General features: G+C 30.9%; 5 protein-coding genes across 6 annotated transcripts in view; 1 reads left to right on the top strand and 4 right to left on the bottom strand.

Moving 5' to 3' along the window:
* LOC123259072 overlaps positions 1 to 8,215 on the bottom strand; it is a 14,074-nt gene extending 5,859 nt beyond the window's left edge. The window contains exons 1-9 of the mRNA XM_044719338.1: positions 7,514 to 8,215; positions 5,749 to 5,992; positions 4,756 to 4,805; positions 4,610 to 4,667; positions 2,112 to 2,365; positions 1,896 to 1,967; positions 1,450 to 1,674; positions 687 to 962; positions 12 to 309 (exon numbers count right to left, since the gene is read on the bottom strand). Of these exons, the coding sequence (XP_044575273.1) occupies positions 12 to 309; positions 687 to 962; positions 1,450 to 1,674; positions 1,896 to 1,967; positions 2,112 to 2,365; positions 4,610 to 4,667; positions 4,756 to 4,805; positions 5,749 to 5,911 (1,396 nt within the window). The 5' untranslated portion in view covers positions 5,912 to 5,992; positions 7,514 to 8,215. The remainder of the gene's footprint in view (positions 1 to 11; positions 310 to 686; positions 963 to 1,449; positions 1,675 to 1,895; positions 1,968 to 2,111; positions 2,366 to 4,609; positions 4,668 to 4,755; positions 4,806 to 5,748; positions 5,993 to 7,513) is intronic.
* An 826-nt stretch (positions 8,216 to 9,041) lies between these two features.
* On the bottom strand, positions 9,042 to 11,600 carry LOC123275514 (tectonic-1). The gene is made up of 5 exons (XM_044743676.1): positions 11,176 to 11,600; positions 10,872 to 11,105; positions 10,621 to 10,786; positions 10,333 to 10,532; positions 9,042 to 10,199 (listed from the first exon to the last, which is right to left on the bottom strand). Exons 1-5 carry the CDS (start codon positions 11,584 to 11,586, stop codon positions 9,108 to 9,110), a joined length of 2,103 nt encoding a protein of 700 aa, XP_044599611.1. The 5' UTR covers positions 11,587 to 11,600; the 3' UTR covers positions 9,042 to 9,107.
* Positions 11,601 to 11,760: 160 nt separating this feature from the next.
* On the bottom strand, positions 11,761 to 12,755 carry LOC123275519 (B9 domain-containing protein 2). The gene is made up of 3 exons (XM_044743682.1): positions 12,354 to 12,755; positions 12,017 to 12,277; positions 11,761 to 11,943 (listed from the first exon to the last, which is right to left on the bottom strand). Exons 1-3 carry the CDS (start codon positions 12,439 to 12,441, stop codon positions 11,768 to 11,770), a joined length of 525 nt encoding a protein of 174 aa, XP_044599617.1. The 5' UTR covers positions 12,442 to 12,755; the 3' UTR covers positions 11,761 to 11,767.
* Positions 12,756 to 72,595: 59,840 nt separating this feature from the next.
* On the top strand, positions 72,596 to 204,595 carry LOC123275516 (lachesin-like). Of its 2 annotated transcripts, none has more exons than XM_044743680.1 (8): positions 72,596 to 72,938; positions 150,614 to 150,824; positions 179,343 to 179,452; positions 187,092 to 187,277; positions 188,043 to 188,238; positions 193,589 to 193,717; positions 198,334 to 198,624; positions 201,371 to 204,595. In XM_044743680.1, the coding sequence occupies exons 2-8, from the start codon at positions 150,770 to 150,772 to the stop codon at positions 201,628 to 201,630; spliced, it is 1,227 nt and encodes a 408-aa protein (XP_044599615.1). In that variant the 5' UTR covers positions 72,596 to 72,938; positions 150,614 to 150,769; the 3' UTR covers positions 201,631 to 204,595. The 2 variants fall into 2 exon arrangements, with proteins under 2 accessions (XP_044599615.1, XP_044599614.1); XM_044743679.1 differs by having other exon boundaries at positions 72,597 to 72,938; positions 179,343 to 179,506.
* Positions 204,596 to 249,298: 44,703 nt separating this feature from the next.
* Positions 249,299 to 257,037, bottom strand: LOC123275512 (RNA-binding protein 25). Its single transcript, XM_044743674.1, has 11 exons — positions 256,838 to 257,037; positions 256,367 to 256,509; positions 255,351 to 255,744; positions 255,072 to 255,266; positions 254,862 to 254,983; positions 252,236 to 252,432; positions 251,503 to 252,154; positions 250,678 to 251,311; positions 250,427 to 250,602; positions 250,192 to 250,338; positions 249,299 to 249,854 (listed from the first exon to the last, which is right to left on the bottom strand). Exons 2-11 carry the CDS (start codon positions 256,472 to 256,474, stop codon positions 249,762 to 249,764), a joined length of 2,718 nt encoding a protein of 905 aa, XP_044599609.1. The 5' UTR covers positions 256,475 to 256,509; positions 256,838 to 257,037; the 3' UTR covers positions 249,299 to 249,761.
* Positions 257,038 to 267,914: the final 10,877 nt, after the last annotated feature.

Below are 267,914 nucleotides of genomic sequence, written 5' to 3'. Positions count from 1 at the left end.
AAAAAAGAAACTGACCTCATTGAGAGTTGCCGATAAAACATCAACCCCAGGACTCGGTTGTGGATAAGGCGGAGGTGGTGTACCCGGGGGTGTGATATGGATAGGATCATCTAAATCAATCCCGCTTAGACGTCCATGCCCGAGATGGTGTCTGGATGGTGATAGATCGTTCATCGATTCCGATGCTATCAACAGTCTACTGGCCTCAGACGGTGAGATCATAGTCGTACTCAATTGCTCCGGTGAGGATTTAGTACGTTGATGTTTGTTAAGTGAATTCGGTGACCCCAAATGCGCGTCTTGCGAAAACTATCAATTAATAATTTTAAAAATTATTCACACCAATATTATAAAAAAAAAAAAAAAGACAGAAATTAATTATTTACAACAATTAACCATTAGTTAGTTGATTATACATTTTTTGGTAATAAAATTTTATAACAAACTTTTAGACATGTTGTTAGTGCCAAATTTAATCCAGGAATTGAATAATACGTCCTTTAAACTCCTTTAAGTTATGCAAATGTGCGTATTGATTAATGAATAAACAAATATAATTAATGAATTAATGAGGAAGATAATTGGAGCATTCTCACTCAATACAACTAAACATAACTATGACAACAGAATGATAAAAAAAAAATTGACAGCATTAACACGTGTGATGAGTCGATGACACTACTTACAGAGTTAGGTATACCATGACTGGTGGTTGGGGGCGTTAAATGAGTCAGCAGTTGTCTCTCCAGCTCCAACTGTACGTTGTGCGTGTTTGAGGTGGGTGGAGGTGGTCGTGGAGGCAACGGAGGTGGGGACAAACTCTGCATGGACAAGGATTTACGTGAGGGCAGGGGTGGTGGTGTGTCACCAATAACAACAACACCACTACCACCACCGCTGCTGCTACCAGAACTGGAATAATGACCAGAGGGAGACGAGGCGTTTGTTACCAATGAGCAAAGCTGTAAGACAATAACAGCAGGTTAGCTAGTAAACATATATGTGTTAGCGCAAGCACTATTATCTCCGGTCTCCAACGAATGGGTAAGCTTTTTTTAAACTTAGATAAAATTTTTAATTAAAACCAAGGTTAAATATCCAATACCAGAACAATTTCATAGATATTTTTTTCTATTTAATTTAATTATAAATGCAATTCAATCCAACGGAACATTTTATTTAAAGCTTATCTAATATATCTAAAAAATATGCTGGTATTGGGTCTTTTACCTTATTTTATTTAACATGTTAAAATTATGATAACGATCAACTAATTATTACGATAAACATTCTTACTAATCGCTAGTTAACATCTATACTATAAATTTTAAACACTTAACTAAAAATAGCGGTTATTTAAACTAAACATTCAATAAAATACTTATCGATACCATTAAGTTGTCCTTGTTTTTAGTTATTATTAAATTTATTGTAATGTTATTATAGTACCTGATCATTGGTTGTTATTGCTGCCAGTTGATCCTGGAGAGTGCGAACTCGTCTTTCAGCTCCAGCCAACTCAGTCTGTAATGTTGCGACGCTCGATACGTTCCCGGATCCAATACCCATTTTAGCAAGTTCACTTCGTAATTTATCAACATAACTCTGCTCTTTTTCTAACATCAGCTGAAATGTATGAACACGTTGTGTCTCCAACTGACGTTTTTTCTCGTGCTAAAATATGTTTTTTTCTTTTTAAATGTCTATTTATATTATTTTAATGCCATAATTTAATATTTATCTATCAGTGTGCGTAGGAATAAAAATAAACCAGAAACCCATGTTTAAATGATAAAATGAAAAAAAGAAAAATAAAAAAAAAATATTGATGAATAAATGAATAAGTTAATAAAAAAAGTAACTAAATAAAATAAGTAAAGTAATAGTGATCTTACTTTTTTATTAAATGCAGTGGAGATGAAATCAGTAAATGACGGTGCTCTAACCAGTAAAAACGGAAAAGTAAGCTTAGGAATAACAGATAAAGCAGAATAATCAATAACATGATTAGCAGCAGAAGCGAGGGTGTAAATAAGAGCATGTCGTACTTTATTGTTAATAATATTATTATGAGTATGATTACTACTACAGCCCAAATTACTGTGACTTACGTCGACAGGTTGGGGTCCAGTTATACGTGCAGTGCAAGGAGCACCACCGGCTGGTGCTGTTGATGCCCGATGCAAAGAAGTAGCGGATTGTGAAGGTGATACCATTGTTGATGCTGCCGACAAACTCGTCGGCCTTTGCTGTTGTTGATGCTGCTGTTGCTGATTGCCCACAGTTGTTCCCACTTGCTGCTGCAACGCGGCCAATGTTGTACCCAGTGGTTTTTGCTGCACTGTCAAAACCACCTGCGTCGATGCTGCAAATACAAGTTCAAGGCTTTTAGTTTTTTATGAGTCATAAGATATTTTGCACGCGGTTCGCACTCTGACGTTTAGAATTGTTTAACATATGTTTTCATAGTTTACGATTAGATACTTTTTATTTTATATTGTAATACACTTTTTAAATAATTATTATCTTTTTAAAGTAGTTTGAAGTTACTTTAATGGGTTCTTGGAATGTAATAAGCTTTTGATAATTTTTATTGGTCTTGGTTATTATTGTTATAATTATTTGAACGTAATCTACGAAAATAAACTTCAAGGAGACTTTTATTAATATGTACAATAGCTGACATTTGGGAATATATTTTATAGAGGATTATTTAAAATTTATTTTTTTATGACAGTAAACTTGATCATTTTTTACTTTTTCAAAGGCAATTCTAACGAAATATAATTAGTTTTATTAAACAATAGATAAAATGAATTAAGAAGCATCTGAATAATTTTCTGTAACCCATTTTATGTAATTAAATTATCAGATAAAATGTAAAATGTAATAATTAAGATTAAGGTAGGTCATTAAATGTTATTCAAGGATAAAAAATGAGTAATGACTCGAGATGTATATTATAATTTTATTGATTTTATTATTTAGTTATGATTAAAAATTTTAATTTACCGGCATAAATTTCAAGGGGACCTTCTAAGTGCCATTTATGAGATACGGTATAAGATGTTGGTTCTTTCATATTATTAAACCGATAATTTTAATTATTTAAAGTAATTGAATATATATATATTCATTCGTATAAAAAAAAATATTTATTTGCTGGTTAAAAATTCTTAAACACCGATAGACTGCAGTAAAAATATAAATAAATGAATAAATAATAATATAAAACACGTCTCTTAAAGTCAACGGAATGGACGAAACTGCGTCAGAGTCTGTGATGCGTCAAAATAAAATGAGGAAATCTCAACAAACCAGGCATCTTGACTTTCAGGTGTTATATTAATATAAATGACGAGATACACGACTAAAAACTGTGCGTGGATTTTAATTTATTAGATATAAAATGGATCTTGTTTTAAAATATTCATGTTCAACAATTACTAAAAATTTTGTTAAAATCTAAAAATTAACTTGACATTGAGACTATTTAATTATTAATTAAATAATTTAACTAGTATCAGCAATGATGAAATAAAACACCATTATAATTGAAATATGAATATTTAAATATGACACATCAAATTATATGATTAATAGACATTGTTCGCGATAATTTGTTTATTTTTTTAAACTAAACAACTTGATTATCTCCAACAAATTGTTAAATATTTTTGAGAGCAAAATAATTATCATCGTACTAATACTGATAACAAGCATTCAAGTTGAAAAATAATGCTACTGATTAATTAACCTACCTGGCTATTGAATATTAATTGTAGCTGGCAATGCAGAGAGTCGATTTAAAGAAACTAATCGTATGAAATGTAAATTTAAAAAATTTAATGACGAGTATTCGTGGCAATAACGTAATACATGGACGGAAATATGTGTCAGGCGTCACTGACTGGGTATACACAATAAATGTTTATAAACTAAATTTATTATTGCTATTGAAATTGATAATAAAATTGCAAATTTAAGTTAGTAACTTCTTAACGCCTTGAACATTAATTCATAATTTTATTTTAATGTTGTTATTTTAAATTCCAACGAATTACATATCAGAATATCATTATAAATAATTATATTTATTTTTTATTTAATAAATCATATTGATATACATTTTTTATTGTTTTGTCATCAACCATGATTTAAATATATTTTAAAGTGTAGTGATGAAATGTAATAAAAATAACAAAAAAAAAATAAATAATGAAAATAAAGGAAAAAAACGATAATTGTATAAAGTAATCAAGAAAATCGCGTAAAGAATGAATTAAATTCGAGTCACCGCTATAAACACACGTGCTTACATCATTAATGCCGCGGGCCATTGTGTTATTGGTGCATACGCAACTCGCACACATGGTCTAGGACAAGTATACAGACAATTTGCCACAATCGATACAATATTGTAAATAAAATGAAAGCAACGACCTTGGATTTAATAAATATACAATTAAATATACATATAAATATAGCTTGTATTAACTGAGCATGACAAAGAATCTTCATTTTTATTAAATCAACTTTTTATTATCTTTTTGATTGATGTTACTTGATTTCCTCGTAAACTTAATATGAGATTTTTTTATTAACTTACATTTTATTAGCTGCACAACTTCTGTATGCGTCGACTGCATAACATTGACGCCATTTACCTAAAAATAATGACATTAAAATTGTTATTATAACTATAAACTTTTAGCATAAATACACATTTGTATAATTTTTATAAAATTATCTTACTTTTATGATTTTATCTCCCTGTTTTAGTCCAGCTCTTTCGGCAGCACCACCTATAAATTTGAATATCACATTATCATAATTGGTTTATAATTTTCTTCAGTAATTATAATCTATCAAACCTAAATGATTATTAAATTTATGTTAAGGTTTAAAACTGTCTGAATGAACTAATTTTACCATTTATATTTTTTTTAATTATCTAATGATATTGAATAGTTATTTATCACTTTATTGAATAATTTATTGTCACGATATAAGATAATTAGAATACTAAAATTGTCAAGATTGAAATTGAATTCAATGAAATTTTAAATAAATTTAATTAAAACTACATTTAATAAAATCAATACAAGAAACTTCTTGATACCTACTGCAGTTAGGTTGTACAGATTAAGTGGGCTAGATGTTTTGAATGTTAACATTAGTTTTAGAAAACAATAACAAATCTTAATAGAAAATAAAAATACATCTGTTGATAACAAATATTTGATTAAAAAAAAAAAAAAAAAATAGAAGCTGCGTGGCAGTCCGAAAACTTATCAGTAAATCATAAAATGTTTTTTAAAAATACACTTTTATCAATTGACGTAATTAAAAAATCCGATATACTAAATTTTAAATTATTTTTTAATTGCAGAAATTTGATACTTAAAATATATCAATTTTTTTTTTTTTAATTTGGTATTGAATGAAGTTTAAATAATACAATAAAAAAGTTAAAAAAAATGACAGCGTATTTTGTTAAATCTAATCCATGATTACTTAATAAATAAATTTTATTTTAAAGCTATTGTCATTCAATTTTGATAGTAACAAATCATTTTATTATATTTATTAAAATGATAACGAATATTACATTATTATTAAAAATTAATAGTATTTTTATCATTTTATAATAAATAAAATTAAAAAACTATTTTTTTTAATCACATCTCCCCTAAATACAGCACTTGAATAAATGTAAGCTCTTAATAAAAATAAAAGGAAAATTACCTTCTTTGACGGATTGTACATAAACAGGATTATCACCAGACACCTTCATCCCGTAGCCCGCGTCGTCCTTGTATACGACGAGTGTAGCAACGGGTGGTGGTTCCTGTCCACCTCCGCCTCCACCGGCCCCAACAACACGACGTACCGCAGTCGTTCCATTCATCCCTTCGTTGTCCGCCACACCTTGACTCCAGGTTTCACCTTCTCCTCTCCAGCCCAATCCAATCTTCCCCGACCAATCTTCCTACAAATCACCAGCATTAATTACATGTACACACACACCCCAGCATGTAACATACAAATAAAACGCTGAACACCGCAATTACAATACCTACAGCGTTTAACTGATAAAAGATAACATTCAAATCATTGTTATCAGTTAAAACATTATGATACAATCAATTAGTTTATGTCTAATCTTTTAATCTCTACAACCGCTTGGGCTACATCAATTGAATTATCAAATGTATGATAATAATGATAATAAAAATAGGTAAACTACCAGTAAAACCAGCAATGTACACCAGCATTGTATGCGCATTTAAAATTAATACAAAAATTTTTCGAAAACGACAGTATTAAAAGCATGTTTGGATGATTTATCTAATCTGTAGACACGCCTTTAATAGTAGGTACTGTAGTTATTATTTATTTTACATTAAGTGAGTGAGTGAGTTTAAGTTGGTAAGTGAATTTATAGTGAATACAGTGAGTCGAGTGTATAAAGAATACACGTCTAAAGGCGTCAATGAACATACTCATGATGCTAATAATGCTTATACTGGTGCTCTTTGCTCTACTATCGGCAGGTGGCTCATCCGGAAGTTTTTAATAACCTTGATCTTCTGCAAACATCCTAAACCCATTTCAATAATATTATTATCATTATTATAATTATCAGATGGACAATAAACAATACCCAATACTTTTTTACCTATATTACTCCCTTATAATACAAAAAGTAGCAGGCTTTTAAAAATTTTTCAATAATGTTTAAAAAGAATTTTTGTAATTTTTATAGGCATGTCTTCATGCAAATTGATTTTGCAGTATTTTTGTTTTTTTATTAACAGAAATTCTCAGTCTGCTATTTTTAATACTAAAACTTGGTTTTTTATATTCATTGTACCAAGGCGTAGTATAAGTGTCATGGTGAAAATATTGTTTTGTCAATTGACACAGTAGTCAGGCATTTATTTATTCACTCAATCATCCAGTTTCTTAGTAATTTATTTAATAAATTTTGTTGACACATTTTCCAACTTTTCGTTGATAATTTGCTATCAATCGACTATAAAATACAAATATTACGATCGAAAATAATAAATACACAATCAAGTACACAATGATGATGTCTGTAAAGGAATGTTTCTTACCTTGATGACAGATCGTTACTTTAAATAGTTCCGTTATCATGATAATTGATATTTATTATTATTATTATTATCATACATAAATTGAAACTTATTTTCTCAAGACAATTGCACAATTTATCGACGTATATAATTGTCTTGTGCTTAAAAAAAAATAAATTTTATAAAATTTTTAATGAAAATAGTTATGGTACTGAAAACTGGCAAGTATCTAAAATAGTTTTTTTTAATAATGTAAAATAATAAAAAAAAAAAAATGCAAGCGAAAATGTTCTTAAATTTTAATATGAATTTTGTTTAATCATTTTCGAGGATAATAAAATTTTTTTTTTAATATAAAACTGTTGGATGACTGCTATTTTCAGTAACATAAATAACTTATAAATTCTTACCTCTCATTTAAACGACTGGTAATGTACTCCAGGTAAATAAAATAAGTAGATGCAAATTCAAGTGTTAATAAATAAAATGATAATGAACACTAGTAGTTTGTTACTATAAAATAAGTTATTGTTTATTGTACACTAGATTTATCGACGTTATTAAAAATAGGAAGACTATTGTCATAATATGTGAACACAGATTAACATTACTACTGACACAAATAATAATTGTTTCGTTGATTATACTTTCACGGCACATTGCGATGACGCGCTATCATAATAATTCATGTTATCAAAAGAATAATAAATATATAAATATTTAAAATGGGCCAAAAAGAAGAAAAGACTAAGATTAACAATAATAATAATGATAATAGTAATAAAAAGTATAATAAAATATAAAACTGGTCTCCTTAATTGTTTTAATAAATGGTGTAATGTTGTATTAATTGACACTTGGATAATTAATAACTCGGTTTAATTATACCAAGATATATTTTACCGAGGCACTTATTTATTTACTTTAAACATTTAAATTTATAAAAGTTATTTCGTTGAATCTCTTTGTCTACGTTTTATTATTTAAGTAACCTTTGTTTTGATATTATTATTTTTTATAAAATCCACGTAAAAATAATGAACAAAAATATAAAAAAGTCCACCAACAAGTTACAGCCATCTTGTTTAAAACTGAGTAACGCTAAGATAATGTATAAGAAAGTATTACAATCCTGCAATGCATGATGGGAAATGTGTCAAGATGTCGCGCCGCCACAAGTGTGTCTGGCGCACTAACTCGCCTCTAAAGTATTTTCACGCTAGCTCTCGTAATAAAAATTAATTTTATCACCTAATATAATCAATAAGTTTGTAATTAATAATTAGAAAATTTTATTAATTTGTAATTTCGTTTAATTTATTTATTCAGTAAAACCCGTACTTATTAAATGCGATTTATTATCCATTTTCAAAAAGATTAATTAATCGATTAATTTAACGCATGAAATTTTTGCGTACTTTTCAATTAAATAAAACGGGTTCGATTCCTAAAGAAAATTTTTTTTTTTTAATTTGAATTATTTTTACTTTATTATTATTATATCAATAAATTTATAGTAATTATGATTTGGATCAATATCATTAGTAAAAATAATTTAGAGTCCGTCTAATATTCGTCGAATATATACATTGTATATTTCAATTTAATCGATTCATTTTTTTAATCAATCGAAATTTATAATGGTATCACTGCTAGTTAGTACATGCGAAAAATTTAAATTATTTATACTAAATTATTTCTTTACACATTCATAGGCTAATAAAAGATGTAGCCTTCCTCAGTTGTAAAATTTATCTCAATCCACCTAATAGTTTAACTCATTTGCAAGCTTATCTCGTCCTCCATCTAAGGAATAAATCATTGAAATATTGACAATCAAATTTTAAAATACAATTTTTATATCGCCAATATACAATAAAAGTAGTTTATAAATTATAGTTAAAACTTTATAAACCAAATTGAAATAAAACGAATTGATTGTTTGAAATAAATATTTAATTAAATGCATCCAAATATTTAAGTGCAGGTACAAAAATTTGTAGCTTAAATGATAAATTTATAGATAATTACATTAATTATATTAATAATAACAACTATAAAGTTACACTGACAAGAATTAGAGCTACTCATGAAAGGATAAAAAAAGTCATAGGGTAAACTGATATCTAAATTAGGGCCTCCAGCGAAAAAATAATTATCTGGCATTGATACGTCGTGAAATTTAACAAAACTGTTTATTTCATGGTCGATTTTGTCCGTGCAATTAACTATAGGACATTTTGATAAACTGACATTACGTTCATTGAGAGTTATTGCTACTCCAACTATTTTATGGTACGTAGTATCGTCATCGGGTTTCGGTAATAATGAATACAGGATATCAATGTTTATAGACGTCGTTAAATTCCAACAGGATATTTTGTCATTAATCTTTTGGCCAGTGGCTCGCGCGGGTAGCTTGTTCAATAATATTTGATTCCAGTTTGTAACGTTATTGTTCGTGATATTACTTGTTTTTGATATAAATAATTTATAACCTTCAATAGACGTTATATTTATTAATGTTTGTTGAAAGTATGCCGCTATTATTTTTTTATTTATTTCGTTGCAAGTATCGACAGTAAAATTATTTGTTTCTAATGAAATAAGGCACTTTGATTTTAAATCTTCATTAAATTTAACAGTATATCTATTTTCTTCAGAACAATAATTGTTTTTGCTTCCTCCCAAAGGCACTGTTAATTGGTAATCCGTTTTGTTAATGAAAATAAATTCCGTGACAATATTTTTCGATGTGGATTTCATTAGAGTACCAATTATTATCGGCTTATTGGTAATATAACCGGGATTCCCACTTACATAAATTACTTCATCGTTTGAAAATCCGGTCCACTCATACTTCACCTCAAAATGTTGGTGATAGCTCGTTGAAAAATTACCAAGAAGAATATTTAGCTGAATTTTTTGTACACCCATCGTACCGTTGTGTGTTATCGTATAAAGAATTTGCTTAACAATATTATAGCAGGTACCATTTTCACATGAAGATTTTGGTTGTAATGTTGTATTACACATAGACCACGCTTTCAGACAATAAATTGTTTCAATTGGTATACAAACATTTTTTGGGCAACTCTGAAAATAAAATAAGTGTTGACAATTTTTTAATATAAAAAAAAAAAGATAAGATCTTCTACTTAGTGATTAAAATTAAATTTTAATGCAAGACTATTGAAAATAATCATTTTAATAAAAGTATATTGATTACCTGATTTGATGATAAAGTATAAAGAGATGAATTTAAAAATATTGGCGAAGATATAATTGTAAAGTTATTATAAGTTTCAATAAAAAGATCAGTATTATTTATATTTAATTTTGTTTGGAGACAGTGGAAATTGAATTCTCTTAAATACGTCAAACTCTTTCGAAACAAACAGTGACTTGTAAATCCACTGATAGGTAATTCTGCAATTAGAACAAACGTCATTAAAAATGAATAGTTTAATCCAAAATGGTTTCATTTCAAATTGTCTGATACAAGAACAGATAATACCTAAAGGATGGAAATATATTGATTTAACTGTCCATAAAATGTCACCATCTTGATATGGATTCCTCGTGTTTATTTGTGAAGGGGCATACGGTTCTTGAGACCACGTAAATTGAGATTGAAGTTTAATTTTTAATATTTCATCAAACTCTGCTCTATTTGTAACTTTCTAAAATTTTATATCGATTAATATCTTAATCATTTAAAATAACTCAAGTGTCATTTTCTGATTAATTATAAATAGAAAAACTTACAATTGAGCTGCTCTTACTGTAAATCGGTGGTAAATTATCGTATGATATACAAAATAAATTATCAGCGATACGTTCTAAGATAAAGTCAGTATTATTTTTACGTATAAATTCTTTGGTGTAACAGTAACGACTGTCATATTTATTTCTTTTATGGTCAGAACAGTGAGAAAATACACTCAAATGAAAATCTGTGCAATCATTATCACAACAACAATTAACATCACACCTTAACATCTGAAAAATATAAATTGATGAAATATAATTAAGACAAAGATCATAATTTATATCAAATAAAAATTTTCACCTGAAAATCACACGTGCAAGGATCAGTAATTCGTTTAACAATTGGTACTGATTGTCTATTGATATTCGCAGTTATTGAATAATTAGATAATTTATTTACAGAATAAGATCTCGTTGTAATTGGATAAAATGACGTAAATATGTTAGAAATATTGACTTTTTTAGTAGTATGAACGTCAGTGGGATTCAAATCCTTTTCAGTATTTATCATCTCAGTGACATAATTCATATTTTCACTCGTGCTGGATTCACTTATTAATTCATAATTTTCCGACGAACTTTGACACTCCGTTTCATTCATACAAGTTGTCAAAGTACTGTAACTATCTGTCGTCAAGCAATGGACATAAACTATTAAATTTAACAGAATTGAGACTAAAATACACTCAGATTGCAAGCTTGACGTTGACATTATAAAATAATTTATTAGTACCTATTGCTACTAAATAATGTGTGATTGAGGTGGGAATAACCACGATTAGTTCTTAATGTACTGTAAGTTTATATCGATCATTAAATGATAAATTTGTCGCGAATAATTAATGCAATAAATTTACGCATAGTTGTTTTCAAGATGATTTATATTATTTTTATCAATGACAACCGAATTTATTAAAATTCCGGGTTATTATTTGAAAGTTTATGTCAACATCACCCTCTGTTTCAGTTAATAACTCAAATCGGTCAGTACTGTTCGCTAGGAGACTCGGTGTTTTTAATTGTAATGTCATACCCAAAAACTTATCTCTCAATCTGTCTTGCCAGTTACCTAAAATTGTTTAACTATCAATGATTATTATTATATTTAAATTAATTTACAAAAATGAAATAAAAAAAGTTACCAATTGGTTTCCAAGTATGACATTTAATTTGATGAAATCCAGGAATCATCGGCACCGAACATGTACCGTAGGCAGTGAATAATATTCTACCGTAATTATCACGTGAAAAAATTTGCAGTAACAATTTTGGTGAACCTTGCAGCGTGTGCGTTGTATAGTGCAAGTCGATCGGATGATCCCAGGCTAATTTTTTACGATAAAAATCACGGCACTCTTGAGTTTGTCCTTCACTATTTCCATTTAATAATTTCCAGCCACTTCCTGGTAAAAAAAAAGAAAAAAAATTTTTTTTCAATAATTTTCATAAGTCTTAATATTAATAATATTAATTACTTACCGGTATGAAAACTCCATTTACAAAATAAAATAGACTTTTTAAAATTTTCCGCTGATTCTATTCGTCCGAATATGTGAAGCTCCGCCATAGTAATGTAACATTTTATTATATTAATAATAACTATCGATTTAAATAATGATGATGACTAAAGATTGATTGATTGAATAAAAAAATTTTTTAAGACGCCCTGTGACCGTTTGTTTGGTAACAACGAGACTAGTAACCGAAATGACAGGTGATGGATGACAGTTCAATGCCCAGTGGTTTGTTGTGTTTATAATTTGGTCAGTATCTTTGAGAACTTACAGATGGCGCTAGCTGGATAAAAAGCCGCTTATTTTCCTGTGAATAGGTACGGAAGGGAACTATTTTTTTTAGATAAACTGGATAGATTTTTCAATTTTTGTTTTTACTACAGTAATTTTATTTATTAACAAATTTCCATGAACATTTATGAGTGTAAAATTAGTAGACAAAATAATTTTAATGATACTGAAATCATTTTGCACGCCTCACCACGCGCGAGCTACTGAAAGTGCTTTATACTCTCGACATGCCGCTATGTGACGATTTTACAATATAAAATTGTTAATATGTCTCAATTTAGACATTAAATCAATAAAAAAAAGAAAGATGATTTGAAAACTAGATATATTAAATTATAAAGTCACGTATTTTTTAGTAGATTTTATAAAAATCTAACTATTGCAGCCGTCCTCGTGGCACGACTTTTAAAAAATTTAGCCATTTTCTGACTTAGTTTGTCGAGCTGAGTCAGAAAATATATATAGTTAAAAAGTTTATTTATATATATATATATTTATTTATACGATATAACGCGGCTTGTCAGCACGATAGCGTTTTCAATTTATGACCGATTCTTCTCAAACTCAGCATGCTTTATCTATCGATCAAGACCAAGGTTAAGTTCGAAGATGAGCTTAATCGGGCGAGTAATTTGGAAATGACAGGATTTTGAAATTTTGAAAATCGTAAAAATTGATGTTTTTACTACTTCAACTTAGTATAATTACTGAACTAGACAAGATATTGAAATTCGGTAAAATGCATCGTAAAGCTCTTTTAATAAGCTTCAATTTTCACTACTTAGAAAGGGTAGTAGCCTCAATATTACTCCTTTTAGAGTTCGTTTAATGAAACTGTTTTACTGTTGCAGCCGTTTTAGAATTATTGTCTACATCATAGCTTAATCATGATGTAAATTCAATAACTACGATATTGATCAGTCTTTTGTGTAATGTTTTCGGGTAGGTTGTCAGTAAATATGTCACAAATTAGTTCTAACCATTGTTTTCTTCAACTAAAATTTTATCCGGTTACAAAATTCTGATTAACTTGAAAACTGTTGTTTCTAAGCAGTTACTTAAAATTCGGACATTTATAATTCAAATCTTATAATCTGTGCAATTCTTTGGTAAATATTTGAGAAACTTTTTCTTCACAAGATAATTTTTTTTCCAAAATTTATTGTAAATAGTTTTAAATTTATTATTGAATTTTGTTTTTAATTCATGAATTAAGTTATACATTATCAGTGTTATTATATTATTTTATTAAAAATCAATTTTTTTTATTTGAAAAATCTACTTCCATTCGGCTGCCGAATGGCCTTTTTTTTTTATTAATTCGTTTAGTTATATTTACAAAAAATGTCGTTAAAAAATTGTTAGTACGGTTATCAGTTAGTCTGTGCACTTGTATGTCTTCACGTTTCAAAAAAATATACACAACAAAATGAAATAAATCTTTCTAAATAAGTTTCCATTTATCCTTACGATGATCTCTATTGCTGGTCGTTATCAGACTCATAGAAATTTATAAGATATTAATGAAAATGAATTTTTTTATTCTATTCTATTCTAAAATTCTATCATTAACGTTGAGTTGTCGATATTATTATTATTAGTAAATACATTTTCTTTTGTGCGACTTTTTAAAATTTTACTTGTAGTAAAATAAGGGTGTGAGGCGCGTACTTTTGGATTTCCCAGACTTTTTTTTTTGTTAGTGTTTTGTTGAATTTTAGTTGATGATTATTAATTTTTGACTTCTTGTTGGCTAAAATCTAGTAAAAAGTCAACATTTGTATTGTGACGCTGTGCTAAACGAAGTTGCCGCTTCCTGCCTTCGTCGAGCAAAAAAATAGTACACTGAAAAAAAAATTAACTTGATTCGAGAAAAAATTTTTTTTTGGGAAACAACGTATACTTACTTGAAACGCGTAGAAATGACAAAAAAAAAATTTTTTTCAAATTTTAAATTTTTTGGTACGCCCTTATGGCACCCAGGGTACCTACCGGGAGCCATAAGGGCGTACCAAATTTTTTTTTTTGCATTTCTACCCGTTTTAGGCATAACTACGTCGATTCCCGAAAAAAATTTTTTGGTACGCCCTTATGGCATTTGTAACGCGATATGATTATATATATTCGAAAAATTATTTTTAAAAACTGATGAAGTTTATCATCTGTTGGTTTTTTTTAGATTTCATTGATGATGAAAAATTAGTAACTGAATGACGCGCTTTTTGAGCAACAGCTCTTAATCAAGAAATTTTACGCGGTGCGTATGAAATCGAACAAAACAGTCAAATATTTACGTTGGCCGGATTGAATTTATTGGTAATGAGAGATAATAATGAGTTTAAACCGATTATACTCATTTTGGGACGTATTTTATTATTATATCACACCAACAGAACAGAAAAAAACATTCTTTCGAAGTAGTTTTTAATTGATTATAGTTATTATCATTATTTTTTAAAAACTTGGGAGAGAAATAAAAATTTTGTCTTTCTTTCCAACTTTAATAGAATGTTTTTAATTTTTAAATCGAAAAAATTTTTAGACAAACGAATTTCGAAATTTCTGATTTAATTGTTGTTTTGGAATGAAGGTTAAACAGTAATACGGGAAATATCGCAATTTAAAGTTATTCGCAATAAGAAATTTTTTAACGTTTTGAAAATAACAAAAAGTTTCAAAGATGGTCTAGAACGTCAAACGTTTTTCAGTTTTTTTTTTTTATCTCGAAAACACCAAACCTAAAACTAAATTGTTTTCGTCGTTCTTATTAAATTTTGTAAATCTTTTAATACACTGATAAAAAAGTTAATTTGATTCAAGAACAGAAATCTCAAACCAATAACACAATTTCGAAGGAAATCTGTTACTTGAGTCAAGAGAAAAAATTCGTAAAATCGCTTTTCACACCAGTTCTCTGACCTTAGTTATCAGACATGAAAAAATTTGGGGTACTTAATGACGCACGTCAAGTACGCTTAAAAAATTGGTTTCAATTGTTAAATTTACCACAAAATTTTTTCAATTATTGAAAATCATAACGGTTACTTGGTTTTTTTTTTATTTTATATCTTTTTGTAAAGTGTAAATTTTTCCTTGTTTTTTTTTTTTTTTTTTTTTTTGTAGATAAAGAGTTGTGAACGTGTACTTGGCGCAATTTTTTACAGTGAAACTGTTTTTGTTCATATTTTTTTTTTTCAGAATACCATGTCTAAAAAAGAAAAGCTACTTATCACCATGAAAAACCTTTTGGTAGAAACAAATTTTCGTAGAAAACGAGCTGTCGATTATTATTTGAAGCTGATGAGTTATGTAGATCCAAATTCGAAGACTCCAAAAATATGCAAGTGTCTCCTGTATTTTTCAAGCTCATAGAAATTTGATACATCCCAATTTGTAGCTAAATAAAATTAGTCATGTATTTTAAGAACCTATTATATTTTTAAGCATAGTGAAATCTTTTAAAAATTTTAGTAACTTATCCTCAGTTTCAGAAATTTCAAGCAATAAAAAATTTATTTTAAGAAGAAAGCGGCAGGATGGCCGCGCGGACTAAGTCATTATCCCGTTAGTTCGTTCGTGCATCTTGTCGTGAGGCGAGGGTTCGATCCCCGACGGTTGTTCGAATAGTTCCAACACCAACTGTCGGAGATCGCTCCGGTAGCCGACTGTACTGGCATGGGTTTTCTCTGTGGTTTCCCCATCGCCACTATTCCAACAGCCGATAGAAAGGGATGAGGAATAGGGTAAATACAGTACAGAAAGCACAAGTCGGTCCACAGCCGCATTGAGAAATAGAGTTATGTGCAAAATTATATGTCGATTATAAAAAAGCGGAGAACATGTTGATAATAAAAAGTGGATAACATGTTGATTATAAAAAGAGTTGAACGCAAAAGAAACAAGTGTTAGTTAAAGGGGCGAAAGCCAGGTATAACATTATGAATGTTATATGATAACAAAAGAGGCACTTGAGTGGTATTACTGTGGTAATAGCAAAAATGTGGAGAATATGGGTTACAGTCTTGTAAAAACCAAAATAGGTATACAAGTAAAAACGATATAATAATAATAATAATAATAATAATAAATTTATTTCAAGAAGATATTAATTTATGAGTTCAGTTTTCGGATGATAATATCTTGTCTAAATTGGTTCAAGAATTGTGACACAGTCAACGCTCTCTGTATTTGACTCGCCCGTACAGGACCATTCTCTGTACTTGACTCGTCCTTGTCCATAAGATCTGTGTAAAATCGTCAAATACAGAGGAAGAATGTGGTCAAATACAGAGAGCGGTCAAATACAGAGAGGTCCAATACAGAGAGCGTCGACTGCAATATTTTTATAAAATTACCAGAAATAGCTATATCATATTTTTAAATAGTTTAGAATCAATATCCGACGTATATTTTTGAATATAATTACTTCAGAAAATTTAAAACAGTAAAAAGTGTCACCATTTCCCTAAAATTTGCAATTCATGTAAGCAACGCTATTCTTATTGCCGAGGCTGACGGCTGTCGAGTATCGTGAGGCCCGAGATCTGTGACGTAAGGTCTTACCCCCAGCCCGTGACAAGACTCGCCCCCACTCAACGAGGGTTGAGAGGACTACGAGAGAGATTGTTAGGGGCATTCCGACGCCACCCTTCATGAGGACCTCACGCGATGGGTCCTAATACAACGTCACCCAGTCATTGTCATCCCTTAATTATATTGGCTTTCATTAACTGTCTCATTCCGTAGTCATTGTCGGGTTATTACTTGTAGATGTATAAATAAATATGAGTGGTATACAAAATATAAACCTCGAGTCTTACATTCATTTAGTAAATTAATCCAATAAAAACAAATTAACATTTTAGAGTGTCAAGTTTTATTTTTGACCTTTTAGATAGAAGTTATTTCTAGACAGAAGATAAATAAAACAAGTGGGACATATTTATGAGTATGAGTAAAAAAAAAGGTTAAGTTGTTATAAAAATAAAAATAAACAAAAAAGTAATGAACGATGAAATGCATAATTAGTTGTGGAAATACACGGTCATTCGGAGATAGTTGAGATAGGTTTCCAGTAAACAACGGAGACAACGGAGTTATAAACTGTCCCGTCGCAATATATCTCCATAATCCTGCACCTGCAGTTATTGCTTACCATATTAACTGTTTTAAAGCGATAATGTGAACATTCCGAAAGTAAAATAGTCGACTGTTAGTTACTATTCCACTATATTTACAGAAATACAAACCGCAATACTTTTAATTATTACCGGGATTCGTGTTAAACAATAGAGTTATAGTGGTGCTTAATTATTTTTTTAATTATTGCGTCGAGTACTAAAAAGGTGAAAGACAATGTATAATAAAAACTACAATAACATCATTATTTTTACGTTGTAGGAATAAGAACATTCTTTTAATTTTAATTATATTGTCTGACATCAAGTGCTGTTTTGTGAAAACGTTTGGGACAATTTGAAAAATAATTTCGTCGGATTAATTATTTTATTTTGCATTCCTAAAGCAAAAAGGGCGTAAAAATAATTTTTTTTTGCTTTAAGTAGCTCAAGAAAGTTAGAAGTGTAAAAATTTACCAAGAAAATGAAAAAACAAAAAAATCGATTATGAAGTTATTGCAGTTTTATGTTTTCCTGTTAAAAAAATGAGAATTTCGAAAAAAACGCTTTGCTACGAAATAGATAATTAAAAAGTCTATTACACGTAGCAGAGCGTTTTTGTCAAAATTCTTCTTTGTCCAGGAGAAAAATATAAAGCTGCAATCGTAGGAACCGGCTGTTAAGAAAAAAAATTCTAAATAAAAAAGGGCATAGGTATAGAAATTTTTTTTTTTATTTTTAAACTTTTTGCTTATAAATTGAATATTTTTAACTTATGCGTCTATGAAATTTGAAAATTCTCTAAAGTAGACTTTTTGGATGCCAAAACATCGAGATTTGATTAGTTTCATTTTTAAAAATCAAACTAAATTCAATAACTTCTTAAATTTTCGAAAATTTCTAAAATCATAGCCAGAAGTTGAAAACGTTCAATTTTTAAAGCGGAAAGTTTGAAAATAAAAATGAAAATTTTTTGATGGACGCCTTTTTTTGCTTTAGGAACGCGACATAATTTTTATTAAACATGATTTGTTGCTTATTATACAACTATATGTTTGAGCGATTTATGACGCAAGTATCAAGAATATTCTAAGAGAGGAATTAATTTAAATGATAATAATAAGAAACATTTTCCGCTAAAGCCTTTTATGGATTAATGGACTCGTTAAAAGGATGTTTTAGATTAAGTGACACTATTAAAACTGATAATGATAATAATTATAATGATGATGAAGATGAACAATGTCTGAATTAATATATTGGAAATATTATTAATTATTACTATTATTATTATAATCGAAACTTTCTATTTTTAAGTGAAGATAATAGTATTTATCATTCGATGAATGATTCAACAGCAACCATTATAAAACTATGAATAATTTACAAAAAGTGAACACTTAAGAAAAAAAGAGTATTTGCACGGTAAAAAATTTTGCGTCATTGCGTCAAAAAATTTTGTGTTAAAAATTTTTATGTTAAATATTTAACACTTTTTTGTGTTAATTCAACATTTTCTGTGTTAATTTAACACAATAAATGTTAAATTTACACAAAAAAGTGTTAAATTTTTTACACAAAAATTTTTAACACAAAATTTTTTACTGTGTGAAGTACGAGAAACGAAAAAATATAAAGTTATGTTATCGACAGAAGACACACTCTTACTATTGTATTTTTTCTAAGGTTCACAATCATATATTTAACCTTCATTAACTTTTCAGACTGGATACTCAGTATTGCGAGGGAAAAGTATCGTGGAACTTGTAGTTGGTAAACCATGATACCCATATAGTTAAAAAAAGTAAAGGGCTCGAGATAAAAGAAGAAAGTGAGTGAATAACGTTAAAAAAAAAGATCAGTCAGACCGAATACGAACTCAACAAAATACAAAAGGTTCGTGTGTGGGACTTTAAGTTCAAGAGGACTCTAAGTGAATGTGTATGTGTACTTTAACGTGGGTGTAAGAAAATACAGAACACATGTATCTGTATATCTGTGTGTATGTATACATATATGTAGAGGAAGAAATGAACTTCTGAAAGATATAGAACGAAGAAACCCGTAACGGCGAATGCGAAAAAAGCCTGTTAGCTAGAAACATTTTATTTTTAAAAAATTTATAGTTTTTTTCGCGTTAGAAACCAGCTCATTTAAAATTCCTTTGATAGTGTACTTTTTCAGATGAGTAGTTTGGATGAATATAAAGGACGGTTGAATTTTTATCAGTGTTTTAATTTAATATCTTTTTGATAAGCCGAGATAAGACTTAAGCTTTAACAGTTAAAGCTAAATGAGAATTTAAATATATATCTATGGTGTACGTCCGTGACAAAACGATCGATCGCTTCAGTACTTACTAAGTTTGAATTCAACTGCTATTGTTCAGTTAATTCAAATGGATTATTCAATGATTACAAGAGTAATCAAGTTTTAACTAGGTGATTGGGCACAAACGAGATATAACGCGCTGTAACTTGTTGTATCTACTAGCTTTGTATTTTCGAGCTATATTTATAGTACTTTGTTTAATTGATAATACAAAGAACTATAGTATACTTGACAACTTTTTAGATAAGATTTTTTTCTGGGTAATTGTTAGATGAGTTATATTACTGTTGGGTCATTTATTTTATCAATACTAGCAATTATGAGTACTCGACGATATTTGAACTTTTTAATTATTATTATTATTATTATTATTATTATTATGAGTCTTTAGAAATAAAAAAAACATTGTAAAATTGTAAAAATCATCAGGCGTTAAAAATGTATGGACGGAAGGTCAAGAAAATTAACATCATACTATATTCAGAGTTGAGTTTATCATTAAGAGGTAACTGAATAGTAATTCTGGACAGTGTCTCGGATAGCTTAAGGGAAGAGCAGTTGGCGCAATACCAAAAGATCCAGGTTCGAGTCCTGGTCTGGGCCGTCCGAATTATTTTTTCAGTTAAATTTATCTCTAATGACAAATTTAAAATAAGAATGAAAAATTGTTTAGGCCTGGAGGGAATACAGGCAAACAAAAAATTATAAATAATTAGAGAAAATTGTGCAATAGACTAGATAGCCAATAACAATTGTAAATATAGTCAATTTACAATTGTAAAAAAATATATATCAAAATTATTATTATTATTATTTAATAAATCAAAGATAGTTAATATTATATTATAATATTATGGTGAACAATTAATAGTGAAAAATTAGTCATTCTCCAACAACTTGGATCAGGTAGCTGGCTTATAATATATATATATATATATTTATAGATGATATAGTAGTCGACGAGTACAGTAACGTTAAAAAAACTTAACCTACAACCTTAGCTCTGTCGATAAGTATAACATAGATAGTGAGCCAAAATTTTTTATCTGGACTATCGCGGAGGTACTACTTTAAAATTTTAGTTTACTTTTCTTCGATACCAAATGAAATCTCGCGTTGACTGCACTTTTTATGACAAATTATCCCCTTGAAGCTACAGTTTATGTAAAAATAATTCCCGCGCACCCTGGCGTATGTAAATGCAGACTGTGAAATTTCTTTTTTTAACTTTAGTTTTCCATATATTGGAGGATTACCATAAGTACATTCTCATTTTATATGGTCTATGGCATGTCACTTCTCCATAAGAAAAAAGTCAGGATCTAAAAATCTGGGTCACTGTAATTTGTGCCAGTGAATTTTATTAATTTTAAATAGAATTCATAATTAATACTGACCATAATTAATTGATATTGGTAATATAAGATGTAAAGTATTATTAAAGGAAAAAAAGGTTTGTAAAATTAATAAAATTTTGCAACTTCAAAATATAGTTCTGCTTACAGTAAACATACTTGGTACTCTAGCTCTCCGTTTACAACGAATTTGAAAGGGACTTCGCGTCAGAATCTACCGAGTCTGTGAATAATATATTTAAGGTTTACAAATTAATTACAGTTGTGGAGAATGACACCGAGATTGAAATAATAATGTGGATGGTATATTGGATTGATAATTACGTAAATTTTAACGTGATATAATATGTATGCAGGTATACATATTTACGAAATATTCAAACGGACATACATAGAAAATATATGCATTAACAGAGTAAAACCCCTTTCGTCGAGTAGACACAGACTACAACGCTGCAGTGAGGCTCTTAATTCCACATCTAGAGCGCAACGAGTGAATCAGGAATGAAGTAGCATGTCGTTAGTAAGTTCTGTATGAGGTCCACCCGAAAATTTAAATGAGCGTTAATTACGCAGCCTGAGTGAGCTAAATATTATTCTCTATATGAATATAATTAATTTTTTTTTCTACTTTTCATTCTAATTATTTTACATTTTTTCTTAGTAAAATTCCAAATATTTTATATATTTTACTTTTGTTTTTCCATCGATTTTTTTTAGACTTATACAGTTTGACAATATATAAAAATAAAAATAATAATATTAATAATAATAATAATAATAATAATAATAATAAAATTATTTACTTAAATTTCATAGATATTTTCAACCTATAATAAAAATAAAAATATAACTAAAAAAATGTATTTCCTGAGGCACTTGGATCTCACTTGTCTGTACGCTGGATTATACGATATAACATATTATTGAATAAGCTCGGGGTATGAGTATAGTATGAGTATGGATATATAGAGTATAGAAATGAGTATGGGTGTGAGAGAATGAAAAAATTTATAGGATCGAATGAATGTCAAACAAAATTAGTTGGATATATAGAGAAGTGAAGAGACATTTGCAAATAAAAATGAGGTGTACGTGTATACAAGTACAAGAAACTAAGTAAACCAAGTCACGTTTTCCTTCTCTACATTCTGTCTATCTTGCTAATCGAATATAATCAACAACGTGTACTCGTGACTACTGTCTCTAATATATATTTTATTTGCAACCCTTGTATACCCGCTTTTTTTCCGGCTTGTTTGTTTATTCTAATTTATTTTAAACTCACTCATTACTCTCTACAGAGTCGTCTTAATTTATTGAATCAGCATTAAAGATTTAATGAGACATGAATAAGAGCAAAAAGACCCTTCTTAGTGGATGTGAATAAGAAAGTAATAAAAGTAATCTCATGTGCGTGACTCGGAACGATATAAAATCATGTACTCTTTGTATGTACGTTCGTGAAAATCGTAATAGCTTGAAAACTACTCTTAACTTTAACTTCCGGTACTTTTAAAACATATCCGTGTATAAAACACCGCATGCCTTTTATTTAGTTTTACCTTTTTTTTATTTTATTTTATTTTACTTTTTATTATCTTTATTTTACTTCTCGTTCATCTATTCTCAAGATAGTAGTACATACGTGAACACGAACAAGAACTCTTTTATATCCGGTAAGGATTCCATGAATCCTTGGTCACTTGACACTAGAACCAGTAAATTCTTACAGCCAGATAAATCTTTTCAGATTTTTACTCCTGATTTTTTGCTCTGATTTTAACTGACACGCTATCCTTTATTTCAAAGGATTCGATATAAAATAGCAGGTTTAGAGTATTCCTGAATATAACTTTAATGTCGCTCATAAACTTTAATATATATAAGAGGGAATATATGAATAAATATACTGGAGAATCCTTTGTTTTATTATCACAAAATATCTGTTATTATACAAGTTTAGACTATCGTCTTTGAAATAATATTTTATTTGGATCTTAAATCTTTTTTAAACGTCATCTTTTTACCAATTTTGAAGATTCAAAGTATTAAAAAAAAATAATAAATATTTTCCCTTTGATAATAATGCGATTCAATTTATTCAAATATCGATAGTATAATATGAATATGATATGGGAATCCGATACATTTAAATGTTCTTCTTATCTGTATTACAATAAACCATTTTATTCCCTGTTTTGCCTCTATGTATATTATGTTACTATTTATTCAATGGATGGATTATTCAATTATTTTGATCACTTAAACTATAAAAAGTACAAAAAATTTTGATTTTAATATTATTCCATCTCAAACGCAAAATTTACGACAGAAGTAAAATTCTGACAAATCAAATTACAAAAAAAAATTAAAACTGTAATTCTCAATATTTTACATAGCATTATAATGTCTATAATTTTTTTCTACATTTCATCGCTAAGTAGTAAATAATAAAAATTACTTCTTATTAATGATGGAAATCCCAATAACAACTTTAAAAAATCCTATTTTTTTTTTTTCCGATATTTTTAAAATGTGATATATTGAGAGTGTACGGGCAAGAGGGAAAATCAAGATATTATATATTATTAACCCCCCAAAATTCTCCCAAATTCAATATCAAATACCTCAAAAGCTCAAACAAAATTCACGAGCAAAAACTTGGAAAAATACTGAAACATAACAACCAATCCACTTCATTTCAATCGTAGTCTCGTGTAGTAAGTAGCTAAACCAGAGAGCAGTGCGACGTTGTCTGACTCGACGAGTCATCGTGTACATACCACTTGCTTCGCTATCAACTTTCGCTTTCGCTCTTGTTACTTTATTTATTTTTCTTTCTTATTCCGCTCACTTTTTACTCACTACAAAAAGTTGTTTCACACTGTGAAGTAGTTTACACCAAAAGGGTTTTTTTTTCCGGTAAGGTGTATCTGTAACCATCTCGCCTTTAGTCTCCACAGAGCTATTAAGCCACTATCTTTGTCTTCTTTTCCGTATTATATACATGGTAAGGTAGCATTCTTATATATTTATATAAATATATGTGTAGACGTAGATATAATTTCTCCAGCATTAATGCTATTCTTCATCTCTCACCAGTATCCCTATATCATTCCATTCTTTTTATTTTTCTCTTTTTATCCGACAATTTGAACGAAACCTTCTTCTTCTCCCCCTCCTTATTCTAAGTCTCGTATTGCAACGCTCGCGAATATAATACGATTCGAAATTAAACTTCCATGGCACGCTTGGCATCCGAATAATGCGAGCGGCTGCCTAAAACAGTAAAGATATTACGTATTATTACGGCGTGCCAACGGTGGGAGGGAGAGTGGAGGCGGGAGTAGAGGTAGGAAGGGGAGTGAGCTTGGTCGACTTCAGTAGCTCAAGTAAAGTATACACGGGTATGGATACTATCCCAAGTCTTGGTTGCTGACGTTGCTATGCTAACTGAACCGTGCTCTCGGTGGGTTGTTGCATACGTTTACTATTCTTCCTGACCATTCTTTACTTAACTTATCCTTTTTTTGCTATCCTATAGTTTAACATTTTTCTATTCCTTTTTTCCTCTCGACTTTGACTTCAACGTCTGTTCTTCCCTCTTGATTTTAGTACACCTTAATCTTGTTCGTTAGATATGGCAACGTCTATTCACGCACGTCTGCGGTCTTATTTTCACCGAAATTATTCGAGGGAAAATCAACTCACTGGAATAACAACTAACTCGCTAAAACTTATGTAAACTAGCCAATCATTTCATTCATGGATTATGTAATTTGATATTATACTAAAAAAAATCTACTTTTAAGGGAATAATTTATCTACTTCTTTTTGTTATGAAAGGGTTAACTTATCACCGGAGATTCCATAAATTACATACGAGTCTTATTGACAATTTGATTGAAAAGTCATTTGGCAGCCGAAACTAAAATCAATTCCTGATTTACATTTGATTAAGGGCGGAAATCTCTTTAGACGTCTCAAAATGAGTTATTTTCTATAAGTGTTTTAATTTGTGGTAGAATAATCATATCATTTTGAAGATTTAACATCATTTTATTTAAACTTGACGGGGTAAAAAAACAATTTTTGTTTTTTTACAATATGAAGACTTAGTAAAATTTTTTTTTGACTACTCTGGCGCTAAGTTTAAACTGCTGCTATTGAACTTTTTCTACGTGTATAATAAAACAAAATAAAACTGTTTTCTATGCCGATATATGAACGAGAAGGATATAATTTGAAAATTATAAAAAAATATAAAAACAAGAATTAAATATTTCCAAGCGGCAACATTTTTTTTTGGCTAATATTTTCTTGAATTTAAGTTTTACTAAGACGATTATTAATTTTTGACTTCTTGTTGAGTAAAACCTACGAAAAAAGTCAACATTTATTTTGTGACGCTTGGGAGCTTATTAAAAAATATTTAAATTTTGTACAGTGATCTTTCGAAATTTTCCATTCCAAAAAAGTAGTTTATTTTTAGGAAATCATTTAAATTTCAGGTATTTTTTGCCGATAATGATGCAGAGAAAAGTATAATAAAATTTCAGCAGAATTGATGAATAACATTTTGAGTTACAGCTCCGAGAAAATCGCGTTTATAGTTTCAGTAAGATAAAAAAATAGAGCTCCGATGATATTGAATATGTTAGATAACTCTTTAAATATTCAATACTGGCTGTTACTCACCCGCTCCGCTGGGCGCTTTATACACTGAGAAAAAAGTATTTTGATAATCGCAATACTTGGTATTTTGATAATCACAATACTTGGTATTTTGCTTGAAAAAAATGTATTATTACACTTTTAATTTTAATTTTAATCTGTTTTGTTAGCTTTATAAGTCAATTGATTTGTGCCAGTAAAGTGAGGTTATAAACATCTAATAGTCTGTTAGGGAAGGGGGGGGGGGCAAAATGAGGTACTTCAGAAACCGTTATAATTTTAAGGACTTAAATATGCTGATTTTTCTTGTTTTCAGTCATAATTGAAGGAAAATAATCAAATTTCAAGTTGTCGTAGAAAAAAAATTTTTTTTTTTGCGGGCAAAATGGGGTACCCCTTGAAAAAGTGAAAAAAAAATTTCATTGTCCGAAAATAAAATGTCGTAAAAAAAATAACATTTTTTTATCGATAAGTCTACGAAAGAACCCAGAGAGAACAAATTACCCAAAAAAGAAACATTGTTATAGTTGACGCAATATACTCCTAACAAAAATTGAGGTAGAAAAAAAAATTTTTTAATTTTGTAGTAATTTTTGACGGGTTGCGCTTGAGTAAAAATAATATCAAGATAAAAAAAAGAGTTCCTTTGAGAAGATTCTAATTTTTGGATCTCCCGGTGAAAAATTTTTTAGACATAGTTTTCACGCAATTCCAAGCAATAGCACGAAAAAAAACATTCGTAATTTTTTTGCATTCTCTTCTTGGTTTAGGGATTCAGGAAAATTTTTTCAAGTTGAATGATCTTGTAGGCCTGAAGATCTTACTTTTTAAATTAAATATCTCACAAGCCCACCAAATGATTTTGAAGAAATTTCGAAGTTATTTGAAAAAGACATTTTTTTAGAATGGTTAGTTTACACAGAAAAAAAGGTTCACTTAAGCCAAGAAAATATTTTTCTTCCTAATTATTTCCTTGAGCGAAAAAAAAATTTTTCTTTTTGACACAAGAAATTTCACTTATTCCAACAAAATTAATTCTCTTGTTTTAAGAAATATGTATCTTGAACCAAGAAAATTTATTTAAGTCAAGAAAATCTTCTTGTTTTGAGAAAATTCAGCCTCTTGATCCAAAAAATTAAATATAAAGATAAAAGTAAATTTTCATTAATATTTTTATTGATTAACATATCAAATGGGAAGATCAAATAATGTTGAATCATTTTTTTTTCATTCAATATGTATAATTGCACGCTAAAATAATATAAAATGGGTATTAAATATTCAAGAGAAAAATTTTCTCAAGGTGAGAAAATTTTTTTCTCAGCTGAAGTAGGTGGCACTGCTTCCCTAAAGTATCTAAAAATCTTGATCAAATGTAAAAATTTATTGCATCAAGTATTTATGATAATTTGAATTAAGAAAAAATTACTTCCACCAAGAATAGAATTTCAAGAAAAATTTTTATTTCGGGCAACACAACTTCAGTCTTTCTTCAGGCACCTGAAAATTTTCTTGAGCCAAGAATTTTGTTCTCCAGTCAAGAAATTTTTCTTTCTGTGTAAGATTTTTCTTCGACACATTAGAGGTTTACACTCACATACACACACGCCGACAGATATCTTCGTAGGAATATTAAGAACTAGTTCCTAGGACCTTAAAAATGTGAAGATCAGATTAGAACTTGATTTTCGAAAACTGGCATGGAACCAATGACTCCCCGATTTTTTTTTTTTTTAATCATTCATTTGTAAAGCGAGAACTTAAAAATTTAGAAAAAGTAATCGTAGATGTGAAAAAAAATTTATTACGATGCATAATGACGATAAAAATTACTGTAAGAAAAGTTAGAAAAAAAAAATTTTTTTTGTTTTTTTAATTAAAAAATTTTTTTTTCTTTTAAATTGTAGGAAATGACGTTAAAATATATTTTAGGAAGCTGAAAGAGCTTTTTGGAAAGAAAAAATTTTCTTACGAAATTTTGGGGGTACCCCATTTTGCCCCCCCTACCCTATTTTGCCCCCCCCCCCCCTCCCTTATATTAGTATATTGATAATCAGTATACCTAGGTATTGTGATAATCAGTATACTTATTGTGATAATCAAAATACCACGTATTCTTAGTAGCACAATACCAAGTATTCTGATTATCAAAAAAAATATCCTTAGTAGCAAAATACTTTTTTCTTAGTGTAGAATTGCATTTTTAGGCCTAGATTTGAAATTTAATTAGAGTATTATTTTGACTTGCACAGATTCCAAATTCTATCGAACTGGCACGTACCTTTTATCCATGTAATTATTCTAGCTAATATTTATTGTAACTTTCAATGTGCAATCATTATAACATACCCGTGTGTTTCTTACAAAAATCAATAATAATTGATGTGAAAAAAAAAATTTGTAATGAGCATTGAAAGTTTCAGTTAAAGAAATTGCAGGTCTTATAAGTGAAGAAATCTGCCTAGTTTGTAAACATAACCAATAGAACTAAAATATTTATTTTAAACAAATGACAATTAAATAGCATAAATTTAGTTGCAATAAAAATTAATTATTTCTAAATCAAAAAAATATAGGTTCCGGATAAGTAATCACCAACTATCATATACTAAAACCTTCTCCGAAACACGCTGCATCTTATGGTATAAGTATTATCCTTAGACTGGTCACCCGTATAGCGTGACGCCGCATAACAACTACTCAACCTATAGAGACTCGCTATAGTGCGAGCGAGAAACTAAAAAAATGGTGACCAGTCTTGGGTTATTCCGATCGGTTCAGTAGTTTGTGCAGTATAACCGGACAAAAAAACCGGCTCTCCATTTATTAGTATAGATTTTGAATTTCTGTCTTGTGAGTAGCGGAGAGGTGCTGCAATATAACTATCCGAACAAAAACAGTTTCACTGTAAAAAAATCGCGCCAAGTCCACGTTCATAAGACTATTAAGAAAAAAAAATTTGTATTTTTCTTTACAAAAATATATAAAATAAAAAAATTAAAAAATCCAAGTAACCGATATGATTGTTTATGATTTTCGGAAATTAAAAAAAATTTTGTTACAAATTTAAAAATTTAAAAAAAAATTTGGAACGTATTTAGTGTGCACGGTTGCAAAACATTTTACTTTTAATAAAATTCGTAAAATCTATTTATTAGGACTTTAAAAAAATTGAAATACACAATGACGCACACCAAGTACGTTCCAAAATTTTTTTCTTATTTTTTAAATTTATAACACAATTTTTTTTAATTTCCCAAAATCATAAACAATCATATCGGTTACTTGGATTTTTTAATTTTTTTATTTTATATATTTTTGTAAAGAAAAAAACAAATTTTTTTTTCTTAATAGTCTTATGAACGTGGACTTGGCGCGATTTTTTTACAGTGAAACTGTTTTTGTTCGGATTTTAGTATTTTTTGTAATTATAATAAAAATTTACAATTAGTACCATCTTAAATCTCGCGTTGGTTGCATTTTTTATAGCAAACTATCCCCTTGAAACTACAGTTTATGTAAAATAATTCCAGCGCACCCTGGCGGGTGTAGATGCAAGCTGTGAAATATCTTTTTTTAACTGTAGTTTCCCATCTAATGAAGGATTACTATGCATTCTCGAATTATTTAGTCTGTGGCAGATCACTTTGCTCATCGAAAAAGTCAGGATCGAAATTTTTGCGTTGCTATAGTTTGTGCGGATTAAATTTAATAATTTCAAGTAGATTAATTGTTATAAGTGAATATAATTAATTAATAACAGTCAAATAAAGTATGAATTACTGTTATAATATACAATTTAGGAATAAAAAGTACTGTAGAATTAAATAAAATTTTGCAACCTCAAAATACCGTTCTGCTTACAGTAAACTCAGTCAGTAGTCTGGCGCTCCGTTTACAGCAGATTTGAACGGAACTTGGCGCCAGATTCTACCGAATCTGTGGATTACAAATTTAAATAATGCTGTGAAGCGGGAAAGAATAGGAGTTACGGTAATTATTACGTGAAGCGTTCCACATTCACGTAACAGGATATTGGTAGGAAAAGATTGAGAAAGGAATGTGGAGAGGATAATCTTAATGTGAGTTTATAGAATATGCGAGAAAAAATTATTAGATAGCTCGGACTGGGATTCGAACCCAGAACCTTCCGAAGACATGTCGGCTACTCTACCATTTGTGACAAGGGGCAATTGTAACACTCAATAAAAAACTATTAAAAAAACTAAAAATTATTATTATTCTTTCTTTAACTTCTTCAAAATAGTAATTTATTGATTAGATCAAAGTTTCAGTTATTAATCTTGTTCCGATATCAAAATATTGAGAATTGTTGTAAATACGCGTGAAAAGTTTTTTTTGTACGCTTCAAAATTTTTTCAATAACAAATTTGTTTTTTAATGTTATGTGAGACTTGTATTAATACTTTAAGAGACATATCAAGAGTATTGTAAAATCGAAGTTCATATCAATTTACTAATTTTTGTTATTGTAATTAGATTTTTATTAACAGATCAGCGTGAGCGTCAATTGTAACACTTGAACGAGTAGCAATTCTAACACTCAAAGTCATGTATGGAATCTGCGCAAACTGGATGCGCCACAAATCTACTCTGGGGTAGTGTAGTTTGTGTAGTTTTGTAAATATTTAATAATTTATATTAAAGATCCTAATATGTGATATACTACAAGTTTAAATACTTGACTTTAAAAGTTAATGAAGTATAATAGTACGTATGAAGACTATATAATAAAAGCAATTTGATGAAAAATATCTTTTTCGTTCCATGTTACAATCCGTGAATTGCCCCTGCACTGTGTTACAATTGCAACCTATGCACGCCGCCATCTTGGTCCCTGACTTTAGTTAAATAAATTAATTGTTTAATAAGTTAACATTGACTTTTTACTAATTAACTAAGTCAGTCACATAAAAGATACTATCAACTAACTTTCTGACAGTTTTTAAGTTTACTATCTTAAAAAAAACAAATGGAATAAAAAAAATAAAAATTTTTGTTACAATTGCAGCACCTCTCCCCTACACTTTAAAAATATTACATTTCTTAAATATAAAGAAATTCGATTTTTTGAAATTTGTAAAGGAATTCCCTGCTTAACTAGAGATAAATCATATAAATTCACGTTTATAACTTCTTTTTTAGAAAAATAATGACAATAAACTTGATAGTCAATTTCTATTTAACAGCTAAATTTGGAAAATTTTTAAATGAATTGAATTTGCTCAAAAATATTTATTATTGACCGAATCTGATTTATTAAAATAGTACATTACACACCTAGGGCAGTAAAGTAAGAAATGTCTCAGATCACAGGTAATAGTTGGCCGAGGCGAAGCCGAGGTTAACAAACATGTGATCTGAGGCTTTCTTATTTACTGCCCATGGTGTGTATACTATTTTTCTCCCCGACGGAGGCGGAAAGCGGCAAATTCGTTTAGCGCAGCGGAGTTAATTGATGCTTTACGCCCGGAGCGGAGAAAAAATGATTTTTTTCAGCACCGGAATCCCAATTTTAAATTAAAATAAAAATAAATTTCAGCGCGACAGAATTTTACACTTACTCAATAAAAATTTTTTTTTATATGCTAATGTAAATGTTATATAAATGATGAATTATTATTACACTTTTTTATTTTTTTTTTACTTACGTAATAAATTATAATTACAAGAAGTTATGTTACGTGTATAATGTGAAGACGAGATGAAAAACAAAGGATCTCGAGTGATGCATGTTTAATGGAATACTAACGCTTGTATAAAGTTAAATGAAAAAGGTGGTTGAGTAATGTTTTGGAGACGTGTAATGAGAGATAACAATTACTTAGGATAATTTTTTTCAACTCTAATTTATCGTAAGCTTAATAGCTTCCTTTTTTTATAAATAAAATAATTAAATGCTAAAATGATTCTACAGAAGAGTCTTTTTTTATTGAATAATTAATAATTTAATTGAAAATAAAGTACTTGTTAAAAATCGATGAAAAGTCTGAAAAACATACGATTGTTACACCACAACGGAATTTCCGTGATTAAATACCAGTATCAAAGTCCTAATCTGGATTTCCAATAAGCTAGAAACACAAGCCAGCTCTCTGTAGCTTTGCAAGGATTATATGATTATTTCATTCCAACACCACGGGAATTTACACCAACTTTTTACAGTCTAGTTATTTAATGAAAAACTTTACGATTTTATTTATTACGTGGTAATTCTTCCTTGCTTCGGTGATGATGTGTAGTTATTGGCGTAGTATATATTGCACAAGTTCTCCCCAGTTCTATTAATTCAAACTCTGTTAATATATTGTTGCCGGCAGTCGGTAAAGTATAAATAAATTTTCTACTCTAATACTACGAATTTTACTAATAATTTTTCCGAAATTTTCATACTGCAATATCATTTAAGCGCGTTGTTCAATTTTGATTCCTTGACGGCATTTTATGGAGATTTTCAAGCATACAAAATTTAATCATCATCAAAAAGAATTTAAAAACTACCTCAAAAAAAAATTTTTTCGGGTTATTATTATTCGGATATCTTTGAAACGTCTTGACCGATTGACTTCAATTCTAATCAAATATAGGTCTCAATGATATTTTTTAAAATGATTAATTTTCAAAGAAAGAGAAGATAAAAAAATATCAGGTCCGTTTATTGGATGATTTCCACGATATAATCATAGTTTATGTAACACAGCAGTAGGTGTTAACCTTAAAATGAAAGAGATGATTTAAGATAAGCATACCCGACTAAACCCACTTCTGATAATAGAGCACACCGAACGTTTATTCGCGTGTAAGGCGTACAACATTAATCTTGAATTTAATGGAATTATTTAATGTACTTTGTGTGAATATATCATGATTATGCTATTGCAGTTCCGGAGAATGTTGTATAATATAAATTACTAAAGTGATCTCTGGCTATTAAATGTTAATTTTTTTTTCCTTTTACACGGAAAAAAGAAAACTCGAAAAATTAAAGTATAAAATGTAAAACCGGTCCCGTCGTAATCAAAACTAGAAAAATTACAGTTTGAAATAACATTTTTCTAAATCCAATTTTTAAATTTAATATTTAGAGCTTGCAATGTAAATATTACATTCTACAATGTAATTCTTACAAAATCTGTAATAATTACAATCTGAAACTGTAATTTTTCCAGTTTTCATCACGAAGCGCCACGTTGCATTATATACTGTAATTTTTCGAGTTTTCTTTTTTCCGTGTATGCTCTTCTCCTCGTTTGCGAACCGACGGAAAAGCTGTCCTCGAGTAGAATTTGTATACGTTGAATGTTAAGTAACTCAGGTGATGTTTCTCAGGCAATAATTATTATTACATAATAAATAATAAATAACCATAATAATAAGTAAAATATTATTACTCAACATTGAGAGCAGATTGTTGCTACGGACAGCGAAAAAAGCCTTAGAATTCTTATAAATAAAGTAAAGAGACGAAAATAAAAAAATTAAAAAGTTGTAATGAAAATTTCTATGAAAAAGTTTTTGTTGAAAAAATAAAAGAAAGTTTTAAATGAGAGAGAGTAAAGAAAATAGAATTAAAGTGTAGGGGTTTTAAAACGTGTGCTAATTGGTTTTCTCTGATTTGGAGAGAAAACTACTTGGTGGGGTTAAATTGGAACGGTAAGAAAGGAAGCGTAAGCGAGGAAGTTTAGTTGAGTGTGAGAGAAGAGAAGAATCTCTGGCACTGAAGGCGATCAGGTTGGAATTCGGAATAGAAATATAGAATGGAATCGCATCGGGTTGATCTCTCGCTGGCGGGTGGAAATTAAACGCGCACGAGCCCGAGGGGCTATAGGCAAAGGATAAGATTATCGCCAACTTCTAAATCTATATCTATGATGCTGTACACAAACGCTCAAAACAACTATTAAACTAGACCGTGGACTTAACCTATAATAGAACCGACGGAGTTTAAGTATTGAGTATTGAGATTTTAGATCCAGGCTTCTGATTTTCTAGTCTCTGGGCAACATCAGCACAAGTCTCAGCAGAATGCTCGCTACACTTTACCGGAAAGCACCCGAGCCAAGAACGTAAATCACGAATACAGGAAATCCAACGAGTGATTTTATTATCAAGATGGTTCCTGTTTCCGTTCATATTTCGATAAGACATTTCCACTTTATTGCCAATCCAAAGTCAAGTAGCTCATAACTATATTTACCAGTTAATGGATACTTTTGAGATAATTGAGGGTTTATATTAGATGTTAATATTAATAATATGTAGGTCGTTCTATATAAATTAATTTAAATGACTATTTCGATTAGAATCCTATTTTCGATGATTAATTAAAAAAAAATTTAATTCAATTTCGACCGTTGATATTACTGTAAAGCATTCGATGTGATAGATTCTGAGATATGTTGATATGATAAATTAATTTGATTCGAAAAAAAATCTTTAATCGAGTAAAATTGACTTGAATCAGGAAAAATGTTTTATTTTGATTTAATTTTTTTTTTGTCAATTTTAGTAGATATTCTATACATCTTAACTATAATTGAAATAAATTTTTATAAGAAATACATACATGGATGAAAATATTAAAAATTAAATCGAAAATTTATTTCAAACTATATAAAAAATATAATAATAAAAATATTATATAGTTTAAAACAAATTTTATATACTTTCATATAGGCTTTTTAGTAGATTTCATAAAAATCTAACTATTGTATTTGTCTGCATGACGTAACTTTTCGGAAATTTTGCTATATTTCGACTTAACTTGAAGAGCTGAGTCAGAAAATACATATAGTTCAAAAGTTTATATATGTATGTATGTATATATATACGATATAACGTGGCTTGTCGCGATGATAGCGTCAACAATTCTTAAAGGATCCTAATGAAACTCAACGTACTTATTCTATTGACTATTAAGAAGGTCAAGTTCAAATATGAGCTTAATCGGTCGATTAGTTTAGAAATTACAGCATTTTTTAATTTTGAAAATTTTATACATACTCTCACTACTTCTCCTTCAAATAACTTTTAAACGCGTCGAGATACTCGATTTATGTAAAATGCATCTGGAAGCTGAGAAATTAAGCTTCAATTTACATGTTTTTCTAATTTAAAAATATCCATCTTAGGATCACTTTTAAAGAATTTACTTTCGCAGTTATTTTGTCCACAGAAATGGAATAAAATGAAATCTACTTCCACTCCGGATGCCGAATGGCCTTTTTTTTATATACTCTACACTGAAAAAAAAGTTTCCTGCTCTACACTATACGAGATCGCTACTGTCACGACCTACACGTTACTATCTAGAGGAGAGTGAGGTTAGGAAAACTGTATACTAACGGAAGCAATAGTATCGTGAATGGCACCCGAATGGATCCTGACGGTCACTATCTAGAGTGCTACTCGTAGCTATATAGATTGGATCAGTAACGATTCACTCTTTACTATATAGTAGATGGTGCCGAGCAGAAAACTTCTTTTTCAGTGAAGATACTTTTTTGATGTATTTCAACTATATAAAAGATAATATAAGAAAATCGGTCAAGAGTTACCATTTAAAAATATATTTTATACACAGAAAAAAAGATTTCTTGACTGGAGAATAAAATTCTTGGCTCAAGTAAACTTTCGGGTGCCTGAAGGAAGACCGAAGTTGTCTTAGCCGAAGTAAAAATTTTTCTTGAAATTCTATTCTTGGTGGAAATAATTTTTCTTAATTCAAATTATCATAAATATTTGATACAATAAATTTTTATATTTGATCAAGATTTTTAGATACTTTAGGGAAGCTGCGCCACCTACTTCAGCTGAGAAAAAAATTTTCTCACCTTGAGAAAATTTTTCTCTTGAATATTTGATACCCATTTTAGATTATTTTAGCACGCAATTATACATATTGAATGAAAAAAAATGATTCAATATTATTTGATCTTCCCATTTGACATGTTCGTCAATAAAAATATTAATGAAAATTTATTATTGAGATATTTAATTTTTTGGAGCAAGAGAAAAATTTTCTCAACACAAGAAAATTTACTTTTGTTAAGAACTTAATTTTTTGGAGCAAGAGAGAAATTTTCTCAAAACAAGAAAATTTTCTTGATTTAAATAAATTGTCTTGGATCAAGATACGTATTTCTTGAAGCAAGGGAATTAATTTTGTTGGAATAAGTGAAATTTCTTGTGTCAAAAAAAATTTTTTTTTCGCCTAAGAAAATAATTAGGAAGAAAAATATTTTCTTGGTTCAAGTGAATCTTTCTTTCTGTACACTCATATTTCATACAGTCTTATGTGTCAATACCCACTTTCTAAGATATAGTAAGGCACAAAATTTGACAACTTCACTTTTTTTGAAAGAAAGAATCTTAATATCATGAAGTTCATGTTAAAATTTTAGAGATTGAATAATTGAATAAATATTTTTTGGTAAATGGTGGTATTGGTCTGTTTTTATCTTCTGCTAAAATTTTTTCTAAATGTAAGATAAGACATAATAGAATAAGGGTATCAATATTATTAATATGTTTTTTATTTTTTAATATACATTTTTGATTTAAACTTTTTCATGTACGATACTATAGTATAGAAGACTCTCAAAAATAATCATAGTGCTTTTTTTGTTTGGATTTACTTTCTCTTTTAAAACAATACGAGATATTATTAGTTGAAAAAATAAATGGCACTATTGAAAAATTTTTCCCTGCTGTTTTTTAAATAACAGTGTTGAAAAGTGATATTTGGCCATACTCTAGTATTTGACGATATGTGTTATTATTTCATGCGAGTGATTGAAAATAAACAGACATTTACCGTAAATAAAACCGGTGATGTGAATGCAGGAGAAAGGTTTAGAGCCCACGGCAACTTCATTTAGAAAAACAAGAAAGTCAAAATAGAATTGAGGAAGCAAAATAGAAATAATAAAATAAATATATAAATGAATAAAGCTCGAGAAAAAAAAAACAAACTGAGTGCAATAAGCCTGCCGTCAGAGACAACCGTTACTCCCGAGGCAATCTATTACTTAAAAATGCAAACGAATAGTAGACATAATATGAATACATGGTTCAGTTATATACCTGGAATAAGGCGTTTACCAAATTAAAAGTTAATGTAGTATAAGCGATTCCATTGCGAAATTAATTCATGGGATAAGTTGCGGGTTATTTTCACACATACAAACTCTATACAAGTAACAACGACAAAGCTCACAAGTAAAGGGTTTGTTCACCTTTTCCGGGTTTATTTTACACCAAATATTTTATTTACATACAAATATTTTAAAAATCAATTTTAAAGGACGGCTTTTTTATCCAGGATAAAATTTTATCTAATGCTAAAATATATCTACATATTCCATATATGTTTAAATATATTGGCAATAATAATTTTATTTTCATCCTGAATTGAAAAACTTGCCCTAAAGTATTCTATTTTTAAAATAGTCAAAAAAAACACTAATAAAAATTTTATTGATTGTTTATAAATTAATTTATTTGGATGCAGTTTATTTATTTACTAGCAACTTGCCCCAGCTTCGCAAGGGTATTTAACAAAAATTTCAAAAAAGTTTGGAAAATCCAAAAGTGCACGCCTCATAACGCACATTCATTTTTTAAGACAAAATAAATTATGTAATTGATTAAAAAAAAAAAAAATTATAATTAAGTAATTTCGTACAGAGTATTTTTTATTTTTTTTTTAAATATCGACGCTCGTTTTTCTTGTCATATGAGCACGAAGTCTAAAAAATCTAGTTTGATCAAGTAGTGCCATAGTTTTCACGTGACAAATAAGAAAAGTTCGTTTGTCTTTGTACGGTTGTATCGTAGTAAATTTTAATAAAAATTTAGTTTACAAAAAAAAATACGTAAACTAGGCAACTGATATGAAATACGGGCCCAGTTTATCGAATTCTTAAACTAATAAAAAAGGCTCGGTCTTGAAATATCAATTTGTTCGGGAGTAATCGTTGGTACATCCAAAATGGGGTGACATCAGGACGTCCACGTAAAATTTTTTTCGAAACGTTTTTTTTTTTTTTTTTCAAAATAGCAATATGAAATGATTTTAAAAAGTAAAAGATGGTTTAATTCAAGTATTTTCTCGGTATACACCTACTTATATTATTGTATAAGTGCAATATGGTTATGATAGAAGCATTTAAAGATCACAAAATTGCTTGACCTTGACGAGTCGAGTATAAAGCACAACCTCACGCCCTTTGCGCTATAAGGCGTGCAATTAAAAATTATAAATAATATAGCCTATGTCACCCGGGGATAGTGTAGCTTCCCAACAGTGAAAAAATTTTTCAAATCGGTTCAGTAGTTTCGGAGTCTATTCAATGCAAACAAACAATCAAATCTTTCCTCTTTCACGGAAAAAAGTAAACTGTAATAAATAACAGTCGATTTATAATAAGTAATGATCAACTGCTAAAAATTACCATTTCAAACAGTAAAATCGTGATTTTACTATTTGCTTTATAATATTTACCATTTAAACGTTACAATTTACTCTTTACATGGAAGAAAATACTATTTCAAACAGTAATATTCGCTATGTAAATGTCTAAAATATTAAAGTATAATAATTAAGAATTCAGACTTTGATATTTATCATTTCGTACCTAAAAAATGATCTTATGATATGTAAAAAGTATAAAATAAAATTAGTAAATTTCTAATACAAGCAACATCAATATTTACAAAGTAAAATGGTAAATTTTAAACGCAACGCTAAAAATCATACTGTAATTATTGACCTGCGGATAATTGTTAAGGGCGGATTAGTTTTTGGAGTTGATCGATCGAGCCGTTTAAAAGTTATTCCAAAAAAATCACTTTCAAAAATGATTTTTTTGAGATTTTTCAAAATTTCTGAAAATCTATCGATCCGAATCGGTTCAAATTCACAGGAAATCTAAGTTCGAAAGAACTCTTTAAACGCCGTTTAGTAGGTTCCGATCGGTTTAGTCGTTCAAAAGTTATAAGCGGTTCACTTACTTACTTACTTACTTTCTTACTTACTTACACACACACACACACACACACACACACACACACACACACACACACACACACACACACACACACACACACACACACACACACACACACACACACACACACACACACACACACACACACACACACACACACACACACACACACACACACACACACACACACACACACACACACATACAGACATAGTGACAGCCTCGCGGGGATAGTTAGCGAAGCTACCTGTGACCTTCAAACGTCGAGATCTGATGAAAACTCGATTTTTGCAAAACGGGGTGAAAACAATAATTTCCCGATTTTTGAAAATCTTCGATTTTCTTAGCGGGAAGTTAAAAAAAAAAAAAATCGGGAAGTCATTGGTTCCATGCCGGCTTTCGAAAATCAAGTTCTAATCTGATCTCCACATTTTTAAGGTCCTAGGAAGTAGCTTTTAATATTCCTACGAGGATTTCTATCATCGTGTGTGTATGTGTGTGCGTGTGTGAGTGTAAACCTCTCATAACTTTTGAGCGCCTCCACTGATTTGAACGACATTCGCGTAATTCGATAAGGTTCAGCGAAACTTAGACTTCCTCATAAATTTAAAATAACTTTTTTCTTTTAACAGCTCTTAAACGGATGTAACGATCAATTCCAAAATCTTATCAGCTCTTTTATTTAAAAAATGACGTTGATTGCTGCAAACCGCATCAAAATCGGGTGATGTATTGAAGTGATATCGTACACTAACTATTTTAAAAAAGTGTCTTTTTCAAATAACGTCGAATTCACTCTCGGATTATTTTTTATGTCATAATTTAACTATCAATGCTCAGAAAACTGAGTCAGAGGCCGCCAATTTCTTCAAAATCATTCAGTGCGCTTGTGAGATATTTAATTTAAAAAGTAAGATCTTCCGGCCTATATAAGATTATTCAGCTTGAAAAAATTTTCCTGAATCCCTAAACCAAGAAAAAGAGTGCAAAAAAATTACGAATCTGTCTTTTCATGCTATTACTTTTAATTGCGTGAGAACTATGAGTCTAAAAAATTTTTCACCGGGAGATCCAAAAACTAAAATTTTCTCAAGAGAACTCTTTTTTTTTATCTTGATATTATTTTTACTCAAGCGAAACCCGTCAAAAATTACTACAAAGTTTTAAAATTTTTTTTGCTACCTCAATTTTTGTTAGGAGTATATTGCTTCAACTAACAATGTCTCTTTTTTAGGTGATTTGTTCTTCTCTCTGGGTTCTTTCGTAGACTTATCGATAAGAAAATGTTATTTTTTTAACGATATTTCATTTTCGGATGATGAAATTTTTTTTTTCACTTTTTCAGGGGGTATCCCATTTTGCCCGCAAAAAAAAAATTTTTTTTCTACGGCAACTTGAAATTTGATTATTTTCCTTCAATTACGACTGAAAATGAGAAAAATCAGCGTATTTAAGTCCTTAAAATCATAACGATTTCTTAAGTACCCCATTTTGCCCCCCCCCCCTCCCCTAAACAGTCCATAAATTATATGATTATGTAATATTAACTGTTAATGAATATTTGTTAAATCATCGAATGTTAAATAATCATTTATTATCGGTTAACAAAGCTTATTGAATATTGACAAAACTTTATACGAGTCTATATAAATATAAATATAGTTTTCAATAAAATATGAATGAACCTTAAGTTAAAGTGGATCGTAAACTAATATGTGTTTCTATCCCAAACAATAACAACATGATGTCCATAGATTATCTAGTTGAGATGAAATTTACTTTAGTCGGTGGTTCGTGTTAAATTGAATAATAGATATTTTATATAAAACCAGTATTGAAATGGCCGTGCCCAACAAGTTTAAGCTTAATACATATATACATTATATAGGTATGTATAAGGGGTATATAAGGTTGTCGTCAGTTAACAATTCGCGGCGCGTCGCGTTAACGGCGTTACGGCAACAAGCTGGAGTTGTAGAAACTTATAACGAGAAAATAATGAACCCTAGTTCACGGGGGCCTGCTTGGAATGCGAGTCGATGCTCACTCGTCTCTCTTTTCACCACACTTTCTATCTTTCTCATTCCCCCGCTCATTTACGACATTATTCCTTCACTTACTCTATTTTCCTTTCTTGCGCGACGAATTTCCCTTAGTATACTTATATACCGTGTCGTAGTACACCTTTCCCGGTTTGGGTTTCTCGTCTACCACTATACCTCACTCTCCCGTTTTTTCACTCCTTTCTGTTCGTCATTACAACGAAACCCAACTTAAGAAGCGGCAGAGAAACCCATACTAACTCTGCTAGCAGTTTTCTACACTCTTTCAACGACAACAGCCAACCTCTTGACAGTTAAGCAACCGGCTTTGTTGCTTTCAACTTTTATTTTTCTCTAGAAAATCTTCTCGCCATTCTTATTTCACCTTTTCATATTTTATTATTTTCCGACCGCCACGGAAACACAGTCCAGCAATTTTTTCCTTTTGATTCTTTACTTTTCTTCTCTATTTCTTTGACTGACGTCTCGATTTTGAGTTTTTCCGGTAGTAGCTCCTCAGGCTAGCGCTAGGTGGCGATGACTTCTCGCTCGAGTACTGACACTTCAACCCAACAAAGTAGACCCGTGATGACGAACATCACTTACGCCAGACTACATTTTTACTGTAGTATAGTTTTTACCTTTTACTGATATAACATTTTGCTGAATAATTCATAACATTTCATAAATATATTTAAGCTCGTGAAAAAACTTTCTGATGTGACCACATATAAATATTTGTGTTATGTAAAGAAATTTTTCTTTACATATTTATTAATTATAAAAAAATCGAGTATGATTTTATTTCATTTTTTAACGATTGTAAAAGATAATTCGAGTGTGATCATTAAGTGTCTCGTTTGACTCTTGTAAGAGACCCAGGGAAATTCCCGTAATTAGTCTGGGGCCCAGGTACATTAAAGAGATTAAATAGATGAATGGGAGTTTTGTTATACGTAAGCAAACTCAATTATACTTAAAATAAGAAATACTTAAGTAATGACAAAGAACATTAGATAAAAGATTTATTTTAAACCAAAAGATTTTAGAATAACTTAATTACAGAATTTTAGTGTTGAGACAAATATCGAAATAAATTTTAATAATGCACTTTCTGAAATAATTTTTAGATAATGAAAATTAAATATGAAATGAGAAACAAATAAAAAAAATAGAACTTGAAAGTTAAATAATTTAAAATAAACAAATATTAAACAATTAAATTCTAAAATAATACAACAAATTTATAAAACGACAAAACAGAAATATTTCTACAAATAAATAATTAAATTCAAGAAAACGTAAGAGATGCTAGATTTGAGTACATATTTATTCATACGATTTAAATAAATAAATTAATGTAGACAGTACAAATGTATGTCTTTGTCTATGCGTAAATGCGCTTATGTATACACAAACACAAAGATGAATAATAGAACATAAGTAAGTAAGAAAGTATGTTGCACTCTGACCCAAGTAGAGGGACTCATGCAACATTTGTAGACAAATTTAAGAGAGAGGGTAAGGGCCCAAGAAAATAGACAAATAATTGGACATTTGTTTCCCCCAATGAGTGAAAATTAGTAACGCCCTAAAATTCGACACTTCGCAATTGTCACCAAAAAAATCTCTCTCGTTGTCTTGACGTCCTAGTGTTAACATCGTACATAGTTTAAATAAGTCTCAATAGACCACTTGTAAATCTATTGTATAGAAAGTAAAACATTTGTAAAGGTAAAGTAAAATCGTAAAGTGAAACCAACTAAAACAAATTAAATCAACAAGGTTCATCAAATTTTTTATCAGGTATATTTTAAATTATTAATATTTGTGAATTTAGTAATATTATAAAATAGTTATATGAAAGAAAAAGTTAACTTCAATCACTGTGTAATAATTTTAATTATTGTAAATTAACTAATGATAATAATTTGGATATAAACAATATATGTATTAAAATTATTCAACTACATCAATTATTCAAACAAACCTATCATTCTCAATAAATTAAAACTCGGAAGTTCCTGGTCTATCAGTCTAACACGCTTGGGCCGAATACTTAAACACATTAAATATTTTAAATGTAAAATTAATTAATTACCCTAAAATAATTTTTTTTACATAGCATTTGATATGTCTTGATATGTCCATATATAATTGATCAGATTGATAAAAAGGCACATGACTTGAATTTTCAAGAAGTTAACTTCTAAAATAGAAATCATTTTTTTAATTCTCCTAAGAAGCTTTTCTAAAAATAGTTTCAAGACTAGCTAACTACTAAACCAACTTTTGTTTAATACATATTAATTGATGTACACATTTTTATAAATAGTGAAAAATTGAAAAATTTTAATAAATCATTATTTCGTTCTCATGCATAGGCCACATCAGACAAGTTTTTCACGAAATTGTATTAATTTCTGGTGAAATAAAATTTTTCGTATTTGAACAACCGAAATTTATCATGTTATTATCTCTCGATACTCTTTTAATCCTGAAATAAACTACAATTATAAGCAATTATCAATCACAATATTATTTTATACTAATTTAATTCACGCAATATGTAAAATTTAATTTATTAATCGTGGTACAAAAGCGATAGAAACCTATTCTATCGTTTGAAAGTCCTATTAGAATTTCCAATATCATGTAAAACGATCTGTAATTATTTTATCACGGATAAATTGATGACTTAAAGTGCCATAGTTATAAAAAATCAATTCTCAAAAAAACGAACGATAAAGTTTTTATAGTTGATTTAAAATTTTAAATCAAAATTCTTTGATTATATTTGCTATTTACTTATTCAAAAGTTTTTTTACAAAATAAAAGTAAAACTAGTTCACAGTTTTTCTACAGTGTATTCAAAACAGTGAATTTTTCAGTAGGAAAAATAACTCAAGACATTATTAAAAACTCTTGAAACATAAAAAAATAGAATAGCTCGGTGTGTTTATTTTCAATGTATATTAAAGTGTCTTGACTAATATTTTTTCTTATTGGATACGTATTCTCATGAACGGATATTTGAATTTCGTGAATTCCAAGATACCAACTTGTGTTTCCTAGAAGACTAGAAAAAAAAAAATAAATAAAAATAAAACAAAAAAAAGAAAATCGAGTTGAGCGGGAGAAAGCGAGACAGCTTCAGCCCCGTATTTATATTGGGCTGGTGAATCGAGGTTGGAATTTCTACGGAAATCTGGCTTCAGACAAGCGAAGACGGTGCTGGAGACTAATGCTCGGATACTACACCAGCACACGGATTCTGCTCTCGATTTGGCTTTCGTGTAACGCTGTTACGTGACGTTATACGTGATAGTGAATTGAAACTAAGTTGGACGGTTGTTTGTAGGATGGGAAAACTATCGGTATCCTTCTCCGGATGGATTACAAAAATTCAATGGGATCAGCTTTGGACGTAATATATTGTTACCTTGTCACTGTCACCGTTGCCGATACTTATTATTATTTCTACTACATCATCAAAATTATCGACTTTATTGGTCTTGTAGTCGCGAAACTGGATTGAAATCTGCTCACAGTCTTTAATCTTTCAATTTTTCTACGAGATTATACGCTTCTATCATTTTTAAATCTGCTTGATGAGATCAAATCAAGCGTTGTTCATTTAATCAATTTTTTTTTATTTTTATGCTAACTTTCACGAATTCTCGTCTGCGAAATAAATGCTGTTCAGTGCTTTTAACTACTCCATATAATCTGCACTTTGAAAATTTGAAATTCGTTTTTAATAATAAAATTAACAACCGGGCAGTTAATTCTCGCATACTGCTGGCAAGATTATTTAATGATTTCCATTATTGGTTCGTATAAACCGAGGGTTATCGTAAACCTATCGTTGCACATCTGTTGCCTCCATGCTCTCCTTTTATTTTAATATTGCAGAGTCGACTAAAAATTTTTTTTGTAATTTGCGCTTATGACTCTTGTTTTTTTCAAGTAAAAAAATCGCGCATGACGGAATAGTTCTAAATATTAATGAAATTTATAGAATTTAAGAATTCAGATAGTAAAAATATGGAAATATCGACGTGATAAAATGTTTCTATGACAGAGGAAACCTGCTTGGTCCATCCTGTTGGATCGATCAAAAAATTGCTGTGCTTTCATTATCTATAAAACGAATAATCATTATAATACGGTAGTAATATTTAAAAAAAATTAAGGATTCAATAGAAAAAATGTTATTTATAAAACTTTGAATTTCCACAATGGACTTTCGTGCGAAATTAAATTTTCTGTAAAAAATTTTTTTATTGATTTTATCGTATTTGCTATACTGTACAGATATTTTCACATCAACTCTGTCACAATTCAGTTATACTTTTGTTATTATAAAGTAATTCAATTTTTCGGATTTCAGTGAAACTGAAAGTTCAGTTAACTGACATTGTGGCATCAATTTCTTGATTGAAGTGTTAACCAATTCAATCAATCACTGAGAAATTTTCTTTAGATAGAAGAAGACAAAATCGTATTTCTTCGTCTATACAACATATTACCACTTTCTTAAATTGGTACATCTAAAGATTAAATGCAAATATTTGATGAATCTCGCGTAAGATCGTTATCACTAAATTTATAGAAAATTGAATTTAAACTTATAAATACAATTTTACATTAAATTGATAAGATTTCAAAAAATTTTTAACAAGAGTTCAAAAATTTATGAGCAGTTCTATTAAATAATCAAAACTTGTTTAATTTTTGGGCTCATTTATAGATATACACCAAAATAATATAACTAGATAGGTGAACTAGATAGGTAAACTAGATAGGTGAACGTGATCTTCTATAGATACAGTTATAAAGATGACTCGAGATAAATTTAAGAGGAACGCGTGATTCTCAAATATTAAATTGCACGACAGAAAATTTGAACGGAATTCGTTCGAATTCATGGTACAGCCTGAGGCAGCTTCAATGCTGAATGCTGAATGGCGAATAGCGAATGCTGAAGAAGGTAATGGTAACCTGAACTTGGTCTACTCTCGTAACTCAACACTTCTAAATGTCTCTTCTCTTGAACGCGTAGATATAGAGGAGCTAGGCTAGAGTAAGAGCCAGAGCAAGAGTCAAGTGAATGAATGTTCCATAGCGACGTCAAGACTCTGTAACAATCCGACCCCAGAGAGAAACCAAACGTGATTGGTTTCAGCCTCAAGGGACTGTTGACCCACCAAAATAGTCAGACGTCCTTCTCCTGTCAAGTTGCCTCGTACTATTTCTAAATAATTCCCACAAGGAATTTTCCCGAGAACCCCATCATTGGACACTTGCTCCGACGTATATATCATTTCGCTATAAATGTGTTCGTTATATAATAACACTATATCTTTCGATTCTGCTGGGATCAAATCCAAATACTTTTGAGGAAGAGAAAAATGATGACTTCAAGTCTTTCAGAGACATGGTGAAGGGGTATGTTGATCCAGTCACAAAAAAATATGATGGATACAAAAAAATTAAATTACCAAAATGAATGATGCTCAAGGTAGTACCGTCGCTACTGCAAGTCTAGAATGTTGAATACAAAGTCTCGTTTGATTTATGTAGTAGATTTGAGTAAGCAACATTGCCTCGGAGAAAGTAAGAGAGATAATTTTTTATATTTTTAAATTACCGATATTAGGTCTGATATGGGCATATCGGGTAGTGTTGGAAAATATCAAGGCATATACAGCCAATTTTCAAGGATGAAAATGTCATAAAATTTTTTCACGTATAATTACAATTATAATTATAACAAACACATACTCTGAATTTAAACTTTTAATTATTCAAATCTTTAGTATGTTATTTTCTCTCATATTTTGAATTTCTCTTGAAATCTGAACGGTATTTATTATAAAATAAAACAAAAACTGTAATTTTTTTTTAAAAAAACTCATTGTTAAACACGAAAATTTGAAAAATTTAGCATCTTATTAGTATACTGAATTTATGTTCAATAAATGAATAATAATTATTTCAAAATGTAGGAAATTATGGATAGGTAATCGTGATTCCATTAAATAGAACGCAGTGATTCAAGTTTTTGTATTTAATACTTGGTCTTTATTTAAAAGACTGCGTTTTGAGAAACGTCTACCCTCTCCTTAAGTATCATAAAAATTACATGTTTTTACCCAATATACGTACAACTCTATAAGGAAAGAGTACTTATGTTAATACAGAAAGAGTCCTTTGTGTGCCTCACGTGTCCAGAGTAATAAAACAGAGCTAGGACTAACTTTCTCTTTTTGAATAGAGTATAGACTTAACTTTTTCTTACCAATATCCTTTCTTAATCCTTTCCTACCAATATCCTGTTACGTGAATGTGGAACGCTTCACGTAATAATTACCGTAACTCCTATTCTTTACCGCTTCACAGCATTATTTATATTTGTAAAAATGCTTACCGTAAGATGGACGAGAAAGAAATGACCGGCAAGCCTATTGGCGCGCGCCTGACTATAGAGTTTGCATATATTTTCATGCTTATGATATATTTGACCAATCACGTTACAAATAGTTTGCTTACATGATATATTTTCATATTTTTCATCTAAATTATAAGAGTGGATTTACTACGTTACATAAGTAAAAGTAACCTGAGTTTTACGTAAAAAATAATTTTTTTAACGAACAAATATGTCTGATAGCGATAATTCAGAAAGTGAATTGACCAAACTTAGATTTTGAATACAATTTGGACCGATTCAGACTGATAGATTTTGAGAAATCTCAAAAAAACTGTGAAAAAAAAATTTTTTTTGAGTGGTTTTTTCTTAATAACTTTTAAACGGCTTTATCGATCAACTCCAAAAACTAATCAGCTTTTAACCTCGGAAAATCACGTTGATTGCCGCTAATCCGGTCAAAATCGGTTGATTCGTTCGAGAGATATCGTGCAGGAAAGAAAACCGAAAAAAATGTTTTTTCGGAATTACTCCAAAATTCCTTGTTCGATCATTTCAAACTCTAAGATTCATTATGGGGCTTAAAAAACTGCGTTGAATGCCACCAACCGCGTGAAAATCGGTTCATTCATTCAAAAGTTATTGCGATTTGAAAATTCAAAAAATAGTGTTTCATCAAACTTATATCAGACTTTTGAACTCGAAGAGCTCAAATGCATGGAAAAGCTATCTCTTTGAGCTCGGAGAGCTCAGAACAACACATAAATTGTATTTTTGAGCTCGACGAGCTCAAAAACGGCCTAAGTGCAATTTTAAACGTCCAGGTATGGAATTAGCGGGAAGTTTCAGGGATGGCCTTCAGGGTCAACCGTTTTCCTAATTTTTTTATCATGCCATATTTAGTTCCTGTCTTAATCTGTATTTTTGTGCCTATTACTTGTACAAAATAATTTCGATGTTTCACATCTGCCAGGCGTCCCGTGACGGCTCACAATTTTTTTTAATTTTCTTAGCGGAAGCCCGAGTAAAAACAGAATTTAGCCGCATCACAGCCGAAACACCGCTGCACAGCTTTTCAATCGCTGAAGCACCGCCGCACTATGACTGTGAGTATTTTAATTTTTGTATGGTCGCCGAAGCACCGCCGCACCATAGCCGCGACTGTTTAAGTAAAAGTGGGTTCGCTGCATTACCGCCGAAACATCGCTGCACGGCATTTTAATCGCCGAAGCGCCGCCGAAGCACCGCCGCACTATGAATGTGACCATTTGAATTTTTTTATGGTTGCCGAAGCACCGCCGCACCATCGCCGTGACAGGTTAAAATTTATCAATTCGCCGAACCACCGCCGCACCACAGCTGTGACAAATTAAAAATTGTCAACTTTTAATAAATTTTGTTTGACCACCGAACGACCGCCGTTTGGTGGTATACATTGAAATAAAATATTTGTTGATCATTCAAATAACTAAACCAAATTCTCTCAGTTAACTACGACTTGCAGCGCAGTTGGTAATGTTCGAGACTTTCACGCAGACGACCCAGGTTCAATTCCCATCGTAGTTTAATCTTTAAAATTTTTTCAGGATATTTCGATCGGCTCGTCGCTTCTGTGCAACCCGAGGACGAAATTAAAAATCTACATCAACAATACGATTAAAAAAAATCAATAATTTACTTCAGTCTGATTCAAAAAATTTTTTTTATTTGAATATTAAGCATTTGAATGAAAGCAGGTTGTACAATAAGTCTTACATTAAAATTTCTAGTCGGGTTATTTATTAATTAATTATTGCGTGATAAATTAATTATGAAGCCATTTTTTATAAAATTGTAGCTATGCTTTAGCATTGGTGCGGCGGTCGTTCAGCGGTGGTTCGGCGATGCGAGGGGGAGTAAATTTTTAGCGTGCGGCGGAATATTCCGCCAAACGGCGGTAGTTCAGCGGTGGTTCGGCGGTATGGTGCGGCGGTGGTTCGGCGCTGGTTCGGCGGTCGAACAAAATTTATTATTTTTTCGTAAAAAATAATAATTTCATTTTTACTCGGGAAGTTAAAAAAATTTTTTTAATGTTGTTTTTTTTGGAATAACTTACAAACGGCTTTATCGATCAATTCAAAAAACTAAACAGCGTTTAACCTTGAAAACCATGCAGATCGCCACTAATCTGGTCAAATCGGTTGATTCGTTCGAGAGATATCGTGAACGAAAAATTAAAAAATAAGAATTTTTTTTAAATAACTCGAGAATTTTCCGACAAACTTCTTCAGTTGGTCCGAATCTTTCATAAAACATCAATCACGACCAACCATTTCAAAATCGGTGAATTCGATCAAAAAATATAAATTTTCAAAACGCTAAAAAAGTGTTATTTCTTATAATTATCTAATTATTAGTCGGATCGATTTTTGCGATTAAACTGTCTTGGAAAAATGTCAGAATTTATTTTGTTTTCTTTTCATTTGAAATAGCTTTCAAAGTAATGTTTCGATCAATTCTAAAAATTAATCAGCTCTCAACCTCAAAAAACAAGATTGATTGTCGCAAACCGCATCAAAATCGGTTCATTCGTTCAAGAGAAATCGTTGCCGAAAAATTGTATTTTTGAGCTAGAAGAGCTCAAAACCGAAATAGATAATTTCTCAAGCATTTTGTACGGAGCGGGAAGTTCCAGGGATAGCCTGCAGGGTCAACCGTTTTCCAAATTTTTATGATTATTACTGTCATTATTAATTAAATATTAATAATAAATCGATAGTTTTGAAAAAATTTTGAAAATGACGATAAAAATAACCGGACAATTTTTAGAGTTAATAATTTAGATGGAATGTTAAAAAAAGATTTTACCGATAATATCTTGAGAGTTCCAGCCACCGAGCTAGACTATACTGCATAGGTGGATGTTATATAATTCAGAATCTTAATGCTCCAAGTGCCTTTGATTACTCAACCTATTTGCTGTGTTCGTAAATTGAGGAAAGCCGTCTCAACGTTATTTAAGTGTACAAACTCCACGTTAAAACGACAGATGAATCGCATAGAACCACCCAAGGCGACTATAAGAACTCTTTCGAGCGTGTAATTTCTATCGTTCACCCAACGTTTCCTTCGGCAAACTTTCACGCTCGAGAAATATCCGACATCTTGCAACTTTTCTAGTTTCAATTTCATTTTATTTTAAACTTTTTTTATCACTCTCATTATCTTGCTTTGTATACCGATACCCATACTCAAATTATTGATTATTTTCAAATACTGCACTTTTGGGGTCAAAAGACTGCATGGTCAACATTTATTTTCTATTTTCATTCAAATTATTTTTTAAAACAATATAAACATTTATATTAGAGTTGATGATCACTGAAATAACAAGCACACATTTTTTTAATAAACTGTTGAAGCTCAGATATTTCTCCATTTCTATTTTATACCATAAATCCATAGTTTACATTATTTCATGTCATATAAAGTTCTGTATTTCGATTTTGGGAATGATTAAGAATTCATTTTATTGCCAATTAGGTTGACATGTAACGACCTCATAATGGATCAATATAAATCCATTAATACAGCTTTACATCATTTAATATTCTATAAGTGATGCCATTAAAATACGATACTAAGTTGTTCTATTCTCTACAGTTTTGACCTACAGTGTATTTTGGACTCATTGGCAGTGCTCCCAGATCGTGGGATTTTTAGCGTGCGTTTGGTGCTTGGGCAGTTGTAAAAAATCCCACAATCTGGGAGTACTGCTCATTGGTTCTATAATATAAAATTGATGACTAAAATGAAGTTAGTTCAGTATCGAAATTATATCGAAACATCGATAAAGTGGCCCCTGATTCCTCATTGGTTCAGAATTAGAGCACGCGCGTAGGCGTGTCCGCGCATAATTTGAATTACTAGTGTAATTTAAAATATATATATTCTCAGATGAGCTTATTCAACAATTACTTATCAGTCATGTAAATGATCACTAACACCAAAAATAGGCTTAAAAACTGCTTCACAGTTCATATAACTACGTTATGATTAGCAAATTGATTCATTATAAATTTTTTAGTAAGTAATGTTTTGACATTTTCAAATTACTATTATCTGAATGTATATTATTTGGGTAACCTAAACAAAGAATATACACAGTAAAAAAATTTTCGTCAAATTTAACACAAATATTTGTGTCACTGACTGTTTTTACACAAACTAATGTTAATTCCCCATTCTAGTGTGTTAAATCAATACCTGAGAGTGTAAAATTCTACACACTAGAGTGTAATATTCTACACAAAAATTTTTACACTTTACACAATAACGAAAAATTTTTTACTGTGTAATAAAAATATATATTGAATGAATTTTTAAATAAAAAAAAAGGGACAACGGTTGACCTTGAAGGCCATTCCTGCAACTTCCCGCTGATTCCATACCTAAAAGCGCTTAAAATTGCACTTACGACGTTTTTAAGGTCTTCGAGCTCAAAAGTCTGATAGAAGTTTAATAAAACACTATTCTTTAAATTTTCAAACTGCAATTACCCGGGAAAAAAAGTTTAGATCTGCTCTGATCAAATTTGATCTGAGCAGATCAGATTTGATCTAAATTTAGATCTAAGTAGATATGGACAGATCTAATTTGATCTGCTTAGATCAAACCAGATCAAGTTTGATCAAAATAAAATTGAAAAGTAGATATGAATAGATCTGTTCTGATCAAACTAGATCCACTCTGATCAAATTAGATCAATCCAGATCAAATTTGATCAAAATGAAATTAAAAAGTAGATATGAATAGATTTAATCAGATCAAACTAGATCCAGTCAGATCAAATTAGACCAATCCAGATCAAGTTTGATCAAAATTAAATTAAAAATTAGATATAAATAGATCTGACTTGATCTATGCAGATCTAATTTAATCTGATTATTACGCGGGAAAAAAAGTTTAGATATGATCAGATCAAGTTAGATCAAATCAGATCAAGCTTGATGAATATATGTAACCATAAAGGTGATATGAATAGATCTAATTAGATCTACTCTGACCAGAGCAGATCTACTTAGGTACGACTTTTTATACTTTGTTCTAATAAATAACTCTTATAAATGCACTAACTTTGATCACGTTTTTTTTATTTAATACAGATTATAACCGGATGTTATTGTTTCTATAGAAACTTTGAGTATTCTTCTTTACAATCTCGTGCATGAAACCTGGTGTTAAGTAATTTATTTATTTGTAATTAATCATCAAAATTGTTGAAGATCAAGAATTTTCAATTTTCAAAAATTTATAACTCAAAAACTATCAACTTACGGCAAATTTTATAGGAGTAATTTTCATCTCAAAATTGCCTAATATATTGAAAAAAAAACATCCGATCTCAAAAAAAATTATTTCTCAAATAATTGTTTAAACAAATGGCTATAAACAATAGATGGCCCAGGATTTCGCAAAAATGACTGCGATATTCGGTTTCAGCGGGTCAAAATTCATTAAGTAATCATATTTTGTACATCGACCTCAAAATTTTACGAAAAGATAATACAGCGCCTACACTATTATCTGAAGAGTAACTCAGCCAGGTACTTCTAGTAGCTGAATGGTACGCTCTGGGACTGACATGCAGGAGGACCCAGGTTCGAATCCCCAACATCGCAAATTGTTTTTCAAAGATAATTCGACTTTAAATCACGGAAAATTGATATGAAATACATAATTTCTAATTTGCAAGTAGAAATAAAATAAATTTTACTATTATTGTTATTTTATAAACTTTTTTATAAATTGATTCTGTTTCAATCGAACCAGATCTGAACAGATCAGATTTGATCTAATCAGATCAAATTTGATCTGGACAGATCTGGCCAAAATGCAGATCTGCTCAGATCTGACGAGTTTGATCTGATTTGATCAGAGCAGATCTAAACTTTTTTTCCCGGGATACTTTTAAATGAATAAACCGATTTTCATGCAGTTGGCAGCATTCAACGCAGTTTTTAAAATCCTATGATTTACTTTTAACGACACATTCTGTACATATGTAACAATTCTCTGAACTAAGATAATTCAAAAATCTTGATTTTCATTATTTTTGATGTGAAACATCTATAGGCGGAGGGTAAACCTGATTATTGGCGTGGCGATATAGGCTGTGGCGACACTTCGCCACGCTATATTATGATGGAATATATATACTATACGTAGTCTATAGGTAATAGCGTGTTAGACATGGCGCCGTGATGCCATGCGCAAGTGACTGTGCGCAATCTCTCTCGCCACACTAAGCTCGCATACCTATAGTATATATAGTGTTACTAGAATTTAAATCGGCGCGTGCCTGAATATAGAGTTTGCATATATTTTCATGCTTATGATATATTTGACCAATCACGTTACAAATAGTTTGCTTACATGATATATTTTCATATTTTTCATCTAAATTATAAGAGTGGATTTACTACGTTACATAAGTAAAAGTAACCTGAGTTTTACGTAAAAAATAATTTTTTTAACGAACAAATATGTCTGATAGCGATAATTCAGAAAGTGAATTGGCCAAAATTAGATTTTGAATACAATTTGGACCGATTCAGACTGATAGATTTTGAGAAATCTCAAAAAAACTGTGAAAAAAAATTTTTTTTAAGGGTTTCTTCTTAATAACTTTTAAACGGCTTTATCGATCAACTCCAAAAACTAATCAGCTTTTAACCTCGGAAAATCACGTTGATTGCCGCTAATCCGGTCAAAATCGGTTGATTCGTTCGAGAGATATCGTGCAGGAAAGAAAACCGAAAAAAATGTTTTTTCGGAATTACTCCAAAATTCCTTGTTCGATCATTTCAAACTTTAAGATTCTTTATGAGGCTTAAAAAACTGCGTTGAATGCCAACAACCGCGTGGATATCGGTTTATTCATTCAAAAGTTATTGCGATTTGAAAATTCAAAAAATAGTGTTTCATCAAACTTATATCAGACTTTTGAACTCGAAGAGCTCAAATGCATGGAAAAGCTATCTCTTTGAGCTCGGAGAGCTCAAAACAACACATAAATTGTATTTTTGAGCTCGACGAGCTCAAAAACGGCCTAAGTGCAATTTTAAGCGTCCAGGTATGGAATTAGCGGGAAGTTTCAGGGATGGCCTTCAGGGTCAATCGTTTTCCTAATTTTTTTATCATGCCATATTTAGTTCCTGTCATAATCCGTACTTTTGTGCCTATTACTTTTACAAAATAATTTCGATGTTTCACATCTGCCAGGAGTCCCGTGACGGCTCACAATTTTTTTTTTGACAAGACATTGAACAAATCATGCAATTTTTTTTTCTTTCTTTTTCCAACGCCATTTTGGTACTTTTAGATTTTCTATTTTTTCTTAGACAGAATTAAATAGAAAAAATTATCGTAAGTAAAAGTTACTGTAGAGTTTTTTTACTTTGATCCATAATTAATTCTTGAGAATACTATTCAGCTTATTAAATAAAGCATCTACATTAAAGTATCTACCGACCGTGAGATAAAATTTACAATTCGTAATATTGACAAGAATTTAATTCTCTCTGTGCAGTAATTAGATGCACAGCTGTAGTAAAAATTATATTTACAATACACATTTTTTTGTGCATTAAATGGATTTATTCGATGGATTTTATCTAATGGCAGGCTAATATGAATTTATCTATTCTATTATTCTGCATTAAAAGTTTTCCGTAAAAAAAAATGTAGAGTAAAAATTTTCTAGCACACACACCAAGTACAATCATTATCGGATGAACGTGCCAGTTGTTGAAAGTAGACGGGTATAGTATAGTGTAGCATAGTATGGCTTTTCGCGTCCAAGAAACCGAAGATAAAAGCCTTTCTTTGGTAGAGTTTTCCCATAGTTAAATGCACAGCGTGTACGGCATCCTTCACTTGCAAGCCGATATTGGTTCACATAGACACACACTCGTTTTCTATGCTATCATACAATTACAACCAAAGAAAAACATATACACATGAATGTGGATATACGTGTTGTTTGCTGAAGAAATGGACGTCAATGCTTAACGTAATCCTAGTGTACAAACTCCAGTAACCAGAGATAAAATCTAGACATACCTAGCAATAAAAATGTTATAACCCCACCACTAATTTAACACGTTCCAGAATTTGTTACCTACATTGCTTTATATTGAACATAAATGTTTTTTGTTTTATTATCCGTGAGGTTGGATGGGGACTTGGTGGTACGGTTATAAATAAAGTGACGGATTCTGTGGTGACTTTAAAGAGACGGGATTAATGCGCACTCTTCATCACTGAGAACTTTTATCCTCAAGAGGCTGCAAAAATATGTACTCCAGTGGCATGTATTGTGTTAAATTCAATGCACATGTCAAATATTCTTCAGTGATTGAAATACGAGGTATAGAGTTTGCATTACGGAAATAGGTAAAAAACTTTAGTTTAACATTGGTAGCACTTCTGTTTACATTAATTCCAAGGTTGTTTTCAGCGGATACCGAAAATAACATCTGACCTAAATTAATGTTGCAAGTTTGCATCTGACATGGCTAGAAATATTAATTTAACCTTGAAGTAAACATGCTCTGTAATGAATAACAAGATTACGCATGTTTGGAATATTTCAGTTAAAATCAATTTAAATTAATAACTGTTGATTTGCAACGTTTCGTCTCTGTTTATTGAGACTTTATCAGTGAAGTACGTTGAAAGCTTGATAAAGTTTCAATTAATGGAGACGAATTTTTTAATTTGATTTTGTATGAAATATAAAAAATACCCGTAATTCTGTTATTGATTGAATATCCGAAAACTATCTAGACATATATAATGTGTCCCGTTGTTTTTAAATGAATAAAATAAATATTTTTTTTTTAACTTTAATGTCATCTATAGTGTAAATCCAAATAAAAAAATTTTCTGTAGTTGCATCAAAAAAATGTTGTGTATAATTTGAGTACGATACATCAAGTGTTTACCTACTGAGAAAAAAATTTTTTATAAAATTTTATGCGTATAATGGCCTGATAAAATTTTATAAAATTTCTTATAACTTTGTATAATTTTATTCGTAAATGAAAAAGAAAATTTTTTGAAAACAATTACAAATTTTAAAAACCTGGGATCATGAATGATTTTGGAAGATCATTCAACTTGTTGCCTCTGGTCCTTAGTCTCGTAGACGACTAACTAGTCTGAATCACATATATTAGTCACTGAGTTTTTAATTAATGTACTGATATTTGAGTATCTCGGGAAAGAATATTTTATGAAATTTTATAGAAATTTATAAAATTTTACGAATTGAATGAACTTTTTTGCCTGATTCTAATATTATAAATTTACGTAATTCTTCGTGTTATACTTGATTAAATGCACTGCGAAGAAGTTTTGTACAGTTCCATCATCTAATTCACCATTTTTCGACGTTTGCGGATAAATATGTTTATATTTACGGCATAAAAATGTTAACATAGAAATCATTTAATTCCATGAAGTTGTATGAAATTTTAAGAAACTGAAGTCGCGGTCTTTTACGAAATTTTATAGAAAAATTAAAAATTTCAACCAATAATTCCTTGAGTGCCTGATAGCAATTTTGTAAAATTTTACAAATTTGCATAAAATTTTTTGAAATTATAAAAAATTTTTTGGAATTTTACAAAATCAGAGATTTGGTCATTCACGAAATTTAATGACATTATATAAAATTTTTAAAAATTATTTAAAATTTCACAAAATTTTATGAAAATTGTCTCAAAAGTTTTGATAAAAATTTTTGAATTTCTATATAATTTTTTAGAATGATATAAAATTTCATACCGAATAGCTTTTCGGATTTTAAAACAGTTTTATAAAATTTGATGAAAGTTTATGAAACTATTAAATTTTTTTAAATTTCGTGAAAATTTGTTAAATTTTATTAAATGTAAAATTTCACAAAATTTCATAAAAAAAATTTTTCCCGGGTGTACAATTCACTAAAATATGTATTCGTCATACATATATATAAAATGATTTAAACTTCTTTTCTCTAGCAAAAGCTGAAATTTCGATGGCTTATGAATAATTATCGCCTGTGTCGAGGGTATTTTTACTTGATAGCATGTTCAAAGAGAGTATTATCATTTCATTGATAATAGATAATATTTTGAACTTCAAAAGGTTTGTGTTATGTGGACAGTTTGTTAATGCAAAATACATTTAATTTGATCGTAATGGATCGTTGAAATCACTTTCATGCTGTTGATTAAAATTAAAAATAGTTAAATTAAGAGCATTCAAATTATGTAATGAAGCGTGATGGCTTAACACAATTGTAATTTAATAATTACTTTTAGCTCACAAATTTTATTCAGCACAAACTGTAAGATGGTGATTAAGAAATAACTGTTTCCTTATTTTGAAATGTTGATTTTGCACGCCTCATAAGCGAAGCGCATCTCTACTCTCGCCTTACAAAAATCAAGTGATTTTTTGTTATGCGTCCACCAAAATATTCGGAGTTAAATGTATCGTTAGTATCAAATTAGCCTAAAAGGATTTCTGCTATTACTGTATTGAGCTGGTGATAATAACTATATGTGAAAGGATTATTTCTAAGTGATGGATGTTTGAATCTAAAGGGGTTTCTACAATAAGATACTAATTGTGAGAGTACACCAGCAAAATGAAAATAACTTTGTTGTATCTTACTTTAATTATAATTATACATCAATACATTGAAGGACGTATATGAATCGATTTGTGTGCCAAAAATAAAAATACACAATTTGAAATTTAGATTTTTTTGACCCACCAAACTTTTAGAAGAACAAAAGGCGAAAAAGAATGCTCAAAAATTTAATGGAAATTTTTTATTTTAAAAAGTGTAAAAGTAACGATTTCTCATCGTTTAGTTAATGTGATGAAATATTAAAAGTACATTTCTCTTTATGTAAGACGAGTTGAGTAAATTGAGTTATTCAGTCGACATGAAATTTGATATTCATGATTTCTTCAATAAACGATGATACACGTAAAAAAGTAAACTGTAATATTCACTCGGGTTCCGGTTAATTTTTATAGTTTCAAACAGTAAAGCCGACATCAGGGTGGCAAAAATATAAATATTACAGAACTTAAGGTAGTACGGTTATGAAAGCAATATTTCAAGAAATCCTCGAAACTTTGAATATAAGTCATTAAATACATAATACATATGCTGTTAAAATTTGAAGACGATTTACCACACCAAGCTCGAGATAATTGCAATTGAAAATGACATTTTTGTACATGTAACATAGGAGAAGCGTGGGAAAATGACAGTATTTTTAATTTTTTCCATCGAAAGAATTTCAAGACTTTATCAAAAAACTAGTAGATTGAAGAATATGATATTTCGAACAATTAAAAAAAAAATGAAAATTTTTTACCATGTAGTTTTCGAGATTAATTAAAATCAATTTCACTTTTAGAGGATTATTTTTAGGAGAGGGGGTACAAAAAACAGCCGCTAGTCACTGAAACCGTAGTGTGTGTGTATATGTATAGAGAATATAGTAGTGACGAGTATAGTAACGTTAAAAAATCTTAACCTACAACCTTAGCTCTGTCGATACGTATAACATGGATAGCGAGTCAAAATTTTTGATCTGGATTGTCGCGGAGGTACTACCTTAATGTAGAAAGTATAAAAACCACAATTTATAATTTAATATCCAAAATAAGTGATTAGTAGCTGTCACTATAGTAAATAACGACTCTTTTATCTTAAAAAATTAGAGTTTCAAACAGTAAAAATTACCATTTCAATATATATTCCATATTATGAGGAGAAGGGGAACTCAGATGAAAGAGAAGGGGGTCCCATTCTGGGAGAATTTAACATTTGAAACAGTAAAAATTATACTTTTAAAATATACATTTTACCAGCCCAAGCAAGTCAATAATTACAGTTTGATTTTTAGCGTTGCGTTTAAAATTTACCATTTTACTTTGTAAATATTGACGTTGCTTATATTAGAAATTTACTAACTTTATTTTATACTTTTTACTTATCATAAGATCATTTTTTAGGTACGAAATGATAAATATCAAAGTCTGAATTCTTAATTATTATACTTTAACATTTTAGACATTTACATAGCGAATATTACTGTTTGAAATAGTATTTTCTTCCATGTAAAGAGTAAATTGTAACGTTTAAATGGTAAATATTATAAAGCAAATAGTAAAATCACGATTTTACTGTTTGAAATGGTAATTTTTAGCAGATGATCATTACTTATTATAAATCGACTGTTATTTATTACAGTTTACTTTTTTCCGTGTATCTTTAAGAGTATTTCATCAATATCTATTTTTTACTTCTGTAACATTAATTTCAGCTTTTTTGCATTTCAAATAAGTATTATATTAAGCTTCATTAAAATTAGATGTGCATGCTTAACATGACATTTGATTTAAGTTAATCAATTATTGAAAATTTAATTTTAATTTTAGATAACTTTCCAATTATCTGTCCAAAATTTGATAATTAGAATATATTTATATAAAATTAAAATATCGGCGACATGTTTCTCTGATGTTTATAATGAATCGATTAAGATATTATAATCATTTTTTCATATTTCCGTTGCTACAAAATTGTTCTAAATTTGCACTGATATAAGGATTTATTTGAAACTTTGAATTAGATTTGCTGAAACTGTTTGAAGAAGTTGATCCGACTAGTAATATGATTATGTGTAGGATTGCACAGTGTGGAGTTAGAGCTACCAATCAAGGGTTTACTTGTAGCGAAGAAGTTGTTTACTACACACCAGACCTAACAGAGAAATTTTCCGATTATAAACACCCATGCACTGATAACAAATTAATTTGGTTTAAGACTAAAATTCTTGAGTCAAAAATTTCAGATGAAGAATTCGAAAGCAGAAAAATTCTTTATTAGATTGATTCAAGAATTTTTCTACTTTATTAAAGATGATCAAATCCTTTAAAATGATGCAATTAAATTTGTTCTCTTGTATCAACTTAATTTTTTGATTAGTGTATTAATATTATCCTTTACCACTGAGTAACAATTTCGTGCAATCTGCGTCTTTTTTTATGCTATTAAAGATTAGTAATAGTATTGTAAAGAAAGAAAGTTTAATTGGTATACTTGACAGAGTATTCTGCATATCAATCCAACGTTCTTGCATTGATATTAGTCTCTATGAGATAATTACACAAATTTTTTATATTGCCGAATTAATTTTCAATTAAATTTAGAATGCTCAATGTTAATATTCTGTATAAAAAGGGTATTGAGTGATATAAGTTAATTTTTTACCAGAATTAACCTGTTTATAAACAATAATTTATAATTTTTATATTTCAATAAAATATCATTTTAATTATATTTAAGATTTATAAATCACTCACTATATTCATGTCCACTGAATGTGTAATTATTTAAATTGGTATGTGCATAGTTTGAACTGTGAAGAAGAATACACTTCTTTTTTTGAGACCTTGTTATTGGCCAATAGGTGGTTGGGTCATTTATAAAGAAAATAAATAAAGTAATTAATGAAAGATAAATAAACTTATCGGTATCGGAGTGTTCTGTAAAATAAATAAAATATTGTACCAGATAAAATAATTTTGAGTTTGGATTGGAGATAGCAAATAGTTGTTTCCTCTGGGCCGTTGGATTTTTCAATACGAAAAATAATTGTAGTGGAATATGGGAACCGGCGAAATATACATGCATTTTAAAATGGTAAAATGCAAAAAAAAAATAAATAAATAGATCGGAGTAAAGTGAACCAGAGAGAAATGGAATGAAATAAAAAAAGTGTGAGGACGCTTATACGTTTATGGTTCGTTCAACTTGGATACAGAACGATTCAATTGTGGCAGGAGTGTTTCCGCGAAAATAGTTGCACGTTTTAGTGGACATTCCCGCCCTGCCCGTGGATGTTACCATGCAGATACAGTTTTGTTATCAACACACGCGTGTGTGTGCAAAAACGATTTATCTCTTGGATAGTCGTTATTTCAGTCCTCTCTCGCGTCGCAGCACAAAATTACATTAACATAAACATGACGGTCGACTGGCGTTTATGCATCAAAAGTATACGCAATTTGGTCATATATAGATTATCTCTATATCTGAAGCTGGCTCTCTAGTCTCTACACCTGATTTAACTCATAATCGTATTTATCACGCTTTATATCACCTATTTCGGGTTACTATTGATTTTGCAATACGCCAATTATGAGCGGAATAATTACTTAAATGAGAAAATTTTTCATTTATATAATGCTTGAAGGATACCAAATATTTTTAATTAGAACCATTTATATTAACCCTCGGAGTACACTAGAGGTCATTTTGACCCATAATTTTTCTTATCGTAAAATATTTATCGAAAATAGGTTCGTTTTTAATTAATTTTTTTAACATTAAAAACTATTTAATTCAAAATAATAATGATTGTATTCAAAAGAGCATTGTTTTACCTACTAAAAATGCAATAAACTGAATTTCGATAAAACGCATAGTTTCTGAGATATAATTCTTTGAAAGTCAAGTGGGGTCAATTTGACCCCGTGTGTACTCCAAAGTTCTGTTCAAAGGTGTGTACTCCGAGGGTTAATTATCTATAATTTTTATTCTTCAATTTTTTATTTATACTCAATGAAGACAGTAAAAAAGAGAATTCGAAAATTTTTTTTTATCACTTTCCACTGTGGTTTCATATTTTTAATAATATGAATAATTAATATTCAAAGGTTTTTCAATCCATATCAATTATTTATTTCTATTTTTGATTTGCTCTCTGGTATACCATCTTAAAAATATAACAAGTGAATTTTCTAATTATTGAAAACAAAGACCATTTTGAATAAAATTTTGAGGAATTGTAACCAAGCCAAGGATTCGAACCTGGATCTCCACGACTATATGTCTTAGCAGCTTTTCAATGAGTAGGGTAGGGCGGGGCTAGTTGATCGTAGGGGCAACTTGTGCAATCGAAATATCTCGAAAACTAAGCAACTTACAACAAAAGTGTAAATGGTGAAAAGAAAGGGTTACGAGAGAAGAACACATCACGCGAAAGTCAACTGCCATCCGATGTTTAGACTAATTGACAAAACGTTTTCTTTTTTTTTGCGTCAAAAAAAAAACAGGTCTTTAGAATTTTTCTCCTACATTCGCTTAAAAATGCTATTTCGTGATCATGAAAGTATTCAAAGATGACTTAATGTTTGCCTTTTCGATTATATATGATTGTTTATTTTTAATTCTTATCATTCTTTTATAACCTAACTTTTATTTTGTTGTCTCAATTGGGGCTAGTTGAGCAAGGCGCTGACTGCGTGTTAAACGCCATACTACCATAAACCAGCCCTACTAGATTTTCAATATTGAAAAATGAAACTTTTCTTCACAAAATTAATAATTATCAATTGATTTGGACATGTGATGATTTAATATAATGTGTAAAAATTAAAATAACTCATATTGATATTATATTAATAAATATATAAAATAATTATAATTAATATTGTTATGTTTATAATTATTATTATAATCATAATTATACGTATGTAGAATTATAATAAATTAAATATTTGCTTGTTAATTACAATTTTATTTTGCCTTCATATCATTCTATACAATCATTCCGTCTATTTTAGCTATTACACAACTAGCCTCATACCCATGCTCAACTAGCCTCACTAGTGGGGCACGTTGAGCAATTTGGAGCGCTCGCGTATTTCCGGGAATAATTTGAAAATTTGGACTCGGATCGTTTTTGTGTCGCTAGACCTTTTGAAGAAGACTAAATTACGAACCTAACAGTATATGACTTGATTAAATCCGATACATCGTCTTAAAGTTATGAAAGGTCGAACCAAAAAGTGATCAACTAGCCCCGCCCTACCCTACCATATATTATCTGGAAAGAAAATTCAATTTTTGTGATAGGATTCCAGAGAAGAATTGAAAAATATGACAAAGATATGAATAGTCATAAAATGATCAATCAAAAATTTCATGCTTAATAAAATATTACTTTCTGTAAGGAAATGTTTTTTTTTGGAATCATTTCGCCGTAAGATTAGACTCTAAGTGTGCACTAGGGTGTTTCAAAAAAAGACGAATTTTTTTTTTTTCTTTTGGTGTCTAAAAATTGATAGTATACCTAAAAACAAAAATTTTGGCGCCCATGTGAGCTCTTAATATCAATAGTAAGATTTGCCTGTATCCATTTCTTTATTTTCCATTTAAATAACACGGGAAAAATTTTTTTTAATTTTTTAATTTTTATTACTTTGGAACGGTTCATCGTAACAACAATCTGAAAAATGATATTTGTAGGAAATTTTACGCTCTACAAAAAACGTCTGAAAATCAAAGTTCCTCAGATTAACGGCTTCAAAGATATCCGCGGTCAAAGATAACACTAATAAAAAATTTATAATATTTTCCAATAAAACTACAAAAAAAATATCATATGCAATATTTTTATTATTTTTTATGTTAAATTACTTCAATTCCGTTAACCTGAGACTGTAAACTTTTTTTTTTACTAATTAATTCAATACTTAACTCACGAAATGCACTAATATATAAATATAAACGTTAAAAATATCTTATAAATGATTTTTTGGTCTCTTTTATAACAAATTTATTTTTTTTTTTACTAAATATTAAGAAATTTAATTGAACAATTAATTCTTTATAACAAAAAACTATATTTACAACTTGTTACAACAATTTTTCAACTTCAAAATATTACAGTTTCATAAAATTACTTTTATTGCAATTAGGATATTGTTTTCTATGTTCTGTCACTACTTGCAACAAATATTGAAGCTGTTCTTCATCTTTCGTTAAGCATCGATTATACTGCTCTATCAATGCCACGCCGCGTTCTGCTACATCATTCACAACTTGAAGTTTCCCGAAATACTCCAAGTTTTCTAAGAAATTCGGATTCTGAGGCCACAAAGTAACATCCTCATCAATGAACTCATACGACAAATCAAACGATTCAAATATATTAATCGATCTCATAGACATAAATTGACTAAGATCTTTATTTAATAATGACTCTAAATTTTTCTTATCTATTATAAAGCGATTTGTTGTAGTTTCATTGGCTTTTACAGTTTTTAAGAGCATGAACTATTCTTTTTTTGTTCCAACTGAAACATTTTTATCAAAGAGAGATAAAACAGACAGCTCGTTGTTTAAATACCACAAGTGATCGGCTAATTTTTGTGAGCATGTCTGTGAAAGACTATTATTAAATCTTTCATATGAAATTAATTCTTTAATCAAAGTTAAATCATTATTAGGTGCTGTTATAGCACACGGCGCAGTGAACCAAGCTTTTAAATAGAATATTATGATAAATAAACAAAGTTCTCGTAATCCATCTATTTCCGATTTAGTAAGATGAAATTCATTTCTGAATAAAAAATTTTTAAACTATATATTGCTTTTAGCCATCCACCTTGCATGATGGACCGCTCCAGGATGCTTAAATGTAATATTTGTGGTAGTAGTACCCAAAAATATTAATGATAATTCCAGAAGTTCACGGTAATCGTCTCGACAATGATCCATCTACAAAAAAAGTTATAAGTCAAAATGAAATTGATTATATCGCAATTTCAAAGTTGAGAAGATTAATTATTATTAACTGATGTGAGGTAAAAGTTGTAAAATATTTTACAAACGCAATTTTAATCGTTAAAGATGATTAAAAGTATAATAGTCATGTGAAACTGATTTTCAATATTTTTAATCACGACGGCAAGTTAATTAATCAGAGTAAAATTGATAATTGAGGAGCTTATTTTCAAAAGGGTATCTTTTGATTTTTGATTAATCGAGACAAAAAACTAGTTATCTTCAATTATAAATATTTGTATTGAACTTTTTTTCATTTAGCTATAAAGTGCAATCGGTTATGAAGCTGCAATTCGATTTTCATTTATAAATGTTCATAATTCTCAAAGTAATTAGTATTTAAAAGTTCAGAAAACTGGTATTTTAAAATATGAAAAGATACCCTTTTGAAAATCAGCTCCTCAATTATACTGAACTTTATACATTTTTCTTTTTCCACTTTAACATCAGTTAATAATTCTTCAGCGCTGGATTAAAAATTTTACTTCTATTTGATTATTAACGAATTTCAAAATCTCATCTTTGATTGGTGTTATTACTTCCAAAACTTTTTGTCACAAATACCAGCCGTAAAGTTTGATTGGTCAATTTCATCCCACTTCTTTTAAATCTCTGATAAATTGGAACGTTTGGGCCAGACGAAGCAGGCCAGTATACTTCAAATGCACTTCGAAGAACAATTTCAAAAATATGGTGTCGGCATGGCAAGTACAACAGTTTTCTACTAAGAGCCTTTTCTACTAATACACATGCACCATTTCTGTTGAGAGCGTTGAGAGCAAAGCAACTAAATGAAGTTAGTACCGAACAACCAGGCTTACCAACACAGAGCTTATTAGCTACAACACTCAAATTAAATGAGTATAATACTCTGTACCGACAGAGCTAAATAAAGCTCTGTTGATATTTTTCAAATAAAAAACATTTGATCAAGTTTTATAGTAGATTTAATTGATTTAACGTATTTACAGAATTTTCATATTATTTTGAATAATATGCAATGATGAGTGTTTGGTGAGTTTGTGTAATAAGGAACTTTACATTTTCCTCTTACAAAAATTTATAAATTTTATAAAATATAAAATAAATTTGTTATAAGAAAGACCAAAAAATCATTTATAAGATATTTTTAACGTTTATATTTATATATTAGTGCATTTCGTGAGTTAAGTATTGAATTAATTAGTAAAAAAAAAAAGTTTACAGTCTCAGGTTAACAGAATTAAAGTAATTTAACATAAAAAATAATAAAAATATAGCATGTGATATTTTTTTTGTAATTTTATTGGAAAATATTTGAAATTTTTTATTAGTGTTATCTTTGACCGCGGATATCTTTGAAGCCGTTAATCTGAGGAACTTTGGTCTTCAAATGTTTTTTGTAGAGCGTAAAATTTCCTACTAATATCATTTTTCAGATTGTTGTTACGATGAACCGTTCCAAAGTAATAAAAATTAAAAAATTAAAAAAAATTTTTCCCGTGTTATTTAAATGGAAAATAAAGAAATGGATACAGGCAAATCTTACTATTGATATTAAGAGCTCACATGGGCGCCAAAATTTTTGTTTTTAGGTATACTATCAATTTTTAGACACCAAAAGAAAAAAAAAAAAATTCGTCTTTTTTTGAAACACCCTAGTGTGCACTGATAAAAAAAAAAGTTTATCAAGACCTTCATTTTGAAGAATTTGATTATCATAAATCAAGTAAAATTTACTTAAAACAAAAAACATTGATTGAATCAACTTAATTTTTGTTATCAGTTTAAGGCATGTAGAAACGAGAATTTTTTTCCCTTCGAACATCGAAGAAATTACGAATTTTTAGATTGTTAAACATATAGAGAAGCAAAAACCTTAAAATCAAAATTTGCATAGTCTAAAGTATGCGTAAAGTATGGTTGTATATGATTTTCGGAAATTAAAAAAAATTTTGCTGTAAATTTAAAAATTAAAAGAAACAATTTTGGAACATATTTAGTGTGCGTGGTTACGAAATATTTCACTTTTTATGAAATTCCTAAAATCTATCTACTAGGACTTTTAAAAAAAATTGAAGTACACAATGACGCACACCAAGTACGTTCCAAAATTGTTTCTTTTAATTTTTAAATTTACAACAAAATTTTTTTTAATGTCCAAAAATCATATACAACCATATCGGTTACTTGGATTTTTTAATTTTTTATTTTATATCTTTTTGTAAAGAAATAAAAATTTTTTTTCTTAATAGTCTTATGAACGTGGACTTGGCGCGATTTTTTTACAGTGAAACTGTTTTTGTTCGGATTTTTTTTACTATAGATATCACGGAGTATACTATACGAGTATGTGCAGTTGGTTATTGTTCTTTCGGTGTATATGAGGACAACTAAATTTCCAGTTTATCCTATATTATAAAATAGATGAAAGTCTTGAAGTTAGTCAAAGTTTGAAACTCGCAAAAAACGGGCCACGATTCATTGGTTAAAATTTAGGCGCGCGCGTAGCGCGCTATTCAAATTTCTAGTTTATTTAAGGAAATAGGTATTTTTTTTGTCAAATTGAATTTCGTTAGAACGGTTTTGTATTTATGGTTTTTCAAGGTTCATTTGCAGTGACTGTTAATTTAATTTATTAGTTTAATATATTGTGATTGTGATCATTTTTCTTTGTAATATAAGTTCTATTATTATTTTATTTCTATTATAATACTATTCTTATTTGTCATAAACAATTATTATTATTGGTAATATAAATTCGTTCTGCTGCATTTATTTATTAAATTATCAATATTAAATCGCGCATTATAGATTTGTTAAAATTTGATATAGTCTCAGAACGATTCTGTAGAGTTGTGAAAGGTAAATAACGTTTAGCTCTCAGAGCTTAACGACATAGAGTTATAGGAGCCAAACGGTATAGTTACCATAAGAATACATTAACCTACTGGAACTTTTTACAACTAACTAACTACTATAGAGTTCCTGTAGTTAAATTTTTTTCTCCGTGTATTTCTGACTCAAGACATCCGACTCCTGAAATTTCAACATAATTACCTTAACTATTTTCCAAACTTTATCAAAATTTAATGGTAAAAGCTATCTTCAAACTGGTAAAATGCATCAATTAAAAACCGTCATACCTCTTGTCAATATTAATGGCGGTCTACAAAAAAGGATTATCTGTAAACAGCCAGAAAAAGAAAATAAATTGAGATAGCGAAGTCAATAAAGTGTCAACATGATCTATCAGGTTTATTATGCGCGTCAAGTTGACAAGTTGGATCTGCAAACTATCTAGTTAGTAAAAGTGTATGTACTCGTGGATGTAGAGTTTATACTCGTGTACACGAAAAGACAAGAAGACCCTAGAAATCGCCGATAATATTTGAGTTGTCGAATGCCATCGAGCGTAAAGAGGATCATACTGGGACCAGTGCGAGTATAGACAAGGGAAGAGCCAAGGTTCTGGGTTAAGTAAGTGGTTAAGAGGCTGCTGCTGTGGCACGGGTAATGGAATAAAAACACTCGACCTCAATGTCGCGATCGAGATCAACGACTTTCTAGAAAGAGTCTTGGTGATCCTCTCCCAGGACTCAGAACTAAGGCTCTCTATATACTATTCATTCAACCTTTTATCATTTTACTTTCATGTAATTATATTCAATTTTTTTTTTATAACAATCTTCCTACAATATAATGTGTCTGCTAAACCATGTGCCAAAGTCATTTTCGTAACAATTTTATTATTACATTTTAATGTAATTTAAATCCAAGTGCTTTCTCGATGCTTCTTCTACTGTATTTTTTTTACCGTCAAAATTTTTTATTTGATCCTGACATATACAGAAATTAAATTACAGTAATAAGTCGCAACAGGTGTTAAGTAGGTACGGAAAATAATTGCTTTGATCTTGATTAATTTTATGTCTGAAATATAAAAAATTATACTAAATATTTTAGTCGAGTTTTATAAGAATAAATATAAAAGTTCTCCTCAACTCAAAGACCGCGGATTCTTTTTATTTTGTCAAATAATTTTATTATACTTTACGCTTCTCTGATATTTGCTCTTACAATTAGCGATAGACTTAATTAAAAAATTATTTCTTTGACGAGTTGAACGAGGGTTTTTTTATTTTAGGTTTTACGAAAATGAGAAAGCATCCAATTAATTTAGGAAAGGAAAAAGATTTTCTTAATAAAATAACATAGTAAGATAATTTTTTTTATTCTAATAAACAATTTTTTTCATGCAAAATTTCTAATGCTAAATTTACATTACTTTCCTTGTAAATTTAACATTTTTCATCCAAAAAATTTTCATTTTTTTTTCATGGAAATTAAGAATTTTTTTTGTGTAAATTTAATATTTTTTCCACATGCTAAATTTGAATTTTTGCGATGTAAAATTTACATTTTCAGGTTGACAATTCTAAAAATGTAAATTTCAAAGTTATGTCTTGAAAGGCGTAAAAATACAAATTTAACAGATTTTTCTGTAACAGATATGATTATTTTCTGTTCGTAGCTCAATTTTCTGTTTATTTTTTATGCCTTCAAAATTAAAAAAAATATATATATAATTTAAATCTATTTAAATAGTAAACCCATAATTCAAATATATCGAAGACTAATTACACTTTGAAAATAAATAAAAATATTTAAAAATCAATTTAATTCTTAGATCAAATGTTCAGATTATGATTTTTTGACATTACGAATTTTTAATACACGTTAAATGTATTTTATTTAACTAGCTGTTACCCACCCGCTCTGCTGGGCGTTTATAGAATTGTATTTGTAGATTTAAACTTGAAATTTAATTGGAGTATTATATTGACTTACAGAGATTCCAAATTTCATCGAATTGGCATTTACCTTTTATCCACATGATCCTTCTAGCTAATATTTATTGTAACTTTCAATGTGCAATTAATATAACGTTCCTGTGGCTTTCTTCAAAAAATGAATAACAATTGACACAAAGAAAAAAATTTGAAATGAGCATTGAAAGTTTCAGTTAAAGTTATTGTAGGTCTTATAAGTGAAGTTGAAATCTGCCTAGGTCAAAGTCCAGTGAATTTTGCTGTTAATTAAAATTTTCTCCGTAATAAGTACAATTCATCGGTTAGTGGTCAGTAAAAATAAAATGTATGTTAATCTCTTAGTCCGTTGACTGAATAGCTACATATAAAGTAAAATTTTGGAAACCTTATAATGACTTTTTAGCCGCTGCCAAAGAGATGATTGTTATAAGAAAATATAATTATTAAAAAAGAAAAATATTTAAATCGGTTGACCTTGGAAGCCATCCCTGTGATTTCCTGTTTCTCTTGAGATTCTATCAAATTTTATATCTGTAGGAACAATATGAATTTTTTGACAATCATCACTCCCGCACTTCTATGTAGGGGAGGAATTTCGTAAGATCCTATTCGAGATGATTTCTACATTATAAGCAAAAGGTTCCAACAAAAGTTCGAGGCCATAGAAACTATTGTTTGAAAATAAGAGATTTTCATTGTTAACGTACCCGCAATCCCTTTTGGAGTTGGAATTCGAGAAAAGCCATTGTTAGCTGAACTTGACATCATACACGAAAATTCATACCAAATTTGATGTCTGTAGAAATTACAGTTTGGAAATAGAAATTTAATATTTTAACACCCACCCCCGCAATCTCTATCGGAAGTATAATTTTTTGAAATCTGTTTTGAGATGATCTCTACATCACAAATAAAAGATTCCTACCAAATTTACAGTTTTTAGAAGCTATATTTTGGAAATTAAGATTTTTTATTGTTAACACCCAGCCCGCGATCCTCATTGGAGGTGATTCGTTGTAAAATCCGCTCTTAGATCATTTCTATATCACATATAGAAGACTCCTACTCAATTTGAAGCATGTAGGAGCTATATTTTGAAAATCAAAATTTTTTTTTGTTAACACCCACCCCCCAATCCATATTTGGAGTAAGTTGTCATAAAATCCGCTCTTAGATCATTTCTACCTCATATGTAGCAGATTCTTACCAAATTTGAAGTTTATGGAAGCTATAGCTTGGAAATTAAAAATTTTTATTGTTAACACCCATCCCCGCAATACTCTGTCGGGTGAACTATCGTAAAATTCATTCATAAATGATTTTTACATCACTTATAGAAAATTCCTAACAAATTTGGAGTCTGTAGGAGCTATAGTTTGAAACTTGAAAATTTTCATTGTTCATATCCACCCCCGCAATACCCTGAGGGTGAAATATCGTAAAATTCGTTCATAAATGATTTTTACATCACTTATAGAAAATTCCAACCAAATTTGGAGTCTGTAGGAGCTATAGTTTGAAAATTAAAAATTTTCATTGTTGATACCCACCCCCACAACCTTCTGTGGAGTGATCTATCGTAAAATCTATTCATATACTATTTCTACATCTCTGACAGAAGATTCCTACCAAATTTGGAGTCGATATAAGCTATAGTTTAAAAACGGGAATTTTTCATTGTTAACGCCCCCGCAAACCCCTTTGGGGGAGGAATTTCTTAAAATCCGTTCTTAGCTGACCTCTACATGGCAAAAGTAATATTCCTACCAAATTTCAAGTTTCTAAGTCTGATGGTTCCCGAGATATCGTGATAAGTGACTATATAGATAGGAATCTCTTATAATAATATAGATTTGTGGTAAAAATGACCATTATTTATTTACATTTTACAGAAAATGTCCTTAAATAATTATTATAATAAGATTGTTATAGCATAAAAACATCCACGAAAACTTAAAACTGATGTACAGTGTACAGAATTAATAAATTCAGGTTACTATTTAATATTTTCTTTTGCAATGTTTCATTTTTTCTAAAAAATTTTCCAAAATTTTTTCCATTGCTCAATATTTTTCCTTGAAAGATCTTCAACTACTCTTATTTAAAACTTTTTGTTCCTGAAATCTCTCTACAAGCTTACTCTCGACTTTAAAAATGACCTGTTGATCCAGTCACACAGTAAAGTTATTGCCCGGATTGGACAAAATATCAATACTCAAATCCCTTAAGCAAAGAATTTTCTAAAGTTACCGAGACACATATTTATAACGACACATAAACATATAGTTATAAACATAGTTTAATCAAAAAGTCTAAGACTGAAAGCGGGGATGAATTTTGGTCTTCGAATAGTAGGCGGAGCAACGTCGCGCGTCGTAGCATCCTTGCTTCAAAAGCATGTCGTCCTGCCTCTGTACCAGGGTGGGGAGCATCCCTGAATGCAGTTTCCGTCGAAGCATCGGCAAGATACAACGTGCTTGATAAAGCTCTTATTCACCATCTCTATCTAACTATTCCCACGTGACACGTGTTCCGCGATTTATTTCGTCCAGTTTATTTAGTGACTTTTCTTTAAAATTACAATTTTTATTTTATTTCCCCGCTCGCTAAAAAATTGCCAAATTTTTTCAAAATTTGTGATCAAAATTTTTTGTGGTGAAATAAATTTTAGTTTCTTTAATTTTGTTTTTGCTGTTGTTGTTGTATGTCATTTTGAGACTTTCAGGTAATCATTAACAGAGGATTATTCATCATTCAAATTTTTATCTGGAAGGTAAATATTTTTTTTTTTTTTTTTTTACTGTAATGATAAAAAAGATTTTTAATTTTTTTGCTCACTCCGAGTACATTCGCTTACCCAGTACCTTTTGGATTAATTCCGTAAATTAAGGAAAGAAACGAGTCAGCATTTTGATTCAGTTCTAATGAACGACTCGTTGTCGTTGTTTAAGGCTGATTGTTTCACGGTATCGGTAATTAAAATTTATTTTTATTTTTTTTCTCAAAAAAAAAAAAATTATAATAATAATTTCACATTTTTTAATTACTTGTTAAATAAATAATTATTTAATCACTAATCGTTTGACTTTGTTGTCACTGACATTTGTTCTTTGGTGAGTGGTATTACCAAAAGCTACTATTGTGTGGGAAACCTCAAAGAGAAACGCCAGACATGCCGGAGAATGTGGGTACAGTCTAAGTGTGTTTGACCGCAAGTGCCACTTACTACTTACTTCAATTTATTTTCTTTCACTTACATTTCTCTGTATATAAGTTCGTTAATTTAAATGTAAATTGTAATTTACATCATTAAGTATTTGTTCTCTTCATACTATATAGAGGGTAATTAACATTTTGACTGCTGAAACTTAAAATGATGTTATTAATAATTTTAAAATTATTAAGAGTGGAGACGGTATTTCGCTATAAAATTCAAAGTACTACTTATTTTGTGAGTAGATAAAAGGGAGAAGTGCAAAAACAGAGAGGACATTTTTCAGAACTAATGCGAATCGTTTTCAGCTCTCATTCTCTTATACACTGTTTATTTTTTTCTCCACTCTACGTTCTAGTTACGTGCTCGGTTGTTTCGCTTCCTATATGCCTGTCTCTCACTTTTCTTGTGCGGTTCGTAGTATACATATACTACACGTAGATATTTTAGTCTGTATCGGTATGTGTATGTGTATGTGTATACGTTTTTACCTCGGCATCCACGCTGACGTACTTTAGAATTCAATACTCTAAAAGATTCTAAAAGAAAGGAATTTCGAATAACATAAATCAGGATAAATATAAAAGAATTTACTGAAATAAATTTATTGTTTTCAGTTTTTTTTTTAGTTTTGAATAATAAATGCAGTGAAATAATGGAGTTTTCAAGTATTTTTTTGTATTGAGTCGATTATGAAAAATTACGGAAAAATCTTTTAACATGTGAGTTTGACAGATAAAAAACCATCTATACTAAGCTCAAAAATTTTATCATTGTTTATTTTTGTTCAAATGGGTCCAAGAGTCATGGATGTGTTTTTGTATTAATTGATCATGCATAGACAATCATGCATTCATGCATCATACTATATATCAACATATGTGCTTACATATACACGATAATAAACTACTTCAAAAAATTCACCATTGATTCAAGGAAATAAAATTTTTGAATATCTTAAAGAGTTTCGAGACCAAACTGACAGTATTATCAAAAATTTAAAATTTTCTATATCAATTAATAACGTCTTATGTCAAAATTTGAAGTCGATTGTCTGTATATAGTCTAGTCAAAAAGTGAGTTTTCTGCGAAAAATCGTTACAGTGCTCTTAAAAATATGGCGATTGGTACATTGGATTCAGAATTTAATTCTGAGAAAGTGGTATTTTTTAATTTATTCGCCATTAAAAATTTCATCTGTTATAAACAAAAAACGAAGAGAAAAAAAGGGAGTCTCGGTTTTGTAGCTATAACTTCAAAAATATTAAAGATATCTGAAATTTGAAAAAAGATCCTAAAAGAGGAGAAAATTTTAGTAAAATAAGTTTCACCTCTCGGAGTTGTAGCTCTATTATTTATAATTTTAATTTAACGTTGAAAGTTGGGGTCCGCGCGGTCATTTCGGTACCTAAGCGTGTCGCCGCCAAGCAAAGTATGCAACACAAAATGATTTTTTTATAACATTCAATATTAATTTAAAAATCTGAATAAATTATAGTATCATCTAGATACTTGAAGGAATATAGCCCCGCAAAAAAAATTTTTTAATTTGATTTTTGTTTAAGTTATTTAATTGTTAATCAACTAATTTTTCGTAGACTTGAGTTTTCATAAAATCTCTTATAAAAGTTTATATACGGAAGCTAGGACTTCCCAATTTTTGAAAACTTTCAACTTTCTTAGCGGGAAGTTAAAAAACTACTTGATTCAAGAAAAATATTATCTTCAAAATTTCACTTTTCTGTCGAGATATTCAGTTCCAACCAATTCAACAAATTCATTTTTAAATCAAAAACATAAAACTCTTAGATAAGAATTTCTTTTTCTTAAATTAAGATAGGCGATAACATTGATTCAAGATATTGACTTGTTTCAATGATGCTAAAAATGCTCGGATTCCGGTTATTTACACGGAGAAAAATTAATTATACTACCTACTATACAAAAATAGTAACTCCTACTATCTAAAATGGTAATAAAATTAATTAGTAACAAAATAATAGGTGGTATCATTGACAATTGTAATAGTCTAATGGTAACGATTACTATCGAAAATAATAATTGTAATTATTATAAATTATAACTGTTACAATCAAGGATGATAACTGTAACCATCTCACATTGTAAAAATTCCAAAAGAAAAAATAATATAAATTTACTTAATTAAATCCTTTATTTACATCCATATTTTAGCTAATGTACATTTTTTTCTTTGAAATATTAAAATATTTTAAATTCCCTTCAAAATTTTTTTTTGAAAATTTGATTTTTTTGAGGATTTAAAATTTTTTTTTGAAATTTTAATTTTTTTTTTAGTTTGAATTTTATTGAAAATTTTGATTTTTTTGGAAATTTCAAATTCTTTTTGAAAAATTTGGCGTTGAAACTTGTTTCAGAAAAATAAAAATTTATAAATATAATTTCAATCCGAATTTAATCCCGATTTTTTGTGCACTACACTGCATTACAGCTGCTTTTAGTTTATTCAAAAATGCATCCACGGTAACGCAGATTATTAATTTTTTTAATATTTTTTACTAGCTTGGATAGTAGTTATTATTATTACTGATAGTAACTGCAACCATAAGGTTATATTAGGAATTACGATTTTGATAATAGTAGTAACTAAATAAAATAATAACAGTTATTATTACTGATTACCATCATAATAGTAGTAGCTACTATCAGGATGGTAAATACTACAATTCAAATGGTTTATTTAATTATTTAAATAATATTTACTATTATCGAATTCAGATAATAGATTTTAACATAACTAGATAATAAACTCTACTATAAAATTTTCTCCGTGTACGTCTCAAATATATATATTTTTCTAAAGCTTTTTTTTTTGATATTTTGAATGAAAAAACTTTTTTTTAAAAAAAGGAATCATTCTCAATTGTGTTTTTTTTTGATAAAGAATTTAAATATATCTCACAAAAGTAATATACTGTTGATCACAGATGTGAAATTTTTAAAGCTAAAAATGTGAGTTTCAAGATGAAAAATTCTTCAATCAAAACGTAAGGTTCTCTTCGAAATAACTTCCTTCAATCAACTAGTTGTTTTTTTTTTTTTTTAGTATGGAAAAATATAATCATATATGCAGAACTCAAAATGCAACTAAGATTCTGCCTATAAAATCATAAGTAACTAAAAAATTCGATACATGAGCCTAGTCACTAACAGATACATAAAAAATGAAATAATGACAAACCACAGAAGCAAAGTGAAATAGAACCACCACCAGCGCCAGGATTTTTCATTTTTAATACAGTAGCTCGTTCAGCGGATTAAATATAGCAGTCGTAAAAGAATAATAAAGTACATGTGAATGCTAGGAATAAAAAACAAGCTGAAATGAGTTATATGAGAAGAGTATAAGGGGAGATTTGTGGTGTTTCAGTTTGCCAGTGTTAAAACTAAAGCGGAATCGTTTAGCACGCGATCGCGTCGTAATTCTAACCTCGGCATGCCAGTTTAACTGGCACGATAACCCCATCTTCTTCTAGATACTATATAATACTATTCCGCAAGTTTATGCTCTATTCTGTTCTGTATTACGTATATATCACACATGGGGTAATTTGTGTCGGTCTTAACTTTTTATTCTGACGTAGAGAGAGTTACCTACTATACGCGTAGTATATACCTGTATAACACACAGCAAACGTATACGCTAATGTTTCCAGTATTGGACATAAATGTAGGCGTATACAGTATATACTTAAGCGGGACGGATCAGTGTTATATTGCAAAAGGTATAGCAGTATATAACATTGGGCATAAACACGAGCATTGGGAGCATGATCGTTGGCTACTTGGCACGCAAACGGGCTTAATTGATCAGTGAATCGTTTATACATGCGGTACTTACATAAGAACTCATGTCACACGCTATCCTATAAATTGATTACTACTACACACTATTGTACTCTCTTGAATTTTTAGCTTGATTTTCGTTTCAACTGCTTTTATAATTTCAATTTCGAATTAACAAGTTAAGTTTTATCTCTTCAACTTCAAAAATATCCTTCGAAGATTGTTGGTAATTATTGTTCGATTGCTTCAGGATAAATTTGAAGATTAATTCGCGAGTTCTTTGAAGGTACATCGGGAATTTGTTATTTCATTTTGACGGAAGATGATACTTTGTTATAAATTAGAAAACGATCCGAAAAAAGTTTTTATGGCTTCAGCAAAAAAGCTTGGAGATGATTTTTCCGAATGAAAGTTCAACTTTGAAACGATCATAAATTTTTATACGGAAAAAAATTAATTGGGAAAATTTGGTTTGTTTTTTGTAAATATGTACAATGAAAATTGTAGAGTTTTTAGTGAAAAACAATACTTGACGTAATATTTATGTTATGCAAAAAGTAGGTGAACTAATAAAATAAATAGATAAATAAAAATAAAAAATAAAACAATTTATCATGTCCCGGGTTTGAACGCATTAGTAGAGGAATGTTTACTTTAATATTCTCTGCTTTTTTGAAATAATGTTTGTGGTGACTGCTTTTACCTCGAACTGGTTGATTAAAAATGAAATTTTTTCGGTTTTTTAATTACACTATAATATTTAACGAAAGATATTTACAAAAAATTGATAGCATCGCAAACATGAACAAAGTTTTAAAGTCATGAGTAAATTAGTTTTTGAAGAGGCTATTATTCGGGAAAATAATTAAAAGCTCTTTATCACCGCTGAATTTATGCTGAGAAGTCGTTACATTTTTTTTAACTTCCCACTAAACAATAACAAATTTTTAATAATTCAGGAAGCTATTGTTTTGGGTAAAATTTTTGTTAAAAAAATTACCAAGTTCCGCGGTATTATTTAGTTAAGTAAAATATAATTATCTTTCAAAGTGAAACTAAAAGTAAAAGAAAACTGGATAATGCAGGTGTTTTCTCGGCTTCAATGGAGTATTTATAACTTACTAATAAGGAGTTTATTTCATTAGATAATTTAATTTTCTGAAACTTATCAATAAAAAGATTAACTTCACTATCTACTTTACCGTTTGACTGCTTCAAGTAATTAAAATTTTATAATATAAAGCAATTAAAAAGTTTTTGAATTTAGTTACTTAAAAATAAATATCTAGATAGTTTAGCCTACCATTATAATTAAATTCCTTATAATCATATTTATATTTGGGGCATTCCAAAAAATTTAAAATTTTATTGAGAAACGTTTTTAATGGGGTAGAAAAGGATAAACAATTTTCAGCTAAATCGAAAGAGATATGTTCCAAATACGATTGATTTGAGATGGAATATTACATTTAAATTTTTATATCTTATTATTATTTTTTTTTATGTCATCATGAATTTTTAATTAACATTTAACCTCGCTTGACATGTAACTTTATAAGCAAAAGTAATACAAATTATCGAACTAAAAATAAAAGAAATAATGAATTCAAAAGCTTATTTAATTTTAAATAGTATCCACTTTATCATGACAGTTATAATGTTATTTTAACAGCGGAGAGGTTTCATAATGCCTTTCATTAAATATCCTCTTTAGTAAGTTTTATTTAAAATTAATTTGAATAATTTCTAAGTTAAATATTCATTAAGCCGTTGTTATTTTAAAAAAATAAGTAGCATGTTTAGCATAAATAAATTAAAAATTAATAAAGCGATACTGGTATTACCGGAGATAAATCTCTCGAGGATATCAGTTACGTGAATAAATTTGAAAATTTAAAGCAGTAGTAAATCTCAGAGCCATACAAGATACAATGCATCGCATATATTTATATCGGGGCTGAAAAAACATGGTCAGCTAAAATTAAGGCCGTTGTAACATTGTGAACGGCCAAGTTATATTTATTTATGTATTAAACAGGCATTATTTATACTGTCCGATGAATATGCATTGGCCGGTGGCAGTGCCGAGGTGTCGAGTGCAGACCCGTCGCTATCACTGGCTCATCAATCACACACAGTACTACCGACTCGTCTCTCTTACACTATATCTTCTGTACATGTATTTATAGATTTACATATACAGATACATATACATTTACGGGTGTTTAGTTACTACTCTCATTCTGCAATCCGCCCATATCATCCCTCAGACCTTAACGGTTCGGTCGCAATTGACACTAATTTACGTAATTTTTTAGTCTCTCACATGTCACCCTTCCTATCCATTTTAAATATCTTTTTATATTTTTATCTCTGCGGTGCATACAGCTATAGTTTGAGTTATAAGAGCAATTAAATAATCCAAAGAATGTAAATTTTTTTCTTTAGATCCTTATTTGTCAATCAGAATTATTTTAAACTAAAAATATTTTATGATGATCAGGGCCTGGAAGTTGGGGCCAACAATTGCACGTAAATTAAGCGAAAAAAAACACGCTTGAATAAAATAATCGAAAAAAAATGACAAACGTAAACAAGTCAAATTGTTTACATGCAAAATATAGCCTCTAACGCAAATGTCAAATAAAAAAAAAAGTTGACAGTAAAACGAGTAAAAAGAATTTAAAATTATAATAAAAAATTAAAATAAATTTTAAAATGAGAAGGGAATTTTCGAATAAGTAAAATATATGAAAAAATGTTAACTATGAGCGCAGTATTTTTTCTAACTTCCCGCCAAGAAAATTGAAAATTTCCAAAAGTCGGGAAGTTATTAGTTTTACCCCGTTTTTCGAAAATCGAGTTTTCAACGGATGTTGACGTTTTGAGGTCCTAGGAAGCCTCCCCGAATGTTTCCGCGGTGATGTCCGTATGTCTGTATGTGTGTGTGTGTGTGTGTGTGTGTGTGTGTGTGTGTGTGTGTGTGTGTGTGTGTGTGTGTGTGTGTGTGTGTGTGTGTGTGTGTGTGTGTGTGTGTGTGTGTGTGTGTGTGTGTGTGTGTGTGTGTGTGTGTGTGTGTGTGTGTAGCCGTGTGTAAACCTCTCATAACTTTTGAACGGCTCGACGGATTTCATCGCGGTTGGTGCCATTCGAAAGGGCTTGATTAAACTTAGATTTTGAATACAATTTGGAGCGATTTGAACCGGTATATTTTGAGAAATCTCAAATTTCAGAATTATTTTCAGAAATATTTTTTGCTACACATTTTGCTCGGTATCTTACAAAATGCCTTTTTTTGCTGAACGGGCAGAAAGCGTCAACTTTCGGCCCACTGCGCTAAACAAAGTTGCCACTTTCTGCCTTCGTCGAGCAAAAAAATAGCATACACTCCTCGGGAAGTAAATAAGAAAGCCTCAGATCACATGTTTGTTGACTTCGGCCAAAAATTACTTTCTTCGGTGTGTAATATACTATTTCTGCTTGATGTAGCCAGAATGTAGCAACTTTGTTTAGCGCAGCGGCCATTTTTTTAATTTATTTTTTTCAGAATTATTTTTTAGTACACATTTTGCTCAGTATCTTACAAAATGTATTTCTCAGTGTATCTGGCCGAATATCTAAATCGGTTTCTATTTTACTGTCTCTTTAAATATTTTTTTTAAATTGGAGATAAAATTCAAGACAAAATTCAGTACAACATTAAATGTGAAATCCAAGATAAAACTCAAGACAAAATTAAGGATGAAATTTAAGAAAAAATCTAAGATAAAATTCAAGACAAAATCTAAGATAAAATTCAAAACAAAATCTAAGATAAAATTTAAGAGAAATTTCAAGACAAAATCTGAGATAAAATTCAAGACAAAATCTAAGATAAAATTCAAGACAAAATTTCAAGACAAAATTTCAAGATAAAATTTCAAGGCAAAATTTCAAGACAAAATTTTGAGATAAAAATTCAAGACAAAAATTTCAATACAAAATTTTAAGACAAAATTTCAAGACAAAATTTTAAGACAAAAATTCAAGACAAAAATTTCAATACAAAATTTCAAGACAAAATTTTAAGACAAAAATTTCAATACAAAATTTTAAGACAAAAACTAAAACCAAATTAAATTTCAATTTGGTGTTGATATTTTATTTCTCCACCAGTAATCAACTGTTATTTCTCCAGGGTTGAACTTGGGGCAATATACTTTTGAATTTTTCTGCAGAGAATTTTATTTTCCATAATTCTCAATAAATATAAAATTTAATCAAGTCAATACAAAATAATGGAATACGGAGAGAAAGGAATTGATGTTATTCCTACGTAGAATGGTAACCATTACTATGTTACATTGTACGGAAATTTTTGTGAGAATCCTGTGTAAATTTGCAGAGAAAAATCTAAAAAATTTTGATAACAATATGAAAAATCACTCATTCGATGTGGAATTAAATTCTAAAAATAGCGTTGTTTTTTTTTTCATTTTTTTGATAAAAATTTCAATTTTTTATCAACTCTTGAATTTGGATTAGCAATCTAATCCTCACTCTGCTACTAGCTTCAGCTGATTACGAGAAACAAAAAAATATCAAATTTTTTACAGCCTATCAGAAAGCTTGGCTCAGACTATCTTTTTTCTCTCTCTTTTAGCGAAACCAGATTCCTGGCCCTAGTTATATATAATTACAATCGTGGTCATTAATTTAAGTATGTTTTTAATATTACTGGAAAATAGCCGAGGCTTTGCTAGACCGGAAATTTTTTTTGTGGTTTTTTTGAGATTTCTCAAAATATACCGGTTTAAATCGCTCCAAATTATATTCAAAATCTAAGTTTAGTCAAGCCCTTTCGAGTGGCACCAACCGCGATGAAATCGGTCGAGCCGTTCAAAAGTTATGAGAGGTTTACATACGGCCACACACACAGACACACACACATATACAGACATACGGACATCATCGCGGAAACATTCGGGGAGGCTTCCTAGGACCTCAAAACGTCAACATCCGTTGAAAACTCGATTTTCGAAAAACGGGGTAAAACTAATAACTTCCCGACTTTTGGAAATTTTCAATTTTCTTAGCGGGAAGTTAGAAAAAATACTGCGCTCATAGTTAACATTTTTTCATATATTTTACTTATTCGAAAATTCCCTTCTCATTTTAAAATTTATTTTAATTTTTTATTATAATTTTAAATTCTTTTTACTCGTTTTACTGTCAACTTTTTTTTTTATTTGACATTTGCGTTAGAGGCTATATTTTGCATGTAAACAATTTGACTTGTTTACGTTTGTCATTTTTTTTCGATTATTTTATTCAAGCGTGTTTTTTTTTCGCTTAATTTACATGCAATTGTTGGCCCCAACTTCCAGGCCCTGATGATGATAAAAAAACTTTATAAAAGAGAAATAATATTATAATAAAAGGATTATTTAAAAAAAAATCAGCTGATTCGCTTTAAAAATTTTTTTCTTTTGATTTTTAAAATCTCGAATTCAGATCTTTATACCTTCGGTCGGTAACTTGACTAATAACTACATCATCTTCGGTTGATACTATCGATTTCTTTGACCAATAAAAATTTCTAACTAAAATTAAGGGCCAGTTTTTCAATCCGAGATAAAATTTTATCCAGGATAAAATTATTATTGCCAGTATATCTACAAACATGAAATATACATACATATATATATATATATATATATATATAGCATATATATATATATATATATATATATATATATATATATATATATATATATATATATATATATATATATATATATATATATATTGACATAGGATAAAATTTTATCTCGGTTTGAAAAACTAGCCCTAACTTTTAGCGTTCATTCATTTTAGTTTTTTGTAATAAGGATACATATGAGAAAATTTAATGGTATGGCTATATCAGACCTTATATTGGCATGTCAGAACCCTTATGGAGATTTATCCTCATATATAATTTTTCCATAAAAATATTGTTGGAAATCTCCGATAGAAGGCAAATGATCATTAAACCTTCTCCTTATCATAATATAATATAAAATTGATGATTAAAGTGAAGTTAGTTTAGTATCAAAATTCTTGATCCTAATCGAAAGAACTAACCTTGATTCCTTATTCGTTTAGAATTAGGGCGTGCGCGTACAGCGCGCAATTTTAATTTCTAGTAAGGGATTTAAATTCGAGGTGTTAAAAAATAAAAATAATTTTTTTTTCATCCTTAGAAGCTTATCTGATATTTTAATCAACTACTAAACGAATTTTCATTTAATACGACATGTTAATCGACGTACAAGTCAATAGAAAAAATAAAAAACTACAACATCAATATAGGCTAGATATAAAAATTGGCCAAAATAGAAATTTTATTTTTACGAGTCCTGTAATATAAAATTGATGAGTAAAGTGAAGTTAGTTTAGTATCAAAATTATATAGATACTAATCAAAAAGGTGGCCCCTAATTCCTTATCGGTTAAGGAGTAGAATGCGCGCGTATGCGCGCAATTTGAATCCCTAGTAATAATATAAAGATAATGAAATGAAAACTAAACAGTCCATAAAAACGGAATGTTAAATTAAAAGGATAATTACTACACTTAAGTGAAAAAAGTTCCTTAACCGAAAAATTGATTTGGTCGTCGGAAAAGGGTGAAAAAGTCAAGCTCTCTGAGTCAGAGTATAAAAGGATGTAAAACGGTGAGGAGAATTGGGTGAGAAACGTTCAAGAGTTCCATTCGTCAGACGGAGAGCATTTAAATATATATACAAATTGAAGGTGTAAGCAAAAGAGTAAGACGGAGCGAGCTCAAAAAAGTTTCGGAAGGAAGGAAGTAAGAGAAATTCAGCTCTGGCAAAGTGCCGTCGTAGTAAGTTCACGGGTACTTTTTAACGGTATATAACATAGCAGCAGTAACAGTACCAGTGCTAGTAGTAATAACATGAATATTCTCTTTTTCTCTCACTCCTATGTAGAATGTATATCTGAGGAGAAAACTGAGACTATGGGGTGATGAGATAGAGTAAAATGGTGAATGTTAGAGTGAACTGCTGGTCTTCGTTCTATTACAGACCTTTTTCCCCCTCACCTCCTATTCGCTGGATAATTAAACGAAATTCATTTACATAGCTCGAGTAATACAACTTAGATCGTATTAGTGGCATCCTTCTACCCGTGAATTTCATTCTCTCTTTTATACTTTTCTACTTATATATCTCTAAATCTCTTTCTCGCTCTCATGCATATATACACATATATGTATGTGTGAGTGCTCATACTTATTACTAGTCAACGAAATGATGCATGAATAAACTAACGAACGAATATACAAACGAAGTAACAAGTAAGCTTTATATACTACTTTAATATTGTTTACATTTTGTCTCGTTCGATATGGACCTTCTGTTTAATTTTATTATTTTATCAACAAACTTTGTTAATAATCATAATTGTTAATGGAAGCTAAAAAGACCTAATAAAAAATTTAAGAAAGCTAAGTATTATATTAATTTAAAAATAATAATTATTATTGCTAGTTTGCCGTATTCAATAAAAATGATTGATATATTAGTATAAATATAACTATAATAAAGACCTGTCGAAATGAGGTCAATGGTATGTCCATAGTCAATCCTTTGATTTTTTTTACTGTACATAATATACATATTTGACTTGTTAGTTTTAAGTTAATAGATTAATTATTAAATTTATTAATATTGAAGTTAATTAACTAAACTTTACGCATAAAAACATTGATTAAGGTGCTCTACACAAAAAAATTTGAAGATGTTGATTTGACATATAATGAAAAAATTCAAATATTAACTTTCCGGTTTTCATACCTTGTTATATACACAGAATTTTTAATATTTTTTGCATAATTAAAATGTAATAAAATTTTATCCATACTTTAAAATGATTTCACTTTGATTAAGCTGCACAATACCAAGATTTCTATAGAGTGCATTAGCATTAGTGTATATAATTGTTTCGTATTTATTTTTTTTTTGTATCGCTACTAGAGATTGGAGGAACAGATACAAGTTGGCTGGTACCGACGTGAGAGTTGAATTATCAAAGGCTTCAACGCTCTATACAGCAACCGCAAACTCATCGGTCAAATGGGTTTTTCAACAGTACGTAGAAAAGAGCATAAACGTGATGGTTCAACTAAATTCGCGCTTCCTGATTCGCTGCTGGGATATAACATTGTTGATTTTGCTGGAATGTTTTCAAGTATTGTGTTGCTTTGCTTTTAGGAACCAAGAGTGATTGATAAAGTTCCGTATTTTGAAAAACACTTTTTCACTGAAGCCATTATCGATTTTAGCTTTATGAAAAAAATGTATATCGTAAGTATATGTGGAAACATAAAACATGCATTCAAAATAAAATATATGCCTAGAAAATATTTTTAATTACTAATTTTTGGCCAATATTTGTATCACTTTCAGTAAATTTCTCCAGAAACCTAAAAGATATTTTTCGACTCGTGACGGAAGTTTTCAAAAATATTGATATTCTATATTCCTAGTAGTCAAGTACGTTTAGAAAATAACATGTTTTCGAAATTTCATATAAGTTTCAAGTTTAAATCTTTTAATTTTTATTTTGAGCCAGACCATGACAAATTTAAAATGCTAGATTGAAGATTGGAAAAATTTCTATCATAGTCTTTTCTACGATTTCCAATATTAGTATTAACAAATCTACTTTTATTTTAGAAAATTAACTTAAACCAAGAAAGTTAATTTTAAGAGTTTCATCTTGATTAATCAAGATGAAAAATTTTTAAATCAAGTAAAATTTACTTAAAATTATATATTTTACGCATTATTATTGTTTTATCAATACAATTTTTGTCTTTTAACATTATATTTTTAATACAAATAAATTTGATGGGGTTATATGATTCGATATTCTATTGTCAAAAATTTTAAACTGAATTTCATTTAACAGTCACTTAATCTATTAATAATATACGAAAAATCTAAATTCAGCATTGGTTTGTATGAATATCATCATAAAAGAAAAAACAATAACAACAATGATAAATAGCAATTAGCTAGACTTATAAAACTTCCTACTATCCAAAAAGGCTGATAGTTCGAACAATAGACAACTCGATGGCAGCGGCGGTGTATGAATTCATCCGTGAAATTACGCCGATTGAATTGGTCATTACTGATTTGGGATGGCGTGACTCCGAAAGGAGCGCATATTCATACAATCCAACTCCAATACGATAACACAGTCACCCATATAGTTCCACACATGTTTGCATAGAGATTCACATATATAATAAGTATATATCTATAACTAAAACTGTATCTACCCACGATGGACAATACAGCAATAGTCAAATACAATGTCTGATATACGTAAAGCTATGTGATCCCGAGGCTACATGACAGAGGTTATCGAACAGTTTCGTGGTAGCATTTCGATTGATCCATGCGATTAACGATTCGAACAAACCATCAGTAAATAGCTCTAAGCTATATATTTCATAAAATTTTTAGTTAAAAACACGTCAGTTAAAAGTAAATGAAATGTGCCCAAGCTTATATTTCATTTTTTTACATCGACTGATTGAAAATCAATGCAAGGTTGGTGTATGTAACATCGAAAATAATGTAAAGTAAATCATGCGAATTTTTATTCGAATAGTGCAACCATGTATATTTCTAATATGACTAAATATGTCAGTAGATGAGGTTCGCTTAATTGTTTTATTTTTTGAAAGCTTATGAGCTTTCATATGAAGCGACTGCAGTCGCTTGTTAGAAATAAGAAAGTTTGGTAAATTTAAATGTGCATGCCTTACGCGTTCGTGTTATACGTAAATTGATCAAAGACAAGTTTAAATACTTGAAAGTTTTCTCAGAAAATTTTCTGTACAATTCACTTTTAGTGTTATTTTGAATTTTTTTGTAAATAGAAATGATTCTGCGAGTTGAAGCTCATAACTAGTGACGACAGTTTATTACAAATCATAGAAATGCGCGCGCACATGAGATACATAAGAAACTCAGTTTATAAAAAAATATAATACATCTGGATACTTGATGACTAAATATTACGACAAAATGATGATAAAAATCTTGTATTTGCAATTAATTGAATAATCATTGTCATGATTTTTGAATCACTTTTGGTTTTTATAAACCAGTTTGATTCACCTGGCGATTTTTATAAAAAAGTTTATAGAAAATTTTACATCTTTTTTTTTTATAAAATTGTTAATGCTTTCTTTACGTTTCAGTATATGCATTTTTAACTTCCCGCTAAGAAAATCGAAGATTTTCAAAAATCGGGAAGTTATTGTTTTCACCCGGTTTTGCAAAAATCGAGTTTTTATTATATCTCTACGTTTGAAGGTCATAGGAAGCTTCCCTGACTACCCCTGCGATGTTGTCACTATGTCTAAGTGTGTGTGTATTTTTTTTTTTTTTTCCCTTAGGGGGGGGGGGAATCCTTTTTACGGATTCTAGGCATAGTTGTTTGGCCTGGATATGTGGCGACTCGACGCAGCGTCATACTAAAACTCGACACTAACGCCCCTACCCACTAAACCCTAAACCCCTTTTCCTTCTTTCCTCTAATCCCTCATGAAAACCGCTGTCAGGCATTACTTCGTGAAGGGAGAATCTAGCTACTGCTCTTCCTTCTGGTGGCTAAGGTGTTAACTACCTTCCTTCTATCTTCTGCTATTTGCTCTTCTTCTTTCGGTGGAACGCAAGTCTTTAAGGACTTCTGTTGCAAACGTGTTGGTAGCGTTCCAGGCAGCTTCTGATGACAACATTGCTTCCACTAGTGAATCTGGTTGCATTCTCTGGTTCAGGATCCTCTCCAGTTCTTCACGCTGTGGATCGAAACGAGGACATACAAAGAAGACGTGCTCCGCGTCTTCAGCAGCTCCTGGGCAGGACGGGCACTCCGAAGAGTCATCGTGCTTAAAGCGGTGTAGATACTCTCGAAAACACCCATGTCCCGACAACATCTGCGTAAGATAGTAATTGACCTCACCGTGATTCCGGTTAAGCCAAATGTCGATCCGAGGTATGAGACGGTGCGTCCACCTACCCTTCTCTGCAGCATCCCATTGTAGTTGCCATCGGCCTATGATCTTCTGCCGTTCTTCAATTCTAAGTTCTTCAGGGCTCAGTGCAGGTGACCTTTTTCGTTGGTAAAGGGCCCGTCTTTCCTCTGCTAGAACTCTAAGAGGTAGGGTTCCAGCAATGACGCACACTGCTTCTTCTGATATGGTGCGGAAGGCACTAGCTACTCGTAGGGCACTCAGTCGGTATATTGGTCCAGCTTTCCTCCATGATTCTTGGGTTTCCAGTGCATCAGCCCAAATGGATATTCCGTAAGTGAGCACTGATGTGACTACTGATGACAATAGTAGCCTCCTGCTCTGCATTGGGCCTCCGATGTTAGGCATCAGCCGTGCGAGACTAGTCCTCACTACTGACGCTTTGGCACTGACATGTTCCATCTGCTGCTTGAAGTTGAGTCGTGCATCCAGCATCACTCCCAGATAACGGATAAATGGTTGTGATGTGATTTCTTGTTCTCCGACTCTCAACTTGATGGTTTCTACCGTTTTTCTGCTGGTGATGAGCACTGCCTCGGTTTTATGCTTGGCTAGTTGCAAGTTCATCATGTCCATCCACAAATTGACTCGTCTGAATGTAATATCAAATGCCATTTCTATCTACAAGTTTGACTCCCGTAGGCAATGCTATTCTCAGGAGGCCATCATACATGATGTTCCATAGCAGAGGACCTAAGACTGATCCCTGTGGCACTCCTCCGGAGATTTCGTACACTTCCGTACCATTCGTCGTGTCATATTTCAGGAGCCTGTTCGTGAAGTAGCTCGCTACTATTCTGCGAAGGTATCCTGGTATGTTTTTTTCTTCTAGAGCCCGCATAACGCAGTTTCAATTATCGGAGTTGAAGGCATTCTTGATGTCCAAAGCAGCCACCAAGCAGTGTGTGTGTGTGTGTGTGTGTGTGTGTGTGTATGTGTGTGTGTGTGTGTAAGTATGTGAACCGCTTATAACTTTTGAACGACTAAACCGATCGGAACCTACTAAACGGCGTTCTAAAGAGTTCTTTTGAACTTAGATTTCCTGTGAATTTGAACCGATTCGGATCGATAGATTTTGAGAAATTTCAAAAAAACTAAGAAAAAAATTAGGAAAACGGTTGACCCTGAAGGCCATCTCTGCAACTTCCCGCTAATTCCATACTTACCATACTACCAACCACGATGAAATCAGTCAAGCCGTTCGAAAGTTATAAGCGGTTCACATCCTTTCACATACACACACACACACACACACACACACACACACACACACACACACACACACACACACACACACACACACCGTGACGTTCAAAGGTTCAAAAGTTCAAAGGTTTTGATTAAGAGTCGTGATTTTATAATTATTTGTCAAGTTTAAATTTATTTTGACTTTATCATAGTTTTTCTATCGTGAAAGTTTAATGATATAAAAGGATCTTAATTTAACAGTGATTGAAAATAAATTGAGATGGTTGTGTGAAAGTTTTTCACTAAGCACAAAAGTATGAGGTCAAGTTTGTGAAAATAAATCTATCATAGCCCGCACGCGCAAGTTTTATAAATATAAAAGCTAAAGAAGTAATTCCATTAATCATGAATCATAAATTATGAATTATGAATAATAAATATTCTGGTAAGAGTAAATAAAATATCAAAATATTATAACTTTGTATAATTATAAAAATGCAATTATAATGATGCAATGTGATGAATAATTTAAATCTAGACTTATATATTCCAATAGTTGTTGAATAATACTACCGGAAATTTATTTACTAGAATAACTTGACGAAAAATGAAAAAAAAAATTAAAGCATTATCCAGGTTATTATAGTTTTTTATGCATACATGGGTACCGTGGAGTTAAAAGGGTCTTTATAGGTGGTTGGAAAATTTGGTGAGCGCACGCGCCCAATGCTGCTAGTTGGCGGGTGAGAGGAATTTAATTTAGAACTTGATTTATATTTTAGCCGGCCATAAAATGGGGAAATAATTTGTCCCCAGGAACCGTACCGTGTGAGATGGGCTCTGGAGCTTGGGAATGAGCTTTTCCAAGCTCGGTATACTTCTGCGACGCCTTTACTCTAACTCTTGCGTTTCTCGTTTGCCACCAGCTAGCCTACTATACCTCTACGCGCTACCTATCTATCTCTTCTCGTCCTTATTCTGCTTGAGCTCGTATACCTTTTAATATTCCGGTACTTAAACTATTTTCTATTCAACTTTATTCAATTATAATTACACTCTATATCATCGACATCCATTATTCAAATAGTTTATTTAATATTCAAATTTAATTACTGCGTTTCCGTTTCCCTATTCATTACTCAAAATTTACTTGGAAAATTATTTATATTACTTCAGCCTTCTATCAAACCTAGTATATAACTGCAAATATTATTATTATTTTACTGAAAAATTCACCCAAGTATTTTATTTCAGTAATAAATTATTTCGGATAGATAAACATCAGTGAGTTAAATAAGTTGTACGTAATTCTCACAAAATTTAATTTAAATATTTTTTAATATTTTCAATGAAATTTCACATTTTTTTCGTCCAATTTTTATGGAATTATTAGTTTTAAATTATTGAGAAAATCAGCAATTAGATGGATTTTATACACTGATAGAAGGATTTGTTTATAGTTAAAAATATTTGTTAATATTTAACAAATCATTTATTAGAGACCACTTTTTAGTCCTTAACAAATATTTCTTAGTATTTAAAAAGATTTATTAATATTTAATAAATGAATATCTGATTTATTAAATACAAACAAATCATTTTAAATACTAAGAAATTTTTGTTTGATACTAAAAAATGGTCTCTAATAAATGATTTGTTAACTATTAACAAATATTTTTTTAATACAAATAAATCCTTCTATCAGTGTATTCTTCATATTTTTATAAATACTTGAATGTAAAGTAATATTTTTAACAAATTCATATTTGTAACTGATATAGGGTACACGGAAAGATTAGAATCTGACTGGTTATTGTTCTGAACCTGACTCAGTACGGTGCTAAAACAAAATCGGCGAAAATTTAGTTAGTACATGACTAAGCAATGTGCGCACAGAATTCAGTCAGGTTCTAAATAGTGATCAGTCTAGTGGTGTACCTTAACTCAAGCATAGTAACCAGTCGAGTGCCGCACATAAATTATTTGTGTGCGCACACGAATGGTTATCGTCCGGCACAGGAGCTGGTCGTCTGCTGTACTTGAATAATCATTTTACTTTGATTAATAAAGAATTCTTTTAATAAAGAATTAAGCGCTAAGAAGACTATCCACCATTACCTTAAAATAACTGAGGTGACCAAAACCGATGATTTTAACCTAATTCAGAGACTAAAAAAAGTTATATAACTAGTATATCTTTATCATAAACTGGGTTTGATACTTTTTCAGCGATAGTCGTTTATAATTAAAAATTCAGCTATCAATGAATCATTTTTTAACTTCCCGCTAAGAAAATCGAAGATTTTCAAAAATCGGGAAATTATTGTTTTCACCCCGTTTTGCAAAAATCGAGTTTTCATTATATCTCTACGTTTGAAGGTCATAGGAAGCTTCCCTGACTACCCCTGCGACGTTGTCACTATGTCTGTATGTATGTGTGTGTGTGTGTGTGTGTGTGTGTGTGTGTGTGTGTGTGTGTGTGTGTGTGTGTGTGTGTGTGTGTGTGTGTGTGTGTGTGTGTGTGTGTGTGTGTGTGTGTGTGTGTGTGTGTGTGTGTGTGTGTGTGTGTAAGTATGTAAATTTGGACCGATAGATTTCGGAGAATCTAAAAAAAAGTGTAAAAAAAAATTTTTTCATAAGTGGTTTTTTTGGAATAACTTTCGAACGGCTTCATCGATCAACTCCAAAAACTAATCAGCTCTTAACCTTGAAGAAACACGTCGATCGCGGCTAATCCGGTCAAAATCGGTTGATTCGTTCGAGAGATATCGTACAGGGAAGAAAACCCAAAAAAGTGTTTTCTCGGAATTACTCCGAAATTTCTAGTTTGATCAATTCAAACTTAAAGATTTTTCATAAGGCTTAAAAAACTGCGTCGAATGCTGCCAACCGCGTGAAAATCGGTTCATTAAAAACTTATTGCGGTTTGAAAACTCAAAAAATAGTGTTTTATCAAACTTTTGAGCTTGAAGAGCTCAAAAGCATAAAAAAGTTATTTTTTTGAGCTCGGAGAGCTCAAAACAACATATAAATTGTATTTTTGAGCTCGAAGAGCTCAAAAACGTCGTAAATGCAATTTTAAGCGCCCAGGAATGGAATTAGCGGGAAGTTGCAGGGATGGCCTTCAGGGTCAACCGTTTTCCTAATTTTTTTTTTCAATTTTCATTGATTAGCGATTCTAGCTAACTAAAATATTCCTACCAGAGCCATACAGTATTGCTACTGTAGGAAGACGTTTTGCTGTCGTAGCGCTCTATGAGTAGCTCTCTAGTAGATGGCTCAGTAGCAATATTTTTTTTTCCGTGTATTAAATTATTCATTTTTTAACTTGGAATCTTTTTAATGATTCTTTATTTTGAATTTAGTAATTTTTAAACCGGTGACATTTCATTGATACTTTTTTTTTGTATTATTTATGTTTCTAACATTTAAGAAATATTATTGTACGACTCATGATGCGAAGCATCAGAGAATGCTTTACGATCGAAAAATTTTTTTCGCCTTATTTCGGCAACTATTATTATTATTATTATTATTATTATTATTATTATTATTATTATTATTATTATTATTATTATTATTATTATTATTATAGCTTTGTTAGTTCACGGAATCAAGATATTTTGCATCCTATTGACAAGATAATTTAATGGAGATTAATTCCATACTTTTCAAAAATTTATTAAGTGCAATAGAAACGGAATAAATATTAAAATTGTTTAAAAAATTTTCCTGTCCGTCGTGTATGAAACCCTGAAAAAACTGTAACTTGCGAAAAAACGCATTAATTGAATTAAACTTTTTTTTTTAATTCTTTTAGAGAATTGTAGGTCACCGAATGCGAATGGCTAGATAATTCAGTGTCGTTTATGGATAATTAATAAAATAAAACAAAAACCAGAAGACTGTATATCTATATATATTGTGTACATCTATTCCACTAGGGGCGCTTGCGCATTATCATCCTATTTCAGCTGTTTTATATTTTTTTTCTTATTCGTTTTATTTTAATATAATTTCATAATTAAATTAGCATTATGAGTCATGTACTTTTGGATCTTCCAAATTTTTTTTTTAAATTTAGCTTATTTTACAAATGGAAAAATTTTAGAGTTGAAACACTTCTAAATTTAGGGTTGATAATGAACTCCTAAACATATAAACTGACTCAGATTAATGAACGCGATTTTTTAGTTGCAACATGTAGTCAATATATTTTTAACGAACGTTAACTAGAGATTTTAAAAATAGTCTAGTCAACAAGTTCAAAAACGTGAAAAATAGAGATAAAGGTCCTAAAAATATGAGCGATGGCTCATTCGATTCGGAATCACCTCTAGAAAAATGTTTTTGAAGGATTTTGGTGCAGGTAAAAAATTGCAATTGTTATTAACAAAATAAGATGGAAAAAAAACGATATTTCGTTTTTTGTTAATAACTCGAAAAATATTAATATTTAAGCAATTTTGAAAAAAGCCCGTTAAAGAGGAGAAAATTTCCAAGAAAAAAGTCCGTACTCCCGGAACTCTATCTCCATTATTTATAATTTTAATTTGACGTTGAAAATAGGGCTCCGCGCGGCTGTTACGGCATGCGCGCGCCGCCGCTAAAGAGAGCTCAGCAATAAAAATAATTTTTTTATAACATAAAATGTGATTTTAAAAATTTGAAAAATTCTAGTATCTTCTTAACACTTGAAAGAATCGAGCCGCGAAGAAAAAAAGTTTAATCACCATTTTTGAAAAGTTATCTAATTGTTAACTAACAAATTTTTTCCCAATCTCCGTTGGCATAAACAATGGGATAAAAGGTATAAATAATTGGCCTATAAATTTTAAACTTCGTGGAGCCCTTTTGATATATATACTTTATAAGATCCTGCGATAAATTTTCATTAAAGTTTATTAATTTGTTAATTATGATTTTTTATAACTATTGAAAAATTAAAAATCTAAAAAGTTGATAAAAATTTTTTTCAACTAATATTTAGCTATGCCTGTTTTCACATTAAGCAATGGCAGTAATTAATATAGGTTATGAATTTTTACGTAATTTGTTTATAAAATTGTTTTAAACAAATAGAGAAATTCAATATTTTTGAAAAATTTTTTTTTGCTATTTGGTTGTCCACAAAAAATTATGATTTTAAAAAAAAAAAAATTTTTCTTAATTTTAATTTTTAATTGTTTAAAAACGATTTTTTCATATTTCGATTGTTTAAACAATTAGTTAAGAAAAATTTTGCTTTTAAAAATCATAATTTACACTTTTAAATAGTTTAGAAAAAAAAAAATTTTTTTTATTAATTATTTAATTGTTTATTAGTTTAACAATTTGTTATAAACAAATATTGACCAACGTTATATTTTTTTTCTGAAGCAGAAAAAAATTATAAAAACAGCCATATATAAAAAAGTTCCAAAAAATTTTCTTTTATTTATTATAATTAATTTTAATATCATACGGTACGGTAATTATCGCCACTACTTGATTTGTCAATTAAAAAATTGATATATCTTTTAAACTATCAGAGATACGATAAAGGACATTCAGGTCTTTTTATAGAGAATGAATTTTTCTTTCAGATGGATCTAAGATCAAGTTCGTATCTATTGTTTATTAGCTATTACATGCATTTGTTTATAAAAATTCTGTATTTTTTGACTTTTCGTATCTTTTGTGATCTTTAACTTGTTAAATTATGCAGATACAGCAAAAACCTTCAAACAATTTTGTTAAGGGATTAATTTTCTAACATATTAATTGTTAATCATACTTTTATTGCTAATTGTTTAAACAATATACTTACTGTGTTTGGTGTTCATTTGACTGGAGCTCCGTTGAACATAAATGTATTCTATTTTATTATGTAAAAATCAAAATTCTTTTTGTGTATATTATTTAAAATTGTTCCCGTGATTTCCTAAACAGTTTAATAGACTTTTCATCGAGATTCTACTTATTTATTGTAATTTTCATCCCAAATTTCTTGTTTTTATTTTATACTATTTTATTAATCTATTTAAAAATAACTTTTTTCGGTTAAAGTATATAAGATTTTTTATAATAATGAATTAAGGTGGTTGAATAATAATAAAATTTGTTCGATTACATTTATTATCTTTATTTTTATCCTTTACAGTATTGCAAATAGTTTTTACGGTTTTTATTTTATATTTGACGTTTTCTTTTTTTTTTCAAAGGAGAAATTCGTGAAGTACTTGGCTCATCAACGTTAGAAGTCCGAGAGACTTCCACCGTTTCTTCAACTGCATTATCCTCTTCTATTTGATCTTCTTCTTCCTTTTCTCCTTCTTCTTCTTCTTCTTCTTCTGAATCAGTATCATCTAATCCATAGATCGATCGTTTGAATTTCTCGTAAGCTAATCGTTTTGTATTTCGCTTTTCTAACTCTTTTTCCGAAATATAATCAAAATCATCATCATCATCTTCTTCATCTTCGTTGGCGTTTTCAGTAAGTTGAACCAGGTCAGTAGCATTTGAACAGCTCTCCCCTTTACATTCTTTACATGCTCTAGTACACTTCATCCCAGCTTTTTTGCAACTACAATTTTTGCTGCAATTTGAAGTTGAGCAGCTGCAGTGTACCAGTTTCAGTAAATCTATTGGTGCCAAAGGTTCTGTGGTTCTAATCGGTAGAAAGAGAGTTTCTGTTTTCTGCCATCCCCAGTCTTCAGGATTTTTTAAATTACCAAGCCATGTCTGCACTTGATAATAAGCTCTTAAAGAATGTTGATGTGTAGCAGAAGCTGTTGGTGGTAAAGTTGCCAAATTTACTGCGGTAGAGTTTGTGACACCAGTTGAGAAGCGTTCGATTCTGCACTGGTTAATCGTATCTTCTTTAGCTGCAAATAATTTCAGCATAACTCGCTCTCCAGCTTCTTTTATCTCGCTGACTGACGATTGAGAGTTATAAAACTTTTCTACTTCCTGTTTCAAAATTGGGTCTTTCTGGATGCATTCCAGTAAGCTGTGTTTACCTTTTCTAAAGATGGAACTTACTGTATCACACCCGGTGAAAGCATGGCTAAATAGTAACAAATTCTTAAATTTAGCGTTTTTATCAGCTTCGTAAATTACATCTGGTGTTTTTAAAATCTTTGGCTTCCACATAGCTATATATTTGTCACTAGGTGCTAAATCGATAATCATTGCAGCCAAATCCACATCTGTGCCTACCACGATAACTTTTTTATCGAACTTCTGTGTTAGTTCTATTGCTGTATGTACTATCAATACATCCGCATCTTCAATTGCTTGGGAAACAGTGAAGCTATCTTTTGTTGTAAATAATTAATTAGATACTCAACAAATCTCGACTTATTTTTTAGATTTGAAAGGAAGAAGTCTTTATTTCGCGGAATTGGCATATCTTCAGTAAACTTTACCTCTGGAGAAATTTTATTTCGTAAAGAAAAATTCATTCTCTATAAAAAAGACCTGAATGTCCTTTATCGTATCTCTGATAGTTTAAAAGATATATCAATTTTTAAATTGACAAATCAAGTAGAAGAGATAATTACCGTACCGTATGATATTAAAATTAATTATAATAAATAAAAGAAAATTTTTTTTGGAACTTTTTTATATATGGCTGTTTTTATAATTTTTTTCTGCTTCAGAAAAAAATATAACGTTGGTCAATATTTGTTTATAACAAATTGTTAAACTAATAAACAATTAAATAATTAATAAAAAAAATTTTTTTTTTGCCAAACTATTTAAAAGTGTAAATTATGATTTTTAAAAGCAAAATTTTTTCTTAACTAATTGTTTAAACAATCGAAATATGAAAAAATCGTTTTTAAACAATTAAAAATTAAAATTAAGAAAAATTTTTTTTTTAAAAAATCATAATTTTTTGTGGACAACCAAATAGCAAAAAATTTTTCAAAAATATTGAATTTCTCTATTTGTTTAAAACAATTTTATAAACAAATTACGTAAAAATTCATAACCTATATTAATTACTGCCATTGCTTAATGTGAAAACAGGCATAGCTAAATATTAGTTGAAAAAATTTTTATCAACTTTTTTTAGATTTTTAATTTTTCAATAGTTATAAAAATCATAATTAACAAATTAATAAACTTTAATGAAAATTTATCGCAGGATCTTATAAAGTATATATATCAAAAGGGCTCCACGAAGTTTAAAATTTATAGGCCAATTATTTATACCTTTTATCCCATTGTTTATGCCAACGGAGATTGGGAAAAATTTGTTAGTTAACAATTAGATAACTTTTTCAAAAATGGTGATTAAACTTTTTTTTCTTCGCGGCTCGATTCTTTCAAGTGTTAAGAAGATACTAGAATTTTTTCAAATTTTTAAAATCACATTTTATGTTATAAAAAAATTATTTTTATTGCTGAGCTCTCTTTAGCGGCGGCGCGCGCATGCCGTAACAGCCGCGCGGAGCCCTATTTTCAACGTCAAATTAAAATTATAAATAATGGAGATAGAGTTCCGGGAGTACGGACTTTTTTCTTGGAAATTTTCTCCTCTTTAACGGGCTTTTTTCAAAATTGCTTAAATATTAATATTTTTCGAGTTATTAACAAAAAACGAAATATCGTTTTTTTTCCATCTTATTTTGTTAATAACAATTGCAATTTTTTACCTGCACCAAAATCCTTCAAAAACATTTTTCTAGAGGTGATTCCGAATCGAATGAGCCATCGCTCATATTTTTAGGACCTTTATCTCTATTTTTCACGTTTTTGAACTTGTTGACTAGACTAAAACTCGGAGATTGCAAATACATCATTATTATTAAAAGAATTTTTTGTGTGTTTCGGTATCAATAACGTTGAAAATAAATATCTATCAATTATTTTATTTGAAAAATTTCGCTGCTGTATTTCATTCAATTAACAATAAGCAAATGGAAAATTGAAGAGTCCTGTTATTTTTTTGTTTATTATAAATAATGAAAAAAAAATATATAGAAAAATTTTCGATGGCCAATTACCAATAAATAACAATCTTCCATTGTTTCAATTTTATGAAATAGAGTTCTACAGTATTGTCGATTATAAAAATTAACTTACTGAAAAATGGTATAAAATCGTTCGCATAGTTATAATATTTTAACTAAGAACTTTTTTTTTTATTAATTCTTCATTGTTCTCTTTAATTTCATCCAAAAATAAATCATTAATTTAATTAGAAGCCATTTTTAAAAAGACATAAAACATTGATTGAAAATAAAGACAAGTGATCGAGGCTATTTTATGAGCATTATACGGACACTCAAAATAACAAAACGACCGAGGGTTATTCTTCCCGACGTACCATGATGTAATGCAATAAGTTTTTTTATCCTCTTTATCTGATGGTTTTAATGCTCGATTTGATTCACACTCACAGATAAAGCCATAAGTTTTTAAGTACCCATTTAAATTTAACGATCATAATTTAGTGAGATCATTAAAATATTTGCAAAGCGTGGTCGTAAAAAATTTAATAATTTTTTAATTGTTCTTTGAATTACTCAGAAATTAACACTCAATATTTTTCCAATTCTTTGAAAAATTGGTCCTAAAAATATTCCTCTTAAATAAAGTAATTTTTTTTGTATATGCAATGAGAAAAAAAAAGATATAAATTAAACACATGGTTTTGAAGTACGTAAATAGTAGTTTTAAGTTTTCATCAATTATTAAATCAACTGCAATTAAATTTTATTGATTTGTAAAGTAATTGACAGAAGGTGTTTTGTGATGGAAAATATAGAAAATAATGATTAAAGAATGTAATTAATCGTCAATGTAGTTTTTTTTTCTAAAATTTTCTACATTAAGTTAATAAATTAAAATTTTTAAAAATAACTTTTTATGGCAAATAAAAGTTTATCTTGGAAAACGTAATTAACCATTTATTAACTGGGGAATAAATTAAGTAGAAATAGTCTGAAGAGTTAAACTTGAAACAGCGTAAGAAAACTTAGAGGTAGAAGAGCATGACAAGAGATGATATGACGGGGTAATCGTGCTCATATGTGACTGTAGTAAGTAGTATTATATATAGATGAAGTAAAACTAGAGTGAGAGATTCATTAAGGTTAGATGAGAGTGTTAATACGGTGTACATTGCCCTGAGGAGTTGAGACTTGGCAACACTTTGGTTACTTTACCGTAAAAGACAGATATATGTATTTATGAATGCACAGTAAATTAGCGAAAGGAAAACATGAGAAATCCAGTAGAGTTGAAAGAGGATAGCAAACTTTACACTCTTACTTTAGACAGTAGATTTGGTTATATTGTAGACTAGACTACATCCTACAAGTAATCTTTTGCTCGGGGGAATAGCGGATGCTGTTCTGCGCTACGTGATAGTCTATAGTGTACAGTGTATACACCGGGAACTAGTGTTGAGAGATGTGAAACTACACAGACAAGGCCATGAAGTTAAATTACGCGACACGCCACGCTAAGACGGAACTATTAGCTAAGATTTAGATACCACTGCTACCGAAACAGTCTCATTTCCAACTGGCTATATAACCCCATCTTATCCTCTCTTGTTCCGTACTTTATTTCCAGCTTTTGTATGAAAAATTATTTCATTTTACTTAATTATAATAATCCTGGTTTGCATATAATAAGGGAATCCCTTGCAAAATAAGATGGTCATTTCGAGATAAAATTTTATTAAAATTATGTTCTTTCTATTCTTGTTTGCACTATTGAAAAATTTACTTGATTCAAGAGATAAAATCTTACGCCATGAAAAGAAATTTGAAGAATTCAATGAAAGTAGTTCTTCTGTCAAATCACTTTTTGACAGACTTTGTTAATTTTTTTTTTTTTTTGACGGTTTGAAAATAACGTTCACTAATAAATCTCAAAGTTTCAGAATTTTCGATCGTTTAGAAAGCAAGATATTTAATAATAAAATCAGCGATTTTCAGGCTTACTTCTCATTTAAAGCATGTAAAACTCTTTGACTATCCAAATATTTTCAGCTATATTAAAAAAGTTCTTCAATAGAATTGAAAAGAAACTAGCAGAATAAAAAAGAATATTTTATTGATTCATTAATTGATTAGTAAAAAAAAATCTGAAAAATGGTTGACCGGCAGACCATCCCTGGAACTTCCCGCTTTTTCGAGTTTGAAACACTCGAAAATCTCTTTATTGGTTGATTTTTGAGCTCTTCGAAGCATAGCTCCACTGGGGCCTAAAAATCAAGTTTCCTATCTCGTCAAGAGAAATTGTATTTTTAATTCATAAACCTCGTTCAAATGTTTAAAAAAGATACACTGGTGGCAAGAAGATTGATTACTGAACTAATTAAAAATACTGCTTAGTAAATTAATTATCACTTTTAGTGAAAAACCCGTTTTTGTTTTTTAACTTTAGTAGAAATAACTGTCAAAATATGGTGGTGTCAAGAAAACTAAAAGTATATACAATTTTAGGACTCATTTTTTTTTCAGACCTGTCATTAAACTTTAATGAAGAACCCTATGCAATATCAAAGCTTGACATTGCTTCGTTTAGTTGTAATTAAAACATTTTGATTGGCATTCACACCAAATTTTCCCATTTTGGTCAGCCATATATTTTATTTTTTAGTAAACAAAGTTTTCACAGTGACTCTGCGACCGAGCCAACATATGTATGCATATCGACTTGTAAGTAGTTGATATAACGGAACAGGTGAGAGCGTTTTATTCGCATCATAAATAATTACTGTACACAGAAAAAAAAAATGTTTTTGAATCAAGTATATATTTTTGAAGAGCTTAATATTCTTGGTTTGAGTAGAAAAATTCTTGATTTAAGAAAATTTTTCTTGATTTAAGGAAATTTTACTTAATTCAAAAATTTTTCGTCTTGATTCAAGACAATTAGCCTCTTCAAAATTATATTTTTGGTTCAAGAATTTTTCTCTTGAATCAAGTTAATTTTTTTTCTGTGTACGCGGAAAATTAAAAAAATTTAAATAACACACATATGACATGAACGCTTAAGGCATGCACATTAGGTTTTACCTAACTTTTCTTTTTTGATGATTTTTAACTTCCCGCTAAGAAAATCGAAGATTTTCAAAAATCGGGAAGTTATTGGTTTTACCCCGTTTTTCGAAAATCGAATTTTCATCAGATCTCGACGTTTTGAGGTCCTAGGAAGCTTCCTTGACTACTCCCACGAGGTTGTCACTATGTCTGTATGTATGATTGTGTGTGTGCGCGCGCGTGTGTGTGTGTGTGTGTGTGTGTGTGTGTGTGTGTGTGTGTGTGTGTGTGTGTGTGTGTGTGTGAAAGTATGTGAACCACTTATAACTTTTGAACGGCTGATTCGATTTTATCGTGGTTGGTGCCATTTGAAAGGGCTTGGCCAAACTTAGATTATTAGTATAATTTGAATCGATTCAGATCAGTAAATTTTGAGAAATCTTGAAAAAACTAAGAAATAAATTTTTTCAAATGTGGTTTTTTTTGGATAACTTTCAAACGGCTCCACCGATCGATTCCAAAAACTAATCAGCTCTAGACAATAAAAAACCACGTCGATTGCCACCAAGCTGGTCAAAATCGGTTGATTCGTTCGAGAGATATCGTGAACGAAAGAAAACCGAAAAAAGTGTTTTTTCGGGATTACTCCGAAATTTTTGGTTCGATCAATTAAAACCTAAAAATAACTTATGAGGACGATAAAACTGCGACGAATGCCGCCAACCGCGTGAAAATCGGTTGATCCATTCAAAAGTTATTGCGGTTTGAAAATTCCAAAAATAGTGTTCTATGAAACTTCTATCAGACTTTTGAGCTGGGAGAGCTCAAATGCATAGAAATATTATCTCTTTGAACTCAGCGAGCTCAAAATATCACATAAATTATATTTTGAGCTCAAAAATCTCAAAAATATCATAAGTACAATTTTAAGCGTCCAGGTATGGAATTAGCGGGAAGTTGCAGGGATGGCCTTTACACTGATAGAAGGATTTCTTAGCATTTAAGAAGATTTCTTTGTATTTAAGAAATCATTTCTTAAACATCATTTCTTAGCATTTAAAAAATATTTCTTAGTATTTAAGAAATATTTCTTTGTATTTAAGAAATATTTCTTTGTATTTAAGAAATATTTTTTAAATATTAAAAAATGATATTTAAGAAATGATTTCTTAAATACAAAGAAATCTTTTTAAATAGTAAGAAATCCTTCTATCAGTGTAGGGTGAACCGTTTTTCTAATTTTTTTCAATTTATTTTGTTTGGAAAATCCAAAAAACTTTTATAAAAAAATCAATTTTGGACCTTTTATCTTCAAATGACTTTTAAATATCAATACAAATTCTTTTCTTTCAAAGTTATTTAAGAAAAATACTTATTCACGTCGAATGTAGTCGTCGAACCTTCTTGAACTAACAAATTATTATTTTTAAAAACTAGTATAAATTTTGTTGACAAAGTAAACTGATAGCTTAATTATTTATTCAAACTGAAACAAAAAAAAAAAAATAAAGTTAATGGAAGTTCTTGATTGGAGCTAATCAATTTACATGATGGGATTCAATTAGCTTGAAAATTTGAATTTCATCCGAGAGGATGATTAAACATCGGCAAGCATGTAACGAGACTGAGTATAAGGAAATTCAACACCTAGTGATTAGCACCGAGGAGCAAGAGTTTGAACGAAACTCCAAGCTCGGGCGAGATAACGTGAGCGATCATTGCTGTTTGAGTTTTATCTTAGCACGCAAATAATCGACTAGTTCTATGAGCTCGTGAATTATTTATTTAATTTTTGCAAATTAAAAGTTTATTAAGTACTTTAATTGAAAACTTTTGAAATAATATACATCATATCCTTTTCACTAATTTTAAATTTTACAATGACATTTTTCCGTAATGAGATATAAAATAAGTAGCTTCATATTATATGTTCACATGACCAAAATGGGATGATCAATCAGGTTGAAAAAATTTCAATACACGTCGAAATATCCGATCAGGCGAAATTTGATAAACCGTGAAGACCTTCAGAGACGGAAACAGTGTAGAAGGACGTAGTATGTCACCGGGAATGCAACAAGTTGCCACCCTCTGTGCACTCCTCTCTATCTGTCTCTTATCACTTTAACCTCTTCTCGCAAAAGCATTGCTGTCTAACTGTTGTCACGTAATTTACAATTCAATTGTTGTTTCAATAATGTACTTGCGAGCTAATGTTTAATAGACAAAAATAACTGAACTGATAAATTACTATTTTTGTAGTAATAATAATGCAATAAAAATGTTCTTCAGCTTGGTTAAATATCAACCTCATTAGCGGTCTTATTTTAAGACCACCAGTCGGGTTTTATTTAATTAATACTCAAAGCTTAACGCCGCTTATCACTTAGAATTACGTCAATTTTTTTTAGAGACTTGTTAATTCAATTACTTTAATGACAATAACATTGTCGGTTTGTTTTTTATTTTTTATTTAATTTAATTATTTTCAGAAGAGTTTTAAAGACATGGTAAAAGTTACTTTCGTGCAACTGAGAAAATTTTTCACCTCCTAAATTTACCTAAGGCAAAAAGGTGTTACGACATAATTTAAGTCCTTAGCTCATAAATTCAGTGAATAAATAATAACTGCACTCAAACATAATCCGCAGTGCAAGACGTTAATACTTAGCCGGGAACATTTTAATAATTTATAACTACTTAAAGGATTTTAATTTAACTTTTTTTTTTTGATTATCATTACTTATTAGAATATGCTGTTAACTTTCAACAGCTTATTTTTAATTATGTAATTAGCATTGATGTAAATGGTTTTAGTAAATAAATTAAAATTATAATTAAAATAAAAATTATTTATTTGATTAATTTTTTTTTTATTTTGGTTATAGTATATTACGACCTAAGGCCAGAAAGTTGGGTTTCCTGGCGTAGGGGATATGATGGCCGAGACTATCATATCACATACATCAGGGCATCAAACATTCTGGTCGTGGGTTGTATACTATTTTTCTTGCTCTCCAGCCGAAAGTACGCAACTCCGTGGAAGGGGTTTTGCAAAACCGAGGCGAAGCTGAGGTTTTGCCGGTTGCGAGGGGGGCGCCGCCCGAGATGTGCAAAGCCGAGGTTTTACTGGTCGGGGCGGGCATAATAAAAAAGAAAAAATTAATCAATAAAAAAAAAATAAGTTATTTTAAAGTTTACTAACAAACGCTCTGATTAACAGAGATAACATGCACAGAACTTGTTACAAATATTTAAACTCGATTTAATAACAGAATTAATTTTTTTTTGAGTTGATCAAAAGTTAATTTTTAATTAGACGGCTAAGAAAGATTGAAATTAAATTATTAGAAACTTGTAGAGTACATGGATTGTTTTATAAACATTGCTTTACTAGCTGTCAAAATATAAAAGAAAGCAAATAAAATCTACAAAACTTTTATATTTTATATTCTAAAATTTTTATATAAATTATTTGTGCAGTATTATTATTATTAAATAGTTAATTAACAATAATCGAGTTAGAAATTATTTTTTTTGCTCTCCGGGCGGAAAGTGGCAACTTTCGTCCCGCTGCGCTAAACAAAGTTGCCGCTTTCCGCCTTCGTCGGACAAAAAAATAGTATACACTCCACGGGAAGTAAATAAGAAAGCCTCAGATCACATGTTTGTTGACCTCGGCTTCGCCTCGGACAACAATTACATGTGATCTGAGACATTTCTTACTTTACTTCCCTAGGTGTGTAATATACTATTATTTATTTGACATTTTTTGGTTAGTTTATGTGCTGACATGTTACATACAGACGATGTTGTGACTCTTATATACAGTTGAAACTCGCTGTATAGGCCGGTCGCGCCACGAAAATGCGAAAGAAAGCGAGGTTCTGTGCTGCCGGCCAGAAAATATGCGTAGCGCGCATGCGTTAGAGTAGGCCATAAAAGTTGCTCTTCCCGGATTGAGGTGCGTCCCGGAAGAGCGTACTTTCGGCTAGGAGAGCAAGAAATAGTATATTACATACCTAGGCCAGTAAAATAAGAAAAGTCTCAGATCACATGTAATTGTTGGCCGAGGCGAAGCCGAGGTTGACAAACATGTGATCTGAGGCTTTCTTATTTACTGGCCAAGGTGTGTATACTATTTTTCTGCTCGACGTAGCCGGAATGTGGCAACTTTGTTTAGCGCAGCTGCCAGAAAGTTGCCACTTTCCGGCCGGAGGGCAGAAAAGAATTTTCGTAGAACAATTTGTAGACTTTCATTTCCGTACAAAAATTTTAATTTTTTTTTCCTTAATGAAATAACTAATCAATTAGTATATTGAAATGATAAAAAAATGATAGTACAATATTCAGCAATTCACGAATCAGATTTATTAGCAGTTAATATCTCTAATTGATATGAGCAGTAAATTATTTAAATAGGATTATAATCAACTTGATTGAATATAATGAACTTAATCGATGTATCGAAATAAACTCCGAGCGAGTCAATTAGACTGATTAAATATAATTAGATATTATCTAATTAATTGAACGTATTCAGTCATCGCATTGATACATCTATCAAGAATAATAATGTTAAAAAATTGCACATGATATTTGAATTAAATAAACTTAAAATTGAATTACTTGACAATAACTTATATTATGAAAAAGTGAAAATATAGAGTTTAAGTCAGACTTGAAGCCCGCATCCAAGACTTGAGGTTTTCCGTAGCACTCGGTATAATCTCAATCTCAGTAAACATTACGACCGAGATTTCATAAAGTTTTGCGAAAGATTCCAACTTCTTAGAAATTCATCCCAATATACTCTTTAAATTTCTTGTGGAAATACACACATACATTTATATCTATAAAGATATGCAGATATTGATATATATAAAAGCAATATGATATTACACAATATATATTTTTCAAAAGTTGCGTCCTAAAAAGATAAATAAAAGTTTAATCTTACTACAGTCAATAAAAAGTCTTTGTTTAAATCAAATAATTTTCAAAATTTCATTCAATTTTTCTTAAATAATTAATAACACTTTATTTTGCCTCATCATAGAGCAGTATTAGGTAATATACTATTCGAGATCAAAATATATATAAAGTTTAATTGGGTAAATATGTTGAATATTTATGATAATTATATTTTTGACTTCTAGGTTCGATATTTTATTTCATATAAAATATTATCAGCAATATACGCAATATATCGATACTGTCATTTTAATACGTCATCGTATTCCACATTTAGAAAATTTTACAGCAGACGGTAAGAAGGGTTCATTTTTAACATTGATTAAATGGGATTGAACGGATGAAAATATTTATTTAAAAATAGTAATTAAACTATTTGACCTTTAAATTTTTAATATGACTTGCATAATATTGTTGTGATTCTATTTTTCAAAAAAAGTCAATTTGTCAAATTTTGTGGGATACGACGTATTAGAATGGCAGCATTGATATATAAATGATTAAAAATAATCTATTAATTGATGGATTATAATTAGATTTATCACATCAATCTCAAATTAAAAATAAAAATAATTATAGTGATAACGTGAAAAGACCTGCAGTAAAACCTAAAATAAAATCAATTGAACGTGTTGTGGTTATCCCAAATAAGAAACAAGAAAGTAGTGTTACTATAGATCAACTAAAAAATAATATAGATATCATTAATATTGGAGTTGGAGTAAGCAAAGTCAAAACTAAACCTCAGGGTAAAGTTATTTTAGAAGTTGAAAAAGAAAAAGAAAAAATTGATCTTGCAAAAGCAATAACAAATAAATTAGGTGAAAATTACAAAGTGAACTCAATGAATAAAAGAAATCCTAAAATCAAAGTTGTAGGCGTAGAAGATAACATCATTTCTATGGAGAATGATATTATTACAAAAAATATTTTTAAGCAAAATAATTGGAACACAATAAATTCAAATTTAAAAGAGGAAGATATTAAAATAGTAAAAAAATATAATACCAAACCGGGTTATTGTTCAGTATTACTAGATGTAAGTCTAGCATTACATAAAATAATACTGTCAAAAAATGTTATTAAATTTGGCTGGAAAAATTATAAAGTATATGATTGTGTGAATATTTTAAAATGTTTCAAGTGCTGGGGTTATAATCATATTGCTGCTAAATGTAAGAAAGATGTTGTTTGTAGAATGTGTACAGAGAAACATGATGAAAAAGAATGTGAAAAAAATATAATCGAATGTATTAATCGCGTGGAATGGAATAAAATATCAAAATCGACAAAGTTAGATGTAAACCATGTAGCCACAGATCGTAACTGCGAATGCTACAAACAGAAGATAACACTAGCGAAATCATATATTAAACAATAGCCAAGAAAATCTTACAGTCCTCACATAGTTGTTTTAAACATCTGTGAGCTTCTGTATCATAAGGATCAAATTGAAAGTTGGATATATAGTAATAAGCCTGACATATTATGCTTGACAGAAACGCACATCACTGAATCGGTACCTGATAATGAATTCGAAATTTCTAATTATAAACATATTAGAACAGACACTGACGATAAACGTACTGGTGGTGTTATCACATACGTAAAAAAAAATATTGATTGTAAAATTGTTTTTAATGAAAATAATATAATCAAAGGTACTTGGATGCATGTAATAAAAATTCGTAAAGAAATAACAATCTGTAATTTGTATCGGTCCCCTAACAGCAGTATTAGTAACTTCTGTGATAATTTTATAACATTTGTAAATAATATTAAAGACAATAATAAAGTCATTTTGACAGGTGATTTTAACATCGACGTAAATAATGACAATTACTATAGTAGGAAACTTATAAATGAATTAATGTACATAGGTTTAACACAAAAAGTAAATACTTTTACGAGATCTACATTCAGATCAGACACAATTATCGACTTAGTTTTTTCAAAATTAAATGTTTTAACGACAGTACTTGACGTACCTAAAATAACTGATCATAATATGATTGAAATTAAGTACATAACACATCATATTCATAACGATGTGCATGAAATATACGAAACTAGAGATTTTAAAAATTTTGAAAAAGTATCGTTTCAATCACTCCTTAATGACAAATTAAAAAAACTAAATTTCAATCATAGTATGAATGAAATATGTTATATTAATAATTATAATCTTAGAGTAAATAAAATTCTATGGAAGATAGAAGATAGTCTCAATAAAATAGCACCAATTATAAGAAAAACAAAGAAAGTCAATTGGAGCCTAAAGCCTTGGATTGATAAAAGAATTGTAAATAAAATGCGTTCTCGTGACCAAGCTTTTAAACGTGCAAAAATTTCTAAATCACCAGTAGATATTATTAGCTATAAGAATCTAAGAAATAGTGTTGTATATGAAATAAGAAATAGTAAAAAGCAGTATTATGAACAATATATAGACAATAATAAATGGCAACCCGATAAATTATGGAAGAGTTTAAAGGAAATAATTGGTGATAAAAAGAAAGATGACTACTTTGCGTTAAAAGATATAGATTTTGATAATGAAGTTATAAATGATCCACTAAAGATTATAAATAAATTGAACGGATATTTTGTAAATAATGTTAAAAAAATTGTAAATCATATTAGTAAAACTAGTCATAAATCTGATAATGTAAGTAGTATGGTAGTTAAATGGGAATCTTTTGATGAAATCACGGTTTCTCAAGCAAACAAAATTGTAAATAACTTAGATAGTAAAAAAGGATCGAAAAATGAGATAAATGCATCGATATTAAAAATTATATGGGAAACAGAAAAAGATATAATTATGTTTATGCTCAATAATTCAATTAAATTGGGTTTAGTGCCTGAGATCTGGAAAACTTCAACGGTGATACCGATCCCAAAGATAAAAGGTAGTAATAAAGTAGAGAATTTGAGGCCAATAAATACATTGCCTATTCTCGAACAAGTATTAGAGCAAATTGTAAAATCTCAATTAGAAAATTTCTTAGCTGAAAATAAGGTCTTAAATGAAGAGCAATCAGGTTTTCGCAAATCACACTCTTGCGAAACAGCGCTACAAAACTGTTTTATAGATTGGCGTAATTTACTAGATAATGGAGTGTTGGTAGGATTATTGTGCATTGACTTGACTAAGGCTTTTGAAACTATTAACCGCTTAGAATTATTAAATACTTTAGAAATATTAGGCATATCTGGATGTGTAAAAGATTGGTTCACTTCTTACTTGATACAACGTAAACAAACAGTAAAATTAAAAAATGTAACATCAGATAAAATTAACGTAGATGAAGGAATACCCCAGGGCTCCAAATTAGGTCCATTGCTATTTATTATTTACATAAACGAAGTAGTAAAAATTTTTGAAAAATTAAATATTACCATAAGATTGTTTGCAGACGATATGATTTTATATTTTGCTCATCGCAACTTAAAATTTATTGAATCGGTATTAAATAGAGCTCTAAAATTATTGAATGAATGGCTAATTAACAAACAATTAAAAATTAATGTAAAAAAAAACTGTTTTTATTATTTTACATGATAAAAGAATAAAAAATGTACGGGGAAAATGTAATTTAATATTAAATGACGAAAAAGTTGAAGAAGTATTTAAAACTAAATACTTAGGTGTAGTAATTGATGATAATTTATCATTTAAAGAAAATGCTGATCAATGTTAAGAATAAACCGTACGCGAACATATACTGCTGAAAATTCGATAACTTATAAAGGCTTTCAGTGGTACAATAGTTTGCCGAATAAGATTAAAAAAGAAAGAACATTAGAAAGATTTAAAAAATCACTAAAAACTTATATTTAATCGAGTAATTAATTGTAATTTAATAAGAGCTGTGATATGTATGAAATGTAAATTATTAATTGTAAAAAAATAGCTGAATGCTAAAAATGAATGAATAAACTACTATTTATAATAAATCTTTTTTTTAACAGCAACTAGTTCAAAAAAAGTTTTATGAAAAATAAATATAAAAATTTTTGATGTATTTATGAAAATTTATGTTTTTTTATAACTAGGCGTTGGCCTAGTAGATATTGTTGTGTGAGTCGTTGGAGGAGAGCAGGCTAAATTAGAAGAAGTTTGCATGGTAGATGTTGGTGTGTGAGTTGTTGTTGGTGGAGAGCAAGTTGAATTAGAATACGTTTTCCCAGTAGATGTTATATTGCATAAGTTGATGACGGTTAGAGAGCGATCCGCACTAATTATTTGATTGAAAATTTTTCGCTTGTTTGCCAAGGAATTCTCTATGTATCCGGTAATAACGGCATCCGATTTCCAACCCCCGTGCTGTTTGATAGTGAATAGAGAAGCTCCAGAATCGGTAAACAGCGTTGTAGATGTACGACAAAGGCAATGACCAATGTATTTCTCAGCATCTGGTAGTCTTAAGAACAGAGCTATGGTTTTAGAAGCTTGAGAAATCGAGTTTTTCCCAATGACTTGACGTATGCATGCACCGCGATAATATTGTAAGAAAAATCTGTCTGTTCTTTTATCCTTAGGTCTCAGAGCCGGGTATTGACGAATTTTCTCACGAAATTCAGAGCTAATCATAAACGTCCAAAGATATTTACTCTTCGTTTTAAGGGCAGTTACAATCAGCTGGCCGCCCCCCGACTAGAAATTACTTTGGGATTACCCAGCGTATACATCTGGACCTGATTGGGTCCCGAAGAAGCACGCCCAATTGGGAAATCCTTATAAGGGCCTAATTAGCCGCAATCGGGCAATCCCAACGTAAAAATAAAAATTTTTATTCAGTTTTTCCCGATAGGGCCCTGCATGGGACCTAAATGGGATATCCCAATGCAAAAATGAGCAGTTTCATTTAGTTTTTCTCAATAGGGCCCTGTGTGGGACCTAAATGGGAAATCCCAACGTAAAATTAAAAATTTTTATTCAATTTCTCCCAATAGGGTCCTGTGTGGGACCTAAGAGGGATAACCCAACGGAAAAAAAAAATCCAATTTCTAAATTTTCCCCAGTGGGATCTGTGTGGGATCTAAGAGGGATAACCCAACGAAAAATAATAATAAAATTGCTAAGTTTTCCCGAGTGGGATCGGTGTGGGACCAAAGAGAATTTTCCCAACGTAATGTAAATAAGGCATCGATGGGTTTTCCTAACTGGGGTCGTAGTAGGATCTTTACTACTTAGTATAAAAAAAACTTTTAATTGAAGATAATTTTTATTGTCAGTATGTAAAATTCAATTTTTGAAAAATATCCAACTTTTGAGGATTTACATTTGCAAAAGAATTTATAATGTAAAAAAAATTAAACTTTTTCATAATTAAATTTTTATCCATACAATAAAATTTTAAAAATTAACTTGCATTTCAAAAAAATTTTAATTTTCAAAAAAAAATTTTTTGTGTTAGTATAAGGGGGATTCCAAATTAAATAGGACAGTTATAAGGAATTTTATTTTTTATTTTTTGAATTTTTTTACATTTTTCGGTAAATATTTTTTTTTTTTATTTTTCAATTTTTTATTTAATTTATACAAAAATTGTATTTTCACGTCAGTACAGTGGATAAATAAAAAAAAAAAAAAAAAACAATTTTTTAAAGCTTGAGCATAACATGAATAATATCTCAGTCAACCGGTAAAGTTCATGTATACGAGATAGGAAGTATCCTCATCAGCACTCCCGCTTGGACCAGCGGTAACGTCAAGGACTGAGGACCCAGAGGATGCAAGTTCAAGCCCAACTCACGACAAGGATTTTTTCGATCAACGATTTCATTTCAATTCAAATTAACTTTACTAATGGGGTCTAATATAATATGAGTATCTGATCCCAAATTATTTTTAATCTTTTCGAAAATCATAATATTTTTTCTTTCAAAATTTAGATTGGGTTCTGATAGGGATTTCCCCCTTGGGACCTAAAAGGGATTGCCCAATGAGGGCCGCATAGGACTTTGCGTGACATCCCCATGTGGGGTCCCTATTAGGAAACCCAACGCGGGCCCAATAGGTCTTACATTAAAATTTCTAGTCGGGCCGTATCTTCAACATCTTGTACTGCTAAGTCATAAATTTCTTGACCTCTCATTGCTCCAGATACTCCGAAAGTCTCAATAACCTAAAATAGAATTTCAACAAATACTTGTAATTATAGTAATTTTATGTAAAGACATAAATAGTTATTTAATATTTACCTTCGTGGTTAAATAAATATAATCAGGAGCTTCATTAATAAACTTTTTAAATTGACTCCATGATACTACTTTGGATTTTTTGGAAATATGACCTTTAGAGAAATTTTTGATTGAAGTTTTTAATTTGGCGTATTTATTAATATCAATGTCTTGGTTAATACTGATCATTGTTTTCAACATAGGCCAGCGACTTCAGAGTGTACTAGGTGCCAATGTTTCCATCAAATCCTTAAAGTATACTAACAAAAAATTTTCATTGAGTGCATCTTCTAAGTTAGCATTTTTCCAATTCATAAAATTATTGTAGCAATTACGGTATCTTTCAACTGATTTTGACGGTACTAAATTTTTTGTAATTTTTTGAGCTTCTACTTCAATATCACGTCACACTTTCAGCGCTTCCGTGTTTTCCAAATCGTCAGACAAATCAGATGAAGTCATTTTTATTTTTAAACTAGATAAATTTTATTTACTCAAATCAATGTACACAAAACTAGTAATAATACAATTATTTATCTTCACTTCACTTATACTTGTATGACGCTGTTATTAATTACTCGATATTTGGTTGCTATAGCAACGAATTATAAGAATTAATGCACGGGAAGAAAGTTAGAATAAAAAACATGCGTGATTTTAAATGTCACTGATTGTGATAGGTCTGAAATTCGTCTGTTTTTTCCCGCAAAAGAGGGTCAAAAATCAAACTTTTGGTCTCGGAATAATAAAATATTTTTATCAACCCATTTTAAATCGTATTTGAGACTTATTTTGAAAGATATTGAAAATAATTAACATCTAAGCATTTCTGGTATTCATGAAAGAAGTAAGTAATATCTTTTATCAATTTTACCGCTTACCTTAATCCAATAGAAAGAAATTCTTGAATGCAGTATAGGTTATCTTGTTTGAAAACAGTAAAATGCTTCGTTAAATCCATCAACTTCTTGAATAATGAATTTTATTTTATTCCGCTTTTAAATAAATCACAGATCTTAATACGGGTTCGGCAATTAATTTGGCTGGCACGGATTTTCCGCGTTAGGCATATGTGGATGTGGACCAACTTGTTCATTACAGTACCGTATTTACCCTGTGCCAAGGGTGCATTAGCGACGGACGCTTATGTGCTGTAAGCACATGTATAGGGGAGCCTGGGGCACGACGGCCCCCTTAAGCCGATTTTTCCTTTTTGTGGCTTTTAACCATCAAATTCATTTATTTTCCATCTATACTTCGAACAAATCAGTCGAAATTTGTCAAAAACTCAATTAAACAAAAAAAAAATAAAATAAAATAAAATCAAAACCAAAAAATTTGAAAAAAAAAACATTTTAAATATAAAAATGATGATTGCCATTGTCTGTACTGCAGTGGACTTTCCTCAGAGTCCTCAGAGTCATGGATTCAATGTGAAAATTGTAATAAATGGTCTTATGATTCTTGCGCAGGAATTGGCGAAGATTATTCTGACGAATATGTTTGTGATCATTGCGAATAATCGTATATTCATTAAAATATCTCGATGTGATTTCCTAATCATCGAACATTTATATTTCATGGTTTATTCAAAGTGTAATTTCTGTTAACGTCTTAAAAAATTATTATAAATTTTATTGTTAAGCTGTTAATTAGTTTTAAATAGATAATAATTAAAAATATAATTAATTTCGTTTATTAAACTCAGAGGTTTTAAACATACGTACAAGAAAAAATAGAGATGTTATTTAGCAATGAATTGGTAACATTAGTTTATATTGATTGAAATCACAGGTTGAGTTTTCAGATTGAGTTTTTTAAATACGTAATATCTTGAACCAGACCTTTTTTTTATATATTAGTATCAAGTCAAAATTAGAAATATGAATTGCGTAGAGTAAGACATCCTTAGAGGAATTCAAATCAAACTTTAAGATTAGATTTCTGTCTGCTGCAGAGGATACCGTGATCAATAATTCACAATATAATTATTACTGTTTTAATTTTAAAAAACTGTTTTTAATTTTTTACAAGCTATATAATTCAACTTTTCATTAAATTTTTCAGTTCAATTAAATTCATTCTGATTCATTGACCTGAAAAAGCCTAAAATAATGAATTCTTTAAATTTGTCATTTTTTTTTTTCGAGTGGTCCATTATGCCCCACTTATCACGTTTTGGCCCGAAATATCATAAAAACATCATAGAGGCCATAACTTGACGGAAAATGGAAAAAAAAATTTTTTACCTAATTTTTAAGGGGGGCCGTCGTGCCCCAGGGGGGCCTTCATGCCCTAGGTTCCCCTATATTTCGCTGTATAAAGTGCTATAGGATGTGGTGCTGAAAGCGCTCAAAGCGTCCAACGCGGATGCACCCCTAATCTAAATATTTTGGCACAGTAACATAGGGAAACTACAGAGAAAACCCATGTCAGTACAGTCGGCTACTGGAGCGACCTTCTGCGGTTGTTGAAAGAATTATTCCGACAACCGCTAGGACTCAAACCCTCGCCTGTCGACTCATTGTACGAGCAAGCTAAATCTGGGTACTTAGACTGCTCGGCTAACTTTGTCAACTGAATAATAAATTTATTTTCTTTATCCAAGAGTTTCATGTTCTTACTTCAAGAGTATATTTTTCAATTCAAAATTTTATATCTTGGAAGAAGAGTAAAAATCCGAAGAGAATATTTTTCTTGAATCAAGTAGGTTTTTTTTCAGTGTATATACTAATTAAAAGTTATACACGTGAAGCGCATTATGTATTCTAGTGTTAAAAAGCTCACCTAATTTTTGTTTTTTAATTGTAAGTCAAAATGAATCTTCAAATCAAAAAGTTATTGCCGATACCATCATAGTTCATTTTTTTAACTTCTCGCTAAGAAAATTGAAGATTTTCAAAAATCGAGAAGTTATTGTTTTTACCCCGTTTTTCGAAAATCGAGTTTTCATCGGATCTCGACGTTTCGAGGTCCTAAGAAGTTTCCCTGACTATTCCCGCGATGGTGTCTGTATGTATGTATATATGTATGTATGTATGTATGTATGTGTGTGTGTGTGTGTGTGTGTGTGTGTGTGTGTGTGTGTGTTTTTTTTCCCTTTTAGGGGGGGGAATCCTTTTTACGGATTCTAGGCATAGTTGTTTGGCCTGGATATGTGGCGACTCGACGCAGCGTCATACTAAAAACTCGACGCTAACGCCCCTACCCACTAAACCCTAAACCCCTTTCTCTTCTATCCTCTGATCCCCATGGTACCGCCGTAAGACATTTCTTCGCGCGGGGAGTAATTAGCTGCCGCTCTTCCTTCTGGTGGCTAAGATGTTATTTCTTCCTTCTAGATTCTGTCTTTTGCTCTTTTTCTCTCGATGGAACGCAGCTCTGTAAGCACTTCTGTGACAAAAGTGTTCGTTGCATTCCAGGCAGCTTCTGAAGACAGCATTGCTTCTACGACTGACTCTGGTTGACTTCTCCTCTTCAAGATCCTCTCCAGCTCCTCACGTTGTGGATTAAAACGCGAGCACTCGAAAAAACGTGCTCCGCATCTTCAGTGACTCCAGGGCAGGACGGGCACTCCGGAGAATCGTCATGCCTAAAGCGGTGAAGATAAGCCCGAAAACAGCCATGTCCTGACAACATCTGCGTTAGGTAGTAGTTGACCTCTCCGTGTTTCCGGTTCAGCCAAATGTCGATCTTTGGTATGAGACGATGCGTCCATCTACCCTTCTCTGCGGCATCCCACTGAGATTGCCATCGTGCGATGCTGTGCTGTCTTTGTTCCGTTCTGAGTTCTTCTGCGCTCAGTGTTGTTGACCTCTTTCGTTGGTAAAGGTTCCTTCTTTCTTCAGCTAGGACTCTGAGAGGTAGAGTTCCAGAAATTACGCACACTGCTTCCTCAGATATTGTGCGGAAGGCGCAAGCTACTCTTAGGGCACTCAGGCGATATACTGGTCCAGCCTTTCTCCATGCTTCTTGTAATTCTAGCGCATCGGCCCAAATGGATATTCCGTACGTAAGCACTGATGTGACTACAGTTGCCAACAATAGTCTCCTGCTCTGCTTTGGGCCTCCGACGTTAGGCATCAATCGTGCGAGGCTTGCCCTTACTACTGACGCTTTGGCACTGACGTGTTCCACTTGCTGTTTAAAGTTGAGACGGGCATCAAGCATCACTCCCAAATATCGGATATAAGGTTGTGATGTGATTTCTTGTTCGCCGACTCTAAGATTGATGGTCTCTAACACTTTCCTGCTGGTAATAAGCACTGCCTCAGTCTTATGTTTCGCCAGTTGAAGATTCATTGTGTCCATCCACTGGTTTACTTGCTGGAATGCTAGATCAAACATGTGGTGAATCTCGTCCAGGTGTTTAGCGACAATCACTACGGCCACGTCGTCCGCATACGCTACAAGTTTAATATTTCTTGGGATCTTTAGCCTTAGAAGCCCGTCATACATGATATTCCACAGCAGTGGGCCAAGAACAGAGCCCTGCGGAACACCTCCGGTGATTTCGTACTCTTTCGGACCGTCCTTTGTGTCATATCTGAGGACTCTATCCGTGAAGTAGCTAGCTACTATTTTACTTAGGTATCCTGGCACGTTCTTCTCTTGAAGAGCTTGCATAATGCAGTCCCAGTTAGCAGAGTTGAAGGCGTTTTTGATGTCTAACGTCGCCACCAGGCAGTACTTCTTCGTACCACCCTTCCATCTGGTTCCTGCAATTGCCTCCTGGGCCGTAGTAACAACCAGATTGATCGCGTCCAGGGTTGATCGTCCTTTTCGGAATCCATACTGGTTGTTTGCCAGGAGTGGATCTGCAACTGCTTCTATTCTTTGATGAATTATGCGTTCGAATATCTTACCGGCTGTATCCAGCATACAAAGTGGACGGTAAGATGACGGCTCTTCTGGTGGCTTTTTCCTTTAGGGAGTAGAACCAGTCGTTGTTGTTTCCATTTCCGAGGAAATGTCCCTTCCTTGAGGCACGTATTGTAAACTTTCAAGAATAACGTTGGTGCTGCCTTTATGGCTGTTTTCAAGGCAATATTAGGGATTCCGTCTAGTCCCGGCGCTTTGTTATTCCCTACGCGGTTACAAGCCTCCATTAGTTCTTCTTCCGTGACAGATGGAATGTCTTCAGGGTTTAGCTGCCTTAACTGGCCGGTGAATACCGGTTGTTGAGGAAACAGCACAGTAACAATCCTCTCTAGGAGCCGCGGACACGTAGGCGACGGCATTGGCTGGTATTTCAGGTGGGCCGTGACCACCTTGTACGGTTTGCCCCATGGGTCCTTCTCCACTTCTTCGACGAGTTCTTTCCAACAGCGTCTTTTATTATCCTTGATGGCTTTGTTTAGTTCCCGACGGGCCTTTTTATACTCTGCCACCAGTTCTGCAAGGTTAGGTCGACGGAAGCCACGCTGTGATATTCTTCTTTTCCTGAGGCATTCTTTACGAAGAGCGCTGATGTGATCGTTCCACCAGTGCACCGCGGGTCTTCTATTTATGCCTCGTTTTCGTGGCATACTGGCGTCACAAGCTTCGGTCACTCTTTTCATAAGTTCTTTAGTCTGATCTTCTGCGCATCCAGCGGTGATCGGGCCATTATCCAAAGCAGTCGTCAGCGTACCCACGTCGAAAGATTGTACTCTCCACCGAATGTGGTTAGGTAACCTACTAGTTCCTCTAGTATCCTGGTCATTTGATATCTCCCAGAGAATCGCGTTGTGGTCACTGGCAGTGTAGATATTCAGCACCTTCCAGTTGAGGTTACCTCTCGCGAGGCTGCTACTGACGAACGTGAGGTCTACGATGGAACTTGCGTCTCCTTTGGTGTAGGTTGGTGTGTCACCACTGTTGAGTAAGACTACGTCTAATGCAGTAAAAGCCTCAAGTAACGCTTTACCTCGTGCGTTAGTTAGCTTGCTACCCCAGTCTACTGCCCAGGAGTTAAAGTCGCCGGCTATCGCGACTGGATGATGCTGCTTCGCGTCCTCTGTCAGTCGATCCAGAAAGTTAGTGAAGTCAACAATAGAGAGGCTAGGTGGTGCGTAGCAGCTATAGAAGCGAACGCCATCTACTGATACTGCTACAAAGCCGGCATTGCAATTATTAACTACGCTCTGGAATGGGAGCTTGCCACAGGACCAAATGACGGCCCTAGTGGTCGTGTCCGTTTCCCATAATTTGCCTTTAAGGCATTTATATGGCTCAGCTATTAGTACAAGGTCAGGCCCTAGTTCACGCACTGTCTGCAGAAGCAAGTCATGTGCAGCCTCACAATGATTGAGGTTGAGCTGCAGTATCTTCATGTTCTTTTGTTTATTAACCTCTGAAGCGCCTCTTGGAATACCGGGCATTTGTGGTTGCCGGCGTAGTGGGCAGAGTTCTCTGCGCTTTGGTTTTCAGCGCATAATGCACATTTGGCTGGATTCTTACAACCAGCGATCTTGTGCCCCTCTTGTCCGCACCTGATGCAAAGCTTAGATCGGTCTACGCTACTTTTGCACTGAAATCCATGATGCCCGAAGTGCCAGCACTTGAAGCATTGGGTTGGTCTTCTCGTGGCTCTAATTCGGCAGTTTACCCAGCCGATACGGATTTTACCGCTTCCTTCCAATATCTTCCGCGCTGCAGCTGCTGGTAGAGTCACTACGGCAGTCTGGGTACCTCTGTAGGCCTTTCGGATCTTAATTGCCTCTAGCGATACCTCGCAGGATTCTCCGGTTGCCATCTGCAAGGCGGCTTGAATGTCTTCCCTGGTTGTAGTGTCATCAAGGTCTCGGATTTCGACGTCTTCCTGTGGACCTTTGCAGATCACTTTGGCCTCTTCTTGTAGGATGCCCTCGATGGTTTTCTGTAAAGCTTGGTGTGTGTGTGTGTGTGTGTATGGATGTATGTAAACCTCTCATAACTTTTGAACGGCTTGACCGATTTAATCGTGGTTGATGCCATTCGAAAGAGCTTGGCTAAACTTAGATTTTGAATATACTTTGGAACGATTCAAACGGGTAGATTTTGAGAAATCTCAAAAAAACTAGAAAAAACATTTTTTTCAAATATGTTTTTTTTTGGAATAACTTTTAAACGGCTTGACCAATCAATTCCAAAAACTAATCAGCTCTTAACATCAAAAAACCACGTCGATCGCCGCCAGTCCGGCCAAAATCGGTTGATTCGTTCGTGAGTTATCGTTGACGAAAGAAAACTAAAAAATGTTTTTTCGGAATTACTCCGAAATTTTTCGTTCTATCAATTTAAACTTGAAGATTCTTGATGAAGCTTAAAAAACTGCGTTGGATGCGACCAACCGCGTGAAAATCGGTTCACTCATTCAAAAGTTATTGCGATTTGAAAATTCAAAAAATAGTGTTTTATCAAACGTCTATCAAGCTTTTGAGTTCGGAGAGCTCAAAATAATACACAAATTGTGTTTATGAGCTCGAAAAGCTCAAAAACGTCATAAGTGTAATTTCAAGCGTTTAGGTATAGAATTGGTGGGAAGTTGCAGGGATGGCCTTCAAGCTCGCAATTTTAAGCTCGCAATTTTAAGCTCGATCAGTAAAAAGTCTCAATACAAGAATTGTCTACCGAGCTAGCCGTACTTGAAATTTTTTTTCTATCATTCGTATTATGATTTTTTTCTCAACAAAATCTTATTACGTTTAATGCTACGAAGAAAAAAAGTTAAGACGGTTTTGGATTTAATGCTATTAATATAATTTATGTCCGTCGGTATTTAAGATTATTTGATAATCCTCTATTTATAGATATAAATATACATATTTGCCTACAGTACGTGTTCATTTATTGATTGGTATATTTAAGTTGTGTTTGTAAATACAAGTTTAGATGTATAAATATATATAGCTGCTATAGTTAGTTAGTGAATGAATAAGTATATGTATAAACATCAAAGCAGATCCTGTGATATGGAACTCAGTTATATTGAAAGCTCATCTTTCAATTTACCAACGACCTACTCTCAACGCTCAATTTAATGTTTACATAGGTTTAATCTTTGCATGTATAGAGTTGAAACATGAGGTTCCGAGTTGAATATAGACTAGTATTTGGAGCAGCAACTGCATCAGTTTAAAACTCCATCTTCAAAATTCCAAACTCGCGGTATTTTCCGGACGTGTGTGTGAGTTCCTCTTTAACAGAAAAAACGTTTTATAGAGAAAGAAATAAAAGTGGATTAAAGGGTGGTGAACCCCACCTGTCTTAATTCGACAAATACTCCCCTATATTACATTCTTTAGCGTCAAACCAACTGAGAATTAATTGCATTCAATTGCATTAAATGTTAAAAAGATAAAAGTTGCTTTTTATGTCACTTTGAACATTGCTTTAATAATTTGTTTCAATGTGAAAAAAAAAATTTTTTTTAATACTTAATGTTAAGTATAAAAAAATATTTTTTTGCCATCCACGCGAACGTAATTTTACGAAGGGAATTAAATTTAATTTGCATTTGTGAGGTATAATTGATATTCTCTGTATCCGAGTGTTGGAATTAGAAGCGTTTTTCGGGGAAGAGAAAACGGGGCAAAAGTAATACTAATTACAGGCAGTGTTATTTTAACAGAGGAAACAAACTACATTAGTCATTTCATCATCGTGGCTTAAATAACTTGTACTTGAGCCACGTCACGTTCTTAATTATCTAGAGTGTGTTTTCTTGTTCGTTTGACGAGTTCTCTCGCTCTGACTCAGCTTGCTAGCCAATATATTTTACAAACAAAAACTTTATACTTAACTTTAAGTTTTCCGACTTTAAACATGAGTTTGAAGAAAATTTTACTGGATGAACCAATTCTGATATTTATTTTAATTACTTAAATTATTAATTTTGGAACTCTTTTAAGTAATTATTTATCGATCTATATTTTTTGGATATAAAATGAAGACATTACGATTGGTGATGATGCTTTACTTAACTTGAGTGAAATTGAAGAAAAATTTTGAGAGGATGGAGAAATTAATTTTCAAACATGTCGATACATTAGTGATGATCTAATGATATTAGCCGATAAATAATTTTCTGGTCTGTTTGTGTATGGCCATATCAGATTATGTATGAAAATAAAAACTAAATTTATTTATTGTTCTAAATATGTGTCCGTCAATTAACATGTCAAATTGAAGAAAGAATGAGTTTAGTAATTAATTAAACTAAAAATAAGGTCAGGTAAGCTCCATAAAAAGGTAAAAAAATTCAGTTTTTGAAATCTTTTATTGATACAAAAGTTTTTATAATTTATGACTTACAATGATTGGTCTTATTTGTCTTTGCGGACTCTAATCACTTTAACTAGTCTATATAATTTATATTTCAGATTTTTTTTTTTTCTTCGATATGTATAATTTAATTATTAATGAAAAAAAAATTAATAGAAAAAAAAAAAAATTAATTCTATTCTAGAACTTGAAACCTTAAAAATTTAACTCAGTTGTAAGAAGACGATTCGGAGATCATATTCCCTCTGTATGAAATTACTAACACTGCACATAGTTAAAAATTATGTATCGACATGTATAATTTTATAAGATGCATACCAAACCATATCAGAAAATTTTCTCACGGGTATAATGTATTTTGTCCTAACTAAGTCAATTTGCGTGTAAAGTAAAAACAAGTTTCACTTGCAATCAAAGTTATAAAATAGTGACTGCACACACTAATAAAAAATAATACCAGAAAGAGGTAGAGCGCAGGTGGAGCTAAGTAAAATGAGTTTTGCAGCATGTACGAAGAGAGATAATGTCAGAAGATAGGGGGTGGTTTGAAGTCGGACCACGTAGAGCGTGTGAATCGGGGCGAGCGGTGGACTTAGCAGTGGTCAGCAGAATCAGAATGCTCGGAAGCTCATATAACGGGCACTCAACCGATTTTAAAGTGCCTCTAGTTCACCTGGAGTCAGACCAAAGCTAGTCTGCTATCGCATTTACGTTTCAGGTACATGCATGCACTTGCTATTATATCCAGACCAAGAGTGTGCACTCTGACACCCCAAACCACTGTACATTATTCCTCACTGACATTTTTTCTTAGTTAATGTTAATGTTAACTCCGCCAGCTTTCCTCTTTTTATACATCAAAAATCATTACTGCCTGCAACTTGCATTAAATTATTTTTTTGCCTTACTTATCTTTTATTACGGACTTTAATGACATCTCTACGTTATAAATTCATTTTTTTTTTCATGTAGGATTTGTACTTGGTGTTAAACGCATTTTTATACAAGTTTAATATTGCACTGAGAAAAAGAAAAATTATTGTCTGAAAAAGGATTTCGTGGCTCAAAAGTTTGTTGAAATGAGCCATTTAATTTATCAATTTCTTGATAAAAGAAAATTAGTATCTGTCTTCATTATGATAAGTAAACTTATGGATAGCTCCATTTGAATTAATTAAAAATGATATTAATCAATTTGACGAATTCTTCAGACAATAAAATATAATAAATAACTATATCTAATTCTTCAGACAATAAAAATATTCTCGATAATTATCGAAAATTTGTATATTCTTGCGTCAAGAAAATTTTGTTAATAGTAGAATTTTTGTTTTCAATATACTTTTTAACTTCCCGCTAAGAAAATCGAAGATTTTCAAAAATCGGGAAGTTATTGTTTTCACGCCGTTTTACGAAAATCGAGTTTTCATCGAATCTCGACGTTTCGAGGTCCTAGGAAGCTTCCCTGACTATTCCGGCGATGGTGTCTGTATGTATGTATTGAAACACTAAATTTTTGTTTTCTTTAAAAATTTAATTACTTAGATCACTAAACCTCGCGGATAAGAATATAATCATCTAAGCTTCTAGAAAGTGGGATTCGCTGCTCTGAAATATTCCGCTTCCGTGAACAAATGAATGTCTTTGGTTTTGAATTGTTTTAGAAAATCTGGACAGAAGTTCTCACGCGTGCCAGTTAATTTATTTTACTAACTTATAATATTAACTGCGGTGATTATTCTGCGTCCTTGATTGACATTTTTGATTGAATAGAAATAGTTGAGATAGGTGAATAGTGGTAGTTTAATAATAGTGTTTAGCAGTGACAACAATAAACTTAACTTTATTACACAAAATAAGCACTTTTAATATAAACTTGTGGTATTTCGGTAACGTAACTTTACAAAATAGAATACTTGTAACAATAGAATGAATATTATTTAATGTTAGAAATATAATAGAGAATTAGTGGTAAATTATGGTGAATAGTCACCTAATAGTAGTAAAAAAGAATATTAAATTAATTAGTAGTAACTTTTAGTGAGTAATCACCTAATAGTGGTAATAGTGGTATATTCAATTGACTAAGAAATATCTAACGTGGTGGTTGACACCGGGGGATAGATCGAAGTGTCGATCAATGCTCAGGTTTTGAGGTTCGTAGCTGATTTTCCCCTCCTCGTGTCGTCCTGTGACGTCACGGGGGTTACACATTAATTTAGCTAGTGTCGGTAACGAAAATTTTCGGTTGGTAGTTCGCCAGGCTGATAAAATCGGGACATTTTGTAGTGTCTCAGTATATATATATATATATATATATATATATATATATGTGTGTGTGTGTGTGTGTGTGTGTGTGTTTTTATAGAGGAGGTCAAATACATTTACGTATACCAGGACGAGATGTTTGTCCTGGGTATGTCGGACTCGGAAGTCAATATTATTGACAACAATACCGACTAAACATCCTCCTCTCTCTTTCCCCATAGATGTTACTGGGAAGACTGAATCGGGACCGCGTTAGCATTACTTCAATCTAGTCCGTGTTGCGTCTCACGACGGTTGCTCCTAGTTACTAATCTCTTTCTGCGATTTTTTCCTTTAAAAGACACTGCGCATAGGCTGCGACAGCTGACCAGTTATCTTCTTTTTTGATCATGCAGGTTACTAAGCTCTCAGAAGAGAGCGTGGTGCCAATAGTTTCATCAGTACTGCTTTTGTAGTCCTTCCACCGGTCACACTCAAAGAACGTGTGCTCGACGTTGTCAATTTTGTCTGGGCAGTATTTGCACGTTGGTGTGCTGTGCAGTCCCATCTTAAAAAGATAGGCATTGAACTGCATATGTCCCGTCAATAGCTGGGTCAAGAAAAAGTCCGTTTCTCCGTATTCCCGAGAAAGCCAGACGTTGATGTTTGGGATCAGGCGTGCCTTCCATCTGCCCGTCTCTCCCGATGTCCATCGGTCCTGCCACTCTTGTTGCGTTTCCGCCTTTATCCTCGTTCTTGCGTCCTTGATGTTTTCGTCACTGTTTTTAGCGTCATAGAGTTTCGCTCTCTCAAACGCGAGTAGGTCGATGGGTGCGGCTCCCGCAATGACCAATATAGCCGCTTCGGAAACCGTTCGATAGGCGCAGGCAACCCTGAGAGCGCAAAAAAATTCGTGCAATTGAAGCTCGCAATGCCTCTGGATGAAGCCTTCTGGCATTCCACTTCCGCTTAGAAAGGTCGCGTTGTGAAACCGGAGTAGATGACAATCCAACGTTGAATGTCACAAACTGGTGGTCACTGCCACTGTATTCTTCGGATACAGTCCAGTCTTCGATCATGTTGGCAGTCCTTGGAGTCGCCAACGAAATGTCGAGGATGGACTCTTGGTACCCTGGTCTTCTAAAGGTCGTGGTGCTCCCGGTGTTCAGCACTATGAAGTCGAGTCTAGCCGCGACGTCAGCGACCTCGTTACCTCTGGTGTCGAAGAAAGCAGCGCCCCACTCAGCCGATTTAGCGTTGAAGTCTCCGGCTACGATGACTTCGCCGTTGAACTTAGTGACCGCATCTTCTATATTTGCCAGTTTCTGTCGGAACACACTAATCCCTTCGTTAGGTGAGAGATAGACGCTCATAAAGTAGGTTGTGAGGGTTTGAATCCAGACAAAACCTGCTCCACTTCCGCTGTTGTTGACGGTAACGTTCTTTGTGTTCACAATCCAAGTTGATTTCCTTTAGGATATCAGCATAAGTTTGGCCGTCTACTGGTTGGACAAGAATAGCCTTAGTTCTTGTCTTCTTTCTCCTCGGTTTCTTAGAGGCACCCTTACTTGACTGGTTTTGAGCTTTATTAGGGGGAGCCGCTGTTTCATGCTCTTTTTCCTTCTTCTTCCTATTTCGGTCCACTGTAGTCCAGACGTCCTCCCGGGCTGTCTTTTTCTGTGGTGGCTTCTCGATTATTGAAGAAGGGCTGGGCGTGGACAGCTGCCTCTTCTTGTTATTGTCCTTTCCTTGCGTTGGTGTGTGTGTGTGTGTGTGTGTGTGTGTGTGTGTGTGTGTGTGTGTGTGTGTGTGTGTGTGTGTGTGTGTGTGTGTGTGTGTGTGTGTGTGTGTGTGTGTGTGGATGTAAACTTCTCATAACTTTTGAACGGCTTGACCGATTTGATCGCGGTTGGTGCCATTCGAAAGGGCTTGACTGAACATAGATTTTGAATATACTCGGAACGATTCGGACCGGTATATTTTGAGAAATCGCAAAAAAAATACAAAAAAAAATTTTTTCAAAAGTGGTTTCTTTGGAATAACTTTTAAACGGCTTCACCGATCAATTCCAAAAACTATTCAGCTCTTAACATCAAAAAACCACGTCAACCGCCGCTAGTCCGGTCACAATCGGTTGGTTCGTTCGTGAGTTATCGTTGACGAAAGAAAACCGAAAAAAGTGTTTTTTCGGAATTACTCCAAAATTTTTCGTTCTATCAATTTAAACTTGAAGATTCTTTATGAAGCTTAAAAAACTGCGTTGGATGCGACCAACCGCGTAAAAATCAGTTTATTCATTCAAAAGTTATTGCGATTTGAAAATTCAAAAAATAGTGTTTTATCAAACTTCTATTAAGCTTTTGAGCATACAAAAGCTATTTTTTTGAGCTCGGAGAGCTAAAAATAATACACAAATTGTATTTATGAGCTCGAAGAGCTCAAAAACGTCATAAGTGTAATTTCAAGCGTTTAGGTATAGAATTGGTGGGAAGTTGCAGGGATGGCCTCCAGGGTCAACCGTTTTCCTAATTTTTTTTTATTAATAATTTACAGCTTATTAATAAATTATCAGTATGAAATGAAGAAAACAAGAATTTTTTTGATAGTTAAAAAATATAATGATATATTCACAAACAAGGTCATATGTTATAAAAATAACACATGTTTTAAATTTTTTATGTCATATGCTATAAAAAGCAAATTTAACTATCTAGTATATTCATGCATGGAAACATATGCTCACACACGTGATCATGTAATCAAATAAAATATCATGCATGATCATATGTTCATACTTCAACTATATTTTCCGCGATATAAATTTTCCGACGTAACCTGGAGATAGAATAAAGGACACGTTCGTTTCAAAAAATTTGACACTAGCTCTCTTCTGTAACATTGTAAGAGTACTCTAGCATTTGACACAAAGCCCTTCTATCTCTACTATCGTTTCAATAAAATCCATGTTCCTCATGCAGCATCGTCCTTTTTACATTGATTGTAATAGTAAATACTAACAAAAAATTCTCTCTACTCATATATTTATGTCGAATGAAATTTCATTGAATCCCTTAACTTGCATTGAATACCTTAACCTTGACTTTATAGTTAAAGTTTTTTTTCAGTTATTTACTATTGTTGAAAAAATTTACAACGTTAATTAGTAAGTAAAAAATTTTCATTTCAATGTAATTAAGGTAGTACCATCGCGGCAGTCGTAGTTAAAAGTTTATGCTAGAGAGTGTACAGTACATATACTTGAAAGTCGTTATTGACAAGCCTAAAACTTTTTGCTGTCTACACGGAAAAAACGAGATTTAACTGGTTTCCATGTCGGACGGAACCTAGTTCCAGCTATAGTGAAAAAAATTTACAAATGGTTACTACTTCTATGTAGATTGTAGTAGGTACCGTTTTCGTTTATTTCAGTTCAATCCGAGATGGGGCTCAGAGCCATCTGAGATTTATTTGTCTCTGATGGTTGTCAGTACCACGCGCATGCTCGTCAGTCCCATCTTACATAGAAGTGGCATCCATTTGGAATTTAACTAGAATCTATCTGCACATAGTACCTATTTTTACATTATCATTTTCAAGTACATTTTACAATAAAATATATATGAATAATATGAATGAATAATAAGTATATTATAATGAATAATACGGATTATAATTTTATTCCAAATCAAAAAACTAATCCTTAATAAGTTTAAAAAAAAATAAATTAAAAAAAAAAATTTTTAATTTAAAATTAAAATTTTAAAAAAAATTTTAATTTCAGTATGGTACTATTTTTTAAAATAAGATGATGAATACCAATCTTCATCTTGTTTTAAAAACTAGTACTACAATAAAATAAAATTTTTTTTTTTTAAATTTTTGAATTTTAAATTAAAAATTTTTTTTTTAAATAATAATTTAAAATTATCAGGAACGTGGACCAAGGGTAAAAACAAATGTCACGTTTTCAAATGTTGCAACGTTTCGTTGTTATTTAGAACTTCTTCAGGCAAGATTTGAGGTTAACATTTATGTAATAACAATAATCTTCTGAAACACTTCATCGTTAATTAAAGTTATAAATGAAGGAAAAACTACTTAATATAATACAGTATTACTAACAAATTTAAGAGCAAGTATAACATTTATCAGCCAAGCAACTAATTGATAAACAAAAAACATGTTACTCGAATCAGCTGTCAAGTGAAACTTGTAGTTTTTCCTTCATTTATAACTTTAATTAACGATGAAGTGTTTCAGAAGATTATTGTTATTACATAAATGTTAACCTCAAATCTTGCCTGAAGAAGTTGTAAATTACAACGAAACGTTGCAACATTTGAAAACGTAACATTTGTTTTTACCCTTGGTCCACGTTCCTGATAACTTTAAATTATTATTTGTATCATGGATGAAAGTAATTTAAATAATTTTTTTTTTAATTTGTTTTTTTTTAAACTTATTAAGGATTAGTTTTTCGATTTGGAATAAAATTATAATCCGTATTATTCATTATAATATACTTATTATTCATTCATATTATTCATATATATTTGATTGTAAAATGCACTTGAAAATGATAATGTAAAAATAGGTACTATCTGCAGATAGATTCTAGTTAAATTCCAAATGGACGCCACTTCTATGTAAGATGGCACTGACGAGCATGCGTATGGCCCTGACAACCATCTGAGACAAATAAATCTCAGATGGCGCAGAGCCCCATCTCGGATTGAACTGAAATAAACGAAAACTGTACCTACTACAATCTACATAGAAGTAGTAACCATTTGTAAATTTTTTTCACTATAGATGGAACTAGGTTCCGTCCAACATGGAAACCAGTTAAATCTCGTTTTTTCCGTGTATTCGTTTGAAAAGTCTGACAACGCTGCATGAGCGTTAAGATATTTTATAGTATATTATAGTGGTTATACTGTAGTGTTTTAGACTATCTCTAGACTAACCTCTGATTTTATACATGTTTTTATTCATTTACTTACATACATTTATTCGGAAATATAGTTACAATGTCTCAAAAATTGACTTATAAAGGATAATGTTTTGTTTTTCCAGAAAAATCAGTAATTATATTTTTATGTTGATCTACTAACTAATTGTTCTTTTTTAAAACTTCTAAATTGATTTCATTGATAAATATTTCAGTTAATGGCAAAAAATTATATCTATTATTTTAATAAGTTTGTTTCTCGTGTACAGTCATAGCTAAAGCAACAGCAAAAACTAACATAAAATTTTTAATTTTAGTATTTTTTATTATTTCATCTGACTATTATTTTTATAATTTATAACTTATGAAAGATTAACATATATTGTTATATTAAAATTGTTAACTTGTTGGATTTTTAATAAATATACACGGAAAGATTAAAACCCGACTGGTTCGTGTTCTGCACCAAACTCAGTCGTGTGCAAGAAAAAATGGAAGAAAAATTAGTTTACACCAGACTGAGTCGTTTGCGCACCCGAATGAGTCTAGTGCAGAACATGACTGAGTCGTGTGCCCACACGACTGAGTCTGGTGTAAGCTAATTTTTCTTCTATTTTTTCTTGCACACGACTGAGTCTGGTGCAGAACACGAACCAGTCGGATTTTAATCTTTCCGTGTAGAAAAATATTTATTTTCATAAAATAATCACTGTTATTATTTTTTAAATAAATAAAATTAGCAACTATAATGTTACACCTAACGTAAATTACTTTTCAAGTTTTTCAGCGCATGCGCGTCTTATACTTTTTTCGTGGTTTACAAAATTTGAGTTGTTACCACAGCTTTATTAACGTATCCCTTCCTCGGCTAAAGTCTGGTAAATTTTTCATTACTTATTAGTAAATATCTCTGAAACTGTGTGGTAATTATCAATGAAATTATTTTTTAAAAATTGTTTAGTTGTTAGTTAACGTTAGTCTAGTTTTTTAAAAAGATTCTAAAAAAAGTTTCTGAGATATATAGTATATTACACACCTAGGGAAGTAAAGTAAGAAATGTCTCAGATCACATATAATGGCCGATGCGAAGCCGAGGTCAACAAACATGTGATCTGAGGCTTTCTTATTTACTTCCCGTGGAGTGTATACTATTTTTTTGCTCGACGAAGGCAAGAAGCGGCACTTTCGTTTAGCGCAGCGGGCCGAAAGTTGACGCTTTCTGCCCGTCGAGCAAAACAAAATATTTGTAGATAAACTTTTCGATATCCCGTATACAGTTGTGTATAAGAGCGTTCAAAATCTCAAACTTTGAAATTAAATATCTCTCAAACTAGATTGTCAAATATTTTCAATTTGCGCCAATCGATGTAAAATCATATGAATATTAATCTGCTGCTAAAATTAAAAAAAAATCCTAAGAAATCGACCCTGGCAAGGGTACTAGAGCTTAAAGTCTCAATAAGTTTATTGAATGGTTATGGTTGTAAGTATAAGCATTTAGCCAGATTGTAAAAGGTGACTCAGTTATTTTTTTTTGTTCTAACATAAATGTCACTGAAAATCAATGACAGCGCCTGAAATAAGTTAAGTCTTAAAGTATTATAAAGAGTTTTTAAATACGGTATATAGTAATACATAAACCGCAAGAAACGTCAATTTTCCGGGTGACAGTTTTCCGATTTCTCAGTGAGGTTGTGTGTGTTAATGTTAAGAATTTCCGACGGAAATCGATTCTTCAACCCCTCGGGTCTTCTTTTGTGCCCTTACCTACAAATAAACGTACACAGACGCTTCACTTTTAAACCCATAAAACCATAATCATAAATATACGTACGTCACAAAATACTTTAACTTGGATACTATAGTTAGCTTATTGAAGGAAATAATAACGGAAAAATATTATCTTTCTCGCGCTTACTGGCATCACTCTCATCGGTTTTTATAGAGAACTTTTATTTTAACCTCTTATCACGTACCATTCCGGAATCAATTGACGTGAATGAAAATGAAATTCCATAGTTTCACCTTCTCAGCACAAAAAATCTCCTTTAGGCGCACATAACATCTATAGATGTATACCTGAAGTTTATATTTCGAAGAGCTACGTCGACATCCAGCGGGCATTCGGGTAAATTTCTACCAACTACCTGACACGTGTTAAGAATCTAAAACTATATCGAATAAATTGACACACTGTATCAGCTTATAATACATAATACACTCTTATTAATTTTACAGCTTCGTTACTTTTGTTACTGTACAATGTAATTATAAATTTATTGACAAGTTGTTCCGGCCTTCACGTAACATCTCAAGTTTATGTATTGTACGCATGTCAAATATTTTAACTTACAATAATGTTTATCTTGTTTAGACTCGTTCAAGTTACGAGGCAGGTGCATTGTTGTTCTATTATAATATGAAAGAAGCATGATGATACGATTGTGTGCATTGTACAAGCAAGTAATTAATTATTGTAGCATCTTAACATCGCGAAATTTCGTTTTGTTTGTTTTGAAGAGTGATCGGAAAAAAAAAAAACTAATTGATTGAAAAGAAATATTGTTGATCCAAGAACAAAATTATTTTAAGCACAACTATACATCTATTAGCTTCAAGAATTCTTAGTAATAGTTTATGAAATATTTTCGTAAGATACAATAAAATTCTTCATCGAAAAATACAACTCTCGAAAACTAGTAATAATTTCGTTTTTAAGAAGTTTTTATTCTTGAAGTTTAAAAAGTTTAAGAAGTTTTTATTCTTGGATTAAGAAAAAGTTTCTTTATTCAAAATATCAAAAAATATTTTGAAAAAAAATTTTTTTTCAAAACCTAATTTACAATATTTTTAAGAATCATTTTTGATGATATAAAAATAATACAAATCAGAACATTTTTTATATTCTATAAATAAGTTTGTAATTTTATAAATCAATGTTACCACCCTGAAAAAAAAAAATTAACTTGATTCGAAAGCCAAATTCTTGCACTGAGTAAATTTTCTTGATTTAAATAAATTTACTTGATTCAAGAATTTTTCATTGAAGACTTTTTTGCTTCAAAAACTTTCTCCTTGAATTCAATAGTGAATTTTTAGAATTAGAAATCAAATATTTTGCATTAAGAGAAAAATTTAGGAGGGAATATTTTTCTTGAATCGCATAACTATTTTTTTCAGTGTATACTTTTAAAATTATTTTATATTAAAAAGCAAACATATATTCAAGTTTCTAATGAAAAAACAATCGAAATTCTTATTCTTAGTAAACAGCACGTCAATCTTACCAACATTATAATACTAATTATCAAGTAAGTTAATATATACATTTCAAAGTAAACTAAAAAGAATAATTTATAGCGAAGTTTGTTTGAACATTAAACATTGAAAAGTTTAAAAAGTTATTTTTCTCAGTTATATACTCGGGCATTTCCAGACTATACTAGAATAATTGCGTAACCTTCGATAGGAGTTAGTTTGCAACTTCAGTCGGTTGGAGGGGGGGGGGGGGTACTTTTTAACGAGCTTGCAAGAACCAGTTGAGAACAGCGTGCATTAACCCCTTGGGGAAAATACTTTTCCTTAGTCTTTTTTTTTTTTTTTTGGTTTTTTAACTGATGATTGCTTCTTATAGTTCAAAGTTAATTTTCTATTTGCAGACCGAAATTGTTCGTTTTGCTGGATAATTTTAACGGAGGTACAAATTATTTAATTTTTAAATTATTAATTTTATTTCTTAGGATTAACTGAGATTGATATCACTGATCTAATTTTGCTATTAATGATGTAATTTAATTTTTAATATTTTTGCATGTCTTGTGTGATTAACGCTAAAATTTATAAATCGGAATGCCATTTTTATGATGGGTTTCATGTTATCTTCTAAATTTTACTTCATATTTCATATTATTTGATAGGTTGAAATTATTAAACTGTAATTGAATATATTTCCGTTAAAGTATTTTTGAAATTTTCAGTAACCTTTACTTATCTAAAAAAATAATATAATGGACCGTTTAAGTTTATTCATTTCTCTTTTATATGACGGAGTTAATTAAAAGACCCGTGCAAATGTCAGCCATGCAAAAGCTCTCCTTCTATTTCAGAGAACAAAGTACAAATGACAGTTATACGGCAGCGTAAGTGTAATAAGCTTTTAAGAATCTTAATAAATAACAAACAACGTAAAATAAAATAAGATAGATATAACCTTGCAAAAATAACATTTCGCCTTCCTGTTATTTTTTCATTAGCACTCTACACTTATTAAAAATTTAACGAGCAGTCTTGTAAAGAAATAATCAAATAAATAAGCTTTAGATGAGTTTAACTTCTACTAAATGAACACAAGCGTAATATTTTTCCGATGCGATATGACAGAACAAATATCCTAATTAATTGAGGAAAAAAATTAAATTTAATTAACAAAATAACAGTTTTAATAAATCCAAATCGGAAAAGTCAACAGATAAATTAAATGAAGCAATATTATTTATACTGAAATAAAAACTAATACTTGATTAAAAAAAAAAAATTATTTTCTTAAAATCTTGGCTCGGGTTTCGAGCGATTCAGTTACAATAAATTCAAGGAATTCATTCTTGAAGAAAAAACATAAAATAGGATCAAGAGAAAAAAATTCTTTTCCACAAAATTTTAGCCTCACGAAGCGTTTCCTATTTCTAAATAATATAACCTATATTTCACTCAAAAACTTCTCTCTCTTCAATCTGATTTTTATTTGTTTCTGTACTTCAAGAAAAAGTCTTTAATACAGTTAAGGATAGATTCACATAAAAAAATTTGTTATTGCACGCCTCATAGCGCAAAGCGCGTGAGGTTGTGCTTTATACTCGACTCGTCAAGGTCAAGCAATTTTGTGATCTTTAAATGCCTCTATCACAACCATATTACACTTATACAATGATATAAGTAGATATACACCGAAAAAACACTTAAATTAAACCATCTTTTACTTTTTAAAATCATTTCATGTTGTTATTTTGAAAAAAATTTTGCGTGGACGTCCGGATGTCACCCCATTTTGGATGTACCAACGATTACTCCCGAACAAATTGATATTTCAAGACCGGACGTTTTTTATTAGTTTAAGAATTCAATGAACTGGGTCCGTATTTCATATCAGTGGCCTAGTTTACGTATTTTTTATTTTTAATTGAATTTTTATTATAATTCTCTACGATACAACCGTACAAAGCCAAACGATGTTTTCTGATTTGTCACGTGAAAACTATGGCGCCACTTGATCAAGCTAGATTTTTTTAGATTGCTTGCGCATATCACAAGAAAAAAGGGTGCCGATATTTAAAAAAAAAAAAAATAAAAAATACTCTGTAAGAAATTACTTAATTATAATTTTTTTTTTTAATCAATTACACAATTAATTTTTTTCTTAAAAAATGAATGAGCATTATGAGGCGTGTACTTTTTCCAAACTTTTTTAATTATTTACTGGAATTTCGAATGAAGAATCTTTTTCTTAAACCGACAGTGGAAAATTTTCAACGTAAAACGATGTTTTTCTTAGTTTTCGAGAATTTTGTCTTTTCATGAAGAATTTAATTGTATCGATGGAAGATAATGTACTCAATCAAATTTGTACAATTTTTTAAGCTGAAAAACTGAGTTTCAAGATAAGAAATTCTTGAATTAAAATATAAAACTCATGGATTAAGAGAATTTTTTCGTTCAAGAATTTCTATCTTCAAGACAAGAAATTCAAATTTTTTTGAATGTATCTTGTATTAATTAAATTGACGAGTCTTTGTCAATAGACAGCAGTGTGGTTGTGTGTATATATATATATATATGTGTATGTATGTGGGTGAGTGTGTGAGAGTACCAAGTCACTTGCAAAGTAAAATAAAGCAAGTGTTTCCAAAGCAAGTCACAAGATATTAGAAACTAGACACCAGACATTAGACATTGTCCTGTCATTGTTCTCCGCATCCGACACCCGCTCTACATCACCTGACTAATTCGGTTATGTGGATTATATTATATTTGTAAGACAGCATCCCGATCCTGATAGCTCCGCTAGCTCAACAAACCCTTAAGCTTATTCGTGGCCACCCAGCTAACTACGAACATCATATACACGGTACACGAAACCCGAGGAGACAACGAGCTCGACATATCTTTTATGTGTGTGCTGAATATGAAACGTGTTTCTTAATACACACGTATACATTGATATAGACGAAGACAACACACAAACTTGTATACAATCCGGCTTCAGCTCATCTGCGATTTCGCAATTTCCTCACGAAACTGTTATTCCACCCGCTACGCCATAGTTATTTCCATTACGCCTCCGTGACACTGCAGGAAATAATAGGGCTTCTTACACACTCCACTCTTTTTCCTTATATTCTATTCTGCCTTACATATTTTTTCATCCTTTCTATTATTCTATTAACTTTATGCATATTTTATTTTACTGCTTTTTTTATTTCCTTCACTCAATAGTCAAACTAGAGTCACGTAGATCCAGGATTTGCGAATTACTCATAAACCTTCAGCCCTGTAAATCATTGACATTTTTCATTAGTTTTCTGCGTCATTTTTTATTATAACCAGTTATAATAAATTTAACCCGTGAATTTTTAATACCAGAGACGAGTGATTTTCTTGAACCAAACAATCTTATAGTATGAGATCTACGGTTTATATCTTTATACAGTATACATCGACATAGACGTATATATCTATATATATTAATAAAAATAATACTTCTTGCGAACCCAACGAAACATAAACCTTGTATTACTGTGTACCAAAATTGTCTCTGTTTTATTTCTTGCAATCCTATTGCTGTTAAGTTGAACGTCTTGTGTGGATTATCTTTCTTTTATACATTTAATGCTTTACGTTCTGTACCTGTAACTATATACCCAACCTTTTTCGTTCTTTCTATTAACTTTTTAGTAGATTTCATAGAAATCTAACTATTGCATTGGTCCTCATGCTCCTCAGCTCCTCAAGCTCGTCAAGCGGATTCAGAAAATGTATATGGTTCAAAAGTTTATATATGTATGTATATATATATATATATATATATATATATACATATACGATATAATCGGCATTGTCTCTTCTCCAACTTCCGTAATTCTATACGGATCTCAATAAAACGTAACATACTTATTCTTAGGACGATTTCCGAGGTTAAGTTCTAAGATGAGCCAAATCTGTCGATTAGTTTAGAAATGAGAGCAATTCAAAAATTTTCAGAAGTCGCAAAAAATTTTCACTTTTACCTTATTTCCGTGCAATAACAATGGAACGCGACATCCTATCGGATTTCTGTAAATTGCATTTGAAAGCTTATTTAATAAGCTTCAATTTGTGTAATTTATTTATCCAAATTAAATAGTTTAGGTATAATAGCAATTCAAAAATTTTCAAAAATCGCAAAAATTTTCACTTTTACCGTATTTTCGTGCAATTACAATTGAAGGCGATATCTCATCAAAATTCTATAAATGGCATCTGAAAGCTTATTAAATAAGCTTTAATTTGTGTACCTCACTATCAGTCTAGGCCAAAAATCACCTGCTTTCTCAGACAGATTTAATGAAATTTTACTTTTGCACGTCATTGTTGTTTAATCAAACAGAAATTCATTTTTTTTTTTTCGTATGCAACCCTAATAGTATTTTTATTATTCATCATGAAATCTACTTCCATTTCGGCTGCCGAATGGCCTTTTTTATTTTTCAATTGTTTTACCACGCAGTAACTTTGCTTTGTTCTAGCAAATTATTTTAATCGAAATATCTGTTGTATTGTTAAATAATCTATTTTGACTGATCAACTTTCAGAGTTAATGGGTTTTTTAAATAATTAAACCTCAATCTGATACCTTGAGACAATTTCTAACAGCAAAAATGGTGATTTATTAATTAGCACTAACGAATTGATGTTGTAAATTCATCCGTCAAGAATAACAAGCTGATAAAAAGCTTTGACTATAAAGTAATTAAGGTATTCAATGAAATTTTATTTAACACAAATATATAAGTAGAGAGAATTATTTGTTAGGATTTACTATTACGATAAATTTAAAAATGACGATGCTGCATAAGGAATATGAATTTTATTGAAACGATAGTAGAGTTAGAAGGGCTTTGTATCAAATGCTAAAGGACTCGTACAATGTTACAGAAGAGAACTAGTGTCAAATTTTTGATACGAACAAGTATCGTTTATTCTATCTGCAGGTTACGTCGGAATTTTTATATCGCGGAAAATACAATTGAAGTATGACTAAATGATCATGCATGATATTTTATATGATCACATGATCACGTGTGTAAGCATGTGTTTCCATGCATGAATGGACTAGATAGTTAAATTTGCTTTTTATAGCATATGACAAAAAATTTAAAACATGTGTTATTTTTATAATATATGATCCTGTTTGTGAATGTATCATTATATTTTTTAACTATCAAAAAAATTCTTGCTTTCTTTATTTTATACTGATAATTTATTAATAAGCTGTAAATTATTAATAAAAAAAGCACACTGAGAAAAAAAATTCTTCTATTAAGACAATTTTCTCGGCACAAAAATATAAATTTTCGATAATTATCGAGAATATATTTTATTGTCTAAATAATTGGTCAAATTGATCAATATCATTTTTAATCAATTAAAATGAAGCTATTCATAAGTTTACATATCATAATAAAGACTGATAATGATATTTTTTTATCCAGAAATTAATAAATTAAATGGTTCTTTTTAACAAACTTTTGAGACACAAAATCCCTACCTGGACAATAATTCGTCTATTTCTCTTTATAACTTTCGTTTTCTATGAATCTTAAGATTGTCTTTGATGCATTGTTTGCTGGAGTATTATATACTTAAATAAAATCATAAAGACCATCCGTATTAAATAAAATTTTAGTCTAACAAGCAGCAAAACAAATATTATAATATATCCAAATAAATTTGTTTCTTTATGTGTTATATTATAGTTATCTATTACACAAAAATGATCCATCTCAGACTAAAAGTGAATTAAATTAATTGATTAGATATGAGAGCTGAAAAAAATAACTGATAGCAGGATAAAGTAGAAGGAAGTTGTTTCGCTAGCGAGATATTTTAATGAAAGTTAGGACTTGGATATTTTTGCGGTACACGGGAATGAGAAATGAAAGTTGTAAGGATACAGCGAAGGTGTGCTGAAAAAAACTTTCCAGGGATGATGAAAAAAGAGGAAAAGAGTTTTCTGTGAACGAAAGACGAAACGGTGATGCTGAAGATGGTAAGAGCAGTGAAGTGTTCATAATGAGATGTTAATGGAGTAGGTGGTAAAAAAAATGCAAAAGTCCCGTCGCAATATCGACAGGTCTTTCTGGTGTCGTTCAGTCAACTTGACTCTACTCTCTGCTTTCTGATGGTTGTTTTTCGTTTTTTGGTCGACTACTTTTTATTATATTTTTAGTTGTTTTTTGTCCTCTATAAAATCCAGATTCTTCGGTTCAGCTCTACGCTCTGTTCGTTTTAGTTTAAGACGGTCTTTGACGTTTCACCAAGGCCGTCCTGGAGCCGCTATAATTGATTTTGTCTCCGGCAGACTTGTCTTACAGCTTAAATCTAAGAAGACCGCGGGACAATCAATTTTTTAAGTTGGATTATTCAATAAACTTTGTGCTTTAAATTTTTCCTTGAATTACTGCAACCAAGACGAGAATCCAAGACCTCTTACACTATGTTTGAATTTATTATCATATCCTATGAGATTTATCATTATTTTTTTTTATCAGTGCTGTTTAATTTAGCAAGCAATTACGTTGCGCTGAAGATGAACTCAGTTTAATATATTTAATTGGCGATGCCTGGGGAATTTTAATCATTATATTATCGGGTTATCGTCTAAATTTCATTTTTTAAATATTTTTTGTTAAAAATTTTGATAGGCTTCTGATGGTAATAAATTTCTGATTTTGACTTACTTGAAAAAATTTTTACGATGTTGAGTACATACCCTAAAAATAATTGTCTAGATACATTTATATATAATTTTTTATAAATTGATATGCCCATAGATGCTTGTTCGATCATATGTAGTGTTAAAAATATCCGATAGATGGTGTATGGTCGCTGAATTGTCTTCTTACAACACAGTTGAATTTTTAAGGTCTTAAGTTGTGAAATAAAAATCATTTTTTTTATTCTCCTGAGGAACTTATCTAACATCGGTAATTAACTCGATCAATAACGACATAAATTTTTATTTAATAACACATGTTAATTGACTAACACATTCAGTGTAAAAAATACAGAATTATAATAAATTGTTTTTTATTTCAATCGCAAGCCTAATACAATATTTTATATCCTACATACATTTCTTATAGGTAGATCCATTGAAATTTTGAATTAAATAAATAATTTATCCGTGTATTGTTTATATTCACGTTGGAAATTTTGACGTTCATTTAATTAGTATGTAACTGTAAGTACTTTTCAGTTCAAAATTTTGTAACAAAGTACCTAAAAACGCCTCTGCAAGCATACATTGTATTGTATCTTAACATGAACGGGTGACAAATACCGAAATAATACAAAGCTGCTGGATTTCATAGTGTGACGTTCAAATGGCCAGGTTATTAATCAAGCTTGACAGTAATCGTTCGTTACGTCCTACAACGATTGAAATGACGTGTGTGCTGCTACGAAACAACAAGAGCCAGCAACAATTAACGATTAACGATTATTCTATTATATGCTTTTATATTTGCATAATACGGGCATAAATTCACGTATTGATTGAGTAACAAAAGTTTTTAAAATTATTATTAACTAGAATTCAACAATATATCTTCCACAAATATGATAGAACACAACTTAAGAGTATTTATAAATTAACCTTAAAAACAAATGCACTTGGTTGTGCCTATAGGCACATATATTTTTAATATTTCAGGGCAACTATTTTCGGCAATAAAACATTGTCTTTATCGTTTAAGGAATTTCTTTCATATGATGAAAGAGTATATTTAGAATGTTACAAGTTATAACGAATAACTTTTGTAGTTTCATGGAAAAAAAAATATTGCTACTGAAGCCATTTACCAGATAGCTACTCGCAGATCGCTACTACAGCACTACGTATTCCTACAGAAGCAATACTGTATGGGTCCGGTAGCAATACTTTAGATTGCTAGGAGAGCTATACTACATTTTCCAACCGCGCCCTCTAATATAACCACATACACACATACCAATATCTAATAATTTAAGAATAATATTTATACATAATAATTTCAAAGTTATTTCTGAAGAAAACTATCAAAAATTAAATTTATCAAAAGAACACGGAGAGAAAAATATTGTCAGAATGAGAAAATGTAACACTATTCTGACCATACGCCGTATAGTCATTTTTTTTACTGATACGCTGTATTCGCTCAGTGCGAAGCCATGGTGGAGGAAAAACTTATTTACCGTCAGCGCCATGAGTGGCTATATCCGATACTAAGGGGGGATATTTTTATGTTTCGAGTTAGCTAAATATACAAGCGAATTATTATTTAAAATTTATTTAAAAAGAAATACATAAAATGAGTCACAAAAGTTGTTGTGTTGTAAGTTGTAAGAATACAAGTAGAAAATGTGCTTGTCATTTTTATAAATTTCCAACAGCAAGTTGGAAAATAAATCAAAGGAAAAAATAAAATTAAAAATGATAAATTTAATCAATAAAAAAGTTTTCCCAGCTTTATTATTGAATTTTAATATGTAAATTTTAGTTAGCAAACATAATCTATTTTTTTTTACTCAAAAACAATCAGCACTTTTAATTTGTAAAATTTTGAAACAATGAAAGATTTTGATAATTTCGTTGAATCAAAATTTATTTATAAAAAAAAATAATTAAATGTTTATTCACGTTTATTCAAGTTTTATTATAATTTTAATTTTTTAAAAAATTTTTTTCTATTTTCTTTTTATTTGATTTTAATCTGACGTTAACCAATCTTTATGTGTGCTAACTTCTATGCTACTTTTTATGATATTAAAGTTAGCTGTCACTTGACCATTTTTTAATTTTATTTAACAAAAAAATTTTTTCCGATAAATTTTTTTTTTAAAAATTGCATTTTTAATTTATTAAATTTTCTAAATGTCCAATTTTTTTTCTCAATTTTTTATCCAGTAATTTATTTATTAGAAAAATTTTTAAAATTATTAAATATCTGCTAAATTAATTTTCATCTACTTTTTCGGTATTAACTATACTTACATTTTATTTTTTAGTGCACAAGAACACTTTACGGTAACAAATATTTATTATAAATACTCCATTTAATTAATAAAGCATTCTTTTATTTATTATTTAATATTATTATTACTAACAGCCATTCAATACATAATAAAATATATTACAATAGCCCCCTGTAGTTCAAACGTACCGTGGCGCTGAAGTTGTGCACAGAGCGAATATCCAATTCAGCTATACAGCGGATCATTAAAATGAAAATCCGTATCATTATTTTAGGCGTTACATTTAGTTGACTTAACTATACCAGATCTTCACGTTAACAAAACAGTTGCCTGTTTTGACGAAACTAGATATCTTTACAAGAGCTATTCTCTGTATGCTTGAGTTAAGTAAAACAAATGAATTCTTAAATCAGATAACCGGATTGTGATTTTAATGAAACATCATTTTCTCACCTCCGGGCGGAAAGTGTCTACTTTCGTCCGGTGTGCCGTTAACTGATCCCCGGAATTTTATACCACGACAACTGATACCCATAATTTGATCCCAGCGTCAATTGATCCCAAAGACAAATGATCCTACCGACAACTGATCCCTAAAATGATGGTCTTCACGGTGAAGCCTCAGAGGGGTCCGGGCGGAGCCCCGGTGGGGGTTGGGGGGCGAAGCCCCCCATTTGAAAAGAAATCAAATATTAATATATTTATGATAATATTATGCAGTGTGATGATGATAATGATGATGATATTGATGATGATGATGATGATGGGTTCAGTCGTCGGTGATGATGATGATGATATTGATGATGATGATGATGGGATCAGTTGTCGGTAATAACGGTGATGATGATGATGATGGGATCAATTATCGGTGACGATGATGATGGTGATGATGATGGGATCGATTGTCTGTGGGATCAGTTGTCTGTGGGATCAGTTGTCGCGAGATCAGCTGTCGTGGTATAAGAGTACTGGGATCAGTTAACGTGGAACCCTTTCGTCCCGCTGCGCTAAACGAAAATGCCGCTTTCCGTTTCCGTCGAGGAGAAAAATAGTATACACACCATGAGCAGTAAATAAGAAATCCGAACAAAAACAGTTTCACTGAAAAAAAGTCGCGCCAAGTCCACGTTCATAAGACTATTAGGAAAAAAAAATTTTTTTTTTTCTTTACAAAAAGATACAAAAAAAAAAAATTAAAAAATCTAAGTAACCGATATGATTGTTTATGATTTTCGGAAATTAAAAAAAATTTTATTGTAAATTTAAAAATAAAAAAAAAATTTTAGAACGTATTTAGTGTGCGTGGTTGCAAAATATTTTACTTTTAATGAAATTCGTAAAATCTATTTACTAGGACTTTAAAAAAATTGAAATACACAATGACGCACACCAAGTACGTTCTAAAAATTTTTTAATTTTTAAATTTACAATAAAATTTTTTTTAATTTCCGAAAATCATAAACAATCATATCGGTTACTTAGATTTTTAATTTTTTATTTTGTATCTTTTGTAAAGAAAAAAAAAATTTTTTTTCCTAATAGTCTTATGAACGTGGACTTGGCGCGACTTTTTTACAGTGAAACTGTTTTTGTTCGGATTTTAGTATTTTTTGTAATTATAATGAAAATTTACAATTGATAACAACTTAAATCTCGTGTTGACTGCATTTTTTACTGCAAACTATCCCCTTGAAGCTACAGTTTATGTAGATGTAATTCCAGTGCACCCTGGCGGCCATAGATGCAAGCTACGAATCACTTTTTTTTACTGTAGTTGCGTGTCTATAGGAAGGATTACTACACATATTCATTTTATCTAGTCTGTGGCGCTGATATTCCCCATCGAAAAAAAGTCAGGATCGAAATTTCTGGGCTTACTATAGTTTGTGCTGATAAAATTTAATAATTTTAAGTGAATTAAGTGTTATAATTGATTATAATTAATTAATATCAGTAAAATAAAGTATAAATTACTTTTATAATATATCATTTTGGAAAAAGGAGAACCATATAATTAAATAAAATTTTGCAACCTCGAAATACCGTTCTGCTTACAGTAAACACAGTCGGTAGTCTGGCGCTCCGTTTACAACGGGATTTTTGAACGGAACTTGGCGCCAGATTCTACCGAATCTGTGGACCCTCAGCTTCGCCTCGGACAACAATTACATGTGATCTGAGACATTTCTTACTTTATTGCCTTTGGCATGTAATATACTATTAAGGATACGCTGGATAGTCATTTTAACAATATTTTTTTTTCCGTGAATAAGTTCAAAGCATTTAGTTTATTTTTATTGAATAAATCAATTAAATTAAAGAATATAAAAGAAGGTCAATAAAAAAATTAGGAAAACGGTTGACCCTAAAGGCCATCCCTGAAACTCCCCGCTCATTTCATACTTAAGCGCACAAAACTGCATCTATTACGTTTTTGAGCTCTTCGAGTTCAAAAATATAGTTTTCGTATCATTTTGAGCTCTCCAAGCTCAAAAATCTGCTAGAAGTAGAATAAAACACTATTTTTTTAATTTTTAAACCGCAATAACTTTTGAATGAATGAACCGATTTTTACGTGGTTGGTGGCATTCAACGCAGTCTTTAAAGCCTCATAAAGAACTTTCATGGTTAAATTGATCGACCAAGGAATTTCAAAGTAATTCCCTAAAAACGATTTTTCTGATTTTTTTCGTTAACGATAACTCACGAACGAATTAACCGATTTCGACCGGGCTGGCGGCAATCGATGTTTTTTTTTTATATTAAAAGCTGATTAGTTTTTGGAATCGATCGGTTAAGCCATTTGAAAGTTATTCCAAAAAAACCACATTTAAAAAAATTTTTAACTTCCCGCTAAGAAAATTAAAAATTTTTCAAAATCGGGAAGTTATTGGTTTTACCCCGTTTTTTTAAAATCGAGTTTTCAACGGATATTGACGTTTTGAGGTCTTAGGAAGCCTCCCCGAATGTTTCCGCGATGATGTCCGTACGTCTGTATGTATGTGTGTGTGTGTGTGTGTGCACGGCCGTATGTAAACCTCTCATAACTTTTGAACGGCTTGACCGATTTCATCGCGGTTAGAACCGTTCAAAAGGGCTTGACCAAACTTAGATTTTGACCATAATTTGAATCGATTTAAACCAGTAGATTTTGAGAAATTTCAAAAAAACTACAAACAAAAATTTTTCAAATGTGGTTTTTTTAGAATAACTTTCAAACGGCTCTACTGATCGATTCCAAAAACTAATCAGCTTTTAACATAAAAAAACCACGTCGATTGCCGCCAGCTCGGTCGAAATCGGTTAATTCGTTCGTGAGTTATCGTTAACGAAAAAAATCAGAAAAATCGTTTTTAGGGAATTACTTTGAAATTCCTTGGTCGATCAATTTAAACATGAAAGTTCTTTATGAGGCTTTAAAGACTGCGTTGAATGCCACCAACCACGTAAAAATCGGTTCATTCATTCAAAAGTTATTGCGGTTTAAAAATTGGAAAAATAGTGTGTTATTTAACTGCTAGCAGAGTTTTGAGCTCGGAGAGCTCATAATGATACGAAAATTATATTTTGAGCTCGAAGAGCTCAAAAACGTAATGAATGCTGTTTTGTGTATGAAATGAGCGGGAAGTTGCAGGGATAGCCTTTAGGGTCAACGTTTTCCTAATTTTTTCGTGCAGTTTTTTTGAGATTTCTCAAAATCTACTAGTTTAATTCGGTCCAAATTAAGGTCAAAATCTAAGTTTAGTTAAGCCCTTTCGAATGGTGCCAACCGCGATGAAATCGGTCAAGCCGTTCAAAAGTTATGAGAGTTTTACATACGGCCGTACACACACACACACACACACACACACACACACACACACACACACACACACACACTTTCACTCACACACACACACACTTTCACTCACACACACACACACACACACACACACACACACACACGCGCGCGCACACACACACACACACACACACACACACACACACACACACATACACACACACACACACATACAGACGTACGGACATCATCGGGGAGGTTTCCTAGGACCTCAAAACGTCAACATCCGTTGAAAACTCGATTTTTGAAAAACCGTGTGAAACCAATAACTTCCCGATTTTTGAAAATTTTCAATTTTCTTAGCGGGAAGTTAAAAATAAGATAATTATCTTAATGAATTATTATAAATACAAAAACGCTTAAAACTTCGAAAAAAAAATTTTAGTGCAATTTTTATGAGTTTTTTTTTTCAACTAAATATTAATTTGTTTAAAAATGAAAGAAAAAATAAGCTATCTACTTATTTATTACTTATTTATGATTATAATAAAATAAATTTATTAATCCGATGATAAATAAATCTATGTCAATCAATAAACTAATTTATTACTTTGTAAAAAAAAAAGTTTTTCAATGAACATTGGCTTTGAGTTCTGATATACTGCACTTTAATTTAAAATATTTTTCTAGATAAATTCAATTTCACTATGTTTTTATTGCCTATTTATATCATAATCTTTGAATTACTTAATATTTCATTAAGATTATATTGATAAATTCTCACTAGGTAGTCATCACTGAATTCATGAAAAACAAAAAAAATATTTAGGAGGTTATAAAATATGTCTACGCGCAAGACTGCGCGCGAAATCCGAGAGTACAGCAATACAAGGCGTTTAGCCCTCACAGCAATCCCGTATGGCTCTTCCAGTGATCCCATATAGCTATTTTAGCCATCTAACGTATTGCTGTCAGAGCGATCTATTAGACGGCTCTACACGGAAAAAACGAGATTTAACTGGTTTCCATGTTGGACGGAACCTAGTTCCATCTATAGTGAAAAAAATTTACAAATGGTTACTACTTCTATGTAGATTGTAGTAGGTACAGTTTTCGTTTATTTCAGTTCAATCCGAGATGGGGCTCAGAGCCATCTAAGATTTATTTGTCTCAGATGGTTGTCAGTACCATGCGCATGCTCGTCAGTCCCATTTTACATAGAAGTGGCGTCCATTTGGAATTTAACTAGAATCTATCTGCAGATAGTACCTATTTTTACATTTTCATTTTCAAGTGTATTTTGCAATCAAATATATATGAGTAATAAGTATATTATAATGAATAATACAGATTATAATTTTATTCCAAATCAAAAAACTAATCCTTAATAAGTTTAAAAAAAAAATAAATTTAAAAAAAAATTTCTAATTTTAAATTTAAAATTAAAAAACTAAAAAAAAAAATTTTTAATTTAAAATTAAGAAATTAAAAAAAAAAATTTTTACTTTAAAATTAAAAAATTAAAAAAAAAAATTTTTAATTAAAAAATAAAAAAAAAATTTTTTAATTTAAAATTAAGCAATTAAAAAAAAAAAATTAATTTCAGTGATACTATTTTTAAAAATAAGATGTTGATGAATACCAATCTTCATCTTATTTTAAAAAATAGTACCACACTAGAATAAAAAAATTTTTTTTTTATTTTTAATGTGAAACATCTATAGCCGCACGTAAAACCGATTTCTGGCGTGGCGACGCTATATGATGGTATATATATACAGTCTATATGCAGTAGTGTGTACGGTGTGGCGACGCGTCGCCATGCGAAATCGACTGTGCGATTCTCTCCCACTCGATCCGGCGTTAAGCCATCTCTCTCGCTACACTAAGCTCGGATACCTATAGTGTATACTCCGTAGTGTATACAGTGTTGTTTACTACAGTACACATAACCTGTGTTTTACTTGAAAACAAATTATTTTTCTGATAATAAAATGTCTGACCGTGATAATTTAGAGAGTGAAAGTGATCAGCCTCCTGCAAAGAAAGCAAAATCACACTATGACACACTATCAAGTCATCAGTAAGTTAATTATATTTTTATAATTAAAGTATGCATTTATCTGTGCATTAAGCACGCGTATATTTGGTGTGTTTTGAGCGCCAGTAAATGTAAAATCTACTCTCTTGGTAGATTAAAATTCACATAAATTTCATTGCATATAATGTTTTTAAATTAATTATTAATTTTAATTTCATTCTTATTGAAATTAATGCATTAAAACAATTGCTTAGAGAATAAATTTATTAAGACTGACAGAATTGTATTTCAAAATCAGCTGATGGCGTGCAGCGCACGAATGTTTTTCTTATTTGTTATTAATATGAACATTAAAAAATTAATTAATTTTTCTAATCATAGTGGAATTTATAGTGAAACATTCATTATTGATATTAATAATTTACGATCTTTAGTAATATACTGAAATAACTAGCTAAGATTCTTGAGTTTACTAATATATTGAAGCCAATTTAAATTTTTCTGTATATTTTAATAACATATTTTTTATAAATATTTCAGAACCCAACAATCATCACAGGGGTCACAAAATATTATTATTGAAACTGGACATCACCAAGATCAGTTAAACACAAGACATACTATTAATGTTATGTAAGATTTTATTAATCTAATAGTACCAGAATATACTAATTTTTATTTAAGCTCTCAAGGAGGTACATATGACGAGTTGGTCTATGAGTATAGTAAAAGTCATTCTATTTCATTACTTTACGTAGCTTCAACACGAGTAACAAGTCTTGAAGGGTTGTTTATATGTAACAGTCAGGATAATTTAAGATTTTATCATGGAAGAAGAGTAGATCCATCAGTTTCAAGTTTACAGCAAGAATTTAAAAGATTATCTCTAAACAAACTTACTACATTGCAAGGACTGATCACTGAATTTATAAACTCCAGAAATAAATTAACCATTTATACTTTAAACTGCCGAAGTCTCAGAAAACATACTACTGATTTACAAGATTCTATTTGTCAAAGAAGTAACTTTTTAATACTAACTGAAACATGGCGTCCTGCAGATGAATCAGTTGACTTACCTAATTTTCATTGCATAGCTAAATTTAAGAGACAAAATGTTAGAGCCGCTGGAGTTGCCATTTATAAAAACAACAATACTTCACATATTACTACATTCAACATGGATTTAGTAATTCAAAATGCTACAGAAGTTCATGTCTCCCAAACATCTATTGGCGATATATGTGCTTCACATGTTTAACTAGAAGATGGAAGTGAATTGATGATGATTGTTGTGTACATTTCTCCTAATAAAAAAATAAATGACATCATTTCATTTTTACACGAGAGATTATTTCCGTACAGTCACAGAGGTTCAATAACTTTCAAAACCAATAAAGACAAACTACCATTGATTTTAGCTGGGGATTTCAATGTAAATTTTGCAAAAAATGAATCAACGCCATTAATTACGTTTCTCCAAGAAGAATTTCAATTGCAAATTAATAACAATCCAAGAGAACCTACCACCAGATACGGAACAACAATAGATGCTGTATTTATTAGATATCTTGATAATTTTATGTCCAATACTTTTGTTACATACTTCAGTTACCATCGACCAATTGTCACAGTACTACCGTCCTTAGAGGCAACATCGAATATAACTATTACCGAAGTCACTGATTAAACGAATTAAGTAGTCACGATTTGAAATAAATTCGTAAATTTTTGTATTTAATGAAAATAAATGCTTATTCAATAAATAATCATCGTTATCTGGAAAAAAAAATCGTAATATTTTATTTTATCATTATGACATATTTAGTTCCTATCACAATCTGTTCTTTTCTGCATATTACTTTTACAAAATAATTTCGATGTTTCACATCTGCCAGGCGTCCCGTGACGGCTCACATTTTTTTTAATTTTAATTTTAATTTTAATTTCAATTTTTTAATTTTAAATTAAAAATTTTTTTTTTGAATTAATTTTTTTTTTAAACTTATTAAGAATTAGTTTTTCAATTTGGAATAAAATTATAATCTGTATTATTCATTATAATTTACTTATTATTCATTCATATTATTCATATATATTTGATTGCAAAATACACTTGAAAATGAAAATGTAAAAATAGGTACTATCTGCAGATAGATTCTAGTTAAATTCCAAATGGACGCCACTTCTATGTAAAATGGGACTGACGAGCATGCGCATGGTACTGACAACCATCTGAGATAAATAAATCTTAGATGGCTCTGAGCCCCATCTCGGATTGAACTGAAATAAACGAAAACTGTACCTACTACAATCTACAGAGAAGTAGTAACCATTTGTAAATTTTTTTCACTATAGATGGAACTAGGTTCCGTCTAACAAGGAAATCAGTTAAATCTCGTTTTCTCCGTGTAGTAACAATTAAACAGATGGCTAAATTGGGATAGCTACTATACCAATACAGTATTGCTCTGAGAGCGAAATTTTTTTTTCTCCTTGTTGAATTGAAAGTAAACATTGTCTCCCGAGTAATGTTAATGCAGAAAAATGTTGTGCATGTATTATTATTAATAAGAAATAAAAATTTTTTAAAATATCGGTAGATCATTAAATAAAGATGAGTTAGAACAACATTAAATAAAATTGAATGTTTCAATAGTTTCAATAATAAAACGTATACTATATAGCGATAACGCGCTCGTGGAATGCAAATAACGATAAACGTTATCGTTATGTGTGTATATAGTATTATAATTTTTACTTTTATAAATCCTCAATCGTATCACTTGCACGCGTATTACCCACCAATCACTTTATCTACATAATCCGTTGCATTACGATTATTCAAATACTTGTGCTCTCTCCATATAACTTTCAGATGATAAAACTTATTTATACGCTTTATAAATATACAAATGAAATAGATAAAGTTCATTTAAATCAATGTTTCATTAAACAGATAAAAACAACCGAAAATTTTATAAAGTTTCTTCAATGATAAAAAAACAAATTTTAATTAAGAGAAAAAATTTTGAACTAAAAAAATCATTTTAAAGAGTTTGATCTTATGAAGCCAGTAGAAGAATTCTTGAATTAAGTACAATGTTAGTTAATCAAGAACAATTCCTCAAGTCAAGAATTTTTTTATCGGTGTATTTTATCCCTTAGAGAAATAACAAGGACTACTAAATTAATAAAAAAAAAAAATAATAAATTCTCGAGAGTTAATTTGAAAGATTCCAGTCAGCTAATATTTTATTATCTATATACTGTCAAAAATATTCGTTCTGTAAATATAAGCACGCTTTTATTAAAAATAAACAAAATTTATTGTGAAATAAAACATTTCGCACTCGAATAAATAAATATTATGTAATAAATAACAAAACGTAACTGTCGAAAACACAATAAAAATATTTGGAATACTTTTCATTTTAGGGATGCTCAAAGAAGAAAGAAAAGGTGAAAAACTGGTGGAACGAGCAGTCCGGAGGGCAAGAGAGGTCGTGGAATAAAATTTCATCGACGTCGTTCTTCATCTAGTTTCGCTCTGATGCCGGATGCTTCAGTCAGTTTGGTTACCCGTGCTTTACAATGCTTTGCCATCGCACTTTCGTCGGCCTGCTGACTGTTTTTGGAGTACCCATTGGTAAATAATATTTCATAAATTCGTTTATCCCGACTAAAGCGGCTCAACCGATAAAAGTAAACATTTAGTTGAATAAAAATGTCAATAGTTGACTGAAAAACCTAATTTAAGATATCAAAAATTACCGAGGACATTGAATTGAACATTGACATTGAATGTTATAAAAATTGCAATCCATCAAATAAAACGACCGATTGGTTGACCAGTAGTATTTATCTGTGATATCAAATCGGTTGTGAGGACACCAGCAGCTGTTGGGTTGAGTCCAGGGTGGGTGTCACTCGCAGCTCGTGGCATTTGTTGAGAGATCGTGGATGGCTATATTGGTGTTTGCTGTTAGTATATGATGTAGTTACTAGTCGCAAGCCGTTGAATTAGCTCAAACTCCTGCTTCTGATACACCGATACAGCTGGATTTGTCATATAAATTAATTTACTCTGAAGGTGAGCATCCTGTCCCTCTGTACAATCACTGTCATCACTTTGCTCAATTTAAATTCAATTAATTTTTTATTATTTACTCAAGTTAATGTTGTTATTGGAGGATATTTTTCATTAACAATAAGATGGTAGCTCATCTAAGTGATTTCAATTTGAAAAATAGAAAAAGTTATGATGCTGTATCAAAAAAAAAAACTACTTAATTCAAAAGAAATATTCTTGATCCAAGAAAAAAATAATTTGAAGAGAACTGGTTGTCTTAATTTAATCGAAGAATTTTCTGCATTGAAACTCGTTTTCTTAGCTTAAGAAATTTCACATCTTTAATAAAGAACACATTATTTTCTACCGATATAATCGAATTTTTTATCAAAAAACGATTTCTCTTCTATTAAGAATAATTTATTTTTCCTTTTGGAATTTTATGTTTTTGATTTAAGTAAAAGTTTCTCTATTCAAAATTCCAAGAAATGTTTTTTATCAATCCATTTTTAAATGTATTTGAAATCTATTTTGAAAGATATAGAAAATAAAAAAAAAAAAAAAAAAAAAAGAGAGCATCTTTGATATTCTTGAAACAAGTCGATAACGATTAATCTATGCTATTGCCTATCTTAATCCAATAGGAAAAATTTTTAAGTGAAATATAAGTTATCTTATTTTCAAATAGCAAAATGCTCGATTTAAGATTAAAATTTTTGGATGAAGAATTTTTAACTTCCTGCTAAGAAAATTGAAAATTTTCAAAAATCGGGAAGTTATTGTTTTTACCCCGTTTTTCGAAAATCGAGTTTTCATCAGATCTCGACGTTTTGAGGTCCTAGGAAGCTTCCCTGACTATTCCCGCGATGGTGTCTGTACGTATGTGTGTGTGTGTGTGTGTGTGTGTGTGTGTGTGTGTGTGTGTGTGTGTGTGTGTGTGTGTGTGTGTGTGTGTGTGTGTAAACCTCTTATAACTTTTGAACGGCTTGACCGATTTGATCGCAGTTGGTGTCATTCGAAAAGTCTTCGCCAAACTTAGATTTCCTGTAAGTTGGAACCGATTCGGACCAGTAGATTTCGAGAAATCGCAAAAAAAGTGAAAAAAAGTTGTTTTTTTTTATTCTTTTTAAATATCTCCGAATTGGCTGAACCGATCGACCTCAAGAACCAATGAGCTCTTAACCTTGAAAATTCGCATCGATCGCCACCAAAAGCGTCAGAATCGGTTGATGCGTTCGTGAGATATCGTTGTCGAAAAAAATCGAAAAAAGTGTTTTTTTGTAATAACTCCGAAATTTTTTATCTGATCGATTTTTTTGTTTAAAATTATTTATAGAGCTAAAAAAACTACATCGATTGCCGCTAACCGTGTACAAATCGGTTAATTCATTCAAAAGTTATAGCAGTTTGAAAATTAAAAAAAATCGTGTTTTATCGAACTTTGATAAGATTTTTGAGCTCGAAGTGCTCAAAAGCGTAGGAAAGCTATCCCTTTGAGCTCAGAGAGCTCAAAATAACACATAAACTGTATTTTTGAGCTCGAAGAGCTCAAAAACATCATAAATGCAATTTTAAGCACTTAGGTACGAAATGAGCGGGAAATTGCTGGGATGGCCTTCAGGGTCAACCGTTTTCCTAATTTTTTCTCTTGATCCAAGAGTTTCATGCTCTTGAGTTGAATAAAGTTTTGAGTCACTCGCTAAGTAAGCGCAGTATCGCATTTTTTACATTTATGTTTATAAGTTTTTCTGATGATCGTGACTACACGGAGAAAAATTAATAGTAGTATTTACTATACGAAAATATTAACTCTTACTATCTGAAATGGTAATAAAATTAATTAGTCACAAAATAATAGGTGTTATCATTGACAATTGTCCTAGTTACTATTAATAATGGTAACGATTACTATCGAAAATGATAATTGTAATTATTAAAAATTATAACTGCTATAATCGAAGATGGTAACTGTAACCATCTCAGATTGTAAAAATTCTGAAAGAAAAAATAATATAAATTTATTTAATTTAATTCTTTATTTGCATCCATATTTTAGTTATGAACATTTTTTCCTTTAAAATATTAAAACAAATAATAACACAATCGTTTAAATCCATATATGTTATTGATTATTTTGAATGATTGACTATTGTTCGGTGAACAAGGCCCAGTAGCGATTAACTCGCTCCTGGGGGACTCCCAAATTCAAGAGACGCACCTGTCCACCGCTAGTTCCCGCAAAAATCGAACCGCCAATAGAAAATCAGCCTCTCGATCACGTCATGAATCGACCGCTTTATTGGCTGATCGCTCCCACTAGACATGCGCAATAGCCTTCTTCCCCAACTCAACGAGGAAGAAGACGGACTATTGTTATTATCTTTCGCTTCCACGCTTTCGTTGCAACAAGTCGCCATTAATTCCGCTTTACTTTCGCTTATTGTTAATTAACCGCATTTCGCTATTTTTATAATTTAAATTGCTTAAATTAACCGCTAATAATTCGCTTTAATTTGTTATAGGTAAATTGTGTTAACAGTGCATTTATTTCACCGCTTTTTCAGTGCCGGCAAAGTGTTCAACCACGTGTCAACCGGCTTCGCTTTTGCAACCCACGCTGTAATTTACAAATCCGCTTTTATCTTAACAATCCGCTATTAAAAATATTAAATATTGAGTGTAATTAATGTAAATAAATTACTAGTGTTATTTTTGATAATAAATTACGCGTTTTAATTGAGATATCCAACCCTAAACCTGATCCCCGCTTTTCCGCTCTTTCTGTAATTATTCAACTATGATTATCAAAATAGCAATCATCCAAGATTTGAATTACTAAAAAAGTCTTATTATTATCAATTATTAATATTTTTTCACAAGATAAAATAATGAAACATCATTTGATGGTTCCATTACAATTGAATTAATTGCAATCCTATCATCTATATTATTAAGAGAATATCATTAAGAGAAAATACTCTATCTCTAGATTCATAACTAATAAATGACCTTATATCTTGTGAATTATTGACATTTTTACAGATATAAGCTCACTCCGACATTATATTCATCGAGACCTTTCATTTGAGTACCCACATCAATTTTTCATATATATATATGTATACATGAAAAATATATAAAAATGCATGTGGGTACTCAAATGAAAGCTATTGATGAGTGTAACATCGGGATGAGCTTATATCTTTAAAAATATCAATAATTAAGAAATGACCTTGTATCTTGTGAACTATTGACATTTTTAAAGATATAAGCTCATCCCGATGTTACACTCATCGAGATCTTTCATTTGAGTACCCACATGAATTTTTTATATATTTATATATATTATATATATGTATATATGAAAAATATATCAAAAATACAAGTGGGTACTCAAATGAAAGCTCGTTATGATTGTAATATCGGGATGAGCTTATATCTTTATAAATGTCAATAGTTAAGCAAGTAAAGTACACTTTAACGAAAATCATTATACAATTAAGCAAAATTTTATTTATTATAGTTCGCAATTCTCGGCAGTCACATAGGAACTGCAGGTTGCTAGTTTTGATAATTTGTGCATTGAATTTCTTCAACAGAATGCATAACTTGAACAGGTCAATGACTTTATTTCATCTGCTAGCTTTAAGAATATCATTTAATTCAATGAAGAAGAAAAATTACATGTAGTCAAGCTGATTCGGTGCATTTCAAAATACGATACCATCAACTGGAGCAAAGAGTATGCTCTCTTTAATTGCAATTGTTAAATGGAAAATTTTAATTTAAATAATTAGATAATTATGATTAACAATTAGTTTAAAGCTTCATTGTATTCAAATTTTTTTTTTTGAGAATCTTAGATTTTTTGAAAATTATGTTTTTTAAAAATTTTTTGTAAGATTAAAATTTTTTTTTTGAAATTTTAATTTTTTTGAAATTTGAATTTTATTGAAAATTTTTATTTGTTTGGGAATTTCAGATTTTTTTTTGAAAAATTTGGCGTTGAAACTTGTTTTAGACAAATAAAAATTTAAATATACATTCAATCCGAATTTAATCCCGATTTTTTGTATACTACACTGCACTACAACTGCTTTTAGTTAATTCAGAAATGCATCCACGCTAACGCAAATTTTTAATTTTTTAAATATTTTTTACTAGCTTAGATAGTAGCTATCATTATTACTGATGGTAACTGTAACCATCAGTTTATATTACGAATTACGATTTTGATAATAGTAGTAACTAGTTAAAATAATAATAGCTATTATTACTGATTACCATCATAATAGTAGTAGTAACCATCAGGATGGTAACTACTACAATTCAGATGATTTACATAATTATTTAAATAATATTTACTACTATCGAATTCAGTTAATAGATTTTACCATAACTAGATAGTAAACTCTACTATAAAATTTTCTCCGTGTATAAACGAGATTGAAAAATAAGAATGCTTTGATTAAACACTCGAGAAAAATTTCATGTATTATAATTCACGAAAAAAAAAAGTTATAAGGTAAAAGACCCCATTAGTGGCACCTTTTCTTTCAATGAAAAAATGTTCTACTTGGAATAAAAATTAAAAATTTTTTTGATCTTAAGGTCTTAAAGATTAGAAATAATATATTCATTATTGAAATTAATGATTTCATTAATTGAATAAGTACCAAAATCAAAGAAAGTGTCAGTAATGGGATCCCCGCTACTAATGTGGTCTTTTACCCTAGGCAAAAGAAATTGAAAAGTGGTGCCAGGCCACCCGGTGTGAGTTAATAGCTGGTAAATAACCAAACCGTTATGTTGCCAAGTTATGCTTGATTATGTTCTCACAGACCCTATAAATATAGAAATATAAATATATATATATATATATTAAATTAAAAAAAAATTATATTTTCTATATTGTGCTTGATTTTTAGTTCATCTCGTGATGTATTTTTATCGATTATTGTTCCTAATAAAAAAAAAAAAAATTCATGGAATTTTAATTTGAATGGTAAAAGGTCGCTCGAAAAAATCTAAACTAATGCACTAATAAATTGAAAAAGATTATGAGCGACCTATCAAAATTTAAATTTTGAACTGAAATTTTCAGAAACTTATTTTTTTTAGTCTATAAAATTATACCGTAACGAGAAAATAAATTAAAAAAAAAAAAAATTTGATTTTTGACGATTTTTGAAATTTTAAAAAATTGGGAGCGACCTCTTAAAAATTTTTTTCTGAGCTGTCTTTTGGAGAGGGCTCTTAAAACATCAAAAACTAACATTTTTTCACTCGAGACTCAAAAAAAAAAATAGTCGGTTTTTTTGGTCCACCCTAATATATATATGTCGGAAAAGCATTATTAGGGGCGTTAGTACAGTCCATTGGATTCGTTTATTCAATTATTTATTAATTTAGAATAATTAGAATATACGCTAACTTGTATAAACAATACTACGATTAATTATCTAAATATAATTAATATACAAGGTAAAAGCGCTGGGGAATGAGACCGACAACGAATCCGGGGTCAGCAGGATATATTCGATGTCTTTACTTGATCAATGCTCAACGAGAACTACTCGTCTCAGTACCCTAAGTACTTCTTCTCTCAAAAAATATTTCGACATATATAGATATAAATATACATGTATTTACATTACATATATGTAATGTATATATATATATATATATATATATATATATATAGCATATATATATATATATAAATATATATATATCTTTATAAGTCTGCTTATATATATAAATATATATAATATAATATATAAATATATATATATTTAATTCTCTAGAGGACAAAAAATTCTAATCATTTAAACAGTAAGACATGTTGAAAATATATATAAATTTCTGAGAAATTAAAACCTTATTTTGTATCAATTCGATTCAAGTTTTTTTTTAATTTACATTTGAAAATACGAAAAATTTGGTTTTTAAATAACACAGGGCAAGAAGACGAAGATTTAAAAAATGATACGAGTGACAAAAAGCTAAAAAATAAATTTTTACTAAAAAACCATTACATAAAAATATTCTACAATTTACAACTTGCACTACCTCGTAAATAAATTTAACGATAAGATCACTACGAATATTAAATGACAGTTTAAACAATTTTAATGAGAAAATGATTGACGTAAAATGATAAGTTTCACATTATAAAAATGGTAAAAAAACTAGTCGAGTCCTAGCTCTGATAAGACTCTCACAGGAAAACGATAAATGTCTTGTGTGAGAAAGGAGTGTAGTGGAGTAGTATGAGGAAAAGTAATACAATATGCGCAGTGTCGTCTATCCCATCCCATTTGTTCGTTGTATGGCAACGTATAACCGAAATGGAACCTCAATGCCCATGGCAAGCTGCTAGTCGTTGATAACGACTCGACGTCGTTCATATTTTACACTCAACTCATCAATAATTCATGCTGTGAATAATGCACGACTGTTTCACGTTACTTTTTATATTGCCACGGTCTCAGATCCACCATCCGAACAATGTCTTCGCCGAAACTTTTTACTCCACTTTTAATTTTATAAAAATTAATTTTCTTACTTTTATTATAGCTTAATATCTCATAGCTTGCTTTCCCAACTTTTTATACTTATTTTTAATAGTTTATCACCAACAAAGCTGAGACTAATTACTCTCTATTTTCAAGAACTAACTTTCAAATCAGTGACGTTGTAAGGGAGATTTTGTGTCTGCAACTAGTTGAAACCAGACTATTTAATATTTAACTGTCAACTTCATTCGTTATTTAAATATCTCCAATAAACAAATTCAATTCTAATAAAGCTGAAGTATAGTCAGAAATTACTTCAGCAGACAGAAATCAGGTATAGTTTTATCTTTGCTTCCCTAAGGAAGAAACTGATCTGTAATTAATTTCTGCCTACAGGCATTTACATAGGCTTCAAATCGTCTTGATGATTGGACTAACTAAACCGGTAATGCAACTTCAAGTCTTCCTCTCACTCGCAACCGACAGATTACAAGCGGTGACAGTACACAAACAAATAAAAATAGAAAAATTATACTTTATGTAGTAAAGGGCGTCGCTTCGAAAACAAAACTGAAAAAATTATAGTTTGAAAAAACTTTTTTATGAATTCAATTTTAAGTGTCGAGTTTTACAAAAAAAAAAAATTTGTTGTAAACTTAAAAATTAAAAGAAACAATTTTGGAGCGTAACTTGATGTGCGTGGATGCAGAAAATCTATCTACTTAGACTTAAAAAAATTTGAAGTTTACAATGACGCACACCAAGTACATTCCAAAATTGTTACTTTAAATTTTTAAATTTACAAAAAAATTTTTTTTAATTTCCGAAAATCATATACAATCGTATCGGTTACTTGGATTTTTTATTTTTTATTTTATATCTTTTTGTGAAAGAAAAAAACTTTTTTTTCTTAATAGTCTTGTGAACGTGGGCTTGGCGCGATACTTTCTCGCCGAAAATTAAAAATGAATAAATAAGAAAATAATTGCAGACAAAGCACTGTAGTCCATCAACGTGTGTGTGAGCTCCTTTAAGATTTTAGTTTATTTTTCTTCGTTACCAACTGAAATCTCGCTTGGGCTTCACTTTTCATGGCAAACTATCCCCTTGAAGCTACAGTTTATGTAAAAATAATTTCAGCGGACCTTGGCGTGTGTAAATGCAGGCTGTGAAATATCTTTTTTTAACTGTAGTTTCCTATCTATTAGAGGAATACCATACAATCTCATTTTATATGGTCTATGGCATGTCACTTTTTCCATAAGAAAAAATTCAGGGTCTAAAAATTTGGGTTACTATAATTTGTGGCAGTGAATTTTATTAATTTTGAATAGAATTCATAATTATTACTGACCATAATTAATTAATATCGGTAATATAAGATGCAAAGTATTATTAAAGGAAAAAAAGGTCTGTAAAATTAATAAGATTTTGCAACCTCAAAATATCGTTCTGCTTACAGTAAACATACTCGGTAGTCTGGCGCTCCGTTTACAACGGATTTGAATTGGACTTGGCGCCAGACTCCACCGAGTCTGTGGATATGTAGTGCTAATATTTGTCTCAAGAAATCTTATTTCACACTGAATTACCTCAATTTATATTTTTTTTTCTGTCAATAGATTTTTATTGGCTGGATATTAGTTGAACGCATTTGACGAAATTCCCCAGACGACAAGAGCAGCCGTTAAAATCCAAGTAAATGTCAAGTCGTCTCTACTCTAACGTTACTTCTCATCGTATTTACTTCTCTGCTATACAACTATTACTGTATTTATGTCTGTATATATAGTAATATTGTAAAAATATTTACGGTAAATGTCGAGTTGGTTTTCACCGCGATACGGTTGGGAGCAAACGTTTCCCGTCAAATTAGAGAGAAAATGGTATATGACAAGAATGTCCTTTGGGGTATGGGCCCACGTACACATTTACAGCAAAGTTGTCGAGGTGAAATGTCTTTGAGTTATATCATTATATCTACAGTTATTGTATTAAATTGAACCGAATCACCACTTACCTACCTTGGAATACGCTTTACTCCGTAACCACCATTTGTCTTTATTTAGCTGCCGTGCGCGTGTCATTGATGCTATTTAGTTTTATTTAATACTCGGTCTACTAAATTGATGGTTGTATTCTTTCTGTGCTCTTTTTTTGTTTACTGTGTTATTTTTATCACCGCAGCTTCATTAGATTGTTTTTTTTACTCGGATCTTTTTCATCTGAAAAATAAATAATATATTTTTATGATTCATGATAAAGTATAATTATAATTATGTGTGATAAATTTTTTTATATTAAATGAAGAGACATAGACGATATTGTCAATAATTTTCATGCGCTATGATTATGATTTCATTAACTGCTCTACTTTGATGAGCAAGTTCAAAAATATTAATTTCATGTCATTTTGAGCTCTCCAAGCTCAAAAATCTACTAGGAGTTTAATAAAACACTATTTTTTGAATTTTCAAATCGCAATAACTTTTGAATGAATGAACCGATTTCTACGCGATTGACAGTATTCGACGTAGTTTTTTAGATCTCATTAAAAATCTTTAAGTTTGAATTGATCGAACAAGGAATTTCGAAGTAATTCCGAAAAAAACACTTTTTTCGGTTTTCTTTCGATAACGATAACTCACGAACGAATCAACCGATTTCGACCGGGCTGGCGGCGATTGATGTGGTTTTTTGATGTTAAGAGCTGATTAGTTTTTGGAATTGATCGGTCGAGCCGTTTAAAAGTTATTCAAAAAAGGACACATTTGGAAAAATTTTTTTTCGCAGTTTTTTTAAGATTTCTCAAAATCTATTGGTCCGGATCGGTCCAACTTGTATTCAAAATCTAAGTTTAGTCGAACCCTTTCGAATAACAACAACCGCGATCAAATCGGTCAATCCGTTCAAAAGTTATGAGAGGTTTACATACATCCACACACACACACACACACACACACACACACACACACACACACACACACACACACACACACACACAGCCGGCAACCACAAATGCCCGGTATTCCAAGAGGCGCTTCAGAGGTTAATAAACAAAAGAACATGAAGATACTGCAGCTCAACCTCAATCATTGTGAGGCTGCACATGACTTGCTTCTGCAGACAGTGCGTGAACTAGGGCCTGACCTTGTACTAATAGCTGAGCCATATAAATGCCTTAAAGGCAAATTATGGGAAACGGACACGACCACTAGGGCCGTCATTTGGTCCTGTGGCAAGCTCCCATTCCAGAGCGTAGTTAATAATTGCAATGCCGGCTTTGTAGCAGTATCAGTAGATGGCGTTCGCTTCTATAGCTGCTACGCACCACCTAGCCTCTCTATTGTTGACTTCACTAACTTTCTGGATCGGCTGACAGAGGACGCGAAGCAGCATCATCCAGTCGCGATAGCCGGCGACTTTAACTCCTGGGTAGTAGACTGGGGTAGCAAGCTAACTAACGCACGAGGTAAAGCGTTACTTGAGGCTTTTACTGCATTAGACGTAGTCTTACTCAACAGTGGTGACACACCAACCTACACCAAAGGAGACGCAAGTTCCATCGTAGACCTCACGTTCGTCAGTAGCAGCCTCGCGAGAGGTAACCTCAACTGGAAGGTGCTGGATATCTACACTGCCAGTGACCACAACGCGATTCTCTGGGAGATATCAAATGACCAGGATACTAGAGGAATTAGTAGGTTACCTAACCACATTCGGTGGAGAGTACAATCTTTCGACGTGGGTACGCTGACGACTGCTTTGGATAATGGCCCGATCACCGCTGGATGCGCAGAAGATCAGACTAAAGAACTTATGAAAAGAGTGACCGAAGCTTGTGACGCCAGTATGCCACGAAAACGAGGCATAAATAGAAGACCCGCGGTGCACTGGTGGAACGATCACATCAGCGCTCTTCGTAAAGAATGCCTCAGGAAAAGAAGAATATCACAGCGTGGCTTCCGTCGACCTAACCTTGCAGAACTGGTGGCAGAGTATAAAAAGGCCCGTCGGGAACTAAACAAAGCCATCAAGGATAATAAAAGACGCTGTTGGAAAGAACTCGTCGAAGAAGTGGAGAAGGACCCATGGGGCAAACCGTACAAGGTGGTCACGGCCCACCTGAAATACCAGCCAATGCCGTCGCCTACGTGTCCGCGGCTCCTAGAGAGGATTGTTACTGTGCTGTTTCCTCAACAACCGGTATTCACCGGCCAGTTAAGGCAGCTAAACCCTGAAGACATTCCATCTGTCACGGAAGAAGAACTAATGGAGGCTTGTAACCGCGTAGGGAATAACAAAGCGCCGGGACTAGACGGAATCCCTAATATTGCCTTGAAAACAGCCATAAAGGCAGCACCAACGTTATTCTTGAAAGTTTACAATACGTGCCTCAAGTTGTTTGCCATACTCCTGGCAAACAACCAGTATGGATTCCGAAAAGGACGATCAACCCTGGACGCGATCAATCTGGTTGTTACTACGGCCCAGGAGGCAATTGCAGGAACCAGATGGAAGGGTGGTACGAAGAAGTACTGCCTGGTGGCGACGTTAGACATCAAAAACGCCTTCAACTCTGCTAACTGGGACTGCATTATGCAAGCTCTTCAAGAGAAGAACGTGCCAGGATACCTAAGTAAAATAGTAGCTAGCTACTTCACGGATAGAGTCCTCAGATATGACACAAAGGACGGTCCGAAAGAGTACGAAATCACCGGAGGTGTTCCGCAGGGCTCTGTTCTTGGCCCACTGCTGTGGAATATCATGTATGACGGGCTTCTAAGGCTAAAGATCCCAAGAAATATTAAACTTGTAGCGTATGCGGACGACGTGGCCGTAGTGATTGTCGCTAAACACCTGGACGAGATTCACCACATGTTTGATCTAGCATTCCAGCAAGTAAACCAGTGGATGGACACAATGAATCTTCAACTGGCGAAACATAAGACTGAGGCAGTGCTTATTACCAGCAGGAAAGTGTTAGAGACCATCAATCTTAGAGTCGGCGAACAAGAAATCACATCACAACCTTATATCCGATATTTGGGAGTGATGCTTGATGCCCGTCTCAACTTTAAACAGCAAGTGGAACACGTCAGTGCCAAAGCGTCAGTAGTAAGGGCAAGCCTCGCACGATTGATGTCTAACGTCGGAGGCCCAAAGCAGAGCAGGAGACTATTGTTGGCAACTGTAGTCACATCAGTGCTTACGTACGGAATATCCATTTGGGCCGATGCGCTAGAATTACAAGAAGCATGGAGAAAGGCTGGACCAGTATATCGCCTGAGTGCCCTAAGAGTAGCTTGCGCCTTCCGCACAATATCTGAGGAAGCAGTGTGCGTAATTTCTGGAACTCTACCTCTCAGAGTCCTAGCTGAAGAAAGAAGGAACCTTTACCAACGAAAGAGGTCAACAACACTGAGCGCAGAAGAACTCAGAACGGAACAAAGACAGCACAGCATCGCACGATGGCAATCTCAGTGGGATGCCGCAGAGAAGGGTAGATGGACGCATCGTCTCATACCAAAGATCGACATTTGGCTGAACCGGAAACACGGAGAGGTCAACTACTACCTAACGCAGATGTTGTCAGGACATGGCTGTTTTCGGGCTTATCTTCACCGCTTTAGGCATGACGATTCTCCGGAGTGCCCGTCCTGCCCTGGAGTCACTGAAGATGCGGAGCACGTTTTTCGAGTGCTCGCGTTTTAATCCCACAACGTGAGGAGCTGGAGAGGATCTTGAAGAGGAGAAGTCAACCAGAGTCAGTCGTAGAAGCAATGCTGTCTTCAGAAGCTGCCTGGAATGCAACGAACACTTTTGTCACAGAAGTGCTTACAGAGCTGCGTTCCATCGAGAGAAAAAGAGCAAAAGACAGAATCTAGAAGGAAGAAATAACATCTTAGCCACCAGAAGGAAGAGCGGCAGCTAATTCCTCCCCCCGCGAAGAAATGCCTTACGGCGGTACCATGGGGGATCAGAGGATAGAAGAGAAAGGGGTTTAGGGTTTAGTGGGTAGGGGCGTTAGCGTCGAGTTTTTAGTATGACGCTGCGTCGAGTCGCCACATATCCAGGCCAAACAACTATGCCTAGAATCCGTAAAAAGGATTCCCCCCCCCTAAAAGGAAAAAAAAAAAGAAAAACACACACACACACACACACACACACACACACACACACACATACATACGTACAGACGTACAGACACCATCGCGGGAATAGTCAGGGAAGCTTCCTAGGACCTCAAAACGTCGAGATCTGATGAAAACTCGATTTTCGAAAAACGGGGTAAAAACAATAACTTCCCGATTTTTGAAAATTTTCAATTTTCTTAGCAGGAAGTTAAAAATTTGAAATGAGCAAAAATTTGAAAATTTATAAGTTAAAAAAATTGCAGGTGTGATTAGTGAAGAAATCTGCCTAGTTTCAAGTGCGACGAATTTTTCTGTTTATTAAAATTTTGTCAGTGACACAAACTTTTTACAGAAAATTAATTTTAGATGTTTTTTACGAATTCTATTTAAAGATGAGCCGAATTCATTTTCCACATATTAAATGTTTGAAAAATGCATTCATTTAGACTAAACAACTACATGTAAAGTTAAGTCTTGGAAACCTTACAATGATTTTTTCCCCGCTGCCAAAGAGACGATTGTTGTAAGGAAATTTTGAGTAAATGTTATTGAAGGTTATTAAACATGTCTTAAATTTCATGTTTTAAGAAGTTCTAGTTCATAAACAAAAACATTTTTTTAAATTCTACTCACCACTCTGACACAACCTGAATATGAAGTCAATTGTCGCGAAATTCGTTTTTAGCTGATATCTAATTAATAAGAAAGAAAAATATTTAAATCAGTTGAACCTGGAGACCACCCCTGGAATTTTCTGTTTCTTTCGAGATTCTATCAAATTTTTTATCTGGAGCAACCGTGTTTGAAGAATATGAATTTTTTGATAACACCGGCACACAAAAAAAAAAAAGTTGTCTGTACTTGGGACGCGCCACATATATTCCCATGTAATTTGACCCGCTGAACCCGAATTTGAGGTCCGTTTGGCCCCTACACCCTAGGATTTTGAGAAAACTGTAAAAAACCGAAAAAAAACGGGAAAATTGGGGGTTTTGGTGATTGAAAAATTTTTTTAGATTCTAACTATGCATGATTTTCATGTATTTCGATCTGCTTTATACTTATCTGAAGTGTACTCAGACCAGCAGCCATTAAAAGTCTAAGTAAATCCCGAAAAACCCATGAAAATTGCGAAAAAAAACAAAAAATTCCCAATATTGTGATAAAAAAAAATGTATTGAGCTAAATATATGATGATTTTCATGTAGGTTTATCGACGACATATAAATCTCCAACTTTTATAACTCAGACGTCTCGAAAACATCAAACAAATGTGCAAAAAACCCCGAAAATTGGAAAAAAATCAAATGTAATATAATAAAAATCGAGTTATTATTCAAAATAAATAAAAAAAATCATATCATTCGATCTGTGGTGCATAAAAAAAAAGTATTTCGTCCTAAGACTTAAAAAAAATTAATTTTTTCGGAAAATATCATCAAAACCCTTTGGATTTGAATTTTAATTCGTTCTCCGCTTATATCTCACCCTTTTATCTTCAAACGTCCTGCATAAAGGGTTTCTCTTTCGTTTCCTCTCTTCTTCGGGTAAATCTCTCTTCAGAGTCCAACAATGATCTGCCATCATATTTACATCCCACGTTCCTTGATATCGTTTTTCCATCACACTAATGTCTTGATGGAATCTCTCACCTTGCTCTTCACTAAAATCACCAAGATTTTCAGGAAAGTGTGAAAGATGAGAATGTAAATAGTGCAATTTTGTATTCATTAAGCAACCTAAAGTATTATAGTTGTATAACAACTCGTCAACTAAAGTTGCGTAGTTATCACTTTTCGTATTCCCTAAAAATTGCTGTGATACTTCCTTAAAACTTCCCCAAGCTGCTCTCTCAATCTCGTTCATCTCATATTCAAGATTAGCATCCTGGAATAGAGTCCGAATTTGGGGTCCATCAAAAATTCCTTCTTTTAATTTAGCGTCACTTATAGCTGGAAATTTTTCGCCCAAGTACTTAAAACAGTTTCCATCTTTATCCAGAGCTTTGACAAATTGCTTCATAAGGCCAAGCTTGATATGAAGTGGGGGCAGCAAGTACTTGGAAGGATCAATTAGAGATTGTCGCGTAACATTGTGAGAACCAGGATTCAAATTTGTTCTTGTTGGCCATTCTTTTTGAATGTAATGATTCTTTCGGTCTCGGCTATCCCACAAACATAAGAAGCAGGGGTACTTTGTGAACCCTGATTGTTGGCCTAGCAATATTGTTGCAATTTTCAGATCACCACAAACCTTCCATTGATGTTCTGAATAGTTTATTTTATCTAATACAACCTGTAAATTGTCATAAGTCTCCTTTAGTTTAGTCGAATGAGCTACTGGAATCGGTGCCAATAAGTTTCCATTATGAAGAAGCACAGCTTTAAGACTTCGCCTAGAGGAGTCAATAAAAAGCCTCCATTCTTCGTCTTTGTAAGTGTTTGGCTTCAACTCATCGATCAGTCCTTTTACATCTGAACAGTACACAAATGAATTTTCGCTGTCTTTTGTAAAATACTTCCGGAACTCTTTTTCCCTATCACGATAAAAATAAGCTGTTGTATTTTTAGCTAATAAATTTTTCCTTAAAGCTGAGGCTAAATGTTCAGCTTTTACCTTAGATAGTCCTAAGTCTCGTACAAGGTCATTCAATTCAAGTTGATCGAAGACTTCAGGGTCTTTACTTCTAGGAACACCACTCGGGATGTATTCTTCATCCTCAGAATGGATCTCTTCGGGTTCAGGATCGATTTCTTCAAAGTTATCTTCAACTTCCATCTCTTCATGTTCATTCACTGGTTCAGGAGCTGCAGGTTCTTCGACATTCAAAACTTTTTCTGCTGGCACAACTGATGTTACGTTGGCATATTGAATTTTATGTTTGGTTGTCGAAGAAAAACCTGAAACTTCCGTCGTGCAAAAATAGCAGTTTTTTGACTCGTTGGTGCAGACCAAATCACAGGTTTTGAAAATTTCAAGCACTGTTTACTTTTCGTCTGCTCCCAACGAGTAAGCATCGTGTGACACCGATTGCAAAGTGAATGTGGTACCCAAGTTGCTTCCCAGTTCGTAATCTGGATACCGAAGCAGGTTTCGTAGACATTTTCAATTTGTTTGAAAAAGATCTACGACTTTTCGTTACTTCAAATTCTCCACATATGTAACAGAAGCAATTGGAGTTTTGTTACATATGTGAGAGACACTTCTTGTCATATTAAACGCTTCAGAAGCCAAGTCACCCACTAATGAAGAGCTGCAGTCACTTGATGACGACGCCTGCGAGCCTGCTTTCTCACTCTGACCAGACGCCGATACTGGGATTCCGGGTCCCTGCATCGTAAAACACTTATTACTTGTGCCTGCCATGACGGCATTCAAGCCGTTAACCCAGGGACTATGCCAGACGGTCCTGTTGCCCGCCGTCACCACGTGGAGGTGCCCTGGTTACAGGCACAAGCATTTAAGCAAGAAATCGATTCTGAGCCCAAAAGTTCCTAGAAGTGAAAACCCTGAAACATCAGCTTAAAGAAAAAAAAATTTATTAACTAAAAATACAACAGCTTATTTTTATCGTGATAGGGAAAAAAAAAATCTGATAACATTTTTAAAACGGCGAAAATTCATTAGTGGACTGTTCAGATGTAAGAAGTTTGATTGATGAGTTAAAGCCGAACACTTTCAGGACGAGGAGTGAAAGTTTTTCATTGCTTTGTCTAAGCGAAGTCTCAAAGCACCGACTCCAGTAGCTCATTTGACCAAAAATCATTGAAAAGTTTGTGGTGATCTGAAAATTGCTACACTAGTTAAGCCAACAATCTGGTTCACAATATATCCCTTCTTGTATGTTTGTAGGATAGTCACGATCGGAAAATTCCCTACAGTAGAAAAGAACGGCCAACAAGAAAGAATTTGAATCATGGTTCTCACAACGTTATGCGAGAATCTCTCATTAATCCTTACAAGTACTTGCTGCCACCACTTTATATCAAGCTTGACCTTATGAAGCATTTTGTCAAAGCTCTCGATAAAAATGGCAACTGTGTTAAGTACTTGGACGAAAAATTTCCAGCTATAAGTGACAATAAATTGAAAGAAGGAATTTTTATGTACCCCAAATTCGGACTCAATTCAGGATGCTAATCTTGAGTATGAGATGCACAAGATTGAGAGAGCAGCTTGGGAAGTTTTAAGGAAGTATCTCGAAATTTTTTAGGGAATGTGAATACAAAATTGCACTATTTACAATCTCATCTTTCACACTTTCCTGAAAATCTTGGTAATTTCAGTGAAGAAAGAGAAGAAACATTCCATCAAAACATGAGTGGATGTCAATATGATGGTAGATCATTGTTGGACTCTGAAGAGAGATTTACCCGAAGAAGAGGAAACGAAAGAGAAACCCTTTATGCAGGACGTTTGAAGATAAAAGGGTGAGATATAAGCGGAGAACGAATTAAAATTCAAATCCAAAGGGTTTTGATGATATTTTCGAAAAAATTAATTTTTAAGTCTTAAGACGAAATACTTTTTTTTTATGCACCACAGATCGAATGATATGATTTTTATTTATTTTGAATAATAACTCGATTTTTATTATATTACATTTGATTTTTTCCAATTTTCGGGGTGATTTGCACATTTGTTTGATGTTTTCGAGACGTCTGAGTTATAAAAGTTGGAGATTTATATGTCGTCGATAAACCTACATGAAAATCATCATATATTTAGCTCAATACATTTTTTTTTATCACAATATTGGGAATTTTTTGTTTTTTTTCGCAATTTTCATGGGTTTTTCGGGATTTACTTAGACTTTTAATGGCTGCTGGTCTGAGTACACTTCAGATAAGTATAAAGCAGATCGAAATACATGAAAATCATGCATAGTTAGAATCTAAAAAAATTTTTCAATCACCAAAACCCCCAATTTTCCCGTTTTTTTTTCGGTTTTTTACAGTTTTCTCAAAATCCTAGGGTGTAGGGGCCAAACGGACCTCAAATTCGGGTTCAGCGGGTCAAATTACATGGGAATATATGTGGCGCGTCCCAAGTACAGACAACTTTTTTTTTTTTGTGTGCCGGTTAATTATAATTAACACCTCTGCATTCCTATATGGGGAAGGAATTTCGTAAGATCCTATTCGAGATGATTCTTACATCATAAATAAAAGATTCCTACACAACTTTGAGTACATAGAAACTATTGTTTGGAAATGAGAGTTTTTCCTTGTTAACGTCCCTGCAATCCCTTTTGGGGTTGGAATTTGATAAAATCCACTCTTAGCTGAACTTGACATCATATAAGAAGATTCCTACCATATTTGGAATCAGTAGAAATTACAGTTTGGAAATAGAAATTTGACATTCTAACACCCACTCCCGCAATCCCTATTGGAAGTAGAATTTATTGAAATCCGTTTTTAGATGATCTCTATAGGACAAATCAGAGATTTCTACTATATTTAGAGTCTGTAGAAGCTATATTTTGGAAATTGAGATTTTTTTTTGTGAACACACACCCCTGTAGTTCGTATTGGGGGTGGTTTGTCGTAAAATCCGCTCTTAGATTATTTCTATATCACATTTAGAAGATTTCTACCAAATTAGGAGCCTATAAGAGCTATATCTTGCAAATTAAAGATTTTAATTGTTAACACCCATCCCTGCAATCCTTATTGAGGGTAGGTCGTCATAAAATTCGCTTTTAGATCATTCCTACATCATACATAAGAATAACGAGATAATGTACTATGAATATTGAAATAGATCACTTGAAATTCGCGTCACTAAATTGTTAAAATTTACACTCAACATTTAAACTGGTTAAACATGTAGACATTTACATTTACCTTTTTAGACCCTATTATTTTTATTTCCTTAATTACTAGATATTGTTCTCTTTCTCATCAGTATTATATCTCAGAGATTATATCTATACTATTAAAATCATTTTAAATCATAAAATTTCATAAAATTGATCTTGTCTGTCTTTTATATTTAATTTTGTTACACGTGTACTTTACTATAAACTTATGTATACATTTGTCATTTGGCTATTTGCCTTGGCATAAAAAATGAATAAATAAATAAATAAAAAATATAAAAGATCGCTGTCAAATTTGGAGCCTATAAGAGCTATAGTTTAAAAACGGGAATTTTTCATTGTTAATGCCCTCACAATCCCCTTTGGATAAGGAATTCCGTTAAATCCGTTTTTAGCTGACCTCTACATGGCAAAAGTAATATTTCTACCAAATTTCAAGTTTCTAGGTCCCATGGTTACCGAGGTTTCGGGATGAGTGACTACATAGATGGAAATCTTTTTTAATTATATAGAATAGATAGATATCATTTAAACAAATACTGAGACAACTTCCAAAAAAAGAACTTTCATAATTTAAAAGTCTTTCTTTTATTAACATAATCAAATAAATTGAACTGTGTAATGTCATGACAAGGATAATAATACCTGACAGTTGTAACCTTAAAATAGCAGAAATATTTTCGAACTTAACGACAGAAATTAAAAACTTCATTTTTTTAAACGACATTATTAAATTACATTTTTTAATATAAGTTTATAATTACTATTGTTATAACTTTGACATTATTACTCTCTAAAACTAAAATCGGAATTCATTAAAATTTAATCTGACTGTTCATAATATATTAGTTATTATTTGATTTAAAGAATATCATGTAAAATATTTTTAAATCTGTCATTTGCTCAGATATTTTTTCAGAATTACAACTTAGTAAATAATCTGGCTGCAACATGTATACCAGTAAATGTTAAAAATAGGAACCGACAGCTTTGTGCTCTCTCAAGCATTATTCGGTGTAGTAGAAAGAACATCTTAGACGACTTCTCGAAACAATCACCATTATTACTTCCTCCCAGGGCTCACCAACTATAGCTTAACCTTTGCCTCCGCCTTCATCACTAACATTACCACAACTTTCAGCATCCCTATTTCTGCTAGCTCTCGAAAAAATACTTCTGTAAACAATACATAGAAAAAACTAAGACATAAAGACTAAGATATTTATTCATGTAAATACTTTAATGTTAAATAAATAAATTCATAGTTAAAAATATCTTAAAATAATATTGTTCGTCATACTTCAAGAAATGTTATTATTTACATTAAAATTTTTAATATATTTTTTCCAATAATGCTTATTGAAAATAATTTTGAACCAAGAAGATGATTAAAAAAATTAAATCATCTTTTAATTTAGCAGAAGAATTCTTGAATGCCTTGTTATTTTACCAAAAGTATTATTTTTCAAAAGTAACCAAAATGAAATATTTGAAATAAACTTTCGTAACATATAAGCATAAATATATTTGAGATGAAAAAATAAAGCTCGAGTGATTCTTCAGGGATTCCATCACCGAAATAAAACAAAGTGATGTGACCATAAAATAAAAAAAAAAAAGGCGACTCGCAAACCATTTTCCTAATACACATCCCAAGCAAATGTTAACATTAACTTGAATATTGCTTTAGGTAATAAAATTTCCTGATGCGGACGCACTTGATCTTCAAGACGACCCTCATATCTTTTAGCTTACTTTTCCGTTCCAGTTTTATTTTTTACCATCCCGTCCATGTTTATTTACGAATAACACAGAGAACAATTGAACATGGTTACGAAAAGCTCTCGGCTCTATTTCATTGTCCCAATCCAGTTTTTGTACGTGTGTATGTGTGTGTGTGTGGATAAATAAAGAGAGAGAAAGAGATGGTAGCAAAGTATACCTATAGAGAATGTTATACTAACAGTTACCGCAGGGCTCAGTGGGAGTTTGTTTGTCGTGGAAATTCTGTCTGTCGGGTCTGATTCCCCGGTGGACTAGCCTCTCTCCTTCCTTCCTTCCTTCTATATCTATTCCATCAGTTATTTTCGTCTCTTCACTCTTTCTCTTCCTCTTTCTCCCTCTGTTCTACCCCCGATGATGTGACGTCGACTCCTGGTGGTAGTGATCCAGGTATATTGCTCCTATTTCTATGACCGCCCACACTTTGACAAAATGAACCGAGCTAGACCCAGGAAACGGAAACGGACGTACGGGTAATTTTAATGAACATCCGTCGCATTCGCCCGCTAATACGATGCGCTCTACACCAAGACAACCGACCTTTGACCGAGAACTATTACTCTCTAAGGACGTTTACCGAGCAGAGCGACTACCAAGCCACAAACACACGGTGACGGGATGGTATTTTTTTTATTTTGCAATACTACACTCGATAGATAGCTAGCGCGAGATCTACTGTCGTTATATCGCCACCGGTCTCTGGAGAGTCATTGCGTGTCATCCGAGAACCAATGAAAATCAGTCCCGAAATACAATAAATTTTTTCACGGCTGTTAATTATTCCCGCGTTATTACACCGACATAAGGGTTAAATTTTAATAAAAATAAATTATCGAATTTTTTAAACCATCTTTTTTTAGTTTTAATTGGAAATTAATTTTTCTGACTATATTTTTATGGTTTTATCTTGTGGCTTGTAACCTTAACTTAAATTTATTATTCTTTTAATTCCTCTACGTTGATAATTACTGGAGAATTATCGTAACTCATTTTTAATACCGTGCAAAAATTAAAGTTAATAAATTGCATGAGCTGACGAAAAGTTACTTACTTTTTGGCTTTCACTGGAATTTTTTTAAATTTCAATTTTGAAGCGGAAAAAAATTTTAATTTTACAAAATTTTATACTAACTTAAAATATAAATTTTTAACTATACAGTAGACTTAAATTAATTTGATTTTATATCGGGCAGTAAATTTTTTTAACAGAATATATGAAATATTTGTTTATTACTCATGCAAAATAAGTACCAACTTGTACGTTGTTTCGGTCGGTTAATAGTTGTTTAGTCAATCGACCGATGTCACATAATTTTTATGAATGTCAAAGGATTACTTCCGCGAAGTAAATCACGATAACCGCACGCAAATTGTCAATGAAACGCACTAAATTCAAATAAACCACGGGAAAAGTTCAAAATATTATTGGGTGAATAATTTCGAGTTGAAACATACAATTCAAATATTGAGATAGAACTCTGAGAAAAATTTATTTGTTATTTAAAAAATGTATTCATATTAAAAATATCGTTTGTTTATCCATAAAATAAAAATTTTATTAAATTTCAAATAAATTTTTTGTCAACAACATGATGTACGGTTTTAATATAAATAATATAACGAATAATAAAACTTTTTAAAGCAGAAACCTGATGCTTCGAAATGAAATAACTCATTTTAATTTTTAGACTGTGATTTCCGGTAAAAGTTATAGCCTTTAAAACACAGATATTTTTGTCGACATTAGATATTATCATTTGTTTTTTAGGGGTATATTTTAACGTCTCTATGAAAATTAAAGCAAAAACTTTAAAAAGTGTCGAATAAAAATTTTTTATGCCTTGATCTTATTCAAAGCTTCCAGTAACACATTTATACATAATGTAAGTATATGACTATAACTATAACTATAACAAACCCCGTTGATTCATAATAAGATCGGTGACGGTTAGGCGACAGAACCCGAGGACGTGATGTCGCATTAAGTAGCCTATAAAATGTAAAATTCATGTAAATATGCTCATAAAACATGGAGTGCGATGTGGTATGTTGCTTTGGAACCATACTAGAAACTCTGCCGTGTGTTATTCCCCTCAACGACAAATAGCATCCTCAATGTGTGTACACATGTCGTATATGACGTACAGTCGCTCGTAAATAATTCTTCATACGAATTCCGGCGAAAGAAAACTATGAGTCAACAATTACTTCATTACTATTTTATGACAAAACATATTATAAAAATTAATATATTATAAAACGTATTATAAAAATTCTATTTACCTTTTTTCTTAGAGGTATTTTTAAAAAAAGTTGTTGAGCTGAAAATCGGTCTCTGGTGTCTATGAAAGCTCTCTATCGACCTAAAAGACTTATTAAGTTTTCAAACAAATTTTTCCACTCAATTGGAAAGTAAAAATCGTTTTCCATTTTTAATTTATTTTATTGTGTGCCAGTATTTTGGACCACCATAATTTGATAATAATTATTCATTAAAACAAAAAATTAAATTAAGGTAGTACGGTTATGAAAGCAATATTTCAAGAAATCCTCGAAACTTTGAATATAAGTCATTAAATACATAATACATATGCTGTTAAAATTTGAAGACGATTTACCACACCAAGCTCGAGATAATTGCAATTGAAAATGACATTTTTGTACATGTAACATAGGAGAAGCGTGGGAAAATGACAGTATTTTTAATTTTTTCCATCGAAAGAATTTCAAGACTTTATCAAAAAACTAGTAGATTGAAGAATATGATATTTCGAACAATTAAAAAAAAAATGAAAATTTTTTACCATGTAGTTTTCGAGATTAATTAAAATCAATTTCACTTTTAGAGGATTATTTTTAGGAGAGGGGGTACAAAAAACAGCCGCTAGTCACTGAAACCGTAGTGTGTGTGTATATGTATAGAGAATATAGTAGTGACGAGTACAGTAACGTTAAAAAATCTTAACCTACAACCTTAGCTCTGTCGATACGTATAACATGGATAGCGAGTCAAAATTTTTGATCTGGATTGTCGCGGAGGTACTACCTTAATACTCAATTTATTAAAAGAATGTATTTTATAATTGAGCATTATACTTAATACACGGAGAGAAATGGATGGTAGATACCACTATACCAGTATGGGCGAGAGCACCATACAGTATGGTATCGAAGATTTTTGCCCATTATTAAATTGTATATATAGATGATTCGACCATTGCGGGAATGGTAACATTGGCGATAGTTATCGCGGATGCCGCAATGCTAGTATGGCCGTCAGGCTATACTGGCTTGCCGTATGTACAATTCTTTTGGCAGGTAGACATAGCCAATATTGTGATATTAACTACAACACCATTGGAGTAACAACAATGTTTATTTAATTATAGACGTAGGTTATGTCCGAAATATATAATATAAATGAAAAATGATATTAATTTTTTCATGACACGATTGTTTTTTTTTTTTTTATTTTTACTCTGGTATGAATTAGTTTTAGTAAAGAAAAATAACAACAACAATCAATTAAAAAATTACAAGAATTTATGTCTGTCTTATTGAAAATATGAAAGAGATTATTTAAAAAAAATTTATTCTAATTAAAAAAATAAAATGTTCTCAAAAAACCAATTATCTTAAAATTTATTATTCAAAAATTATATTTATTAATTTATTAGAGTCGATTTGTTTTATTTAATTAAAATAAAATTGCAAGTGTCAATAACTGGGCCAGTGTCAATAACTAGGTCTTTTACCTTATATACACTGATAGAAGGATTTATTAACTATTAATAATTTAATTTATTTGAAGACAATTATTTAATTTATTAAATTTTAATAAACATTTTTTAACATTCAATAAATATTTATTTGGGAAAAAAGTACATTTATGAATAGTTAATAAGTATTTATTAATAGTTAAAAAATATTTATTAACAGTTGATAAATATTTTTTTGAGTAAATTTGTTTCGCTTGCAATGTCATATGATATGAAGATTGTTTATAAACAAAAATCATATTTATAAATTATTTGCATTAATTATATTACATTATATTAACGTTTATTATAAAATACACGGAAAAAAAAATATTGCTACTGGGGCCATCTACTAGAGAGCTACTCGTAGAGCGCTACGACAGCAAAACGTTTTCCTACAGTAGCAATACTGTATGGCTCCGGTAGGAATACTTTAGTTAGCTAGAATCGCTAACTACATTTTTCAATGGGGCCGTCTAACATAACCACATACACACGTACCAATATCTATTAACTGAATAACAATATTTATAAATAATGATTTCAATGCATAATAATATTTATAAACAATAATTTCAAAAATTATATTTATTAATTGATGAATTTGAAATGATTTATTTAATTTTGATTGAATAAAAAAATTAGGAAAACGGTTGACCCTAAAGGCCATCCCTGCAACTTCCCGCTAATTCCGTTAATACCTGGCCGCTTTTTTGAGCTCTTCGAGCTCAAAAGTACAATCTGTGTGTTGTTTTAAGCTCTCCGAGCTCAAAAAGATACCTTTTCTATGCTTTTGAGCTCTTTGAGCTCAAAAGTCTGATAGAAGTTTCATGGAACACTATTTTTTGAATGTTCATACCGCAATAACTTTTGAATGAATGAACCGATTTTTACGCGGTTGGCGGCATTCTACGTAGTTTTTTAAGCCTTATAAATAATTTCTAAGTTTCAATTGGTCAAACTAGAAATTTCGGAGTAACTCTGAAAAAACACTTTTTTTCGGTTTTCTTTCGTTCACGATATCTCTCGAACGAATCAACCGATTTTGACCAGCTTGGTGGCAATCGACGTGGTTTTATGATGTTAAGAGCTGATTAGTTTTTGGAATCGATCGGTAGAGCTGTTTGAAAGTTATTCCAAAAAATGTCGAAGTTATGTTGAAAAAATCCTTATTTCCAAATATTTCGTCGAGGATATCTCTCGAACTAATCAACCGATTTCCACGTTTTTGGTGGCAATCGACGCGGTTTTTTAACTTCTGAAATTATTCTATATCATCAAAAACAATCCGAGAAGAAATGACGAAGTTATGTGAAAAAAACACTTTTTTCGGTTTTTTTCGGTTTTCTTTCGTTCACGCTATCTCTCGAACGAATCAACCGATTTTGATCGGGTTGACGCCGATCGGCGTGGTTTTTCAAGCTTAAGGGCGGATTGGTTTTTGAAGTTGATCGATAGATCCGTTTAAAAGATATTCCAAATAAACTACCTTCAAAAATGATTTTTCTTATTTTTTAAGATTTTTCAAGATTTCTTAAAATCTATCGGTCCGAATCGGTTCAAATTCTCAGGAAATCTAAGTTCAGCGTAGCCCTTTCGAATGGCACCAACCGCGATGAAATCGGTTCAACCGTTCAAAAGTTATAAGCGAGTCACATAGTCACACACACACACACACACACACACACACACACACACACACACACACACACACACACACACACACACACACACACACACACACACACACACACACACACACACATACATACAGACATAGTGACAACATCGCGGGGGTAGTCAGGGAAGCTTCCTGTGACCTTCAAACGTCGAGATCTGATGAAAACTCGATTTTTGCCAAACGGGGTAAAAACAATAACTTCCCGATTTTTGAAAATCTGAGATTTTTAGCGGGAAGTTAAAAATTAAATTAACTGACATAAAAAAGGTCAATAAAAAATTTTGATAATTATAATAAATTATAATTTAAATAAAAACATGGTTCCATATTATTTATCACTAATAAATATAATTGAAAATTAATTTAGCAGATATGGAATAATTTTTAGAATTTTTTTAACAAATAAATTATGGTAAAAAAAATAAACAAAAAATGACGTAAAAATTTTAAAAAATCATAAATGCAATTTTTTAAAAATAATTTTTCGGAAAAAAATTTATTTGTTAAATAAAACTAAAAAATTATAAAGTGACTGTTAACTTTAACGTCATTAAATAAAATTATAATCAGAAGTTTGAAAATTTTTAAAAAATAATAAATAAATATACGAAAATAACAATTATAAAAAAATGTCTAAAAATTAGAAAAAAAAAGCTTTCAATATAGTTTTTTTATTTTAACTAAGTTTAAATTTGTTTAAAAAAAAAAAAAAAAACATAAGCTATGCACTAATTTATGAGTTATCCATTACTAAAAAATTAATTTATTACTCGATATAATAAATAAATTTTCATCAATCCACAAATGATATTTTATTTGGTAGTCATCATTGAATTCACGATAAACAAAACAAATATTTTTGAGGTTATGAAATATGTCAACATACAAGACTGCGCGCGAAATCTGAGACTACAACGAGGCGTTTACTGCTCTCAGCAATCCCGTTTGGCTCTTCCAGCAATACGGTTTAGCTATTTTAGCTAACTAACGTATACCTGTCAGAGTGATCTACTAGATGGCTCTAGTAAGAATCTAACAGTTAGTAAAGTGGAGATAGCTATAGTAGCATTACAGTATAGCTCTGAGAGCGATATTTTTTTTCCGTGTACCAAATTCTATCACAGCTCATAATTATCTTTTATATTTTTAAATATTGAAATCGTTCATTTATTCAGTGAATTGAATTATTATCATGTATTTCAGCTATAGAATTATAAAAAGTGTCAAAAGAAAATTGCTATTTTTGCTTTTTATTTTAAATAAATATTTGTTAACAGTTAACAAGTATTCATTAACCATTAATAAATATTTATTAACTGTTAATAAATATTTGTTAACTGTTAACAAATATTTATTAACATTTAATAAATCGTATTTAATAAATAATTTATTAACTTTTAATAAATATTTATTAAATCCTATGATGTTAAAGAATCATTTATTAACAGTTAATAAAGCTTATTAAATAAAAACAGATCCTTCTATCAGTGTAGTTTTGGTGGTAACACAAGAGTTTAATTGCTTAACACGCCAAAAATTATAGCGGGAACCGCTAGTACCATTGCGTCATCAGCAATGTAGTATGGGTCTCAGGACCATACTGTCTTGCCGAGCCTGCTATGGATACGTGTAAAAAATACAATAGCACCATTACTATACTACATAGTAAATAACGCCATACTTATGGGACTCGTTACAATATTGAATTGCAATTGTGTTAAACGCCATCCATTTCTCTCCGTGTATATTTATAAATAGTTGTGTTGTAAAATTCAAATAAGATATTTTACAATGATAGAAAACGTAGATTAGGAAGCCAAAGAGATATCCACTAAATTTATACGTAAATGAATGTAACTTACTAAAGTTATCAACATAATAATTCGCACAATATCGTGATTAAAAAACGAAGGGTCCAATTGTGATATAAGAATTAGTAAGTGCAATTATTCATTACTGAAAGGTATTTTATTTTCAACAACCGCAATAAACATTCATTGTATTTCCACAATACAATATGACTAATCATTACTACATCACGATATTATGTAAAATATTCGGACAAGTCGGCTAATAATAATAATTATAATAAGTATAAATTATTTGTTACGGGCTGACATTACAGTAATTGACAACTTTGAACAATTTCAACAAGCTTGCTATGACTTCTTCTCGCAATCAATGTAATTACTAATTACTATTAATCCTATGTTAATATGTTAGTACTATTAATTAATATCAATCTTTCAAATTGTATTGCGAACACTGTATTAAATGTATACTTGTAAATTATTAACTTTATGTATTGTTGATGGTCCTGAAGGAGCTTAGAACTCCAGGATCAAATAAATTTTTTTATTTATCTATCTATCTATCTATATATAATTGGTTACAGTAATAAGAGGCTTGGAACCAGACTTCCTGTATCCTTTGGAAAATGTAACAATCCCGCAAGGTCGAGACGCAACATTCACTTGTGTAGTGAACAACCTAGGCGGATACAGGGTGAGTCCTTCTTCCTACACCAGTGGAGATCACAGTGGCGGCAAGACTACCCGGGTAACTATAATCTTACCAACATTTACGTGGGATGACAAAAGAGACTAAAGTCCGTGCCTGCGATGCACCTGCAATCGACCTTGTTGTCTACTGACTGCACTATGTACATACATGCGTGTGCCTGCATTCCACACCAGCATTGCATCGATGCACACCTCAATAAATAAATAAATAAATAATTTAATAAATAAATAATAGTCACTTAAGTAAATTGATAGTAAATCACTATGATAAATGATACACTAATAAATGACCACTAAAATATTCCCAAATATTAAATACATATAAATAGCACGTCATAATATATCACTCTTCGAATAAAGCACAATGCACGCAAGTTTGTTATTCACAATTAAACAGAGCATACGCGTAATTTGCACAAGCCTGTGATGCTTCACGCTGATAATTCAAAAACAAAATTATTAAAAGAGGTAAATAAATAGTCTATTTAATGTTGCGTGCATTAATTCAGCTATCAGATGTTAAAAGACAAGTATTAATTGATTTTTCAACTTAAATTTTTCAGTTTAACCTAATACACGATATTGTTTTAGATAAAAGTTTTATTGCAAAATCAATTTCAAACTTCTGCAGCTAATAATCTATTGTAATTACAAAATTTATTTATTAGACTTTTCGGTAAAATTTTAATGCTGTGAAAGATTGTTAATTTAAATTTCAACGTTAATTGAACTGCTTCAAATTAACATGTATTGATATGCTTCACGGAAAATAATGTGCGGTATCATTTACTACAAGATTGCAGTAAATGTTTCTGTAGTTACAAATATCATATGAGTGATAACAGTTACTCAATATGCGTCAAATTTTACTAAGTCAATAAGTAGAATTTACTCCAATCTTGCGGTAAATTCTACTGCACACTGCAATAACAAATACTCCACGTGGGAGTTGAAAGTACTACAGAAGGAACCGTTCCCTCTATTTCGCCAATTTGGGGTTAGTCTCTTGTTAGTATACTCGTTTATTATAGCGTCTCATAAATAATCATCTGTAAATAAAATACTATACGTCACACTGATAGAAGGATTTGTTTATAGTTAAAAATATTTGTCAATATTTAACAAATCATTTATTAGAGACCACTTTTTAGTCTTAACAAATATTTATTAGTATTTAAAAAGATTTATTAATATTTAATAAATTAATATTAGATTTATTAAGAGCGGTTGATAGTTGATTTTCAAACGTGTTTTTCTCATGTATGTGATGAAATTTAGAAAAAAAAACGCTTCGCTCTTCGATAGATAATTAAATTATCTATCGAAGAGCGAATCGCTTTTTTTGGAAAATTTTCATTTATTTATGCATAAAATGCGTTTTAAGATTCCATTTGTTGTACAAGTATGACAGAGATACTTTCGTTTCCCGACTAGAAATTGTAGTGAGGAATGCCGAAGAATTAGTGAGGGGCAAGTTTGGCTTGCCTAACTTAGGCAAGCCTAATTTGCGCCTTTTTAAATCCACGTTAGGCAAAACGAAGATTGGCATGCCAAATTTGCATGTAATTTGGAACATCTATGGCAAGCCGAACTTCGGCGAACCTTTGGAATGCCTGACTAGCTGGAAGTAACGATAACCAAAGATTTGCCGAAGTTTGGCTTGCCATAAATGTCCCTAATTACCTTTAAGTTTGGTAAACCGAACTTTCGTAAGCCTTTGGATTTTATAATTTCCTGCAATTTAGGTATTCCAAACATTCGCCAAACTTCGTCTTACCATAGATGACCCCAATTACTTTCAAGTTTGGCAAACCGAACTTCCGTAGACCTTTGGATTTTATAATTTCCTGCAAGTGAGGCATTCCAAACGTTTGACGAACTTCGGCGTTTCTTGCCAAAGTACTCTAAAACGGAGTGGGAGAAATTTCAGTGAGGCAGTGATTTGGCGCCAGTAAGGCATGCCGAATTCCAAACTTGCAGTAAGTGAGGCATCCAAACCAGGCCGAAGTTTGGGACGTAACGCAGTTGCGAGGCTCAGCCTAACTTGGCTTCCTGATTAGGTTGCAGTTTGGAAACCAAATTCGCAACGAAGAATCCAAATCTAATTCTTTCTTGATTTTTAGCTTTTTAATTATCAAGCGAAAATTAATAATAACAAATGCTTATTTTTTTATCTTTTTTTACTATTTTAAGTATAAATATTAAATTTAGGACTAAATTTTTTAAATATTTCATGAATAAAAAAAAAAAAACAAATTCTTTGTTGCTTTTATTTAATATTATTTTTATTATTTAATTTTATTTTTTCTGTAATATTTTTTTTTGTTTTTTGGAGCGTTTTTTAATGTGAAGAGGTTTTTTTGATTGGTAGATTTGATAAGTCAAGGGGGAAGGAGATGATGGAGGAGTTAGATACACTAATCACACATAACACTTAACTTTACTTCACACTCGCCTTAATAGTAATTATTAATTATTAAAAATCGTACATGTCGAACGCGAGACTCGAACACGGTACCCGACGCACGAGGGCCCTATACCATACCGCGACGCTACGCCGATGATGAGCGACCTCTTACTTCAAGATACTTATAAGCACAACCAATGTTCGGCTTGCCTAATTTAAAACAAATAAGATTCGAATTGGGCTAGCCTAAGTTCGGAAAGTCAAGTTCGCTCCAAACTAGCAAAACTCAGGTTATCGTTACTTGAAACCAGTTCGGCGTTCCCATATGATATATCAGACTTAAGGAATCCATGAAACTTTCCTAGTTACGTTCAAATATGGCAAGCCAAACATTTCGTTCTGCCTACCTTGGTTTTTATAAGGTATAACCTAGGCAAGCCAAACTTGCCCCGAATTGGTTCTTCGGCATTTGCCTCACTGAAATTTCTAGTCGGGTACATGAGACACCATGTTTATATGTACAATACATAAATACTTTCATAAATACACACTTTTATATGCATAGAACTAAAAGGCTTAACCTTGGAAAGACTTAAAGCCAAATATCATCTCCCACTCCGTTTTAGAGTACTTTGGCAAGAAACGCCGAAGTTCGTCAAACGTTTGGAATGCCTAACTTGCAGGAAATTATAAAATCCAAAGGTCTACGGAAGTTCGGTTTGCCAAACTTAAAAGTAATTAGGGCCATCTATGGTAAGACGAAGTTTGGCGAATGTTTGGAATACCTAACTTGCAGGAAATTATAAAATCCAAAGGCTTACGAAAGTTCGGTTTACCAAACTTAAAGGTAATTAGGGACATTTATAGCAAGCCAAACTTCGGCAAATCTTTGGTTATCGTTACTTCCAGCTAGTCAGGCATTCCAAAGGTTCGCCGAAGTTCGGCTTGTCATAGATGTCCCAAATTACATGCAAATTTGGCATGCCAATCTTCGTTTTGCCTAACGTGGATTTAAGAAGGCGCAAATTAGGCTTGCCTAAGTTAGGCAAGCCAAACTTGCCCCTCACTAATTCTTCGGCATTCCTCACTACAATTTCTAGTCGGGTATAGAAAGTATGGAGTTTAATCATGCTATGTGGAGTGATTATAAGATAAATAAATGAATTAAATACGCTTATTACTATCATGAATTAATGCAGCCCATCTGGTCGCTTACATTACATTATATGTATCTAAGCTATGTATTATAGCAATATTATTATACATATAAATATATATACGAACATGTACGCATAAATATATGAAAGGATTCTGATGCCTCACTCTGGTGGGCCAGTACGTGATGCTACAATCTTGATACATCCAGTTTTGTATAGACGGTTTAGTTTAAAGTTTCATCGAACAACCTGGCTATAGTTTGTAAAAAGTTTTTAGCGCAATGTGTCGCAGACACGTTTTCCTCGTCATGACGTCACCCATGAAACCTTTTTAAGTATTCTGGTGGGAAAACCGTCACACAACTGTCTTACACATGAAACTTTTCAAATTTTATTTACATTTATTAGCTTTTCATAAAAATTATACAGATTCGAACTGGAATACACATTTTTATTCATTGAAGGAAATCTGAGGCAAAATAAGACAAGATTTTTGAAGACGAGTGAAACAATGTAAAAAAAATCTTGATATGAAAAAACATTAAAATATAAAGCAGTTTCCAATTTAAAAATTTTCATCAATGAATAGTTTATACTTATTCAACGATTACTCTCAATAAAGCTGCATATGATAACCAATATAAATGAGTAATTAATTGAATCTCGTACCAATATATATATATAAATATAAATTCACGATGAATAATGCCGGACAATTAATTAAGTTTCGTATTTATCAATATCGGTAAAATTATTAATTACCAATAACTATAATAAACTCTTTTGATTAGTAATGAGGGTTATGGAAACGAATTTCTAAAATAAAATCCCCATAAATACAAATACCAATTTACAATAGCAGAATATTTAACGTTTAAAATAGTTATTTTCGTATATTAAAGCCCCAGGGCATGTTCGAGTGCATGCAATTGATTATTATACAACTAGTCCAATTATTAAGTTAAAAAATTGCATGCGCATGTTATTGTTACAAACTTTTCCGAGTATTATTTGAAAAATGACTATTGTCAAAGGACCAGACTAATTGATTGCAAATTAAATTCACTAAACGTTCTCATTACTCGCGATCACTGTTTTTTTTTTTTTTTTTTTATTTTTATCGATTGATCCATTTCGTCAATTCCGTTAATTGAATTGTTGTTTTCAAGGAAACAGTATAAGTGATTGCAATATAATAATGTAAATTTGTGTGAAACGCGACAGAAACCTGTTAATACCTCAAACTAATTCACCCGCATTATAAGTGCGTTTTCTTGTTACATGTATTGTTCATTAACAGAATAAAAACAATTTATGTAGAGTTTTGGAAAATGTATGTATGTTCTCAATCAAATCAAACAGCGTATTACAGATGAGAATATTGGCGAATTCCGATTCCATTTTCTGAATAACAATAATTATTGCTGTACACGAGAGTGTTTAGACGCGGTTTTTAGTCGAATGTATTTTTTTCTTAATAATTAAATATTTATTATTTTATTATTGAATTAAAAAATATCATTTTACAGTAAAAAATCATAATAAATTGCAGTAATTCCTAGTTTTTGCTACAACAAATTTTTGTTTTTCAGTATAGAAAAGTTTTAGAGCTGGCCAACGGGCTCATACATTTCGTATGCTTTTTTTTGTTTCCTTGAAATAAAACTATTCGAAAGTTAAAAATTTTTTTTTTAGTTTTTTTTATTACTATTGAAGTTACTATTAAAAAAAACAATCTGAAAAACGGTTGACCCCGCAGGTAATCCCTGGAACTTCCCGCTATGTACAACACGCTTGAGAAATGATCTATTCCGGTATTGAGCTCTTCGAACTCAAAAACACGACTTTTACTCTTTTTGGAACTCTTCGAGCTCGAAATTCTAGTGGTTTTTGAGGACATACTTTTTTGAAAATTTTTAATTGCGATATCTTCCAAACACACACACACACACACATACACGCGCGCGCGCGAAGAGACGTCCTCGTAGGAATAATCAGAATAGCTTCCTAGGACCTCGAAACGTGAAGATCTGATGAGAACTCGATTTTTGAAAACTGAGGTAAAATCAATAACTTCCCCACATTTTGAAAATCAGTGATTTTCATAGCGGGAAGTTGAAAATAGAAAAAAAGATAATAATAGAACGTCCATCTGCCGTTAATTCCAAAAATAGTGATTTATACACGGAAATTTTATTAATTTACAAACCGACTAAAAATTTTTAAACAAAATCCATCCTTGTCTTTAAAATAGAAGATTAATTTGGGTACCACTAATGAGTTCGTCATTGAATTATACAATAACAAATTACAAAAGTTTTAATTAGTAAATTTATTCATGAATACGCACACTCTGGTCCCTCATCTTCCAGAAACAAAAGAACTATTGAAGAATAAAAAGCAATAATATCTTAACATGAAAACGAGGAAAAAATGCGGGTGTTATAAAGTAGCCCTCGAAAAAAGAGAATAAATAAATAAGTTTAAAAAAAAAATATATATTAAGGCGTGTATGTTGTTAAGGGAAATAAACGAGGTGGTAGACTGGACGAAGGCGTCTGCTTCTACAATGAACCACACAATAGAGCACGGTTATTTTGCATATGAAAGCGCTCACGGCAGTATATAATGTTGAGAGAAAAAGAAAGACTGGGTGGTTATTTAAATAACCAACTGTGTGCGTATAACTATGTCATTATATATATCTGATGTGAGGTGAGGAGCTTTTCAAGTCTGGTGCAATGTAGGACATGGGGTTTTCCTTGTGCCTCATTCGAGCTTCGAATTTCCGCATAAAATATGAAAAAAGTAATACTAAGAAAAAATTCTGTCCATCACGGTACTGAATTTTTTACTCCTCTCGGTTATCACTTACAAGAATACGGTTAACCGTTTTTTTATTATCTCTGTGTTCGGAAAAAGTGTAAAAAAATTTAATAAAAAAATGTTGAAAATAAAAAGGGCGTAAGTTACAAGTGTGCGTGTCAAAGAGATTATTGAGCTTTTTTGCGCTTCAAAAAAGTTCTGAAGAGTGTGACATTAAATTTGAAATCTCTCGGCATGGAATGGGGATCAAAGGAAAAAGAATATGATACTTAAAATAAAAAAAAAAAGTATATAGTATAGGTATAGGTACTGATACAGATGAATATAAAATGGTATGGACTATACACCAGTCAATGGCTATTTGCTAGACTGGTAGACATTCCGAAGACCTGGTTTCCATTTTTTCTTTACTTGTATTGCACAAACAGCAAATGGTATCAATATACAAATACTCTCAAGAGGATAAAAGGGACCGGATGGTAGTAAGTCCGTCTTTTAGAATGTTATGTGCTCGAATGAATCTAGGCAAAATTGACGGGAAAAACGGATATTTGAGCATACATAATAAAACGTAAAGTACACTTATACTTACAAATAATATTAAATAGATTGAGATCAAGGGAGGAAGAAGTTTAATCTCTTATAACAAAAATCGAAATTGCTTTCGTTTCATTCCTTCATTTTATGTTATAGTGTTATACATATATGTTAGATGCACATATACTTACACATTCCGTCTAAAGTAACCGTTATTGAAATCCTATAGTCAAAATATCGTCGGCTTGATTCTATTTTATCTTGATTATTTGGAAACTTTTTATTGATGTTGAAGAGACAATTTTGGAAAAACAAAATCTCTGCAAAACAAAACATAACATTTTTAACTAATCGAAGATCGTTTATAGGAATTTGATTAACTAGGATCAAGGATAAAATTTCTTGAATCCCGGAAAATTGTCATGTTTTAGAAAAGTCTCTACTTGATTCTAATCAATTAAATTCTTAAAAATAATTTATTGTTTTGAAACGTTTTGTTTTGAGTCAAATTAATTTTTTTATCATGACTTCGTAAAAAAAGTATTTTGACTGTAGTAATTTAGTATTGTAAATGATTCCTAAAATTAGACCTAGATATCTTGTATACACCTGTATGCATCAAATCCCACAATCAATGACATAAAATGACAAGTAAATTTAACATCCGACAATACAGATTATTTTATTGAGGACAGGTAGCTTGGATAAAGGCAGACACAAAAGCAATACTGGCAATCCACGAACACGTTATCACGAATAATGCCCGTCTATCTGTCACCCACAATGATTACAATACTTGGACTCTTCATATAAAGAATGCTAAGCAAGAGGATCGTGGACTCTACATGTGCCAAGTTAATACTGATCCTATGAAAAGCCAGGTATTTTTCTTTTTATCATTTTTTTATGTCAAGTACATATCCATTTATAAAATAGTAAAGTAGGTCTAAGTTCTAAGATAAAAATACCGATTTTCGACAATATAATTACACAATAATAATAATTTAAACTTTTTATTAATTTTATCAACCGTGATTTTATTATAATTCTTCTAACCCGTTATCACCTATTCGGTCATTTTTATGCTAGTATAAATCTAATTTCAAGTGGATGGAAATTTCCATCTTCACTAACGATTTGAGACAATTCGTCTTCGGATAGTTAGGTCGATGGGCAACCATCGAACTTGAACACTAGTTAGCTGGTGAATGCTAGTATCTGTTCAACTATATGTTAAGTATTAACGATGGAAAGCTACTGAGAATAAAGGGCAACTTTTTGAAAAAATCCATGAAAAATTAACCAAGCCAGGAATCGAACCTGGATCTCCCCGATTACATGTCAGGATGCTTTTACCAGTTAAGCTACCGGGTCATTCTCCACTTACTTTCTCTCAGTACACACTTAACTCTCAGTAGTTGTCAATACTATGCTACTTGTATTGTCTGAATTGTCTCAAATCGTTAGTGAAGATGGAAATTTCCATCCACTTGAAATTAGATTTATACTAGCATAAAAATGACCGAATAGGTGATAACGGGTTAGAAGAATAATAATTTAACTTCTATCAATTAATATTGCTTTTATCTTTCTTTCATCTGCATAAGTGTCAATAAAGTTATTTTTAATTGAATTTTAATCGACAGAGTGCTTTCCTGGAAGTAGTCATTCCACCAGATATTATATCCGAAGAAACGTCCGGCGACATGATGGTTCCAGAGGGCAGCTCTGCAAAACTAACCTGCAAAGCACGAGGCTACCCAAAACCAGAAATAGTTTGGCGGCGCGAGGATCGCGGGGACATTATTGTCAGAGACATTAACGGTGGAACTAAAATAAGACGTAATTTTTATTCATTTATCAATAATGTAGGTCAATCTAATTTAAGAAGTAGTAAGAAATTTTAAAGATATGGAATTATTATACTAAAGATACTTTCGTGATTGTCAGTTATGTTTTAATATTTTATGAAAACGAATCGAAGTAAATTATTGTGACTGAAATTATCAACCAAAATTCAGGAATAATATTTTCAATAACTGAATGATTATTCAAATAACTCACTTCTTTCATTAAATGTTAATAGGAAGATAATGTGTGCAATAGGTTTTAACTTCAATTATCTGACACTTGGAAAGTTTGAACAATTTTCTGAATTGAATCCATTAAAAGTTATTAGCTTAATAATAAAATCAGAGCAATTTTTCATTTATCAGCTTAAAAAAAGTTTATTTCAGAAAAAGCTCACCAAGACTAAATTAATTTAAAATAAAACAGAAAATTAACGTTAGTATAAATTATCAACTTAAACTATTAAGATCGTCATAAAGTAATTTTATGTTAACAAGTTCATACTTCCTTAGAATGTAACGATTCAAACAACCGCGATAAATAGTTAAATAAGCTAGAAAAACTTGTATACCTTCGAAGTTACCAGAATTGAGCAACGTGTGTTTAAATAACTATTTTAAAACTAGCTTCTCAAAATAAGTGAGTTTTGAGTATGATTATAAAAGTAGTTCATAAACTAAGAGAATCAAGATAGACTATTGCGAGCTATCCGGATTGACTGATCAGTTTCTTCCTTAGAAACTAAACTGCCTTGTTCCTGTTTGGTGCATTAGTTTCTGACTAGATTTCAGTTCTGTCAGAAGTGCATTCGTTTGTCTATTGGAAATCCGAATAGCACTGATTAACTAAGATAACAGATTAATTTATCCGTCACTGGGTTTAGATTGTTCCGCTCAATTAACTAAGTATTAGAACTTGAAGTTACAATGCAAGTAGCCCATATCGTAGTAGTTATCTTCGAAATTTGTGATATTATATATATATATATATATATATATTATTATGCTTTACTTGTACACCTCTCGGTTTTTACAAGGTTGATTCCCCTTTTTCTCCTAGCTCTACGCTTTTTCTATTTCTCTATTGGACCTCAGCAAGTCCCACCCGACACTTCATTTCTACTTTTAATTTTTGCGGCTGTGGACCGACTTGTGCTTTCTGTGCCGTATTCACCCTGAACCTCACCTTCTCAGGCTGTTGGAACAGAATCATGGGGAAACCACAGAGAAAACCCGTGATAGTACAGTCGGAGCTGGGCTAAGTCTACAGTGATTGATAAGAAACTCTTCTTTATCGACCACTGGAGCATTAGGCCCCTCTCCTAGTGTGCAGAGATCCCTCGCGCTAGCCAACGCTGACTAAAGTGGTCACCCATTCAATTTGTTGCTTAAATGTGTGATCGCCCAAGTCAGACGTGTGCCGCCCGGCTATCTCTGCCACTTCTAGAGGCTGGCAACGTAACGTAACGCACATATTTTTAATTATAATCACTGAAAAATATTGGTGCATGCTGGGATCGAACCCGGGTCCCACTCTTTCGAAAAGCGAGCACCGAGCCGACCAGGTCATTGTCAGCCTTAATTTGTGATATTACATATTTTATTCTCTTATTATTCGATGTACTTTTTGAAATGTAAATTGAAAAAAAAAGAAATTTCGAAGTTATATGAGAAAAATACTTTTTTCGAAATTTGTCATCATCGATTTCTCTTCAACGCATCAACCGATTTTGATGCGGTTTGCAGCAATCGACGTCGTTATTCATGTTCAAGATCCGTTGAGATTTTGGAATTAATAGTTACATGTGTTTAAAAGTTATTCTGAAAAAACATTTTTTGAAAACTCACACACACACACACACACACACACACACACACACACACACACACACACACACACACATAGTGACATCCCCGTAAGAATAGTCAGAACTTCTTCCTAGGACCTCAAAACCTGGAAAAAATCATTGATTTAAAAACAAAATTTAGTTGGTTCATTATTAGTTATTAGTACAAATCAATAAGTTTAATTTTACAAATTCGTTTCACTGTTCAGTGCACGGAGAGAAAAGAATAGGGCTTATTCCTATGTTAGAATAGTAACCATTACCACACGGAAAAAAAAATTTCGTTCTGGTAACCTAACTGTAGAGTTACCACAACTATACACAGTTTACTATTCGTTGTAGAGTTACAGTAACATAATGTTATTTAGTTCTGACAACTCAATGTTGTTGAGCTCTCAGAGCTCTACGGGATTGTTCTCAGAGCCAAACGGTATAGTTGGGAGCGCCCTACGTTGCGCAGTAGTGGAGTGCGCTGACATATTTCATAACCTTCTAAATGACAAACAGAATTATTTTGTTACTCATCCATATTATTAAAAATATATGAGGACAATTAAGTTTCCAGTTTATTTATTTAAGGAAATAGGTTTTTTTTTTTGTGAAATTAAATTTCGTTAGAACAGTTTTGTATTTATGGTTTTTCAAGGTTCATTTGCAGTAACTGTTAATTTAATTTATTAGTTGAATATATTGTGATAAGTAATAAGTTATCGGAATACATTAAAAAGACCCCATTTAACACAAAATAAAATTTGTTTTCGTTTATTTATCTTTTCTTGTGCATATACGGTAGTGATTTTATGTCCAATATTTATTGATATAATTAAAAAAATAAGATAATTTTGTGACGACCATATTTTTATTTTACAAATAATTTTTATTTGTAATATAAGTTCTATAATTATTTTATTTTTATTATAATACTATTCTTATTTGTCATATACAATTATTGTTGGCAATATAAATTCGTTCTGTCGCATTTATTTATTAAATTATCAATGCTAAATCGTAAAAAAAATTACTAAGCAGACTGCCAAAAATTTTTTATAGTCTCAGAACGATCCTGTAGAGTTGTGAGAGGTAAATAACGTTTAGCTCTCAGAGCTCAACGATGTAGAGTTGCAGGAGCCAAACAGTATTGTTACGATAAGAATACGTTAACCTACTGGAACTTTTTACAACTAACTAACTACTATAGAGTTCCTATAGCAAAATTTTTTTCTCCGTGCATGCTACAAAAATCGGAAAAAAGATCCTTAAAGAGGAGGAAATTTCTGAAAAAAAGTCTCGATTCCCGGAACTGTAGTTTGGAAAACAATAATTTTTATTTAATGTTGAAAATAGGGTTCCGCGTAACTGCCGTCGTATTTTAGCATCGGCGCGGCCGTGTGACAAAAATCGCGCGGAACCCTATTTTCAACATTAAATAAAAATTATTGTTTTTCAAGCTAGAGTTCCGGGAGTCAAGACTTTTTTTCAGAAATTTCCTTTTCTTTAAGGATCTTTTTTCCGATTTTTGATATCACCAATAGTTATTGAGTTATTTACGAAAAACTGAGATTTTTTTATTTTGGTTATGTTTTTTGTTAATAACAAATTGAAATTTTCATTAAAAAAATAAAAAAACGACAAAATTATTTTTAGAATTTAATTCCGCATCGAATGAGTGATTGTTCATATTTTTATCACAATTTCTAAGATTTTTATTAGCTAATTTACACAGGGTTCTCACAAAAATTTCCGTTACTACACGGAAAAAAATAATCGGTAGCAGCTACCGATTTTTTCGGGAGCCTCTACCGATTTTTTCGGTCAGGCTACCGATTACCAATTTTTGAAAATTTCTTATCTTCTTAACGAAAAGTTAAATTCTCACTTCTTAATGAATAAAAAAAAGGAACTTTATTTGAGATACAAATAACACTTACTTAAATACAAAATATTAAAAATGAGGAGTATTTATTAGGTATTTTTTTATTATAAATTTTTATTAAATTAAATACCTTTTGGTAGCCGCAATCGAAAAAATCGGTATAGATTCTGTTTAGAAACTAACCGAGAAATATCATCCAAGTCCTAAAAAATTATTTTTTTAATTATTTTGTATGTGAATATATATATATTTTCAAAATATTTTCAAAAAAAAAAGCTTCGATCAGGCATAAGATTATCTATCAATAAAACTATTTTTTTCTGTCTGATTTTAGAGGAATCTCCAAGGATTTATGATGGTCACCGCAAAGACCTTTTGTTAGAACGCGATCAACACAAACAGCCATAACTTTTGAAGTTATTAATTTTTTTTTTTCAAACTTTCATGAAGTCAAGTCAAAACATTGTGTAATGATGCCATATTATAACTTTTATAAAGTAAAATGATTTACTGGCAAAAAAAAAATTATTGAAAATTCTAATTTTTTCATGTCTCTGACTACCCCTAACTCCTTAAATAAATTGAATAATTTTTTAATTATTCTATTATTTAATTGAATAATCATTGACTCACTAATATGATGTTTTTAAGTTTAATAGAATCTTGGTTACGATTATAGTGATGTCAATACATAAAAATAAAAATTATTTTTATTTTTCAAAGTCAACTTACAAGATCTTTCGATAATAATGATGCCATTTATCTTTGCAAGTAAAAAATTATAAATGATTTAAAAGTCCTCCAGAACGTAATTACGGATAAATACTGATGTAAAGTTAAGGAACTGTTTTATTACTCAAAATCCTAATCAAATTTCAACTTAAGCCCAGCGAAGCGGTAGATTAAGAGCTGGTTATTTGTAGAAGAGTAAATGAGACTCAATGAGTCGTAAATCGAACTAATAAAAACTTAACAAACTTTCGATGTTGTGAATATTTTCAAATCTAACAAATAAGTATGTTTTTAAGTAAATTAAAAAAAAAAAATTTCAGTCTTTATTAATTTTTAGGCCTAAATAGTCTCTTTTAATTAAGTTCATTATGAATTATAATAAATATGAATTTCGATCAAAATTAGATTTCATCCAAACTTAAATTCGATGAGAATCAAGAAGATATAATTGATAAGGCATACGGAGAGACTGAAATAATAAAAATTATCATCTAGTTATTATAGAGTTTTTTAATTGTTCTATAGAAGTGAACACTATTCAAGTTATTGAATAAACGATTTAAATTAAAGTATCTATCAACCGTATAACAAAATTTATAATTCTTGATACTTTTAAGAGCTGATAAATTTGATTTTTTTAAATATTTATAAAAAACATCATTATTATAAACGTTAATATTTAATGTTAATATTAATCATAAGAATTCACTTGTTAAATTAAAAATCAACAATGATTAATAATTCTAACTACAAAATTGTAAAACTAACTATTTCAATACTAGAAAATTTTATTACTATTTTAGATGATTACACAAAAAATTTCATATTGTAGATGATATAATTTAATTCTCTCCGTACATGTTACTGACTAAAAACTACTTTAATTACAGAAACTTCAGTCCAAGGCGAGGTACTGATCTTAACAAAAGTAACAAGAAGCGAAATGGGAACTTATATGTGTATAGCAAGTAACGGAGTGCCTCCATCGGTCAGTAAACAGATGATGTTGCATGTCAACTGTAAGTAAATATCAAAATCTTACTTATATTTAACACTTCTCGCCAAACTCTAGTATTTACATAGCAAGCAAATAGAACAGCAACAACAACACCAGCTACAATAACAATAACTATAACAACTGACAGTTCTAGCCAGGTTAAAACATCATTGGCATCAGTAACAATCCTTTAGCTTAGCTTGTTAACTAGAGGCAAACACCATCGAGATACTTAGAGTTGCTCTTAGCATAATTTAAATATAAGGTTGCTACTCAAATAGCTGCTCTTGCATTACATTAGTAACTCCGGGCAACCAGTCAGCCAGAGCCAGCTGAGGTTTCAAATAAAAAGTTTTAAAAATAAAGGAAAGTATAAAATACAGCTTATATAAGAGTGCGAATAGCTGTACCAGAAAGTTCGCACACTACTATACTATACTGTATAGAGTAGTTAGTTGGTTTATAAGGGCTGGCAGACCCTAGCTTCGAGTGCCTTCTCTTTTGCCGCGAAAGAAACCCGGTAAAAAACCGGCATTGAAATGAGAAAACAAAAAAACAAAACAACTGCAAACTACATTGCGGCAGAAAGATAATAAAATTACGTTTTAAAAACCATGTATTATGTATAAATGAGAGTCTTACCACTGTATGTACGTAGATGTATGTATATAGAATGTGACTTTATAAAATGCGGTCTGGTGTAAATGTAGCAGGTTACTTACCCAAGCTGAAGCTCACGTCTCGTCTCTCTTTGGCTAGTAATATTGCCTGAGGTAATTCTTCCAAGGAAATTGGATGTACTCTCACGCCAACCCGACGTAGACGTCCGACTTGCCTTCACCCATCCTGATAATTCACCCTCATTGAATAACCGCGTGATCATGCTAGACTTATAGCCTTGATCTGCTGACACAGACGGTATTAATTTTCTTTTACCTTTTTTGGTTAATTTATCAAGGAAGCGGTTAATTTCAGTTAAATCAAACTTCTAGCCGCGATAGGATAGCTGAAAGAAAAAATTTTATTATTATCAGTTATTTTCAGCTCTAAAAGATTTTCGGATTATTATTATAATTATCATTATTTGTAAAAAATTAAATTGTTTTGTGGCCGATCATAATTCATTCTGAATGTATTTTCAGAAGTTTTTGTTAATTTTGAATATATTTTCAGGGATTATTATGAGACAATCATGCAAAAAGTTGGTAACTATTTCATACAAATTGTCAACTTTCAATTTATCACAAGCGTAGACGATGCAGAAAATAATTTTACAAAAGCTTTGTTAAAACTTCATGAACTATTTTGTGAATAGAAAAATTAAACTACTTTAACACAAGTAAATAACTTTTTTATTTTAAATATTTCGAAAACATTCAAACAAAAATGAACAAATAGAGTAATTTGATAATTAAAGGAACAAAAAATTGAATCGAGTTTTAATCCAGGTCAATTACCTTAAATATTTGGCACCATGCCCAATTGTGCCAATAATGCGTCACAGCTAATAAAAGAATCAATATATAAATTACATTATTTAAAAACAGAAGCCATGAAATTTGTATAAAAACATTATGATAAACTTTAAAATTGAAAAAAACCTTTCAATTCGTTCCTCTTCTCCATACAACATACTTAACTTGCTTTTTTATTACTCAACGTACTGGTGTATCCGCGAGACTACAGATACTTTAGGTCAGATACGAGAGGTCAGAGGCCGAGATGGACACTTTAAGAAAATTAGTTAGTCCTGGAAACCCATTAGCTTCACTTCGCTTTTAAGTTACACGCGTGTATTAATAGTTAGATTTATTTAAATAAAATTTATTAAACTTAAATATTTCTATTCGCTCACTCGCTAACCCGTACTTCCCAAATATTAATTCAGAAGTTATTGCGATTTAAAAATTAAAAAAATAGTGTTTTATCAAACTTCTATCAAATTTTTAAGCTCGAAGAGCTCAAAAGCATACAAAAGCTATTTTTTGAGCTCGGAGAGCTCGAAATAACACACGAATTGTATTTATGAGCTTGAAGAGCTCAAAAACGTCATAAATGCAATTTCAAGCGTTTAGGTATAGAGTTGGCGGGAAGTTGCAGGGATGGCCTTCAGGGTCAACCGTTTTCCTAATTTTTAACTTCCCGCTAAGAAAATTGAAAATTTTCAAAAATCGGGAAGTTATTGTTTTCATCCCGTTCTTCGAAAATCGAGTTTTCATCAGATCTCGACGTTTTGAGGTTCTAGGAAGCTTTCCTGACTATTTCCGCGATGATGTCACCGTGCCTGTATGTATGTGTGTGTGTGTGTGTGTGTGTGTGTGTGTGTGTGTGTGTGTGTGTGTGTGTGTGTGTGTGTGTGTGTGTGTGTGTGTGTGTAAATCTCTCATAACTTTTGAACGGATCATCCGATTCGATCGAAATATGCGGCGTTTTGAGCTCGAAGAGCTTAAAAAATAAGTGAATTGTTGAGCACTTACGTATGGAGGTAGCGGGAAGTTGCAGGGATGGGCTTTAGGGTCAACCGTTTTACTAATTTTTTTTTTTTAATTTGATATTCTTAAAAATTTTGATTTTTCTTAAATTACATTTTTACAATTTATAAATAAAGCTTTACCACTAACTAACAAATCACTAAGGTCCTTCAAGATTATTAACGTCGACAAATTTACAATAACAATAGAATCGATATTAAATTTTTAAACGCAAAATTATCGCGAATTACACATTTACACGATTGACGATGTAAAAATATGAAATTCACACCACCTAAAATTAACACGGTATTTAGTGTAATTTTCACAACAAAATTTTTACACCGAGTCATTTACACTATAAAATGTTCCACTTAATTTTTTTTTTTGTATAACTTTTTAGATTTCAATCATCAATGTCTTGTATAATATTCATTTTTTAATTATATTATTTTTCATCCGTATTTCAACTCAATTCATCAGTTTTCGGATACCATACTCTCTTTGACTCAACTAAAGCGAAAAGGCTTCTTTAATCGCATGAATTAATTCATGGATTTTGATAACTAACACATTTAGTCTTCTACGGTAAGAGGGCTAAATAATGACCGTACTTGGGTGTCAGCTTCCCCTGATAAAAATTAGCATCAATAAACTTAGCATCACGAAAAAATAAATTTAAACGGGCTGTGAAGTTTCTAAATAGATAATAATGGAGAGTGGAGCCACCGCCTTCCTTGTTATCATTACTTTAACAAAATATATCTAAGTATCCTTCTATCTCAAAACGATATTCTCCTGAGCGTTTCTGTTTGCCACATCCTTCGTTTGCACACTGCAGACTTTTCCCTAGACCCCATACGCTATGAACTACTTCTACGCCTATGTAGTTGTTTAGCCACCACTACAGCAAAGCACTGCAACATAGAAAGTGAAACAACATGTAACTTAACCAAAACCTACTTGTATTGCTTCCAGCAATGAAACCACAAACTATGTAGCGACAACCAGGCAATATACCAACCTTTACACACACACAAATTACACAACGTCAATGTTTGTCCTTCTTAAACTTATCTAATACTACAATCCGATCAAATTATCTAATATCAGTGGCCAAACTTTGGTCACATTTACGCTATTAAAGAGCGTTTTTAAACAAACATAGTAATTATTATTATCCTTACCTTCATCATACGGAAAAAATCTGAAAAATTTTTAACCCTGCAGGCCATTCTAGAAAAAAAAAATTGTACACTGCTGCTGAATACTGATGAATAGTTTGAAGTCATTTTACTGTTAATTTGAAATACGGAAATAAAAGCCAGCAACTTAATACATTCAATTAATTGGTCGTTAAATTCTCTTCACAATGAGAGCTTGGTTTAATGCCCACAATCGCAATGTGAAGCCGCGAATCGTTTGCATTTCATGGATGTTTTGCGTAGAGGACGGTTATATCGAGAATCCGCGCAAACGATTGATTTAGAGTAGAACGCTGGTTTAGATTCTAAACAACTAAAACTATTGAAAAGTTTTAATTAGTTGCGGAGTACAGATTAATTTTTAAATAAATTCGAATTCGAGACGTTACTGCATAGAGAGGACTGGAAATTTATTCGAAGGTTTAATTTTGCAATGAGTTTTAAATGTGATTATTTTTGGGCAAACTCAGATGATGATAATTGAATTTCAGGCACTTTAATAGGTACTGTATTACTTTATTGATAGAAGAAATTAATATTAATATTTACAATAATAATTTATTTAAGTGAAACTTTAAAGTTTTTTGTAAATGTAGTCTTGAATATTTTACAAATTTTTGAAACGGCAATACTTAACTAATACATTAAAAATTCATGATAAAATAATGGACTGAAATTATTTATTAAATAACTCATCCAACTAACTGAACTTGTGGTTTGAGGAGAAATACCATTGAGCAGAGTTTAAATCTTATTTTCTGCTGATTCAAAATGTAAAGCTGTTATATATTTCTTCCGTCAGAACTGTACTTACTAGAAACTTTAAATTGAATTTTGAAGGGATAAGTGGCTTACATATTTGTGTCTCAGAATGAAAGTAGCTTATGTTCATTTAACAAAACCTATCTTTGATCAAAGTCCGCAGCCAAGCATAATTGGACAAATTTATTTTTAAATTTCAGTTCATCCAATGATTCAAGTTCCGAACCAATTAGTTGGCGCACCAGCAGGGACAAATGTCACGCTGATTTGTCAAGTGGAAGCTTCTCCAAAGGCCATTAACTATTGGACTCGTGAAACCGGTGAAATGATAATAACCAATCACAAGTATACAATGTCCGAGGAAAGGATGTCTGACTATAGTATACAAATGCGATTAATTATACGTAATTTACAGAAAACTGATCTAGGTGGTTATAAGTGTATTTCAAAAAATTCTATTGGTGAAGCTGAAAGTAATATACGACTCTATGGTGAGTTATCTTTTGAACTTTAAATTTAATTCAAAAAAGATAAAATCGAAAATGAAATCTGGTTGGTTACATTTTTTTAAAATACTTGACTTATTTTGTCAAGATATCGCTTTTTTTTATTGATACAGACGAACATATTTAAGTTCCGAATAAAAATAAGGTTTCGAAAAGACACACAAAAAATTTCTGTCAAAATTACAGAAAAATCTTATAAATTTTTGCTCTTGTCAAGACTCAACTGTAAAATTTACATTTTTTGAAATTTAATTTGCGTTATATTAAAAAAATGCATTGTATAAAAGTATATAAAATTATATATGGCCAAAACTTTTTTATAATTTTATATAAACATTTATATACAATTATATAAGTTTGTTTTCTAGGTATGTGATTTTTACAAATTCATACCTATAAATTTAAAAATTTTTCTTTGTAAATATAACATAATTTTGATTTATCCAAATCTGTAAATTTGACAATTATTTTTTTTAAATGTAACATAAAATGACCTAGTAATTTTTACATAACCATTTTTATCATTTTCACATATAATTGTTTTCTATGCAAAAACTATATCATATTTTTAATTTACAATGGAATGGAATAGATTAGCATAGCAATTATCCGGAGTAAACACGAAAGAAAGCTCGCTGTCTCGTGCATATCTAGTTTATCTTAGAATGCGTTTGCATCTCGTAAAGTCACGCGATCAGATAAGCCATCTAGATTAACTATTGAACCGTGAAGTCGAAGGTGCTAAGCTCGTCGTGAAACACTAAGAAGATTAAATAAAATAGACTAAAATAAAATAAAATTAAATTAATAAAAAAAGATCTTGATACAACAAAAGTAATGAAAAATAAAGTGCCTAATGCTTGAGAAGAGTTGAGCAGATAGAAATCCTAATTAAAAAACGATCGGAAATGTATAACGGAAGGAGATAAAAAAGTAGGGCGATAATGTTAAAAAAACCTGATCACGTGCAGGAGGTGTTAGAACAAAAGTTGCCAATAGAAACAATATCCCTGAACGTATTAGTTATCGTTTATCAGTTGGGCAGATGAAAGCTGAAACAGAAACTGAAATTGTGTAAGCCATATGTTGCCAGACATGATCGATAAAAGTCCACCAAGTGTTATCACTGCTAAACTGCGATATTCAACTTTTTCCTCTCTGTCGAATCTATTTATTTGTCTCTTTTACTCGTTGTCGGGTGTCCTCGTTCTCCCTCGATACCCTGCGCCCCGAGATACCCCAATTTTCCGGGATTAAAAGATAAATTGAATGTAATAAATGAAACTCACACTTTGCCGTAATAAAGAACTAAAATAATAAAATGTTATTGAATTAAATAAAAGTAAAGCCAACTTTTTATGTCTCTTTGTGTGTCGGAAATTCGATATTCATTTTCTTTGATTTATTACTAAAGTTTATGTCACTAATTTTATTATGAGAATCCAATAAAAGCTCGACTAAGTTTTTCTGTTTGTTATATTGTTTTCCGTTCATTAATCAATGAGCTTGGTTCTGATATTAATGAATATTACTAAGTAAATAGGAAACTAACTTTTTTAATATTTCATCTAAGGTATAACTATAGCAATTTCTAATAATAAACAACTGCATAGATCCTTTAATCCGCATAATAACAAGCTATTCCATGTAAATCGATTGTCATGTCGAATTCATAGCATTGATAAATAAAATACAACCGTTTCGGTACAAGTAATATTAGAATAATATCTGCAGAAATCCCTAGTATAGAGCTTTCAATTTATCCCGTTTCTGGGTGACCTAAGTTTTCCGTTTTCTCAACATAAATTATTAGATATTCAAGAGAAAGATATTAAGATAGTTCAGTTTAGAATATTTGGAATTAATGACCTGAATACTATTACGAATTAATACCAGGCAAAATCATCCCAACAAAAAAAATTATTTATTCAAAAGGTTTAATAGCCGTTGAAATGCTTAATCATGCATGCAGTTCATTCGAACTTGCTAAACGTAATCAGATTATATTTAGATAGATGTGCATACAACTTAACAGTTCATTTCATTCAGGCATCTTCATTTTTAATATTTCCACAAATTTTAGACTATTTATCTTTTCAATTTATCTGAAATAGTCGACTATTTTACGGTTGTTCTTCCAAAGCAAATGCTTTCTCGACTGAAAAGAAAATAACAAATTTATTTGAGTGTATATAATTTTACTCTATTATATTACATTTCTGATGCATTTGTAGAAAATTTTTGAAATTTATTTTTTATAATATAGTTATAAGTGCATTTTATTTCTTAGTCACAAATAATAGCAAACGTTTTGATTTCAATTTGATTGACGTGTCTTAATTATTTTTTTCTTTGTTACTTGAAGTGTTTTTAATTATAAATGTTGACAGTTGTTTCAAAATTCTTAGTTTTTTTTTAAACAATCATTATAAATTCTTAAACATGAAATCTATAAGACTATTTTCTTTAAATTAATTTTTCATTTTTTTAGACGAGTAAAAAAATTGTAAAATTTAAAGTCATAATTTTTACTCAAAAATTTAGTTTAAAAATTAAATAATATTTTACATGATAATAAAAATAATGTCTATGACTGTGGAAGCTTATTAAAAATCAATCAATTAGAGACAAATTAAAACTGAACTTTTCAGTGTGTAATTAACTATCTCAGTAATTGAATTTGAATAAATAGCTCTCAAATTTAATTAGTTTAATTAAATTTGTTAAAAAGATATGGATTTAACCGAGCACTCGAGGAAAAACAACGAGGTGCCGAATGAAGACGATTCGAGCGAGTCACGCGAGCACCATGGACACAGACTGAATCGTATTTATCAAGGATCCCTCAGGGAAAGTGGTTCAACAGGACAAACGCCCCTTGACACGGAGGGCACTTCCGCAGCCACAACTATTATCAAGAGTTTTCCTAAATTATCCATTATTTTAATAATTCATTGTACACTCAATATAATTCACAACGTTATTACGTAAGCTATTAAAAAAACACTATTTATTACTTAAATTTAAAGTCTATTTATAAATATATAAATATAAATATTATAATTTATAATATAATGATTATTGAATAAATATATAGTGTAATACGCTCACGTATTTTATACAAGTGTTAAACGTATAATTGTTGCAGTGGATGGGTGTAAATTTAACCGAACTAAAACATTATTCGCTTCATTGTTCAAAAGCAGTATTGGCAAATTAAATCAACTATACGATTTCATATTCGAGTATAAACGTTAATTAATAAACAGCAGTGCCAAATAACGAAATACAATATTAATATGTATTTAAAAAGAGTATTGTGATTTGACGAATAAATTTTTGTTTGTTGAATTCTTTGTTGAAAGCTTATAAACATAATGATTTCTTCTCCGGCTTTTTTAACTGTAAATAATTATTGACACTGATAAGGATAAATAAAGAGCGTTGAAATTTCTTACTACTCAATATTCAAAAGGAGATCCAAGATAAAATGGAATATTGTTTTTGAAATAGAAAATTTTTTAAGAAATTCAAATAAGAGTGTACTATATTTGTGAGTTACTGCACGGAAAAAAATTTTCTTTAAAAAAAATTACCGTTAAATTCACGGTAATCGAGGGAACAAATGCGGCCCTTCTACTTAGTACCATTTTTGGGCTCCCCGACTTTATTAATCCGCAAAAATTACCCACGTCAAAATTTCTCAGCAAAAATTTCTCACACAACAATATCTCAAGTACAATTATTTCTAAAAACAAAAGTTATCACATCATAAATTAATTTGACGAAAATTAATCATCATTTACGAAAATGCTTATATATATCTTCAACATTAACATGGCCCTTTTATCATGGTTTTTGTGTGAGAAATTTTTGCATGAGAAAAAAGAGACGGTCACCCCATTTTTTAAATAAAAATTAATTTATTTTATGGCAGACTTTATAAAATTGATCGAAAACCTAATAAAATTTACGGTAGACTACGGTAAAATTTGTTGAAAAAAAGTTAAAACTTATCTCACTTTCCGACAAATGATTAGGTCGTGCCATCTGTCCCACAATTATCGTGAATTTAACGTTAATTTTTTAAGAAAATTTCTTTCATTGTATCTAACTCTTCATCGAAGAAAACAAATAATACAAGACATTTTTAAGAAAATATTTTTTTTCAATCAATCAGTTTTTTTCAATAAACTGTCATTATGTAAATCTTAAAATTTTTTAATCATAATTTCGAAAAGTCATATTAAAAAGATTGATTCGGGTATTTATAATCTAAATAATACGAAAAAATACTAAACGAAAAAATATTTTTTTTATTTTTAAACCGATGTGACATATTCAACTCGGATTTCCCTACAGTTTAAATCGATACACGCTAAACGTGCCACTATAAATAAATATATCTATATTAAATATAAAATAAATAGAAAATATGTAAATTCGAATAAAGTGTAAATAAAAAAGAAGTAATGTCCATATATTTCGATGCTTGATTATAAAATAAGTAAATAAAAATAATCGATTATTGTAACGGAAGCAGCTTTTGAAAATATCAGTAAATATTAAAAATTGAGTGAATATAAATATTGTTGTCCGTGTAGACTTTTTAACGCATTAATTGTGTAAATATGTCATGGTATGTTTCCAGTTGATTTTTATTCTATTTTACGTATTAATATATATTAATATTATATCCACGTCAGAAATATGATATGTCGGTTTGATAATAAAAATATAGAATAGTAATAAATATTGATTTATTAAAATAAACTTTAATAAATTGAAAAGTTTATAAATGGAATGTATTGGTAATATAAATGTGTTTTGTGCCAAAATGTAAAGTTAATAATAAATTATGAAAGTTATTTCACAAGCTTAAAAAAATAAAAATAAATTGAAGTATAATGCGGTATAGTAGGATAATATACAATATAACTTGAGAAAATAATGCAGCTATCGGATTGATGATTGAAACAAAGTTATGGCAAAGTTATAACGATAATAAGTATGCTGTTATATTTTTACTGAGTTATCGAAGATCGCCTCAGGCGAGTTATTTTAATGAAATAACTGTATCCAAAGTTAATATAAACTTCCTAACAGATCTGAATCATTTCTTTATCAATTAACTCAAATACCTACGGAAATACAACCCGGGACACAACCCGGGGTGGAATACAGTGGAACTGTTAATAAATAATTGGTGATTATCAGGTGCGCGATCTTAATATTAAAAATCAAAAAGTATTTAAATCTAGATAAGCTTTACATAATTGCCAAAAATTTCTTCTTAAGGTTTCTTGGACACGATATATATAGTTTGTACTATTATTTTCCTTTCTATTCGTTAATGTTGCCTTTCTTACGGAATATATGTAGCTCACTTTTTGGTTATTTTCCGAATAAAAATTTTTTCTATTAAAGTATTAACAAAATCCTTCGTCAGAATATTGTAAAAAATTTAAAAATAATCTATAAAAAGCGATTTATAAAAATAAAAGTTTTTCGTTTTCTTATCTTTAGTAAGTTCCGCGAGATTTTTCAAAATAAATATATCCGTCTAACATTTACTATAGACTGTACCCGTGCAAAAAAAATTCTGATTCAAAATGAATTTAAGATTGAAATTCATATTTTGACATAAATATGAATTAGTTTTGAGATCAATCCAAATTTGAAATTGATTTGTAGATAGAAATTAGCACGTCTGTAGAACTTTCGATCCTGCTTCAAAATTTTAATAAAGGCTTAAAAATATTTAGGATTAATTTTGTATATAAAATATTTTTAAGTATTTATTAAAATTCTGAAGCAGGATCGAACGTTCTACAGACGTGCTAATTTCTATTTGCAAATCAATTTCAAATTTGGATTGATCTCAAAACTAATTCATATTTGTGTCAAAATATGAATTTCAATCTTAAATTCATTTTGAATCAGAATTTTTTTTGCACGGGTACGTTAAAAATCTAATTTATAATAATTAATTACGCAAGAACTCTTGGTCAGATATTTTTACAAAAAATTATTTCATATATGTATTTAATACCGATTAAAAATTCAGCTCTTTACCTTAACATTTCCATCCGGTCCGATCAACCTTAACAAGATAGTTTTGTCATTAGAAGATGCTTTTCCGGTATCAATTCATTGCATTGCTACCGAAAATAATGGCCTAATAAACAAGTATCTATACATAATTTGACATTAAAAACAACGCATTTGGTACGATGCACTACCGTGCCTCTGGATAACAACTCAACCAACCTATTTTCTAAATTTCTTCAATACATTTATTATCAGTTATAAGTTAACTCGTAAGTATTATAGGAAATGATCTTTCTATCCAATAAATTTTTATAATTTTTCTAACGTTATTAGTATAAAAAAAGAATTAATAAAAAAAATAATTAAATAGCATGAAGTTATTTTTTGTTAAAAGAGTTGCAAATTAATAACTTTTTTTCTTTTATTAAAAATTAAATATTATACTTGTACATTTGCTTAACCACAATATATACTACGGTCAAAAAAATGTATTTTCATTCTGCCCCGGGTCTCCTGAAAGGTAAATAAATTTTATAAACAAAAATAATTAGTGAATGCGCATCTACGTAAGAGTATGTGAATAAATAATAAACAAATGTACTATATAGTTATAAAGTAATAAATTTTGCTGCTGAGTATAATATTTACTATGGTTTATCGAGATAAAATTATGCGCTAGCTTTTGATGAGGGAACTACAGATTCAATACTACTAAATAAACTCTGCAGATAAATATTAATTCAAGTCAAGTTTGTACAAATGTACGTCGATAAATGTTTATTAAGCTTCAATCGAATGTATAATTAGATGGAAAATTCAAGTGGTTGGATTTATTGAATGTGTGGATGTAGACGGATGCATGTGTTGATGTATTGGATCAGATTATTAATAAGTTGATTATATTATAGAAAAGTCAAAGTGGGTGCTAAGATCAAAAATTAATCTTTTTTGACAAATTTCTTTGATTAAAATTTTTTTTACATAAATTGTTAGATTTATCGAGTAAAAATCACTAGATAACAAAGCAAACTAGAAATCTAAGAGGATAATTCGACTTATATCATCGTAGAAGTTGACAAGGCATTACTTGATGATAATAATAATTTAAATTTAAATTTAAAATCAACAAGTGATCGTTATTTTCTTGAATAATTAAGATTAAAAGATTTTTTTTTTTTTAATTATTTTGATTTAGTAGAATATTATGAAAAAAATTGAAAACTGACATTTTTATGTTTTGTACTTTCAATTGATTGAAATTGTTTTAAATTCACACCGTTTTTAAATTGCTCTAACTAGTGATTTTTCTCTGAATTTATCTGACCGGATAAAATTTTTCATCATAAAATCTTAATATTTGAATTTACAAAATTTTAATATAATTTTATCTCAAAAATCATTTAATGAAAGCGAGTGTGTTTATTCTAAAAATCAAGAATCGTTTAATATAGAGAATATAATGATTGAATAATTATTCATGATTGCAGCGAAATTGTTGATTTTAACTTTTGTTTATGTAAATGATATTTAAACAAGGTATACATTTATGCGAATGCACGAATTGAACAAATTGATTGGAAAATTGAAATAGATATAGATGACTACTGGTATACAAGTCATTGTCAAATAAATATTTTTCCGTTGAAACATGAAACTATTTTTACTTCCAAGAGAAATGTCAATATTTTTTTTATTATCTAAAATAATTAAAACTGTTCACTGTTTTTTTTTTTTTTTTTTTTTTTTGACTCACTTTCAATTAAATAATGACAATAATTGGAACAGAGTTTTTCAATTGCCAAGAGAACAATTGATCAATAGAAAAAGTAGGGCAGAATTTCAGCGGCAGTCAAGTTAAAAAATGAATTTATCCATAGACCTATTCTGTTATTTTTATTAAAATTTACGGCCTAATGTAAAATTTATCAAAAAAAATTTCACATTTCGATGTTTCAATCTATTTTATCTTCGCTTTGTAAAAAAAAATATAAATTGATTTACATTTAAATTTTATTTTAATTAATAAAAAATTTATTAAAAAAAAAAAAAAAAAGTAATAACTCTGCGTTATTACATTTTAGGACGTTGCATAATTTATGTTTAAAAAATTCAATACCAAATCAGTGAATAAAAAATGAATTTAACTGGAAAATTTTTTAATCTATAAACTGTTAAATTATTATTAAAAAATAAGCTGAAATCGATAATGTATAAATGTATGAGAAGTATAAAAAATAAATTGTGATGAATAACTGATTAAAAAAACACACATAATTATATATAAATTGAACGCTCGAAAAACGCTATATCCTCTAAGTATTGAAGCCCATACAAACACAAACATGTATCGATAAACAACGAGCATTACATTGTTTTAGCTCGGCACTGATGATACATATCTCAATAAATAATAAAGACCAATTGGATAAATAAAAAAAAAGTACGTCGCCTACTTTTATTTCTCTCCATTAATTATTTATTTATTTATTGTCATACTTAATGGAGTAATTTGAGTCGTTTTGAGCCCCACGTCGAAAAGTTTATTAACAAATGAGTGGCACTCAATCAAATATAAACAATTGCGATCTATTGTGGTGGAAACTCTACAGGTTGGCAAGCCCGCAACAACTATTCATCTCAATGAACTATTCTCCATGTCCTCAGAAACGTGACGTTCATGCCACAAACTATTCGCTATTGACCGCCGGGTCGTGATAACGGCAAGTATTTACAAGCTTATGTTATAAGTATATATATATATATATATATATATATATATATATATATATATATATATATAGAGGAGGGGGGGGGGCAAAATGGGGTACTTAAGCAACCGTTATGATTTTAAGGACTTAAATATGCTGATTTTTCTCGTTTTCAGTCGTAATTGAAGGAAAATAATCAAATTTCAAGTTACCGTAGAAAAAAAATTTTTTTTTTTTGTGGGCAAAATGGGGTACCCCTGAAAAAGTGAAAAAAAAATTTCATTATCCGAAAATGAAATGTCGTTAAAAAAATAACATTTTCTTATCGATAAGTCTACGAAAGAACCCAGAGAGATGAACAAATCACCCAAAAAAGAAACATTGTTATAGTTGACGCAATATACTCCTAACAAAAATTGAGGTAGCAAAAAAAATTTTTTAATTTTGTAGTAATTTTTGACGGGTTTCGCTTGAGTAAAAATAATATCAAGATAAAAAAAAAGAGTTCCTTTGAGAAGATTCTAATTTTTGGATCTCCTGGTGAAAAATTTTTTAGACATAGTTCTCACGCAATTCCAAGCAATAGCACGAAAAAAAACATTCGTAATTTTTTTGCACTCTCTTTCTTGGTTTAGGGATTCAGGAAAATTTTTTCAAGTTGAATGATCTTGTAAGCCTGAAGATCTTACTTTTTAAATTAAATATCTCACAAGCCCACCAAATGATTTTGAAGAAATTGGCGGCCTCTGACACAGTTTTCTGAGCATTGATAGTTAAATTATGACATCAAAAATTATCCGAGAATAAATTTCGAAGTTATTTGAAAAAGACATTCTTTTAGAATGGTTAGTTTACACAGAAAAAAAAGTTCACTTGAGCCAAGAAAATATTTTTCTTCCTAATTATTTCCTTGAGCGAAAAAAAAATTTTCTTTTTGACACAAGAAATATCACTTATTCCAACAAAATTAACTCTCTTGTTTTAAGAAATATGTATCTTGATCCAAGAAAATTTATTTAAGTCAAGAAAATCTTCTTGTTTTGAGAAAATTCAGCCTCTTGCTCCAAAAAATTAAATATAAAGATAGAAGTAAATTTTCATTAATATATTTATTGATTAGCATATCAAATGGGAAGATCAAATAATGTTGAATCATTTTTTTTCATTCAATATGTATAATTGCACGCTAAAATAATATAAAATGGGTATCAAATATTCAAGAGAAAAATTTTCTCAAGGTGAGAAAATTTTTTTCTCAGCTGAAGTAGGTGGCACTGCTTCCCTAAAGTATCTAAAAATCTTGATCAAATGTAAAAATTTATTGCATCAAGTATTTATGATAATTTGAATTAAGAAAAAATTACTTCCACCAAGAATAGAATTTCAAGAAAAATTTTTATTTCGGGCAACACAACTTCAGTCTTTCTTCAGGCACCTGAAAATTTTCTTGAGCCAAGAATTTTGTTCTCCAGTCAAGAAATTTTTCTTTCTGTGTAAGATTTTTCTTCGACACATTAGAGGTTTACACTCACATACACACACGCCGACAGGTATCCTCGTAAGAATATTAAGAATTAGTTCCTAAGACCTTAAATATGTGAAGATCAGATTAGAACTTGATTTTCGAAAACTGGCATGGAACCAATGACTCCCCGATTTTTTTTTTTTTTAATCATTCATTTGTAAAGCGAGAACTTAAAAATTTAGAAAAAGTAATCGTAGATGTGAAAAAAAATTTATTACGATGCCCAATGACGATAAAAATTACTGTAAGAAAAGTTAGAAAAAAAAAATTTTCTTTGTTTTTTTAATTAAAAATTTTTTTTTTCTTTTAAATTGTAGGAAATGACGTTAAAATATATTTTAGGAAGCTGAAAGAGCTTTTTGGAAAAAAAAAATTTCCTTACGAAATTTTGGGGGTACCCCATTTTGCCACCCATACCCCATTTTGCCCCCCCCCCCCCATCCCCTATATATATTTTCTACTTAATTGTATGTTATATTTTTTTTTTTTAAGAATTAACAAAATTATACTTTCTTCTATTTTTTGTTTCTATCGATTAAAACCAAATATATTCTTAAATAATTTGTGTCGACACATAAGAATTTATAGCCGACATTTTATTGACCTAAGAGATTGGTGAAAAAGTATCAGAGATTGGTAAAAAAGTATTTTATATTGTGTTAAAACTTTTATTCTCTCTACGTATAAAATGTCTAACTCTAATAGTTAAAGGAACTAATATTAAATAAAAAGTTTTTCCACCGGTCAAAATCTAATTGGTAACTTGAAGGAAAAAGGAAGTGAAGTAGTGAGAAAAAATTTTTAATCATAAGTTTTTATTTGATATTGGATATGTTATTTTGGGAGTAATCATTTTCTTTTAGATAACACATTTGAATGTACCTGGAAATATTTTTCCAGCTTTAAATAGAGACAAATAGCTCTAAAAATAATATATCAGCTCCACAGAGTACCGAAACTAACCTTACAGTCACCCCTAAGAATTAGAAATTTTGAAAAAAATACTCCAGACGGTCTTTTGAAGCTTCTGATTTTTTTGTATTAAGTGGATAACTATTTTACATGATTTAAAAAATCATGAGACCCCTAAGTCCCCCGGAACTACCTCTAAAGTCACCGTTGAGGCTTAGAAATTTTGAAAAAAACTACGTAAAACGGTCGTTTGAAGCTGCCGAATTAGTGCAGTACATAAACAATTCCCCCACTGAGCTATTTTTAAGAGATCTCTTTTCAGTCAAATTACCAATTAATATCAAAATGAAGTATTCTAAAAAAATTACAACAGTTAATTATTAAATGCAAGATAAAACAAAAATATTTTTAAGATAAAAGCTTTACGCTTTCATTTTGAAGATAAAATTTATTATTATTTCACAATTTAATAGAGGTTATCGAATATATTTAGTTAAAATTTTTTTATAATAAAATTCTGCTGTATATAAGCGCAAAAATAAGACAGGTATTGAAAAAAAATATTTATAAATTTTTTCTATAAATGTACGATCATTATATTTGTACTATATTTTATCATCAATAATTAGACATAATGCAGCTTCAAATTTTATTCATAAGAATTACTTCAATGAAAATTATCAGTTTTAGTTGAAGTCCATCGTCAAGTATATTTATAAAATAATAAACAAAGGTTGGTATTAAAAAAAAATTTTTCTTGTGTCAAAGAAGTGCAGAGATTTTTCTTTTCGGTTGTCTCAAGGAACAAAGGTTGAATAAAAAAAAAATAAAAAAAAATGAAAATAACTTAAATTAATAATAAACATTAAAAAAAAATTACTTTCAATAAAAAAAAATACTGAGATACTAAAGTCAATAAAGTGAGTTGTGAATGAAGAGAGTATAATATCAATTCGGAAACAAGATACGGCAACTTGAAATTTTAATTAATGACATATTGACAATTTACTTGGGTAATAATTAAAAATGTCTAGACACTGTTGTTTAAATCGATAACGAATGAATAATAAATAAAGGAAATAATTAGCCAAATAAATAAGCTAACAGTTAAAATTGATACTAAATAGTAAATTTTCAATTAAACGTGTAAGAGGAATTTGAAACAGTGCAAAGTTAGGAAATTGGAAAAAGGTGAGTAGGAATTTAATTAGAAATATTTGTGGTATCCGTTTTATCAATAGTTAAGTTAAAAAAATCAGTGAGTAAGAAAAAAAGAAAGACCGAGAAGAAGAAGAAGAAGAAGAAGTAGAAGAAGAAGAAGAAAGGATCACTGATACTGTAAGTGGCTGCGAATTCTTTATATTATAGAATCGAATAGTAAAGAAGGGAGTAGAATAGAGGAAGCGAGTGAAGAAGCGGGCTTAGAATTTTTGATGTACTAGCGAGCAGATATGAATATCGGAAAGTTTTCTAAGAGAATTCCAATGGATAGCAGCGGCAGAAGTGGAAGTGGAAGGAGAAACTGGAAGAGGACTAGGAAGGTAGTAACAGTAATAGTAATAGTAGATGTGGGAGAAGGAAAAGAAATAGGAGTAGGAGTACTGGTTGAGGGATAAGGGTAAGGATATTGAAGATGGACTATAAAAAAGAAAGTTAAAGGAAAGAATGAAGAGTGGATTGCCGGTAGGTTGAGAAGGATAAGATCCAACGAGCCTGAGCTTGAGTAAACTTTGAAAAATCGCAAGGGAACCAATGAACTCCTTTACGTGTCAAACAAATAATAAGAAAATATTTTATTCCCTCAAGTCAATAAGAATTTTATTCAATTCATTGCTGTGCTATTCATTTTTATAAATATTTATTCAATGTTTTGATTTGTAAATATTAATACATTTTTCTGTTTATTATAGTGGGGAGTTGGGTTGACTGCATAAATTATTTTAAGTAATTTTAACGAAAATTGAATAGAAGTTAATTAAATTGTATTAATATATACAACTCATGTACAGGAGCACCACAGAAATAACTCGATGTCTATCGAAATACAAAGCTAATTAAGAGAATATCAATGGCACAGTATATAGATATTATGAGCATGGTAATTCAATGAACTGGCTTTCAACCAATCCTTTGTCCAACTATCCATCCATCGTATTACTATCAACAAGCTTGTTAGTATTATCGCAACAATAATGTTATATTAGTCTAATAACACAGAATGACTCATACCGTCTTTGTGATGATAGAACCAGCCTCAAAATTTAATCATAAATTTATTGTTATTGAGGAGGTACGATCGTTACTAATGTCAGTTTAACCTTTGAAACTTGGTATATATGTAAATGAGTACTTTATTGTAGTATTGTTAAAATTTTTAAACAATCCACCATTTATTTTCTTGAAAAAAATGTTTTGCAAAAAACAATCATCACAGTCTTATACACGGGCTCTTATGGATGACATGATTGTCACTTCTTTTTTGATTTTTTTCGATATTAACCTCTCAATTTTAAGGAATAAAAAACTATATGCAATAAAATTGAATACTTGAATAAATGTAAAATATGATATTAAAAAAATATACCATTACTACCATAACCATTACTTACCATAATGACTAATGTAATTATCTATATAATTGATGTTAAATTTTAATTATTTATTTTGTTTATCAATAGCAATTCACATTACCGAAAGTTCGGTTACGTCACTAGAACATCTGGAGAAAAAAACAAGAGATATAGAAACTTAGTTAGAAAAAGTAAAAAGACATTAAAATAATTTTCTAACTTTAGTTTCAAAATTAAAATTTTGTCCCGATAAGTCAATTTTTAACTTCCCGCGAAGAAAATTGAAAATTTTCGAAAATTGGAAAGTTAACTTAACTTATACTTAACAATAATTATTGTTTTTACCCCGTTTTTCAAAAAAACACGCGTGTGTGTGTGTAAACCTTTTATAACTTTTGAACGGCTTGACTGATCGGAACATGGTTGACGGCAATCGAAAAGGTTTCATTCAACGTAGATTTTCTAAAAATTTGAATCGATTCAGCCCATTAGCATTGAAAAATTCCAAAAAAAATTGTCGAAATCATGTTTTTTAAAAATAAATTTTGAGCTGCTAAACCAATCAAATCCATAATCTAATCAGCTCTTAACCTTAAAAAATGACGTCGAATGCCGTTTAGCAGATCAGAATCGGTTTATCCGTTAGTAAAAAATAACGTAGTCAACAGATTTCCAAAAAAGTGTTTTTTCCGACTCTTTAATAATAACTTTGGGATTTCTAAACTAATTAATTTTTCACCTTGTAGAATGTCTTTAGAGCTCAAAAAACTGCGTCAGATGCCGTATCAAAAATTAAAATCTATTTAGGTGTTCAAAAGTTATAGCTTTTCAAAAATTAAAGTGATGCTTGAAACGGGTGTCTTGTTTCCCTTGGTCGCCCCTTTTTACTCTTTAAGGGCGCCACTGGATTTTTGGACTCAGTATCCAGAAACTGGACCAGAACATGGAGTGAAAGGTCAGGGTCGTGAGAGATTGCTGAAAGGAACTAAAATTTAAACACAGAAATTCGTTTAACAAAATTATTTATTTATCCAATCCCTTTTACAATTGAAATAATAGCCAATATAACAATTAATAAAATTTCATAGAGTAAATTCAATCACACACAACTCTCATTCGGTTATATTTCGCACTGTCCACCGGACCCTCACGCTACTCTAACTTATTTCACGCTGTCCCCCGGACTCTCACGTCACTGCGCTGGACCCTCACGTTACTACACACGCTGTCCACAGAGTGCACGCTGTCCCCCGGACCCTCACGTTACTACTAAGAGAACTACCCCGAAGCCAGAGGAGTATACCATGAAACCAAGGTAGTCTCTTTACTCACACACAACCACACTATATTCCTTAAATTCCAATAATAATAACACTTAATTCCAATTTATAAATAAATTTTCCAAAATATTATTTTCCTAATTAAAAATTATAAATTCCTATTTCCTAAATTACTGTCGTATCTTCAATTACTACAACAATAATTATCCAAATTACAATTTCAAATTATCGAAGATTAAATCCATTTATTATGTCCAAGAATTTACTAAATAAATTTTAATCTTCATTTTAGTAAAAATTAAATAAATTCCGATAATTGAGTAAACTTAAATTTTTCCTAAATTATTTTTATTTAATCCAAATCATTTTATTTAATTCTGAACCATTTTATTCAATCCATTTATCAGCGGTAAATTTTACTGAATTTTATTTTCATTGTAAATGTGAAATTATGACAAAAGAGTATTCTATTATATTTTATTTTATTTGTCTTTTGAAACTTAAAATTTTATCTTACTGAGTGTAAGCAACGCTATTCTTATTGCCGAGGCTGACGGCTGTCGAGTATCGTGAGGCCCGAGATCTGTGACGTAAGGTCTTACCCCCAGCCCGTGACAAGACTCGCCCCCACTCAACGAGGGTTGAGAGGACTACGAGAGAGATTGTTAGGGGCATTCCGACGCCACCCTTCATGAGGACCTCACGCGATGGGTCCTTGTACAACGTCCCCCAGTCATTGTCATCCCTTAATTATATTGGCTTTTATTAGATGTCTCATTCCGTAGTCATTGTCGGGTTATTACTTGTAGATGTATAAATAAATATGAGTGGTATACAAAATATAAACCTCGAGTCTTACAGATCAGAAGTGGGATTGAAAATCCGTGTTCCGTGAAAAGTGTGGTGTATTAATGTTATAATAAGTTATAATATATTAATTATAATTGAGAAGTTATTGTTAGTGCAAATATTGTGGTTTCGCATCAGTTTCAAGGTCATTACGTTGAGTGCTGGGTCAACTCTACTCAATCCTCAAATTTGGCTACTTCGTAGTTAGATCACCCAAGGTCATGTTACTACATCTTCGAAAATTGCAACTTCTCCGAAAAATTGAAGTAGTTAAGAATATCCATAGCTGCGGTCGAGATAGGCTTTGAAGAGGCGTTGTACTTGCAGAAGGAACCAGGACTAAAGCATCTGGAGAAGGTGGAATTATGAAGAAGCAGAACAACTCAATGGTGAGCTGTTTTGCAACCGAAATTGCATTCTCAGCGAGTCCACCAGCAATCGGTGCAGAGAATGGATGATGAGTTCAACGCTGAAGAAGTTACTGGATTCAACGTCAGAGCGATATCAACAACGAATGATTACGATAAATTAAATCATCAGCAAATGAGGAATCAGGGCCTAAAGCTGGTCAACTCATTATCGCTCATTTGGTAATACGACACTAAGTGTCAGCGTTATAATGAACGATAAATTTGGTAATGTAGAAGTTAAAAGTAATTAATTATGATACAACTTGAGTTGGTATATTAAGAGGTATAATCAAGTAGGCTTAGTAATGCTTGCTCGATAATAAATAAAGTGTTATTGCAAGTCGTAATTGTAATAGCATGAAGAAATAGTAAATTAATAAATAATGAAGCAGAACTCCGAATTATGCATACCGGATGTAGCATTGATATACTTGCGCGATCAAGTAGTGAGTACTCGCTATGCGGTTCCAAAGAATGTTGTCGCGGTTATAAGTAACAATACATTTTCAAAATAAATAAGCAGTAGTCTTAATCAGAATCACAATATAATTTAGTAACGCCTTGATTTTTAATCGTTACAATTGGATATTAGTTAGCTATAAGAGAGTAGAATGATTGATTTTATTAATGTGGAGTTATTGCAAATTGCAAAGTCTAAAAATTCGGAAAACGAACTTATTGTTAGGTATAGTTAGTATATATACTCAAATCTGATTGAAAAATAATGAATAAGCATGTTAATAATATATATAAAATATATGACGCCAAGTTTGAAGAAATTATCTTTGGCAAAACTATAAAATAGAACCCGGCGGTCACATATATTTTGTGAACAATACACAAAGGAGAAAGTAGAAACTAGTAAATAGTTATAACGTAGAAATTCGAAATGCCTAAATAACACATGTTGGTATAAAAGTGTTTCTAGTTAAAGTCTTTGAAAAGTTCAAAATATCCTTTTCGTTAGTCGTTGAAAATAAATATTACGTGTGTTGCAAGTAACTCAATAAGTAAAATTCATTGTTGGTAGAAAAATTATGTTGAGTCGAGTTTAAGAAAATTTTAAAAACATATCAACACAAAACAGATGGTTTCAAGGACATAGTATTAGAATTACTATACGAGGAAACCTCGGGTTTAGTTTTCTCACAGCCGAGTCTTTATCTCGCAAGAAACCCTTGTTTTATTGCCTTATTGTAAGTACTCAAAAGTTGAGTGGCAACCATGTGTCGGTTACGGGCTAAGTAAACTCATCGGTATAATGCACAAAGTACGAAGTAGTCCTACAATAGATTGTAAATAATTATTGTGTACTGTATTATTGAAATGCTCCTCAGCATTGATTGTAAGCTAGTGAAAACGAAAGATAATTATCTAATTTCACCAACCTTACGTTAGTATGATAGCACTATCATTTGAGTTAGAAAAATCAGATAGTTTTGTAAGAGATGTTATTTAATAAATTTTAACGTCCCGTAATAATATCGAATTAGCTAGACATTTTTAAACAAGATGTAAATAAAATAGTTAAGCGTTTGATATCGTAAAGTAGAATTGTCAGTTATAAATTGACAAAGTATATAGTTGATAGATGAAAGTTAAAGATAAATAATTAATAATATTAATGACTAGCAGTCTACCCCGGCTTCGCAGGGTATTTAACAATAATTTGAAAATATAATATAGCCTATGTCATCCGGGGATAGTGTAGCTTCCCAACGGTGAAAGAATTTTGCAAATCGGTTCAGTAGTTCCGGAGTCCATTCAATGCAAACAAACAATCAACTCTTTCCCCTTTATAATATTAGTATAGATTATTGAAGTCGATTATTGTGAATGCTAGGTCATTAATTGATGTACTAATTGCATACTAGAAAGATGAAGAATTAGATGAGCGATTAAATAATTCAGCACTATATTCTAAATTCATATCGGTATTTTTGCGAAGAGTTATCACTGAGCATTGTTAATTAATATCGCACAATACTCGGATGAAGTTTGCAAATTTAAATTGTAATCGAAATTATCATTTTTAAAATCACCATGTGGTATCGGACTACTACGAAATTATTGAATGCCCTGCCGACAGAACAAGATTTTAAGATCTTAAAGTAATAGAAACGTCGGTCAACAAGATCGATATTTACGTAATTGCAAAATAGTTTGGTTTGAATCTGTACAGTAGCGCAGTTACTGTCCCTTAAACAATAGTAGTCTTGTTTAAGACTGCGGGTTAATTTTACGACAAGTAATAGTCAGGTAGTAAACTCAGGTCAACTGGACCTTAAAAAAAAAAAAAAAAAGGGTCGTGGATACTGGTTAGAGTATATTGTCACATCAGCTATGAGGTATCGGTTGTTAGAATTGCTATGGTCTAACATTGAGTACGTTGAGTATCTTAAAGTAAGGGGAATCAGCTATATGTCCTTCTTGGATGTTGAGTGAACGAAATGTGGTTTCTCGTACCTGTATAAAATATGATTGAAATTCAAGCTGGAATTTCAGCGATAGAATATGTGAGCATAGTAACCATTAAAAATTAAATAAAATAATTATTAAGTTATTGTAATTAAGGCTTGATGAAGATAAGATTTATATATCGTCGAGAGCATTACATCTGTCTCTAGCTAAAATGTTAATTCATGTCTTCAAAGTTTCTGACTAGGCTTCGAAGGTGGTTCTGACGAGTGCTGAAGTATCAACTCGTCTGGGATACGTCTGTTGCTCGAGTAACCGTTGTACAGATATTACCGAGTCAGTATGGACGGCAGCGATAGCTGTTGAAGATCTTTCAACAATTGACGATAGTGCATGAGATGCATGAACGTGTGCATCGAGTACGTCATGGACCGTCATTATGATTGTAGACGGAAAACCAGGAATCTTGAAGGGATTTCAGTGGTAAGACGTTACATCGTCGACACTCTTAATCTGTTATAGATAAAAAGCTGAGTTGGACCATCACGTTGGCCGTTTAACTCTTGACAGTGTAAAATTAAGCGGTTGCAGCAACAATCGGCACTTATTAGTGCGAACCTGGAGGAGTTGGTGAACAGCTGAAGTGATCCTGAGCTCCGTAGCAGCAAGGATACTTCATTAGTGCACCGAATATGACCTAACTCATTACAAATGGAGGCCAGATGGAGGAGGATTTGCATCCTAATGCTGGCTAGGGAGTCATCGTCCTAGTAGTTGCGTCGAGAGACTGCAAGATTAGGAAATCGATCAAGTGCCGTATGGGAGTAGCTTCTCCGCACTACTAGTGGTTTAATTGGCGAAAGCCGATATGAGTCGTGTGATCGTTGAACGATCGGGCGGTCAGTAATGACCGGGCGACGACTCCAACGTCCTGGTGGTTACGTCGAGAAACTGCGAAGATCTTAATCGATCAAGCGCCGGTTGGCAGTGGTTTCTCCGTACTGCTAGTGGTTTTAGTGATATCTGTCACAAAGCATGCAATCGTTATTGAGTACTAACGACGTAAATGGGTTAAGCTTGAAATTATATGCATGAAAATTGAATGGAATGTTAAAATTTAGAGCTGCAGACAAGCTATATGGCGAGAAGTGATTCGTATCCGGTGGACGGCTGAGTCAGATACGAAGTCACTGGTGCCAATTGGTCGGCTCTAAAGTTTAAGCATGTATGACTGGATCAGCGGTATAGACACATGCCCTGAGTCTAGTAGGTAGAGGATGCACATGATTATTGTCTAATTGTAATGTGTTGTTGATTTTTGATAAAAACGAGAACGGCTTTGATCTTACAATAGGAATGGCTGCATGATATTGCATGATATCTTATATTTTTCAAATGCTGATAATACTCGAATATTATTTTAGGTCGAAAATAGTGATATAGCAGGCAAAGTGACATGGTCACTTGAACGAGCAGCTGACCACTAGTCGCGAGGACGCGAGCATCATCAGGACGGCCGACTGTAAGCAACGCTATTCTTATTGCCGAGGCTGACGGCTGTCGAGTATCGTGAGGCCCGAGATCTGTGACGTAAGGTCTTACCCCCAGCCCGTGACAAGACTCGCCCCCATTCAACGAGGGTTGAGAGGACTACGAGAGAGATTGTTAGGGGCATTCCGACGCCACCCTTCATGAGGACCTCACGCGATGGGTCCTAGTACAACGTCCCCCAGTCATTGTCATCCCTTAATTATATTGGCTTTTATTAGATGTCTCATTCCGTAGTCATTGTCGGGTTATTACTTGTAGATGTATAAATAAATATGAGTGGTATACAAAATATAAACCTCGAGTCTTACATGAGTTTATTTTATTTTAACCGAACTAAGACATGTTACGACCTTGAGTGTCCTCTACTCAGCGTTCTCGCGCGGGACAAGATGGCTGACGCTCTCGCTCGGTCTTGCGTCTCTGTCGCAAGTTTTTGGTGTAATTTTTTTCTGACGAATTTTTACAATTTTATTTTCTACCCTAATTAAATAATTTAAATTAACAATTATATTGGTTTTAATGATTATTTCCTGACTCTAGATTTATTTAAATTATGACAAATATTAAATAATGCGCCAAATAATTTATTACAATAATTTTAGTTTGGAATAAATTTTTGTCTCAAATAATTCTAATTTAGCGGTTTACTCAATTCTATTTCTACCGGCTTAAGCCAAATTATTATTCAACGATTCTCAAATAAATAAATTTTACACATGACATAAGAATCTGGAATTAATAACCCGAATTAAATTCCTGGTATTACTAACCCAGACAGGCCTATGTGTAAAATAAGTAATGACAAAGACAAATTTTATTTTCCTTAACAAATTAATCAATAACCCGAAATAAGTCCTAGTATTATTAATTAACTGTTTTATAATTGATTCTAAATTTAATACTTAAACAAAACTAACGATTGTGACCGAGCACGAAATGGCGGTGACCTTCAGCCGACATGTTGCCTGGCTGACGCCGCAGACCCGAGAGATAATTAACTCGTTATTTGTACCTGGAGTTTTTATAATTTTATTTGCACTCCCTCGGTGAGCTGCAACTCCTCGTCTTCGGATACTGATGTGAATTCTCCCTTGGTGAGGTAGTCTCGATTTAGCGGCAAAACTCTGGTCACCATCACTCGCTCTCTGGATATTTATAATGCCTGTAACCGCAAATCAGCATTAGAAATTATCACAAGTTAAAGTTAATTTAACCTAGCTGGCATTCGGCCTAGCAAGCATTAAATTAACAAAATGTTATCGCTTCGTTCCACGTTGGACAAGCAGAATAAAAATAATTTTCTTAGCTGGATGTTTTAGAAAAATTTGCGTGTCGTCCAGTCGAGCCACTCAGTCACAATGAGTCTTACCAAATTTTGTTCTTCCTTTGTTGCTTCCTCTGCTCTCCCCACTACCACTACGCCGGCTCCATCTTGGGACCTTTCTTACTAGCTCCAAACGAGCTTTAGATCACAACGCACTGTGACCTGTCGATAAATAACTGAGTACCGACATAGGGGAATATACCGGGTAACGATCACTCCGTTATATGCTTTTACCAGTAATTTACAAATTTTTTCTATATAACTTCAACATTTCTTCTCGGATCGTTTAGTGAATAAAAAATAATCTTTCTTTGCTCAAAAAACTGCATCGATTGCTGCAAACCGCATCGGAATCGGTGGAGTCGCTCGAAAGAATTTTAATTGTTAAAAATTCCAAAAATGCGTCACAGACCACATTTTTACAAATATAAATAATGCTGTGAAGCGGGAAAGAATAGGAGTTACGGTAATTATTACGTGAAGCGTTCCACATTCACGTAACAGGATATTGGTAGGAAAGGATTGAGAAAGGAATGTGGAGAGGATCATCTTAATGTGAGTTTATAGAATATGCGAGAAAAAATTATTAGATAGCTCGGACTGGGATTCGAACCCAGAACCTTCCGAAGACATGTCGGCTACTCTACCATTTGAGCTAACCGGTCTATACTAAATTTCCTTTCGCTTATTCTATATACATTAAGCCACACCGTCCATCTTACGGCAAGCATTTTTTACAAATATAAATAATGCTGTGAAGCGGGAAAGAATAGGAGTTACGGTAATTATTACGTGACTAATATTGGAGATAAACATAACTTATTATCCGGTTTTTTTAATTCGTTACTTATTTTTGGTTGAATAAAAAAAAAATTACGAAAAATTTAGCGAAGTCTTTAATGAGGTAGAAAACAGAAAAAAATTTTCAACAAAATAGAAAAAGGTCAAGTTAAAAAATGGTCGATTTAGTGTGAAATGTCCCATATTTACGATTAAATATATATATAAAGTTTTTATTAATTATTTTAAGATAAGCTCTCATAATTTCCAACAATGTGTTAAAGCCAAAAATAGGTGGATTTGCGTTTCTAAAAATTAATAAATAATTTTTGAGCGTTTTGAAAACTTTCGAAGTTTCATAGTTTTTTTTTCTTTAAAAAAAAATTAACTTAGCTGAGAAATGTCGTTGCTACTATTTAAACTTACTGTATACATGGAAAAAAAAATATCGCTACTGTAGCCATTTACTAGAGAGCTACTCGTAGAGCGCTACGACAGCAAAACGTTTTCCTACAGTAGCAATACTGTATGGCTCTGGTAGGAATATTTTAGTTAGCTAGAATCGCTAACTACATTTTTCAACGGCGCCGCCTAACATAACCACATACACACGTACCAATATCTATTAACTGAATAACAATATTTATAAATAATGATTTTAATGCACAATAATATTTGAAAATAATAATTTTAAAAATTATATTTATTAATTGATGAATTTGAGATTATTTATTTAATTTTGATTGAATAAAAAAATTAAATTAAATGACATAAAAAAGGTCAATAAAAAATTTTGATAATTATCATTATCAATTATAATTTAAATAAAAACATGGTTCCATATTATTTATCACTAATAAATACAGGTAAACGAAAATTAATTTAGCAGATATTTAATAATTTTTAGAATTTTTTCAACAAATAAATTATGGTAAAAAAAAAGTGAAAAAAAAAATTGACGTGTAGAAATTTTAAAAAATCATAAATGCAATTTTCTAAAAGTAATTTTTCAGAAAAAATTTATTTGTTAAATAAAATTAAAAAATTATCAAGTGACTGTTAACTTAAACGTCATTAAATAAAATTATAACCAGAAGTTTGACAATTTTAAAAAAGTAATAAATAAATATACGAAAATAACAATTAAAAATAATGTCTAAAAATTAGAAAAAAAAAAACTTTTAGTATAATTTTTGTGAATTTTTTTATTTTCACTAATATAAGTTTAAATTTGTTTAAAAATAAAAAAAAAACATAAGCTATGTACTAATTTATGAGTTATCCATTACTATAAAATTAATTTATTACTAGATATAATAAATAAATTTGCATCAATCAATAAATAATATTAATAATATTGTATTTGGTAGTCATCATTGAATTCACGATAAACAAAACAAATATTTTTGAGGTTATGAAATATGTCAACACACAAGACTGCGCGCGAAATCTGAGACTACAGCAAGGCGTTTACTGCTCTCAGCAATCCCGTTTGGCTCTCCCAACAATACGGTTTAGCTATTTTAGCTAACTAACGTATACCTATCAGATGGCTCTAGTAAGAATCTAACAGTTAGTAAAGTGGGGATCGCTACAGTAGCATTACAGTATGGCTCTGAGAGCGATATTTTTTTTTCCGTGTACACTAACTTGAAAGGAAAAAATTATAAGAAAGAGAATAAGTATAAATTTTAAATAAATGAAGAGAAAGAGCGAAGTAGACTTTAAGGGTAACTCAGACGTTGCACGGTTTCCTCTATAAGGCGTTCGGTTTGTTCTGATAGCAAACGAATAGATACCTTTGTAGAAACGATATATCTATAGAGCCAAAATGCGCCACAGACAACGATCTATGAACGCGAACCCGCGGAATTTCATTAGCATCGAACGAACTCAGTGAGTTTGTGAGTCGGAGAAGTAAATGTTGAGATAGAGAGCAAGTAAAGTAGCCGGAGAAAATGATAAAATTAAAGAGATCCATTGAAGAAATAGTTTTGTTTACAATCAACTCTCTAACTGTCCAACTCTCAGTGCTTTAATTTGTTTCTTGCTTTTTTATACTATTTCGTTTGCATCTCCATACATGCTGGGTGTATTATTTAAGATACCTTTGGGTTAAACGCGATAAAATATTTAAATCAGACATTCAATTTTCTCGACGCTCAATTATTGTATTTTTAAAAAAATATGGGACTGGAGAGAAAATTCTACATCCGTTCAGAGAATGGATCTATTAATTCTGGTTACTTTACATCCATTAAAATTATAATTGATTTTCCCGATTAAAAATAAAAATTTATTTTTAAAAAATAAAATTTCTATCCACTGCCGCAACACCGCTGCACTACAGCCGTTTGGAAGACAAAATCGCCGCAACACGAAATCTTTATTCTCGACTCGCATAACCGCAACACCGCCGCAACAAAGCTGCACGCTGCTTAATTTTAATCTAAACCATCGCTGCAACACCGCCGCAACACAGCTGCACGCTGCTTGATGTTATTCAAATCGTCGCCGCAACATCGCCGCAACACCGCTGCAACACTGCTGTACCCCAATGCTAAAGCATAGCTACAATTTCACAAAAAATGGCATCATAATTAATTTATCACGCAATAATTAATTAATAAATAACTTGAACATAAATTTTAATGTAAGACCTATTGTTTAATCTCCTTTTATTCAAATGCCTAATATTCAAATGAAAAAAAATTTGTAAATCAGGCCAAAGTACCACGAAATTATTGATTTTTTTTAGTCGTATTATTGAAGTATATTTTTAATTTTGTCCCCTGGGTTGAACAGAAGCGGCACGCCTATCGAAATACCCTGGAAAAATTTTATATAATGATTAAACTGCGATGGGATTCGAACCTGGGTCGTCTGCATGAAAGTCTCGAACATTACCAACTGCGCTGCAAGTCGTAGTTAACTAAAAGAATTTAGTTTAGCTATTTGAATGATCATACCACGAAACGAAGGTAGTGCAACGGTGTTGTGGCGGTGTTGCGGCGTTCGATCGAAATTTATTATTTTTTAGTAGAAAATAATAATTTAATTTTTACTCGGGACAGTGTAGCCGTGTTGCGGTGATGTTGCGGCAATCAAAATTTTATTATTTCGTCACAGATTTGTTGCAGCTGTGTTTCGGCGGTGTTGCGGGATTTAAGAAGTATTTTAGAAGTATTTATTGCAGTGCAGCTGTGTTGCGGTAGTGTTGCGGCAATTATAATTTTTTTATTTTATCACAGATTTGTTGCGGCTGTGATGCGGCGCTGTTGCGGGCACTTAGACTCCGTACGGCGCTGTTGCGGCTATTATATGTTTTTACTCGGGTTCTTTTTTAATTATTTCATATCCGCTACTTCAGATAATTGATAAATTCAATCTATTAATTTCGAAAACAAATTACTTAAAAGCACCGGAAATCTGAAAATGTATGTAATCCTAACAAAGAATACCACTATTAATTTCATTCTTTCAATATAATATAAAAATTTAAAAAATCTGAAAACCGGTTCACCGGCAGGCCATTCTTGGAACTTTCCGCTTTTTTCGAGCTTGAAACGTTCGAAAATCTCCTTACTGCACTGATAGAAGGATTTCTTAGCATTTAAGAAGATTTCTTTGTATTTAAGAAATATTTCTTTGTATTTAAGAGATATTTCTTAGTAGTTATATTTCTTAATATTTAAGAAATATTTCTTTGTATTTAAGAAATATTTTTTAAATACTAAGAAATGATGTTTAAGAAATGATTTCTTAAATACAAAGAAATCTTTTTAAATACTAAGAAATCCTTCTATCAGTGTGGTCTATTTCTCCGAGCTCAAAAATTCAAAAGTTATATCAACAAAACAATTATATAAAAATTTTTTAATGGCTATAACTTTTGAACGTCTCGTTCGATTATAATTTACTTGGCGGCATTCAACGCAGTTTTTTAACTTAAAAAATATTGTCTCTGAAGTTGATTAGTCAAATATTATGACAGTTATTTCGAAAAAACTTCAAAAAAAAAATTTTTTTTTCGGTTTTATTTTTTGAATATTTTGGAAACGGCTCGACCGAATGACTTTAAAATCTAAACAACTCAAAGTCTCAATGAACACTTTCGAACGCTGTGTCGGTAATCTTGATTGGTTGATTCGTTCTCAAGATACCGTACACGGAGAAAAAAATTTTGCTATAGGAACTCTATAGTAGTTAGTTAGTTGTAAAAAGTTCCAGTAGGTTAACGTATTCTTATAGTAACAATACCGTTTAGCTCCTGCAACTCTACATCGTTGAGCTTTGAGAGCTAAACGTTATTTACCTCTCACAACTATACAGGATCGTTCTGAGACTATAACAAATTTTTGGAAGTCTGCTTAATAATTTTTTTTTACGATTTAGCATTGATAATTTAATAAATACATGCGGCAGAATGAATTTATATTGCCAACAATAATTGTATATGGCAAATAAGAATAGTATTATAATAGAAATAAAATAATAATAGAACTTATATTACAAATAAAAATTATTTGTAAAATAAAAATATGGTCGTCACAAAATTATCTTATTTTCTTAATTATATCATTAAATATTGGACATAAAATCACTACCGTATATGCACGAGAAAAGATAAATAAACGAAAACAAATTTTATTTTGTGTTAAATGGGGTCTTTTTAATGTATTCCGATAACTTATCACTTATCACAATATATTCAACTAATAAATTTAATTAACAGTTACTGCAAATGAACCTTGAAAAACCATAAATACAAAACTGTTCTAACGAAATTTAATTTCACAAAAAAAAAACCTATTTCCTTAAATAAATAAACTGGAAACTTAATTGTCCTCATATATTTTTAATAATATGGATGAGTAACAAAATAATTCTGTTTGTCATTTAGAAGGTTATGAAATATGTCAGCGCACTCCACTACTGCGCAACGTAGGGCGCTCCCAACTATACCGTTTGGCTCTGAGAACAATCCCGTAGAGCTCTGAGAGCTCAACAACATTGAGTTATTAGAACTAAATAACATTTTGTTACTGTAACTCTACAACGAACAGTAAACTGTGTATAGTTGTGGTAACTCTACAGTTACGTTACCAGAACGAAATTTTTTTTTCCGTGTACGATAAAATTTTATTTACATTCACACACACACACACATACACATTAACATACATAACCTTTTGAGCTAAGGCTATTTTTCAATCCTATTCGATGATATAAAACATAATCAAAAGAAATTTTTAGAAAGTTCTGCCATGAGGACAAATGCAATAGTATAGATTTTAGAAATCTACCTAAAAATTCAACAATAAATTTAAAACTATTTAGAACTAATTTTGTTAAAAAAATTTTCTTGTAAAGTAAAAAATGTCTCGAATATTTATCAAACAATTTTAAAGATTATAAGATTTTATTTATCAATGTCTTTACCAAGAACAAGTTCTCAATTCGATAATCGTTGCTTGATTCAAGATGATCAAATTCTTCAAAATGATTTTTTCTTTTCAATTAAGTTCATTTTTCTATCAGCGGCGCGTATTAAAAAAATGTAATAATACTTTATAGTTAAGTTGATTAGGATTAAAAAATTTTTTTGGATCGAGATTTTTTCTTTCGACTCAAGTTGGTTTTTTTTTTTTATTAGTGTAGGAACTAAAAAAAAAAAAAAAATTAATTCTCTAGAAGCTAACAGAGCGTTACCGGTATCGAAAAAAGTAATTTGAAATAAAATTCTCGAGCGAAATAAACTATAATAAATAATTTTTTTATTTCTGACATTAAAGTGTCCCACACAATAATGGAAGTAATGTATGAATGAAAAGGGTGTATATAGATATATAGGTATGAATAGAAAGTAAAAGAGAGATAGAGTAGTGTTGTAGCAAATACGGAAGTTATAAATAATATTTCTTATGAACAAGTGCAACGATTTACGGAGTATATCCGGGCGATTATTCGAGTATTGTCAGGGCAAGGGGTCAAAGAGAAATGGTTTAGGAAGAGTGTGAGTGTGTCACAGGAATATCCGTGCAAACCACCGCCATAATTCATAACATAACATTGTCCAATACTGACTGGACTACCCCGTACTTCTATTATATCTGTACCCATAGATTCTATTTGTATATGACATTACGTACGCATGGATTGTTCAGGATATCACACAGCTATTTCCGCTGATATCGTATCCGTCACTAACTATCGCCCTAATACATTGTTACTTATTAAATTTTATTTTCAGCTAAATATTTGTTGTTTAGTTTACTTTTTTTTCTCAATTAATCCAAGTTATGAAAAACAGAAACATTGAAAGATATAATTAAAGATTTATTCAATATTGTACTGAATTTATTAATTGAAAGATATAACTAATTGTTTGTAGCAAAAAGTACTCTGTAATTTGATAAATAAATTTGAAATCAGACAAAAGAAGCAATCTTTTACCTAAAACAATCTATTATACTCTAAAAAAATACCAAAGGTAAGGTATTGAATCAATAAATTGATGGCCGGTATAAAAATAAAAAATCAATCAATTTTTATATTGATGGCAAAGGATGACAGCAGTGTCATTTACGGATATATAATGGATTGACGAATCTATACTTATACTCGATAAATCTTCTGTACGATATATTTATATAAATTAAGCTTTATGATTGTTTGTTTTAATTAATAATATAAATAGAAGATTCACACAACGGTAGAAATTGCATTTGTCTGATAACTTGCTTTTTTAAATCAGATCAATCTCAATTACCTCAATTCATTTTTCTGCACTGTCCGATACTAAAAATACGCTAACTAAATGTTTCTATTAGCTTAAAAAAAAATCTAAAAATCAATACAGGCTCAGAATATATAATTAAGTATAAGAAATATAAAATTTGATACGTTTTTATTCAAACTTTTTACCGTGTAACTCGTTCATTAAAAAACAAAATATTTGATCACGTGGCAATTAATATTTTTAATTAAAATCGAGCAGGAATAAGTATTGACAAAAAAATTTATAAAATTTGTAACAAACACTTGTTCTACACTCGAAAAGCTTCGTAAAAATAAATGTAATTTCGATGTTAAAAGCAACTAAAGCAGACTAAAAAAACAAAATGAATGTACTTGTATAAGTAAATACGTGTATCGTACAGTTTATAATAACAATAACAATAACATAATAGAATAGAATAAAAAAAAGACATAAAATAAAATTTCGAATTGGCAGTAGGGTAGTCGTTAGGTTACAAGTGAAGGAGGCATTATAATGGTGGCAGAGGGTGAACGAGTCGAGTCGTTCGGATGACGACTGAGGTAGAAAAAATATTCTAGGTGATGTTATTATTCAGGCAGGAGTGTGGAGTCTGCTTGCTACTCCAAATGACGAAGATAATATATAGGAAGTTAGGTGAAGGAGGAAGATATAGATACAATGGAGACTTTAGAAGCAGAAATACATCAAACTTTAGTAACTTACTGGTATGTATAAAATAAAGCGAGGGATACCGAGTTTACACGCAAGCTCCTCCGTAAAGTACTACTAACGGGAGTAGACATCCTGGCTCGTCCAATCTTCTTTATGTCCTTCCAGTTTCTCAAACTGCCTCCACTGTGTCAATCGATTTCACACGACACTGCGATCTGTTATCCCCAAGTTATATACACTCTCAGTTACCCCACAAGCTCTATATTTTTTTCGTCTCTTCTCTTTTTGACCCCTACTGCACACTTTTTTTTTCTTTTCCTGTTACTCGTCATGGTCACATGCCACTCACTACAATTTTTTTCTTACTTTACGTCATTTATAAATTGACGGTTTTCACAATCGACTTTTTTTGCTTTAACAAAAATTTTTCAGAATATTTCATTCATCATCTTACTAAGTTATTTATTTGTTTACTTTCTTTTTATAGACAACAGCTTTATCCCATCATAGTGTGTCAGTTCAAACCTTACATTTATTTTTTTTTTTTTTTTTTTTTTTTAAATTCAGATTTGTCAAAGTAGTTAAAATATGATTTTTATATGTTTATGAATTTAGTATTTTTAAGAAACTTGGAACGATTTTTCTTAGATTTTCAACTTCTCGACTAGACTACAGGTCTACATTATAGTTAAATTTTTATTGATATAATCATTATTCTTAAGTATGACAAACTAACAATAATAAGCATTATTTTAAAATTAATTTCTAATATTAAACTTTTTGATTCTTAATATAAAACCACATGAAAGCATGTAATCATAAATCTATTTGTATGTATATATGTTTAGGAAGAGTTACCTTAAATTGTGGCTTGTGGCTAGTTGATGCAAGTTAATTTTTGTGTTTTTACTATGGACACTTGCTATTTTAAAATTAGTATTAACTCGATATCATACCTACAAATAATTATGTGGTCATTTAAATGAATAATTTCATACAATTTAAAATGATACAATTACACAAAAATAAAAAAAATATTAAGAAATTTCTCTTAACGGAATTATTAAGAAATTTTGAATGCACAAACAGTTTTGGCTGACTTGAAAAAAGGAAATTTTTTACGGGAAATAGTTTATCCTTCGAAATTAAATTTTACTATTTTTCCATTTTAAAAATATTAAAAATTGTTATGAAATATATTATCAATTATTATTAACTGAGTTTATTGACGAAATAATAAAATTAAACAGGGTGTACATAATGGGAACTTTTACGTTAGTCATTGTTCACTTCATATGGCTCTAAGAATATTTGGGAATTATTACTAAATTATTAAGTATTAAAACCGATGATATTGCTGAAGATTAATATTTTTCTTAAATTATTATGAATAAAAAATTAAGGCGGTTGTAAGTTATTAAATTTTATCTGCGTCTAAAATAGTTTATTGATTTTCACTAAAGTAGCTTGACTCAATATTATCAGAATTCAAAGTCAAAAACTTTTCACAGTTGACCTATGGATAAGTGTAACCCCTCTGCATTGAACTACCCTTTTTACTTGAGAAATAAAACGACTAAATTGCTTGCGATTAAATAAAGTGGAAAAATTTCTACAGATGGAAAACACAAAAAATTTGAGGTTTGAAAGAAGAAAAAAATAAATGAAAATAGTAACATAAAAAAGAAAGTAAATAAAAAAACTTTAAAAAGAAACCATCCTTCATCACACTCTCAATCTTGTGAACGAAGAACTGAGTCGTTTTCACTCACTCTCACTATCCCAAAGGAGCAATTCAATCTTTGCCACACAATCTTCCCTACGGCTATCAATGCTCCGAATGTATATACAATACGAATGAAAAGAGGCCCAAGAAATAAAAAAAATCACCACACGCTGTAAAAACCTGTTACTATAATCTGACATCCGCTATCATCCGATGCTCAATATACTCAATTTCATTTATTCCAATATATCATCCATATTTTTCAATATCTATTTCATTATCCTTTTTTTTTACATACTTCAATTTTATTATTACTTTTTTTTCTTATATTTAACGATCGATTCAGCACTAAATTGTAATTCCACAACTTCAAACTTATTTAATTAAAAGATAATAAAACAAGAGGTGAAATTAAAGTAAAAAAAGTTTTAACAATGAACGTAGCCAAAGAGAGCAGACGAGGCAGTTGTCACTGAAAGAAAGCACATACTAGAAAATTAAAACGAATATCTGAATTACTACGAATACACGAAAAAGGCGGCATTCTATTCTACTTAAATTTATCCCTGGTTTTATCGTAACGCCTACGTTTATTTTATCTATTAAATACTTTAATATTAATTTATTTTATAAAGTTAAATTATATTTTTTTGTAGCCTTTTACAATAATTTACTTTTTATAGAACGGATGGTTAATGGTAGAAACATATTTTTACATTCTCCACTTTATTTCTTTTAATATTTAAACATTTTAAGTTCATTTACATCGGACTCTGTTTTGCAAATCAAGACTACATAATTAATGTTGAGACAAATTCAATCGATGAACTACGAATCTAAGAAAATAAAAACTTTAAAATGTGTTAAAATATTTAAAGAGACGACGATGTTGATGAAATTACAATATCCGAATAATCTATAGATATATATAAGCAACTTTTTTTTTTTTGTTACCGATAAACTTGAAAACTACTGGACTGATCGGCATGAGACCATGACTATTCGATGCGGAATTAATTGTAGAAGGTTTTAGGCTATTCATTTTTTTAATTCCGTCAACCCTTTACCATTTTTTTCAAATTTATGTGGATAGTCATTTGTTTCTGCTACTAAAACAAATGAACATCACTTCTTCTTTATATTCGAGCGCATAAAGACCGGCAAAATGTCTAATGTCACTTCAATGCTTATAAACGCGTTTCCACACATCCTCCCACGCACTCCACACATGCACCCACGCACTCCACACATCCACCCACGCACTCACACACATCTACCCACGCATCCACAAGGTTGTGACATGAATTATTGTCTATAGCAACGGTTTTGTTAATTCATTTCTAGGTTATGTAAATATGGCATTTATCTACGCTACTATCTTTTGTTTAAAAATTATTCATCTTTCATAGGTTATGTAAAGATGTCATTTATTTACGCTATCTTTTGTTTAAAAACAAAAAATAATCTGTCTATCATTTAATCGATTGTGTTTTGTTTAGTATAAATTGGTTATGATACGTTTAGTATTCGTTAGTTAGTTGAATGAAGAAGAGGGCCTTCAACTTATAAAAGTTAGTATAATTAATATACACGAAAAGAACAATAACCCACTGTACATCCTCGTATAGTATAATCCGTGGTATTTGTAGTGAAAAAAAATTTCAGACTATAGTCAATATCCTTCAAAGTATACTAAATTATTTTTGGACTGTACTCAGTGAAGTCTCCGATTTAATCGATTAATTTTTCTGGTTATATCGCGTAAAACTTCATGAGATATAATCTGAAAAATTATTTCGTGTAAATTAAATTATACTATGTTGAAATTTTGATTATGCCCACGGTAACTCCGCCAATTTTTTTTCTAGCAATAAAAAGTTCCAGTAGGTTAACGTTTTCTTATGGTAACAATACCGTTTGGCTCCTGCAACTCTACATCGTTGAGCTCTGAGAGCTAAACGTTATTTACCTCTCACAACTCTACAAGATCGTTCTGAGACTATAACAAATTCTTGGCAGTCTGATTAATAATTTTTTTTACGATTTAGCTTTGATAATTTAATAAATAAATGCGACAAAACGAATTTATATTTCCAACAATAATTGTATATGACAAATAAGAATAGTATTATAATAGAAATAAAATAATAATAGAACTTATATTGCAAATAAAAATTATCTTATTTTCTTGATTATATTAATAAATATTGGACATAAAATCACTACCGTATATGCACAAAAAAAGATAAATAAACGAAAACAAATTTTATTTTGTGTTAAATGGGGTCTTTTGAATGTAGTCCGATAACTTATTACTTATCACAATATATTCAACTAATAAATTTAATTAACAGTCACTGTAAATGAACCTTGAAAAACGACAAATACAAAACTGTTCTAGCGAAATTCAATTTGACAAAAAAAAAAACTATTTCCTTAAATAAATAAACTGGAAACTTAATTGTCCTCATATATTTTTAATAATATGGATGAGTAACAAAATAATTCTATTTGTCATTTCAGAAGGTTATGAAATATGTCAGCGCACTCCACTACTGCGCAACGTAGGGCGCTCCCAACTATACCGTTTGGCTCTGAGAACAATCCCGTAGAGCTCTGAGAGCTCAACAACATTGAGTTATCAGAACTAAATAACATTATGTTACTGTAACTCTACAACGAATAGTAAACTGTGTATAGTTGTGGTAACTCTACAGTTAGGTTACCAGAACGAAATTTTTTTTTCCGTGTAGTTAATTTTAAATAACCTCAAAATCTACAAGTGTCACCATGTTTTATTTGATGTCTAGTAAAACTGGCTAGTAACTACACAGTTACTGGATATTATACTAGCCAGTTCCTAGCTTAAGTCTAGTTAAAATATCCAGTTACTGGCCAGATACTTGATTACATTTCTACTAGGGTAGAGATCAGCTAAGAACGGATTTTACGAAATTCCACCCACAAGGGGGGTTGCGGGGGCGTTAACAATGAAAAATTTCCCATTTTTAAATTATAGCTCCTATCGACTCCAATTTTAGTAGGAATCTCCTATATGTGATGTAGAAATGATCTACGAGCGGATTTTATGACAATCTACTCCCAATATGGATTGCAGAGGTGGGCGTTAACAATGAAAATTAAAAATTTCCAAGCTATAGCTCCTACAGACTTAATTTTGTATGAACTTTTTGTAAGTGATGTAAAAATAATTAATGAAGGGATTTTACGATATCCTACCCTACAGGGGGTTGCGGGGGTGGATCTTAACAATGAAAATTTCAAATTTCTGTGTTGCAGCTCCTATAAGCTCCAAATGTGATAAGTATCTGCTGTATGCAATGAGTTGAAACTAAGGAAACGAAAGTATTTACTAGAGTTATAGATTAAAATATAGATTGACTATCAAGTTGAAATACTAAAATAAAATAATAAATTATAAAATTAGTGTTAAGTTAAAATACCAAAATGAAATCATCTTCTTCTTATCTATATCTATATATATATATATATAAGAGATTTCCACCTATATAGTCACTCATCACGATATCTCTGGAACCATTAGAGCTAAAGACTTGAAATTTGGTAGGAATATTCTTTTCACCGAGTAGAGGTCAGCTAAGAACGGATTTTACGAAATTCCACCCCCAAAGGGGTTGCGGGGGTGTTAATTGAAAAAAATTCACATTTGAAAAATACAGCTCTTATAGGTATTAAACTTAGTCAGGATATTCTTTTTGGCATGTTTGAATTTACTAAGAACTAATTTTATGATATTCCACCCCCAGAAAGGAATGCGGGGGCGTTGAAAATTAAAAAAAAATTTTTATCTTCCAATCTATAGCTTTTAGAACTCTGAAACTTGACCAAAAAATTTTTTTTAGCATCTTTGAGTTCACTAACAACTAATTTTATGATATTTCACCCCTAGAGGGAGTGCGGGGGCGTTAAAAATTAAAAAAATTGTTTTTTCCAATCTATAGCTTTTGAAGCTCTGGAACTTGGCCAGAATATTTCTTTTGGCATGTTTGAATTTACTAAGAACTAATTTTATGATATTAAACCCTAAGGGGGTTGTGCGGGGGCGTTAAAAATATTAAAAATTTGTATCTTCCATTCTATTGCTTTAAGAACTTTAAAACTTGGCCAAAATATTTTTTTTGGCATGTTTGAGTTTATCAAGAATTAATTTTATGATATTCAACTCCAAGAGGGTTGTGCGAGGGCGTTAAAAATTAAAAAAAAAATGTGTATTCCAATCTATAGCTTTTAGAACTCTGAAACTAGGCTGGAATAGAGTTCGGGAATAATGCCCTTAGAAAAAATGCATGGTGTAAAATAAAAATAAAAAAAAAGTCAAAATATTTAATTAATAGCTGCAATAGATCAAAACTTGAAACGATTTTTTATTTCGTCCTGTTAAACAACCAAGAATAAATACTTATCTATATATATATAAGAGATTCCCACCTATATATTGACTCATCACGATATCTCTGGAACCATAAGGCGTAGCGACTTGAAATTTGGTAGGAATATTCCTTTCGCCGAGTAGAGGTCAGCTAAGAACGGATTTTACGAAATTCCACCCACAAGGGGGGTTGCGGGGGCGTTAACAATAGAAAATTCCCATTTTTAACCTATAGCTCCTATCGACTTCAAATTTGGTAGGAATCTCCTATATGTGATGTAGAAATGATCTAAGAGCGGATTTTACGACAATCTACTCCCAATATGGATTGCGGGGGTGGACGTTAACAATGAAAATTAAAAATTTCCGACTTCTAGCTCCTACAGACTCCTAATTTTGTATGAATTTTGTGTAAGTGATGTAAAAATAATTTATGAACGAATTTTACGATATCCCACTCCACAGAAGAATGCGGGGGTGGGTCTTAACAATGAAAATTTTAAATTTTTTAGCTGTAGCTCCTAAAGGCTCAAAATTTGATAAATATCTGCTATATGCGAGGTAGAAATGATCTAAGAGTGGATTTTATGACAATCTACTCCCAATATGGATTGCGGGGGTGGACGTTAACAATGAAAATTAAAAATTTTCGACTTTTAGCTCCTACAGACTCCTAATTTTGTATGAATTTTGTGTAAGTGATGTAAAAATAATTTATGAACGAATTTTACGATATCCCACTCCACAGAGGAGTGCGGGGTGGGTCTTAACAATGAAAATTTTTAATTTCCGAGCTGTAGCTCCTATAGGCTCCAAATTTGGTAAGAATCTGTTCTATGGGATGTAGAAATGATTCAAGAGCGGATTTAATGACAGCCTACCCCCAATATGGATTGCGGGGGTGGGCGTTAACAATGAAAATTTTAAATTTCCGAGCTACAGCTCTGACAGACTCATAATTTTGTATGAATTTTCTGTAAGTAATGTAAAAATCATTTATGAACGAATTTTACGATATCCCTCCCCACAGGGGGGTGCGGGGGTGGGTTTTAACAATTAAAATTTTAAATTTTCGAGCTGTAGCTCCTATAAGCTCCAAATTTGAAAAGAATCTGCTATATGCGATAAACTGAAACTAAGGAAACGACCCAAAGTCGAAGAAAGTATTTACTAGCGTTATAGATTGAAATATAGATTAACTATCAAGTTGAAATACTAAAATAAAATAATAAATTATAAAATTAGTGTAAGAAAAGTAGATTTAAGCGAAAGATGTATCAGAGTTTGTTAGACAAGCTGTACATCTGGTGCCAATAAATCTATCTATATATATATATATATGAGATTTCCACCTATATATTGACTCATCACGATATCTCTGGAACCATAAGGCGTAGAGATTTGAAATTTTGTAGGAATATTCCTTTCGCCGAGTAGAGGTCAGCTAAGAACGGATTTTACGAAATTCCACCCACAAGGGGGGTTGCGGAGGCGTTGACAATGGAAAATTCCCATTTTTAAACTATAGCTCCTATCTACTCCAAATTTAGTAGGAATCTCCTATATGTGATGTAGAAATTATCTATGAGCGGATTTTATGATAATTCATCCCCAATAAAGATTGCGGGGTAGGGGTTAACAATGAAAATAAAAAATTTCTAAACTATAGCTCCTATAGGTTTCAAATTTGGTAGGAATCATTTATATGTGATCCAGAAATGATCTAATAGTAGATTTTATAACAACCTCCTCCAAATATGGATTGCGGGGGTGGGTGCTAACAATGAAAATTTTAAATTTCTAAGCTAAAGCTCCCACAGGCTCTAAATTTGGTAAGAATCTGCTATATTTGAGGTAGAAATGATCTAAGAGCATATTTAATGATAACCTACTCCAAATATGGATTTCGGGGGTGGGTGTTAACAATTACAATTTTAAATTTCCGAACTATAGCTCCTACAGACTCCAAATTCGGTGAGAGTCTTCTATGTGTGATGTAAAAGTGATCTAAATGAGGATTTCAATAAATTCTACCTTCAATAGCGATTGCGGGGGTGAGTGTTAGAATTTTCAATTTCAATTTCCAAACTGTAACTTTTATAGACTCTAAATTTGGTAGAAATCTTCCAGTATAATTTTCCTGTCAAGTTCAGCTAAGAATGGATTTTATTAAATTCCTCCCCCAAAGGGGTTTGCGACGGCGTTAACAATGAAAAATTCCCGTTCTTAAACTATAGTTCCTATCGACTCCAAATTTGGTAGGAATCTTCTGTAAGAGATATAGAAATAATCTATAAACGAATTTTACGATATCTCACCCCACAGGGGTTGCGAGGATGGGTATAAACAATGAAAATTTTGAATTTTAAAGTTGTAGCTCTTACAGACTCCAAATTTTGTAGGTACTTTCTGCAAGTGATGGAAAAATAATTTATGAACGAATTCTACGATATTCTACCTCAAAGAGAATTGCGGGGGCGTTGACAATAAAAAATTTCCGTTTATAAACTACAGCTCCCATATATTCCAAATTGGGTAAGAATTTTCTGTAAGAGATGTAGAAATAATATACGAACGAATTTCACGATGGTTCACCTCACAGGGGTTTGTAGGGGTAGTTGTTAACAAATAAAATTTTTATTTTCCAAGCTATAGCTCCTACAGACCCCAAATTTAGTAAAAGTCTTCTACATATAATATAGAAATTATTTAAGAACGGACTTTACAACGAATTACCTCCAATAAGGATCGCGGGGGTGGGTGTTAACAATAAAAAATCTTAATTTCCAAAATATAGCTTCTAAAAACTCTAAATTTGGTAAAAATCTTTTATTTCTCATGTAGAGATCATCTCACAATGAACTTCAATAAAGACTATTTCCGATAGGAATTGCGGGGATGGGTGCTAAAATCTAAAATTTTAATTTCCAAACTGTAACTTCTACAGACTCTAAATTTGGTGAGAATCTTCGTGTATGATGTCAAGTTCAGCTAAGAATGGATTTTCTCGAATTCTAAACCTAGAAGGGAATGCGGGGGTGTTAACAATGAAAATCTCTCATTTCCAAACAAAAGTTTCTATGGAATTGAAGTTTTGTTGAAACCTTTTGTTTATAATGTAGAAATTTTCTCGAATAGGATCTTATGGAATTCCTCTCCCATATAAGAGTGTGGGAGTGATAATTGTCAAAAAATTTATACTTTTCAAATACAGTTCCTACAGATATAGAATTTGATAGAATCGCAAGAGAAACAGGAACTTACGGAAATGGCCTCCAAGGCCAACGGATTTAAATATTTTCTTTTTTTAATAATTATATTTTCTCACAACAATCGTCTCTTTGGCAGCGGCAAAAAAAGTCATTGTAAGGTTTCCAAAATTTAACTTTACATGTAGCTATTCACTCAACGGACTAAGAATTTTACATACATTTTACTTTTGCTGATCACATAACCCATGAATTGTTCTTATTACCGGATCGCAGGAACGTAACGGATTGAAATGAATGCATTTTCTAAGCACTTGAGATGTGAAAAAGGAATTTGGCTATTTATTCTAAGAGAATTCGTTAAAAACATGTACAAATAAGTTTCTATGAAAAATTGATGTCACGGAGGAAATTTAAATTAACGGCAAAATTCGTCACGCTTTAAGCTAGCCAAATTTCAACTTCACTTATGAGACACGCAATTACTTTAACTGAAACTTTCAATGATCATTTCAAATTTTTTTCTTCGTTTCAGTCATTATTCATTTTTGGAAAAAAACCACTGGAATGTCATAGTGATTGCACATTAAAATTTACAATGAATATTAGCTAGAATAATCACAGGGATAAAAGGAACGGGCCAATCTGATAAAATTTGAAATCTGTACAAATTTAAACAATACTCCCATTAAATTTCAAGTCTAGATCTCTAAAAATACAATTCTATGAAGTGCCCAGCGGAGCGGGCGGGTAACAGCTAGTATTTATATAGGAGACTTTCTACAGATATAGTCACTCATCACGATATCTCTGAAACTATAAGACCTAGAGACTCAAAATTTGGTAGGAATATTCCTTTCGCTGGGTAGAGGTCAGCTAAGAACGGATTTTACGAAATTCCACCTACAAGGGAGGTGCGAGGGCATTAACAATGAAAAATTCCCGTTTTTAAACTATAGCTCCTATCGACTCCAAATTTGGAAGGAATCTTCTGTAAGAAATGTAGAAAAATAATATATAAGCAAATATTACGATATCTCACCCCAGAGAGGGTTGCGGGGGTGGGTACTAACAATGAAAATTTTTAATTTTCAAGCTATAGCTCCTACAGACTCCAAATTTTGAAGGAATTTTCGCTAAGAGATGTAGAAATAATCTACGAACGAATTTTAAGATACCTCACAGGTTTGCGGGGGTAAGTGTTAACAATTAAAATCTTTAATTTCTAAGCTATAGCCGCTATAAACTCCAAATTTAGTAGAGGTCTTCTATATGTGATATAAAAATGATCTAATAATGGATTTTACAACGAATCAACTCCAATAATGATAGTGGGGGTGAGTGTTAACAATAAAAAATCTTAATTTCCAAAAAATAGCTTCTAAAAACTCTAAATTTGGTAGAAATTTTTTATCTCTTATGTAGAGATCACCTCAAAATGGATTTCAATAAAGTCTACTTCCGATAGGAATTGCGGAGGTGGGTGTTAAAATCTAAAATTTTCATTTTCAAACTGTAACTGCTGCAGATTCTAAATTTAGTAGGAATCTTCGTGTACGATGTCAAGTTCAGCTGAAAATGGATTTTCTCGAATTCTAACCCCACAAGGGATCGTGGGGGGTTAACAATGAAAATTTCTCATTTCCAATCGATAGTTTTTATAGACTCGAAGTTTTGTCGGAATCTTTTATTTATAATGTAGAAATCATCTTGAATAGGATCTTACGAAGTTCCTCTCCCACATAGGAGTGCGGGAGTGATAATTGTCAAAAAATTCATATTCTTCAAATACAGTTGCTACAAATATAAAATTTGATAGAATCTCAAAAGAAACAGACAAACACCGGGATGGCCTCCAAGGTCAACGGATTTAAATATTTTTCTTACTTAATTGTGATATTTTCTTACAACAATCGTCTCTTTGGCAGCGGCAAAAAAGTCATTGTAACGTTTCCAAAATTTAACATTACATATAGCTATTCAGTTAACGGACTAAGAATTTTACATACATTTTATTTTTGCTGATCACATAACCGATGAATTGTTCTTGTTACGGGATCGCGAAAATGTAACAGATTAAAAGCATTGCATTTTCTAAACACATGAGATATAGAAAAGAAATTTGAGATATAGAAAATATGAAAAAAAATAAATAAAAATAAAACTTAAAATTTAATTTATTTCCTTTTCAATTCGCCCAGCGAAGCGGGCGGGAACCGTTAGTTTATAATAATAATAAATTCTTCACTTTATAACAAAAATGTGATATTTAAGAACAAAAAAAAAATTTTATAAAATGCGATGAAATATTTGAGTAGTTGAATCATCTCTCCTGCAATATTTTCAATAATTTAATGTATATAATATATAAACAGTACGAGAGTTTTAAATACAATGTTACTGCATAAAATATTTACACGGAATTTCATACCTCTAAAAGCTCTTACAATATTGTTATTAATAAATAAAAAAAAATCGATAGAAAAAAAAACCAAACGCATGAACTAGATTAAAGCGCCGGTGAGGTAAATATTTGATAACTGAATAGCGAATGAATTCTACACTGATAAAAAAGTATTTTGATAATCAAAATACTAAGTATTATGATTATCAGAATATAAGTCAGTTCAAGACCTATACTCTGCGCTGTAAACTATAATATATGCGCTGTCACTGCCATCGACGTTTTAACACTAACAGTTAATTTATTTGATTTATGCACTGGTAAAAATAGAATTCAACTAATATTTATTATTATTATTTCGATTTTTACTTGTATACCGTTCTTGGTTTTTACAAGGCTGGGTAGATGGTAGCTGTCGCATTCCGCGAGTGCGCCACCGTCCTGTGTTTTTATACTGTCCTTGTTTTTTATTCAACACTTTTTTGGACCCCAGCACATCCTCTTTTCACTCCTGTATTTTCACTACATAATCAACCTTATTTTTCGCACATTTGTATACTCAACTCTTTATTATTATCACGCGGCTGTGGACCGACTTGTGCTTTCTGTACTGTATTTACCCTATTCCTCACCCATTTCTATCGGTTGTTGGAATAGTGGCGATGGGGAAACCACAGAGAAAACCCATGCCAGTACAGTTCGGCTACCGGAGCGACCCCCGACGGTTGGTGTTGGAACTATTCGAACAACCGTTGGGGCTCGAACCCTCGCCTCACGGCGTGATGTGCGAGCGAACTAACGGGATAATGACTTAACCCGCTCGGCCATCATGCCACTTTAATATTTATTATGTTAGCTTGAAAAAAATTTATTATTACACTTTTAATTTTAATTTTAATTTGTTTTGTTAGCTTTATAAGTCAATTTATTTTTGCCAGTAAAGTGAAGTTATAAACATCTAATAGTATGTTACATTGGTATACTGATAATCAGTATCCGAGCAAAAAACAGTTTCACTGTAAAAAAATCGCGCCAAGTCCACGTTCATAAGACTATTAAGAAAAAAAAATTTTATTTCTTTACAAAAAGATATAAAATAAAAAATTAAAAAATCCAAGATACCGATATGGTTGTATATGATTTTCGGAAATTAAAAAAAATTTTTTTGTAAATTTAAAAATTAAAAGAAACAATTTTGGAACGTATTTAGTGTGCGTGGTTACAAAATATTTCACTTTTTATGAAATTCCTAAAATCTATCTACTAGGACTTTTAAAAAAAATTAAAGTACACAATCATGCACACCAAGTACGTTCCAAAATTGGTTTCTTTTAATTTTTAAATTTACAAAAAAATTTTTTTTAATTTCCGAAAATCATATACAACCATATCGGTATCTTGGATTTTTTAATTTTTTATTTTATATCTTTTTGTAAAGAAATAAAATTTTTTTTTCTTAATAGTCTTATGAACGTGGACTTGGCGCGATTTTTTTTACAGCGAAACTGTTTTTTGCTCGGATTTCAGTATTTTTTGTAGTTATAATAAAAATTGACAATTTTAATTTAATACATTTCCGGTGGCAAACTATCCCCTTTAAGCTATAGTTCATGTAAAAGTTATTCTTGCGCCGCCTGGCGTGTGTAATTGCAAGCTGTCAAATATCTTTTTTTCACTGTAGTTTCCCATCTATTATAAGATTAGCATGCATTCTTATATTATTTAGTCTCTGGCCGTCCGCTTTTTACATAAGAAAAAAGTTAAAATCTAAAAATCTGGGTCGCTATAGTTTGTGCTGATTATTTTTAGTAATTTTAAATAGAAATTATAAAGATAATTGATAATAATCAAGTAATACGCGTAATAAAAAGCATGAACTACTATTATAAAATATCATATAAAAAAAAAATCAAAATAAATTTGAAAAAAAATTTGTAACCTCAAAAAACCGTTCTGCTTACGGTATATACACACTCGGTAGTCTGGCTTGAGAACGGAACTTGGCGCCAGACTCTATCGAGTCTGTTGATACCTAGGTATTGTGAAAATCAGTCTACTTATTGTGATAATCAAAATACTACGTATTCTTATTAGCACAATACCAAGTATTCTGATTATCAAAAAAAAATATCCTTAGTAGCAAAATACTTTTTTCTCAGTGTATCTAAGATCAAATAAATTCATTAAAATTGAAGTAGAAATCTATCTGAATCTGAAATCTTATGTGAAAATTTAGAAATATAAAAAACAAACTGGCTTTAACCTATTAGCATCATAAATGGAAATAAAAATAAGCTTACAATGTGGTAGAGCAACATAAAAAAAAATAAATCTTCCTGATAAAGCGATTACCAGATCAACAAATGTCAGAATGTTAAAAAATAAAATAAAAATTCAACAAAAGTATAATGCGATTATAGAGAGCGTGTTACAGTGAGTGGCAGTGGTAGTTTTACTAATATTGCTAAGTGCATCGTCAGCCGGTTGACGCACAACAGTATAACGTGTATAGCTGGTGCTCATCTCTTCAATTTTCTACAGCTCCCTTCCGAGCATTTGCCAACCAACCAACAAACCACCCAACCATCAACCCTCGTATCTCTACCTACTCTTTTCTTACCTTCAACCTTTTACACTAATATTTCTACATTAAAACCAACAACCTCTTTCCACTGTCATTACTCTTTGTACATTTTAAAAATTTTATGTATAAGTATACATGAAAGATCGTAAAGAGTAAAAAAAAATTTAAGTTACCACCAGAGAATTTCAGCTCAAGTTGAAAGATAATATTTTCAGCAATGACACTTACCTGAAAAGTAAATAATAATAATTATTAAAAAACGGTTTCAAGTGATTAAATTTTTCCAATTCAAATATTATATAAATTGTTTTATGTAAAATGTATGGAGAGCATTAAAATATTCAAAACCTAATTTACACGTATATGTATTATGACAATGTATTTTAGAGTGGTGGAAATAGCATTTAAGGATTACCAAGTTTAGCATAATATTAACAGGTATAAGATATAACGAAGCATGCGAAGGGCATGAGAAAATTATTCATGGATTACCTCACTTGTCTCAGTCGTCGTATCTCCCAATTCCCCGCGCAGAATCTCTCACACCAGAAGAGCCTCCATTAGAATAATTGCTTCTTCATCTTGGCGTTTCTGCGGCAGCAGTTCAACTGCATTCTCCAACTTCCATACTATCCTTTACTTGTCGGTCCTACAAAATAATAAGCATCTTCATCTGTATTGTTATACGAGGGGTGTTGTACATTACACGTAGATTAAATAGCAATGATAGATCCTCAGAGATACATTTATGTCATGTGTTTTAAGCGCTGCTATTATTGCTTATTACCATTTTACTACTTTCAATGGTACCTTTTATGAATAAACTTATCGTATAACACGTCACCTACTTGATCACACCACAATTCAACTCAGAGTTTATTATTTTTTTAATTTTACAATGAATATTCAACATTTTACTATAATTATTATTATTAATACAAGTATGCTTAAACTATAAATATGGTAGTCTTTTCGAAATAATATGTGAATATAAAAAGGTGATACTCGGGTGAATATTTTTTTCATTTCATAAAAATCTTTAGTTTATGTATGTTAGTACTTTAGTTATATATTCCCCAAAAGCTCTAAAGATCCACACATATATATATAAATATATATGTATGTATTTAGATATAAAGAAAGAGTGAGAGAAGCTTAAGCCTCTCAAAGATCAAGAAAAGAAATATTACTCACAGTCGGGTTTTTTCGCCTGACAAATGTTTCCTAACGTTTGCAACCGTAAAATCGTGTACAAAGTGAATGCATACCTTTTGATAAAATAGTATTTACTTATTTGAAATTTTTTCCCTCCTGATGTTTCACCTTGAAAATAAAAGAATAACAAAATTTAATAAATGCACATGCATGCATAAAAATTTTTATTTACTGTAACAAATATATTGGCCAATGTTAACTTTTATGTATGAATAATTTTATTTCGTTACAATTCAAAATCTTTAAAACGGGTAAAATTTTTGAAAAGCTTTAATGGACTTTACTTCAATCAAGATTATTCTTAATTTAAATAATACCATGAATCTATACTTCTATACTATTATATAAATCTATTGACTCTGTCTGTACATTTAATTTTTTCATCTAATTTTGTGATAAATAATTGTTTTATGATGCGTTGATTCACATCCGACTATTTTTGTTTTTTTTTTTGTCTGTCTGTCTGTATGTCTTCTTATAACTTAAGAACGGCTTGACCAATCTTAATAAAAATTGGTGTACAGTCAGAACATGTGATTCTGCGAATGATAGACCATATATGATGTCGGTCAACCCAGTGGTGGTTATGAAATAGAAGCCCAAATCGTTATTATTTTAGTATTTTTTCAGTAGCCATATGAAAATTTGTGTGTGTGTGTGTGTGTGTGTGTATGAATAAATGTCTACGACATAAATTAAAACGTGAATTCATTCATCAAATCTCAATTATTAAAGGAGATTCCCATCTAGTAGTCACTCATTACGATATCTCAGGAACCATCGTACCTAGAAACTTTAAATTTGGTAGAAATGTTACTTTTGCCATGTAGATGTCAGCTAAGAACGAATTTTAAAAAATTCCTCCTCCAAAGGGGTTTGTGGGGGCGTTAACAATGAAAAATTCCCGTTTTTCAATTAAAGCTCCTACAGACTCAAAATTTGATTGGAATATTCTGTAAGAGATGTAGAAATAGTCTATGAACGAATTTTACGATATCACAGCCCAAAGTGGATTGCGGGGGCGTTAAAAATGAAAAATTCCCGTTGTTAAACTGTAACTCTTATAGACTCCAAATTTGGTAGGAATGTTCCGTAAGAGATGTAGAAATAATATATGACCGAATTTTACGATAGTTCACCTCACAGGGGCTTGCGGGGGTGGGTGTTAAGAATAAAAATTTTTAATTTCCAAGCTATAGCTCTTACAGGCTCCAAATTTAGTAGGAGTCTTCTATATGTGATATAGAAATTATCTAAGAGCGGATTTTACAATGGGTCATTCCCAATAAGTATCGCGGGGATGAGTGTTAACAATAAAAAATCTTAATTTCCAAATTATAGCTTCTAAAAACTCTAAATTTCGTAGGAATCTTTTATTTCTCATGTAGAGATCATCTCAAAATTGATTTTAAAAACTTTCGACAGGGATTGCGGGGGTGGGTGTTAAAATATTAAAATTCTATATTTAAACTGTAACTACTACAGACTCCAAAATTGGTAGAAATCTTCGGGTATGATGTCAAGTTCGGCTAAAAATGGATTTTCTCGAACTCTCACTCCAAAAGGGATCGCGGCTGCATTAACAATGAAAATCTCTCATTTCCAAACAATAGTCTCTATGGACTCGAACCTTAGTTGAAACCTTTTTTTTATAATGAAGAAATCATCTCGAATAGGATCTTCCGAAATTCATTACCCACATAGGAGTGCGGGAGTGATAATTGTCAAAAAATTCATATTCTTCCTATTCATATTGTTCTTACAGATATAAAATTTTATAGAATTCTAAAAGAAACAGTAAATTATAGGAATGGCCTCCAAGGCCAACCGATTTAAATATTTTTCTTTCTTAATAATTACATTTTCTTACAACAATCGTCTCCTTGGCAGCGGAGAAAAAGGTCATTGTAAGGTTTTCAAAATTTAACATTACATGTAACTATTCATTCAACAGACTAAGAATTTTACATAAATTTTATTTTTGCTGATCACACAACCGATGAATTGTTTCTATAACGGGATCGCAGAAATGTAACAGATTAAAATGAATGCATTTTCTAAACACTTGATATGTAGAAAAGAAATTTGGCTACTTATTTTAATAGAATTCGTAAAGAACATGTACAATTTAATTTTCTATAAAAAATCGATGTCGCAGAGGAAATTTTAATTAACAGTATAACTTTTCGCACTTTAAGCTAGGCAGATTTCAAGTTTATTTATGAGACCTGAAATTACTTTATCTGAAACTTTCAATGCTCATTTCAAATTTTTTTCTTCGTGTCAATTATTATTCATTTTTAGGAAAAAAGCCACGGGAATGATATAGTGTTTGCACATTGAAAGTTACAATGAATATTAGCTAGAATAATCACATGGATAAAAGTTACAGGCCAATTTAATGGAATTTGGAATCTGTGCAAGTCAAAACAACGCTGTAATCAAATTTCAAGTTTAGATTTAAAAATACAATTCTATAAAATCCTCAGCGAAATGGGCGGGTAACAGCTAGTATTTGATAAACTTGAAATAATGATTATAATATAGTAATATTAATATCCGACTTATGAAAATGTATGAATAAAAAACCATTACAGTTATTAAATTCACTGAGCTCGATAGATAACGATCATTAAAAACTCCAAAAACTTTTTATCATTCTCAAAAAAATTTTTTAGAAAAAATATAAAATTTTTGTTAATCAAATAATTTTCATACATGAAAATTAAATTAGCCCACATCTTAAAATTTCTATAATTTATTTAATTGAAGAATTATTTTTAAAAAATTAAACAAAAAATTTCATATGTAGAAAATTAAAAAAATTATACGTGCAATTTTTAAAAAATATTTTTTTACTTCTAATTTAATTAATAAAAAAAATCAAAAATTATTGAACGTCGGCTAGTTTTAATATAATTTTTTATATCCCTGCTAATTTTAAACCGAGTGAAAATTCAATTTATACGTAAAAAAGTTCTGATAAATCCACGTACTGGGAATTTAAGAGCTTTACAATCAAGCCGCGTAAATATGAGCCCCATATATTTAGGTGCAATAGATTTACGGGTCTTATACTGTCGCGCTGTAGATTTATCAGGACTATTATACGTAAGAATAGTGATTGTCTTTCTAATAACATTTAATTTATTTTTCTTCCCTCCGGGCGGAAAGCGTCAATTTTCCGCCCGCTGCGCTAAATGAAAATGCCGCTTTCCGCCTCCGTCGAGGAGAAAAATAGTTTTCTCACCACGGGCAGAAAATAAGAAAGCCTCAGATCACATGTTTGTCGACCTCGGCTTCGCCTCGGTCAACAATTACATGTAATCTGAGACATTTCTTATTTTCCTGCCCTAGGTAAGAAAAATACTATTCTCATACGCAATTATCTGATATCATATGTGTATTACTTTGAAAATTATATATTAATAGCACCATAAGAAACTTTCTAACCGTCAAGTTTCAACTGTCATGGCGACCGTATCAAAACTTTGGGTTGACCTAACAATTATTTAGCTATATTAATAAAATGCGAAAATGTCTCGATTGACTTATTATGTCCAAGCAATTTCCGAATGAATTATAACAATAATATGCATAAAAAATATATAATTACATCAATTTTAATTATTACAAATGCATAAAAAGCACGAGCAAATCCGATCGGTGTAAATTACAATGCAACAATAAACTGTCATGGCGACAAGCGCGAAACTTAATATCAATCAATTCATCGATAGTTAAGAATTCGGTAATTTGAAATATTTTAATATAATATATTAAACGTAAAAGTTAAATTAATAAATAAAAACAAAACTATTGATGAAAAATTTTCTAGCTAATTTCATATGACATTGAAATTGGTAGACCCGACAATTTTTTAATTTTTCTTCAATGATAAACTAGATCTAGAAAATTGTTTTTATAACATTGCATTTATAATTTTTTAGAGCTTCTAAAGATGAAATTTTTGGTATAAATTTTTCTTGCTATAATTTAGTAGCAAAAAATTTCTAAAAATTATCAAATGTCTCTCAATTTCAGTATCATAATTTCATATGGATAAAGTTTTTTTTTAATTAAAAAATAATAAGATTAAAAAAAAATATGAGCTTCTAAAGATTAAAAAAAAATATGTTTTTTTTTTAATTAAATCAAAATTACAATAAATGAATATTACCTATTGATTGTATAGAATAAAATTGATCAAAAAAGGAAAAATATACCTTTATTGAATAAAATATAAATATTAAAAGCATTCATTCAGTAAATTGACGAAAAATACTACGACTCGACTCAATAAATTCAAAAACTCTATTTACAAAACAAAATATAAATAATTATTCTGAGGTGTACGCGTTATGAATGTTCATTTACTCATTGTGATGCAAGGAGTACCTCGAGCCGGAGTTACTCGGTTATTCAAGAACCATCGAAGTAAAATGTGATTTTCACATTACCAACAAGAATATAACTATAACTTACCCTCTCTGTTTACCTTCTTTCTCATACTACTGTTAATTTATACAGTACTCTCATTACCTCTTCACCGCCTTGTTCATTGAATCTTCATTCACTAGCGAGTAAATTCAACGAATAAAGTGGATAATAAAATTACAGACTCGACAGGAAGAAACTCTTCAGCTTCCGTCGCTTACCATCATCTTTTTCCGGTATCGGTCTTACCTATTTATCAAGTCCCGAAGCATCCCTTATGATTCCATCTTATACTTTTCTTTAAGATACCTATCTCGCTTTTTTCCACTGACACGTACGTGATATGAATACATAATAATTTATCTTAAATTCAATTTTTACCCCCTTCAGCTCTTATCTTCTTCTTCTTCTTCTTCTTTTTCCTCAGACTTAATGTTTGACAGTCCCTTAATATTCTCTAACAATTCCCTTTAATCTACAACTCCACTAAATATATAAGTATGAAAATATGTTATCGCTCTTTATGATCCACTCTTGACACCTTTAAATAACAGTTGTAACATAAAAATAAGGATTGACATCGGGTATTATTTGTTGTTGAGTATGTAAAAGCTTTTTGAGTGTTTAATAGATCCTTACTTAAATTCACAATTTATTGTCGACACGTTTATATTAAATGTGTCTAGTACGCGGTACAAGTACTTTTATATTTTCAACTTGCTGCTAAATGTAACAAGTATCGCTTTTGTTTCTTTTATCCTTGCCCCGATCCTTTTATCGGTATTGTTATTTTATTTTTTATGACAAACTACTTTTATATCAAAGACTACTAAATGCAAAATAAGTACATTATAATAGTATTTAAATTTGAAATTTTATATTTTTAGTTAATGTACAACATAAGATTGACCTCAAAGTCAAGAAAAATTGTAACAAATAAATAAATTGAATTGTGTATAAAGCATTATGCAAATTGTATTTCTTCTTCATTTTTTTAGAGCATTAAAGGTGAATTATGATATTTTATTATCAATTATCATTAGCGTATTCATAATTATAGTAAATCTTACAATTAAGTCGCAACTGTCACAATTTAAAAGCTAAATTGCTCAATTTTTTGTTTATAATTTTTAATAAAAGATGTCCATTATTTTTAATTTTCTTTTTAATCTTAATTTATATATGTATATGGTATCTAATTATTACATCGTAAAAGAAAAACATTTTCTCAGTATATAAATCCAAGTCAAGAGTAATTAAATTCTATTTTCAATTATTTCTTTAAATTATCGATTATTTTTGTCCTTTTTACAATTTATTGATTTATTTAACTAAGCCCATTTTTTTAGCTTCAACTTCGTAAATTAATAACCTCCACATTTTCACCACAAACACTTCAGCTTCTTCGTCTAATACCTGAAACAAAGTTTTTTATGATCTATTAATGAACGTGTTTAATTCAATAACAGTATTTATTCAATATTTAATATTTAAATACTTAAAACTTATTTTCATCGAGCAATAACTTTCGTCAAACAATTACGAATAACAAACATTATTACATTTGTTTCGATAAAATATAACAATCAATAAGTCATTAAGATTTAATGAATTTATAATTGTCCCTATAAATTTCAAATGAAAATGGATTCAAGTCATGTAAATATTTAATACTATTTAATCGATGAAATTATGTGATATGATTTAATTGAAAGTTAATACGTTCTATGAATAAATATACAACGATAATTACCATTTGTACATCATCGAGGATACCCTGTGGCGAGCTGCCAGCCATAACTTTACTGCAAATAAAATCAACTAATGTTGGCTCAGGTTCACCGATATACTCTATTATTTTTTTGTTTATCCACGGGCGTATTCTTTTTTCCATTAGTGTCTAAAATAAAAAAAAATACGAATGATTAATATCATATTTTTTTATATTTTTTTTTTTTTGTAAGCTTAAATAATACATAGAAACTTACATTATCTATAACCGCCCAATCGAGTTGATAACCAAAAAGAGCATTCTTATCAGTTGGTATTTTATCAATAAGAGATTTAATGTGCTTTCTTTTTTCTTCTTGACTTTTCGTGCTTTCTTCTTTACCTCCTTTACTCGAGTCATCACCACCTTTTTTCTTCTTTTCGTCACCATAGTCTGAAAATTAACAATAAATAAATAAACAAATAAACTCAACATCAAAACGAGCCACAAAATAAAAATGATAATTACCTAGAGGTACAAGTTTACGTTTTTTCGAATTATTCGTTCCGTCATCATCGTCGTCATTATTAAAAACATCCTTGACATCCATCCGCGTTTTCTTTTTAGTTTGCTGGGCACTTTGCAGATTATTAGCAGAATTCGGACTGACAGGTGTCTTATTACCAGAGTTATGATCTGAATTTCGATTACCACTACCACCCATAGCGAATGGCACAAAGTTACTACCACTGGTTTTCTCAGGTTCACTGACCAATGACATCCTCGAGTCCTCGTCGTGAGTCGGCGGTGGCTGAGTTGGTGTACCTATCACCTGAATACCCGGGGAAGAAATGCGTCTGTCTTTAGTACCATCTCTGCTCTGTTCAGAGCCCATTCCGTCAATGTTATCAGAGTCGCGATGGTGATTTTGATGATGACGGTGATGCCGTCTATGGTGATGATGATGACGTGGTGGAGTTCTCGAGGGTTCTGGCAGCGGTGCTTCTTCGAATTGTACATCATCATCACTGTCACTGTCAATCGGCTCGGTTTCAATAGGCGGCATCACTCCGTCTTTGCCTTTTTCTATTTTTTCATCATCTTCATCAATTATCGTAATAATTGGTTTCGGTTTATACTGTTCTTCCCGTTCAGCTTTTAACTAAAAAAAAAATCAACAATTGTGTTTTTAAAATAAAAAAGACATAACTTATGTCTTTGTGGCATTAAAAACGCGCAACAAATATTAACAACTTTATAATTACTAAGTTACTTGAGAACTTTATCAGTTTACTTATCAAATTAAACTGAAAGAAAATAATTAACTACGTTAAACTGTAAAGTCCAACTTACTCGCTCAAACTCGGCAGCAGGATCAGGATGAGAAGCGTCAGCATAAAGTTTATCCCTGAGACGTTGAAGTTCTTGACGCTCTGCACACCGGTCACGTGAGTCAGCTTCAGCTTCCAAAGCTCGTTCCTCAAGTCGCCGCGACAATTCTTTACCCTTGTAGTACTTTGAGTCATCGCGATCATCATCGTAATCTTCCAAAAATTCCTTCAAACGCGTCGCTTCTTTTTCCCTCGCCTCGCGTTTAGCGCGCTTTTTATCTAACTCTTTTTCATACTCTTTCTGCTTGCGACGCTCGCGTCCCTCCCATTGGCGCAGTCGATCTTGATACGCAGCTTCTTTTTCTCTCGCTCGCCTCTCAATCTTTTTACGCTCTTTAGCTTCTTCCTCTTCCTCGTGCTCACGCATTATCTCACGCTCACTCTTTCTCACCTCTTCTCTTTCACGTTCTCTATCACGTTCACGGTCTCTGTCGCGGTCTTTGTCACGATCGCGCTCACGTTCACGATCACGTTCACGATCTCTGTCATTTCTGTCACCTCTGTTGTCTCTATCGCGTTCACGTTCACGATCACGATCTCTTTCACGATCACGATTATGCTCGCGATTTCTGTCATTCCGCATTCGGTCACGATCTCTTTCACGCTCCTTAGATCTGAAATTAATAAATTTAATTTTTTTAATCAATTTTACTTTACAATTAAAACTAATTGCAATTAAAAATAAAAGAATTTACCTAGACTTGGATCGACGTTTGTCCCTCCGATCATTATGAGGTTTATGCGATACAGGGCTTCCAAAGTCACCATCCCGCTCTTCTCTACCATCATCGTCACCTCTCCTGTCTTTTCTTTCTCTCTCACGTTTTTCACGTTCCTCTTTTTCAACAGCTTCACGTTTTCGCTTAACCTGAGCCTTTTCTTCCTCTTGTTTCTAAAAAAATACAATCAAATATCCAAACATTAATCCAACGTTATCAAATAAATAATTATTCACCATCATTAAGAAAAAAAAATTAAATTAAAATAAAAAAGAGGTAAACTAGCAATCGTAAAGTTAATTATTTGTCACTAAAATAAAATTTGAAAAACAAAAAAATATAAAAAAAAAAATGATTACTGTGATCCTCAGTGACAGTTAAAATGATCTGAATCAGAAAAAGAATTAATTTAGTTTATATGCAAAGAAAACGATTGCTCCACATAATAAATTAATTAAAAAATAATTATATCATTGATTAATGATTAACATTAATATATTTATTATAATTGATATTATTAAATTTTTTCTTTTGTTTGGTTTAATAGCATACTCACTCCATTGGAGCCTACACCAGCAGCAGCATCTTACACGTTATTCTTGTAAACAAACCAAATTCACCTAGGTGCAAATTTTTTAAGATATACGCATGATGTTTTTTATATAACATAAATATTATTGTTTTTTATAAAATATTAAGTAAGCGGATTCGTTTATAATTTTCTTATGTATGTATAAAATAAAGAATAAGGCCACACAATGTACTTACAACATTGTCAGTGCACCTATTTTATTAAATGCCTATTAATAATTATTATTTATTATTATAAATATGTATATATTGATTATACCGATTAATAAACGAAGTGTAGACGTTCACTCACTCAATTATGTATCATGGACATCAACCGATTTCCAACCGATTCCAACGTGTCTCGCGTATTGTTCTCTCGTAATTGTTCCCTTCTCAAGACGATCCAGCCAACTGTTGAAGATTAAATGCACGATTGCTTTTTTCCCGTTTTTTAAAAACATTCACGCTTTTTTATATGATAAAAAATAAGTTAATAAGACACCTAATTTTATTATTTTTTTTTAACGATGCAGTATTAAATTTTTATTGTGAAAATTTTCAAATTCAACTACGTAAAAATATTTCTAATTATTTAAATAACTATAATGTAATAATGCATCGTCTATAATCATTTATGAAAAAAGTGCACATATGAGTGAAAAATTTATGATTTTAGTTAATAATGAGTAGATGAAAAAACTAAAAAAATAAAATAAAATTTATCAGTGTCCATCAGAGACCGAGGTGAGTTGAGCAGTAACACTAGCAAAAAAAATTATAACAAACAACAAACAACCGGATGGTTACTTAATTATCATGGTTGGTTGATGGTTGTCAATTTTACTCACAGTGTTGTAAGTCGACTTGGTCAGTCAGTGTGGTATGGTGTAGTACCGTAGTAGGGTGGTATGGAGAAGAAGACACCTAGGTACACTACATGTATCTGATCGAGACGCTGACAGAAAAGCTGTTTACACAAAATAAACACAACTCAACAGTCTCAACTATATATGTATATTTTTTTTTTTTTTTTTTTTTTTTAAACAGCTAATTCTATAACTTGAATCTATTGTATCCATTTTGTTATATTCGGTCAAGTCGTTTAATAATTTTACTCTACTGAATTAGAAACAGAAAAAAATAAGTAAATTAATGTAACAAAAAAAGCTATTAGCAAACTATCAGTGATCAAAATTAGATACTATTTTCAAACAAATGGTTAAAGTATTTAATTTAATTAATTAAAAAATATAATAAAATTACTTGATGTTAGTCTTATGACACGGCCTTAAAATAATTTTTTTTTTTTTTTCAGATTTTTTTTGGTGCATAATTACTCTGACTTACCAAAAAGGCTGCAGCTGCCTTGACACAAAATAACAGGGATGTACTTGCAATTGACTCCCGTCAGAGCCAAATGAGTGGGTGATTGTATGGGGAGTGATGTTCCCATACACTGCATCATATCATTCCTAGTACTCTCTTGTATGTGTAACTCACGCGGCCTGTTATTATAATTACAGCAACGAATCACCGCATCATCGAACAAAGCTTACAACAATCTCACACACACACACATTTCACCATCAATCACTTACGAATAACAAATTATCATAATTATCATGATAATAATAATAATATTAATATAAATATACATATATGATGAATACATCTGTATTTCTATATATTGTGTCTCACCGTTAACTTTTAACTCCAGTCCTTTAAAGTGAAGCTCAATTAACAGTTGAATAGTAAACATTGCTTTGCTATTCAAATGTCAGCTTAAAATTTTACATTTCAAATTCCAATAGATTACAATTGAGTATTTATCAACGCGAAATTTAGGTTTCGTGAAAGAGCAAAAAAATGAAAATTGCGATTCATTCAAATACGTGAAATACTTTTTCAATTTACTAAGCGTGAAAAATTCAACGTAATAAAAAAAAATTTTACGAATTCTTATTTAGAGTTATAGTAAGAAAAATAGATAATAATTGCGTGAATAACAGAATGTAAGAATGATAGTTACCTTCATAACTTCTCTGAATTTGCCAATCTCACGTGTTATCAAGTCTCTTTTGCTTTCTTCTATTTCAGCATCATCGAGATTCAATCCTTTCGATTTTAACAAATCTTCTGACTTTCTCGCATCTGTTTAAAAATCAAAAAATAATAAATTGATAATGAAAGCAATCATAAATTATATCTCATAAAATAAATAATAATTCAAGTATTTTACCAGCAGCAGCTTGGGCTGTTTCTATTTCAGTAGCATGTTCTTTAATAACCTGGGCAATACGAGTTAATGCATCCTGATCAATAACACGCATTCCTTCATCCATGTAATCATCACTGTCGTCACCATCAGCATTCTCACTTGGAGTTTCATCCTGCAAAGGCGATTGTCCGCCTTTTAATTTCTTTCTTCTCTCGGCTACATAAAATAAATTAAATTAGTCAATTTTAATTACTTATATTAATAATTTGAACAAACATGCTACCAAATAAATAAAATTACCTTTAAATTGATCGAGCACAACTTTTGTTTTAGCATCAACTTTAACAACTAGACGTTTTGTACCGATTTCCATGTCATGAAGCAGTCTTACAGCTCGTAAACCAGCATCTGGACCAGCGTACTCACAAAATCCGAAAGCTTGAACACGTTTCCACGATACTACATGACCACAAGCACCCAGAATTTGTCTTATCATAATATCGGGTGCACGCTCCATAATATTACCCACAAAAACAGTAACCGCTGGACCATTTTCACGTTCACGGCGTTTTGGTGCTTCTGGTCGAGGTGCTTGCTGCGGTTGTTGTTGCTGTTGTTGTTGTTGTTGTTGGGTTCTCGTGTAACGCACTGCTGGTGCTGATGTTTGCATAGCAGATACAGGCGTTGGTATCATCTAATTAACATGACATTTATTATAAAAATATTTTTGATCTAATTAAGAATATTAATGCCAATTAAAAAAGAAAAAAATCATAATTTCAACATAATTTGAAAATTCAATAAAATTTCATGCTAAAAGTCTGAAAAAATAAATTTTAAGAATTTTCTAACATTGTTCTAAAAATTTTTCCAAACAAACATCTGTTATTTTTACTATTCTATAAAATAAATAAATTCAATATCCATTGCTATGAATAAACTATTTGTAATGTATTGGAGTGATACAAAAAAAGTAATATAAAAGACAAAAATATAACTCCAAACGATATATACATATATATGAAAAATGTATCATCACTTCAACATAATTTGAAAATTCAATAAAATTTCATACTAAAAATCTGAAAAAATAAATTTTAAGAATTTTCTAACATTGTTCTAAAATTTTTCCAAACAAATATCTGTTATTTTCACTATTCTATAAAATAAATAAATTCAATATCCATTGCTATGAATAAATTATTTATAATGTATTGTAGTGATAAAAAAAAGTAATATAAAAGACAAAAATATAACTTCAAACGATATATACATATACATATATATGAAAAATGTATTTTTAAAATATTACTTACATGTGGCATTGGCATTACACTGCCAAGCATAGGCGGTGGAGCACCAACCATGTATGGCATTGGTGGCATACCAGGTATGCCCATCGGTGGTTGTCCAGGATATGACATGGTCAATTAATTGAAAATTCCTATGAATCGTAAAACTGAAATAAAATAATAAACCATTAATATGTTTTGATTGTATATAAAAGGTAATGAGTGGATTTATCAATCAATGTATGACATCTTGACACGCGTCCTTTTGAAACAAGCAAGCTCCAAAACAAACAGCTTATTAACATCCATAAAACTCTATTTAATCACCGATAACTATCACGAAGCTACGAGAGTTGAAAAATCGTATTGATGGTGGGAAATAATTTCGGAGCTTGTAGCAAAAAAATATCCAAGCTCAAGTTTAATGGAGGCCATAGCAACCTAACCATTAAATAGATAGCGATGTGTTAATTTAAATAAATTACAGTAACTCACCTTTTACAACTATTATTGTATTAATTAATTTTTTACACTAAAATCATTTTTTAATATTCACAATTACTATTAATAAACAATATTAACTGTTACTTATGATTATTAACACTTAAAACACCCTTGCTGTAATATATTTATACGTTATATTATAATTGTGATCTTGCCTCCATTACCAATACCGTGTCTCAGTAAGGGATCAAGTCATGAATACGAGGAGAGAATCTCATTGGCAGAGAGAGTGTCCCTATAAAAATTATAACCACACATTTTCATTCCTTAACCAACTGTTGGTAATATATCAGCTATACTTATTTGGTAATTGCCGACTAAGCAAAATTAATATATTATTTGATGAAAATTTTATTACGTTCGAGTAAAAGGATTCCTCTTGTGGTCTTTCGTTTGAGTGTTTCGAATTTTTTTATTTAAATTATTATTTATCCAATAATTTATTCAATTTCATAACAATATTCTAGAAGCTGATTTTCAAAATTTGAATTTGCCGCGCCGCGCAAAAAGTGGCGCCAAAAACGAAAATGCGAAAATGAATAAATTTTTGGGTTGCGGTCAACTAGTCAGATCGACAACATTCCAAATTATTAAAACTCTAGAAAATTTAAAATTCCGCTACATTCAAAGTTTATAAAATACATTAGCTTAAATAGAATAACAGCCGAAAAACAATTTTGTAAATTATAAAACACCGGGTTATCGAATAAAAGTAAATATAAATCTTATATTCCTCAAGAGTTAAAATTAATTTGATTTCGAAAAAGGGTTGTTCCGACGTATATTCATCCGAATACTCATCTATCCGAATCATGATTCGGCCGAAAATTACTCATCCAAAAAATTGGAAGTTTTTCTTAGATGGTCCACCTTTACAATCATGAAATTTGAGTGTTTTCCATACATGCTTGTAAATTAAAATAAAATTAATTTTCAAAAATTAATTAATTTAAAATTAATTAAAAAAAATTTCTAATCTAAATATAAAATTATTTACATTTTTCGGCTAAATGAGTGTTCGTCTGTTCATTCATTTTGGCGTATAAATTTTCTTTGTTATGTTTTTTAATTTATTGAGACTTTGTAACTTTGAAAGATTCTATTAATATAGCTTTAGATTTTTCTTTATTTAAGATTATATTTTTCGGAATTTTAAAATTTGTAAAATTAATTATTTTAAATTACATTTAATATTTACTTTCTAAGTTCTAGTAATTTATTAATTCGGAATGTTGTTAGTCTGACTAGTTGACTGCAACCCAAATTTTTGTTAATATTATAGTTGAAAAATGATAACTTTTAATTATAGAAAAGTTACCCAATAGATGAGTATTAGTTAACGTTATTATTGAGGGATACTGTATATACGTTAAAAAATTTATGATCCGAATATGAACAAATTGTACTGCAAAATTTGTATTAGACGTAAATACTTATAGTTCATTTTTTTTATATTTCGTTCCACAGTACAATTTGTTCATAAGCATACCATAAATTTTTCACCCGTATTCAATCAGTTATAATACTGTTACAAATGAATACTAATAACATTTTACAAGACATTTAAAATTTTTAATGAACATAAAAAGTACAAACTTTAATATTTACAAATCTGAATTTTTTTATCTTAATGTAATAACTATTAAATTTTTTAATTTAAAGTAAAGAAAACAAGCCTTAACATTATAATTATTTGATATTCATTCTAAAAAAACTATGTTTTTTAAAACATTTCTTTGCTCACAACAATGTATTGCAATTTTTTCATTATAATTTTAAAAAGAAGAGTCTAAAATTATATTTTTTTTTTTATTTTAGACCACTATTCAAACATATCACAATTTTAAATATTATTATAATTAGGAAAAAACAAATTTACTAAAATCATTAGTATTAAAATGATAAATACTCAAATCTTTGTCGACTCTGAGGTGTTCGGGTTCTTTAATTTTCTGCTCAGCTTTTAAACGATCACTTCTGAAACCATTCTTTAATACGATCTTGTACTTTATCCTCAGTTTCTCCGTACTTTTCCACCAAAAACTCTGTTGAAATAATTAACGAAGTTGAACAATTAAAATCATTTGAACACTACGCAATATAAAAATATCAATATATATTTATATTTACTTGCCTTTGTCGATGTTATTTTCACTTAATCTTCGCCAATTAATTAAAAAAATCTGTATCCAGACTTAGAAATGCACTGAATATATTGAGTATAATTGATGTAGTCGGGGCATTAGCTAAACTTGTAAGAGACTGCATGCGTTCTTGTATACGATTTATGGAACAAAATATTTTACTTGTTAACGAAAAGATAACTAAATATTTACAAACAAAAAAATGTCAACAAATTGTTAGTTTAAAGTTGGCTCAATCTCATGACCAGTTGCGCATGTGTTGCGAAATTTAACGGACAAGTAATGGTTTACTGATTGAAATTTAACCTTTAGTCATTTTTATGGATGCTCGAAAAGTTATCCAAAAAATGTTAACTATTTGTCATACTAATATTATCATCTTTTAGAGTAACATTATTTCTAACTTATTGCTGATTAATTAAGCATTCTAGATTATTAACAATATCTCGCCACCTGTAAGATGACATAATAGAGTTAACTTTTCAAGTTGTTCATTTTGTTTATTTTGTATTAACTTTTATAATTTACTTAAAGTTAACTGAAATTGTTATCTTATCCTAATATAAAATCCTAATATAAAATTGAGATGAAATGTATGTGGCATCAAACTATTCGTAACGTGATTGGTCGAATATATCATAAGCATGAAAATATATGCAAATGCTACAGTCAGGCGCGCGCTTGCGCGCGCAAATTCAAATTCTAGTAAATACCAAAAAGTTACTTGTGCCGCTTGGGTACGTGTCGAATACGGAAGCCTGGTTGGCTCATCGATGACTTATAAGAAAGTGGCGCTACACTCGTTTATTGTTTACATGAATACTACCCATAAGTATAAAAGTAACTAGTAAAAAAGTCACTAGTGCACTTCCTGTTATATCCGATGATATAGTAGATGTCGAATTGATGCATTACGCGGCAAATTCACTATAATTTGAATTATTTAACTTAATTTATAATAAATTATATATTACAAATAATGCATTTTGTTTATATACAAAATTGTTGTAGCACATAAGTTAAAGTATAGTAATCTCCTTAAATAAACAATCAACCAACTAACTTTGTCAACATTTCTCAGAACTATAAAAGTACTTGAATAAAATGCACACGTGTTACTTAACAACTAGACCTTTGTGAAAACTCATAAAAAGGAAAACACGTGTTAAACATTTTATTAAGGGTTTTTCTAACTAAAATCATTTTAGCTAAATATTCTCAAGAGGTCACAAATTATGAGATATAATAAATACGAAATAGAAAGCATAAAGCCTTAAAACAACCAACACTAGGACCATTTGTTAGATAAATAAACAAATACTTTTAGAATATCTTATAATTATTAAATAATATTAATGTTTTAGTTTAACTAAAGGATAGTTTTTATATGGATTAATAACCAAATAATGATAGATTCATATTAATATTAATATGATGTATATATTTGTATCGACATGGGTTTTCCTGTGGTTTCCCCATGTCACTGTCTTTAGAGCCTAAAGAAAGGTGAGGAACAGGGCAAATGCGATACAAAAGGCACAAGTCGGACCACAGCCGCAACACTAAAAATATATAAAGAAATATTATAATCTAACTTTGTTAATATTTAATAAGCAATAATACATGCAATTATAATACTATAATAATAATAGTAAAATACTGACTAAGAATAATATTATAATAAATAATAAGGGTAGAAATAATTAGTTAAACACCAAAAGTAATAACTATTGTAACTAACAAATATAAGAATCTAAAGTATAAGAATAATATAGGATAGCATGACAGCCCTCACATATGTCTGTGTGTGGGTACCTAGTTAGTATACAGTAAACCTACATATAAAAGTTATAAGTATTAGTGTGTATTCGAATATATGTTATTGTATGCGTTCTGTAAACGTTAGATGAAGACATGTATATGTTAAGTGTATTGGTGTGAACCAGAGAGGGAGGAAGTGAAACTGGAAAACTCGGACCTAAAACCGAGAGACTCCTTGTAATAACACTTCTCCCTGAGAGCCGTAACCGAGCACTTGCTGTAGATGAAACCACTGACTAGGGCCAAAATCAAGCTCTCTGATAATTATTTATTTATCATTTAAAACAGTCCCCCTAACTAAAGTTTCCCCCTTTTCTTAATTTAATCTAACAAATCCCATTATCAAAACTGAATTAATAAACAACAACAAATTTAAATTGATCCCGCGTGACTACAACTCACACTTCAGTCCAGAAGAGGCGTTACGAGCAATCTAGTGACCTCGCTGGACATAACAACTGGTGACAGCGGTGGGATTGTCACAGTAGTCGGGATTCAGGTGAATTAATTAATTCACCCCATTCAAATTTAAAAACGCAAAATTTCGGTGACAAATTCGATTTCCATTGGACACATCTACGAAACCAAAAATCAGGGGTCATCGAAATCATCGAGGAAATCGAGAATCAAGGACCACTGAAATAATCTACGAGGTCAACGATCCAGGAAACCAAGTGGAAATTGAACGAGCCAATCCAACCATCGAGGGTCATCTACTAAGGAACTGCTACCTGAGATACAGCCATCTGTGTAGTGAATTTAGCGGTAGTGCAAAATTAGTTTTGAAAAAGGGCAATTTGTGAGTGACAGTTAATTTTAATAGTTACAAGTATTCTGCCTGTATCACATCTGCAAACTGTAAGTTATAATTAGTAAAGTCATATGAATATGCTAGCGATGAAATCTATTGATTTTTAAAATAATAATCTTATATAACGTCAGTTAAAGATTTTGGTAAAGTAGCAATTATTATGACATCGAGATCGACAGAAGCTTGATAAATTTCGGGACTATTTGATAAAATTGACTAACTGTTGATACTGAAAATTATTTTTAAAAATTTGCGATCATAGTTTTGTTACTGCATAAGTAAAATTGCTCTTAAATTTTATTAAAATTTTATAAAAGATAAATTATACTAAAAGCTGTCAAAACACCTGTCAATCTCAATATCATTTAACGACAAATTTGAATTATTATCATTTTATCCGAGGATAATTGGATCCATATTTTTATTTCAATTTATAAAATTTCTAGTTAACTTAAATAATTTAGTAAGAAATATTTAGGTTTTACATCTCAATGAACGGCACCAAAATGTCAACTTCAACCCCTTCCACAAAAATCATTGCTATAGAAGAAACCCCTCTCACAGTACCAGAAGAAGTAGTCGAAAGTATTCCTATTAGTAACAATAATACTGAAAGTACGTCTGGCCTTTCCTCGGCAACTTTTGATAATTCTATCCCAATTACTAATACTTTCAATAATCTTACACTGCTCAATACACCTGTTTTACCTAGTAAAAATAATGAACACAGTTATGCTACAAATAATCTTCAAAGATCAAACGATCTTTTCACCCTCGCTTATATGAATATCAAAGATGCAGTGAGTTTAATTCCTATTTTCAATGGAGAAAATATGCCGGTAAATAGTTTCATTGAACTTTGCAAACAAACGGTAAATTTGATACATCCATCTGGTAAATTGTATTTGACTCAATTAATAAAGTCCCGCATTCAAGGCAAAAGCTAGTAGATATGTTTCGAGTGAATCAGAATTAACTTTTGAAGAAGTTCTGAACAACCTCAAAATTGCTTTAGCGCCAAGGCGCACATTGTCTCAGTGGCAATCACTTCTTTCTAATATCCATCAAAATGAAGGCGAATCTATTGTAGATTTTGCAACTAGAATCAAAGAAATCGTCCAAGGTACTTCTGAAGTAATTATTGACAAACATTCGGGAGAAATAAGAACCGGGTTATTAGCGAGCACACGAGAAGGAGCGCGGGACAAGTATGTACGCGGTTTAAGAGGACAGTTAGGGCTTTGGGTAGCGAGTCAAAAACCTTTAACTTTATTACAAGCGATCGATTTAGCTTTAGAATTAGAAAAGGAACTGGAACAGAGGGATTCACTTTTCAATACTCGGGCTCATAATATGGGAACTAATGATACATCAGGTTACATTAATTTCACGGGCGGTTACCAAGGAGGAAAGAGAAATAATAATCATCACAAGCCAGGTCAAGGCTCAAGTTTTAAAAATCATCCTGCAGTTGCTGCCGTACACGTGGCTCAGACATACAATGACGAAAATTTTCATAAATTTAACCGGAAATCTAAGATTTGCTACCGATGTGGAGGTCAAGGACACATTAAGCCGGAATGTAGAGCTTCAAATTTGTTTTGTACAGCTTGCGGTAGAAGGAATCACGTAGCTTCTGTTTGTAGACGAAAACATACTATGGGTGTAACAAATAATTCTAACCCAAACCAAGCCGCTATTACTGATGGCAGCGATCAAAATAACGGTACAAATCAAAGTAATAAAGTCGAAACGGAACGGTCAACATCCCAAATTGAAGCGTCTATACAACTTGCCGAATCAAACCATGTTACGCCACCCTGCATCACTATTACCAGTGATGAACTATTAAAAATGCAAAAGTACTGACTACTAATAGACTCAGGCGCAGACGTTAATTTGATAAAAATATCTTGTTTATCACCGAGCTTAAAAATCGACAAAAGTGTTAAATATAAACTTTCAGGAATAACGTCTGGATCAGCCATCACCCTCGGGCAAGTTTCTATTAATTTTAATTCTATTTGTTGTAAATTTCAAGTTATTGGACCGGATATACCCCTAAAACAAGACGGAATTTTGGGCTTAGATTTTCTTCAAACTTTCAAGGCCACCATCTGTTTCGAGGACAATGCTTTGAAAATAAATCGTAAACATATCAGTATACCGTTGGAAAAACATTATGTCAAAATCCCAGCAAGATGTAGGATGCAGGTTGCAGTTAGAATAACAAAACCGAGAGGTACAAGAAGGAGTAATACAAAAACTTAATTTGGAGCAAAATATATATGCTGGAAGTGCCTTAGTTAGAAATAGAAACGGGATCGCCTGGATTTTTGTAGTAAATTGTAATGAAGAGGAAAGGAAGATAGAACTACCATCTGTGACGCTGGAGGAAATTGAAACTGAAGGTCTAAACAAGAATAGAAAAAGGGAAGAAAATATAAGTGATAAAACTCGAGATGACTTGACACGGGAAAGAGTCCAAAGACTAATACAAACACTACATCTTGACGAACTAAATACAGAAGAAAGAAACAGCATAGTAAGAATAGTTGTCAAATTTCCATATCAATTTTATTTGCCTGGGGATAAATTAATAGGAACTAATGACGTGAAACATAAAATTATAACAACTGACGATATACCAATTAATACAAGACAGTACAGGTATCCACAAGTGCATAAAGAGGAAATTCAAAGGCAGGTAAAAGAAATGTTAGAAGGAGGGATAATAGAAACAAGTAACTCTCCGTATAATTCACCAGTATGGATAGTCAGCAAAAAACCAAGTTCATCTGGCGAAAAAAGATGGCGAGTTGTCATTGATTTTCGTCACCTTAATGAAAAAACCGTCGGAGATGCGTATCCCCTGCCAAATATTGTAGAGATTTTAGATCAACTTGGTGGTGCTAAATATTTCTCAGTATTTGACTTAGCCTCCGGATTTCATCAGATCCTCATGGATGAAGCAGACAAAATTAAAACTGCTTTCTCTACCCCCAACGGTCATTATCATTTCCAAAAGAATGCCTTTTGGGCTGAAGAACTCCCTAGTACATTCCAACGATTAATGGACAATATATTGTCAGGGTTACAAGGTATTGAACTATTTGTTTACCTTGATGATATCGTTGTTTACGCTAGTTCATTAGAAGAGCATGAAAGAAAAGTAATTAAGTTGTTGGGAAGGCTACAGACGGCTAGGCTATTGTTACAAACGGATAAATGTCGGTTTCTTCAAACAAGCGTCACTTACCTAGGTCACATAATTAGTCAGGATGGGTTGAGTCCCGATCCTGGCAAAATAAGTTCAGTCAAAAACTTCCCTGTCCCTACTAATGCAAAGAAAATAAGAGAGTTTTTGGGCTTAACAGGCTATTATCGCCGGTTCATACCTAATTTTGCATCAATATCTCGCCCTTTACTCAACTATTGAAGAAAGGGCAACCTTTCGTTGGTCTGACGAAAGACAAAAGGCCTTTGAAAATCTCCGAGATTTGTTATGTCAAGAACCCATTCTAAAGTTTCCCGATTTCACAAAACCTTTTATTGTAACTACCGACGCATCTTTCTATGCTCTCGGTGCTGTTCTAAGTCAAGGTGAGATCGGAAAAGATCTTACCGTTGCCTATGCCTCAAAACTCCTAAAAGGAGCAGAGTTAAACTATTCCGTTATCGAAAAAGAGTTATTTGCAATTGTTTTTGCGGTAAAACACTATCGACCTTACTTGTATGGTAAAAAGTTCTATTTAGTCACTGATCATAGACCTTTAGTTTGGGCTCATAGAATTAAGGACCCTACCTCACGACTTCTACACTGGCTATTGAAATTACGAGAGTATCAGTACGATATCATTTATAAGCCAGGCCGATTAAATGCGAATGCTGATGCTCTCTCTAGAAATCCTGCTAATATAAATTTAGTTAATATTTTATTGACTAAAAGTACAAAAATTTAATGAACCACTTCTTGAAGATGAGCTCAGCAAGTTTAAGCAGTCAAATGATTTAAAGACTGTTGAGAAGAATGATTTACCCCAAAAGATTGTTTAAGGCATCAAAGTTAAAGTTAAAGCCAGAAAAAATTCAGAAGGAGAGTGATGCTTTCCCGACGACCTGTCGACCTGACGTCAAAGACGAAGTTGTGCCCCGAACGGAGCCAGTACTCTGGGCTCAGGGAGACCGGTTGTTGGATCCCAAAACGAGCATACCCTTCAGAAAGGTCGCAAAGAGCCCTGGCATGGATGCATAACGCACCCGCAATAGTTATACCAAGCTCAAAGTTAGCATGGGGTTGTGAGCTCCCCCATGCAAGAAGATGCCAGTGAGGACGTCCTCCCCCCTCGATATGTCTGATGTAAGAGAAATATTGAATAATGCATGCTGAAGTACTAACATTTGAGTCATCTAAAAGAAGTGAGATAGAGTCAAATGGAGTTGAAGAAGATTAAAGAAACAACAAGTGTAGATAGTTGTGAGCGTCAGGTTTCTTTGTATCCTGCTGCAGCTAGTTGAGACAGATGATTCCGACAGTGACGATTCTTTTCCCGAACCCGTTTCTGATGATGATCTTTACTCCTCTGACGAAGAAATTGATAAAATCCCCGAAAACGCCACCCAACTTCCAAAGCGTTTAAAAGGGTAACATTACCCGACGTGTTCTCGAAACTAGAATGGTATATTTATGAAAAAGATAATATTGCTCATTTTTGGTCAGCCGATTTTAAATCAAAAACCCAAATAACTCAAGAACTTATAAATAAAAATTTTATTAACGTAGCGGAATTTCCTGACCAGGTAGAAATAGGTCAAGTAATAATTTCTAAAAAGAGAAACCTTCACATTTTTACGGTAATAGTTAAATTAAAAATAGAAGATAGGACCCAGTTAAATGACGTTCTTACGGGTATAACTAAATTAAAAAGAAGCAATGGACTATTTTGATGTAAAAACAGTGCGAATAGCAAGAAAGGGGGATGGATTAGATAAATTACCATGGGGTAACATAAAATCACATTTAACTAAAACATTTCCAGAAAGGGTACTACATAACACTTTGTTTAAACCAAATCGAAGTTCCTCGGTCGAGCGCAGACCAGAAATTATACGAGAAACACATGAATCAGCAGTAGGGGTCATAAGGGTGTCATAAAGCCTACGGTCGTATAAGGCAACAATATTATTGGGAAAACATGAAGACTGAGGTTCAAAATTTTTATTAGACAATGTATTTTTGTGTCAAAAGAAATAAATTAGTACGTGTTAAGACAAGGCAACCCATGATAATAACTGACACACCACAAGTTGCATTTGAAAAGATTGCTCTCGATATCGTGGGGCCACTACCGATAACCAACTCTGGTAATAAATATGTACTAACCATTCAAGATAATTTAACTAAATATTCATTAGCCATTCCTTTAGCAGAAGCTACCGCTGAAAATATTGCTAAAGTCTTTTGCTGAAAACTTCATTTGCATATTCGGTTGCCCTGAATCTATTCTCACGGATCCAAGGTAAAAAACCTTTACAGGACTAGTTATGAAACATTTAGCTTAAATTATTTAAAATCAGGAAATTCCAGACCACTGCTTTTCATCCACACAAACAAATGGTTCTTTAGAACAGAGAGTCATTTAGTATTGGTTGAATATCTTCGACATTTTATTGACCAAAATCGGGATTGGGATACCTGGTTAAAGTATGCACAATGTTTTCTTATAATACCTCCATCCATGAAGGTACAGGATTTACCCCACATGAATTAATATTTGGGGGATTGCCAAATTTCCATCAAGCTTTATTCGCGAGAGTAACGATAAAACTTACATCGATGGGTATTTAAGAGCAGATCTAGTAATAAAAATTAAGAGGAAAACACAATCAAAGCTGCTGCAAATTTAGAAAGAGCAAAAGAATTAAAATCCAAAGAGTATTAAGTGATCTGTAGAGTCAACCCTAAAGAATTTCACCGAAAGGAGACTGGGCATTTTTAGTAAACGATTCTGAAGACAAATAAACTAGACCCCAAATTATATACCGGCCCGTATAAAATTACAGAGGTTTTCTGCAACAATGAGAACGTAACAATCCAATTAACTCCTTCCCCGAAGACCAAAAGTAGTTCCACACTAACAAATTAAAGCTGGCATATCTATGATTGGCTAAATCATAAAATAGTACAATGTTTCATGTATTAAAAATATATTATATCTTTTAAGTTATATGTTTACATGGATGTATGTGTAAAAATTGTTGTATGTGTATGTCTATATACAATCATGTACCT

The sequence above is a fragment of the Cotesia glomerata genome, linkage group LG2 (assembly GCF_020080835.1).
Source record: "Cotesia glomerata isolate CgM1 linkage group LG2, MPM_Cglom_v2.3, whole genome shotgun sequence".
NCBI lineage: Eukaryota > Metazoa > Arthropoda > Insecta > Hymenoptera > Braconidae > Cotesia > Cotesia glomerata.
The sequence above is the reverse complement of the archived record's forward strand: the minus strand, read 5'-3'. Positions and strand labels throughout refer to the sequence as shown.

What these genes read in the sequence shown, in the direction of transcription:
- LOC123275514 (XM_044743676.1), bottom strand. Translation starts at nt 11,586, where the DNA reads ATGTCAACGTCAAGCTTGCAATCTGAGTGTATTTTAGTCTCAATTCTG. An exon ending in AATATATTTCCATCCTTTAG is followed by an intron (nt 10,533 to 10,620) that starts GTATTATCTGTT and finishes TTCTAATTGCAG; the next exon opens with AATTACCTATCAGTGGATTT. An exon ending in ATACTTTATCATCAAATCAG is followed by an intron (nt 10,200 to 10,332) that starts GTAATCAATATA and finishes TTTTATTTTCAG; the next exon opens with AGTTGCCCAAAAAATGTTTG.
- LOC123275519 (XM_044743682.1), bottom strand. Translation starts at nt 12,441, where the DNA reads ATGGCGGAGCTTCACATATTCGGACGAATAGAATCAGCGGAAAATTTT. An exon ending in TAAATGGAGTTTTCATACCG is followed by an intron (nt 12,278 to 12,353) that starts GTAAGTAATTAA and finishes TTTTTTTACCAG; the next exon opens with GAAGTGGCTGGAAATTATTA. An exon ending in TCATACTTGGAAACCAATTG is followed by an intron (nt 11,944 to 12,016) that starts GTAACTTTTTTT and finishes AAACAATTTTAG; the next exon opens with GTAACTGGCAAGACAGATTG.
- LOC123275516 (XM_044743679.1), top strand. Translation starts at nt 150,770, where the DNA reads ATGCTTTGCCATCGCACTTTCGTCGGCCTGCTGACTGTTTTTGGAGTA. An exon ending in TGTTTTTGGAGTACCCATTG is followed by an intron (nt 150,825 to 179,342) that starts GTAAATAATATT and finishes AATTGGTTACAG; the next exon opens with TAATAAGAGGCTTGGAACCA. An exon ending in CGGTGGAACTAAAATAAGAC is followed by an intron (nt 188,239 to 193,588) that starts GTAATTTTTATT and finishes CTTTAATTACAG; the next exon opens with AAACTTCAGTCCAAGGCGAG.
- LOC123275512 (XM_044743674.1), bottom strand. Translation starts at nt 256,474, where the DNA reads ATGTCATATCCTGGACAACCACCGATGGGCATACCTGGTATGCCACCA. An exon ending in AACAGCCCAAGCTGCTGCTG is followed by an intron (nt 254,984 to 255,071) that starts GTAAAATACTTG and finishes ATTTTTAAACAG; the next exon opens with ATGCGAGAAAGTCAGAAGAT. An exon ending in TCCTCGATGATGTACAAATG is followed by an intron (nt 249,855 to 250,191) that starts GTAATTATCGTT and finishes ACTTTGTTTCAG; the next exon opens with GTATTAGACGAAGAAGCTGA.